Here is a 260882-nt window from a genome sequence, read left to right as displayed (position 1 = left end):
ACAGTTTCTTTTCCTGCTATCAAAATCTTTTATTATTCCCACAAATTTGATCGCTTGTGAATTGTATAATTTATTTATTTAATAGATCTTTCAGTGGTAGGTATGATTTCATGTTGTGAAACCTAAACATCCTCCCAAATACCTGCATAAGTTCTATTTTTTTTACTTCTTTTTGGACAATTGATGTGCCTAATGTTTCATACAAAGGGAAGACTTATATGAAAAAGAGAAGAACATGAATTAGAAGTGACAGATGCAATCAGTCCAAAAAAAAAAAAGGGTGAAAAACATGCTTTAACTTTATCCTCACTTTCAGATACTTATGCACTGTATTTGCAAATGAAGGCATGTGTGTGCATATGTTTGTGCACATAGTGGCTCTAATATGCAACCAATATGAGTTATTTCTGTGGGAACTTTAGGGCAAAGTACCAAAAATACCTTAGGTATCAAACAAGACAGGCTCAGGCTATCTCTAAGGAGAGGGGCAGGAAGGATCAGTGTCATGGTTTAGTATACAGAGTAGGGTTTTTTCAGGTATAATTGGATATAATATTCACATGCCATAAGTATGTAAAGCAAGGTGTTGGTCGATGTAATCTCTCTAAGATTATAGTTCACAGCTATGGTTCTGTGCAAAAACCCATTTGAAGTTAATCAAAGCTAATATGACTTACTCCAAATAAATCAGCCAATAACTCCTTCGATTTACTTTTGTCATGTGAGTTATGTATTAAGACAGGACAAATAGATATGAGCCTCTTCTTTAAGCTAGTATTAAGGCACACAATCACCCTGTTGGATTTGGTTTCTTTGACATGCTACTGATGCCGTCTGCTGTGGATATCAGGATATTTAGATACAAAAGGAATACTCCAAATCTACACAGTGAGGTTTTATGCATTAGCGCATTATAGGTGCAGTGCTAAACCACTCTTTAGTAATAATAATATGTAGAGGCTGACCTGTATGCTCTCTCTCTCTCGCTTTATTAATTACAGATAGGACAGTTTCAGCCCTGCAGGGCTTTCATCACATCCAGTAGGCTTGTCTCACTAATTGGAATTAATAAAGGTGCGATGTGAGTGTAAAGTGTGGCCTCTACAGTATGAATCCTAAATGTATCCTGTTCTCCAGTGAATAATTAATTAAACATGTTTTACTATTAGCTTTGCTTTTTCTAATAGTTCTGCTTGTTGAATCAGTGGAAACAAATAAAAATGTCACTAGTGATTCACAACCACCTGTCCCATTCACGTTTGCAGGACAGCCTATTGTCACAGCTTTCATTACCAGCAATAACAATAAGTCAGTCAACAATTCGTCAGTATTAAAGGTCCCACAGAAGATGTACGCTCAGTCACAGCCAAGGAGGCCTGACATCTCACCTGGTCTGGTCCAATTTCCCAGATCACACACCATCAGTATCAGGCTTTCCTCCACCTCCTGTTCCAGTGACAAGCTTAAGTGTTTTTGTCTGCACCGCTGATTGGTAGCTGCCAACTTCCCTCCTTCAGAAAAAAAACCTACACGACACAAGGGCAAAGAAAAGGGCAGGAAAGATTGTCACTGACCGTACCCACTCAGGTAACCATCTGTTTCAGAGGTATTCTTCTGTGTGACAGTCAGTCCATTAAACAGCACATACCGACACACTCTTCTCAGGCACCCACTTTCCTGCATCCCCAAGGACACTAAAACCACCCATGATTCATTATATCAGTAGCAGACAATCAAACCATTTTAAGTGTCTATCATTTGCATGAAGATTTTAACCCTTAATATTACAAAAAAAAAATTCCGCCTATGACCTTGAAAAACACTTCTGAGCATGTACATCAGCAAAATGAGCAAACATTTAACACTGCAGAAAGCATTTAAACCAATGAAAAAAATTATATTTGTGTTGTAGAATTCAGCCAACGCAATAATATTTTTAACTCCATGGTGACCTCCGCAGAGTCCTGCAGTTGCTTCAAAACCAGCAACACTACTTCACATGAATCTCCTAATAATATAACTGTTTTACCACCAATGTTGCCGCTTTCACAGTGTGCCATGGCCATGGTATAAAGCACACACACACACACACACACACACACAGGATGGACTGTAAATATACATGTATGAGCAACGTATGGCCCAAAGACACACAGCTTTGCTCTGCTACCATGGCCGGATCCCCCAGAGGAGAACTGACAGCTATCTGCGTTTGATATATGTGTTTCTCTCTGTCCTAATGAGCGGATTTCTCTTTCTGATGTGGAACACGAGGCCTGGAGGAGGGGATGGACTCGGGCCCTTGGGTTAATATTCTCAGTCCCCCTCCCCCAATTGCAGTCGTTCATGTTCAGTGCACGGTCAGTTGCATGTTCCTTACCTCATTCTGTCTCATTCGGAAAGGATGTGAAAGCACCAGACAGTTACAGATATAGGACAAGATGCTACATATATTACTAAAGTGCAAGGGGTTTATGGTAGCCTATTTTTCAGGATGTAAATACCAGATCCATTTATTTTCCTCCAAAAATGTTCCAATTTAACTTCATTAATGGTAAAATATTCACTGCTTGTCCTTATGAAGCTACAAAATTGGCTTCACAGCCAAAAACGTTCTTTATCAGCCAATGAAGCCTGAAATTTGGGGATATTTTTAAATATCCCACCTAATGCATATTTTGAAGATAAGAAAGACGTGCACTCTGAGCCGTTTTCTTCTCCTCTCAGTTCATTCATAAATCCAGCTGCTTTCAGAGTATTTCTGTGTGGCTCAAATCATGAGATGTTTCTATGTGACAGAGAGCGGGTGTTTGTGTGTGTTTCTATGTTGAGTCTACATGTGTGGGTGTGCACACACAAGCAGCACTTGCCCAAAGGTGCATGTGTAAATGTAGTTGATCCCATGCGAACAGCAGTGAGATAGAGAGTACATGCTTGCAATTGAATATCCTGTGAGTGGGTGGACTCCTCCATTGGCCTCCTACTGCAGAGCACTTCCTGGTGTGGAGGAAGGTAGCCATTGATTTGATTTGTCTGTGCATGTGTGCTTGTGTGTGTGTGTGTATATGTGTGTGTGTGTGGGCAGCAACACTATCTAATTCTACCAGTGAGGTTTGATGCATGATGTTTAGGAGAGATAGTATAGCGGGGCGGTTTGATGGGCGATTGTGTGAAAACTTGATGTCTGTCTTGACAGTCTGTCTAACTGATAACAGGGCTCCACCAGCACAAACAAAACCAGCCTGGCAGGTTGGAAGTTATTAAAGTGCTGTGGGAGATATATCCTCTTTGTGCCTACACAACAATGTGTACTCTGTGCACTCAAATAAGGTGGACCAGCCCATGCTGTGTGCAAAGATAAGTGCAGAAACTGAATGGAGAAGGGCTGTTGATACATACTGTAATCATGCATTGCATAGCAAAGGCAGACGAAATACCGATTTGACTAAATAATTCCATGCAAACAATGCTCATATGTCTCTGCTGCTGTATACTCCACCCATTCTTGAATTATATGCTTCAATCTGAAAATTGACTCCAACATGGTCCCTTACTGGTTTTACTGAAAACGGGGACAGCATGTGTGGGGTTTCCTTTGTGCTTCATGAACACCTCGAAAGACGATATACCAGAGGTGAGACAGAAAAAACAAGACAGCTATAGGAGGTTATTGATTAAATTCAGTTAATGAAAACAAGCCTATCTCAAGGATTTGCAGGGAAACATGCTGCATCCCTGCATGTTGTGTGTCAACCGAATGATGGCAATCTGGTGCTCCACATTCCTAAAAAAAAAAAATTCCTGGGTAATTTAAGCAGCACATATTGACCCTGTTACACAATGTTTGTATGTCATAGTGCCTCTGCTTCTCTCCCTTGTACAAAAATACCTACACTGAGGCTAGAATTTCAGCCTTGCATAACAGCTCTTTCATTTAAAAAGCCTGGGTATTGAATATCATTGAGGATCTTTTTACTTTTAGAGAATCGCCATTTAAATTCAGCTAATGTGCCTCTCTGTAGTTGATCTTATGCAACAGGGGTGTCATTCTGCTTGTAATAAGATTTTTGGACATTAGAAAAGATGGCAAATCCTGCTTTGGTATTGCTGCGCATCGAGAATTATTGTACTAGCATTAAACTAAGTGAATGAATTAATAACAGTGTGTGAATGTGAGTCTTTCCAATGGAGTTTTGTTAAATATTCCATCATTAAATTATTATTGTATTCACAGTAACACACACTGTGTCATGCACATGCCTTCTGTTCGTGGTAACGTGTTTTAATTATTAAAAATTTCTACAATGTCAAAGTTGTTTAACTGTCAGAAAACCTGGACACTTTGATTTGACCTTTAATTTTTTTTGCCGGTAGCTGCAACTTATACACAGCCGCACAATCCTTCGGTAGCCTTGCTGTCAGCAGCACGGCAGCTTTATTTTGAAGCCAGCTGCTCCCCACTGACCTGAAATGAATGCAATCTGTCATGTCCAGATTTCAAGGTATTTCAAGTTGATTTCTGTACTGCTACTGACATCATGCTGTAACTTAAAGTTCCTTTGATTCTCATGGTCAATGCCTACAGTATAGTAGCAGAGGGTAGAGGAGACACTACAAAACATGTTCATCATTTTAGCATTTTAATCGTATTTAACTTAGGACCAAAAGCTGAACTATTCTCTGAGGCTTATCTGAACTGCCATTTGCCATTCCCTGGCTTAACAAACACTGCCATTTCAAGATTGTGCACAAGCTTGAGCCCTAGCAGCAAACGAGCAAGTCAAACCCAGTACTTTGTACGAACAAAAGATTTTGTTCATGACCTGCAGCTCATTGAATGTGTTGTCTTTTCTGTTTGGATTTGACATTTAAAGGCGCTATCAGTAAAATGTAGAATGAGATCTAGTAGCAGCTGAAGGAATCAAGTCCACAACATTGGCAAACATTTCCTTCCTCAAAACAGTCCTTCCTTTTTTCCTTTTCTTTTAAGCAATTTTGTATTAAAAGCTATTAAGATGTTATCTTTTATAATAATAGCCTCAATACGTCATTTCAATGGCTTTTTAGCTTTGGCAAAGTGTTTTGTAAGCAACACTTAAGAGAACAGTGGTATAGATCAGTGAAGAACGTGTTCAGTGTGTTTTCAGTCCTTAATTGTGTAGTCTGCGGATGCACAGTGCTGCTCGCTCACTAAAGTGAAGCACATAATTTCAGATGACTGTTCTCTCTGTGCTAGTAGAGGTCACCGCTGCTCTACAGTCTAATATTGCACCGTCTCTAAAACTGCCTGGTTCATTCCGCTCCAGAGGAAATTGTGATAAAAATGACTGTTGTGTAACTGCAATAATGCGACCTGCGAATTATTGTGAGATCTGAAAAAGTTATCGAAAGTGAGGCCTTGTACTTTTTATCTTCACATACAGACACACATACATCTTGTTTGTTTTTGGTAGACTTTGACAGTGAGATGATACATTTCCTGTGTGAGGGTGAATGAGCCAAAACATGCTCAATCATAATCTGATACTGAGAATGGGAAAGACCCGGAGAAGGTATTTACCTTTGCTCCAGCTATTCAGTTTTTGTGTATTTCTTGTGCTGGACACCACCCAGACCGCTGCCATCGTATCAGGTCAAGAGGTCAGCCGGAGAGGAGAGAGTGTTTGCAGCATTTCTGTAGCACTAATGAGTGCTCCAAACAGTAAATAATAAAACAGCTAGGAAATGAACATGCCTCTCTTTTACCAGTACACTACTGCTGTGTGACCTATTCAAAATTCAATTCACAGAACAGATGACAATACTAACCTAGTTTGAGTCAGAGTCTCCTTGGTGATTGCCCTCTCTGCAGAGCTGGTGACTTTTACTTATTGGTTCATGATGATTGGGCAGAGAAATGTTTTTCGTGTGACGTCATCCATGTGTGCGTCAAACCCTCCTGAGTAACATGCAGTGAATGACAATGAGCCACGAGCCACGAGTGAAAGCCGTGGCTCAAACGGCTGCCTGTTACATTTGTGGTGACACATTCCTCCTCTGCAGCTGCACGCGCTTAAAAAAAATGCAGAGTTTATGAACAGCCTAATAAAGCTGTCCTCCAACAAGCCCCGCCATAACAACATCAACAAGTTTTTAACAAAACAGTTCTAGGGCAATCAGAGAGCCATCTGTGTTTTCAAAATTACTGTGCTGGATGTGGCATATAATTTTGATGTAGTTTTATTCGAATTCTGGCCTATGGAAAGATAAAATGTTTAAGCAGTCCCTCAAGTGTGCACAGTGTAATATCACAGTGAGGTACACATTTTCTAAGAAAAGGATGTTGCACTAATGTGCCCTGCAGGTTTCATTGAGTTTCTGAGGGCAATCTGGGTGTATTCAGCGTCTGGTTTACTTAAACAGCAGCTCATTACGCAGTCAGCTCCTAAACTGATCCTGGTACTGCACCAGTGAAGAGGAGCTGATAGACACACTTCAGAGGTGGGATTTCTATGAGATCTCCAAGCTCAGAAAAGAAAAATACTTTGGCTGCAGTTCAGCTCCACCTGAGATAAACTGTTACTAGTACCCAAAATATTGCTCATAAAACTCTAATATAAACTTTATATTTATATATTTATCCCTATATGTCGAATTGGTATTACATTAAGAAGCAATATACATATTCATGGGAAACAAAAAGGAGATGTAGTGATGGGGGTTAGAATGCACATTTATTTCTGCCACTACAACCTTCTTTGCTGCTCTTGTAAAGCCCATCTGCCCTGCCTCCTTTTCAGAGGTAGCGAGTTTTCCCCGCAAAACTGACAGTCACTAAAAGGGTGACCTCAGTAAATCCAGCAAAATGTATAATCATCCTCTGTGAACCTGTCTTCTCCTATTGTTTGCAATCCTCCCTTAAATGTGTATGCAATGAGGAGAGAGGCGCACCTTGCAAACACAGAAATGACATGCAAACGTTAACTAAATGCACCATGTGTTTTAGGTAGAATGTGTCATATCTGTGCCTCAAAAACAAGCATGAAAGCCTCACTGAATCCGGCCCTAAGTTCTTAATGGACTTTACCAGCCAACAGAAATGGTTTACCAAATAAACTCTGAGATGACAAATTTTAAAAAAGGAAGCAAAGATCCTTAAAACATAAGAAAGGGAAATATAAGAACCCTCTGTTGAGATTAAAAAAAAAAAAAGCTTTGATGGGGATAATATGGGGATAAATGTTTGTGACTAAATGCAAAGTACAGCTGAGGCTAATGGGAATGCCACTAGTTTTGTAAGTGTTAAGTCACAAACCAAAAGGTTTTACAAGTTTGAACTTTGACCTCATGAATCCTGAGGATTCATCCTGAGGGGAACATCAGCGCAAAATTTCATAGCAATCAATTTTATCAATCACTCATCAACCCTTGGCTCTTTTTGTTTTCTATAACTACACTGATCGTTGATTGGCAACAATGTAGTTGTTTGGCCAAGATTGTGGCTCCGACTAGCTAAAACTTAATCTTCTTATTTTATGCAATGAAATTGGCAAAGACCTCAGAATTTGTATTTATCTGTAGTCCAATAAGAGGCAGCTTTCACTAAAAGAGGGGCAGGTTCATGACACAAGGACAAAACAGCTGAATGTGCTGCTCTCATCTTTTAAGTCCGTTATGTGCCATACAGCAAACAAGTAAATATTATGTACAGTATATTTACAATGTATGATAGTAATTGTGTTGTTTAGTGGTCTTGACCTCCCATAATGTATCCCACACACACACACACACACACACGTGCACACCCACACACACCATTTCACAGGCAACTCTGCATGTACAGTGATGTGTGCTGAAGTGACAGATACAGAACGGTTTATCTCACGTTTTTAAGGCCACATTAAAAGATCAAAAGCGTAATCAATGTAATGCACACAACGTCAACTTTCTATCTCCAGCCTCGGGACTGCTGTCAAGCTTAATAATGAGCACTTACGAAATCGGTCTGTTGGGAAAAATCACTTTATTTACCATGCTAACAGAAAATCAGATTGTGGCAGCCACAGATGAAATCTTGCTGGGGAAAAACAAAAACGCATTTAAAAGACAACTGATTGAACAGAAGACTGCTCATCTGCAGCCAGAGTGTTCAGCACCAGACAGAGATAAGAGCCATCTTAAGGCTTCATCTGCTGGCTCAGAAGGGAAAAAAAATGTTATTTGCTTTATTACCCGATAGTATGGTCCCACTCGTGAAGACTCAATAATGGTGTTGTCAGACAATACAACTTTTATTGCATATAATATAACATCTTAAAGATTTTTCCAGGAGGTACCATCAGAGCTGATATATTGTTAGTAGTGCTAACATAATGGCAAAGTTTAGAGTTGCAAAACATCAAAATTAGTCAATAACATTAAAAAAATTAAGGCGTTCTCATTCTAATTCAAATTCCTGTGTACTGTTCTCATTCTGCGGTGACAAAATTTAACATTATCTTAGTTGTGCCTTTAATAAGCTGCTGTTGTAGATGCATTCATGAATCAAAAGTGACACCGTCGATCAACCCAAGCTACACAAGCAATTCAAAAGTGTTAGAGCTGCTCCAGTGACAAGGCAGCTATGGCTTACTGCTACATACCCTTTCTGATGTAATTGTACATTTCCAATATAAATGTGTATTTAACTATAATAATGCACTTGCAATTTACATAAAATGTAGTTCTCACAACAACCTCCCTTTTGTTTTAGCTAATGTCAGCTCCTACACCATGCAAGCATGTTACATCTCAGCAATTCCATCATATAGCTTCAAAGGTCACAAAAGCATTCTCCTCACAAATATCACCAAATACAATTAGAATATGAGGTTACATAATGCAGAAACTTATACATGATGCTTATACAAGGTTGGCAGCAGATAAGATTAAGTCTGCTCCTTGGTCTACTTGAGGAGAAATCACACATGATACGGGAAGCCACCTGTACAGAAAGGGGGCTGTACACCTGAACAGACAGGTGACTTCCTGTTCAAAAAAAAAGAACCACTTACGGGTGCACAGCTAAAAGACTTCAAAAGTCTGGGACAGGACATCCTGTGTGTGACAACGCCACGCAGACTACAAAGGGACTACAAACAGAAACCGCAACACTTCCGATATTAGGATCTTGTCCCTTGCCTACAGATTCCGCATTCATATGCAGATATCTGTTCAGAGAGATTACGGAGGAGGTGGACTGCCCATCACACAGTTAGAGCAATTTGGAGCAAAATAGATACCCAGCCAAATCTATTGATGAGATAACAGTCACCTCATTGGGTCCTCACTGCAGCCAATCAGGACACATTCGAAATATTCAAATATCTGATGCTGAGCTCTATTTATTTTCCTATCCATTTTACATCAGACATCCTACATAGTGTCACTGCTGAATGACAGAGCACTGTACTCATAGACAGCATACATCCCTCCCGATTCTATTCTTCTCTGCCCCTCCCCCCAATCTACAGCCCCTTCTGTTCTGGATTCACTGCTGTTTATCTAAGTCAGAGCAGGTGCTTGCTGAAGAATCCCCCAGGATTTCATCTTCATAGCTTCAAAGCTTGTTTACCAATCACACATTGGTGCCCTGTTCACTATCAGTGTATAGCTGCTACCTTTAGTGTGGCGGAGAAACAGGGAAAGATGGATTTCTGGTAATGATAAACAGAATAAAAGGAAGACTGACACTGGCCCATTATCATGAGGTTGACAGTAATATATATATATATATATATATATATGTGTGTGTGTGTGTGTGTGTGTGTGTGTGTGTGTGTGCGTGCGTGTATGTATATGGAGTGATGGAGTTGTCAGCCCATTATTGAGAGGCAGCATGTCAGAATGCTACAGCTTCTGCCAAATCTACCTTATTGCTTGCTAAAGGAGCCCGGGGGTTATTTTTTTCCCACCGTTCTTCCTGCCTCCACCATTCTTTCATAACCGCTATCTTTTGCTCCGAGGTTGCAGAAAACCGCAGTTACAGGATGTGTGTGTCTGACCTGTGGAGAGAACAGCCTGTCCTGTGTTTGTTCAGACCCTGGTGAGTTGTAGAACATGGAAGGTCCCTTTCTTCCATGCGGAGAAAGAAATGACTTCACTGTGTATAGAGACTGTATAAATTCATGTGATAAGTTTTACAAATCTCAGAGCTTGCACAGATTGTTATACAAAGCACGCTGTCTTCCTAATGGAATATTTTGTGCGCACCACTCATGACAAAACATGACAAAATAGAAGTGAACCCCCAAGAGAACCTTTCAGAATAAACATCTTTATTCTGGTGAAGAAGAATGTTTGAGCCTCAAACCCATTTAGAATAATCACACACAAGGACATGTGGACCTCTTAAATTATTTATTCTTTAATTTTCTCAAAGACACACACGTTCAATGTGGGACTGTGTTAATTCACTTGAATGTCTACAATGTTTTGTCAGTACGAAGCTCCGCTGCATGGGGATGTGCACGTTCATGTTGTACTGGGATGTCACCTTTGCATTCACACACTTCGCTACCACAAACATTTCTCCGGGTCATTTCTATCCTTTGAATCCAAATCTAAGGCATGTATTATAGAGTGAAGAAGTGGAGTCAGTCAAAGTCAGGAATTCAGAATTAATAAAAAGAGACAATAAATAACTGGCTGTTCAGTCAAGCATTTCAATTAATTAAATTTCTCCTGGAAGAAATATTAACATAGAGGGAGCCACACAGTCAAAAGATTCTTAGAAAAGTGTTAAAGTGAAGCAGCCATGACATCCTGTTTTTGTTCCAAATTAAGTGGGTGATGGTGAAGAAAGACAATAAAACCTTCCTGCATGCTACGTTCCACATCTTTTATTGTGTGCTGTAACATCTTTATGTCTGAGAGCTGCGCAGCTGATTTTATCTTAGGATGCTTTGGGTGAACCACAACTGCATCAAATAAAAAAGATTTTAGAGTTCACAAATGTGACCATGTGCTTTGATCACGCCTCAGTAGTTGGAAAATGTCGATAGACCCTAAAACCCTAAAACATCAATATGTGCTCAGAATGCCTGACTAAGCTGTTAATTACATCTAAATTTGAATTTGGGCGTATAAAACTTTTACCTACACAAGTGATTCGGTGCAAGATAAGTACTGCAAAATGAAAACTACAGTGATGCTAAATGACTTGCATTTGCAAAAGGACATAAAACAGGGGAATCAACGACAGTGTCAGAATTAAAATGAGGATCATAGATGAATGTTGAGGCAGTGTTCCTCTCTTTCTTTTCTGTGCTAAAAGCAATGTTTGAGACAAAGAAGATTAGATAGGAAGGCCTTATCAAGCCCCCCAGTTTTCATGGACTAACCTACCTAATTAAATTATTAATCTTCATTACTTTTGAAGGGGTACAGGCTAGATTCACAGCAGAGTATTTAGGTGCAAATACAATGCAACTAATAATAAACAAAAGAAGTTATTAGTCCCCATGTGCAGAAACTGGATAAACAACCAAGTGAATTAATGTTCTGTTGGTTCTAGAAACTTTTTATATATAATATATGTATAATTATCAAATCTGAATCTTCTTTATTGTTTCATGCACTTCCTGGCCAGTTCTCCAAAAAGTAAATAAAAATAAACAACTCAACAAACTATACCTCTTCTCCTTTTAATCTAATCTGTGTCTACATTCTGTCTTTATGTGCTGTCTAAATGTACTGGTAACATACAGGGTTTATATATTCCAGCAATGAGCCCATTAATGAATCATTAACGCAGCAATACTGTGGCAGCCATGGTGATAATGAATATGGATGTTGGCAGCATCACTTCTGTCAAATGGCGTCTTCAGTATGGGCACGCTGGCACACAGCGAGAAATGTGTTTTCTGGCTGCTGCTTCATCCCATGTGTCACAGACGTGACAACTCTCTTTCATCCCCTCCATTTACTGTCATTTCCACTTGTAGCAGCCAAAAAGAATATGAGATCAAACAAAAAAAAATGTGTATGTTGATTTACATTCATGTGCTTATTCGTTTTTAGAGCTTTAAAGAGCTACAGTACAAAATATAAGCAGAGTTTGATCATGACCAAAAGCTCACCATAATTAAACTCTTCTTTTTGGTTTCTTCAGCGCTTTGACGCAAAATACAGACGACACAACAGCCACTGTCCTGTAAACACACCACAGTTCATCCAGAATGCTCTCAATTAAGAACTCTTTTTAGTAAGTGAGGTATATTATGATCTGATGAGTCAAATATCAAACATATGTTAGACTAGGCATGATAAGAGGTAAACTGATGTTTAAACTATAGGCCACTCTCAGTCATGGTGTGTGAGATGACGCGGGACAGGCCAGCAAGAGGGAGTCCGGATGTGGAAATGTATACTTAGGGGACTGTTCGGACGTAAATCCCCAACAGAGGTGGACATATTTGGATGACAGTGGAGGAAAACATTCCTCAGTAAGACAATGTACAGAACATGACCTTGTTCCTGAGCTGACTCTGAAACTCTCTCAGATGGCCTGCATCTGTCTGATACTGCTTGTTATTAAAGTTTCTTCAACTCAAGCTTGTATCAGTAGAGTCCTTTCTACACCATCATCACACCACTGCTCTGCAGGACCTGGCTGATAAACATTATAAATCAGTTAACTTTATTTACAAAACACCTTTTAAGACCAGAGTAAGACGGTGGTGTACAATGCAAATGTCAAAGTTAAAGTAGAGAGTTAAAACAAGTAAAAAAAAAAAAAAAAAAAAAAAATCAAAAAACAATAAAAACACAAAAACTACAAGAACTATTTAGGTAAGCAAGTAAAAACAAAGAGAAACTAAACCCAAAAAATAAGTTATCCGCTCTCCGTTCTTCTTCTACTCCTCTCCCTCTGGAGTCTGCCCTCTGACAGGCTCATTTTCGATAAGACCCGCCCTCTCTAAGCTTTGCAACCAATTAATGACAAACCTGTGACCATGACATGTTAAGCAATACTCTGTTACTGTTTCTATTGACTGAGGGACTGCCTTCAAACTTAGCAGATATCAAAATAAATAAATAACTTTATTTTTTATTTTTCGTCATCATGAACAGGTCTTAGGATTCTAGGTTTCTTAGGCTCTTTAGAAGCTGCATTATTTATGGGTTTTGGTGGTTTTCTGGGTTTTTCAGCTATATTAAGTTTGACTGACACTTTTTTAAGCCACCTATCAGCCAGGTTTCCACTGGGTGTCACAGTCATAATACTTTGTCCTCTCTGGCAACAGTAGTAGTAGTAGTATCTGTAAAAAAAAAGAAAAAAAAAAACTACTGCAGCATAGACTGAGTAGACTTTTATTATTATTATTATATATATTATTTATATATATTATAATTATTTCTTATTTGGTAATTCTGAAGTGCATATTAAGTTCTGAATCAATCAATTCAAATGCAAATTAGTACTTCCTAATGATGGTTTTAGAAATATTAAATGAAGGGTTTTAGTTGTGCAGAATATGGAGAGTTTAAAGCTTTCTCAGTGTCCTCCCTTTGAAAAATCACCTTGTGTTCTCTCCCAGTCTCAGTCATTCTCCACACCAAATTAAGCAGAGAGTATATTGAGTGTTCACTAATTTAAATCAGATAATTGTGGTTTGTTGCTCAAGTATTGGGTAAAAATTTCTTATTTTAGGTTGGAAACTAAAGCGGCATCAGAAAGTCTTCTGCATCTTGTGGCGCTGCAGCCTGAATCCTGAAGTGATTATTAGACTGATACAGAGTCTGACTCCTTGAAGCTGTGCTGAGGTCAGACTCTCTGTCAGCTCAATATCTTATCGTGTGCTTTTGTTTGCAGAGCTCGGGTGGACTCATTTCGGACAGAAGGTAATCTGACTGCCCAGAGATGTGGCTTCCAATTAGAAAATTAGAATCAAAGCAGCAATAAACACTAAACTTTTTTTTGTGTCATGTTTCAATGCAATGCTTTTCTTTCTTTTCCCCTCGCTCTCTGACTCTTACCAGAAGGCCTATTAATGTAACTCCTCTTGCTTGCAGAGTCACAAGTGAGAGGTGACTGCTTTGTAGATACATATATGAAGGCTGAAATTCTGCTTCTAACAAAACAGCAACTTGAGATGCAATTTTCATCAAGTCCAAGAATTCCACCAACAACAGATCAAGTCATGTGCTCCCACTCACCCCAGCACCCACTGCAAATATTTTGCCCTCATCACAACTTGATTCTGCATCTGAACGATTGTCTGGCTAACAGATATAGAAATGTTCAGTGTGATCAGCACCTTTACAGGAAAGTCCTATTCAGTGGAGAGAGAGAGAACGAACATGAATAATAACTGAAGTTGCATTTTCCATCATATTTGTAATAAATCAGGATGTTGTGATCAGTGGTGTAACATCATCTTACTGGCAGGAGAAACATTTGTGTGTGTGCGTCTAAAAGAAGCCCTAACAGATAGAGGCGATGTCAGCTAAAGTGATTGCATCATTTTTTTTTCTCAGTACAGACTGATAAGACCTTCTCAGCTGTCTAAATTGCTGATCAGTGGAGCACATGCAAAATAAATCACATTCTAATATCATGGTAGACTCATCTTAGTGAAACAATGGCCGACCTCAAAGTAAAAAAATAGAAGAATAATGAACGACTTTGAGACTTGAAGGTGGAAGGAGGCCTCAATGGGAAGGAGACAGGACTGTGAGAGATGGAGCTGTCTGCCACTGACCAATGACTGCGTGATGATGCAGTAACCCTAATTATCAGACAACTCATTTAGTCTGACAGAATGATTCACAGCCTCTGGAAATACATGTGCCGTATCCATGGTGAAACTCAATAACACACACACACACACACACACGCACACACACACACACACACACACAGTATGTCAGATACTGCTGTTACACTGATCGATATGTATGCTTGTGTGTACAAAAAGTGGAGAACTAGCAGATTTTCTGTTACTTTCTTTGTCTTTCTTTCTTTCTTTCTCTAAATTCTATAACTGGAACCCAGTCGAGATCCATAATTTTGATTGATTGTTTTTTTTTTAAACTGCAACTAATCAAAACTTTTTAATTCTTCTTTAACTTCAACAAGAAATGATTGTTTTTTTCAAGAATCCAAACTTGCCGGAGTCCTTTGTTGGATGTCATTCCCATCTCTCTCTTCATTTCCTGTTGCCTCTCTACTGTTGACTATCTAATAAAGGCACAAAACAGCCAAATATATGATCAAAACTTTCAAAACATCTTCCTTCATATCTGACACAATAGTTGTCTAGTTTGCATGTGCAGTTTGAAATGTCTCCAATTTACCTCGAAATTACAAATTTTGGCAAGTGATGTGTTATTTCATGACAGAACTAGACGGTCAGCTTGGTATGCATGAACAAACTTTAGAAAACAGTACAAAGTCATGAGGATCGTTATAAAATAAAATCTTTCACTTTCTTTAAAATAACACATCTTCTTCTTTAAAAGAGGCACTTGTGTGTGATTAGCTGTTACAGAGAAAAGAAAATGCGGTGGGACATCACAGCCGCTCTTTCACTGCAGAATTCAGATCCTTTCAAGAACGAGGCTGCACTTTTTGTTGGTTTTCATTAAAACCCAAAACACAGCAATTAACGTTCTAAGTGTGACAGAGATCATCAATTCATCCCAGTGTTTTTCAGCCCATGGCAACTCCATTATGCTAATTTCAAAAACATGGTTGAAGCACTGGCAGTGATAAATAGCAAATGCCTTATAATGGTGCATTTTATTTATCTATCAAAGGATTTAGGACTTAACAAGATTTAACTCTTGTTATTTTACATTTATAGACTGTTATCAGAGCTTTCTGCTGGTTTTGCCTTCTAATACACCACTGCTTTTAAAATACAGCTTTTGTATTGTAGCTGCAAAATCAAATAGTCTTTCCTGAGTTTCTTTCCTGTTCTTATTCATTTTGTTCCTCTAAAAAGACACAGGTCAACTCAGGTCAGGCCTCACAGCAAAAATAGAAACCTCCATAAAGAAATATTTTAAAGGAGATGTCCTAAGGTGCTTCTATATGTAAAGATTCTAAATATAATAATAAACCCTGACAGTACACCAGCTTAAACTGAACATTGATTTTTTCATTTAATAAACAGAATACTTTCATTTATCCAGCCTCTTAGTGCGAATATATTCCACGTCTCAGTGTCCTGACACAAGATGGGAAACTGGCACAATCTTGACGCCACCCTTTCAGACAAAATCTGTGGCTGTGAGAAAGCGTCAGTCAAACATTTTAAAATGTCAGGCACATCGATATGAGGCAAGGCGTAGGTGGAAGTCTGTTTGTGCCAGAGGGAGCATAATAGAGAGAACTTCAGGGATGGATTTTTCAACTGCTGGAGACACAGCGCCTTTTAACACTCAGCCTTGGCCTGAATATCTGAAGAACAAAAAAGCAAAGGAAATAAGCGGTCTGATATACGGGTAAAGAACATGGTGTTAGGACTGTTTCTCTCATGTTCTTCTGTCCTTCCTTCAACTGCTTCACATAAATGCCATTTAATCCACAAGTATATTTCTGTGCACAATGAAGGAGTTTCATTCATAGATAGAAAGAAGAATTTCTCTAAATGTTATATTTTAGAATATAGGCTGTTTTTTGACTTGTATTTAAAGGAAAGTCCTGTATTATTGGAGCCTCATGTTTACATTTAGATCACCACTCCTTTGTTTAAAGGCACAATATCTGATATTAAACTGTCTAAAAACAACCAGACCTGTGGTGCATGGTGTGTAGAGTTGTGTACTTACATTATCCCAAATGTTTCCAAAAATATTAAATCCAGAGAAATCTATACTTACTTTATTTATTTATTCGTGCTGCATCTTTCTTGTCACTGCCTTCCAAAATGACCCTGATAAAATACTTACATTAATGTTAGGGAAAGATGGTGGTTCAGGTAGAAATAAAACCCACCTTGTTAAGATTGTTTGACTCATCCAACCACCTCCCCCTCCCTGTAAATTTTTGGTATAACGCTGTCATGCTTCTGCCACCTTTGCTCCTGACAAACAACAGTCATAATTCACACAACCAAGAGCTCCTTCTCAGGTAAACATACACGCTTTATTTGAGGCGTATGATCGCATGACAGTTGCTGAGGACGATGATGTTGAGACACTAGTGAGCCGTTCATCCTGCTAATTTGACCTCTTCATGCCCCTTTTATGTGTTGCTGTACATCCCGACCTGCAGGCCTTCCTGGAGCTCACTTGTTTTAGGAGGACCTGACTGTCTTCTTCCTCAGTCTTGAGATCAGGCAATCAATTCTTTGTCAAACGCCTTCTGCTTTTCACAGGTATTTTATCTGCAGGATTCAAATCTCCTCTTTCATTTGCTGGTGGAGAGCTTCCCTCTCAGCACTTAACTCAAACAGCTCCAGTTCTTGGGAAAAACTGTTTAGAATTGATTTCATCTCTCATTTCCCCTCGAGCTGTGTTTCATAGTTCTCTTTACTTTCAGAAGACAAAACTCATTATTCTTAGTCGTGTTTTCGTCACCTTTCTGATCTTTCTGATCTCCTCCTTGATATTCCCCATTTCATTTGTGAATACTCTTGGAATTCAAACCTCTCTTGTGTCTTCCACTTTCTTCTCACTTCCATCCTGGTCTCTCAGGCCTCCCTTCTCCTGGAGCATAGCTTCCATGTCTGCCAGACCATGTTTAAGCGCCTCCACCGCCCCTCAAGGATTTGGCCGTCTGTCTCCCTCCTGACTTCTCCAGGCCTCTTTTTGGTGCTCATTTTTCAAATCATCCATCTCTTTGTGAGAGAGCGTATTTCTTTCCTCAATCTTTAGTGCCTCACAAGCACTGTAGTTCACAGTACTTTGGAGTTTTAGCCTTTTGCTCTTCTATTTCTTTTCTTTTTTTTTCTGGTCATCTTTTCCACTGTATGGTCCTTGAGCTTCCTGGCCAATTGAAGGCACCAAAGGACCTCTGGCTATCAGCCTTGTACGGCATATCCTCCATGTTTGGCTGCGTGACTCAGTGTGCAATAATTCTTCCTGAGGTCGCCGTCTGCAGAGATGTTTCTCAGATGAAAGCTCTGCCTGCTTTCAGAGCGGCTGCACTATTTACAACATGGAAGAAAAGGAGTTTCAAACATTTTTCAATGCTTGGATTCAATTAACATTCACCTTTTCTCAAGTTTTCCTGGATGGTTTGTTTCACTGTCCTTCACCTGTACACCACAGCATCATTAAAGGTACAACCTGTGGTTTTGTCCATAGCTATAACATCCACTAATGCTCTTCCAATGTTATGTTTTATCTGTAAGCTCTGCTGTCTAAACACCTACATCCTTTGTCTTCCGCTGTCATTACAGACTTTAGCTTTATTCAAAACCGCCTACTATACTAGCAGCATGCACTGATTGGGCCAAAATCTAGCATGTAGTATGCACACACGAGTAAAATCTGCAGTATGACAAAAATACGTGGATGTCACACCGGTTTGGCTAAAATGTCCAGTATGCATCAGACCAGTCTCTCACCTGCTACGTCCCACAGTGCAAAACGCTGGAGCGATCACAATAATCAGCCAACAACAGGTCTTTTTTTTCATCACCTGTAATTCACTTCTGGAAATTTTTGAGGAGGGAAATCAACTGTGCAGATTTCAAATCAGTTTGATGAAAACTGATGACAATTTTAAAAAACGTGCATAAGCGCCTGCAGGGGCAGCTAGCCAGCCAGCCGGTCACACTCGCCCCCCCTTGCTTACCCCACAGACATCTGCAGCCAAACACAGCAGAGTTTAGCGAAAACAGCAGAGGAAAGCCAGGGCCACAGCTGAAAGCTATTCTTAATTTTCAAGCCACTGTTTTTCTGTCATTAATTAAAAATTTGATGTTTTTTTTTTAATTATGCAGCTATTGCTGAGGGGGAAAATGTTCACAATATGACCAAACCATGGGCATTAATACAAACAAAAACACCATCAGTCAACAGATTTTATGAAAAGGCACCTAGTGTGATCACAAAGATAACATTACATTTCGAAAGCAACAGAAGTACAGAGAGGACCAGCTCCTAATCATATTACAATTGCAGTGAAGCAATGCGAAAAAACACTGGTGAATCTGGTTCCCTCCAGTCGTCAGATAGGCGTTACACATCTCTCAGGTAAATGTTCATTATGTTCATAAATCAGGAGAATCCACATTTATCATTTCTCTTTTTTTTTTAGAGCTACATAGCAGTGGTGCTTTGCCATTGGCCGTGTTATTGTTTACCTTGTTTACCCATTGTTAACCTAAAATATTTGAGTCACTCATGGAATCACTTTTTCTGTCAAGCTGATCATGTTTAAACCACAATGATGCAGCATATCTGGCATCTGTAACATCTGGCTTCTGGGAAATGGTGTTTATCTAAGACAACTAAAAACAAGAATAGTCGTTAGACAAGAACATCAGATTGTTCTAATGGATTTCTGTCCTTATCTAAACACACAGATGAAACCACACAACATACAGTTAACTGAAGTTATGTTCCAAGGCTACCCTGTATTTTGGGTGGCTACAAAGGTCAGAGTGATTTTGAATGGGGCTTTCTTCTGAGAAAATTCTAGCTTTTCTTACACTCTTCATACTTATCAGGACTGACTATTTTAAGCCTATGATAAGATAAGATAATGCTTTATTGATCCTATGCAAAATTCTCTTGTTGCAACAGCGGAACAAAAAGGAGAAGTAGAAAACAGAACAAGTAGAACAAATAGACAAGAATCAACTACAGAAGACTATGTGCATTATTTTCAAAAGTATGAAAAAATATTGACAAATGAATGAATTAATAAAATTAGCTAAAATGGTAGCTATTCCTTTGTGATTTTGATGAAAAATGCTGCCAACACAGGTAAATACCAGTATAATCGTTTATTTAATAGCATGTCTCATACCAACATTGGTGCAGGAAGAATGATTTCCGTGGCTAAACCGGTGCAAACATGTCTTATTGTATTGCTGCTAAGTGCACAGAAATTGAATTCATATCAAACCTATCATCTAAGTTTGCACCAAACGAGCGTATTTCCCAAAATGTCAGAGTGTTCTTTTAAGATTTACAATGTACAATCTATCATCCAATCATATAAACGAGGGATGTTATGATACTGTGGAAGCATTTTTCTTGCCATGAGAGTGGCTACATTAGATTTTTAAAAAAGAAATATGCTATCACTCATTACTATGTGAATAATCTGTCAGCAGTGGAAGCGTTGCTGTCCAATGACATCTCCATGAGTTCAAACATTTGTCACTCACAAGGCTCTGTGATGGCAGGATGGTAAACCTCAGAGCAAGTCACTGAAGATCAAAGGTAGTCATTTCAAGGTACTGCTTCCTCACTTACAGAAATGACATTTCAGAGGATTTAGCCATCTCTATTTTCAAAAGTTTGACTTTGCAGATGATTGAGAGGAAGGATAGAGTGTCACACATGATTCAAAGGAGTCTAAATAAGATGATTTCATAATATTCCTTGGCAAACCAGTGAATGTTGTGGTTTTGAAGCACTGTGAATAAAGGATTTGTCAAACAAAAAAAAAGAAAAAAACCCATACTTTCTGGTGTACAGCCATTGTAATTTTAAACAAGGACAGAGCTCATCCTGGTGCTGATAAGCCATGGTGTAGGACTGGGAGGAAAAAGGGGGCTGAGTGTGCAGGGCATTCATGTGAAGAGGACCCCAAAAATACTAGTATGAACAGGCGTGGATGTGGGGAGGGGCCCATGAAGAATGCCTGTGTACAGGAATTTCATGATATGCCCCTGCTCATAAATGCCTCAACTACAGAACACATATTCTCAAGAAAACTTTCCACTCCAAGCTTTTATTATTCAGAGCAGGCTGCTGAGTGTTTATGCTGCTGATCTTTCTGACTGAGGGTCAACTGTGTCCCAGCTGGCTTTTGCTTTGTCACTGGGTCTCCTTCCTGACCTCGAACAACCTGCCTGTCAAATAATAAAAAATAAATACAACACAGCATAGTTGAATAGCAAACTAAGTTAAGAGGAAGGTTTTGTCTTTAAGATGCACCGTGTCTGTCTGATTGTTGTTATCTCTCTATAAAATCTCAAAATCATATAGTATAGAAAGTATTTCCAATTTCTAATCTATTTTGTTTCTGATTAATTGAAACTTCTTTACACCAAGGAGCATAAATTATCGACTACATCTGAATACAGCCGATGTGGACAATGATCACTGTAACTTTGCAAAAATCAGACACATCTTGTCTCAAAACAATGCAGAAAAACTAGTTCATGCATTTGTTACTTCCAGGCTGGATTATTGCAGTTCCCTACTATCAGGCTGCCCGCACTCGTTGCTAAATAGTCTCCAACTGATCCAGAATACTGCGGCACATGTTCTGACAAAAATTAGGAAAAGATCATATTTCTCTGGTATTAGCCACTCTGCAGTGGCTCCCTGTAAAGTCCAGAGTAGAATTTTAAGTCCTTCTCTTTACCTACAAAGCCTTAAATGGTCAGCACCATCTTATCTTAAAGTGCCCATAGTACCCTTAACCCCACGAGAGCACTGCGTTCCCAGAATGCGGTGGTGGTTCCTAAAGTCTTTAAAACCAGGATGGGAGCCAGCGCCTTTAACTGTCAAGCTCCTCCCCTGTGGATCTATGTTCCAGTCTTTGTCTGGGAGGCAGACACCCTCTCTACATTTCAGAGAAGGCTTAAAACTTTCCTTTTTGATAAAGCTTACAGTTAGGGCTGGCTCAGGCTTGCTTGGACCAGCCCCTAGTTATGCTGCTATAGGATTAGACTGTTGGGGGGACTTCCGATGATACACTGAGCTCCTCTGTTCTTCTTTCCCTCTCCATCTGTATGTATTCATGTCCTACCGAGGCATGTTACTAACTTAGCTTCTTCCCTGGAGTCTTGCTTGTGTTTTCTTGTCTCGCATGGAGAGCGGTTGAACCTGGATTGTGGATTATAGCTCCGTGCCCTGCTGGACACCCACTGCAACTGCTATTACTATTAGTCATACTTTTATTATTATTAGATCCACGGTGTTGTATTATGTACATAAATCACATAAATTATATATCTATATATTATGATATATATATATATATATATATAATAATATAATATCATATATGTATATACTACATGTAGCGAAAAGCGGTCACTGTTTGTGACAATGAAGTGTGATTGCATATCTGCCCACCCCCTCTCCTCTCCCTCTCTCTCTCTGCTTGAGGTTTCTGCCTGTTAGAAGGATGTTTTTCCACTGCCGCCATGCTTGCTCATGAGGGAATTGATGGGTCTCTGTATGGAGAGAGTTTGGTCTGTACCGGCTCTGTATGGAAAGTGTCCTGAGACAACTTCTGTTGTGATTGCTGTAAATAAATTGAATTCAGTTGGTCCAGACAGGGCGTAAACCAAACACAGATTGAGGCTTAAACTAAAAATGATGTAAACTTTATGTTACTGCTGACCATTTTCTTTACAAGCATGCTGTCTACCTTCTTCTGCCAAGGTTTGGGCTAACATTGATTTCCTGCTTTCCACAGAGCCATTATCCATTTCAGCACACTACGACACTAAACCAATTTGCGGAGGCATTAAACTTGCTTGAGATGTGTAGAGTAATCCATCACTGTGAACAATTTCTCGCTTTTAGTCTTTCGCTATATTACCATCGAGTCATAATGCAGTTGTGAGCCTTGAAAGCTCTGCCTTCAAGTGTGTTGTTCACAAGCTGTGCAGAACAGCGTTGTCCAAGTTAACAGAGCATTGTTTTAAATTCAAGATATCACAAAAATGCCTAAAACTCAATAAAGATTTTCGGGAAATTGTGAAAAATCGGGGACAAAACATGTGCATAACATTGGTTTGAATATTTAACTTAAAGGAACCATGTTATTGCCTAAATGAAATCTAAGATCAAGAGATATGTAATACAGATATACACACATAATACTCTTAAGTAAATAGAGAGTTTAAGGGACTAAGAATCAGCGCACACCATTGCATTGCAAAACAATAAATGTTCAAGGCATATTTTAATTAGATATCTTAATAATCCAACATTGGTCTTCTTGCCAGTGTTTGTCTGACAACACAAAAGATTTTCACTGTCAAAGGTGTACCTTAAATATGTTTACACAAGGTTTTAAACATGGCTCAGCTGATCAATGATGAGGACTGGAACCACAGGATCAGTGACATAATCATATTAATAAACTAGTTTATTGTTTTAAGTGAATTGGCTACATCATACCTGTGATGTGATTTCCTAGCTGCAGCTCAGCATATGGAACGATAAAAAGGGTGATCTTTCAGTGTTTCACTGAATACAGTGGAGTGTTTTGGCACGTGCATGCTGCAAACACCGACTGATAACGCCTTTTTTTTTTTCTTCAGGGAGTAAACTGTGGAGGTCATTGACTCCTGAGACCCTTGAGGACGCCTGCTCTTCATGAGTTCAGCTGGGTGACAAAGCCTGGAGGAATCAGAGCTTTCCAGCTGTAAGTCACCTGTTTACACACATTTACCATCATCAAGCTGTTTGACCCGGATGCTTAAGGCGTCTGACGCACTGGCTTGAGGGTTGAATATATCCCAATGTGCCTGCTACACAGACACTGTTCAAACACAGTGCTATTTTGGTCAGTCACAGTCTGTTTTCATCCCAGTTGTTGGGTCTGACTTCTGCTGTTTACTCAGATTTTGTTTGCCCGTGTCCTGACAAACAGCTCAATATAAACAACAAGAACAAATATGTGTGGTTGTATCAGATAGTCTGTTTGGACAGCACAGTATAAATGTGGCATTACACCCTCATACTTGCAAAGGACTGCGTGTCTGTCCACTAAAAGTGACACCTAATCTGCCAAACAGTCAATGAAGCTGGGTAACAGTGATAGCAGAGGCAGACAGGAAAAGGCATATTGAGCTAACTCCACATCTGATCTTAACCACACACTAGATCTGTGGAGAATCAATGACATCGATCGCAGCAATATTGTACAGACCAGGCAGTATAGAAACAATTAAGAACTGGACCTATACACTTCTTGACAGCCAAAAACAGCTCATTTATCTCTTTAAAAGTTCCTTTAGGTAGAGTGCGTCTGCTATGTCTGTTTTAGAAGAAAGAAAATTTGCAGGGTTCGGTTTATCACATGCTTTTTCACAGTTTAACTCTTATTCCCACCTTTAAGCATTTTGTTGTACAATTACCTTAAAAATCCCATCTCTCTGATCATGTGCATATTTTGTCATCAAAACTCTTTCTTTGGGACGATGGTTCACCATGTTCACACAAAGCACCTGATGCCATGAAATGAGAGCTCTGAACATTAAAATAAATAACAGCCGGGGAGTGGGAAAGTCAGAGGTTTGCAAAGGTAGTTGTCATTCATCCTTGCAGTCGGTCAGGGGGTAAGTACCATAGCACAGAGGCATAATCCAGGAAGTGAAGAGCTGCAGAAATCTCGCACGGACTCTATCAGCAATTCAGTGCTCTGCCAGTTTTACATTTCTTTTTCATCTCAAGGCTTACTTAGATAAGAAGGAATCCCTTACAACTGCTGCTGATTGATTGACTGGAGTAAGCAGAAATTTGATCTATAAATTGTCCTCAATGAAACACAGGCCGGTGGCAGTGGCTGGAATCATGAGAGTGCCGGTGTTTCAGGCAGCCGATAAAGAGGTGTATCGAGCTCAACACACAAGGGAAACCATAGTGTGACGTACTCGGATAACCGCAATCCAACCTGGAGGAGCTGGAAATCTGAGCCTCTCGTCTCCTCACTTGTTGCCACCTTGCTGGACCAGTTGGCCTCTGTCACAGGTCAACAAATAGTATATAGACTAAAAGCTGAGACCACCAGCCGAGAAAAAAACACAGCATTGGTTGTTTCAGCGAATGACAGAGCTGCCTAATGGCTGTAGTTATTATGACTCTTGTCTTTTGGGACTGATTTACATTTGCTGCTGCTCTGATTCGCACCTCTGACTGGCTTCTTCTCCCTAGCATAGGTGGCCAAGGCTCATGGGTTAAGTCCTATTTAGAGCCATTCGCCAATATGATGGACAAAACATGATTTGTCTGGAAAAAAAAGCTGAAACAATCAAAACTGGTGTTCAAAAAATAAACTTATATGCTTTTCCCAGAGAGTCACATGTTTCTGTGTAATGGTATCGTTAGGTTAGAATGCATGTTTAATTGAAGAATACAAATGGGAAAAGCAGCCCCTTCCCACTTTCCAACTCTTTTTACCATCTCAGTTTAGCATGTTAGCATGCTAATGTTTGCAAACAGTACACCTGAGGCTCAAGGGATTGTCACTAGTTTTGCAAGTAAAGTCAAAGCTTGCCCTAATGGTGACAGGAAAAGATGCCAACATCATTAGGATTCATCCTCTGTGCACCGTAAATGTCTGAACCAAAGTTCAGGGCAATCCAAGTTGTTGAGATATGTCACTCTGGGCCAAAGTGTTGCACCGACCAACCAACACTGCTTTCCCTAGAGTGAAAAGTTTAGATTAAAAAGTTTACTTTGTGTGCTTTAGCACATTTGGAGAGCCAAAGAGGAGCAACTCAGCTGAGTATACAATGTGCTGATGATTGGTGAAGAGCAGGACCAATATCAATCTCTGCCAGGTGTTGAAAAGCAGATTTGGAGGGATTTAACTTACCTGCCAACAACTCTGGTCTACCAAATTTGCTTGACTGTCGACTGTTTTTCTCTGTGTCCCAACTTTTCTTCAAATTAACTTTGCATTTGTGTGTGTGTGTGTGTGTGTGTGTGGGATAGAGTTGAGCTTGGCAACTAAACCATTGTGTATTATCACGTCTCAGTGTTTGGGCAGTCAAAGCAGCCACAATTTGGTGCATTAACATTTACAGCATACACACCACCGTGGGTAAAGAGAGATTGAGTCTTGTTCATTGGCGCAAAGCATATTCTTTTCTCCTTCCGGCCCCCAGATTAATCTATAATTAAAATGTGACTTGGACCCCTTCACTCCCATCAGGACCGTTTGTGGTTGTAAAACATCGAGACAGTTAACAGCATGACTGTGGCAACGAGTGCTAATGTGGGATGGTACAAGGGACTGTGGCATTAAATCACAACAGACAGTCAGTCCCAGAAGAAGCTTTGACTTTTCCTGCATGTACACATGGGCAAACATTTAATGGACCAAGAGAACAATCATCAAGCTCCTAATGGTCTATAAACTGTTTCTGTGCATCACCCACTCCTCCCCTGATAGTTTATGACTGTTAGCATTATAAATCTATATTAGTGTTCATGCTGAAAAACAGAGAGGGTTAACTTTCAGTTCAAGAAGTGGGCCTGTTTAATTAAAGTCATGCTGCAGGGATTAATTAAACAAGCATCTTCGTAGCAGGAAACTCTCTCTATACAGCATCAAGATTTACGATCCAGTTTACATTATCACAGTGAGATTAATAGAGAGACGCAAAAATGAAAGTGAAACAAAGCTCCATTATCTAACCTCCATTTTTTCCTCATATAACACATCTTTTGTAGGCCTCTCCCATAAAGTTGCATGAGTGAATGGTGATGATGATGAAGGAAAATCTATTTTAATCTATTTCCTGTGCTCAGCTGGTCTCCTTCAAAAAATCGAAAGGACACGAGTCACGTGGCACATGTTGTATTGGGGAAGATATAGCCTCTATAGTTTCAGTCAATGACAACACATGATACCGTCTGCAGAGGTGCACGTCAGATACCTCTACAGCTGACACACACATTTCACACATATGAACAAGATGTGGTTGTGGGTCTGAGCAAGGGCAGCTTTTTCTGGAGTCTACCTCCATTCTTCAACTCTCTCATGCCTCACTATATGTGTAATAAAAAGCAGAATCATAATGTTATTATTAAAAGGTGTCATAAGTCGGGTGAGCATTCCTATGTAAGCACAGTATTCATGTTAAATAGAAAAGACCAGGTACTCAGCAGTTTGACCCGACCATAGCCGGCCCCGCTGGCAAGACAAGCAGCATCCTCTTAATGCTCGGTCAGTTGCCCAACCCCCATCACACCATGGCTGGTTTCACTTGTCTTGCCAAAAGCCCTTTAACCTCCGATATGAGATTTTTTCTTAAATTAAGTCCTTTGATCCGTTTTACCAACTAACAGGCTATAAAACATGACTGCTTTGATAACTTGTCTTTTCATGTATTAGAGGGAAATATATCTGATAATTGGTTGCAGAATTTAACAGTTAAAAAAAAAAAAACTAACTGAACTGAAGCCTGCAACTATTTTTCTTTCTTTTTTTTTTTGCAAAACCAACACTGACATATTAATGATTTGCCAGTTGTCTATTTGCACATCCAGCAGATATGGAGGAGAATTATAATTACCTTTGAGTCATGTTTCTGTTCAGATGGTGAATGTAAGTCCAATATTCACTCCCCTTTTATATCTGACTCTTCAGCAGCTAAATGCTACACTATGTTCACCAGCTACTGTAGTTGCTAACTGTGTCTGTCTGCTGTTTGGTGCTGGACAGGTAGTGTACGGTGGGTGTAGCTGCCTGCTGCGGGTGAAAAAAATACTATGAGAGCAGTGAGAGTGAAACAATAAAGGTGCAAACCCTAAACAATAAGATGAAAAGTGGTAAGTAGCTGTGTCAGAGTCAGGTGATTATCCTGTAGGTTGCTAAGTGTGACTTCTGTCATATATAAGTAGTCATGTAATTGATCAAAAGCTCCAGAACTGCCACAGAGTAGACCGTCAGGTGACATTGTTTTGTCAAATACTAAATTAACTTTGCATCCAAATATGACTCGATATCCTCATGTTAAAGGCCCTGAAAACGTCTTCTCATCATGAGTGTAGGAGTTCTGACACATTGCTTTCAAGTCTTTTTTTAAATGCCCTTCAATAATAGCAGCAATAACTATTTGCATCTCCCATGATAGAGTGAGCAACTGTGATTAATAGAGACACAATCATGCAGTCTGCTCCACAGAAAAATAGTGACAGATGTATTTATCCACTCTGTCAGTTCTGATAGATGGCACCGCTGTCATGGGTTTGCAGTAGGAGGGCGATACCGTCAGTGGCCATTAAAACAAAATGTCTTGTTTTGAAGTTCTCCTCACATATTGCTCAGGGACATTAAGGGAAAAATGTCTTGCAATGCATTACTCTCACAGTGAACGTGTGCTTGGCAAGGACAGACCGCTTTGCCTTGTGGACAGAACAACATAAATTTTACAAGCTGTCCGGCTGAAAGCATTTGTCTCACAAACATTTTGCTGATGTCCCTAATTGTTAGTCTTGGAAAGCACAGCGCTGACAACACCTGTCCGCTATTCAGACGACTCACATAGAAAACACAGCAATCTAAGCATGAAGCGCATCCATGTAAATCCATTAAGCACTTTCTTTGTCTTTCTCAGTCTGTCTTTTATAACTGCAGCTTCCTGTCCTCTTCCTGTCAGGCCCAAAAGGTTGATACCATGACATGACTACCTGCTTTGTTGTGGGCCACCAGTAAATCATGAGTCTGCCTACAGAGGACATACCATATGGTAATTTGTTTAATATAGTAACTGTAACTAGAAATAATTATCCCTGGTTGATCTGCCCACTAATAGTCTGGTAACATGAGTGTACAGTATATTGACTATTACATTAAATATGCATTATGAAAGTATTAGGATATACCACCATAGGAGTAGCAGCATAATAAGTAGTAACATCTGTATCACTATTTCACTTTACACTGCATTATATTACTTACTATATAATACTATGATAATACAATAATGATTATACAGGTATATAATTACATCTCTTTCATTTCTATGATATATATTTCATGCATTTTGTTATTACTGTACAGAACATATGTATAATATAAGACTATAGGAGTGAAATTGAATGCAATTCAATACAACTGTTCCATGTATATAATATGTATATCATGCACACTTTTGGAGTGTATGCATGCTTCTGGAGTCGCATTACAGGATCTCTTTTGCACAAATTGTTAATTGCTGAGGAAATACCTAGACTCCAAATGCAGGACACAGGCACTGATCATTTGAATAATAAAAAGGTTTAACGTCACAAGGAAAGGTATATTGATCACTGGGAGATGATCCGTGCAGGTCCAGGAAGGACTGGGCAGGCAGGTGAGGTGAGGTGAGTCAACAGGATTTCAGGCGGTGGACTGGTGCTGGGCAGACTCTGTAGGGTGGTACATGAGGAGATGAATCTGAGACGTAAGGAGAGCACGCTTAGTTACTCAGAAAAGTAGGCAAGGCAAAAACTAGAGGAGGAGCAAAGCAAGGAGGGCTACACAGCCGAGACATGTCATCATGACAGTCAGTACAACTGAAGACTGGTGAGGAGATCTGGGTTTTTATCCTGTGATTGGTGATAGTGGATTGGCTGCAGCCGCGGTGGCTGATTGGAACGAGGATCAGGTGTAGGTGAGCTGTGATTGCAGAAGAACCGCCCACTCCAGACTCTCTCTCTCTCTCACACACACACACACACACACACATACAAGGACAGATACAAAAAGAGGACTCAGGTGACACAAAAACTCATGGAAACAGAAAGAAAGGGAAGAGAAGGCAGAGGCCAACACAAATACTTGCTCAACTCACTTAAAAACGCTAAGGTATTGTAATGTATACATTATATATCACTTTGTAAAAAGACATCTCTCAAATTTCTTTGATCTTCTTATTTTCGTATTAGTTATTTAATTCAAATAGTTCACTATCTGTTGTTTTCTTACCTCTTAGCCTGTCACTGTGCTGCGGTAACATGAATTTCCTCGACAAAGTGTTATGGCCTTTCTTTACTTTTTATTTAACAGAATATCCTGTGCATCTGCTGTGAAAGTTTAAAAGTCCAGCAATGAAATGTACTTGGTACAATAAGTGACAATAGGACAAAAGGTTGATTATAGCTACACAAAAGCTGGCAGTAAAACAGAATGTAGTCATAATTTCAATCCAAAGAGGTCAGCAGAACAATGAGGAACCTCTGCCCGTACTCATAATCATGTTCAATTACATTTTCACTGTTATGGCTGAGATCAAGCCCTGTCTTTAATAGGCTTTTCCTCTTTACGTGCCTGGATGGAGACTGGCCAGAGATTTTTTTCCCCTCCCTTTATTACATTACAATTATCTGTGTTTTCAGACCCTCAGTTTGAACAAGATTTATAAACGGTAATTCCAATTTTCAGTGCAGCCAAATCAGTGATCGAATTAGGAAATTACCAGTTGCTATACAGCCCTGTGATCTTACATTTCAGGTCATAGATCAGGTCATGTACTGTCACTGACTCCTGGCTTGTTTGACTGTGCAAATGATTTTGTACATCATTCCGTCTTTCCCGTGCCTTTGCGCTGTATTGACATAATAAAACAGAGCCAAACTCCAGATAGAAAAAGACTCTACTATCTGGTGATATGTTTGTCAGAAACCTTTGCCTTCAGCCATATTTTTCTTCACAATAACATTCAAACAGCATATGGCCTCAAACTGTAAAGTGCCAAATCGCAAAACACTACCCGTCCTGTGGCCTGACACCTCAGTGGTACAGGCCTCAGGCGCCCAAAGTCAGAAAAAAACAGGTTCAGGTTATTTAAGTAATCCCTAAACATGTCAGAATGGTTTGACAGACTCAAATGTCTCCTCCAGTGGGAAACCTGAGGCCTCTTCTCCCCCAAGTCTGAATGAGGAAAGTGACTTTTCGCTTTTCCTCTGATTTTATCTGTTTACTGAATATCTCTGTGTGTGACGTTTTTAAGTTAACCCAACTACAGAGGCCCTTTTATGTCTAGTTGGCTTTCTTGTCATGTACAAGACTTGATGGTTATTAGTTTTAAACAAAAGACTGACACATGAAACACACGATTTCTACCAAGGTTAATTATAATGGCTACTTAACTATTTATGGCTTTGGGTTATTGTCTCTATCATTACTTATCTGTAGCTTTTCTGAAGGGTATCTAATCTCTGTAGTTTGACCTTTCTTCACCACTCTGAACCAATGCAGCACTCCTTATTGGCCCTATTTAAACCAGGAAATTACCATGCAAAAACTTGATATGTACAGATTGATAGAATATACTGCGAAATTCAAAGCAATTCCTCTACTTTATGTAACTCACTTTATGTCTTTACTGTGGGGAAAGCAAAAGCTTATATTCGTTGTACATAGAGTCGGGCTGGCTGCCAATTAATGATCAAATAAATGACATTGCTAATAGAGGGATTCTGACTGTTTGCTTCAAAGTTGTGAACGGGAACTTTCCAACCTCCATCTTCACCTTTCATGCATTAATAGAAGTAGAGATATCGGTATTCATTTCTTTGTACTTTGAGCCTTGGCTTTACTGGTTTGGCAATGGGGCCATGCAGACTGAGCACTGGACAAAATTAAGTCCATTTATCTCCTGCGGACACAGTGAGCCACTGGAGGGTGTAAATTGGTCTCTCGGTCAGCTTATTCAAAAACTGAGAGAATGGGCTGCAACACATTCGTTGTTTTATCTGTTAATTTCTCTCACTGGTATAAATCAGGCAGCGGCAACGTTAAGCACTCGCCCTCTTTTCCCTCTGCGCCATTTGTAAAACACTGAAGATATAGAAGGAATTAACGGCTCAGTCCTTTTCAAAAGCATCAATTCATTGAGTGTTGAGGTGTCGTTTAAAATGCGGCTTAAGGTATTGATTAGGTTGATTGACAGATTGATAGAGACAGAGGCCAATGAATGTGGGTTGTAACCACAACATCTTAAATCATCGCTAATCCTCCTAAAGCTGGTCACATTCACTGTCTATGTGACACGTGTCTACCAACAACGGCTGCTAAAATCATGCATGTGTCTACCTGGTGATGTTACTGTGTTCCCAAATTTCAGTGATTACTTGTGTGAGTGCAGTGTTCTAACTTCTGGAAATGAAAGCTGAAACAATGAAAGAAAGACCTACATTGTGGTATATTGGAATTATCCAGACTGAAAACAATGCACCCTGCTCCCATCCCAGTTTATTCTGTTCTTTTATTAGATTTTTCTTTTTAGATGCATTTCTCTAACTTACGTAAAGCACTTTGAGATGTCTCAGTGTCTGAAAAGTGCTATAGAAATAAAATTGTCTGGCCTTGCCTTGTGCATACAGAAGATTACATTTAGCAGATTACTGAAGTCGCTGATAATGCAGCTTCAAGGAATGTAAACAATGAAAGACACTGATGATCTCCTGTTTTCCATTACAGAAGACAGGACGTCATTATTGACATTCCCAAACAGCCCAATCACTAAAACAGAAGGTGCTTCAATGAAATAAAATCCTCCTCAGTTCAATGGGCTTTCACACACTTGAATGCAAATCTGAGATTACAAGCAAGAGATTACAATTAAGATTACAAAAACAGCCCACCAGGCAAAGGGAGGGGTGTCTCTTGAAAGACACCGCCAATCAATAGGTAACCAACTTGTGTTTTGCAAGCCACCTCATATACTGATGCAACATGAGGAAAGAGTTCAATGACAGAAAACTGTCTCCTGTCACATCAGGACACACAGGGACTCTGATAAAAGAGCCAATCAAAAAACCTGATGAGTCTCTCTCATTAATATGATAAACTTTTACATTTATAAATTGAACTTGAATTCAACAAAAAGTGGAAGGTCTTGCATCACAATGTGACACATAAATCAGCCTGCCCAAATAAAAAGCCTCCAAATTTTCCATTCCATCTTGTGTTTAATGTTATGCAAACTTCTGCTGATTTATTCCATTAACCTTAAAAATATCTATCATATTCTTATTATCTGTGGCAGATGTTTGCTGAAACACAGATTCACACACTGCCCTTTATCTTTGACTAAAAGTCCCATAATAGCATTTTAGTCCAAAACAGATGTCATTTTCTGATAAGACTGGACACAGTTATGACCTCTGTAGTTTGAGCTGACGCACAAATACTGCAATACTGGTCGCATACATATAAATTCACCATCTGCCTCTAAAGACAGACTTTGACTGGACTGTGAGGGAAATAGAGACAGCACAGCACTACTTATTCAGTTTGTGACTCGTGACTTTGTTAGCTCCACTTCTTCTGCTTGAAAGACAGATTATCTCTGCATCATGCACTGTAAATTATCATCAACTGTCTGGTTCATTCACCAGTCTAGCTTGAGAGTGCTGTAGATGAAGAAACTGGTATTTCTCCCAGTATGACTGGGCAGATAGAACGTGGAGCAACAAGCTGCTTCTCTTTCATTCAAAAGCACTCGACACTGGTGACATTTCATGTGGCTGAAAGACTTGCTTTCCATCGTCGCTGGACTCTTCTGAACATGAGGTCACACAGGCTGCCACTTATCAGTGGGAATGAGACCAATTGATAACCAGGCTGAGAGGATAGAACATATAACAAGTTCTTCATTGCAAAATGTTCAAACATTATTTTGCCACAGCGTGTATATGTATGTACTTTCAGCCAAATTTCAACCAAACTTACTACAAATTATTTACCTACAAATTTATAGCATTTGAGTGAAAATTGCCTATGATGGTTCATTCAGTGAACCTCAGCAATGAAACCCAAGTATTCAACTGCACCACCAACTCGCTGTTCCATTAAATGAATCATAGTCACTGTGTCCTCCCACAAATAGCACCCGTGTGTACACAGGCCCATTTGACCTGGTTTACACATAAAAGATAAAATCTTCATCATAGACCAGAGAATCAGGAATGTCTTCAAAGACTCGTTGTGGCCATCATCTCATTGCATCTTCTTGTGACCCCAAAGCGGCCATTTCATTACACACAGATATTACACACCTATCTTGGAACAGGTCTCTCTTTTTATTCAGTGTATAAATTATTCTTGTAACATAATACTGTATGATTTGTTGATATCTGCAGGCGCAGGGAGAATCTAATACTGTATGAGCCCTCTCTGCTCCTCATGGTTTGTACTTCCACTCAGATTGTTCTGCTTCACTGATTCTTACAGCAGGTGCTGCATCTTCATGGCCCCTGTGCTGCTGCCAACGTACTGTGGATGACATCATTACCCACAGGAGTTGGTCTCAAGTTAATTGATGATTCTAAATTGTCCATAGGTGTGAATGAGAGGTGTGCTTGGTTGTCTGTCTCTATGTGTAGCCCTGTGGTAAGCTGGCGACCTGCCCAGGGTGTCCCCTGCCTTCGCCCGAGAAGGCTGGGATAGGCTCCAGCCCCCCCATGACCCTGCAGAGGATTAAGCAGTGTATAGCTAAAGAGAGAGTTGGTCTCAATATGTTTGACTCATGGCAATTTAACACTAGCGATGCTAATGTAATCATGACCCTGCCACATACGTCCGTACACGTGCGGAGCTCGAAATGGATCAGCAAGACAATAATCATCCTTTTCATGCCGTTTACAGCAATTTCATTATCTTTAAAGAGGCTGTGATTGATATTTTCATAATCACAAAGAGTATTAAATGACAATGTGAACAATGTGGTGATGAAACCTCAGAATATCACCTGAATCTGCAGCTTCACAGAGATTTAGAGTGAGATTCAACTCATTGTTTAGCTGTTCGGCTACAACTTTAGCATCACAGAGTTGGTGAAGACCAAAAACAGAGGTCCACCAGGTGGACAGAAACATGACTCAAAATTAATGGCGATGCTGTTCCATAACTGCTGGATGTGTAAATAAACAGCTGTTTGCTTATGAGTTTGCAATATCAACTTAAAATATGTTATTATGTCTATGTTGTTTTCATCTTGTTTCCGCTGCCTCCAAGTGGCCAAAAAATCAGATATTGCAAGTTTGCACGTACACATGTTAAAAAGAAAAGAAAAGAAAAGAAAAGAAAAGAAAAGAAAAGAAAAGAAAAGGTAGCAGCCAAGAATCTGCACACTGTTATTCTGTCTCCACAAAAAATTTCTCATTCCACTATTCTACTATTATTCTACTATTGCTTGCCTTCATTTGATTACATGTGCCTGCATGCTGAACACTAGCATTGCACAAATCCAAAAAACAAGATTTAATGTTACATTTTTAGAACAGAAATTTGTTTGCCCTGTGCCACAAATATTTTTACAAGCTATACTGAAACTGCAATCCACAGTTTACTGAGCATTTTGTTAATTGGTGAAAAAACACACTAAAGCAACATCTCTGTTTGATGCTCTGGTTTGAACAGACTCTCTTGGTATTGCCCTGAGCAATGAGACTGAACAGCAGGCAACACATTAAGTCCGTGCACGTGCTGGTCTTAATATCTAACAAAACTTGAACAATCAGATTGAATGAAACAAAGCTCATTTTAAACCAAAAAAAAAAAAAGAATGAATTTCATGAATGTCTCAAAAACAGACCTTCTGGCTGTTTTGTTCCAACAGAAATGGGAGAAGAGGACTGGTGCTTTAAGTGAAATCGTTGCCATAACACTGGTTTCAAATCCAACTCCCGGCTGCCTGCGTACTCTCTGTACTAATTACACCCCGGTTGTGTGGCTCCGCTGCATGAAAGATTCCCACATGTGGATCAGTTGTTCAACTTCCTATTGGTCAAAGTGGGTGGTTTTGTCAGTCCCCGGAGACAAAGTTATGCAGTTATGGAAGGAGGTTTATGAAGCAGCGACAGAGTACTATAGAGCCTCATTAAATCACTGTGTCTGAGGTGTCAGAGACTTAGACAGAGCAGATTGAGACTAACTGAATCACTGAGCCACAGCTGAATGTCCTGCAGACTGAAAAGGCTGTTAACTGTTCTGCAGACAGGTAGACCAACTTCCAGGGGAAAGTAGTAGTTACCTTTGTGATACACTGAACATCTCCACATATATTAGCGTTAAAAGAACGTGTCCCCCCTGAAACTCGTCCTCTTCACATTTTGACAGATGCAGAATTTCAGTGTCATCTACATATTTACACATTCACTGACAGCTCATCTCTCTGCTGGGTGCATATGTTCCTTGTAGGGAATTTCTAAGCAGATTATTCTGTAGCCATGCCAGAGGAGGGTGCCAGTCCTGGCAGGTCTGTCCACCACTTCGGTGCAGATTGACTTTTGGATGGATTGCCATGAAATTTGGTGCACACATTCACGGTCCCTCGAGGATGAATCTGACTTTGTTGATCCCCTGACCTTCAGAGTGACACTCAACTATTGGATGGATTGGCATGAAATTTGATCCAGACATTCATGTCGTCCCTGGGATGATTTGTAATAATTTTGTTGATCCCTTAACTTTTTGTCCTGCACCATCATCAGGTCAAAATTGTATTTTTGATTTTGTTAATGACCAAATACCTGCAAAACTAATGACATTCCCATCAGCCTCAGCTCCATTTTCTGTTTAGTGTGAGCTAGCATATCTAACATAACACACTACATTAAGATGGTGAACATGGTAAACAATGCTTGCTGAATATCAGTATGTTAGCATTGTCATTGTGAGCATATTAGGATGCTGACTCCTGGTCTTGTGTTTTTAATTTCCTCCACTATTATGGTGTGGAAATGTATTTCAGTATGGGAAAACTCATATTGAATGCTGATAGTGTGGTGGTGGTGGTGGTGGTGGCGGTGGAGGGGGGGGGGCTGTTTTTTCATAAGCTGTGACAATGACTAAGTTGATTCACAAAATGAAGGTGAAAATTGAAACGTGTGTGTGAGAAAGAAGACACAGAATGTGAATGGAGTTGCATGAGGGAGCAGGAGAGTGAGATAGCGAGTGAGGCATAACGTCAGACTATGATGTGACGGTGCTAACTTTTCCCAGGGGGTCAGTTCAGCTCAAGCAAAAATCACAACCATCGTCCCGTCTGTGGAGCCGTGTCTTCTCTTCTTCCTCTTCTTCCTCAGCAGCGTGTGTGTGATAGATGACTCATCTGTTGACATGCTTCAATACACTCGCTCGACTGAGGATGCTGAGAAAGATGCTGACGACCTGGAACACTGCGTTATTTGAAAATAATATAATATTACATTGGTAGCAAAATGCAGTTGAAAGGCACGTTTTCTTTTAGTTATGTGTTGCATAAGAAACACAGTACAACCTATATGTATATATAAATATCTATGTACACACATGCATGTGCAAGTGACTGGTGGATAGAAAGCATATGAGAGACAACATCAGAGGCGCTGGCTGGGAGCATTTCAAAGGTGTGTTCTGTTCCCTCGGGGGAAGGAGGAGACAGCTAATTACTACTGAGATTTCCCATTCTCCATCTCTTATTAGTCATTTCCTCATTACAGGGAGGCGTTCGCCAACCAGCCACTGAGAATAAAGCCGATGTTTCCTCTCTCCTGCGGGCTAGACCTCCCAACCATAGCAGTGTTAGGGAAGCCCAGCTGATTTTAAAGGCGGTAAAGGTAATCTGATAACATGGAGGCAATGAGCTGATTCCACTAAACAACAGCACCTTTTCCCGGGGTGCAAGCCCGCTGTTGATTTTATTGCCTGTGAATGTTAAGCGGTGGTGAGTGTTCTTTAATTGTGGCCATAAATCAGACGGCCATGCACAAAAAGGATTATAAGAGAGAGAGTGAGAGAGAGAGGGATTGTCTGTGTTGAACATGCAGCTCACCTGAGGCTCACAGCCCCGCTGGACATTCAGTGGCCGTGTGAAGGACAGCAGCCATCACATTTCTTCTCCTCTTTTTCATAATAATGTGAGGATGGCCTCCTCCCAGAGCCCTCACCACATCCTGCATCTTTGTCCCTGAATCTGACAAAAATGAAGGTCTATGTCTCCCCACAAGTAGGTGTCACCATGGAAACAACCGTTATTCAGTGCTCTCAACAATAGCCGTTAAATGAAAGGAGCTGTCTGATGGAATTAAAGAGTAGGCTCAGTCCCTCTTTCCATGCAGTAAGTACTCACAGCATCAGCAGCCAAACCACACCGGGCAAATATGTACACGATAGCATAACCTACATTTCATCTAGCACATCAATACCGTGCTCTCATTTCTATTCATCCCTCCTGCACAGCGGTGAGCTGTGAGAAAATGTTGTGTGAGATGATCACTGAGATGAGTGAGTAGGATCAGAGGAAAGTGGATGACAAAAGCAGACAGATGTAATATATCATTTTTGACACAATCATTAAAACGCTGTTAAACATAATAACAAATCGCAGAGGCAGTTTCAGTTAAATGGTGAGATTTATTTACCTAGCTGCAAGACAGACAGCATCAACTACAAGAACAGAGGTTTGTGCAAATGCAGGCTTGCATATTAGCATATCATAAGACCCAAAGGAATGACTGCACAGCACAGCTTCATAATAAAAGTAAGCATGCAATAAATCCCTTTCTTCCTTTTGAAAAAAATCAAATATTTACTAATGGTGCATGGGTTGCTCCTCACCCACATGCACGGCAGTTATGCCAGTTGCATATTAGGGTTATGGGCTGTAAACCTTGTTGTGATAAACAGTGGATGGGTGAAAGGGAGAGTGTGTGTATGGGCAATTTCAAATACATCAGTGTGGTGTAAAACCTTTGACTTGTTAATTTTGTCCCACAATGGTGCGAGAATAGATAAGGGAAATAAGAGGCTCAGTGAATTTCTCCCAGCTGTTTTTTAATCAGCAGTGCAAGATGGCCGCATGAACGTGGTTTTATTGTCTCCAGTGTTTCAGCTCACTGTTGTTTGCACCACTGAGGCACAAATGATGATTTCCCATTAAGACATGACTGTGGTTTTTTTTTTCCCATGAAGATGTTTAAAGTGATGACACCAAACGGCTGTCCACTGGAGTTCGGCTAGCTCTTGCACACAAGCACACACTGATATTCTATGAATACTTTAGCATTACATACATGATTGATTGCAATGAAACATGTCACTAAATGCAAATAATAAAAAACAAAATAATTTTCAAAAAAAGGTCTGAAGAGTTATTTGTTTGGAGCAAATCTGATTCTCTGATCTTATTAGATAGATTAATAATATTTTGTCTGTTCTGAGGTCAGCCATTTATCAACTGTATCACATTTCATAAAAATGCTAAGAGTGCTGGCAACCATTTAAGCTGCTGCAGCTCATAACCTGAGGCAAAGCAATAAGGTGATGGAGGTAATATGGGACAAAGAGTGAATTGCCATGTAAGGCATGAATCACGGAAGAAGTGCTGATGACTTGTAGATATTAATACGTGAGCTAGTTCGCCCTCAAGGTGTAGAAATATCGGCTAATATCTGCATGTGATCTCATCCAGTCAGAACTGGTATCCTCTAAAGATTTATGAGAGAGCACAAAGCTGGTTTCGCAGATTCACAGAAGGCTTTTAAAAAGGTTTTCTTTTTTCTGATAGTAATTGTCATCTGAGAATGGCAGCTTTTTGGTCACTTTTTTTGCTGTAAATCTTTTGAGAATTAAGAAATCCTTAGAATAACATACTGCACTTTTTACTGCAAGTGAAACATCTGGCATGTAAGACTGTACAATGTCACGTAAATACAAAAACCAATGACTCATCACACAGAAACAACAAGGTGTCTCATTAAATAACCTATAATGTCAAATGCTGTTCCAGCATTCTAGCAGTGTTTTCCTAATTTTTTGCATCCATTGCTTCCCTGTTGTAGACCAGTTCAGTTCGGTTGTGAAACCATCCAGGATCATTTACATTCAAGAAACTAAGTATTGCTCTAAACCTAGGCCTCCTGAATCAATAGGCCTCATCCTGTGATCCATAATGACCGAAGAATCCTCAATAGTTGTGGTCTTCAAGGAGAGCAGCCAACAGCAGAGCTAACTGTGCTCATGTGCATTCATGAGAAGTCAATAGCGTGTGTCTGGGGAGGGCTGGTAAAGCTCTAGAGGACAAATCAAAGTCAGATTAATATTTGTAGCTCGGGGGTGGATGTGTGTATGTTAGAATAGCTGCAAAGACTAGATATTCTTCCAATGTGTTTAATGGCAAGGACAGCTTGGTTTTCAGCCAAGTGAATTAGTCACCATTCAGAGTCGCAGAAATACACCATTTAAGATAAATGCAGAAACACTAAGCAAATATACAAAGTATAGAGTCATTAGTAGAACAGGCTACAAATAATGGATAATCAGGCCAAGCCAAACAATAACAGCGTTTATACTGTATTGTGAACAATAAGGTTTTAAAACAGAGGAGTATTTATTTTGCTGATGCTTTCAAGTCAGGCTGCCGGTACAGGCAAAAGTTTTTGAGTTTTATTCATAAAATGTTGCACTTTTAGGGGGTATTAAGCTTATTTGGTATATTCGTTTGCACATGCAATCAAAAACCAAGGTAGGGCAAATGAAACTATCCACTGCAGTGACGAGTAAGACTACAAACTTCTAGACAAAGAAGATCTTAAAAATGCTTGATAAATGTAAGAAATGTTCAGTCAACTACTTTTGAGGTGAAATCATCTGTACTTTGGAAAAAATAAGCTTGATAAAGCAAAGGGAGCATTTTGTCATGGGAGGTCATGGGTCCTTACAGAAGTGATAAAAATGTTGGAGTGCCGGGAGGATACCGCAAAAGCATTTTAATCAACTCTTTTATGCTCTTGTTCCGTTGACTTTTTCCACACTCCTTGATAAACACGTGACACATTGGACACATCATCTCTCCCTTCCTGTTTGGTGCGATGCCAGTATTCACACAGGTATTTACAATTTAAAAAAAAACAGCATCTCAAACAGCAACTTGTCTTTTCTGCTTTAAAGGGTGATTTCCAGTGAGAGGCTGTGCCTCAGCCTCTGTAGTATCAACAGCTTCCTTTGGGGAAAAGTGAGGCCAAAACATGACGCTGCTTGTCTTGACTTGTTACAGGATATGCTCTGAACGCTGTGACGACAATCTGACAGAGCCCAGCCAAGGTAAGAGAAAGTGGCGGCTATAGCTTTTAGAATAGCTAGCTCAACAGAAGCTCAATAGAACAGCAGAAAAATCAAACACAGCCTTCCAAGTACAGAGTGATCCTCCAGGCAAGAGGTAGTGGAAATGAAAACATTCACAGAACAGTTTGTTCTGGTGATGTACGTGTGCAAAGATGAGCAATCCATTAATACTAATTTTGTGGTAAGAAACGTTTTAATGGTCACTGAGGAAATTTGGTGATAATGATTTTTTGATTTTTAATCATTTTCACTGATGTAACTCTTTCCAGAGCTGGTTTTATGAGCATAACTGCGCTCACCATGATCAGGCTTTGTGCTTTCATCTGACCTAAACTGTTTGATTCCTTATGAAACATTAAGTGGAATTATATTGCATATAAAAAGCAGCAGAATGGAAAAAATAATGAAACATACTGCAGAACAGTGGAGGATGCTACCTGCGTGACAGCTGGCTCAGGGATGACAACAATAACAAACAGTTCAGAGAGAACGGATTCACCTGAAGCATGATTTTCACAGCTTATACCATAGCCATCTCACAAAAGACCAAAAATAGGGTGTCACCTTCTCTTTGAGGAAAAATGTCATTTGGGTTTTGTTCACAGCTGACCTCAGGAAAGGCAGCCCTTTACATCATTTAGTTACTGCACAGCAACCCAAACACATCTCCTACTCCAACCCGTCAGCTGATGACCCGACTGCTTTTTCTGTCTTGCTGGGACTCGTTATCTCCCTGTCGTATATGAAAAAGTACACAAAGAGCTCAAGCTGTAGCAAATATCAAACATTGTTGAAGTTAAGTCACTTGCAATTTCACAGATGCACAAACAGGTCTGAAGTGGTGACGCTTCAGAACCAAACAAAGATCCTTCCACCGCTGCTGTTTTCTCACCTGGTTTTTAAGATGGCCTAATTACTGAAGGTTTAGCTAATTATTGTTATTTAGGTAATTATTTACACGGAATTTGGCAACCGGCGCCTGTAATCTGCCAAACACACTCAGCAATGCTTGCATGTGTATTTGCTAGGTAGGGCTGATGTCATTCATAGTTCATGCTGGTGCACTATGGACTCCTTAAGCAATAAATTATAATAGTTAATACACATTTTACTAGAAAAAATAAGCATTACTGATTTTCCACTAATCTTCTCCAATGTCAGCTCATGGTTGGCTGATTTGTAATTTGTGATTTCTGTCTGGAAATATTGTCCGTAATCCAAATAAAGCCAATCCTGCAGTCAGGCAGACTTGAGTATATGAGGGAAGGTCAATGTAATAACAGATCTGAATGCAGCATCTCTTCTTTAAGACTGTGATTCATCTGTCATATCTGAATTAAAAATTGCTCAAGCTGAACAATAGAATTTTAATAGTGACATGTAGTACTGTACAGTACACCTTCAAAGGTATCTGAGGCTATGAAATAAGAACAACAGTAGCTTAACAGGGGTTGAATTTCGTGGGCAGTGAGGAATGATAAGCGTGCATCCGATCGATGGATGAGCACTGAGGGATTGGCCTGCATGCATAAAAAAACAACAAATCCTCCAGGACTCATGATGCTGAAACAGCTGGACGGTCAATTTGCACAGCCAGGGAGTAAAGCTGGAGCCACACTGAGCAGAGAAATAAAAAGCCCACAGTCTCTGTTGCACTGTCCTTGTGTTAACACTTTGACAGCAGTGGAAAATGAAATAAATGAGTAACAACACATATAGAAAGATTTTTTCATCAGTCCTTGTCCAAAATCGCGAAGCATGCGTCCTTTCTCCCTCTGAGTTTGCCAGACTGGTGCTGCGGGCAAAGCTTGGTCCCAGGAACAGGGTGGGCGGTTATTCTGTTGGGGTGGTGGCGACTGGGCTGAGGATGGGGGTCAGTAAGTCCCTCACAGGACACATAGGGGAGATGGCCTTATGGCTGTAGTACTCTACGACTTGCTTGGGCACCTCCGCCAGAACACATTTGGCCAGGGCTGCAGGTGAAGCCTGCAACAGAGACAGAGAACAGCTGGAGTTGATAAAACAACTGTTAAATTTCATTTTAATACAAAATAACCAGTGATCAAGCATGGACATACCCATGCATTCTTTGGGGAGAGTTGTGTCCCCAACGCCAATACTGAGAAAATACCAATCAGTCTCAACCAATATATAAAGTAGAAATATGTTAAATATGTCCTCCTTTCATGAATCAACAGATCTGTCTTTTGTTATGTCCCAGTTATTTTCAATTTATTTCTGTTTGTTAAGGAAAACTTGTGTGTGTGACCACCTCCTCTCAGTTGTACACTTGGTTGCACCCATGGTGTGCACGTATAACTGTGTGCATACCTTCCAGTAAAAAAAGTCAACGGAGGCAAAAGAGGGAGATAGAAAGCCAACTGATAACATGCGGGCTGGAGGTGAGACATCGTATTAGACATCGCATTACTCAAGCAACATTTGAATTACCATACTGTTGGCAGCATGTTGGGTCTTGTATGAATATACTGAAGCTGAGTTTATCCACGGTGAGGAAAAAAATTATAGAACCTGGCTAGCTGCCAAACTCCATATTGTTAGCTGTGCTCCTGAGGTCTCTGTCTCTTTGCACAGAGACCTCAGGAGCACATTGGTGCTCCTGGATAACTAGTATCATGAAGCTGGTTATCAGCTGTCTCTGTCAGCAGTGGGGTTTCCAGCTATGGGGAGAAGAGGTGGGTTGTTAACTGCTACGTTACAAGCCACATAATCATGAACCATGAATGGAGTACTGAGATGAGATAAAATGGTCAGGTGATAGTACCCTGAAAAATAAAAGTGATTCAACAAAGTGAAATTTAAACAATATAATCACCTAATTAGAACATAATAAGATGCCTTAGAGAATGATTAATGATGATAATAATAATCTAGAAATCATTTCCAAACATTAAAAGTAAGACTAAGGCACAACACAAGTGTTGGGACTACTTTTTTTGTTTTTGTCATACTCTTTGCTGAGTATGAAGAAGATAGGGATCCACAGCAGAGCATCCACATCGTTTTCATACTTGTCTCCTCAGTTCCCATGACCTTGTTCCCTGTATGGAAGCATCTGGCTTTGGCAGGTTTCTCCACTGATTTATTCAGATTTTCTTATATTGCCCCCTATCTCTTTATGGTGTAAATGTACTGTAACACACATTTTGGGAAGTGTTTCTGTTTAAAACATGAGACATCTTGTCCATAACTGACTGTATAACTGTACAGCTGAAATGTTGCTGATTGCATGTAGTTACATTTTGAATACTTTTCTTGTTTGAAGAAAATTCTGGATTTCCTCCAGTCCATGATGCCCATCTGTAGCACTGGCAAAGCCAGCAAAAGCCTCCTGTTTGCTCTTTTAAATAACAAGGGAGGGGGACGTTATATAAAAAAGATTCAATGTCCATGACCATCACTGGCACAGCAGTCAGACGGAGTGGAGTGGAAGCGAAAACTGAACATAAACAAGTGAAGATTGACAGACTGAGAAAAGAGCTGACCGTTTTGAAGTCTCTGAAGGGCACAAACTGCACAATGTCCCTGAGGACCGGTTCGCCCTTCGGTGAGCGTAGCACTCCATCATCTCCATCCAAAATCTGCATGTCTGTGAAGTCTGCATTGCCCACACCGACAATGATTATGGAGAGGGGCTGGTAGGAGGCTCGTACAATGGCTTCACGCGTGTCTGCCATGTCTGTCACTACACCATCCGTGAGGATGAGCAGGATGTGGTATCGCTGGAAGAAGAAAAGAGCTTTCAGTGTGAATTAATCCATGTTAATGTTCTAACAGCAATACGTGGTTGTAAGCAAGGACACCTCTCAGTGGGTGTTTTGGTCTGAAGTAGGTCTTTCATGCTGTCTTGGATAATTTTACAGCCTCCACTGAAAAGTTGAGTTTATGCATGTAAGGCACTTTGTTAAAGTGCTAGACAGGAAACAAGGGAATCGAGAACAGGTAAAATAGAAACATGTTAAAAACAAAAGCCAGAGCAACTAAATCACAAACCACAGCACAGAAATTCTATGTGTGTACATGCGTGTATGTGTGAAATTAATTTCATGTATCTACTGAACAGTATAATGTGAGAGGTACAGTACAAGAATATTAAAATGGCACAATATACTGTGATTATTTTTGATTGGTCCCATGAGTAGTCTTTAGTCTGCTGTGTTTATGCTTTACTGAATATCCTGCCCTGTGTTTTTCTAATGCATGCCCTGAAAGACTAATCATTTACTGCACCTCATTTACTGGAAAAAAAGGAACGACATTGAGGAGTAAATAATTAGATGAAGGTCAGTGCAGTTAAAGGAGTGTAGTAGTTTAAAACATAATGTCCATGTAGCTGATGGGCAATTTAAGATAGTAAATAGACAAAAGACTAGTGTTTTAAGGGATATTAAGGAAAGATAGGGAGCACAGTGAGTGACTCTATTACCCACTTTTGTTAAATCACAATTTAACTGCAGCTCATGAGGTAATTTCCAACAAAAAAAGGTCAGTGATATTGAAATATGTCCAATAAATACACCACCAATGCAGCACTTTATGACTTCAATCCATAATTTAAAGAATACTAATTTTCTCTATAATGGGCCACTTCTTCTTTTGCACTATTGGGCTTCATTACCATAAACAGTGAGGTGAGCCAGAGGCTGTTCACTCTGGGAATTCAGAGAACAACAAACCCTTTATTACGTGCATATTTCTTTTTAATAGAGTATAAAGGGGCACTCACAGAAGCATCTTTAATGTTGCCGTCTCCTGCTGCCAGCTTCGCTATTCTGTTGATGATGGGGGAGACATTGGTTGGGCCATACAATTGGATCTTAGGAAGGCAGTTTTGGTATGCCTCAACCACGCCTTGGATCTCTGATCAAAGACAGCACAGAGCAAAATGAAGGAAATATCAACACACTTATAAACAGTCAGATGAAACATTCACTGAAGTCGAGCAAAGAATTATAATTGGCCTAAACATGTTTTTTGCCTCACTCAAGTTAAAACCTCTGAAAGGGGCAACATTTTAGATTTTGGCTTATTCATGTGTATTTTTTACTATGCCTGACTTTTGAGTAAAGTGCAAAATCCGGTGCAGAAGAGTTAGTTGTTTTTTTTACTGTTGGATGTTATGAATATGATGTGCCATACATTAATTTGCCTTTTTCATTTATTAATTTAGCTGAAATGTGTGATGAGGAGTCTGGTGAGCCGTAGTGATATTTCTAACCCTAACCCTAAATCTATATGTTAATTCTAGTATCATCAGCATAGAGATGCACCTTTCAGGGACTGTCACACAAAGTTCTTCCTTACCTTCACATTCATCATCCTCTGGGTTAAAATTTATGGCAAAGTCATGTGACACCTGTGGGTAGAGAAAGAAAGAAAGAATATTGTGAAACACTGCTAACTTAGTGGCATTTTGCTCTGCCCTGTTTTTATTATTATTTCCATGATAAATTGGAAATGTCTCGAATGTTTTGAACCTCGACTCTCATCTGGTATTGCTGACTACAATTCTGTTAATGCAATAACAATGTCCAACGGAAACGACAAAGAGCTCAGTAGAACCAAAGGAACCAAAAGTGGGAACGTACATTTGACAGCTTTTCATTGTGACTTTGACAGTAAAGAACACTTTCTGATGACATCAGCGACAGGGCCACTGACCACATCAAATGACAATGGGAGTCAGTTTGTCACCAGGCAGGTTAATTAATAAGACAGTAACTTTCAATATTACCAAACAAATAAAATGAATAAATATCTAGACTTTGAATGTACTTACACTGACCACAACACATTCTAAGGCTTTATAGATCTATAAAAGGAGATATATTTACATGAGAATTGACTAAATGGCAGTACATTGGTTCAGCAGACTGTGTTGAGGTTTAGCAAATAATTTTGTCTAAAATAGTGACAGGAAATCACCTTCAACTATGTTGGATAAAAGCAACCCACCATCATTTTCAGGAGAGGAATTTGTTTTGTGATGTACTGATTTGAATATACCACATTCTGTTTGTATTAATATCCTGAATCATAACTATACAGTAGCATATAACATGCAATATATGATTAATGTCTGGTTTCTGAAAAGAGATTGCAACCTCTCTTCTTTTATCCGGGCTATTCTTGCCATTCAAACGTCCGATTGACTTTGTTTATCTCAGAAGCTGTTAAACTGGCAAAAATGAAATCCTTTTCTCGATACCTCCTCTCACGAGAGACCATTTTTTCCACAAGCACCAACTGTCAGCCAGATCAGTGGCAACTGACTCCTCTCCAGCTGGCTATTTTTCTAAAAGTCATTTTTATCTTTAATGTGATTAACAGCCTGAATTCAGTCACCTTGTAGATAGACAGGAGGAGCAGTCGAGAAATGAATCTAAGACCACCATTTAGTTCTTGCATTGGGGGCATGGGAAGAGAAGGGGTCTCGTTTTGTATCTCATTTTACAGGCCTGTTTCACGGTAGACCTTTTGACATGAAATAGCACGAAACGGACAGGCGTAACTAATAACATTAATAATGGCAGTCTTCCATTCAGGTGTTGCTGTTGCAAAGCTCTGGTATTGTGCCGGCTGGTTTACTGGCATGGTTTATAGAGAGCTTAAATGGAATGGAGTATCGTTAAGCACTGGTAATTTTATTAGTTACACCTCTGCTACTCCTGCTACTGTGTGATAGCCATTCAACATTACAAATCTTTTCTTTCAGCTGTGCCTGTTTGCTCAAGTGCAAAAAAAAAAATTTTCGGCCAATAACAAAAGTGGTCACACCTGTAGTTAAGTTCATTTGGTCAAGGCCGGGGTGGGGCGGGGGGGGTTATACATTTTTGCCTTTGAGGTCTGGCCTGGTTCGTGTTCAGACAGGCTTTTTACTAAAACTAAAAGGTTTCAGACTCATTCATTCTAGAGTTTTGGGGACAGTCATACTTCATCATGAGGAGCCAAGTGAGAAATGGACTTAAGCTGACTGACAGCAGCTTGCACTGTTCTGCTTTTAATGTGTTCATCTATGCTCTCTGGTGCCAAAAAGATTGACTGTGTGTTCTGAATAATTACACACAGGCAGAGACAGTATAGCCGATGCTTGGATTATTATTTATGTTTGTTTTCTAATTGCACTTAGTATGGATAACGCATAATTAACAAACACAAACGTGCACAACAACACATACTGAGAAAGACCCTGGGTCCATCAAAGTTGCACAGCGGTGTAGCCTGTGAGTTCATGCGGTGCATGATTAGTCTAATAACTTCATTAGCATTCACCTGCACCACCGACCACAATGTGGCAACAGCATGCTGTAAAATAAATGTGACTCTTGCAAGGCAGTCACTGTCATGGTGAATTTAGAAATTAACAGTTTGTATTTACTGAGCCACAAATCTTTTCATGATTGAAATGATAATTAGCGGTGTTTCACACTTCCGGCACATAGCACAGTACAATTTTACATTAAACATAGGCCGGTTTGATAGATTATCAAATGGCATAGTGATTCAACTGTGCATGTGTGTGTGTGTGTGTGTGTGTGTGTGTGTGTGTGCATACACTGTCTCTTCACATGTCAGGGCTCTATTCAGAATCACAGAAGGCTTTTGGTCCAATTTTCTTTAACAAATGCTCTCACACTCCTGAATTCTTATGTAAATTGAGTAACTATGGGGCTTTTATGTCATCGGAGCATGTTATTTTCTCAAGACAAGTTGATATTTTAAGACAAGGGATAAGAATAAAAATAAACTTGGTAATTAGTTTTAAATGTGACATTTTGATGGAATGACAAATTGTGTCATTGAACATGTAATGGAAATCAGCTTGCTCAACGTAAGGTCCCCAGGATTCACCAGGAGCACATGAATATACAGTATTGATAATATTATTCATATTGAGGCACACCAAGCACACAGAGCAGAGATATGAACAGAGTTACTGACCTCATAGTTTGGAGGAATTCTGGCACCAAACCCCAAAGCTGAGAATCGTTTGTCACTGAAATGTTAAGGAAGTCATATATTAGATTTACTGCAGTTTAATGTGGGAAGGCATATGACAGTGATCTGAAAAATATTTCTGGTTTATCCATCTGTTCACATTTCCAAGGGCAAACCACCTTCCTTCTTCGAATTTCATAAATGTTAAAAGCTTGAATTACAATTTGAAATCTGTCCCACGGCCCGTGAAGCCAGCGTTTGCACCTCAAAGAGCCTTTCACAGTCTTTATCCCTCTCCACCTTTCATCATACCGTTTAGACGGCCAGATTTTACATTATATGTAAGAGGCTCTGCCATGCTGGCTTGTGTGCTCCTTGGCAAAGGTCAGGGTGCACAGTTTGTATGAAAAACAGGACTAAGGCTATTTATTTTATTTGTGCATCAGAATTATGAGCAAGACAGATGTGTGTGTAGAGAGGATGTTAAAGTAAACTCAGGTCTGACCCTGTAGTCCACACCTTCCCAGCTTCCCATCCCAACAACAGATGCGATCTTTGAGATATATGGAGGGAATATTGTACGTGTAGATACACTGGGCAGCAAGGCTCAACAATTGCCCACAGTAGCTGAGTGGAACACGTTCCTCCAGGGTTCAATCATCCCTTCATCAGTTCATCAGTCCAATCCAAAACTGAAATGCACCACAAAAGGCAATAAACAGCTGTTTTTGCTCTGATAGTCCTCTTAACAATTTTTGTTGTACTTATTTTAATTACTTTATCTCATATATTGGGGTTAGAGGGTGACACAGGAGTGGATTTTCACTCCTGTCTCATTCCACTCCCTCAAAAATACTCCTGTCCCATCTCCTGATGATGGAAGATGGAAAGAGTATGGGAATATTATACTCAAATAAAAGTACTGTTACTTTAAAGAATTTTTATTTTGATGATTTGAAGTATAGAAACATTTATATATTTGCAGTATTATGAACCAAGTCTGTGGTGACATTCCCAGAGTAATGCTGTGTTAAGTTACTGCTAATGCAAGCTGAACATTTCCTACGGCTGCAGCTTCACATTAAAAGCATTCAACTGGTGAAATACCTGGCGATGTGTTTGCATTGTATCATTCATCAAAAATGTGCCTTCAAAACAGACATTTTCAGCATTTGTGACAGAGGATCAGTTTGAAATATTGCAGGGAGTAATGGAAAAGGAAGAAGAAGCCACAGTGAGCTGATAGATGAAGCGCTGCAGATGACAGGCTGCACACCTCCAACTTAATCAACTGCCCTGCCGCCTGCAGACTCCTGCCATGTGCAGGTAGTTACCACCAGTCACTACAGGTGTCACCACATCACCCGGGACTAAAATCTTTGAGACTGCCACTTTAAGGACAAACTTTATTCGCGATTCACATTAAACAGATAACACTTTTGAGAGTGTGTTAGGATAAGCAGCAGAGCTGTCACAGCTTGTTTTCAATCACATCAGTGACTGTTTGCCTACAGACAGCTTTCCCCAATGGCAGCCTCCCTTATCAGAGCATTTACTGTATGTGCCTTCATGACAAAATAGCCTCCAATTCTCCAGCCCAGTGCAATCGCAACATCTCCAGCTCAACAGAATTTGAGTTTGGGGCACAGACATTTGAAACGGTGTGTTTAGTTCATTTACTCTGGACACGGTGTGGGTGCGTCGAATTGTGCACAGCAAAGTTTACAGTGTTAATTTAAGTGATGATTTATTTGGTGTGTTGACAAGTGTTGATTGGAGAGTTGTTTGTCCACGCACAGAGCTAATATGGCTTTGAGGCCCAGCTATCAGGAGTGTTTAATTAACTGGGTGTGGATTTATATAAACACTGGCAGAGTGATGATTTTTACACTCTTAGTAAGTAGCAAACTCTGAACTGTGAACTCTTGACAGAAGCAACTTCACTTAGGCAAGTTTAGTAGGTTTACTTAGTTAACTTAATAATTGCTTTTGTTGTACTAGTAATAGACTAACACAGAGACAGATTATTAAAGCAATCCAATATCATTATTATTATCTTTTCTCCTCCTCATGGAACTTGGAGAAGAAAGAGAGTAATGGGTCTTTTCCCATAGCCTTGCAGCATTATATTTACAATGGCTGCAAACGACAACAGCCTGTAGGCTTTGGAGAAATCTGAGCTCAGTTAGAAAGGCATCACTGAACATGGTGCACAGGCCATTTTGAGTGCATGTTTGGTTACCATCATTATTTTCTGTTCCAAGAAAAAGATGAACATGTGCATGGGTCCAGCATTTTCTGTCTATTCTCTGTAATGCGTCCCCTCCAAATGCCCTGGATAATGTGCTGTACTGTATCCAAATATAAACACACTCCAGTAGCAATATTTCAAAGAAATTAATAGATTTTGGGTGCTGCAGTTAATACGCTAGCATGAAAAGATGTCTTTACTCTAAACTCGCCTTCAACATTTACATGTTTTCAGCTCGTTTTTTTTGCTCTCATCCACTGAATGCAGGCTATGCTCCCACTATTGTGACCTTTCAAAGATGTTGTATATATGCAAAATAATAGGAAAAAGCTAATTATATTGTTGGTATTATATTAGTTTTACCAGCTTAACCAATGTAGAGAATGATTTCTAATGAAAATACTTTAATGGAAAAGGAGCTATTCATGCTGGGCCATTTTTATTCTGGGATGTATTCTATTCTTATTATTGTTAACAAGGAATATATACAGCACTCATTACCTTGATATCTGCGCTCTTTCCATACTTTTATAAATTTGATCTTGGAGCCTTAATGAAATCATTGCTATGTGCAATTTACAAATGTCTTAAGAGATCATCCGACTCCATACCAATAGAGATTATGCATCGCAGGTCAAGTAATTTTCCTCCTATGAATTATGCTGTGAAGGCCATGGTGGCCCTTGTGCTCTTGCTTTTTGTCTGCACACGTGAGGAGCCGTGGTGAGATGTGCCTGGAATAATAGCCCTCTCAGCAAGGTAAACGAGCCTCTGCCCACACAGACAAAAGCTAATCACTCCAGTTCCATAATGCACTCCTCTGCAAGGACTCTAAAATCCCACATCACCTATATTCACTAAAGGCTAAAAGGTTTGCTTGCCCACATTTTACAACTCAATAACAATTCCAAGTTAAGAGGGAAGGGCTGCCTACACTTGCAAACACTGTTCACCCAGAGGCATGTTTCCATGCATGACGCTCTTGTGTATACAATACATGTAAACTGAGAAAATTATAAAGCTGCAAGGTTGAACTGCTAATTTTAATGCATGTTTTCAGTGCTATAATTAGCCAGACAGTGCTCCCCTGATATTCAATAGGAGGATCTGCATAAATCAGGAGTCAGAGTGTTAATCCTCATCTGGCTTAGTTTCGACAGATGAGAGGGTCTTTCTCTGAAACACATCATATTATAAATACTTTCACATTAATTAGCAAGTACCTGCAAGTACACCTGAGATAAGTTTTTTGCACATTTGTACATTGTTTATTATTTGTTCCCAATTAGATAATAAGTTAATATTTACATTGACAGTTGAGGAATTCTCATATGAAAATATAACTTTGGTCAAATAGCTTCAGTGTCTGTAATGATTTGTCAAACAGGCTTCATGCTGCACCTCCTCTGTCTTTACATCAGCTTCTGCGCCACGCTGTTATTTCTCCAGCCATAATGCCTCCCACTTCTTTTTGAAGTGGCTGCTATCCTGGTGTTAGCCCCTATCTCTGCATGTGTTCGACTGTAGTTCAGGGTAATGAGCCTTTGCAAGCTAAGAAAGAGGACCAGTAGCTGCATCAGCCACGACAGATACTGAGAGGAAACTGTATCATTGAGTTATCCACAGGAGAAAGCACATGCAGCTACCGCTGTGAACAGAGAGACTGTGAGGTACATACAAAACAGTTAGCACAGTCCTTACAAACAGCAAAATGCATGTGTGTGTGTATGTGTATGTGTGTGTGTGTGTAGATGTGTGTGCATGCTTTCTCACAATGATTTCTAAACTAGAACTATGACTTATCTGACCATACATGCTCTAACCAAGTACTCCATGCTAAAATCATAGTCAAAGAGGACAGGGAAATGTTTTGGATGGATTTATCTGACATTTCATCAACTTTATATGCTGTAGATATATGCTGCTTATGTATTAGTATTTTCCCTTTAGTAGACAGCAATAGTAGACACACCAACAGAAAACTATTTTTACTGCACTAAATTTTTATATTTATTTCATTGCTATTATTCAAAGGGTTTTATTTTCCATCTTATATTCCAATATTTTTAATGTTCATTCTATGTAATTTTATATGAAGCACTTGCTGCATATGATTTTTTTGTTGTAAAGTACTTTGAACTGAATTTCTTGAACGAAAGGCTCATCATTACTATTCTTATTATTACTATTATTATTATTATTATTATTATTATTATTATTATTATTATTAAATCAGGATGAGAGAGAGGGGTAATGCAACGGTCATATGGAATTTATCTTAACCAGTAGACCACCAGGATGTCCAGCTTCATCTACTTTTCTAAATTATGTTGCTGACCGACAAATTCTACTGACAAGCACATAATGTAGAGGACAATAAAGATTTATCTTTACATCTCTGTCATAAAAAAAAAACCCTCATCTTGCAATAACAGCTTCCTGTAACTGCACTTTGATCTAGATTCACACATCTTATGTGATCCTTGATTCTTGGCCTAAACTCCTCAATTTCATCCAAAATTCTTTGAAATCACTTGAAAGGGAAAAATATGCCTTCATCTGCGGGGGGGGGGGATTCAGGCACTTTTTATTTCTTTTCTTCATGTTTCTTTTTAACCATCAATGCGAGCACCTCAGATACTCTATACCTCACCCATGGATCATTTATTTTCCCCTCCGAGAACCTCAGTATTTCTAGGGGACACCAAGCACTGTTTATTTCTGTTAAATTTGTTCAGGGCTTGTGAGATACCCTGTGAACTAACAGGCATGCGAACAGACAGACCGGACCGACTTTCAATTTATGGCTGAAGCACATGTGTGGTGTGGTTTAAAGTTTAGCAAATTAAAAAATGACATTACTTAATGATGATGTGGCAAGAAAGTGAGGGGACATAACACTAGGATATTGATGGTTTCAGCATAATAATAAATTTCCTTTGTACAGCCATATAGAAAACCTTTAACTTCATTTTATATAGTATACTTTATATATTGCTTTAAGTATTTATTTATATACTAAAATACAAGATGCATCTGTTTGATCTTCACTGGCTATTTTATTGTATTATTTGCAAATGCAACAATCAATATGTGAGAGATGTGGCGTTTGTAGAATTACATATTTTTTCCAAATTGTTACGCAAGAATGGGTTCAAAATAAATTACTGAGTTGCTTTGAAATCTGAGCCAAGAATCTGTCAGTAACAAAACTGACATCTGCAGAGGATTTAAATGCCTGTGGCTGACATAAAGGTCAACATGGCATCTTTCTGACAGATTGTGAAAAGATGGAAATTAATGGACACTTGGAAAATATGGGCAGTCAATAAGGAACCATAAAGGAGTGTGTCCAGAATATTGTGTCAGTGTCCTCAGATGACATCTTCAGCCCCAGATTAGCCTCATGCATAAGTAATGCCATCCGAGGCCAAATTTGCCCGCTCTAATTTTGCTAGGTGCAAACTGTTTCTCATGCATCGCTTAGTCACGGGTTTAACACAGATTAATTAATGCAAACATGATGTGGACAGTGAGTGTGTGTTGTGCTGCAAGTCACCGTCTGATTTTGACAATGCCCGTAACTCAAGTAAAATGCAAAATACATTTCTGTGAAGAAACGGGCTGGCAGACAACAGTTCAGTTCTATCAGCTCTACAACAAGCCGGTGAGCAGAAATGTAATAACCTGCAGGATTGTCTCCGCCATTCAGCTCTCCATGCCTGCCATTACAGTCCATTGGCTGAGGCTCAGATGGAGCGGCTTGTTTCGGTGTGTGAGATCCCATAGAAATGGCATGTAAGGAGCACTCTGCAGTTATATTTCACAACAGGAGAAACTGACAATGCCTGTAGGCACCAAAGAGCCTTTACCGAGAAACAAAAGATTGACAAACCTATCATAGTCTTGACAGATCTCCCCCACTGCTATCAGAGCCTTCAGGTACTCGTTGGGCTGGTAAGGGTTGATGTAGTGCAATGAGCAGCTGTTCCTGGGGTCTCCATTGGAGGCTGTGAAGTCAATGGCAACCTGGTAGAAAGAAGTACAAAGTGTGCAGCATGAACAATATGACTGAAGCAATTAAGATTTTTCTTTTGCTACTTTGCTTTTTGTAAAGACTTTTAATTGGCTGCTCATTCCGTGTGAGCGAGCCTGCGGTATGCCTGATGGCAGTATAAATTATCTGATCAGAGGTAGGAATTTGCACTTTTTACACCCACATAGACTGAAGCAGCTACAGCTCCCATGTATAGATCCAAAGCCAAGTATTTCAACATGGGGGAACTGCATCTACCATCGCAGTCCTCATTATTAATATTCATGGCTTCAGTAATCCAGCCAGAGAGTGAGAAGTAGAACTACAGAGGGCATACCAAAGGGCAAGAGTTGAGGAGGGTTTGAATTTATTCCATGAAGCTGCCTACAACAAGAAAACAAAACTGTGAGCACCGACAAAAACACCAACAGGGGATGTTACAAGGATAAAAAGATCCTTAAATCCTCAGTTTTCAAATCCTTCAGTTGAGTAAACGTTATAACACCACACTCTAAAAGTACTTCGTTGCAAGTAAAAGCCCTGCATTGAAAATGTTACCTGAGTAAAATTATGTAAGTATAATCAGGAAACTGTTCCTAACTTAATAAAAGTAAAAGTACTCGTCATTGTTACTTGTGTTTATGTAAAAGCAGTGTTTTATTGGTGGTGGAGCTAATTTTTTAATCAATTTTGTCAAGGACCAATTTCATTATGGATTAACCTGCTGATTATTATCTCGATCAATCGATTGATTGTGAGAAATGTTGTCATAATGAACAGGAGCCCAAAGGGACACCTTCACAATACAGAGCAAACAGAGAAAACCTCCAAATTATTTTAAACCATTGAAATTATTCCGATAATTAAAAAGAAAAGCAGCAAATCCTCACTTGTTAGAAGCTGGAACTATTAATGAAATTGTCTGTGTGAAAATTGACTGAAAAGATGATCAGAACAGTTGCCATATTATTTTCTGTTGATCATTAAACAATTAATCAACTCATGGTTTCAGCTCTACTTGTACGATTTCATATGTTTCGTATAAAAATACAAATTTGTAAAGTAACTTCTAACTAAAGATAAACCTCTTATCTAAAGATATAAAGATAATAAATGTAGTTGAGCAAAAAGTATAGTATTGCCATCTGAATTATAGCGTAATAGAAATATAGTGGCATGAAATTAAAATACTCAAGTAAAGTACAAGTACTTTAGTTATATTCCCCCACTGAATATGTTGTAATGACCCCCAGTTAGAAAACGTAAAATTTGCTGCATATTGCATCCTACTGGAACACTAAAGAAAAGTCATGACAGTCTGTTTTTCTTTAAAGCAATTTGATCTTAATCAAATAAATAATACGCAGAGAACCTGACAGTATTTAGGAAACCATAAAACTAGGGCCAGTGCAGTTAAAAGCTTCAATTAAAAGCTCAATGACAGTGAAGCATCACAGACTGCTCAAATTACCGTAAAGTGAATCTGGCATCCTCCCATGATGTAATCCAAGAAGGAGTACACTCTGTGGAGCTGTAAAAAGGAGAGAAAGGAAGGTTTGTTGAAGGCAAACCCTCAGAAGGGATGTTTGGGTTGGAGAGTGAGTATTCAGCTGTGTTGCCGGAAGCAGCTGGTAATTAAAACAGAACCAACTCAACAAATCTGTTGGGAGCAAAAGATGAAAAAAAAAATGCTGTGATATACAGTATCTTGTCAAAGCAAAGGAAACCAAAAATACCCTCGGTGTAAACAGTGCTGAAATGTTCTCATTTAGATGTAGAGTAAGAGTAACCAAACAGGATTGTTTCTATGTACAATGTGTCAATATGGAAGTTTTTTTTTATTCCTATTCCTGTTTTTTTCATGATGTAAAATCAAAGAATATCAAATAATTCCTGCTGCTGATTCCCACCTTAAGGTCACTGAGGATGACAACTCCTGAATTCTTGTAGTTTCTCTTCTTCTGTTTGTACTTGGGATTCACACAATCCCACGTCACCTTAAACAGAGCGAGACAGAGACACAGAACAGGAGCAACAGTTGTGTGCACATCAGCGATATATATCATAAGCGGCATGACATTTGTTTCATCTGCGATGGATTTCAGCAGAGAGAGAGGAGAGGCATATTGGAAATGGATGAAACAGTTACACGGCTGTCTCTCCTCCGCTCTGCTCCGCCTCTCCGTTCACTGACCTTATTTCCACTTGAGATTTTCTGCATTTCCCTGAACGTGGCGTAGAACTCGCCGATGAAGTCGTGCTTCCCCCTTGAGTCATAATCCCACACTAGGCACTGTGGCACACATAGACAACACTGTTTACTACTTACTCTCTGCTGCTTTGGCTGTACATGCAGAGTTCATGCAATATTTTTTATTTATCCCTCAAATATTCAGTGAACTTCCATTTAAGTCCATGAAAGAAGTGGTGCATTTTCATTATTTGGCCATGTACTCTGATTCCTGCTGAATCAAAGTGGTCGGCCTGTGGTTCTTCCTGCTGTGGGCTTACAGTTGCTAAAGATGCATTACCTTGAGCTTCCGCTCCTCATCACAGCTGCACAGGGATATGAGAGACACTTTGAAGGGCTCCCACACAGGATTCAGGTTGTTTTTAATCACCTGTTAGAGTAGGAACACATTAGCAAAGTGGCAGAAACAGCTGCTGTTGCAAATGAAGAAGAAAGATGACATTTTTACCTCAGTTCTGTGCACAAGCTGTTCGGTTTCGTCGTCATTGATTCTGTATATTTCCAAAAATGGGTCTGACTTGCTGAAGAGATCCTGCAGAGAAAACAGATTATCAAAATTAGCGGCCCGCTGACTCTTAATATTGGTACAGGACCCTGTAACAATTGATCCGTAGGAAAGATTAGAAAGTCTGATTAATTCTTTTTTCTGGCCAAAGAAAAAGTTGGACAGAAAAATTGTGATGTTTCTGCTGTTTTAGCATTATGTATTCAGGAAGTCTCACTAAGGGCAAGATCTATTTAACAAGACACAAATGTGAACTGATGAAATACAACATCGCATTTATCACTGAGGGTCTGATTTAATGTGATTTACAGCAAATGATTCAGATAATGTTTGCTGATATTTTCCCTGTGGCTGTGATAAACTTCACACAGGCAGAATTACAGGAAAGCATCAGCACTTAAAATCCAATGCTCGGGTTATTTCGTTGGTTCGTACGGAAGGAAACTGAAGTTCACACAAATGGTTGTTGACAGTGATTCATCACTGCTGATTGCAGAGGCAGAGGTAATTGTCTCTGTGATTAAAGGTCAGGAGGAGGCAGGTATAAAATTTACAGCGCAGCATGGAGGCCCTTTTGGAGGAGACATCATCCATGTGGTGAAGTGAGATGGGGGGGGGTATATTTAAGAATTTAAAAACATTTTACAAGCTTCCAACTGAAGCCATTTCCCAGTTGCTACAATTTGTTCGCTTAGCCACTGACCTTCTTCTTGTGCCAATAGCCTCACAGACCTGCTCTCTCCTCTCACACAGCCTTTCTCGCAGTTCTTGAATATCATTATTGGTTTCTTCAGCCAATATTTAAAGCTCACTAGTGGAGAATTTAAACTTTGTTTCAGAACTCCATGACTTCCCATGAATAAAATGCACTGGCTTGATACCAAAGTCACACATTTGAATTCACTCAACGGTGGCTGTGCCCATTTAGGATTTGTCCTACGCCATAATTAATGTTGCTCCAGGACCATCATGGCAACTGACCAAAAAGCGACAAAAATGATTTGGGTTAATATAGCCTTTTCACAGTGTGAACCACCATGTGCCTATTTTTGCAGTCTTATTCCCTGAGTAGCAAATCTATGACATCATAACCACGTGACTGGTCAGTTGCAGTGATGACACAGTTATGATGCAGGAACAACACGGCGAAATCAGATCACGCTTCCATTTGCATCATCAGTATTAGTAAATACACTGCTAAACTGAAAATATGTGTAAGATTTTACATCCTTTGCAGCCTCAAATCATCCCCTGAGTCTCAAGTACGAGCATCTGAGAGCAGACAACACTGATTATTTAGGTCAATTGATTCTTCAGGGAGGAAAACAAATGATTACTCTGTGTGTGTGTGTGTGTGTGTGTGTGTGTGTGTGTGTGTGTGTGTGTGTGTGTGTGCGTGCCTGTGTGACTGCATATACCAAATAAGACAGTTAATTCTGCATTTCCCGCCACATTAGACAGATACATCTCCTGGGGGACAAGTGCAAAACGAGCTGTAGCATCCTCTCCTTGCTGTCATGGCAACTGCTAGCCAGTGACATCAGCAGCTCAGATTGATCAGACGCACGTGTCAAAACTCAATCCCAGGCAATGTTAATCATTACCAATTACCGCAATCTATGATAGCTCATCATTAATCCTCCTGTTCATCAGCGTCTCTTCTGCGATCCTTCAACATTCAGAGCAGGTTGAGAGGTGATACAGCTGACAAGCAGCTAATTAGAAACAGTTTGCTGCTTAAGTCGTCATCTGTTGTCTATGTTAGATAAATGGCTGCACGTCAGTGGTCTGTCACAGCCAATTTGCATTGTTAAGAGAATGTGTGTAATACACCTGATGCTGATAAAATCATCATAATATTAAACACACAACTCCAAATGCACGCAGCTCTGTATATCTGCCGGATGCGGAATTAGGTTACTGTTTGCTAGCCAGTTGTTGGCAAGTTAACTTGAAAGATGTGTCTTTACAAATTACTCAATGGAAAAAGCAGTTAGTACTCATTACTTTTGTTAGTCAGCACAGCTCCATCGGTGCCTTTGAAACAATTTCAAAGCCTCCACACACACGTTACATTTTGTGCATTTAACAAGAACAGGAGACACTGAGTTTTAACAAGCCAGCAGTCTGGAGGTATTTACAGACTTTCCACGGCTAGTAGGTTGTGAGCCCCAGAGAAGTCCCATCCTCACAGTGGAGCTGCAGGATTCACACATCCTCAAACTCTAATTCTAAACCAGCTGATTCCTGTGACACTAACAACACACCAAATAAGACGTATACAAGATAACTTTGGAGTTAGCGGGAGTAGCATTCCCAGGTCATCAGATACCAGGTCGTCATGCGTCTGCGTCGCTGGGCTTTCCAATAACTCCAGTGTGAAACCATCGGTGACGTAGTTTAAAGAGCAGAAAAGTCTGCATAGTTAGCAGGTAGGTGGATGGACTTTCACCCAGGGGACCGGGGTTTGTGTCCCAACCTGTCAACATTGACTTATTTTAACTTGCGTGAATGACGTATTTAACTTACAACACATATGTAATGTCACAAAGATAATGTACTTAACTCACGTTATCTACATAAATATACCTATTTTAATCTAAACCATATACCAAAACTGTTTCATGTTAATCAGGTGTTAGAAAGGCTTTCTGGCAGAAAGGCTTACTGGTGGCTGTCTCATACAGACGCTAAAGGTTACCTTGTGCATTTGTATGAGATGCAGAGGGGCGTGACAACATGTGGGTATTTGACAACGTGGGAATGAGAACGAGTTGAGCCTCCTCGCACCTCAAGCCCAGTCTTCCCACTGAACACAGAGAGACCAGACTGAATATCAACCCTCCACCAAACGACCAGCAAGACGGCAAACAAATCAAACAACAAATCCAAGTAACAGAGTGTGACTGGGATTAGTAACTGTAATGTCATTACTGAATTTATAATTGTCATGCCTATACTACTCAAACTGCTGCCCAACATGTGTTGTTAACACATTCGCCATAAAGATGAACTTACATAGTGTTTCTAGCTACTTTCATTGCCCACAAGTGGACAAAAATTTAGTTATTGCTGCTCAAACAGAAAAACCATCCTGCATTCACTCCTCTCACGCGTGCTCACTCACAATTTTTTTGCTGTCATTGTCCGAGGCTGTCAATTGAGACATCAGCTGTTCTCATCAGCTGGTCACATGAGACACTTTCACAGTTATCATCTTGCTGCTGTCTTTTTAAATATGATTCTCTCTCTGCCTCAGTTATTTCATGCTGCCGTCATGCGCCCCCCTCGACCTCCCCATCACCTCCCAGAGTCATCAGCCGCCACCAGTGTCTGGAATCCGTGGGGGGATTTGCCTGGCTACTGCTCAGGGTGAGTACCAAAGACTTTCTGATGAGACTTAATTATCACATATTATATGCCATAATAAACAATTATTTTTACTTCATTACTCGTCTCTCCTGATTGAAATAATAATATATACACATACATCATACTGGCATATACTGGAAACAAATAAGCAACACTTAGAGATAAAGCAATCATCCACTGGGACAAGCAAATGAATCAAAGTCTCTATAGGAAAGAATATAAAGGTTTCCAAACTCTTCAGAATTTGGAGGAGGGTTTTTTTTTATCATTGGTTATAAGAGTCAGGTTCAGTTTCAAAGTCAGTCATATTGCAAACAGCAATTTTAAAAATAAATCACGCACATCCTGTAGAAAATGTAGATTTTTCTCCCAGTAGCAGCAGGAATCAAGGGCAACCTATGAGTGTGGCATCCTAAGGGTGGCTCCTAAGAACATGGAGCGACCTCAGCTCATCAGAGTTGTAATTGGATGTAAGCTCCCGCTGTCTTTTTGATTGAAACATGCCTTCAGCACAGTTTGCCGGTGAGAGATGTGAGAGAAGGAGCAGCTAAGGTCAGTGATGTCCAGCCTTAAAGTGGAAGCATTCAACACTGAATAACACACATTTCACGTGTGATATTAGGTTCACATGTGACATTACGTGTTGTCATGTAATTCACATGCAAGACTCACATATGATCATTGTGCTTTTACATGTTTGACCATTATGTCACTACAAAAATGTGATATACATGTTAGTATTATTTTTTTCTCCCTGTAACATGAAGTTATATGAAAAATCGCTTCTGGTACTTTCTGAGGTTACACTGCAGTACCTCAATTATTATTATTGCTGCTGCTTTCCCTGTCTGCTGATACAAAACAATATCAAAGAAAACATGAACCGTGTTGGGATCTCCATCAAAACTGTGTGCTCCTCTCACCTTGTCATCAAGCTTCTTTGCACAGAAGAAGAGCTCCACATACCCGTTGTTGCCAGAAATTTCCTCAGCGTGCACCTGAAAGGAAAAAAAACATTTATCAGTGATATTTTGGATTTATTGGCTTTATTATTTGTGGCCAGAAATGTCGACTTAAAAATGTTGACCTAAAAAATGCAATGACTAAAACCTTAAAGCTCATAAAGCTGTTGAAAGTCCATTCTGGAAATTTAATCTGTTAACTGAATGATATTTGGTTACAGATTAAGCATCTAGATTATTATGGTAAAAAAAATAACTAGCAGGACTTTTCACACTAGCTGTAAACGTTTATCTAAGGCCTTCCTTAACGCAGACATTGAAAGTTACTCTGTTGGTTTTTATGTGAGTTTTTATTCGACATCTAGAAAAGCTTTGTACTGTTTTAAGCAGTTAACAGCGTAAACACGGGACTGCTGACCATTAAAACCGGAAAGTCGAGAGCCCCGTTAGCTGCGAACGAGTGGGCCCCGACTGTTGTCTCAGTGTTTTGTATGGGTGTAGAAGTTTCCGCATACAGTGCAGTGCAGCTGTGAATTCTTGTGACAGCTGCCTCTTTGAATGCCTTTTGTTTGTTTATACATGTATGTTAATTAAAAAGAAAAAAGTTCAGGATTGTCATTTTTAACAATCACCTCGGCCCCTCTGCTGCTCCCTCTGGGCTGTTTGCTGTCTCCCCGTTCCTCTGTGTGAAACTGACAGACCTTCACTTCAAAATGCCAGAACTGTAGCTGTAGAGCATGCATGGCCAGCGCTTGACAAGGCTTGACAGTGATGACTGGCAAAGCAGGAAACTACTACTACTTTTTACCAGACAGCTTATCCTGACAGGTACCAACACAAGGAAGAAAATCTTTATAAAAGGTGTGGGCAGAAGATGTGTGTGTGCATCTTTGTGCGTGTGCATCTACATGAACGTGCAGACTGATTATAAAAAGCGAAATCCTTGACATCAAAATGTCTCAGAGAGCCGAACTGTGAAACAGACAGCAACCTTGTCCCTGCAGTGCGCCTGATCGCTCTCTCCCCCGCAACCAGTGAGTGAATGACAGTGAATGAAAGAGTAACTGACCTCGCAGGTTTGCCTTAATACATACATTCATTCTGCAGCAGCTGATAATAGACCTCCATCTATCAGCTCTTATTTCCAACGGAGAGGCTGGAATATCTGTTAAAACTGGCTGATGCATTTTGTTGTTTGCCATAAAATTTGGCAAATGCTAATTTTACTTATGAGCCCTTTTTAATCAGTCTATGTTGATGTTTCTGATCGGATTTATTGTTTCGTAAGTTGCAGCACCTTTGTGTTGGGGATTGAGTCCTCACAAGTGTGGAAGTACAAATATACGTGAGCAGTATGCATTTGTGTTAGTAATTTCACAAAACCAATCTGTATTCCTATTGTGTCTCTATCACAAACAATATATTAGTGCTTGTATTCGTGCATACATTAAATATAGAAATCACACTTTGATATAGCAGGCAAAACAGAAGCAAACAAACAAGAAATGTGCAAATGCAATACACATGAACAGACATGTTTTAGTGTCAGCATGTGTGGGTAGTAAAGACGTGTAGGAAAAGAGTTTAACATTATGACGGTGCCCTGAATTCTTATCTGAGCAGATGAAATGGTCAAAAAAATCTCTGTGAATTCGCAGTTACCCTGAAGACATTCAAAAGGTCATAGCTGCTGGCTCTGGTTTAAATAAAGTCAAACTCTGTAAAGAGATGGAATGGCTAAGATGTAAGATGGAATGAGTTTGTGTTCAATGTTTCCTCTCACAGCATCGGGGGCCCAGGGTTCAAATCTCAGTACTGCATGTATGCAGAGGCGATGAGATGAAAAGAAAAGCTTCTTGCTGATGTGAATGAAAATGGTACTGAGTGTAAACACGTTTATACTTTTGTTGGTACCAAATACGCAAGGGATGGGCACAGAAGAGGAACGTCTGTACTGTTTAAGAAAATCCACTCCAATATTGTATCTTATATTGGATTGCATGATATCGCACAGATCCTGTTATTATGTCCACATCCTATATGGTCAACAGTAAGGCTTATGGCATCTAGTCTGTCTCTCGTGTATATTTCCAAGCACAGTATAGCCATTGCTCTTTTTGATATGCTACCTCCGCTTGGCTTGTAAACTGTGAGATGGTGGTTAATGAACCACCAGCTGTTCTCTTCCACATCTGTTCACATGTGATTTCTTATACATGTGCCATTTCTTAAAGATTCGCTTGCGTTCCTGTGTGTAGCAGGGCGGCGCCAAAAATGGACGCAGAGAAGAAAAACCTGTGCTGTACAGCAGCAACATGTAGCCTTTCTGTGAGTCATGTTTTCAAACTTATCTTCAAAAATGTATTCAAAAATAGCCTTGAAATTAGAGCCACAGGAGGTTACTGTGGAAAATGTCTACAAATACACTGTATAACATAAGCAGTATATCAGTCAAAACAATGGTTACAGTCCATTATTGAGCCTGAGAGTGAACAGACGCGTGATGGGAAAAAAAATGTCAAAAAACACAGAAACCTTACATCAATTTGCAGTCCATTATTTCACTCAGCTCTCACTGGCCATTAGCCACTAACTTCCACTTCATGATGGCCGACAATTTAATTCACCAGAGAAGTAAGGTCATAAGCACAATGGAAGAAACCCACCGTGATGGTGGACTTGCCGGCATATTTCCCATATTTCAGCAATAAAGGCTTCACCATCTTCTTCTGGGCCACGATCTGCAAAGAACAAGATAAACACAACGTTGGCCTTGTGCCCTCAGCAGTAAAGAGCAGTAGAGAGGGGTCTGAGTCAATAAGTATCCATTGCTTACTCTTCCACTCTTGTAGCAAAGACACAGCATCAGGCGTATTTACTACCAACATCACAGACAGAGTTTCTTCTGCATGTTTTCTATCTTTGACAGCCAACAAATCGCAAAACTGAAAGAACTTCAATCCAGCCTGCCAAACATCGTATTAAGCGTATTAAGTCAACAAAAGGCGTCAGTAAGAGTAACATCTGCCCACCTGGCCAAGTGTGCACTCCACCCCACCCAGAAAGTCGTCATCGCGGGTCCCGATGCTGTGAGTGCCATGGATGTCGTAGACTTCAAATCGCAGCTTCTGAACCTCCTCAAAGTAGTAGTCCAGCGAGAAAACCTTGGCGAACACTGGGTGCAAGTTGCTCTTGATCACTTCTGTCCGGTCCAGCTGAGAAGAAGCACACACAATAAGATTCTGAACATTCACACACTTTCATCTAACGCATTTAAACGCTAATGAATATCTCTTATCTAAATTTGCTAAACATGTGATTAAAGCAATAGTAGACCTGATGGGAATCAAGCCGTTTTTATTTGACAAAGTTATTCACAGATTGCATCCTATTGCTTTTACAGCAAGATCTCTAAAAAAAAAACATGTCCTACTTATTTTGAGGAGCACCAGTGAATATATAGATATATATATAGAAATGTTATTATGTTCCCTCAAGAGGATGACATGGGAGAAGACTGGAGGGCTCGGACATTTAATCTCAGCACACAGAAAGCGTCCATGCTCATCTTTCACTGCCTGACAAGGAAAAGCTGAGGCCCGATCAGCTCATGATGCAGGATTTAGCCCTCATGAACATCACTGTGCTGCCCAATTTGTCACAAGGACAAATCAGCACCGGACAAGATGTCTCAGTCTGCTGAGGTTATTTTTTTTCTCATAAATGATGAATAAAAAAGTTATGTTTATGGTTTAATGCAGCTGATTACATCTGGGAAAAGTCTTTCAGTGGTCATCCTATACCCTGGATTCAGTTTTGTCAGTCGCAGTGTCCAAAGTCATTTCTTCATTTTCAGTGGAGCAGGTCCAGACTTCGAGTCATGATGACTTCAGAAATTGGGGATGTTGCTCTCTTGTCTCTTTCGTCTCACTTTGGTGGTGAGTGATAGTCTTTTTCAGAAAAATTAAGACCAAACTGGACTGTTTTGGCAATAACAGAGTATTTCAAATAAGAATTGTGATGCCTATCACACACACAGAGAGAGTGATTCCATGCCTTTTGGGATTTTATATTGACTTACATCCATTTCCTGAAGACTTATTCTAACTATCACCACTACTACTAGCACTACTGTCCCCCCTACACCTTCACCCTATAATTAAATGATTTACATTGTTGGGACTTGTGTTTTGTCCCCATAAGGAAGGCTAGTCCCCACAAGTTGGAAACAGATTAATGTCCCCACAATTTGAGACATACATGTACACACACACACACACACACACACACACACACACACACACACACACACACACTACACTTAATTAGCAAACTGAAGATGGGTGACAAACAAACAAAAAGCAACTTAATAAGGCTTTTTTCATTCTTTACTATTTCTTTCACTTTTCATATGTTCATAAATAACTATAACACACGATGAAGACGTCTGTGAGCTCTACGGGAGGGATGAACAGCATTCTTCCTCATTTGATGTTTTGATGACCAATTTGGAGGGCTCTATTGATTTGTGGTGACCCGTCCCTCAAAATAGCACAGAAATATCTTCAGTATCCTCTACTTTCATTCATTTAGGTTTTTCCCTTATTTGTAACTGCATTTGAAAAATGTTAGCCTTGTTTGTTGTATTTACATGGTTTTAATCCTTGTTCCACAGTGCTGCATGCTCAAAAAGGTCAGAAATATCAGTGCATGAATAATCAATTGAATTGGAGAGCTGTCCTGCTCCTGACGTTCTGATTCTTGCTTTTGTGTATTCAGCAGCCTGCTACACATAGTCATTTATTCCTCTTTGCTTTATTAACAGTTTCCAGTTCAGTTTGTTGCTTGGTAAATGGTACATGTCACATTTTGTTGCTTAGAAAATAGGGATTTGTTTTGTCACATCTTCACTTGCTTGAACTGAAAAATAAACAGCGCTGGGTTGAAAATGACTGTGCCGCTGTTCCACATGAATGACCAGACTAGTTTTCTCATGAACATCTGCCTCATCTTTTCAGGTTTGTAATATGCAAGCAAAAATAATAATAATGCAATGGGTGGTTAGCAGCAGGGATTTCTCTACTGTTTCCTTTTCACCCTGGCAAACATCACAAAGAATGAAAAGAACCTCCAGCAAGCACTTGGCTTCCTCAGCCTCATTCATCCCCACTTGTCTTTATTGTTTTTCTTGCCTTCTTCCTCCTCTCTTTGTGCCATCTGGATGGACAGATTTGGGATGAGTCTGATGAGTCTGTTTGTTGATGAAAGCTAATCAGAGCAACGGAGGATCGGTTGTGCCGAAGTCTGTGCCTGTTTGTTGTTGGTGTGGGGCCAGAACTACTGAGAGATCCCTGACGTGGAATATTAAGGCTTTCTCTAATCAGTTCCGCCAGGCAGGTAGAACATTATCAGTGTGGCTCGATCATAACAAGCCCCTTTAGTAGCTCAGGTTAGATATCAACAGAAAGATCAGGGTTTGAATTAACTCATTATCGTGGGAGCATGTTGAGTCCAGTTCACGTAAAAAGAAGAGAAATCATCTCCACTCTGCTTCTGTGTTTGTCCTTGGGTGCTGAAATGAAGTAATAATGACATAAAAGCAGTTCAATAAATAGCAGCGGCAAGTCAGTGGGGCCATACAGCCTGAGCTCAGAGAAGAGAAAGAGGGTGGCGGCGATGTGAGTGGGCTCAGCCTCTTACTCAGTTGTTGACGTAAGTAAACAGTTTGCACAAGCATTGGTGCCTCCCTGTGCTGAGGGATTTGACAGCGGAGGATTAGGCAACTTGTGTACACTGTCAGGACTGTCAAGGCTTAGATAGATACATAGATAGTGGTGGAAGAAGGAGAGGTCCTTTACTTCAGTAAAAGTAGCTCCATCATAAAGATGCTCCATTGAAAATAAACATCCTGCATTCAATTTTTTTCTTCAAGTCTCAAGAATCTCCTTTTTGTTCTCTTTGGCGGCACCTGTGGTGATAAGTGGGACTTGCAGGTGTGTACCATCATCTTTACACATGGATCTTTTCTTTGTTTCTTTGTTAGCAGAAACCAGAAAAAAACAGCCTGCCACTTCACACACTAGTGAGCTGAAGAGCAAGTCTATTGTGTTAGTTCCGCCTACCCTCTCTGACGGACCAACCACCGCTGCGTGACGGGAAACGCGTCACTAACCGCCTGTGATTTTTCCTGTGAATGTCACCACACACCCAGTTCATAATACTGCGAATGCAAAGGCTTATATAACTGTAATTACTTTACACATAGTTGGGTAATCTTATTTCTTTTGTTTTAGTAACTAGTAACTAAATATGTCAAATAAACCACTCAAGATACCTCAGAATAGCCCTTAAGTACTTGAGTTAATGTACTTAGTTACAATCCATCCAAGTAATAGATAGATAGATAGATAGATAGATAGATAGATAGATAGATAGATAGATAGATAGATAGATAGATAGATAGATAGATAGATAGATAGATAGATAGCTTCTCAAATCACCATTTGAATTTGCTTCAGTTAGTGGAGCTAAAAATAGCCACCCATATATGCTACACTGAACCCAGGTCAGTCATCTCATGTAACAGCCTCCTTACAACCAAGAAAAAATCCATAACTGTGTGCTCAACGCTGTCAGACGAGTGCTTTTATCATCACTGCCACAAAATAGCATCCACATTCATGCAGCCCAAACATTACGGCGAGCATCTTCAACAAATGGCTCCCATGTGGCAGGAATCGGGCAGAGATGCAGTTAATTATTATCTCCCATTTCCCTGGAAAGAGAGCTTTTTGTTGGCTGAAGGGTTGCCTGGAAAATGAATCTATGCAATTACTTATCCTCGGCCGCGTTTTAACACATCCTCTACTTAATGGAGACCTGTGTTTTGGCTTCCCCTCATGAACTAAACGACTTAATTAACAGGGAAATGAGGTACCTCCTGCTCATGCTCCAAATCGGCTTGGGAACGAACCAAGAAAGAAAACATTTTCATCTGGAACACAACCCATCGCACTGCATATTACCGACTGGCTGTTTGTCCGCAGTGGGATGTGCACACTCACCGGCCACTTCATTAGCTACACTTGTGCAATCTCATGTGATCCAATGGAACAGCTCTGCCATGAATTCTACTTTTACAAAGTTTGTCATTTCCCAGTTTTTGTTCGTTTAGGTGATAATTCTACTCCATGTTTATTGTACTGGAGTGCAGCATATTGACGGGTGTTTCTAATATTTCTCATTCTCATTTACGTAAATGAGGGGGACAAATTATTAGGAACACCTCTCAATGCAATGCAGTCTACTTCAACATCACTGCAACCTGCAACCTCAGTAATGAAAATGTTTGCCTCATGAAGTGGCCGGTGGGTGTACAGTATGTGCTGCTGTACAGACTGAATCCTACAGGGTGGGCAGTACGGTCTGCTGTACGTGACTGAATTGTGGAGACGAATGTTCACTCTTCCTTTGCAAATGCACGCCGAGTTTGACATTTTTTATTCTGAGTCAGACAGCTGTTGTCGGAGTCATGATCTCTTCAGAGACAGTAGAAAAACATCTGCGAATTCACCAAACCATTAACAGATTCATCACCCTGGCTGATCTTGTATGACACCGTGGGTTTTGGGATAACTGGAGTGGGGCTGAAAATCCGTCCCAATGTATAAAATTTCACACATCGCCACTGCTTTATCTCAAAATATGATCTTTTTTAGATTTGCAAAACTGGATATCGGAGCGAGGGCTGGCCAGCTGTGGCTTTCTGCTCAGCAACTCTGTGGAACCATTAAGAAAACGTGTTGCTCAGATCACTTCAAGCTGTGATTCGAATCATTTCCACTCTTGTGTATGTGTGGCTCAAGGCACAATTCTTTACAAATGAAATGTTAATGTGGTTAATGACTCAGATAAGGAGATAAAAAATTGATTAATGTTGAAAAGCTACATTCTGCTGCCTCTAGAAATGAGCATTAAGGGGATATCAGCCTCCCACTTTTCTTCCAGAAGGAACAACTGTGCGTGTGTAAGACTGACGGAAAGAAAAGAGGGGTGGAGGAGCTCACCTCTGTCCACTGTCCGTTGGTCTGTACCATGAGTATGACACAGGGGTCTGACTTGTTCAGCGTGTCTCGGTCCAGCAGAGCTTTGCAGGACACGCGCAGCTCTACTTTGGAGACGCAGGTAGCTGGGCCACTGAGGCTGGTCGCGGGGGAGGTGGCCTCCTGAGCGTCATTCATCCTGGCTCGGGGCGAGAGGAGCTGCCAGCCGTCGAAGCGGTACGGTGTGAGGCTGTCGGTCGCTCCGAGGGATGGGAGAGCGCAGTGGTGGGCTGAGGGGTCTCAGTACAGACGTGGCACCCTCGCAGCAGACAGGCTCTTTTGACTTGGTACAGATGTCACAGAGAGAACAGAGATTCCTGTTGAGTCCGACCAAACCCAAGCTGTTATCACTGCCTGTCAGAGCTATCCCCCTGCGAGTGATATCACCTCACCTCAGTAAAGACGAGAGGCAGGACATGAAGGTGGCGGGGCTGTGCTTTCAGGAGTCTTGATCTGATCCCTGAAAAGAGTCATTTAAGACAGTCAAATCTGATGCTTCCCCTTAATTCCTGTATGACTTACACAGCTGTCCACAAACATACATGCAAAAACATCTGCACGCCACTATTTCTATCTTCTCTCCAGGACTAAACATGAGATAGCAAACAGTTAAAGTGGAAAGAACATGAATCTCTCCTTCTCACAGCAATGGGGAAACAAATGAAAGTGGCTGATAAAATCAGGAATCCAGCAGACACATTGCTGAGTGTCCTCATTGGCCAGAGGTTAACCCAAAACTAAGAAAAGGACTTTGTTTAAGCTCCAATCGCATCCGCCCTGCTGAAGTGTCCTTGAGCAAAGTGTTTCTGACCCCACTTAACTGTTTTGAACGGGAGGAAAGCATGGATTTCTCTACCAGCAGCGTTTACTCTAAGTGTCTCACTGTTAGGAGGCAGATGAGCGAGTGCACTGCCCTGTTTGGCTTTCAGCACCAGGGACAGCGCCCGCGGATGCGACTGCCAGCTGCGAGGCTGGAAACCAGATGTTACCCAAAAGCAGCAATGTGAAACTTGACTCAAAAAAGCAGGAAATACAAACATAAGCTATCAAATACGAGCCAGGCAAAAGTTTTAATGTAAAAAAAAAAAAAAAAAAATTCTGTCGGTAAAGCAACACGTCCGCTCATGAGAGAAAAGCTGCCGATTCAAACAACTTAATGAAGGCGATGCTAGAACCGCTTCGGGAACGGGTTCACCAATAATTCAAAGCAAGAAATCAACAAATCTGTAAATTCTCGAAACCCCCCAGAACCAGCTGACGGCAGGGTGGCAAAACAGCGACCCAGATGTCTTAATTAGAACAAGCGAAGCGTCGTAGTGAACACGAGCAGTCCGGTCTACTTTAACAACACTGACTGCTTTCACTCACTTCAATAAGACCATCTACAGCTGATCAGTAAATAAATAAATAAATAAACACAACTGAATCCCCTCATCAACAGCAATCAGCTGTGCGGACGATCGAGTTGAAAACTCACTTCCTACCTGTCGTTGTTCTTTACTCTTAAACACACTTGTTTAATCCTCTCCCATGTTACACACTGCCTGCTTCCTCTTCTTTTTTTTCTCCTCCGCCCAAACTCATTGGTTAGACCGGCGCGGAGGGAGTAGGCTCGGCGTGCGGAGATGGGGAGTGGAGAGGAGTCCAGCTGCTGATGTAAGGATGGGGTTTTCGCTGGGACTTGGTGATTGGGAGTTCAGTTGAGAAATCGAGCCGTAGAAATATGAAACCGTGGAAATGCATCGTATAGGCTTTTATCGATCAGTATTGATTGTGAGTGAAGGCACACAGCTCGGCTGGCCGGGCTTACATGAGGAGAAGGTGCGCGTGGTCTTCGTGTGATTTCAGGCTAAAAGAAAGGTGAACTTGTGACCCGCGAACAAATTAATGAAATGCATTTAGATCTAATGACACGCCACACCACACACTTTCACACTTCCCCCAGACTCCATGCGCTTTCATATACATTTAGACTGATCCATCAATGAGATGCTTCTCCAACTTCAGCTGACTGCAACAAAGGTGCCACACTGTAAACATCTTATGGTGCACATTGCACATATAACATGATTCTGCACACAGTATGTAAGAATTTGACTGTATATCAGATGTTTCATCAGATGCTCATGTTAAACACTGTTCTCTGATCAGATTAGGAACAATTTCCAACCATAACCTCACAATCTCAAATGAGGTGCACCATCATGAAAGTTGAAATGAGATGCTTTGATGATAATCCTGTCAGTGGGATCAGCAGTTGGTCAATTTGCAGTCAGAGAGGGCTCATTCATGCCTGAATCAGCTGATCCTGGCTGGTTTTGTCTCCCATCAGTCAAAGAAAATGCCACGGACACATGTGAGACATTTCACAGCAGAACAACAGGAAGATAAAAGGACGGATCTTCCAGCAGCAGCACATCACAACCACATCTCCATGTGGGAGCTCCAGACAGCTGAGGACCTGGGACTCTGTTCTCTTACCTTTGTTAAATGCACACATGCATGCACACACACATATACACCCACATGTATACTGTATATACTTAAGTCTGTCACTCACATTAAAATGATCATGAACTGATTCATCGGTGCACATTTTCCACCATTTGACAGCAATGCATGTTACGTAACGTATTGTTTCTACACGACGTTCTATGCTTGAACTTTTTCACAGTCCACCCACAAATGCATTATTTTCATGAATGTATTTCCAGACATTGCATAACGTTTATAGATTTTTAGACTTCACTGACACAAGAGCAGCTCTTTGCAGAATTCCTGCAAAAACAGAGGCGAAGGCCATGGGAGACAAAGCAGCCAGAACAAACAGACAAAATGACTTGGTTCATTGAAAAAGGAAAGAAAATAAAAGCTTAGGTGTGACTGCTAAAAAGTGCCTTGTGTGGTTAGTTACTGCGCACTTTATGATAATAGAAATGTGTAGGATTCAGCTGGTGCTACATTCAATCTCTTAGGACTTTGAAATCTCAGATTTAGAAAGCATCCTTCACACAGAAAGAACATTTTCATTAAAGCTTTACAACGCTGTCTTTGATTTCAAGAGGACATGTCTGATTTGTTAAGAGCTGAGCCACTCAGAAGATTTCACCTGCTAAAAGGATGAGTGCAGCAAAACAGGCAGGTCAATCAAATTATTCCCACAGCATGGAAAAGAAAACATTTTGCCTCCCTGCTATTTCATTATCTGCTCTTTTAAGCTGATAATTTACACACAAAGACAACACAGAAGTCCCTCACAGGCTGATATTAACAACAGGTTGGAATTCTAACAAATTCATGCCCGGATCTCCACACACTGTGTTTAACATGCAGAGTCTTTCTGACGCGGCCATCAGCCGAAGTCAGCTCTCTCCTGCAGTTTTCACCCCCCACTGCCTCTTCCTCCATGGGTATTCAGAGTCTGCTCTGGGGCACACACCTGAGCCCTGTTACGCCACAGCTCCAAACAACGGCCATCTGCTTCTACTGCCGCTGCAGTGTGGGTTCAACACCTCACAGGACGTTCCCTGCCTTTCCACATGGATTATCCACTCAGACTCCCCCCGCTGCTTCTCCTCAGTCTCTGCTCGCCTTGATGCTGCTGACCACATTGCATGTACAAGAACCCAAACAGGAGGATCTCTGAGCATGGCCTGATGCGCTCACATTTCCAGTCGAACTGTGTAACATCATCCGCAGTTTTTCCACCAGTGGCTCCCTCGAGTGTAGGTATTTTTGGACGTAGGTGGGTTTTTGGAAATCCTCAAAGACATTATTGATCTAAAAGTCTTTCTTACTGGTGATGGTAGCATCCCTGTTAACAGTAATCCATCACTGAGCTTGTGTTTCAGCAACAGCTCATTGAATAGAAACGTTATCGCCACAAGTGTCCTCTGTCATCATTATGTTTGCCTAACTGACCCACTGATACTGTGGTCAGTTCCCTTTAACAGAGAAAACATGATACACGAGACATCATAGAGGTGAAGGTGACACTGCAGGATGCATGCACGCATGCTTCATTGAAGCAAAAGCAGCGGGGAAACAGCTTACAAGTGCAACAAGTAATCACAGAGTGCATGTACAATGTGCATGTTATGTGCCCTCCACATCATCAGATTCACAGATGAGGTGGCGGGACTGTGAAACACCAGTTCACGCTGTGCAGACGTGAGGAAATGAAATCAAGAACTGTAACCAAAGAATAAGAATTTTCTCCTAATGCAGCAAGTCTAGAGCTGAACTAGTTTCAGTGTCTATGTTTTTCTGATTAATTGATTATTTGGTGTGTAAATCATCAGAAAATAGGGTAAAATACCTTTCACAATCTGATCAACTGTATTTAAACAAAATGGAAGCAAATCCGGAATAAGCAGAGAATGCTGCTTTTGTTTGCTAAAAGACTTAAATGATCGAATGCGTCGCCGGTTAAATGGCTGTCATTAGACTAATCGATACATTGACTTAACATGAACTTCTCCTCATCCTGTTTCTGCTTATCCAGACTAATTTGATATTTGTTTTATACGCAGCTTATCGCAGGACAAATAGGGCACACATGAATACTGAAATGTGGGAGCTGTTCAGTGTCCAAATCTCAATAAACGAGTCTGTACTTGGAGGCCATTTTTACGTGGGTTAAAATCACGCATTTAGCACAGGTGGCAAGAGGTCATAGTTCTCAAAAATCCATGGTGTCCTGTGACATTTGAGCAGTAAATTGGCTATTTTGCAGCACCCTTTTTTTAAAGGATGAATCTTAAGGACCATCAATTTGAGTTCCCATTTCAGATTATCAATCTGTCCTGGTCCAAAATGACTTGTCTGTCCGCTCACCTCCAGTCACTGAATAATTCATTTGCATTCAGACAGTTGGAACAGGGAGAGGACAGTGAAGGAGGCACGGACAAGGACGTTTAGCCTCACGACGTCCTGATTCAGTCTGTATAGGTTGACATGCTGGATTTGGGATCATTTCTGGAAGTGGACATTTTGACATGGTGATGCATTTGGAAGAGGCAATCTCAGTCAGTTAGGGAGTTTCTCTGCAGCTGTGCTGTTTTGTTGATTCACTTTTTATTCACTCTTTTCATTCTATCAGGACAACACAGCACACCCAACACGTATGAACAGTTTAGAAATGTCCAGACTCTCTGTTGTCATAGCAGTGTTCCATATTAACAGTCTGTTTGGGTTCGTGTCTGCCTGCACATAACGTTCTGTATGAAAATGAAATTCAACTTTGCCCTCCCTCTGCAGCAGCTGACTGTAAAAATGTCCCACTGGGATGAGATTTTTTTTATTGCATTCCCCCTCTCCTGACCTCCTCCACCTCTCCTGTGCATTAACATGCTGTACGTACAAGTCTTTTAATATTCTAATAACCTCTCATGTTTAAGAGGCTCTACCTGGTTTAGACTCTTCAACTCGTTAAAATGTGAGTTGACCCGACAAGTTTGAATTTGCAGACATCAGATTCTGTCTGCAGTTTTCTGCTACTAACTGCTGAGTTTCTGACATACGTTAATCTGCTAAGAGGCTGTTCAATTGTCTGCTAATTACACTGTTAATAGCCAGCTTTCAAAAAATCCAGCTGTTTGGAAATTGATTCACATTCCTCAGTTACAGTAAAAAAAAAAAAGAAAGAAAAAAAGAAAACTACTCTTAAATGCCTTTAGTTTCCACTAATGAGTTATATTTTGTGTCTCTAGTGCCACCTACTGCTGTCATTATGAGCCTAATGTAGACACTGAATCTTAAATTCAGGTTTTATTTCATAGCTTGCACACTTGACACTGATGTCAATGTATAATCAGATAAACCTGTAAGTACAGCGATTGGGGAAAATTTATATAATTTATTTTTGTATTTTGTACCATCAACTGCTCCCATATCACTCCACAGCTGTCCAAGGTTGAGACATTGTATCAGTTACTGCAAAATGAGACTTGATTATGTATTTTATATGGCTTTTTCACAGACGATGGGGCTATTCTGAAAAGCACAGGTCTACATAAAATTCATGTCTGAATTCCATTTAGCTGCATCACTTTCATGATCCTGGTGCATGTTAGTACTCTGCATGAGTGAGACACTTGAGTGCAGATGTCAGTGTAATTAATACCACCTGTACTTTTCCTACAATTACAAGGGAAAAGGTTTTATGTGAGAAAGGCCTATTTATACAAACCCAATTAGACAAAAGTTGGGAAACTGAAGGATGTAAAAAAAAAACCTGAATGCAATCATTTGCAGATGAACTGTTTCCCAACTTTTAGTGTTCCTGAGTTCATGCTGTGACATCCTTTATACAATCATGTGTGCACAAATTGGTGAATCTTGTTCCATCCTCGCTTGTGAACACATGATTGTATAAAGGATGTCACTGCATGAACTCAGGATTGGATTCAGGTTTGCACGAACAGGCTGCGATGTGCTTTTAGCAGTTGGGTTTTTCTATGGATTGTGTTTTGTTCTTTATCTTCTGGTCTCAAAGCAACATTATGGTTGAAATAATTTTCTATATATTGCAAATACTGGTTACAAGTTTACAGACCATGGTCAAATACTAGGAGCTCCAATCTGAACCCAACAGTTATTTCAACACATTTTGATACCATCTATAGATTTGATCTTGTTGTGTTGATAATTCAAGTATTTACAAGACGCAATGCATTCGCCCCAGTCTGTTGTGAGCCTCTATTCCATTAAGTCCCCTTATCTATGGCTATATCACAAAAACCCTAAGGAGATCATAATCAAGACATTGTCACATTTATCTTTTTAAACACTTTATTTTGCAAAGTTCCATAGTGACTATTTTCACTTCTTCTTTTCCACGTCCTGCTCGGCAGCCTCTTTGGCTCTCTTGGCACGGATGCCAAAAAGACGAGCGTTGGCGCGGGCCATACGCAGGCTGGCGAAAGCCTTGAAATTCTTCTCGTCCTCAGAGATAACCCGGGCCTTCTCTTTCTTGTGCACCTGGAAGAGAAGGACAATAGTAAAGACATTGCACCATTTCCATCTACTGCCAAATTACAAAATCAATTTAAAATTGAGACACAAAAAGTGCAATTTTATGGTATTAAAGTTTTGGGGCAACCAACTTGCTTTCTTAGTTTGATTTTAAAACGCAGTCATCAGAAAAAGGGTTCAAATGTTTCATCAAAGAAATACAGAGATTCCGGAGATTTGTCATCATGTGACTGCTGTGATTCAAAGCAAACAGATTCTTGTATTTCTGAATGGTCGTCACTGACAACATGACAGCCAATGCATGAATGTCAAATGACATAATCCAGCCAGTTCAATGTTAACTGCTGTGCTTATCCCGTTTATTTCCAGTGAGCTCATTATTATCCATCTTAATTTATAACACATGATGGGTTCTAGTGGAATCTCCAAGAAATTAAAACTCACAGTTTTGATGGGCATGACTGGACCAGTGAGCTGAGTGGCCATCTTCAGTTCCTCCTCCTGAAAAGATCAAGAACAGTTAATTCTCTAAAGCAACAAAAAACGTCCATGGCTCGCTATGAGACAGACACACATGTTGATAACATTTGGGTGCTACGCATTTCAAAAAGGGCTCAATAAGGCTGATTATTCATTTTCAACCAGAGTGATCCACTTGCAGACTGATTGGATGACAATGTAAAGGGATCTAATTTTCATGAGTAACAGAAGAAGTGCTGATTTTACCTATCAGCATCACAATCTCACAAAAACCCCTCTCAAATTCATGGATGAATTAGTTTTCGTATTTGATTGAATTTGAAAAGTTCACCAGCATGTCCTCGGTTTCATTCAGTAACCTCATGTCCCATGCAGTCTAATAAAAGCTCCTGACACATCTCATCGAATAATCCTGTAAAATGGCATTTAGAATGCAAATTATGATCTTTCACTGAAGGTTTGCAGCTGTCACAAAGAGTTTAACTTCATAAACAGTGTCATGCAGAGATTAGAGAGGAACTGTTATCAGTCCACTGCATGTAGAAAAGTTCAAAAACCAAAAGACACACAGATTAGGGCTAAATCTTTGAGCTCCCTCAAAGACAAATCACTACACTTGGTTTCATTATTTCAAAACACATGAGGAAGACATTCTCATGTTGGACAGGTTTCTTTTAGCTTAATACAATACTCAGTTATGTGTAAAAGCTTTTGTATTAATTTTAAAAAGATGGAGTAACAGTAAGTCATCTAAAAATACACTTTTGACAGATGACTGACTCCTACTGACCACATGCCTTTGTTGAATGTTTTAACACTCTTCTGTCTCAGGAAAATGAGCCAAACAATCTCAATGTGAAAGTTCATTAACAACAATAGAATTCACATGTTTTAAAGATTGGATCTGAAGCTTCTTTGGAATTGTGTGCTCACGTGACAACTTGAAAAAGAAACTTACGGTGCTGTCTCCCTTCTTGGGAGCAGAAGCCTTCCTGGGGAACAGGATGAGTTTGGAGCGGTACTCCTTCAGACGCTGCACATTGGCCTGCAGAGATTCTGTGGATCTGTTGCGACGGCGGGGGTCAACAGAGATGCCAATGGTGCGGGCTGTCTTTTTGTGGATGCCAGCTGCCTGCAGGGAGGAGCCCAGAACATCGGGAGTTAAAACATAATAACCTCTGATTTGGATGTAACGTCTACTACATAAGAGAGCCATTCAGTTTGGTTTTCTATTTGGAGTAAGCAGTCATCAGAAAAGGGGTTCAAAGTATTCATCAAGTGATTACAGAGATTCCGGAGATTTGTCATCATCTGACTGCTGTAACACAAAACTACTAAATATTTCAGAGCACGTCTGCCAACAGTCAGTGGTAACATGCCTGCCCACGCACTTGACATGTTATTGTCCACTTTTCCAGTTTAATGGCAAGCTCGCAGCTCAGTATTTACATGGCCAACAATTAGTGTACTTACATACAGCCTGACTGGCTTAAGTTTTAGTCAGGATATTGATTATCTGGTTTATTAACATAATGTTACTTAAAAGGGGCATACTTTGTTTACATATCCTGAAGAATGTTAATGATAAATAAATTCACTCAATTATATCCCGTTAATAATTCAACACTTCAACCCAATAGGCTGGGACACAGTGCTCTCCACTCCCTCCCACAGTTAAATTTATTGGCCAGGAATATCTTGTGTGTCCATTTTTTAAAGGCTGACATTTTACAGAAAATTGATGCAATGTTTGCTCACAGACAATCTGGTTGATGTGGTGGAACAAACTCTAGGATGTGACTTGACTCCACTACATATGGGCTTTTGATTGTCAATACAACTTAAATAGCAATTGGTGGTTGAAATTAAGGGTTCTTATTCCTAAAGATGAGGTCTGACAGAAACGTAGAAACTATATTCACACACACACCGTAACCTGTAAAAAGCAGATATCAATTTTAAAAAATTGCCATCATTCTTGTTTGAGCCTACTTCTTATGAAGGAAAACAAAAAACAAGTCCAAATGTTATGGGATGATACACATCAACAATCATTTAGCCTTACTCCCACAATAGGTAAGTACAGGGGAGGAAAGGTAAGATACACTTTGGCAAGAACAACAAGTCTTTGAGCAGCACTTTGTGTTCTTCTGCAGCTACAGAGTTTTTTGGTTGGGTGGGAAGCATGATTCATCACAGAAAGGTTAAGCCTCTTCTGTTGCACAGTAAACAGCAAGAGCATTTCCCAGGTGGAGGTCACCTTGATAAACAATAGCTTCTAGGGTCTCGGTCATGCCTACATACAGTTAAAAGGTCCAGTGTGTAGGATTTAGGGGGATCTGCTGGCAGAAATGTAATATGATACTCAAACATATTTTCGTTAGCATAGAATCACCAGAAAATATGAACTGTTGTTTTGACACCTTAGAATGGGCTCTTTACATCTACAGAGGGAGCGGGTTCTCTTCCAGGGAGTCCCCCATGTTCCTACAGTGGCCCAAAACAGACAAACCACTGGCTCTAGAGACAGCCTTTCACGGTCACCATATGGGAGGCTGAGACGAGGTGTGTTCAGCTGGTTGCAATCTCACTGCTAAATGCCAGTAAATCTTACATGCTGGACCTTCAAGTTTCTACCCAACTACTCAACAGACACCACCATGCTTTTTTTCCACCTTAGGCAGTAATGGATTAACACAGTTAAGAGCAACATTGCTGATCGATTATTCCTGCATACAAAACAAATTACAGACAACTACAAAGTATTACCTTAAGTTCCTCCAGGGTGAAGCCACGTCCACCACGAACCTTGGTGTGGTACCTGATAGTGGGACACCTGACCTGTGGCCTCAGTGGTCCAGCAACAGGGCGGGGAGCGATGAGGCGGGCCTTGGCTTGACGAGCCTTTCGCCTAAAGCCAGAGGCATCTCAGTTAAACTACATTCCTTTTCAGTTTCAGGAACTTAACTACAATACCGTGCTGGGAAAAAGGCTGCAAGTCACATAAAGCAACGACACAGCATGTTAATGCTGGTTTAATGAAAATCATGGTGCTTACACACATCCCATCCTCAATATAACAAGGGAGCCCTGATACTTTCACTGAACAGACCATCTTCTATTTAAAAAAATCCACATTAAGGCAAAAACACATCTTGTGTGTTTCCAGTCAGTACATACTGATTTGCCAACAATAAAAGAAATGTATATTTATTTGCTAGTCCATGGCATGAACAAAAAGAGAAATCACAGCTTGGACAGTTAAAACTCTCACATCCAGTACATCACTACATGTTCATCCATGCACACATGCTGATCTAGCTGGCATTTAACACTAGGAAAACGTCTCATTAATTGTAATCTATGCATTGTTTTAGAAATACGTATTCTCATAATTGAAATCACTATTGGGGGACTAGCTGACTGTGCTCATGTTGTCTGGATTCACGTTCTCTGCTAATTATCTTGTCTGTTAACTACATCATTATCATGCGTATCTGAGCAGTACTTTAAAGCATATTGTCACCAAAGTTTGTCGGTGCTACTCATTCATGTCGCGACTGGAGGGCGCGTTAGCTCTAGTTAGCTCCGTCTCCCCGGAGCACAAGGGAGCTCTCACCTGCGGATCTTCCTGGCTGGCTGGTTGAACCAGGTGCGCACTCTTTTCTGCCAGTCTTTGTGGAAGTGAGGGTTCAAGATCATTCCATTCCGGCTGGGGGCCATGGCTGCCTACTTCCCTGCAACACAGCGTGGCACACGCACATGAGTATCCTGTCATGCCGGCACACAATCATTCCATACAGAGCTAATGTTACGTCTGACATGCTAAGCTAGCAGGTTATCAGCCTATTGGTTCTTCGATTGTTCCACGTTAACGGCTACTACATGCCACAGTTACTACTCTCTTCCATTTCGGCATTCGCTACATATGCTCACTTTTATTTTTGACGAACACTACTAAAATATGGGGCTATAAAAGTTGGCCTGTAACGGCAATGCTAACAGGCACACACAAACACCACTTGACCGGGGATCAACACTAACACAGAGGCTGTTTAGCAATATAACGAGGATATGAGTGACAATAGTCACCTTATTACAAAGGTGACAAATTGCACTATCTCGGGCTGTAAGTGAAATTAACAAATGTCAATAAAATTCCAAGGATTAAGGTAGATTCTTTCTAAATCTGTCGAGAAAAAAATCTCATACCTACTAGGGAGGAAAATGGCCGAAAGGAAAAAGGAAGTTGTCATGCGGTGCATTGTGGGATATATGTTAACCAGCCAATGACGAATGGATGTTATCAAAGAGTGTATACTGTAACGGAGGACTATCCGAACAAGAGCAAGCCGATAACAAGTAAAATGGAACAAAATATTTGTGTTTATTAAATGTAAGAACATGTAACATATTATTTGATGATTGTAATGAAATACACATAATCAAGCTATTTGTTGGTAAAGCAGGTTGTATATCTTTTAAAATAAGTTCTGCATGGGACACGCGCACAACCGCAAAACAAAGGGCTTATCTTTATTTTTCCAAAAAGATAAATATGCGCTAAAACATTAACTTACTTAACCAAGCGCAGGGGGGAATTATTGTTCCTTTAAGCAAAACCGGAAGTAAGACCGCATTCATCTCTAACTTTGTTATGTTGCAGGAAAAAGAAAAAGAAAAAAGGATAGTAACCGAATAATAACACTTGGATGCCCTCAAAGCCTCTTAATACGTGTGCAATATGATTACATATATTGTTTGTTTGTTTTTTAAATAGAATTTGTGTTTGCAGAGCTTTAGTAGTCTGAGCTCATGTCGCTTCAGTTTTTATTTATCAATTTGCGAGATATTTATTTGAATTATTTGATTTTGTCATTTTGTGTTCACAAGTTTGATACAGTACTTTTTGTACATTACAATAAGAGGTGAAGTGTTTGTACTGGCCACTAGATGTAGACCTAGCACCTTTCATCATAAGTCAGCAGTAGTCTAGGCTGTGTTTGACATTGCCTTGTAGTCACTTACTATACTGGCTTCAGATAGAACTGCAGATTATTTTCTTCAAGTTATGACTTCACTTTATGATAACAGGGTGTAACTGTAAGCATGTGCCTGTATTTGGAAATGACCACAGACCAAACTTTGAAACTGGTTATTTCTAAATGTTAAATGCTAGTCTTGAAAGACTGTTAAAAACCATATGTGTGTGTGTGATGTGTCTTATTTACCATTGTGTCAGAAATGTGAGTTAAATTAAATCAAACTGTCACATAAAAGCTACAGCAGATCATGAACCAGGTGGGTCAGTTGGCCCAGGTCTTCAGGTAGGTCAGAACAGGGATCATTTACAAGTACGTGCCCAGGGGCCCATTGTCTCATAATCCCTCCATGATGCAGCAACATCAAAAACCCTGGAACATCAGCCTCCTCATAACAAAGCAAGGCTTGCATCTCCATGTGCTGTGGGCACAGAGGTTGGTGGAAGGAACCCTGCTCCATAAATCGACATAATAAAAACACGTTTACTCATTTTCTGGGATTTAATTTATAATCACATGCTACAAACTTCGCCTCCTGATGTCAGTGGGCCACTTAAAAAATCTCCTTATGAGTCAAATAATGTTGAATGAAAAATGAATTAACAAGGCTTTCATGATGATATGATCATTGTCTCCCTCTTGCCTGTGCTGTCTGTGACATGTCTCTTTCCATTAATAACAGCCTATTAAAACTATTATAACTACTAAAATTAGATATTAAGTGTATTTTTTGGTTAAATGAAAGTTATCACTATATAGACAAGCATGATTCCATTGAATAATGTCCAGTGAGAAACATGCTGTCTTCACTTAGAGACTACTTGTACAGAGGAGTAGAGAGGACTGATAGAGAGCGTGGTCACATGGTGCAACGACAATCACCTGAAGCTCAATATCAGCAAAACCAATGAGGCTGTGGTGGTACACAATGCCTCATATATGGATGTCGCTGCAAAGAAGCTACAAACGCTTCACACACATTTTCAGCACAATAATGGCCAGAAGTGTTTTTGCTGAATATTATGATGTCACAGTGAAGTTGACCTTTGACCTTTTGGATAGAAAATTACATCACTTCATCATTTTATCTTATGAGACATTTGTGTGACATTTTGTCACAGTGTATGAATTATTGAGCTATGGCCAAAACAATTCCTGTACTGTTACTGTCCAACATATTTCTTTATATTATAGATATTATCATATTTCAGCACTATATGTTGAGAAATGCATGGTGGTTCAGAAATCTTCAACATTTAAAACTGTGCGCCACTTAGACTGCCTTGGTTCTTATGCATCAATTAAATACACATCATCCACAGGATCTATTGCGCATCATGTGTGACTTATTCCGAGTGTATCTGACACTTCTTTGTCTTCCCAGGGGAGCTGGATCATGGATGCCTGTGCATCAAGCCTGTGCTTCCTGAAGTTTCAGTAGATTCTCATTGCGCTGAATAAGCCAGGCCTGCTTGGAGCGAGGCGGAGGGCATACAAACCACCGCAGCGATCCAGAGGATTTAGAGAGGAGCATCTGTATCTATTTCCTGAGTGGCCTTTTCATTCAGTTGACACCCTCATATTTACTTCTCTTCCTGAAATGCATCCAAATGTTGTCTTATTTAAATACATTTGTAAAGCCTGATAAGGAAAAAGAACTGGAACCATGGACTCAATCGATCAGAGTATATGACAACAAATAGGTTGTTAAATGGCAGCAGCAGACACTGTGAAACTGTGAAATAAATCTGTATTTTAACAGCATCATGTTTTATCATTTTGGAAAAGGACCCTCAAGTGGAGAGAGGCAAAGTGTGAGAAGGCATCAGTATGGAAAAATGTGCAGTTTTTTGAATCGGAGGCTACACAAATAGATCAGAGGAACAGACCTCCATGTCGAGAGGAAGTTATTGTGAGGACATTTGGACACAATATAAATTATCTAAAAGGAATATTGAATGAACTCAAGGTGTGATTTCTACTCTCAGTGACTGTAACCACTGATGACAGTATTCTGGTAAGTAGGTTTTAGGCAGTAAAACCTATTACAGCTCTCATTTTCTTTGGTCAGCCCGAAAGTGCAGGTTTTTGTTCAGTCACTGATTCTAAAACCATCGCTTCATTAATCATTGATCAACTAGCTTCTGCAATCTCTGCCTATCTGCACCTGAGGGCAGAGGTCAAGGTGTGTGGAACTATAACCAGCAAAAAGAAGCAGCATGCTCTGTCAGCACATGTGTAGCAACATGACACGAACATGTCTATGACACATCATACATTGGCACCAACACCATCACACACACATATCTCTGCATGTTTACTGTATTTGTCAAAAATGCAAGACTATAAAATTGTAAGAACAGTTTTATTCAATGAATGTGACACAGCACTTACAATCACTTTCTAGTCTTTTACCACATCTGTGCACATTTAAAATGAAGCAAAGCACCAGATAAAGGCCCAATAACACTGAAACATCTTGATATTATGAGCCCTTTAGGTTGGCTAGTAGCTAAACAAATCCTAAGTGGAAGGTGTTACTCAGGATTTTCAATTATTTTGATTCCAGTATCAAAATAAATACCACAGATAAGAGTGTCACACAAGATGTTAGTAACCCTGCCTACTAGTCTTTGATTGCAATTCCATCATAAAACAGCACAGGGAGTTTAGCGATTTATTCCAGCGACTTAATGAATTTATCATACGCAGGTTGGTCCATGAGGCCATCGAGCTCTTCTGGCTTTTCAATCGTCATCTTGATTAGCCACCCTGAAAAGCAAGAGTAGATATTCTAAAAGCCACAAGCGTATGAGTTCTCTTAACCAAGCAGTTCGATTATTCTGGTTTGGCAACATGTCATCTGCCTTAGCAACAACATGATTGCGAGACACTTACCCTCCGCATAGCAGGCTTTATTCACAAGTCCAGGATTCTCTGTCAGCTCTGTGTTGATTTCAGTCACTTCCCCTGTCAGGGGTGAGTATAGCTCACTGGCAGCCTTCACGCTTTCCAAGGCACCAAACTCCTCTACAACACACAGAGACAAAGAGTGACAGTTATCGCACTGCTGGTCTCAGTTACTGTGTAGGAAATATCTAAAAATATGCTGTGTATTCAAGGCTCTCACCCATTTGTTCAAGTCTTTGGCCAACTTCAGGGAGTCCACAGTACACCACATCACCTAACGCTTCCTAAAATGATAAAAGAAAAACTGCAAGAATTATAGCCTACATAAATCACTATACTATACTGACTAAAAGCAATAATCTAATAATGTCTTAAATGCAATTCTGTATTTTGAAAGAATTAAGATGTCTATATTCTAAATTTGTTATTGCCAACAAATCCAATAAAAAGCGCAAAACCAAATATGCAACCATCTCTCAATACAATACAATTATTTCTCCAAAATGACTGTGGCTCTCCACCCAAATACTGAGTACATCAATACTTTTTAAAAGAACAACAATAATAATAAACAGCTGGGGACTGTAGGTTTTGGCAAATATTACTCAAACAGGAGTAAACAGTGCATTTGCTGGGGACTATTTTCAGGGGTGGATGAATACACATTTTGCACAGCAGCAGGACGGTGTATGTGTGATTGATGAAAATAAACAGCAGTGCCCATGTTCACAGTAATGAAGGAACATGTTACCCAGTGCAACAGTGTGGCTCATCAAACAATGGAGGTCTATGGTGCAGAGGAATATATTTCAGGATATTTAAGGCTTTGGCTACACAGACAGTACTTGCTCGTATAGTGGTTTTGATTTTTCTTAAAGTGTATCTCATATGTTACAGGGATACTTTTATTCTAAAAGGCAGCATAGGGTCAGGTTTGCAGGGTGATCAATGTAGTCAAAAGTAGCACTGAGAAATCGCACTAATTCAGAAAGGCAGTTTCATAGGGTTGCAATAGTGACACAATCTGCTGAGATTACTGCCTCAGAGAAATTAACTGTATGTAACTCAGTCATACAGCTAATAACAGTCAGTCTGATCAATTATTTTGAAGCACAGACATGAGACCTATCGATATCACGAAGATGTAAAACATTGTCCTGTCCATTCATATACATTAATCTGGAGCAGCTGTACCTATGGATACTGACAGGTTCAGGTTTATATTTTATCTTAAAATACGAGTTTTTATATTGGCAGTGAGTGGATATATTGTCCTAGGCCATCAGAATTTATTGTACTATTCAGAACTCAAGTTCCTTTATTATCTATATATTACTTTATAATACAGGTAAAATGTTAGAAGTATTATAGGAGATTGTATTATACACTGTATAAACGTTGTCTGTGATCCCTTGGTTGGTGAATTCATGAAACTGACCTAGCGAGGGATGGCACTCAAATGAGACTCAAATGTAGTGGCTGGAGTAAGATTTTCTACTCAGCGATACGAAGTGGGAAAGCAAGCTAGTCTCCATACCTACTTACACAGCATGTGGGGAAGTAGACTAATGTGTGGGCCTCATATGCATGAATGTACAAATGTTTCTCCTTGAGAATAATAAATGATAAACACAAGATGTGTGCTATGATTAATCCTACACATTTTAACTAACCCACAATGATTGATGAATGTCAGTGTGGTTTATGGTTGCACAGTATGTTTGCTTATAGTCAAAATGTTCCCTTTGGAGACTGTAGGAAACTGCATTCATTTCTGGCTTTAACAGGCAAGAGTCAAGATAAGGATTGTGAGACCCTGAAATTGCTAAAAAAATTCTGCAAAAAAACATAAAAAGGGCAATAATGGGCCAGCATACAGGTAGCAGCATTAGAGAAAGCTCTGCTGTTGCTGTGTGTCAAGGCTTTGCCATCATTGCTTCAGCCCATAAATTAAGCCTTCTTCTGTGGTGAAACATGGATCATGGCCACTTGCTTGCACCCACTTAATGTCAGTGAGTCTAAAAGTCATTTGCCTTGAACACACAAATTACAGCATTTTCCAGAGTCATTCTTAAATGTATGTTTTTTTTAATCATTTTATAACACATTAGCAGCCTGAATTCTATAAAAGAAATACCATTAAGCAAATATGCTGCATATTAGTTTTAACTAAAACCAGTTTTCTATACAGTTTGCTCTTTTGTTCTATGAGGCTATATTGAGTCCATTCTTTATGTGGTGGATGACATTTAATTTTCAGTTCACCTTTCCAAGCTGCTGTGGGTCCACATGGCCAGAGGTTTGCTCAAAGTTCACAATATTATTAATTGAGTCCACACTTTGCTCAGAAGTCATCAGATCCACCGCTCATGAGCATGTCTTTCTGAGTGCAGTGGAGATATGAGGGTTAACGAATATAGACAGAAGCAGCAGAAATGCTGCAAAGAGGACATGTCTGAACACTGTCAGCCTGGCATTCAGATCATGTGAGTCGCACAAAATATTGGAGATGTGGGCAGCTTTTTAGTGAAACAATTAGCGTTTGACAATGCAAATCATTTTCGCTGCAGATATCACATTCCATTAGCAGTGTCGTTTTAGAAACAAGCAACGCCGAACGCAGCAGACCGAGTTCCTGCTCCATGTGTTCACATCACCATCTGGCATCACTTTAAACTATGACAATAAACTGACAGAACTCTTGACCGGTCAGAGCAGCGATAAAATCGTATGAGCTTTTGATTCCAGTGGCTGTGTGGCAAACCTGTGCCTGCTCAACATGTGAAAACAACGCCTCGAATTATACATTACTATGCATTTAAGGCAACGACAAAAGACACCCTTCTTCTTTCAAAGCATTAAACATCTGAAGTGCCTGCCCCTGAGACTTTGTTCACACCGCTGCAGTTTGACAGTAATCAATTGCCTCAAACAATGGAGATAAAACAGTACAGTTGCTGCAGGTGAGGACAAAGTGCAGTCCTGAACTGCATACGCTGCGTTCATTAGCACAACTATTTTTACACTGAAATCAGCAATCAAATGTGCCATAAATCAATGATTAATGAGACCCAACAACCCACCTGAGCATAATTGCTGATACCAACTGTGCCAACGCCGCCTTCCACTCGCACCCACTCATGCTTATCTGTGAACTTCAGGGCTGCGGAGAGAACAAGGGAATAAGTTAGTTTGGAACAGATGAGTCAGGAAGAACCATGATTTTAAAAAATAATAACATGTGGTGCTACGATGAGTTTAATATATAGAGTCAAGTGTGCCCACTAGTGTCAACGGACATGCATGTCCAAAGAACACCTCACTGTACTATGGACCTACTAAGCTGAACAGTCGCAGTTTCTTATGCAACACCATGCGCTTAGAAATAAAGAACATCTGTAGTTTTCTGGTTGCAATGAGACAATCTCAAAAAGAGAGCGAGAGAGAGAGATAGAGTCTTTCGATTTTGTGCTCATGCTGACATCTTTACAATACCCTGAGGAAAGAACCACAATGCCTCAACAACTGCCTGTGCTGGCATCAGGCCATGCAGAAAAATACAGGTTTGAACCAGATTGTGAACTGTGGGAGATGCTGATGCATGGCTGGGGACAGCAGGATTAGTCCTGAGAGCTGAATATTCCTGCTGCAAAGGGCTGAAGAGATGGTTTTCTAATGATTGAACTGGGTGAGAGCCGCTAAAAACAGCATTAACATTTCACCTGGCTGCCATCTGCGAGGAAGAATAATGAATGAACACGGAGGAAACAATCCAGGTCTTGACATTTTTGAGTACATGCACACACGAATTTCATGGCACCACGGCTGTCTGTGGCGCACATCCAGAATCATGGCTGACTTTGGTTTAATAAGACACTACATGGCGCACGAGACTTGGGTAATCTGATGTCCATGGTCATTAATTAACATCACAATTTGGAGCTCGTGGCTTGACTGTCTTCCAGTGACATCTGCCGTGTTGTACACTTCAGGCAACATAACAAAGTTTTTTGCGCTTCAGCAGCCTCCTCCAAGTCGAGCTCAAACTTTCCGCATTCCTCTGCTCCGCGGTGGGAAAGTGATACAAAGTGAATGAGTGTTTTTTCGCCCACTGCACACAGACAGGAATGTGCGCACAGCCCTCATGTACTATGTAACAGTGCAGCTGCACTGGGCAGCCGTGTTTACTACGTGTTGTTTTTTTTATTATTATTACCTGTGGACAGGGCCGAGGTCGTGCTCAGTGTCCGCGGAGAGCCGCTCCTCCACAGCAGCCGGGTCGCTGAACGCTGCGCTGCGGACGACAGCTGAGGCAGCCTGGGGGAAAAGTTTGCGGAGAGGCACCGCAGCGCCGCTCTCATCGCCATCTTCACTCCGTGTGTGTCCACCCTTTAATCCAGTGCACATTACACTTGACCGCGGGGGCGCGCACCATCCCGCTCGTCGCGGGCTCGCGCCGGGAGGGAGGGAGGGTGAGTGTGTGGGATGGATGGAGGGAGGGTGAGTTAACGTGTGTGGCCTTTAAGAAGTTGGTATATACAGATTTATTATTATTATTTCAGCTGCAGCAATTTAGACTGTTTTATGATTATATTTTTTTGGAATTAATGGAATATTATTACTGATGCATTAACATGTAAGGAGCATATTAATACTGTAGTCCAGCTAGAGCTAATTCTAGATATTTTATATATACTGTTGGATAGTTTCATGTACAACAAGATAGAAACTGATGTATGTTTTGCATGTATAATCCAAATGTGTAAAGTAACGAGTAATTGTAGCTGTCAGATAAGTGTAGGGGAGTGAAAAGTACAGTATTTTAATCTGCAATGTAGTGAAGTACAAGTACTCTTACTACTTAAATGTACTTTCCTCCATTGCAATTTAATGCATTTAGAAACAAAAAGATGGGGCCTTTTCACCACGACTGCCCAACACAGTAAAAGCAGTTAGAAGAGCAATATACATATACCACATTCACATTTTTTTGTGTCTGCATAACTGTGCACACACATAAGAGCATGCAGGTCAAACTGAACAAGTATCATGACTGCATACTAATTCAGTACAGACCCTGATTGCAGTGCAGCTTGCTGAAAAATGACCCTTTTAGCAGACACACATCTGTGTCCTGTTCTAAAATGAATATCCTGCTGTTTGTGTGTGTGTTAGGGGTCTCTTAAAGTGATAAACCCCCAGAATTATCACCTGATGTTAAAGTTTTGCTCAGCTCATCCATTTAGTTTGGGATCCCAATTATGAACACATAAACTCATGAAATGCATCTGTGCTCATTTACATGAGAACTGTAAGTACCGTTTTGAGGTAGTTTCCTCCTCCTCCCTGTAGCACCTTAAAAGTCGCTGTTCTGCTTCAAAGAAGTCTTATGAGGATATCTGGCCATCAGTCCAGGTGAGGATTATGTCTCATGGCTGGTGACTGATACCGTGAAATCAGATCTGATTACACACTGAGTTTTGGAAAAAGAATCATCAAAAGTGTCCTGATGGACGTTTTTAAAGGTTGAGATAAGAACTTCTACACACTGCAGCACCAGAAAAACCAGGCCTTTGAAACAGGCTCAGCCCTGTGAGGTGTCTTAACAGGGTGTAGCCCTCTCAGTTTTATTTTTGGCCCCTCTGTTTAAGCATCTATAGAAAAATAGCAAAAGCAACAAAATGATTGGCCAAGATACATTTGACTACTGTTTATTTGTAGTTTCAGAACCATGGACTGTACTGTTTATCATGTGTGAGGATTTTGAAACAGTGGCCTTCTGTTATTGTCATTTAGCCTTTCTGAAGCTATAGCATATTGCATTCAATTTATGATTTTTTTTTTTTAAACTGTCCCCTCACATTTTTTAACAGCCCCCTGCTTTGAAAGCAAGATGTTGGAGCATGTGTTGCTCCAAAAGGAGGCAAAGAAATCCATTAAAAAACAAGTCTTCCTTTAAAATCTCAAACGCCTCGAGAGTAAGAAATCAAACTGAGTGGGGAACTGAGCCAGCCACTGACCAGCCACAGAGCCTCACTCACGCTGAGTGAGGCTCTGTCTAACACCCACCTGTCTAGTGATGGGCTGATGGAGGATTTGAAGATTGCCTTGGTGGCCTGCAGCCTCATTGCCAAAGATATCATCAGCTACCTCAAGGCTGCTTTGAGCGTTGTGGCAGACACCCTGCCTGGAGATGAGATTGCATCTGCAGGAGGAGCCAGCTCGGATCAGGATGGAGGTCCTCTCTGCAAAGATTGCCACAGTGCCACCTACAGCTACAGAGCCTCAAGAGAAAAAAGGACAAGTTGCTCTGTTGGCTCTATAAACTGTAAGCTGTCTACAAACTATGAGCTACAGCATCCAGAGTTTTCCAGATATTTTGTTATGACACTGATTACTGGACTGGGAGCCAATATAAGTGCTGGAGTATTGTGTTGAGGTTTGTGACTTTTGTCCAGTGTGCTTCTGTGTTTGTGCGAGAGTGTGTGATCCGAGCCTGTTAATTAAGGATTTTGGGACTGGCTGTCTCCTTCTGTTTGGCTGGAAATGTGTTTTCTCCTGTTTTCGTTTTACTCTATGGACTAAGGTTTAGTAAATGTCTTTGTGTGTGTTTCACATAGGTTAGCAAGCACTTCTTGAGGAAATATTTTCTTCATTATTTTGTCTTGGTTCAGGAGCCTAAACAGTGTTTTTATTCTTTAAAATAATTGCAACACAGAAATTGTGGAAAAGACATTAACTGTACGTATGAATATGACTTACTTATAAATGGTGAAGTTTCACATAATATTTTGCAATTTAATTGAAAAAGAAGGGTCACGTTTCTCATAATTGTGGTTGAGTTCAGTCGACACTGGTCAGACTGTTGACAGGTTACATCTCCATAATTTAACCCACCAAATCTAGTTTTATGACACTTAAACCAAGATACTGGTGACAACATATACAATGTGTGCTGCATGCTTATTGCTGATATCCAATTTGGCTGAAATGGAAACCAAAAACAAAGTCAGGAATTTAGGGGCTGCTTAGGTTCTTTGTCATGAAACTCTACAGGCTCTTGAAATTTGTAGATTTTTTCTGTGTAAACAGGCCATTAACATCACAAGACAATGAACAACGTAGATTCATATGCATTTAATTCAAACATACCCATGTTTGGCAGAGGAATTTGTGGAGTCCATCTTGATAAATCTCAGACAAAGAATACAAACAGACCTGGTAAAAACAGATGAATATACCGAGACCACTCAAATATCAGATGTGCTTGAGCTTTATTATTATATGGTGTATCTTATCTATTTGGTAGCCAGAATCGAGCACCTTGAAGTATCTCAAAGTATGTTCAAAAGTATTTCATCCATGTCTGCATACATCAGCAGATCACACATGACTTCCTGATTAAATACCATTTAATCAGGAAGTCATACCATTTACTGTCTGGATGACAACAAGGACTAAAATGTCTCCTTACAGTCAAACAAGAAGGACACAGCAAATGTTATCGCAAAAGTGTAAGAAATACAAAAGCCAAAAACAAATTCAATTTGTTCATTCATTGTTGTTTGCCAGTCAACCGTATACATGAGACAAGATGATTAACGACAGTAAGGATCAAACAGAGACCAACACTGATAACACATAAAACCAGCGGACTCCACTGATGACCACAGTGAGGTAAAGGCTCCATACGGCTCCTGCACAGATCTGACAGCAGGAGAAATCAGAGGTCATGGCGTTAGACGGAGGTGCCCTCTGTAGGTGCTGATGTCTTGTTGTCGTCAGGTTTCATGGCAGGGAACAGCAACACTTCCTGTGAAAGGACAAAAACATTTTTCCCTTACAGCATGAACATAAAAACGAGTCCACATCTGCTCTACAGATGTTGGCAGTTCATGTGCAAGGAATTTGTTTTCTTGATGATGTTATCTCGCGTTTGCCGCTCTTCATCATGTCTTCTTCTTTGGATTTCATTCTGAACACAGCCTACAGGTCCCGAGAGGACAATGCAATGAGGGAAGGTGCCATGTGGTCGCACAAAGTACATCGTCAGCATCAAGCCACTTTTGTTTTAAGTCTCCTTTTATTGTAATTTGATACTTTGAATAAGTCCTTTTATAACTACAGTAAGTCTAACATTCATTTTTTGACATCGTTTACCTGAAGGAAACATTAAACAATTAGTTTGGAACTGTGTACACTCCTAGAAAAACAGCTGAATGACTTCAGCAAGACTCCTGTCATGTCATATGGTTGGTTGATCTGATTGGTTTAAGTTAGCTCGTGATAGACGGTTATAGGCAGATGGTTCATCCAATCACCTGCCAAGTGTTTTTTTGAAAGTGTCTGCCAGTTTCCAGGAACGGCTTCTCAGATGGTTCTGTGTAAAAAACCACCTGATGCGTCAGGTTAGGGGTGAGTCACCCTGGGGAAAGAATGTTGGTATTGGCACATGTTAGCATGCGAGATTTCTTTTTCCCAGATTGACACCCTGCCTTTAATCGCGTGGAAACTCAGATCAGAAAATACTTTAAGTCATTCTGTAAGACAATGACAAACAACCTATTTTGTCATTGAGGTATAAGGACTTAATGCATCAATTAATCATGGATTATTGCATCACGATTGGACGACAGCTTTACCTTGATGTTGTTGGAGTCAGTGAGGAACATGGCAAGACGATCGATGCCCATCCCCCAGCCGGCAGTTGGTGGCAGTCCGTATTCCAGTGCAGTGCAGAAGGTCTCATCAATGAACATGGCTTCATCGTCACCCTCAGCTTTGTTCTGAAAAGCAGCCAGCTCAAATTATTGACACGGACTGATAAACCCGCTCACACAACAGAAAGGAGCCTGAACCTACATGAGTAGAAGGGGGGAGGAAAAAAACCCACAAAAAAACAGTCTAGGTTTACATGCATACCTTGGCTTGCTGCTCGAAGAGCTCCCTCTGTCTAATTGGATCATTCAACTCAGTGTAAGCATTGCAGACTTCCTTCTTCATCACAAAGAGTTCAAAACGCTCTGTTAGGCCTTTCTCTGATCTGTGCCTGTAACAATTGAGGAAGTGTCAGTGTGATCCCCGAACGTCACATTTTTAAATAATAAACATGAGGCTGAAGCAAGACGATTCTCACCATTTTGCTAAGGGACTCATGATTTGAGGGTGATCGCAGATGAATGTGGGGTTGATACAGGTGACCTCAAGGAAATCTCCAACCAACTGTAGAAGAAAACAAGTCATTGGTAGTAAAAAAAAAAAAAAAAGAGAAACAGCAATAAACTGTACAAAAGATTACAATGTTCATCAATCGAGCACCTTGTCAAGGAGGCGTGCAGTGGTTCTAGGTGGAGGACATTCAACTCCTTTCTGTGCACACAGGTCGTCAAAGAATTTACGTGTCTCTGAGGACCAAAGCATGAAAGAAAAACGTGAGGAGAAATAAGAAATGACTGATTACTGAACAACAAAACCTACATTTGTGAGAGACACAGGGAGAGATGGAGAAAGAGAATGTCACAGAGGCAATGTGGTTAATTTAAATGGAGAAAATAGGGTTAAAAACATCAAAGAAAAGAAGAAGACAAAAGCTTTTCTACAGATTCTCACCATCACTGTTGTAGCTGTCAGTCGGAGGGAATTTGACTCCCATAATCTTCTCCAGGTCGTGGGTCATGCTCACTCTTCTGAATGGTGGAGTGAAGTCAATCTCATAGGCCTGTCCCTCTGGACCATCAGGGTGATAGGTCACCTTGTATCCTCCAGTGATGTGCTTCACCATTCCTGTAGCAAACAGGAGAGGCAGCACTGAGTTAAAGAGAGCAGTTTCCCTATTTGTTCACTGTACACTTTTCCTGCACATCCCAAGTGTCTGACCAGTGACACAACCGGTAAGATGGTGAGAATGACCAGGGATCTGATTGATATTTGAAAATATACAATAAATTCCTGTTGAGATAATGCCATCCTCAATGACATGGATACGAATGAATACATTGCATAGTATGTGTTTCTATATAAATGTCCCCAGGCAACCAGCACATTACTGGCCCCTTTTATAGGTGTAAACAGTTTTGCTCTTAATGCATTTCATACTGTGACTTGCTGTGAAGACAAAAGTGAAACCTAAACCACATTTTTGGGTTCCAAGACTTTCTGTGCCTTGACTGAGCCGCAAGTTGTGCACTGTTTCAACAAAGAAGTGACATTTTTAGTAAAGACATAGTTGAGGCTAGGATTTCAGTCAGGATTTGATTTTTTTTTTTTAATTAGATTTTTTTTAATGACTGTGCCATCAGCCTTCAGCCACTGTGGCCTTCATCCCTGGAACAGTCTGTGGCTCTGATAGCTGGACATTTTTTAAAGAAACCTTGACAACCCTTCGTTTTAAATACTATTTAACCATTGTGTTTATTTCTTTTTTATTGACTTTTATTCACCTTGACTTTTTACTGACCTTTTATTGATCTACTGTCAATACAATGGAGGGTTTTACAGACAAAAGAATGATTAACACCGAGCTGATACACCAATAAGTGCCCAGGCCATGAGAAGATGCACAAACATCTGAGGGATACACTTAAAGCTAAACTGGACCTTTGTGAAAACAGCCACAAGACTCAGGAAGAACACCAAAACTGCAGGCGGTGAAGAAAAGAGAACAATCGCAACAACATTTCATACATGTCTGGAGTATTGGAGAAACTTAGGAGGATTTCAACAAACACAGCATCCCTGTGTTTTTCAAACCCAGCAATACACGACGACAGAAACTGTTCCACGCATGCAGTGAGGAATAAACGGACTTCTAGATCAGGGAAACTAAACAAGCATTAAACAAAGGCATGGCTGAACACAGTAGGGTCAAGACTCAGGAGTTTACCTGAAAGACAGGGACAGGGATAAGGAGGACAGATAGTTTGAAAGAGGAATGAAGGAGGCTAAAAAACAGAGAGACCATCTCTCAGCAGAGGAGGAGGTCAATGACAACACTTAACACCACCTACAATGCTGTCCTTTCACTTCTTGCCAGGAGAAACATTTACAGTTGGCCTCAGGTGACTCCAAGAACTCAGACAACTGCCGTTACACAACCAAGAGCACTGACGAACCAGGTGGCATCAATGACCTTGAAAATGACCTCACAGAGATCATATACCAGGGACTATCCACCAGGCAGTTAGAACTGAAGAAGCCCCTTGGATGAGAGGTGGAATGTTTTCACATTTCTACAACCAAGTCCAGTTGCCCTTGATTCATTGGATTACCTTGACCTGTATTACTGAGAATCACAGACATCTCCTGACAGAGATGAGTTTTTTTGTATGTGGGCAAGGCTGAGGGGAGGAATGCCACCTGACAGGGAGGCTCACCTCATGTCACTCTCCATGCTGATGCATGCAGCCGAAAATGTTTTAGTGCTTTCTGAATAATTTAGGCGTTGTAGTTTACGGGGCAGGGCTTTTAGTTCCTTTTACAAACTGGATTTTTAATAGATTTTTGCCACAGTTAACTACTGAAAAGCAAAACTTCTTTACAAGACTGGAAAAGCTTTTAGCTAATCACTACTGTTCTTTTTTGGTAGGTTAGTCAGCTTTCTATTTATTATTCTTTTGCGAGCCTGTTACATCTGGTCATAAAGCTGGCTATTCTCAGAAATGTAAATACAAAATCAGCTGCTCATTTCAGTACATAGTAGTACATAGAATTCACGGCAATAAAATAGGACCTAATCAATGTATCAGTACATTCTTTACTTTTCTGACTGAATTTATCTGAATTACAGATCATTTTCTCAGACTTTGGTTGACATCTGCCTATAGTGACATAAAACTGATAGTTGGACAGTCAAATCCCTGACAAGTCAAGAAGCAAACGGCCGCAAACCTTGAGGCAACCCTATAGCCTATGATGTGCGCTCACTTACCTGAGAGTAGTTTCTCTGTGATCTCCATCAAATCATGGTAATCAGCATATGCCATGTAGAATTCACAGGTGGTGAACTCTGGATTATGAGTAAGGTCGATGCCTTCATTCCTGAACTGGCGACCAATCTCATAAACTCTGTCCATTCCTCCAACCACAAGCATCTGTGGGAAAGATATGATGTATAGCATAAATATTTAGACAACAGAGAAATGTAGCTATAAAAAAATCTATGAATGTCTGTAGAAATAATAATAACAATACTAAAAACTCACAGGCACAACATTAAATTGATACACAAAATTTGCTAAAATAATCCCCCTGGAAGTTGAAGGATGGCTCTTGAGAGTGATGGATTACCTTGTGGTAGAGCTCAGGTGCGATCCTCATGTAGAGGTTCATATCCAGCTCATTGTGGTAAGTAACAAACGGACGGGCCACTGCTCCACCAGGGATAATGTTCATCATTGGTGTCTCAATCTAAAGCATCAACAAACATTATTCAGCAAAGCAGGCTGACACAGACTAATTTTAAATGCCTCAAATGTGCAACAAATGTACAAACTATTAGAGAGACCGTGTTTGTAGAAAATCCATATTTTGTACAAACTCAAATCTAAATTTGTGTAAACAAACAACAATTCTTACTTCCAAAAATCCCAGCTGGTCCAGGAATTTGCGCAGGTATGTGATGATTTTGGCGCGGGTTATAAACTTCTGCCTCACATAGTCATTGAGAATCAAATCCAGGTAGCGCTGGCGGAATCGTGTTTCCTTTGAGAGAAAGATTACACATAGGTGAGAACAAATGCTTCAACATGAGTTGCGGTTATTGTAATGACAATTTGTCTTAACACGGGCTATTGTGACCAAATTCACAGTAAAATTAACATGACGTTTGAGGTTTTCTACTTCTGCAGCATCGCAACCACGACTGGCTGGTTGAAAAAAGAAAACACTAGTTTAGTGCTTAGCAGAAGAGTTTTGAACGTATGTAAAAATCACTTCTGCAAGATTCTTCTTCTTTCTCTGGTAAGTATAGAAAGATGAATCATATGCGTTCAACTGAGAGTACAGTTTCTGAAACAAACACAAATCTTTCAGATGACAATGTACCAGACAAACTGGAATTTCAATTTCATTACAAGATCAAACTTTCTCACAGCAGACTTGTCGTAACAGGAGAAATAGAATTACATTATGGGCGTATTTCCTTTTTAGGCGTGCCAGTAAAGTATGCAAGCCAGGCACAACATACTTATGCTGCCACTGCATGTGGAAGTCATCACACTCACTCCTCTATCTGTCATCTCAACAGTCAACATCTGCCATCATGCGTTCAGAGAAGGAAAAAAAACAAAACTAAAAACTGTGACAATGTTAAAGAGCTATGGTGCAATCTACTGCACAAACAGATTTTTTAAAATTCAGGTACATTTTTGTCCAACTGTCCAACAGGAGGAAAGCAATGTGCAACAATGCATTTTACATTTTCCCTCCCATTTTTGCAGCTCTACACTTTTGTTTTAGCCATGCGTTGGTCTATTTTCCCCGTCAGTGATGGTGAGGAATTGGTATCATTTAAAAACGTGATGTCAGTGCATACCCTCCATACCACAGCCCTGGCACCGGCAGGCCATTAGTATGCATCATGCATTCAGCCATCATTAATGTTATTAATTATACAGTACCTGTCAACTGTGGAAAAATGTCTACAAAGTGGTATCACAGTAACAACAAAGCTATGTGTAATTTTTTGCTATTACTACCATATCTTAAACCCCTGTTCAACTAGGACCTCAGTTTCAAATGCATGTCCTTTGCACTGCAAATGCTTAAGAAAAACTGTCACTGCCCTAATTGCATTGCAAATAGCGAGGGGTAAGAACTAGTCCATCTATTTTTTGATGTCAAATTTCACTTTATAAATGTGGTATTTGCAGAAATACCACATTGTGGTGGGCATTACCTTGTCTTTGAGGCCAAAGTGGAGGTGGGGCAACATGTGCAAACATGGTGACAGCAGGGTCAACTCAATGGGAATGATGCTCAACTCCCCCTTTTTGGTTTTCCCCGGGTTACCACGGACACCAATGATATCACCGCGGCGCAGTTTGTTGTTGATGAGAACAAAGTCCTCCTCAGACTTGTAGTTCCTGACAGAGCAAAAGAAGAAATGAATGCACTCTGAAGTACCCACATGGAGAAAAACAAGCATGATCTACGACATAACATTTCACAATACAGATTAGATAAGACTTTATTGATCTCACAATGGAGAAATTCACTACAAAATCCAAAAAGGTTGTCCGATGCAAAAAAGCTACATCAATCAACATATTCAGCGTGGTAGTGTGGATTTGTAAGGTGTCTCTGTCATAGGCTGTTTTCAATCAAAATTCATAAAAATGTGTGTAGTGAAACGTCAGATGATGATAGGTACACCCAAAAACCAAAAACGGTGAGCCAAGCCAACATATATAAATTATGTTTTTTGACTATGTCTATCATTCTGCATTCTGTACCTTGAGTTCGCCATAACTTGCAACTTGACACCTTCACCTCGCAGGTCATAGAAAAGAAGCTTGGCACCAGAAACCCTCTTGGCATGGACACGACCTGCCAATCATACATTAAGCTCAACAGGGAATCTATTGCTGGATTACACTGTACATACCAAACAGAAAATCATTAATCAGATCAGAAATATTCTGGTACCTGATACACTAAGGACAACATCAGTCAGCTGGTCTCCAGGCTGTAGATGATTGTATTTTTCGATGAACTCTGTAAGTGACAAGTCTACATGATACTTGTGTGGGTATGGGTCCTCTGCTGTGCCTTTCAGGTCCTGGACGGCCTGGGACCGGATCTTGAAGTATTGCTATGTTCGAAGGAAATAAATTTTATCATACAATTAAGTTCAAAAGATTGAGGATATAATATGTAACGAGTGAGGTATAATGACAATAGAAAAATCTCACGTTTGGATCTAGCGTCTCCTCATCCACACAGGCATTTTGTGCTGCCTGGTCATTGGATTCCTTCTTTTGCTCCTGTTGGTCTTTGACTTTGGCTTCTTTCTCAGCCGCCTTCTTCTCAGCTTTCATTCGTCTCTTCAGCTCACTGATAAGAAATATGGGAGCAATAAAAGATAGGTTAGATATTGAAATTTAAACTGGAATTTTATAGATGTTCACATCTGAACACCATTCCGGTGTGTAAAAATAAAGGTAAACCAGGGTCACGGCACAATCCACCAGGACAAAGATGCACAACAATCTATCATGTAGAACAGGGTCCACATTCGCTCTGATGACAAAAGGTTGGTTGTTTTTCTCACTGGAATGGAAAAGCCACCAACCTTTTGTCACCTCTCCAACGGTTCACGCAAATTTGAGTTGGGACTGCAGCTGTACATGGGGGGGCACATTTTAACCACTGTCCTCTGACCCCAAAGGCTTGGCACAGCTGCTGCCTGGCCGCTCTGACCAGACACAGCATGTTGAACTACCACAGCCAGCGAACACACCTGAGAAAAATAGACATATGCAAGGACAGTGTAGAGCATATACAGCAACCGATGTCTCTGGCCCACGAGGCAAGACTGAACACTGTCAGGTTTAATGTAACTCTACTGGTCTACACCAGGACCGAGCCTGAGCACAAACCCAGACAGCGGAGTAAAAACAATAAATAATATATAATAAAGTACGATGGTAAACTCGCAGAGAATATGACAACAGAGTAACTCAGGCTAACTTGTACTTTCGGTTAGCACAGCGAATGTGCCACAGATACAGACATAACATAGCGTTACTGCTAGCAAGTCAAGACGAACGAAAGACAACGCAATTGCCATTATTTAACTGTTTTGACACTTTCATGCGCTTAAAATACTAACAAAGTGCTCTGCTACAGTAAAAATGCCGCAATTAAATGTACCATATGTTAACACTAATATTTGACATAAGACGAAGCAACCGCACGATTACACGAACATTGAGAGAAGGACATTTCTTGGAATGTATTTTGGATGTTGTAGTTTTAGAGATTATTACACGGCACTATCCCAATTGGCTTCGGATCGCTTTCACGACTACAACAACCAGAGACACAAACGAAAAGAATCCTGGGATGTGTAGGCTTGTCTCCATATGGTACCCTCACTTCGGTATCGGCATCTAGTCACAACCAACATTTCAATGAGAGAGTGAAGCCAATGTGAAACGGTCAAATCTGTCGAACCAAGAGATTATTCGAGGTAAATAACACTACGCCAGGGGCTGAGAATAGTTTAAATCCGATGGAAGAAAAGAATAAGCTCACTTTTTGCTGAGTTTCCCTTCATCCACCGCTGTTACGTCAGCCATGTTGTCGATGCCGCGCTCGGAAAGATCAACTGATGTGCTCGCGCCGCAAAAACGCGAGAACTTGAAGGTGCGTTTGTGTGACGGTCGGAAATCAGACATCTATAACGGGGGGCAAAAATACTTCACTAAAATGCAGTTTTTGAGTTACACAAACAAGCTAAAGTTGCAACATGGATTAACAGCATGCCACCCATACAGCACTGACCCAGGGTTCAGGAAACAGCAGAACTGATTATACAGGAACTACTGCTAATGGACCCCAGCAGGTACAATATTCATAACTGCCATTAAAGCAACGTTCCTTTTTCATAGTAGCCAGGGAAAACATGTCAATCTTGTCCTGAGGCCAGAAGGTCATTAAACGCCTCTCATGCGTCTCATGCCGTGGCCCATGAATGATGAAATTCACAGAAATTTTGCCATTATTTTTTTAAGAAATCCTGATGAGGTAAAAACATCTAATTTATCTTATAACACAGGGTGACTTCTTTAAAATAGTTTTCTGTAAAAAATTCCCAGAAACATTTATGAAGGGAGACTTTGCAGGTCAAAAGCTTTTATTGAACAGTCCTTCACTTGTTTAAGTAATGATTTTGTTTTAAGAGTTTCCATTAAAAACAAAGAGCTGTAAACAAGCTGTACAAGTGTGTCCATTTTGTCATAATGGGCCTTTTCTGTACTGTTAGAAGATGCAATACATGATTTCTTCAAATGTGTGAAATTTAAATTGGTGTGAAAAACTGCCACCAGCCATCAGTCATATAACTTCAGCTATGCCAGCTGCTTTGGTCTGCTATCAATAGGCATCTTTGTCCGACAGCCAAGTATTCTTGTGCAGTAGTTTACACCAAAAGAAAAAGAAAAAAAAATGAAATAAAAGCTCAAAGGCATAACATTTAAAGTATATATGTTTAATAGAGATAGCAGCAAGTTTACAGAAATTTAATCGCAAGAGAATAAAAATGTCCCAACAAAAGCCAAAGAAAGTTCTTTTTCCTTCATCCCAAGGATGATTATTTGACAGTTGTTCACATGGTTTGAAACAAAAAGGCAAAATTTCCCGTTTGCTATTTTCAGGACCAAAAACCATCTGTTTACTAGAAGAGTGGTTCCCTTGTGTTAGAAGTGAAAAGATGTAATAAGAGTGTGGGGTAAGAAATTGGCTTATGGGGCATAATATCAAACTTAGCAAATTATGTATAAATGTTTTGCAGAAATTGTAATTCAAATTGTTCCAAAATTATGGGACAAAACAAATCTCATATTCATAGACGTTTACTGGTCTGAATAAGAAGACGTGAGAACGACATGACATCCTGGTACCTCAGAGGCCCTGAGAGAAATCAGAATGATTAGGACCCACTGCACCAGTAAACAGCAAGTCTGGATGCAAACCTCCACATAAACCCTGCAAGCAAGAAGGGAGTAAAGACGACAATTGACCAATTACTGACCCTTGTCTCCTCCCCAAAAAGGAAAAAGATAATCCATGTCAGAGATGGTTGTTGAGAAGAGAAAATTGCATTTTAAATGAATAAAAAGATTTAAAAATCAGTTGCAAGCAGCACTCAAAGCATCAGAAAATATTTCAACAAGCAACATAAATAACAGCACGGAAATCTACTTTGGTTTTCTAGTTTGGAGAGACTATTTAGAAAAATATATATTCAAAAACTCACAGATCTACATTTACAGTATATTAGCTGCATAGCAGTTTCAGAGAAAATTTGCCTGCATCTACGTTGTAGAACATAAATGCAATGGATACTTCAGTACAAACAAGTTAGATGCATGACAGAAATTGCACAACACATATTATCAACCACAACCACATTTATCTGGTCACTGCTGTCGAGCATTTAAAGTACACTTAAAGTCTTATGGCTTAAAACATTCTAATTATTGAGGACTAATCATCACTGGCTGAACCAGCGGGGTATTAAACAGGCAACAATGGTAAAACATCAATCTGGTTGCTACAACATGTCCTCAAAGCACATGTACAAAACCTACTAGTGTCTAAAGTGACATTTTAGGAGGAAATGAACCGTTTGAACACCTGTGATAGCCTCAGTTTGTTGATATCAAATGAACTGGTAACGTCAGAAAAAAAACCACATCTTGTTCTATTGCGAGAAACAGAGACAGTCAAGAGTCTGTAGCGTCTTGAGGAAATATGAGAACTTTATATTAACAATCGCTCACTTTTCCACACAACTAGTCGTGACTGTATGAGTCACACTTTTATCTGATCTCCAGTTACATTGTAAATGCACAAATGAGGAAACTGTAATTTCAACTAGCGTAATTACCTCCCCAGCTTGCGTAGAAAAGGACATTCTGCATCTTAGTGAGACATTTACAGCCACGCTGTATAACCACATTCAGTACTATATTTCGAGTAAAAATACTTACATTTGTTGGTCCTGTTTTGAAGGATTTTCTTTCTTGACAGTAAAAACTGTTTGGTGCCATTTTGCCCTGCTGTTAATTATTTGGTCAAAAAGGGCAACAGGGCCAGCGGTCCAATCACTGAACCTTGAACCAACACATGATATGTACATGAGGGTGTATACTATTACAACTACACCTTCCAAAATCACAAAAGAGTAACTGTGCACAGGAATGTACATGTCATTCATAGTGTGCAAAGCACTTTACTATCTCATTTCTCATCATTGCAAGGTGTCAGTTACAGTATCAGCAGGTGTGGGGGCCAAGTCATATCGCTGCCATGAATACAGTTAGAAAATATCTGAACACAACTATGATTACGGGAAACAATTTAGATAATAACCAACACACAAATAAATTAGATATGCTTCTCCAAAAAGAGGCACAGGCACTATACCAATAAAAAAAGATCATCTTTCTAAACTTTGTAAAACAAACAAAACAAATAAAATCATAAATACTCAACACTGGAAATCTTAGTTCTTCTATTTCACGAGTTGAAGAAAGCCAATCACAGATAGCTCTTTTCTCCAAGGTCAGGTTTCCTTCAGGAGTAGAGTCCCTTTAAAAACCACTCAAACTGCTCAAACTGACGCGCCGTAGCTCCACAAATCACATTAGTCAAGTTTACATAATCTCCATCATAAAACAACAGCTGGTTGTGATTTAAAGTATATAAAATGTAACGGTGTTCACTCGTTTCTCACAAACTGTACATAGAAAACAAGACAACCACTGAGGCATAAAACTGAGCTAATTCTGTCATCACCAGAGAGACCAGCCCCTTGTTCATGCACACTTACAGTGAAACTATACAAGACACAAACAAACTTTTTTTCTTTTTTTAAAAAAAACCTAAACAAACAAACACAAAAAACAAGAAGGAAACTGTGTGGCAGCAGGACATTATGCCTAATAATGATGAAGGCAAAAAAATGGTTTCTTAAAGTTAACTTGCGAGTCGGAAGAGAAGAGAAGAAAAGCTCACGAGCCATAAAACTGGCCTGTCAACAGGATTTAAGCAAAGCAAGATTAGCGTCAAACTTTGGTCCTGAGGCCACCGGCCAACTGCGGACGAAAACGTCGAGTCTTCGGAACTTGTACATGTATAAGAAAGCATGTAAAATGGGCTCTGTTCCCACGTTAATACCTTAACCTCGATGAGATGTATGTACAGCTGTAGCCGACAAACTATTTCTCCTCCTCAACATTCACCAAATCCATCACATTAATAAAACTGGTAAAAAAAAAAAAAACGGCTCTTTTCTAGCTGGTTTAAGAATACTATTCCAGTTCATGCGTGCCTGACGCAGAATAATGCCATCAGAATGACATTAAAACACATAATGATCTAACCCTTATGACAAAAATAATTTACTACATTACATTCTACTCTCTCTACTGTGGATGCATGTATTTAAAAAGAGCTATAGGTCAACTAAAAAAAACGCAATTTGAATAAAAATGTCTTGATCCACATTCTTCCTCATTTGTCCAGATTTGGAGGCTGGTTTTCAGGAATAAATAATGTATTAGGCTGTGGGAATGAATAATGATAGCTGTAACATGGCTGGCAATGAGATGCACTGTTGTACTACAAAATCCAGACCATAATCTAAATTATAACCAAAAAGGAAAGGGTTTTATGCGGTAACTGACGGTGTGATAAATTTAATGATACCAGCTTGAAAGAAATATTTTTGTGAGTCTGCTCCAGTATACAAATGTTGCCATGGAAACGGGACAAAAATGTCAGATCCATGTGCATGTTAAAAAAACGGATCTTCTTCACTGTAAACAATGAGGAAGAGGCAGGTGGAAAAAAAACAACAACAAATAAACTGCGCCTCTTGTCGGACTGTACTGTACGTTCGATGAGTAAAGTGGTCACAAAGAACAGCATCGTAAAGTGCTGAATATGAAAGTAGACCAGAAGTCTCAGCTGGTGTTTGTTGTATTTCTACCACCGCACTTTCTTCAAGATTTGTCTCTTTTGTGTTTTAAAAAGGAGAACCTGCTCTAAAAAAGCAGCGGACTGACACAGTTTGGCCTTGATGAATACAGACTAAATGTTAGCCTGAACATGGGTGCTTCCCTATAGTATACGGCCCTGTCTGTACACTGTGGTGGAGATGGGATCTGTCTGTCCTCACTGCACAGCTGTTGGCTGAGCTACGAATACTCTTTTACAGTTATTACTGTGCCAAACAGGTCCAGACAAGACCAGAACCTAAATTAGCCAGGCCTTTTGTAAATAGCAAAAAATGATGCCACACCACTTTATTCATACATCTACTGAGCACAGTTTCTTTCTTTATCATATAATTAATGAAAGTCACTTTGTGGGCTATCAGACAGCTAGACTGAATTTATTCATATCATCAGGTGCAAGCTAGCTGTTAAACCATTGACAAAATTAGCACCCCCATATATAATAAGAAACCTTTGACTCCACATCAGATTAGTGTAGAAAACTTTTCTATTCATTTCTGCTTTTCTTCTATCATGCCTCTGCCTCCTCTCGAACCTTCTATCAATACTCTGTCTGTGCTGACAGCGTCTTCCTCCGACATCTTTGATGTGTTCATCCATACATACTACAGTCTGTCCAATCCTTCCTGCTGTACCACACTCTCTACCCTCCACACAAAAAATACAAAAGAAGCATTAAAGGGAACACTATTCATGGAAACCACGAAACACTTTGGAGAACACTTGAAAAAATGCCACGAGAGCCAAAGGATGCTGCAGATAACATCACTGACAATCTATCTACAGATATACACAAAACTTCATGAGTTAAATGAATAAGAAGGCCACTAAGCTACTGTACTTCCACCGATTTTCTTGACTCAGCCAAGAAATTCCACACCAAACTCCTACTTCACTGTCTGGATATTAACTTGTCCAGTTTGTCTTAAGTAATGATTTCATGCCACATAATGTGTTAGTGGGGCAGAAAAATATTTGGTGATGAACGATACGCACATCGTGTTCAGTTTGTCTTAAACAAATCTTGCACTGCTTGAGTTTATCAACAGACATTATTTCGACTTTTGTCTACATTTTACAATTATTCCAGATAGTATCAATAAAAACATAAACGGCAAATCAATGAACATGTTTGAAGGCTAGTATGAACGAGTTAAGCTGCTGCCCGACTCCTGCAGGCTGACCAGCAGGTCATCAATCTTCTCCATGTTCTGAGAGGCAGCCATGCTGCTCTGCACAGAGGCAGACTGAGACAGGGACTGGCTGAGCAGGGACTGGATGTGTGCATCACTCTCTCTTTGGTTCTGACCAGACTGGCTGATGGCTATAATCTGATCTGACAGCGTGTTTCCAGGAGTGTTCATCAGCTGCCCGCATTCTGCAAGGATGGAGAAGAAAAAGCAGCCGGTCAAAATGAGTTTTCAAACCTCACACGCTTATTGATGACATGTCAGAGATGGGGTTTTTTTGCAGACACTGTGGGACTGTGAGAAGTGAAGACAGTTCAATCCCTCAGTATGTCCTGTGCATATGGTGAACAGGACAATACTTTGACTTGACAATTAGCAGAACCTGAGATGAACTTGAAGACTGTGGCTGACCTTATGAGCAAAATATCAAATCTTTTTCAACACACTGTATGCCTTATGCATGCAAAATGATAACGTGTCTATAAATTCATCACAATGTGAACCTAATTTTCTATTTTCATTGTATTTTATACCTCATTTTGTTTAAAAATGCTACTTAATCTTGGCCATCAGTCAATCTTGTAGATGGCTGCCATCTGAACTTGTTGGTAGTCATGTTGTCTCATCAGGTTTAAGGGTATGCACCTATGTAATCCAGTGCTCACCGTTCTGAATCCCGAAAAGGAAGAGGCCAGCTTGCTGAGGCTGGCTGGGCTGACTGATGCTCCCGCTGACAGCCGTCTGAAACAGAGTCCCTGGCTGTTGAACAGGCGAGGAGGTGGTCGTCTGGAGGTTTGCCACGCCGTTCTGTGAGGCAAACATGGCTGACTGTGCGAGCTCCTGAGCAGCCAGTCCACCTGGCAGAGAGGCCATGTTAGACTGAGGCATAAAGAGGCCCACAGGCTGCTCCTGCCGGTTGTTTGAGCTGCTACCAAGCTGCATCGGCTGTTGCTCCTGAAACATGACTTGCTGCCGTGGATCGGTGGGGTTCCCTAAGGCCATGGGCTCAGAGCGATCCTGCTGGCTTACTGTCACCATGCTGGCTTGGGAAAAGAGCAGAGATGGGTTCTGGGGCTCTTGGGAAACTAGATTGCTGCTGGTCAGCGGTGGCATCTGGCCCTGGCTGCTGAACAGGAGGCTGGAGGCCTGGTCTGGAGTGGACAGGGGGTTGTTGCAGAACAGCAGGCCAGCCTGCTGTTGCTGCTGCTGGCCTGGAGAGAGTGTGTTTGCAGATGGATGCGGGGAGATGTTCTGAAAGAGGGAAGCCTGCTGGGCTGGCTGCGTGTGGGGCTGAGACTGGGAGGGCGGCTGCTGTTCCATGGGGCTTCTCTGCTGAATGGGGGAGAGCTGGGTCTGAGCCTGAAATACTGATTGTGGTTCAGGGGCAGGAGTTTGTAGAGCACTGAGGAAGGCCAGCTGCTGCTGCTGCTGCTGCTGTTGCTGTTGTTGGGCACTACTGGTCGTAAGCTGAGAGGGCAGGGACGTCTGAGTGAGGAAAAGTCCGGGGGTCGGGGGCTGTTGGTCTGGAGACTGTAGTACTGTCATGGTGTTTTGGAAGAGCGCAGCCTGGACCTGCTCCTGAGATGCCTTCTGAAATAGCCCCCCCTGTGGATCTTGCGTTTCAGCCAAAGAACTGGGATTGTGGAACATAGGCGGTGAAGGGTGTGAGGGCGTCTGCTGAAGGAAGTTAGTCTGAATAGAGAGCAGGTCACTCGCCTGCTGAAAGAGAGCTGCTTGTTGCTGCTGCTGCTGTTGCTGCTGCTGCTGCTGCTGCTGTTGGGCCTGCTGGAAAAGGGTCCCCTGGTTTGGCACCACTCCTTGTGTTGAGCCCTGCTGCTCTGTGTTCTTGCCCTGAGAGGCGTCCTGAAACATGCCGCACTGCATCTGAATCTGTGACTGAAACAGCTGCTGCTGTAAATTCTCCAAAACCTGCTGCTGTTGCTGCTGTTGGAGCTGCTGTTGCTGAATTTGTTGCTGTTGCTGCTGAATTTGCTGTTTTTGGATCTGTTGCTGGTGCTGGATGTGTTGTTGCTGCTGTTTGGCCATTGAGTTGTCAGACTGAAGCGGTAAGTTACAGAACCCCTTGGCTTTAAGTTGCCTCACTGCCTCCTCCAGCTGGGCGACTTCGTCCGGGGGGAACAGCGGCAGTTGCTGCTGTTGAGGTGAAGGTTCTCCACAAAGCCTCCCCACAGCTCCAGAGCTGCTGCCGGCCCTCTCCTGTCCGAGAGCCTCTCTGGGTTCCAGGAGGAACTGCTGTGAGCCTTGCTGCAGCAGAGAGTCAGCCGGCACAGTGAAGGAGCTGGTGGCTGCGATGTCCTGCTTCTGGATGGTGCTTAGGGGCTCTGTGTTGGCAAATACGGGAGCCTGGCCTTTGTCAGGGTCGCCTGCAGGCTGAGACAGGCTGTTAGAGAATGGTCTGTTTTTATTTAGGTGGCCTGCAGTCATGTCTGTGCTCTGCTGGGCTGGACACAGGTCACCAGTCTGCTGAAAACACAAAACAGAACATAAAGATTTCTTTATTTTGCTTTTAGATTTTGCAGTCAGTTTTATGATGTTATTTGTATAGTAACAGCTCACATATAACACTTCTCTTACAGGCAAGTACTGTAAAGGAATTAAGTGAAAGTTGCTAAACATTTATGTAATTTGTAATATCAAATAACTCCAATCCAATCCAAATCACAATCTAATAGTCATTAATTATGCCTTTAATTAGGTTAAAAATCAATACATCACCTTAAATACACCAGAAGACTGGAGGTTGCTGGTGACCTCCATCGGAGTGACATCTTCTCTCTTCACTAAAGGCAACATTGAAGGCATCAAGGCACCATCTAGAACTGTAGAAGCAAGACCAAGGAATATTTTTATGTTTTATTTTGCTCTGTGTTCAGATATTCACAGATGGGCAGTCTACTGTAAGCTAAAAACTGTAAGCATGCACTTGACTCTATGTACAGTATATTAGCAAATAAGCAGCATTCACATGGGCATATGTAGAATAGTTCACAAAAGGAAAGGAACCTTTGATTTGTTCATCAAATGAACACGTCTTCACTGGAGAGGGCATCTCTTTCTTCACAGGAACATCGTTTTTGGCTGCAACAGCAAACATCAACAGATTTTCAATCTCTATGAGCCCACAAAAATGGAAAATCTTTGTCACACAGGACCGGAAATCACATTGTTCATTGTTTCATTACAGTTACTGTGATGAAAGTGCTGATGAAAGACAGTCCTGAATGTGGATGACCCTGGGTTCCTGTGTTTAGAAATGGGCTATGTATTGTGTTCTTGAAAGATATTACTCTAGATTGTTAACATGTGCTCTGATCCTACTGAACTGTAGGTGGTGGTGGTGAGTAAAAAAACAACCATGTAATTAAACTCAACAAAGCTGTGATGCAGCTCTTGTTTCTGTGGGAGAGAAAATATGTGTAAAATAAACTTCTTTGCGGTGGTTAACGACAACACAGTTTGTTTTTTATCCTCTAATTTGTAAATAAGGACAGAGTAAACTGAAGGTTACATGAATAATCTGACACCAGCTGAATGTAGAAAGAAGACAGACGAAGGGACACGCGGTGTGTTTTAGCAGATTAGCTGAAATTGACTGCAACAAACCTGAATCTGGAGTGTAGGTAAAAGGCTGAACATCATGAGATCTTCCAGCATTCGTCACCACATAGATCCCCACACACACTGAAGAGGTGATGGCTTGGTTCTGGTACGGAGGAACCTTCACTATCAAGTGATTCTTGGGGGGGGTCATTCAAAAAGAGCCAGCATGATTAATGATTTAATACCACAGCAGAGTCTAAATGCACTTATCTAATCAGAGGCAAAGGGTGAGTGAAACAGATAATATAGAACGACTGAAGGTACACTGTGGAGCTTCTGACCACTGGCAACAGTGAGGAGCAATGTTTGGATGAGGGGGGCCATCATTCTGTCTATATCTTGTGCTCTATCAGCATCAGAATGAGCAGACTGGATTTACACACTGATGACTCACTCAGTTATGCAGATTTGTCTGATGTAATGTTTGAGCCAGGAAGTATGCTGCTTTAATGCTGTTTGTCAGGCCTTGCAGATACACACCATATGTTCAGCAAGAAACAATGAATGTAAACAAACAACTACACAGTGAACCTTCATCAAAAAACACAATGTCATCCATTCAACACAAGAACCTTTCATACTAGCTGCAAATGCATGAATTCATCTATTCTGACCATTTTGTTTACAAGGGCAAAGGTTTAAACTGGACTGTTGAGACACACTCAGTACAGCCTTGAGACGGAGGGTAATTAGGTCAGAACACAATGAGACTACTCAAACCTTTGAACCAGCAGCCATTTAAGATGATTACATCTAAAGCCCCATACAAATCTGAAATGGCTGCTTCTATCTACTCAGCTCATTAGTCGTTAGCATTAATCATTTGGTATAAAAGCAACAAGAGCAATCACATTTGTACCTGGTGAAACAGCTCCATGTCGATTTCAGCATCTGCCTTCCACGATTTCTCATCTGGAACGACAGACGTAGCATGTTTACTGGAGGAAAATTTACAAAGCACGAAACCAAAATATCCACGGGCAGTCGCATTTTTTACCTGAAACATTCTCATGAAATACGACTTTGGTGTCTTTAAGGAAGTTTTTGCCAATGATAAAGACCTCTTCTCCTCCTCTCACTGAACAACTGTGTAGTGACTTCTTCAGGATTTCGGGCACCCCTGCAGGTTGAGCTGTAAACCGAGCAGATAGAAACAAGGCTCACTGATAAGGCTCACTTTTACTGATTTTCACCAAAAACAGAATAGAAATAAGAATAAAACCTGGTTTTAGAAAGAACACAAATGAAGCACATTGGTTCATATAAATCCAAAAGAAATACGAATGCAGAGCTATGAGGTGTCTGTAACTGTAACTCAAATTAGGTTATTTAACACTGCGTTTGCCCTACTGCTCTACTTTGCCCACTGTAAGATGATGAGCTTCCAGGCAAATTAGCATCAGTGACAGTGTTTGCTATAAATCTGATGGTGCTGACTGAAAAATGATCACACAGCCTCCTGCAGCACAACCCACTATCCCATCAATCCCACTTGCAGTTTATATTTGTATAACACCTCCTGACAGCCTGCAATCTGATACAAAACATTTCCTAACTAAACTTCTCAGGCCTTTTTTTTTAAACTGTTTTCATACAACTCAAGAGCTGGCTGTTTCTCACAGACTTTCAAAATGGTAAAAAGAACATGCACAAGCTCAAACCTTTTTCACTCCTGACACACACACACACACACACACATACAAGCACAGTCATGTATCCATCACTTCAGAGGACATTACATAGAATTACATTCATTTCCTGGAGCATTACCCCAACCATAACCACTACTGCCTAACCCTAACCGTAAGTTTTTTGGGGTTTTTTTCTACTTTTTATTTGTATTTTCAGAATACAAACACAACAAAACATGGTCAAACAACAAAAAGAATGGGGGGGGGGGGGGGGGGGGGCACTCTCATTTTGATAAAAATCCAAATTATTATGTGTCTTATGATGAATAATCCATCATCCTTTTTTGGAAGTCAGTCCATTTTTCCCAGCGCTGATGATAAGACTTTGCTTTGTTTTTTAAGTAGTGAGTCAGCTTTTCCATAGAAAGAATCTCCTCTACTAATTCCAACCAGTTTGTTAGTGTAGGGGGGTCGCTTTTCAGCCAGTTCCTGGTGATGGTCTTCTTGCTCGCCAATATCAGAGTTTTAAACAAGTAGACATCCTTCGTATGAATAATACCTTCCGGGATCAAGCCTAAAAACACTATCCGTGGGTCTTTAGGAATCTTACAACCAAAGATCTCATCAATAGTCTGCATAACTATGTCCCAAAAAGGTCGTATCCTCGTACAGAGCCAAAAGATATGTGATTGGTTGGTGTTCAGAGTACCACATTGCCTCCAACAGTCCTGCTGTGAATTAAAAGTTTGTTTTTAATCTGGGGTGTAACAAAAAAACGCATCAAGTTTTTCCACCCAAATTCTCTCCAACTTCTGGAGCATGTAGATGTTTGTTGTGTTTTTCACATTGAATACCAATCACTCTCTGATATAGTTATACCGAGTTCTAGTTCCCATTTTTCCCGCTTTGACATAGAATGAGTTGCAGCCATTCTGTTTCTGTAGACTCTTGTACAACCCCCGAGGGGGTATTCTTGTATGCACCAGTCAGAATCCCGATCACTTCATTGCCCTCTGCTGAGATTCCCGGTTTAATTTCTGTGTTATAAAAATGCCTGAGTTGTAGGTATCTGAATAGATCTCCACTGGCCAGCTGAAATTCTTCTTTAAGTTTTTCAAAGGTTTTAAACTTGTTACTCTCTAAAAACCCTGACCGTAAGTTTAAGTATTCATTCTAAAATGTAATGATTCGCATTACACAGACTTGTGTTTTGTCCCCATAAGGAAGGCGAGTCCCCACAATAGGACTGTGCTGAACAGATTCTAGTCCCCACAGTGTGAGTAATACACATCCCCACACACACACACGCACACAGATGCCAAGTGGAACTACTATTTTTTCTGTTCTGTGGAAAGATAGTTCTCTGGATTGCATGCTGGCTCTGTGTAAACAATAAAGGTCCACACACCTCTATTGTTTCGTCCTTTCCTTCTTTCTCCCCTGTCTCTCTCAAAGCAGTTACTTACTTACTCAGAACCTTTCTTATGGCCTTAAGCGTCTTTCCTGTTTATGAAACCAACCACACCCTCATACTGTACGCATTATTAAATAAAACTTTAATCTGGAGGGATCTTTACACATTGTTTCCAAATGTGGACATCAAAAGATGACAGCCTCCTGACCTCAGGCTATATTAAACTTTACAAACAGGATATCTCCTGTTAAAGAGAAGAAAATAGCTCAGTTTTTAAGGAATTGTTTACTATGTAAGTAGGTGACAAGCAGTTGACTTGTTTTTTTTTTTTTAAACTGGTTTAAAATAGTGAAAAAATACATCAGAATTTATGCAACAATCCCTAGAATGTATTTATTTGCAAATATCTACAATCTTGTAACCCAACACGCAATATATCAGTTCATATAACAGCATTTCCACAGAGACAAACAGCAGGAGGCTGACTTACTGCACAGGATTGGAGATGAAGGAGTCTGCAGTGTGAACACTGAACCATCTGGACGGGGGATGTTGACCCGAAACACCAGCCGAGCACGCGTGCTTTTCTTCTTGGACCCGGCGACACCGATGCGAGCCTCAACGTCAGCATTACGGAGCTTCAAGATCCCAACGCAGTCCACCCTGCACAGAGAGACAATGTGTTCTGAGAAAACTCGCAGTTTAGACAACAAACTTCACAGTGTTTGCTAAACACCTAAACAACATTACAAACCACAACAGTGTTCGGAGTTTAACACATTAAAGTCTTTATTTGAGAAACATTTAACCCAAAAAATGGCCCCATTCAAATGTCAAGAAAAGTACATACGCTAGTGTCATGTTGGTGCTTGGATCAAGGGACACCTCGATGACAGTTGTGCCATCAATGTCCACCTCCTTGCAGGCTGTGGTGTTGCGGCCGGTTACCCTGCAAGCTTGGTAAAATCCATGAGGCTTCACACGGCCAGTATCGTTGCCAACAAACACCTGCAAAACCACCGGCTCATTCACTCCCTCCAGCTGCGTAAGTGACGAAAAAAAGGAAAAAAAGAAATAAACAAATAAATAATGTAGAAATGGTGATGAACAATGCTACATGCTAACTAAATGTACGTCTGTACCTGTCGAGCAGGTGCATTTTGGAAACTTCTCATTAAGCAGTTAAGCTTCCTGCGTTCTGCACATTTACAGCAGTTTCCCCCAGTTATCTTAGCTTCTTCAATCAGCCCATCTTCATTCTAACTTCATGCAATTCGTGCAATCTGGTCAGCCTTTTAAAAGGCTTCCTGTGCTTGTTATCTTCTGCTGTTACCTACTAATTCTGACTTCTACATTTGGCCATTTCCTGCACCTGGGTCCACCCGCTCTTCATGAGTCCTGACAGTACAAACAAGCTAGTAACTGATCCAGCAGAACTCACGCTGCTATGTGCCCAGATTCATCTCCAGACCACCTCTGGCCCTAACATCAACGACAAACTGACCAAATTAATTACCAGACGCTAGCCAGAGTCTCTGGTCTGGCTCCTGCCTCACTCTGTTGACACTCCTCTTCATCTTCCTTAGTCTCCACTACAAAGCCAGCTGTCAAAGGTCCAGAGATATACAGCACTGATTTGGAAACATGAATGAGTTCCCTTTTTCACAGATCACTCCAAAATTTGCTTTCAATTTGAGAACATCCTTTTCTTCTGTGGTTCTCTTCTCTCAGGCTCAGGAAGCCAGAAACAGCAAGTCTAAACAACTGCGGTTACAGAAAGACGCTGGGCAGTGGAGTCTCTGTGCACTGTTTTGCAAATTGAAGCACAAATTGAATTCCTGTGACTTAATCAATGGTCTTAAGTGGCGAAGGACTGGAAGAGATAGCACTTTTATAAAGTATTAGTAACTACCAGAATTTTCCTCACACCACCATCCGGATGTTCACTACAAAAAATATCAAAATCTAACGGGAAGACTGTCTTAAAAACTTGGCAAGTGCATTCAATGACCTCTGTCGAACCCTGAAACACTGCATTCATGCTGGTGAGGAAGAGAAATCCAGTCCAAACCTTTCTGGCACAACAGGTCTACAATGATTCTCCTCTCTTCATATGGAGTATAATACAAAACACTATAAAACATAGTTAAATATAATCGGCTGAGCAGATAAAAGTACTTGATTAGACCTGGGACTGGCAGGCAATCCCTATTAAAAGACTACACGGGATATGGGACAGCCTTACTGAGCATATTCAGACTCTTTACACTTTGTGACACACAATGACCTTGACTCTTCCACCTCAAACACATTTGACATTTTTTGCACCGCCATTGCTCTAAGAATAGCAAATCTTACACACACGCACACACACATATTTCAAAGCCTCTGGCAATAACCCAAACATTAACCTGACCTTAAACATTAAGCACACTGTGGCAGAAAAGTCATGACCGTGTCGGGGGTTTAACGGTTACCTTTACGGTGGGGAAGCCCTGCTGAGTGCGGTCCTTCACTGACCCTCTGCTGCCTTCGGTCAGATAGCGGGCTCGGTGCTGTGTCTCAGGCTGGATGAGGATCTTCAGCTCCTTCCCCTCACTCTTCTGTGGGTACTGCATCAAAAGAGTTCCTCCTTTGTGTTTAGCTGTCTGAGGATCATCAGAGCTGCAACAAAGACCACTTCGATCACTTCCGACTCAAACATTTTCTCGCTATTTTATTTTAGTTTGTGCAACCTAGCTGGCATCTTCTTTCTGGTGTTGTAGAAAAAGCAAAGAATGCCCCCCCCCCCCCCCATGATGCTCTGTGCAATGCAGAGCTAACAGGCCCTCCATCAACCAAGCATATTCTATCCCCAGCTCTTAAAGCGTTCAGAGTTATCTGTTTATTTAATCTGCTCTGCTTATCCTAGGTCTTTGAGAGAGGCTCTGTGATTCACTGTGGCTGACCATTGTTTGTACTTCAGTATCCTGCCCCTCCCTCCCCTCTGATCTGGCCGCTCTTCTTCAGTCAAAATGTGGTGGGAAATTTAGAGGCAGAGTAGTTTGTTGAAGATTTCCATCTGCTGTGCAATGTGTCATCTGATAATAATACCTGTCCTGACAGTCAGAATGAGTGCTATATGAAATTATCAAGGAGGGCTTGAATAAAGGCTGAGCACCGACCCAGCTGTAGCTACCAGCAGGAGATATGAGATGAATAAAACATCCATCCACTACTCAGTAAACAACTTCCTACAATAAGTGGAGTCACTGTTGTTTCAAAAAATAATAACTGGAAAAACTTGAATGTGGATGCCTCCATGCAGGAGGGGAGGCTTTACTGAGTGGTTTGATAGCTTTAGCAATCAGCAGATCTCTAACTAATCTCACTGAACACAAAAGGGAGATTTTTGAACGATGGGAATAATTTAGGGCTGCAACTAATGATTACTTTCATTATCAGCGTATCTGCTGACTATTTGCTCAGAGTGTTAATGGATTAATCGTTTAGCCTATAAATGTTTTTTTATTTTTAAACAGTGAATTAAAATGCATTTCACAATTACTTATGCATCACTGTGACACCTCTAATTTGCTTCTTAAAGATATTCAAATTAATTTACGTATGATAAAGAAAAACAGCAAATGTTCACATCTGAGAAGCTGAACCAGCAATTATTAAAATAGTTGCTGATTAGATTGGAAGAGTTCATCGCTCCATCAGAGCTTCAGAGACTTTGACCTGGAACGTGACCTTTACTTCTTCAGCCATCTGTACACAACCACGGCCTCCTTTGACTTCATGAGAAGCAGAGGGCCATGTATTTCAAACTAAATACATGTAAGGGTTGCACAAACCTTCCTTTTGGTCCAGTCTTGTTGTCGGGGCCGAGCTGTGACAGGACAAAGTGTGGCCCTTTGGCACTGTCTGCATCGAACACATCCATGCTGGCTCCCTCTGCGGGCACAGACTTGGGACCAGGCCTCTGGCGAGGGGTACGTTTGCGGGACTTTCGTGGTACCTCTGTGTTGTCATTGTAAGAGACGGTGCTCATGATACTGAAGTTGGAGAGGGAGTCATCCATCCAGATGCTGTTACTCTGCTCTGAGTCCAGGGATGCTTCGTCCTGGCAAGACATACGGCTGTCATCAAGCAGGTCTTGTGGAGGTGGAGAGATGTTCAGTACGGTGCGGCGCTTAGATGGGGTCATCTGGTGATGTGGCTGGACCTCCTGGGATGCTGGGCCTCTTCCTCCTCCTAGCTCACTGCTGCCCCTGCAGTTACCACCACTGCTGCCATTACCATTCCCACCTTCTGCTCCGACAACCTCTGGGACCGCTCTGCTACTCCTGCTGTCCTCTGGGTCAACATTGCCGCTATGAATTGGGTTCTGGTCACTGCCTGAAGTACTGGAATGCATGGCGGAGCTGGAAGAGGCGGAAAAAGCACTGCGGGGGCCTTCCATGGTCATAGAGGAGGACATGGCATCTACAGTGCAAATAATTAGACAGTGAATAAAAGCATCTCAACCAGTGTTGGCTAGCAGTCCCATTTAAGCAGCAAATTTTGTTTCATGATTGTTTCTTTTTTGCTTTTTTGTTTTTTTTTTTGTATTCGTCCAATAAAAATCTTCCCCCTTTTCATTGGATCTTACGTGTGTGTCTGTGGTGCTGATAATATCTGAAGATTTGTACATGTACAGTATGTGAAGCGCAGTATAGGTGTGCCTAAAAAGGAACCAAAGAAGAGATGAGAGGTGAGCAGTCCCCCTAATTCAAATAATTTAAATATGCTGAATAAATTAATTTGCAACAAAAAAAAGAAATCAAATAACTGAATGAATGTTTCATTATTACTAGCATTTTGTTCGTGTTGAACTGACAAAAAGCCAAACTGATGAAATGGAGAGGGAGGTTCAAAACCATGTGTACAATACGATGCATGCCAATTATTGGAGCTTTTATTTTCAATTGCTTTTATGTTTTTTGCTACAAAAGTTCATTTTGTTGGGACTGAACGTAGCCACAGAGACAAAATAAACAAGCTTCTGACCTATGAAGCAGAGAACTGCAGACCATTTTACATGCAGACACTCCCTGCTTCAGAGGGAACTTCCTGGAATATAAAAATGAGACAGCGAATGAGCAATAAGAGCTGAACAGTAAAATTTATTCAGATTTTTTAAAAATAATCATAACACAGGGTATTTTGTTTGTCAGAAAATGTTGCTCCAGCATGCTGACATACACTGTAATTCCAAAGCATAGTTACAATGATGACTAGATGAAGATTGGGGAAAAGTCTGGTTAAGTTGCAGATCGTAAAAAGGAGTTAGACTGCTGTTGACATTGAGGGTCATTTGGTGACTCATTAGTTTGCGAAACACACAGTGGGAAAGAAAAAGAGGCACATGAAACGCATGGAAGTAGTGTCATTTTGAACAAGTATCAAAACACAAAGACATATATGATCACAGACCAGAAATGTACAGTAGCAACCATATCTACCAACAAATACTGTCTGATGTCCACCGCCACCACAGATGTTGAGAGGTGGGTTATTAGCGTTTAACCTCCATTATAACCTACTTCACTATATGAGCACCATGAAAGATTTTACAAAGAACAGTGCTGCAAATGAAGAAAAAAGGTCATCAATAACAAGTTCTGCTTGTTCTTTTTCTTTAATTATGTGCCAGTTGGAAGTTGGATGGCTACGCAGTCGCTTCTCAGAGGAAAGTTTATATTTGGACACCACTGTATCAAGAGAACACACAACAAAAAAGTGAAGGGTCAAAGAAAAAGGGAAGAAATGTGACAGAAGAATATGCTGAGATTTCGAAGTGCTACAGATGATTCTTTAAATGTGCTTCAAACCTGTATGTATTGTGTTGTGTATGTACTGTAGTCTCATGATGTTTTGTGCTTTTGCAATGTTTAATGTCTGCAGAAAACCAGCCAATCTAACTACTCGATTCTGTGAAATGCAAAACTTTGCGACAAGTAAGACATGTGAAATACTGTCTAATCATCACACATCCAACAAAACATCTGTGGTTCATCTAAACAACAGCATCAAACCAAAGTGTTTTCACAGTTGTGAGTGACTCTTTCCCCTGTCCACACTGCAGGTATAATGATCATGATGTCGTTAATTCCCAACAGGAAAAAGCTTAAAGTGTGCAGTAATTAGTAATTATTAATTAGTACTATATCTAACATCTCTGAAAAATATGATTTTCTCCTGTGGACAATAGCTCCACCTTGGAAGTGCAAAGAGGTCAACAAAGTAATTGCAACCACTCCAAGCTCCCTTGAGTATGCAACACTGTGAAATAATGAGCTTTGTTCGGGACTCTCTTCATTATTGTGTATAGTTTAAACCATTAATCTATTTTATAGTCTGTAGCACAAAAAAAGTCTGTAAAAAGGCAGAGGGCTCTAAATACTATCTGAGCCTGCACATTTCAACACTGTGTTGCTGCAACAGACCACAACATACAGTAGATCACAATTATTCACAACAACAATCCCCTTGACCAAGTATTTCACAGACTGCCAGCGTCTATACAGATGCAGATACATACACGTAGATGTTCAGTTGACTTAACTTCCTCATTAAGCAGTGCTGTATGACGTGTTTTCCTGCCGTACACAGGTGTTTGTCTGACCACAGGTACAGACTGTTACATAAGTTGTGTTTTTGCTAGGTTGGGGCATGATCAGTCCTATTTGCAGAGGAGAAAAAAGGAGCAGAGGAGCAGAATCCTACCTGATGCTAGAGCAGCTGAAGGGGGAGGCCCTGCCTCTCCGCCGCTCTTTTGACTCATGACTTTTGGGTGCTGCTGAGTGGAGGAAGGTAACTGTAGTTCTCTGGGAAGAAGGTCATACGCTGATTCTGTCGAGAGAGGAAGGGGGAACACATAAGAGAGATGATGAGGCTGCATATTAACAGGAAGTTCACAGCTGGACTTCTGTTGGTAAAATGACAATCATATGTCAGCTCGATGACCACCTTGTTCTAGACATGAAACCTAAGATGACATGAGTTCTTGTTTTAAGTCATGCTGTCCTCAGAAATACCATTTCTCTATTTAAACTCATGTCATGTTGTAATCACACTTTCACACACTGCTGTTCAGCCAACCAGGTTGCTGGTATGTTCTTACAACTCTTGCACAATTGTAAGAACGTACCCGCAACCTGGTTGACTACAAATCTGATAAATGACACACAATGCATAGCTAAGCCAGTGGGAACAATGCATGATGATTCCAGTCTATGCTCAGATGCCTAACGTGCTTGCAGCTCTGCATGTATGCAAGAATCATGGCAGACTGTTGGCTGTCCTCTCCAAGACGGCGGCACTCATGATTAACTACATTTAATGCACAACAGTTTGTTGACAGGAATAAAAAAACTGCTACTGGAGAGGGAATAAATGTGAAGCGTGACCTTGATTATGATGATGATTTGGATCAGGACTTTTACCTTCATTCGAAAGATCATATTTACTAGTTAAAACACAGTTAACTTCTGGTGCGCCATAGTCCGGCTTAGCATTGCACTCCTGTACCACTGCTGAACTAACGATGGGCACAAACAAACAGCAAAATCAATGCAGCAGAATGAGAAGCATTGTCTTAAGTATTCCCAACATTCTTCTTCCTTCCTACCCACAATGCAACTCAACTGTCAACATTTCGAAAGGAGATTCAGGTGTGTTTACCCGCACTTAAGTAATGTCACTTGAAGCAGTTTATCAGACTTGATGCAGCTCCCTCTGACGCCACACAGGGCTTTATACTATGTTTTTCACATATGCAACAGTACTCCCCAGACATGTAAAGGTGAAGATCCCCTTTTAGACTTAGGACTAGAGCTGCAACGAGTAATCTATTAAGATATCTCTGGTTCCAGCTTCTCCATTGTGAGCATTTGCTGTTTTTCTTTGTTTTATATTATTGCAAATTTAGTATATTTGGATTTTAGACCATTGGACCAAACGCCTGGCTGCTAAAAATAACAGGCAAGGACGTGGAAAGCTAATATCCAAGTTACATCTTCTTTTCACTGTGGATATCCTCTCTCAAGATTGTCCACTTCATTAAAGTTAAATTGCTAACTCGGGCTCTGAATACATTCTGAGGAGCAAACCAACCCGCAAAAAAAAGAAGAAGAAATCATATGAAGTAATAAAAACAAAAAACACAAAATGATTAGACTGCTGGGATAAAAGCAAAAGCTGTTGTTCTCTCCTTTTTCTCTTTTTCTGTGCAACACGAGCCTTTTTCTCTGCCCTCTGTGCCTCCCTCAGGGCCAACAGGACATGGGGAGGGGAGAAAGCCTTGGGTCAACAGCATGACAACACTTTTACTAGCAGCCTGATTCATCATCCAAATATTATGGTATGAACTTAGAGCGGCCATTACAGTCGCCTGACTCTCTTCTCTGCCAACTGCCAGCTTTAATTACTTGCAGCTGAGTCCCAGGGTTTGGTGTGTATATCAGATACTTAACCCTCCTATTGTTACCACTCGCTGTGTACAATAGACAAACCTGGGACATACTGAAACCAGCCCATGCCTCTTCATTCCCAAAGCCCTCCAGTCTCTTACAGCTCGCTTTAGAAGAGCAGGGAATGCTGGTTCCCAGAAAGGGAGCTTAAATCTGGACTCGGCAAACTCATATAACTCACACCGAACCACACATACACACAGGATTCTAGTGTGGTTTTACTGGCTATTTGCTAAGTTCTCCAAACAGACACACATGCGTGCACATGCACACAAACGCCCCCCCACCCCCTCCACAAAAACACTTTCTCTGCCCCTGCATTTACACTTTAACTCTACAGTCTTCTTGGGGCTCGCTGAGTGACTGCACATGCAGCAACATGTGCTGTGAGTGAGCAACCCTTCCAGTAAACAGATTGCCAACCGCACAGACAGAAAATATGTACTCTTCTCTCAGAGCAGCGGTCTCGAATCACTGGCTGGCCTGTTCAAAGTGTTTCCACACTCCCTTGACGTTTTTAAAGACTGAAAAAAGCGCTTATTTTGCTGCATATTTGTTTCCTCGTAAGCATACAGAGTGCAATTCTTTATTCACACGTGACAAAACACTGTTCCTTTCATACAGGAGAAGATCGACGAAAATTAAAAAGGTCAGCCTCGTTAGCTGGGAAATAAACTGACTCACGCACCACGTGATGTTTTGATTTTAACTTAGGACTGCAGTCGTGTTGTGCAGACCACTGAGGAAAACCTTTCATTTTCTGTCCGGCTGTGATCATCATAATAACAGATTAAAAGCCTGACCAAAAATGACAGACAGCACGCTCATGCGGTTAGTTTTGATCAGGGTCTACTCATGCTATTAATACGTTTTGATAAATATCATCTAAACTGGACTGTGGCTACCCTCATTAACTACCTCAAAAATCTAGTTTCCACTCACGTTCAGTGTCAGCAGGATAACTAACAAACCAAATACACTTAAAATCACTTTAAAAAAAGTTTCACATCAGACTTCCTGCATAAAGTTAAATATTTCTGGAGCCAACAGTCACATATATTTGCCCTTTATACCCTTACCATACCTTGTGATATGTTTATATGGCAAGTAGTGCAGCCTAAAGGTGAAAAAAGAAAGCACTCACCATGTGAATGGCAGGACTTACACTCCCATTCATTTCCCTCACATTCCTGCTGCTTGCTCTTACTAGCCCTGGCACCTGGGGCGTGGCACTGGTTTTTTTGGCTGAGTGACTGATTTAACTCCCCTTCTGTCCCCCTCCTCCACTCCACCTACCGCTCTCCCTCTCTCTGTCTTGTTTACTGTGCTCCCAGACCCTTTTCTGTACTTCAACTTGCTCAACAGGTTAGTGGTATTGTCATGTGGAATCCTGTCAGGCAGAAATGAAGCAACAGAATAGCCTACTTATGTTGAAAAATCCAGGTTATAGAGGTCCACAGGGCAAATATTACTAACTTGGTAGAATACTACTGAACAAAAACTAATGGGAAAGATAAGGTGAAGCTCACCTTGACAGTACATTTGGGCATTATTCCAAGCTGCGAAGAAGAAGAAGAAAAAAACAGTGAAGGGGCTGGCACCTGCAGCAAACCATGTACAACAACCCTGAAATGTTTACAGCCAAGCCTACATGAAGGCTGCCAGGGACTCCATAGCAACAGAGATCAGGGGACAAGTCTTTTGAGCTTTTGCGCCTCTTGCGAGATAATGTGGAGAAAATGGTAAAATACAGCAGCATTATCCAGACTCAAATGAAGACGTGGGCGTTAACAGTGCAGGATATTATATGAACAACATAACAACTTTGTGGGAAAAATGAAAAATAATTTCTGAAAAATGTCACTGCATGTTATGTTGTTTCTACTTATGAGTACGCTGTTCATGTTTATTTAGTGCATGCCTAATGCATGACTCCTCTGAATCTAATGCAAAGATTAGTGTGTGGTATATCACAGCATTACTAATATGAGTCACAAAATTAGTTTTTTTGCAAGATGTAGCTGATAAATTACTTGTTTTGTACTGACTGTTAATTATAATATAACAGTTCGTCCATAATGCCTTAATGCAGCTGGCAGCACAGAGCTTCAGCTATTATTTTTGCAGAGCAAGAAGGAGGCAAGACAAATTTAAGAGACCCTTATCATTAATTTTGGTTTATGTCATATTTTATGTATAACAAAACATGTTAAAATGTTAAGAAATGTCATCTGATATATTATTATGTTTTTTTTAATCTCAATGTTTTTATGTCACTATTTGTGGTAGATATTGATAGATATGGAATTTTAAATTCAGCCACAGTATGATGCAAATTTTCCGGTCTTAAATGCTGCATTAAGTGACAGAAACCTGAGCTTGTCTGACTTCTCGAGCTGATCATCATGTCTACATTACTAATGACTTTCCTCCTCTTTCTCGTGTGTGTATATTTTCCCGAAACCACCAATCCCCAAAATGCCATCCCATTCCATCAACGAATTTCAATATTGAGTATAATGTGGTTACATTTAGAGTATCATTAAAGGCAGACTAAATATCAGAAGCACCTCTCAGTATAACACAATGCACTTCAACGTAAACTGCAGCCTCAAATACAACTAAAAAGTCAACTCAACACCTCTCTAAAACAGTTTAAACAAAAAGCTGAACAAAGGACAGTTTTAGCTTGACGTTTCTAATAAATTGGCAACTGAGTGCGCAATAAGGTAAAAACGTCCAGTGAACATTGGTATGAAGGCACTATTGGATGCTTTATAAACCAGAGAGGTTACCTTTAATGTACATAAACCAATAATATATTAACCCAAACATCCTTTCATCATTTGTTAATATTGCGGCACGAGCTCCTGATATTTCATTTATGAATTCACAGTCATCAGTCATTACTGTTGCATTGTTTAGGCATGAGCTGTGAAACCCTTATCATGCAGTTACTGATCATCAGCTGTTAAAGTCATTAACATCTGTTGTAAGATTTCGGCACCATCATAGTCACAAGTTATGACTCACGCCGAAATCAGGTTATCTGACGTGAGCACGGAGGCCTTCGTATCACTTTACTGTAGGTCACCACACATAATGAAGGCTGATGGCAGAAAAATCCTGATTTCAGTAATAATTCGAGCCCTTCATGTTGCGTTTTTATACAGATGAAGCTACAGTTCTAATTCTACATAAGTAAATAGACACATTACCACCTAACATAACATCAGCTACGAGTGGAATACAGGTCACACAACTTTCATTTTGACTGCCTGTCTGTCACTAATGCATGCAGTGATTACACCAGACATGATGACTCAAATATGTTGAAAGAAAAGCCTTACAGTGGTTACTACAGCCTGCTGAACAACAGCAGCCATTGTAACGGGAGGAATTATCATTGCATTTAAACAGTTATTGCATACAGGAAGGATGACACCATCGTTGTGCTTGAAAAAATGTTCGCCTGATGAAGAAACACAGGAGATTTACCACACTAGAGCAGAGAGGAGGTGTGAAATCAGAGTTATTGTGCCTACGTGATGCTCCTGTACTTGGCCGATATGAGGTGTAGCTTCAGTACCGCACATTCAACAGCAACAGCTAGCAACCCCGAAAACAGGTCAGAAGATGGAGGGGAGGGGAATTTTAAACCAGGAAGTGAGAATGATCACAAGTGTCCATTACATCTTTAAACTATACAGGATATCCACAGGATAGTATGTTTAACTTGAACATCTTTCTAGCCTTAACCACCTTGAACTGTCTAAAGAGTCAAAAATGCTCACTGTGAACAAAAGGAAAGAAAAGTATACAGATAAAAAATATGAACCTTTGTTATGTAGCTATCAGGGTACAGAAACACCAAAGAAAATAATGGCTATATGTGAAAAACATATTTTAGACTGAAAGCAAATGAGAAGTTCAAGTTTGGTGGAATGTTTTATACAAAAAAATGTCTGTTCATACTGCAGCAGCTGCAGTGAAGAATGTGTGGCTACAGGCCAAATAAAAAGACTAGTAAAGACAAAATAATGTAAACATTTTCTATTTTGGCTATTACTCCCAGCAATCCCGCTCATCTGTGAGTTCAGGCAGCTTTTTGAAAAGGTCTGGCAGGTTTGATTCTTTCTGCACAGTCATTTGACAGAGTGAAGGTCAGCCAGGCTTTAGACCAGGCTAAGTGATTCGTGTCACACCAGGCTCAGAGTTTTTGGCATGTCGCCCTTTCAGTCCAGCTAATCCTGAAGTAATCAGGACCTTTAGGCATCAGTTTACATGACTTGCTTTCAACAAACAACCACCACTATCCTGACTTTACAAAACAGCCCACTGAGGCTCCCGTGAGGCCCGAACGACCCAGCTCACAGCCTCAGCAGTGCAACGGAGTCAGTGTTACTGTGCCTTATTTGGGAGTGAATAAAACTGGGAAAATTAGTCAAATTCTGGCTCAAATAATGATGCTCCACAACACATTGACCTATGGCTCTGTGTTTACCAGAGGACTCGACACGACGCAAAAGACACAAAGCTGAACATGAAAGCGTGACGTTAGAAAGCAATGGAATTCAAACTATTTACAGAGGACATAACACACACGCAAGCTCACACACACACATGCACACTCGCCAAAAAATGCCATGCTTACACACAGGTACTGAAACGTACGAAGCTCCTACACAACACTTCCAATGAAATCAGGCCTCAGGTGACCTCAGATACACACACAGACACACCCACCCACACACACACACAAACAACAGACAGTATAACAGAACTGTTCGACAAAATGTTTGGTGTACCAACACAGGAATTTCTGTCCAACTCACAGGAAAACCGTGCTGAGGCAACAGGAAGAGCCTTTGGCAACAACACACGCATACACTACACAGTGTGACATCACCAAGCAGCCATGCTAACCGCATTTAATCTGAACCTGGAAAGGAAGCACAGCAAAACTGAATGTTGTGTTCTTCTGTCTTTACAGTAGATATGAAGCTACAACCAGTAGCCAGTTAGTTTAGCTTAGCACAAAGACTGGAAACAAGGAGAAAGAACTAGCCTGGCTCTGTGAAATAAAGCAACCGCCTATACTAACCATTACCCCCTCCAAAGTCACTAATCAATGGGTTATATGTTGTTTTTAAAAGGTGTATAAACCAAAACATCAATTTGCGATTTTCTGGGTTATGTGCCAGACTATTCTTTAGCTCTAACCAGGTGCGACGCAACCAGCTGAGACTCCAGAAAGCTACCGCGCCCACAAATAGTCTGGCACAGGCTTTACGGTCTTGTTGTGTTAATACTCGACCTCAAACATCATAACAGTGGTGTTCATTTGTGAAGATGATCCTGCTGAACAAAACATGCCAGTTTCTTAAACTTTTGTTTGCCACAGTTTATTTTCAGCAATAATCCAACATCCAATTGAAAAATCCAACTGGCTTTTTCTCAAAGGGAACCAGGGTGCTGCTAAATTGCAGGTTGGTCTACAAAAAACATGTCATGTCTGCAGCACTTCATGGGAGCTTTAGTGGTGCTGGTGGCCACATTGATAGAGTCAGGCTAGCTGCTTCCCCGTGTTTCCACTCTTTGTGCAAAGCTATGAGTGAAATCATCTTCTCATCTAATTTTTTGCCAGAAAGCCAATGAGCACATTTTTTTCCATTTCTGTAAAAACATTGCCAGGTAACATCGAAAATAACATTAGCCTGAAGATGCTAATGATTACTGAAGGAAAAAAAGTCAATGGCTGCGTCAGTGTTCGGCATACATAAATAGGGAACTGGGTTGATGCTCACACATTAACTCATAAAGCAGATGATCGAGATAAAGGATCAAAGACTGCGGTCCATCTTCATGTGCACAGTGCACCTACAACCACAGTGACCATGATTACAGATAGCTTGGGGCACAGAGGTCTACACCTGGAAACCTTGCTGACTGATTTCTGATGGAAGCTGTTGACTCTATTGATAAGAAAGTGGGAATAAACAGATAAAATAGCTGGCAGTGGGTCAATGTTTAGCGCACGCTGAAAATTCACAATGGAATAGTAAGGGCAGAAAATGTACGACCAGAAACCTAAAGCCAAAAGATTGGTATTGGTGAGAAGCAATTTCAAAACAATCACAGCCTTAAACAAAAAAGCAGCAGGACCTGCAGGTCTGCTCAGGCCTGGCAAAACCGGCTCCTTTACAGCTTTCACATACACTGTACAGTCCGCCTGTCCTCATTTCCTAACTTCTATGTCTTTAAGACTTGCTATTTTCCTGATTTGTCTCCCTCAAGCTCACCTTCGAGAGCTAGACTGAGCCTACTTCTTCAGATATTAATTACTTAAGAAGATTTGGTGTTAAGTCTAATTAAGGACTTGGAATGTCTACTGATTAGTCAGGCAAAACCACAGCAGCCTGGGAAAAAAGGTGGTCATTGATCAGCAAATACCTCTACCACAAAAATGAATAAAGTGGTTGTGGCCTTTGTTAGACTGTTTAACTGGAAATGAAAATGAGAAGGAACTCATTTTGGGGTCACCACAGGTAGATTCGGGTGAAATTCCTGTTGCAGTCTGTTGTCTGCTCATGTATAAATGTACAGTACATCACAGAGTTCCTATTGGAAGGACTTTCTATTGCTCAAAATACAAATGATGTGTTAATTAATTTAGTTGTGCATGTCATCTAAGTAAAAATGTTCCCACAGTAATTCTTTAATAAATCACATGCTCAATACTCTGTTCAACATGCTGAAACAGGGTATATGTCACACTGAGAAAATAAAATCAAGGAGAAGCATGAAGGGAAAAAAAAGTCAGACTTCTGTTGAGCAGGTTGTGGCTTGCTGAGATGGTGAGAGAAGAACACTGTAATTTCTGCTGATGACGTCTTACTTAACTCAGCAAAAGACTTCCTCTCTGAGACATGAAGGAGTGGCAACAGAGACCGACCATGACAAAATAATACTTACACCATATAATGCCATTAACACGAATACAAAGGCTCACGCAAAAATAATTTATTAACAATCAAAATTAACTATGATTACTATTTTTTAGACGTTGTAAAAAGTTACTGACTTCAATGAGGGTAAGAAAGTAGAAGCAACACTGGCAACCAAAGTGGAAAAAAGAAGACAATAACCTACATAAATGTGCTGTATGTACAGATTAGCAGCAGAGATCCTGTTCACCTTGACTTGTCTGGACTTGTCCTGAGGCAAGAGAGTGTATGGGGACAAGAAGCAAGTGTGACCATTGTTTATATATATATATATATATATATATATATATATATATATATATATATATATATATATATATATATAAATAGGGATTTTAACCAACTTTTAATCAGCCTTCATAATTAATCTTCATCTAGCTTTATTTTTCTTAATGGTTTCAAGCACTAAATGCCTTTAATCTTATTATACACAGAACATTCTTGTTTAACAAACTCCGAGTTTCAAAACCTCTACAGGAGGTTCAGTGTTAATTGTGTTGAAGAAAAAACATCACGCACAGCCAATTACTAAAAATAACAAAAATGGTCTGCACACCCAAATTGATTCAATTGTTTCTTTTTTTCAGTTTTCAATGTCAGAATTTAGCAGAAGGGAAAATGTTACCAATGTTTTGGTAATGTCTTTCATGGTCGAGTCCTTCTAACTTTTCACCAACAATGAGTGTCAATCAAAATATTGGCGACCAGTATCTACCTGTAGTCAGAAGCATCCTCAAACCCTCTTCACATTTTTTGTACTTTTTAGATTCAGTATTAATATACATATCATACAGGAGGTGCAGGATTTTTGTGGAACGTTATCATCTTCCGAGTGATTCTGATGACACATGCTTTGGTGTATAGAGAAATGTGACAATCCAAGTGAACATTGGTGCAGTTAGCGCCCCCTTCAATGCCACCGTCCTTTTTCTGAACAATATAGTACCATTTTGATAACGGTTATCACCTTGCAAGCTAACAAAGAACAGACATTGGTGCGACTTCTACTTTCAACTGAGAGAATTCCTCTGCTACAAAAATCTGTCATCCTTTCTCCTGGCCTCAGCCCTACCAGTCATCTCTCTTAGTATCCAAGCTCTCTACTGTCACTTGAGTAAGGACGGTTAGAAAGAATACCAACAATGACAGGAAGCAGGAGGAAAACGGCCGTCTATTCATTCCAAGCCTGCCAGTCTGCCAAGAAAGGAGCAGATGACTCAGAAAAAATAAATGAAAACACAGGAAATTGAGATACCACAAACGTTAGGCTGAAGGATGGATTGTTTCACGACAGCATTTCTAAAGGTCATGGAATACCTCTCTGTATGAGGAGACCTTGCAATGTCAAGTTTTACAGTATGAAAGCAGGAACACAGTCAAGACAGTCTCATCACCTACAAAAAACAGCGTCTCAAAATATCCACCTGAGGGCATTTTCCACTGTTCGTAGCGGGGTGGGATCTTTACCAGTAACATAACGTTCTGGGCCTGTTCTGAAATGGACATGTGGAAAACTTTCCCAAAGTGCGAAAAATTACTAATGATAAAAAGACACCTACACCTAAAGGGACCTGAGAAAAATTAGATCCAATCAGTAGCTGTGGTTGAACAGTGTAGAAATGCACACCTTTCGAGCTGCAACTGTTAGTTGGTTAATCAATTAGTCTGACTGACAGAAAAATTAATGAGGAACTATTTTGATAATTGCTATTAAGCAAGACCATTAGGTCAAAGTCATTTTTCAAGCATAAATGCCAAACATTTTATTGTTCCAGCTTCTCAAATGTGAAAAGTGTCTGCTTTTCTTTGCCTTGCGTTTAGTTAATTGAATATCTTTGGGTTTTGGGTTGCTGTTAAGACAACACAAATTGCAACAAGTCGTCCAAATTCAATAAAAATCATGTCTGTCTGAACGACACAAAAGTAATATTTTCATCCAATTAAAAACATTTTAAAGTCACTGTTATGTTTGTAATAAACAGAGTAGAAGAACAAAATCATTTCTTTGCCAACCACCAAATAAACCTCGAAGAAGAAGAACAAGAGGAAGAAGAAGAAACAACACAAGTGGCCTTGACCATCCATGAGAGAAACATGGAGAGAGGTCTTTTGTGCATTTTGAGAACATCTGGGAAGACTCCGACAGTGGAAACAGCTTCTTCTTCTTCTCTTGGAGTGGAAACAACTGTCCAGTCACATGAGTTAAATGTTGGCTACTTCAGACCTTATTCGGAAATGTGTTCCCATCTCCCACGATGCACATTACAAAATGTACTAATGCGATACTTCAAAATGCACATCAAAACACGGCTGCAGAACTGCTCTGATCTATCGTCAGACCTGCATCATTTGTCTACATCTTCCAAAGCTGTTACTAATCACTGTTGAAAAAGTAATCTGTTTAATGATGTGACAACACTACGGTTCAGGTTTGGTTATGTTCAGGCACAAAAAAGACTTGGTTAGGTTTAGGGAAACATCATGGTTTGTGTTAAAATGACTGCCCCATTAAGGTTTGGAGAGGCCTTTGTCGTCATGGTTACTATAATAAACATGTGGTTCAGGTTATGGGAATGCAAATACAAACACAAAAAACAACAGCGTTGACTGCTGGCTGGGAATGGGAAATGAGCAGTGGTCTCCTGTGTCAAAGTCTGATGTTTTATTGACACATCCGTCCATGAAATGCGTCACTGTAACTGCAACAGCGTAATCACTTCAGGGTGCCGCTGAAAAACGACACAGTAAGATACCTGAGCTAGTTACTGCTGGCCACTAACAGTATAATTCACATTACTAGCGAGGCGCAGTAGATTTGTAGTAGACAGAGTACAGAACAGCTGCTGCACATAGAGGGGGACGGTGAGCGAGGGTAGAGTGTTTTAAAGGTCAACTAGTTTCAGTTTAAAGCATATTTTAGGATTATTTCAATCAAACAATACACAACTACAACATTCAGCTTTCAAACAGACCAAAGAGTTGAATCAATAGCTCTCTGGCACAGTCTCAACAAAAACTGAATATGATAAGCTTCACAAAGGGAGGGTTTATTGTAAGGCTGGTATATTGGATTACCTGAATTTGGTGCTCTGGTTTCTGGTATTTCAGTATTCACTTAAAGCACCACGCTGTAAGAATAAAGTAATGCTTTGGGTGGCAAAATAAGTGGTATGTGAAAAACTTTGTTATTTGACTACAATGTAAACAGAACCCATTTAACTGTTGTTTTTAACTGTCTTTTTTTTTTTTGGTTTCTACAGATTAAGATTATTTATGTTACAGCCAGTGCTTCCTGTAGGCGGGTAGGCAGACAGGGCTTCACACATGTGCTTAAAATGTGGTGTAGAAAAATCTTTACTTTCCAATAAAGAATTTTAATAAATGACAGTTCAACAGGTCACACTTTACGTGCCACCTTTCCCTTCGTCTGGGCCAGGAAATACCCTGGCAGCAATGTGTACAGCCTAGTTATGAGCTCCTGACATCTTAACTGCTGCTTCTCATCTGCCAATGGAAAGACTCCTGCCAGCCAAGATTCACCACACTTAATATTTAATGTCTTAGTTCAGAATCATCTTGCTCGGGAGAGAAACACAAGGGGTGGATGTTAGATCTCACAGGTGCTTTGGGCTTTTCACAGAGGAGTGTGAGAAATCATCCACAAGATGATTGGAGGCAAAAGCATTGGGCATCGTGGCCTCCCGTTCTCCTCCGCTAGATTTGGAAGAGACTGTGGCAACACCAAACCCGCTAAGTATGAAAATGCATCTTTTCCTCTCCGTTTTGGCCTATGACAACAACATTATTTACAGATTAAATAACAGCAATCCTGTGCTGGACTATAAATCACTTCTTATGCTGGAGACACTACAAGGGATATCACTGAAACACTTTGAAGCTGAAATCCAGCTTGTCATTCACAAATAAAACAAAAACAGCACAAAATGCTGTTTTTTCAAAACACACAGCATCTTGTTCCACTTTGTACTAGGGTTGGGTAGCGAACTCAGTACAGTCTGAATCAGCACTACTGTGCATCAATTCACGCTGAATCAATCTGTGCCAAATTTCAGTACCTGTGGGTGCATCTGGGTGAGAGAGTAATTTAGAGTATAGAAAGAAAGAGAGCGAGTGAGACTGCGTGACCCCTGCAGCTTGTTCAAGTCGCAGGCCTGTGCGAGTCAAAGGTGGACACAAGTGTGGTTATACTTTTCAAAAATCTCGCACTTGCAATAATACTTGTAATGCAAAATGCAAAGCCGGCAGGGCAACATGTCTGACCTGAGGAATCACCTGGTCAAGCACAAAATAACAAAATTCCCTGCAGCAGCCGCAGCTAACGTTAGCACACCTGCAGCCAGCAACAAAGAAGCTGAACCGTCCGTCTACAAGGAAAGTTTCAGTGAGGTATCGACAACTTCAGGTAATTAATTAGCTAGTTGGATAAATTGTTGGAGATAACTGGGCTTTTTTCACTCTTTGTTGATTTGGCTTTGCATTTTTACAAGCAATAGCCAACACTTTCTTACCAGCAAAACAGTATGTGAGATTTATGCCTGAAACCTTTAGCATGAAACCAAAAGCATGTGAATTGCGTACTATTTATGGGGAAATATTACAGTATGCAAGCACTGCAGGAGTGACAACAACGACAGCAACAGGTGCTGGTTTCAGGTGTTGGTGCCGGTATCGCTTCAAACCTGAAAGGTGTATGAGGCTGCTTCAGGGCAGGCAAAAGATCTGCTTCCATTTCATGAACACAACTGACCTGCTAACCTAAAATAGGTCAAGGAGACAAAGGTCTGCTACGCTTCACAGAAGAGTGGAAAAACGAGGTAGCATGTAATATTTTGCAGGGTTTTTGGGTTTGCTGAAAACTTCACTGCAGAGCATAAAATCTATTAAAGTGCAATATACAGTACATGAAAAACTGTCAGAGAAAATATACAGATTTTATGGTCCAAATGTTGTTATGTCTCTTGTGGCAAAGCATATAAAATCTGCAACTATTGACAAATAATGAAGAACTAATGTCACTAAAATAGCAGGGCAAGTATCATTACAGTAAGCAAGGATGCCAAGTAACAGCAATTTTGGCAATGTAGTAAAATACTTTAAAAAAAGTGTCTAATTGTCAAATCCACACAGTATATTTTTGGATTTAATTTTTACTCATAATTTTTTATATTTCAGGGGGGATATTTTAAAATTTTGGGGGAATAAATTACTGAAATTTTCAGATATTTTCCTAATAATTTTCTGATATTTTACAAATATTTTTTTCAGTAGAATAACAAATGAGAGGCTGAGGATCTAATCTAGGTATGACATAAAGTTAAGATTCAGGTTAAACCACTCATACATTGATTTGCTGCGGCCAAAACAAAGTCACAAGTGTGCAGTAAATACCAGAGGAGGTGATATTTTGACCTGGGCCTGATTAGTCTTTTTACTGAGGTTTGGTTAGTGTTAATGATTAATCAAAGAGATTTAGAAGAAGGTAAGGAGATGTGAGATGAACGAATCTATCAACACTTAACCCTAACACTGAATACAGGACACATTCATATTCAGTATTTAATGCTGTCCCTTGCTCATCAACAACTTTCTGCTGGCTTTAACAAAAAAAAGCGTTAAATCAATATTACATCATGATGTGTTAGAGGAGCATGAACATGTGCTGAGTTGGCACAACAAGCTGTCTGAGAGTCAGTCACACTATGGCAAACGCAAATGAATCAGAGCTGGAAGACCTGCCCGCATCCTTTAAATCAGTTGTTTGGGAACCATTTGGGTTCTCAGGCAGCTACAACAGCAACGGAGGGAGAGAACTGTGGCTAAGACAAGGACGGTATGTCAGGATGTGCTATGTGCATTTTTCTCCCTGCTGTACCAAACTCACACCATGAAGCAAAACCGTGACTTCCATGTGCCGTCACACCCCTATTAAGGACGCCATATGAAACAGGGTAGTATTACCAGTATCTATTCTCAGACAGATTGCATCTGAGCAATTTAACTGTTTTTTATGGGACTCATATTGGTGTGTCAACCCTAGTTGGCTGGCTGAGGGTACATTATGCAAACTTCAACGTTACAGCTTGGGAAAATAGTGCCTCTTCAGAATATGATTTCAAAAGAGGAAACACACAAATAAAGAAAAACCAATACAACGTCAAGTATGGTCATGTGGCTTTTTTGTTGTGACACCTGGCAAATAACCGAGCAAAACTACACCAGCTAAACTGCCTGAAGTATGCAGAACAGGTTGGGGTTGAGGTTAAACAGATGGAGACGCATAGAGCATGTTTTGGATGACTACAAAAGACCAAACATGTCTTCCTTGTGATGTTTACAATAATGTCAACTCCACAAGACGGCTGAGTCATGAGCAAATTATGTCAAGCGTTCACATATTGATGTGTACGGTAGAAAAGACACGAACCTAAGTGGCACATTTATGAACTCTTAAATATACTTCTTCTTATTTATTTTTCAGATGTTTTCCCTCTAAGGCATTTTTTCTTTCATCATCAGATATCAACAAGATTTCAAGGCAATCAAGTGTTTTTAAGCGCATGCCGCCAAGTTTGCTTAACACAGGAGAGTCAATATTAATAGAGTGCTATTTAAGCCCAGGTTTACACACAGAGCGGCCAGAGAGTTAATGATCGACTAGGCTTTGGTGGGTGTCAATATGAAAAAAAAAAAAACAAAAGTATGCCGAGATCTGCGGTCTTACAATTGTTAACTGGGTTCGACAGAATTTATGGGAAAGCCATAATTCTTCACCTTTGATGTGAAACTGTTGGGAAGACATTTTATGACATCCATTAACCTGCATTCATTTAGTGTAACTGCATTCCTATCCTGAGTGCCATTGTTACACTGTGCCGTTTTTCCTCGGTGTTCCCTGGACTGCTCGCAAGCTAAAAATATGTATTCCTCATAGTGGTTTAGTCCAAGTAGCTTGATGAAAAACAACTGACAAAACAACCCAATAAAAAGGCAGAAATCATAGAATTCAACAAAGCTGCTACAATCCCCTCTACATTATGTCCATAATAGAGAATAATTGCAAGGTGTGAGGTATGAATTGTCAATACTGAAGATTTGAGGAATTAAATGATGAATGGGATTTTTTCTTTTCAACCAAAAAGGGTAATCCTCCAGACAACCAGGGGGAGAGTCGGCCTTGTCGGCGAGATGCAAAGCTAACTTCACCTCTCACACACAGCCAAGTTACCTATGCTGACACAAACACACAATAGTGTGATTAGTAAGCAAACAAGCTGGGCTAAAGAGCAAGTTAGGTCTAGATGTCACTGGAATTTCAGCTGATGATGAAAGCCTACATATAAGAGATTTCTGATGAGTCAAAAGTAAAACTGAACGAATCAATGAACAGCATAGTGAGTCAAAAACGGAAAAATAAATACTGTTATCTCTCTCTTTTTTTTCTCTGATCAGTTGATAAAATGATGAAGTTGTTTGACTTTACCAACTGATCTCTAGTGAGCCTCGATAATTCTTCCGTATTTTAATCAGTGATACAATTTTAAGAATTGTTTTTAATATTGTGGGATGAATATTAGAAGGGAAAAAATGCAAAAATCCAGGTGACTAGTAGATTATTAAAACGTCCAGCGTGTTTGTTTGTAAACCACAGTGTACAGTGTCACGTTGCTGTTGAAAGCATATTAACTGTGAACTGTCCCCAAAAATGTGTTTTTTGTTTGTTTGATGTGGGTTTTTTTTTTGTTGTTGTTGTTTTGTGTGTGTGTATGTGTGTAATTTGAGTGAACAAACTGTTTATCTGGGTACTTGTGTGTCCACTCCCACTTCGTTACTGCAGCCTTTTGTAGTGGTAGTAATTCAGTAGTACTAGAGGCCAATCCAAAGAACACTCCGACGTTCTATAAAATATGCCGCTGACTTCCACTGAGATAAGTGACGTCAGTTAACAATTTCATCTCTGTACATCCAGTACAAAGATTAGCATGAGAACTACACATGAAACTGATTGAGGGGTCTTGTAGTGCGAGTGCTCGACGGCCTGGAGCTACTTCCTGAATCACAACAGCTGGGTACAGTGGTTACAAACAACACATCACAAGTCCTCACCTCACTGTAAAGCCGCCATTAGCTTGCTGCAGATGTATCAGTATTGGTGCATGCTGTATATTGGTTAATGAATAACAAGAAACCGCAATATGTTAATGCTAAAGATATGTTTACACAGTACTGTGGAAAGAAACCGTGGTTTAATTAATTTCTCAACCGTAATTTAACCTCCTCTGCACACACACACTATTTTGCCCTTTAGTAAACATATGTATGCATCATTTTAAAAAGGTTTGTTTATCTTTAGTTTATCATATCAGCAGTTATACCATTACCTGAGTATGTTTTAGTCTCTAATATCTATATCATGTTCAGAACTTAAACTTTCCACACAGTCACGTTTTGCTGCTTTTCCTACTGTTGGGATGATGCAAATGAGCATATGTCCATATACGTGTGTGGGAGGACACACTGTTTCACACTATGAACCTTTTCTGCGAATGAGCATGCTACAGTACACATCAGACTTACACCTGCTCTCGTGAGTTCAGTTCAGGTGTTCTACCTGAGGGCCCTGAGGCTCTCACACTGATTTGACACAGTCTATATATGCGTGCTCGCTAGCGCCACTCTCAGGGGCCAGTGTGGCGCATGTGTGTTGCCTCAGGGGGGGCCACTGATGGCCTCTTCAAACAACCCACAGAAAATAGAAAGTGAACTGGTCTGACCGGTGTGCGCGTGGCTGCTGAGGGCTTCAGTTTGAAAAACAACAATAAGAAACTACTTCACCTTGTTCCAGGAAACAAAAAGCAAGAGTGAAGGCTGAAGGACACCAGAGGAGCGTCCGCACAGACATTCACAGCTTAACTCCACACGATTATCAGCAGGCATGTGACATGAGGCAGCTCGTCCATACATGACACTGAGGGGGCTGAACGCGACCACATGAGCGACCCAACGCAGGTAGGCGGGTAACTTTCACACACACACACACACATCCACAAAGAACAATAACTTCAACATGCGCGGCAAAGAGAACAAAAATCCAGGGGCTGTTATTACCTTTCGAGTACAAGGATCTGGGAGAATTCAGGTCGAGGTCCCCGCTGAAAAGGGAGATAAAGTCAGAGGGCATCGCAATCCCTCAGACTGAGAAACCGGACACCCTCACTCAGCTACAGCGTGACGTCGCTGGACGATATTATTGTCTCTCTGACTGTCAGAAAAGCTTAAAAGTCGTGTTCAGACAACTGTAGTTACTGAGTTGACTCTTTCCTCACAGCTGGGTAACCGTCTCCGCCGTCACTTCGCTGGCGACTCCCCCCTCGGTCCGCCCACGACGCATGTTGTTGTCAGCAGACGACCCGAGCGGCTCACACCGCGAGCCACGCCCACACCCGATGACGCAAGACGTACAGACGACGTCGGGATCATTTCTGATTATTTATGACTGTACAGTGAAGAATTGTTTATTTTCTTTTTTGCTCATTGTTTATGTGAGCAGTCTGGGTTAAAACCATTGATTTACTCAACAAGGGGGACGTTGTGCACACGAATACTCACTATGTGTCCGGCTGCTGAAAGATATGATCACTATGATTATGTTTATGATTATTATGATTATGTATTACTGTAGCACCATTCTACAGTGTTCTGTTTTTTATGTTTTGAGGGTTGTGTTTTAAGTTTGTTTCTAATAAGTATTATCACAATGTATATTTGTAACTTTTATTGTTATTTTAACTTTTTACATACGTTATATTATAAATGTGCACACAGCACCTGCAACGCTGTAGACTCATGTAGAAAACTACTTTTAAAATGTACATTTTTCAAAGTCTAGGTTAGTACATTTTTTTATGCTTTGTACATCACAAATATGGTGCTCCATCAACTTTAAGTGTACTGGGGATGGCAGCAGAAGTGACTCTACCTGGCAATAATTTGATGATGACAATGATGATGATGAAATTGATAATTTGACATACTTTCTGAGATCAGAAAGGATGTTCACATTAAATCAGACTCCTGACTAAATCTAGCCAGTCCTCCCCTTTATTCCATTTCAGTGTCCATTAAAGCCAAGAATGAATGGCAGGAGCAACATGCTGAAATGGTAAAAAGGCATTTAAAGGCACCTGGCAAGAGATATCGAGTACGTACTAATGTTTATGGTTCACAGATCTCCAGATCAAGTTGCACATTACTATTTACTTTCACTATATACATACATTAAAATGATCTCTTGTTGAATCTCTCTCTTGAATGTTAAGAACAGTAGTTTTTTAATCAGCTCTATTTTATGCAGCCACCTTGTGTTTGTTGTCTCAGAGAGAAAAACATTATCATTGTTTTTTAAAGCAAATAAATTGTTATTACTTAAAAACTTAAAAATCTCCCATTCAGAGAGAGTGATGGCAAAAGCTTGGTTTTGTTTCATAAGAAGCAACTGTTACATCGTCACTGAATGCTACATAAATACTTGTGAAAAAATATATGCATTACTGTAACATGTTGCTAAATATGTCGCTGTACTATTAACTACTGCACATGACTGACAAGTGTAATCAGACAGCTGATGAAAATTACATACATATTTGTAGCATATTAATTATTTAACAGAGTAAAAGTATATTGTGCAAGATTTAGTCACAGAAACACAAATTTATTTGCTTAACAAAATATACTGCAGCCTAAATACAGTGTATCAGTGCCAAACATCATCCTGAGTTCCTACTTTCAGTGTTTCAGCTTCTCCTACAACAGTGACAGATCTGCAGCAGTAGAGAGAAATGCTAATAATGTATAGACTTGCAAGGGCTAATATTCAGTCACAAAGCAACAACATTGGTTTGAATAAATGAAGCAAGCTATGACAAGCAAAAACTAAAGCAAAGCATTTTGTAGGTCTGTCAAACTTCTTTATGACTGTGGAGGAACATTTCCACCCTCAAGAAATCGTTGAGAGTCCATCATTTGAAGCAGATGAAATAACTGGCCTCTCAGGTAGGCATACGCCATCTTGTTTCTTACATTTGAGTCCGAACAAACTGCAGAGTTTCATCAGCATCAGGTCCACAATCTCATCCTCTTCTGATGGCTGTGGGAACAATGAGTAATATATGTAAGTCAAGAAGTATCAAGTCATGTGAGGCTGTTTCTGCCATGGTATGAGCTCACCTCTTCTACAATATGTGCACAATAAGACTTCTCAAGCTCAGTGTGGTTGAGTTACCTTGTGATGTATCTGCTCTTGACTGAATGCCACCAGAATGACAGAGATGAAGAGGTTCAGCACCACAAAGGTCATGAACACAATGCAGGAGCCAATGAGGAAAGCGCCAAGCACTGGATTGTAATTCAGAACCTGAAAGAACAGGAGGAAGACATACACTGAAGAAGGGTCAGCTGTTATAATCTGCTGTGGTACAGTTATAATAGCCTCATACTAACCTCCTCGTAGTTAAAAATGCCAAGCTGCAGGCTGATCATGGTCTGTGCAGCATCCAGCAGGGTTCGATAGGAGTATAGCTTCCACCCGTACATCAGGTTAGACTGCATAAAGTTAATTTCTGTGTTAGTAACCACCTTTTGCGTTCTTTTTCAGAAAGTACAGCATGTGTTGATGTTGAGTGTGGGAAACTGCTCACAGCAATGGAGTAGGCCAGGAACATGATGGTCATGACCACCAGGAAGCCTGAAATATCAGTCCAGGCTCGCTGCAGCGTGGCTGTGATCATTTGCAGCTTTGGGTTCAGTCTCAGTAGGTGCCATAGTTTGATTGTAGCCAACAGCACCAGGAAGGCAATCAGATACCCCAGCACTGCATCAGCCTTGGCTGTCTCATGGAAACTGGCGTATCTAGAAACAGAGCATGAGAGGACTGAGCCTTGTTTTATCAATCTTTTGAAAAGGGTTTTGAATGGATGGAGGGAATAATAATAGATCTAGTAATGTTTTCCTATTTATGGCGTTGAAATTCAGTTCAAATAACAGATTCGCTGGATAAGGTATTCTCTCTGAGGTTGAAGTATGAGATGCATTAACTTTCTACACTGTTTTGCAGATTAGAAAACAGAAAATAAATAAGTAAATGCACTTGCTCATACCAATGTTAAGATAGAGTCCTTGCTTATATGCGTGTATGAGTTGGGTTTTTTCTTTTGCTTACTGGTCTTTGTTGTTCTGGTAGTATTCCATATCCCGCAAACCCAGTAAAGTCCTCTTGATGAAGACAGACAGCGCGCTCCAGCTGAGAATGATAATCGCCAGCTCCAACAGGTTCCACTTACTCTTGAAATAAGTCCATCTCTGTTGCTTCATGAGCTTTCCCTGTCAGGAGGAGAGGAGTTTTAAGTTTGAACAACTTAATTATTGTACAGTAGTAATGGTAGTGAATTCAAGGCAGAATGAATTCATACCTGGACAAACATGTAATAGATGATGAAGAGGAAGTAGATGGCTTCAGAAGCCATGACAAAGATGTGAAGGCCACCGGTTGACTGGTACAGACGCACACTCTGAAGCTCACTGCGGAACTGGAAAGCTCCTGGAGGAAACCCAAAGTGACAGAAAACATGGTTCTCATAAGAGTTAACACGTCTGCTTGGCTCTCACACAGTAGCTGAACATGGACTACTCACCGATGGCTGTGGTCTCCAGCATGAGTGTGACAATGCAGAAGAGGTTGACGTTGGCGTTGTACACAGTGAACTCCACAAAGACCGCTTGGGTGTACACATCCAACCAGGTGTTGTCATAAAGGTACTGAAGGGATCTACAAAGAGAAAAGTAAGGTTAAATCATATGATTTCTACATGTGCTGTGTGCAGAGGACCTGCTCCCTCTGTGGATATAATGAGCTCATTTTAATGTAATGAAAACACAACAATACTCATGTTTAGGTGATTATACACTAAGGAACACATAGTTATGAGTATTCTAAATCTGCACACTGGTCCGTTGAAAGCAAATAAAAACACTTCAATCTAAAGCCGTAGTATTAATTTATATTGTTAATAACACAAATGTGAATTTTGTTTTAGGGTGAATGCACAATAAATTATGCGTTTGTCACCTCTATCATCAGTAAACTGCAACTAACAATTATTTTTGTCACTCAGTTATTTTGTTTTGGGGTTTGTTTACCTATCATCTGTCATTCTATTTCAGTGGCTCCTGAATGTAGCCCACCTGCTGGAATTTTGTAAATCTGGCCCCAGATCGACCACAAACCCTCCTCCTCTGTAGAGCATCACGCTACCCCAGATGGGGTAGGCCCTCAGTTTACCCTGCGACTGGTACGTCCACGGGCTGTGGAGGTTCAGTGAGGCATTATCACCCACAAAGTGGCTCCAGCCTGGACCGTAGGAGCCCATGTCCTCCAACTCCCACGAGTACGGAGCGTGGCAGTCCCGCCCAGACTGCTGCATGGAGGGAGCCACGTGGCACGAGTTTTTATGCACCCTCACCTGGCGAAGACGAGCGTTACCCACCAGCTTGGAGTTTCCATCTGTGATGAATCCTGAGACAGAGTTTCAGCCCATTTGCGATGGTCAGTCCAAATAAATTGTAGTTTTGGCCACAATTAACCTAATTTTTTACACTATTTACACTTAATGACAGGGAATGTTTGAAGGTATTTTATATTTATTTTACTACATAAATATACTGCTGATGTCACATATTGTATACTGTGTGTAGTATAGTAAGAAGCAAAATGTGATAACTTGCTCATCCTTTTTGATGTGCACTCAACTAAAAACAGCACAAAAACAATATATTTAATGTTTCATCTCATCAACTTCATTGATTTTTCTAAACATATGTTTATTCTGAATTTAACGCCAGGTTCATTGGTAACAGGTGATAGTATCATGATTGGGTATGAATGGAGCAGTTGTTGAGGAGTAACTTGCTACATGTAATGGTGTCAATTACAGAATAAAAGTCACTGTAATCCCTTACAGTTCCTGAGTGAAAAATATGTAATTAAATTAGAATTACTCATCAAAATGCTGGTAATTACAAAAGTGTTACATCTAAATATATTCTGTTCAGGAATGCCTTTTGCATTTTTTTTTCTGCATAAATGCCTTCTTTTGGCATATTTCTGGACAACATGGGTTTGTTGTTAGAAAAGTGTCAAAAAGTAATGATGAAGTAAAACAAATAGTTACATTACTTATTGCATTTTTAACAGGGTAACTAGGAAACTGTAACATTACATTTCAAAATCGACCTTCGCAACACTGGAAAGGGACATCCTGGATCCAATCTGTAGTTTGTTTGATGCCAATTTACTTAATGGAAATGAGGGTAAACAACAATATACAAAAACAATGAGCCTTATAATACAGGGACCAGAGCTATCATCAGGCCACTGAAGCCAAAGTTAACAATAAACTGAGATTAGCTACCTGTTGACTTACCAAATTAACTTTAAAATAACATTGATAAAAGCTGAGTCATTTCCGTGTTATTTCCATTTTGTCAAGTACACAAGAATTTGTAAATCTTAAAGGGAATTCATGCAAAGCAGTCATGTGCAACAGATGATAACTTCACAACATACTGACCTGGGTGTTCTCCAAACAGGTTGCTTAGCAGAGTTGTGTTTGCCCAGTTAAACACATCCTGAATACTCATACTGTCTGAGATCTCTTTGCTGAAGCTCTGCCGGATGTGTTGTGTCAGAAAGTAAGCGTTGGGGTCCCTCTGACCGTACGCCAGCAGGAGCAACATCCACATAAATCCCATGTAGGCTGCATCAAAAGCAAACATTTTACATCTGTATCTCAACCTTCAATACGTTGCATTCTGGGTTGTTATGTATCAAAGTGGGTCACTTACCAAGAATCTCTCTTATGAGAGCGAAGACTTTCTGCTCTTTTACCATGTTGTTCCTCATCCTCTCAATGTCAGTGGGAGGTGGTGGCTGATAGAAACTGCATGTGCTGTCTCTTCTTGCTGCACGCACTGCGTCAGGATCAGCTGAGAGAGAAATACTCTACTGATATGTCTTGTTTTTTCACACAAAACGATGCAACAATAACGGAAAACTGGAAAGAGTGTACCTGCGTTTCTTAGACTCTCATCTATCTGAGGCTCTCCGTACTCCTCCTGGTCGACTTTCTTCAGAACAAGAGCAAAGAAAGCAGCAAAACCAAGAACCTGTGATGGAAGAGTTTCAGAATTCAGTACCAGAGGACCGTATAATGATCACTGTATTATGAATACAGCATGTATTTACTGTAGTACTGGGAAGTATTTCTGGCCTGGGAAGCTTTGCAAGCATTCAAAAAGCGATACATTAATTGATATTATATTTGACAATAAAACTAGAATTAATAAAAAAGACTTAAACAAATTAACCGATCAATCGAAAGGCTCAGTCGTTCACAAGCAAGGATGCAGCGAGCTTCAACGCTTTGTGAAACACATGATTGCATAAAGGACGTTGCTACAGGGGCTTGGGAACACTTTGTAAAACCTTTGTCTGTAAACACAGTTCGTTTGTAAATGACTGCATTCTGTTTTTATTTATGTTTTACACAGTGTCCCAACTTTTTTGGAATCTGGGTTATAATTTGCTCTATGGGGCATTAGGGGATGTGACAAGAAGTAGTCGAATTAATATAATAGTGTAATGATTGTAGTCACTACATGATAAATGTATCAGCATAACACAAAAAAAGGCTGGACGTTGGTTGGAAAGATACCAAGCTCATTTAATGAGTTACTGTCAAACATTTGCAATGCTACTGATGTCATCCTGTTTATTCTGACCATGACAGTAATGTCACTCACCTTCAGAGGCTGAGTGATAAAGAGACTCTCAAAGAAGGAGACCAACATGGAGATGAGCCAGCTTATAGAGCGATCTTTCCCGTACGTCAGCCCATACATCATAGTGAAGTATCCCGACACACCACTGGTTGCAATCACCAGTATCCAGCCAACAAACACAAACCACCATGGCAGCCCTCCTTGACAGCACTTCTTGGCAGAGTCTCCGTTGACGCTCTCCTCTGGACTGGGGCTGCCATCGAGCTGGTCTCCGTCTAGGGTGGACGAGGGGAGGTTGCGCTCCAGGAGGCCCTTCATTCCCTGAACTTGCTGCATGGCTCGGTTGTAGCTGCCTGGGTTTGGAAAGCGAGATGGTCCCAACAACCCCAGCTCCTTCTCAACATGGCGCAGCTGCCTGTACAGGTACCTGCTGTTGTTGCTCTTCTTCTGAACTTCGTCTGAGGTCTTCTCAGGGCTTCCACACACACTGTTTTCTGTCCATGCAAAAATCAGTCTTAGTCAGTTAGGAGGAAAGAAATCAACAGTTCAATTAAAACTTCTCATTCAGGGTAACCTATTTTGTATAACAGAAAATAAACCTCAATATTTCTACTTTACAAATTCCGAGAAATTATATTTTTCATTAACATGATTCATTTTTACTTCAGAGGGATTTTCAGAGGTCATTGCATTTATTTTTCATTTGTCTTTCAAGCAAATGAAACCATAATTCGGCCGTAGCAATACAAAAACTAAGTTATGGCCTAATAATCGATCACTGACAACGACCCAGATTACATCACATCACCATCATTAGATTGGTCTATCTCATTTGTATGTCAAAGAAAAGGTACAGTTTGTCCTATATCCAATTGACATTGAAGAAAATAACAAAACTAAAAAAAGTCTAAAGAGACAGAAAGGTAAAATACTGCATATATTTGTAGCTAATCAACAAACTTATCTTTCGACTTCCTGTGAATTGAATGGCCATTGTATCAATTCATTTACTTATTTCATTTTTTCTTAATGAGTCTGGTCAATTGGACCAGCCAGAAACTCATGATATCAAGAGCACTGTGAAGATAAAGGTGCTGTTTACCTTGTAGATTAACTGCACGTAAACTGAGGATCGCAGATTGCTCCCTCTTTGAGGCGTCAGTGTAGAAGTCTCCAGCCGCCTGGTTCTGCTGTCTGATGATGTCCTCCACCAGAGACAGCAGAGCGTTGATGTCAGCCTGACCAGGCCGGAGCTCCAGGTCGGGCAGCGGACTTTTCATGGCCTTTGAAAGTGACTGAGCAATTCTCTTTATATCCTAATGGAGAAAGCACATTTTTGATATGTACAGGGAGTTATTATTACTTCTAAATCACTGATAAGGATATCTGCTTCCTCACCTTGATCACCGTGTCTGGTGTAATGTCCTTCAACTCTTTCTGAGGGGAAGAAGTCTGTGAGGGAGAAACTCGGCCAGTCTTCCCCTGATTGGAAGTGTCTGTTTTGGCGGCTTTCTCTCGAGGACGAGTGTTTCTGAAGATACTCACAATGAGGAGATTGATGGGAAACATGATGATTGAACTTTGAACTCCGATCATAACTTGTTGCCAGGTAAATTCGATGTGGCCTGCAACGTGAATCAAGTTTAAAGGGATGCGTTTCAATGACAGCTGTCCCAGCCGTAGACATATTTCAATCAGAAATATTTTTACATGCTAGTGCTGAAAACCAGGAATAATCTGATCTTTTCTGTGTGTTTTGAGCTGGATCTCAGGAGGTTTTACACAGCTAATTTAAAAGTATTCTATTCTACAATAGAATAATATGTATTTGGTGTTTTGTTACCTACCAAGGTCCATGGTCTGCTCAGAGGGGTCAGCAGGGATGCCCCAAAACATGATGCTGGTCAGCATGGTGCACAGCAGCAGAGAAAAACAGCAGGATACTCGCTGCACACGTGTGAACGTGCTGCAGGGAGGCCGACTGATGACAGAGAACCAAATGTGGCCATCACGGAAATCCTTGGCTGTCTTCATGAAGAACAGGTTACTAGAAAGTATTGAAAAAAAGCACATTTGGATTCAGGAGAATTAATAATCAACAATGATATAAAATCAAGTCATTCCTTGATTGATTCTTACCTAAACCTCTTCAAATCCATCTCCGTGGCGACTGGGAAGACCTTGTCAAGAGTGCACTCTCCCACATCTACAGCCAGCCAGGAGTTACACAAGAAGTGCCATTTCTGACCACTATCCAGATCCTGCACCATTACTTTGTTGACATACCTGCATGTAACAACAATAATTATCTACTGACGTTATAGCAACAGCACAAACTCACGCTTAACTTTGTTTCAATCATCAGATTTGCCCTCTGAGCCGTACCATGCAGGGTGTGCTCCAGAGTTGTCGTGCCACAGTCTGATGCTCTGCAGATCTCCAAGAGAAAAGTGTGTGGTCAGCAGAAACATGTCCGCGCCACCCCTCTCAAACACTGGCTTCTCGGGGTCTGTCAGGTGGTGGGGCTCACTTTCTCCCTCCGTACCCTGCAGAGTAATCGTCACCTAAAACAATCACGGTGGACAGAGATGTCCAGAGGTGTGTCAGCATCAGAAATGTTGTGCAACAGAAGAAGCCGCCGGGTTTTGTTTCTGTGAGTCTCAGCTTTAACAGGCGTTACTGACCTGAGAGGAGGTGGCTGCACCGTGCCGATGCCCTGTGCTGAAATTCAGCATGTAACGATACTCAGCCAAGGGATCATTATCCTCAAGCACTGTTATCTTGACCTACGAGTGAATACGAAGACATAGCGATTAGGGATTTTTTAAATTGATAACCTCAAACACATTACCTCAATGTTATACAACTAATTATCAAATGTAAAATAAATGAAGTAATGAAAGGCGTTTAAATCATAGATCATGTATGATATAATCCAAGCACTGGTGTTCTCTGTCACACACAAACATACTTACCATAAACACACAGTATATAAAATAACCGGTCTGAATATTTTAGTGTCTTAATGTCAGTGCATTTCATAGTAGTAGTGGGGCAGAGCAGGTATTTCATCCAGCTAGTGGTAGAAAATAAGAAAAGTACATTTACTCAAGTGCTGTACTGAAGTACACTTTTGAGGTACTTGTACTTTACTTGAGTATTTCCATCTACTGTTACTTTCTTCTACAACTCCACTACATCTTAGGGGCAAGTATTGTACTATTTACTCAATTACATTTATTGATACTAGTTACTTAAAGTAATTTGCAGATTAATATTAATAATCCAGAATAAAATCAACAAATAAATTAGGATGTAATATTAGATACAAGCAGTACATAGCAGCACTTTTACCAGCTGCAACATTAAAGTCATGTTTGAAATAATTCATCAATAATAATAATTCAGTAACATATAACATACAATATTTTGAAGTGGGCCATTCTGCATAATGAATACTTTTACATTTTGTACTCATATATATATTGATAACACTTTTAGTACCACCACTTTCCACCACTGCATACAAACACAGTTACTTCACATGAGCATTTACTCAATTTTTCTGAAAGAATATTGTACTTTATATTTCTTAAAATGTAACTGATAGTTGCAGTCACTGGTTGAAAAGGTTTAACGCACAAAATATACAATGAGCTCATAAAATTTGACCCACTGTTAGACTGTTGTGACGTCTCAAATGCAGAATTCTAATGGGGTATTCTACTGAGGCACCGACACATTGAGGATTTCATATTAAATATGTGAGCAGTGAAAACTGAACTTCCCAAATGGTCTGGCATTTAAAATTCAACAATATAATGTGGTGAGAGTCTTCACAGACAGTTACCTTGGCTGAGTCCTGGATGTCTTTCCTGCGTGCCCACACAACTACCAGGAGATAAGCAGCAAAAATGGCCCCAACAAAACACACCACCACAGGATTATTAGTGAATGTAGCGAAAAGTTCTGCAGTGCGTGACACGTCGACCAAGTTCGGCATGACGAAGAAAGAGCTGCCAAAGAAAGTTAAGTGGTTACAGAGGCACTGAGTGACCAAAGGCGTGGTGAGTGGACCGACCTGTAAGAAAAAAAAAAAAAAACAGCTGGTCAAACGTCACAGCTCACTTTTCAAAGCTGTACTGATACAACCACTGTGGATGTATGATCTTTTTTTGTTGTTCACCCTGCAGCCATCTTCACTCCAAGAAGACTCAGTTTCATTCCAGTATTTGCACTGGGCAGCGATGGAAATGACAGTGACAGTGGCATTGATGGATTTGACGCCTGGCTCTACAATGGGCTTCACAACCAGGTAGTGCACTCCAACATCTCCTGTTCTGTCTTTGGGACTCAGCACCCAGGTATATTTCTCCTCTGTGTTTAAATGACAGATATATTCATACACAAAAACACACACGTCATAAATATGTAACAAATTCCCTCTTATGAATTTCATATCCCCTCCCTGATATCAGTGTAAATGGCAGTTTATAGCTACTCAACGGTTGCTACAGGGATGTGACCTGTAGTTACTTGATAACAGTTTATGTCTCTGTCAGCTATGGAAACCTAACTGTGTTAATTCTGCTCACTGATGTTTGTGTTGATTGTTCCTGTGGGAAAAGTTTGTTGCATCTGTGGCAAACATACAGTGTTTTGAAGCCTGTCAGACGTCATTTTATTTAAAAAGGAGACGAAATATGAACGAAAGGCCAAAAAGCCGAAAAGAGCAATGGCAATCAATCAATATGCCAAACATGTCACCATCACATTTTGATTGTGATGATAATGATAAATTCCAGCTATATAGTTTAAATGTGACTTTTAGCTAAATCATGCATGGTACAAAAAGTAAATCTGGTAGTTTTAACTGTACCTTCTGTTGAATTCTCTCGAGGGATCTGAGTCTTGGCCACATAATTTTCATCATTTGGATAATCTTTAAATCCCAGGAATAGCATGAAGGAAATGTCTTCAGATGGCTCCATTTTCAGCACCAGTGTTACATCCGGCGAGGGAACGTCAATTATTAATGTGCTGAAATTGGCAAGGTCCAGGACTGTACTGTTCTCCTGGCCAACGTCAAGCCGTGGTAGAAGAATCTGAAAAGCCAGAAAACACATTACTCTGAATAGCCAACCAACATTATCCAAGGTAACTGTAAAAGTATCTCTAAAAAGAAATATTACCTCTATCTCTTCAGGTAAGTCCTGTACAGGGATGACAGTGCCGTCCACTCTGGTCAGAGAGACGGATCCTACAGTTCCAGTGATGTTTTCCTCCTTCCATGAATATGGATTCGTCTCAAAACTCATCATCTAGAAGGAAGTGGGCATACAAAAAAATACAAATTGTGCAAAACTGTGACTCAGATTGCTTTATTCAGTCTATTTTTTTTTTTGTTAGTTCCATAGTTGTAGACATGTCAGATTTTACCAAAGTTCTGAGATTCAACGCTACATATTCTGTGCAAGCATTAAAGGCATGGATGCAGATTTGTAACTGAACTGACGCAAGAACTTTATTTATTTACCTGGAGCTTTAACTGCTCCAGGCATTATGGATACTGAGATCACGGTGCATCAAATGTTCATTTTTTCCATTTCCCTCCACCCCACACACACTTACTCTGACATCCACTGGCTCCTCTGGAGAGACAATATGAGCAGGCAGTGTTGGAAAGGAAAATCTGGAGGAGCTGTTCTTCTGGACATTTATATCCTGCATTTTCATCTTTTCTGGAGACACTCTGCAGGAAGATGAATCAGAACCTTAGTAGTTTCAGCAAACTGTAGTTTATAGTTAAGTACATGTTCTAGCCAGTGCCAGTCATCTCTTACCTGTTGACGTAGACACTGATTTGACCAGAATCAATGATGGCAGGGTCTCCATTCAGCTTTCTTTTATTCAGCAAAGCACTTTGAACATTGTTTATCCCAGTGAGAAGAAAATCTGAGACTTTTTTCTGAAAAAAAACATATTATATCTTGTTTGATAAAGACCATAGAGGACTGAGAGAGAGAAAAAACAGATACTTAGTAGTGGCAATGATAGTTTTGTCCTTACATTTGATGAAACATTCAAGATATTACTGGCTGCTTCAACTATTGGTGTAGCTGCTTGCACTACTTCTCCATCATCTCCATCGTCCTGATTAACACTGATAAAGTTGAGGGAGGAGCTGAGGTCTACCAACAATGAACCCGCTTCTTCCTGGAGAGGAAATACAGCAACAAAAACATTAGAGTTAGAGAATCTGTGTGCAACTTTCAAAAGAGCTGATGAACATGTATTATACTGAGGCCAAAACATTTCATTTCATGTGCTAGTTGAGAAAGTTGAAGAGTGGAAAATGCTTAAATACACTGGTCTGCACGCTGCATCAGACTGTACTTATTGCTGACGTCATGTCTTGCAGCCTAAACAGGGCATAAGCTTCAGAGAGTTCATACTCACTTACAAATGCTTAAAACAAACAATGGATTGAAGAGGCCATTTACACCAATTGGTGTTGCTATATTTACCTAAATGTTAAAGACACAACACCTAACCTAAATTTTTCAGGCTTTTATATTAGTCTGTAATTAGCCAAATTAGTCCTACTTTTGCCTATTTATCTGTACTGTGTTTTCTTATAACAAGCATTTTCACATCTCCAGATGTCACTTGTCATACTGCTGTACTGATCTACTGTACTTGAGCAATGGGACTGAGTTCATCTGGGCGGTGGGTGAGTCCAGCCACGGCTCTGGCCGTCACTTGCACTTCCTGAGTTGTGTTGTTGGGTGAGTCCAGCAGGACTGTGGTCATTCTGGTCAGCATTTGCTCTCTGAGCTGTAAAAGAGGGAAGTGTTGGTCAACATCATGGTGCTCACGACTCGAGCTGTAAGCCTCGCAAATATCACTCAGCTACCTTCGTCCTTGCATCCTTCTGATCTTGGCCGGCCTCTGCGTTCAGCATATCAGAAACTGAAGTAAATATTTGTCCAAGAGCCTCACCGGAGAGCAGACCCTGCTGCTCTAACTGACCCACAGTATCCTCCACTGCAGACTGCAGAGCCTCCACTGAGGAGCTGGAGCTGCTTGTCCGCACCTTGAGAAATATTAACAGTCACTCTGAATATTCATAGACTGTTAGCTAGAAACCTGTTTCTCTAATCCTCCTTTTTCCTCTGAGACACATGATTAGTGATTGACGACAAACCTGAGTGGAGACAGTTGTGGTGGCTTTCGCATATTCATTTTTCACAGTCACCACAACAGACAAACTGTAATTGTTGTTCTTATCTCCGAGAGGCAGGAAGACAGATTTCACCTCGTGTGCATTACTGCAGCGCAGATGTTGGCCTTAAAAGATAAAACGGACAATTTGTGAGAATTCTCAATTGATTGTAAATAGTCTCATCAAATATAGTCAAAACTTTTCACAGCAGCTTTTGCATCATTTCAACCTCAGCTCTTTTGCTTCTAACATCAGCAAACCTTGATCTACCGCTACAGCTGTATTCTCCTCCTGCTGCCTTGTCCTCCTTTCTCCCTGCCTTGTAACAGAGCTTTTTTTTCTTGTTTAAAAGTGAATTAAATCAAGAGACAAGAGTGCACATTCTCACCCGTGTCTGTTGTGAAGCAATAAAAACAGCCTGCGGAGCAGAAAGCACTTGGTTTGCAGGTAATGTCAAAAGCATCGAGAACTGTTCCTGACGGTGGAGAGATGCTACATGAGGGGGTGCTGGGCTCTGTAGGTGCATCAGTTGAAGCCTGCTCAGTTGGCTCAGGACCTGGTATTGGAAGCGTGTACTTGGCAAAACCTGGCACCTTCTTGCCTATAAAAAACAAACAAACATGCATTTTGTAAATCAATTAATCAGCTTCTTTCAAATGCAGAAGGAGTAAAAAGTAATGTAAAGTTAAGTAAAGTTCTGAACAAAAACTAGGTTTCAAAAGGGCCCCAGCCCTATTTATACTAATCCTCTATTAAGGAATTAAAAACGCACCATATGCAATCACACTGATGTTGTGCATTGTGTCCCTTGAAACTTTCAGATATTGGCTATGCACAACATATTCAGTGTTGCCATCCTGCTTCTCAATAGGCGGCCTTCTTCTTGCTTTGAAGTAACATGTCTCAAGGTCATCCTGGGAAAAGATTATTGGTTAATAATGTTTTGACACACTAATCTTTTAATGCCACAGTTTAAAATCCATTTAAATGCTGATTTACGGTCAAAGGTTTGGGGTCCTCAGTGTACCAAACGACGTCCGGGCAAGTTGACACACAGCTCAGTCTTAGCTTTACATGGTCGTTCACATTTATTGAAGCACAATCATCACAACTGCAAAAACAAAAGTAAATATATAACTCTGACCTATTCCAAATATACATAGACTATATCCAACTCTATATGAAATGTATGTCTTTGAGGATATTTGATATATTTTGTCTGGTAAATCGTTGCCTTTTACCTGATGGTGACGTCTGTGAATTCTTTCGGGGCAACAGTGATGCATTTTGAAGTTGAGGCAAGTTTATCCCATTTCCTAAACCAGGTCGTTCTCCTCACAATGAAAGTGTATTTGAACATATCAAAGGGATTTGGAAGACAATCTTTTTCGATGACGTGAGTTTCGTCCTTTGTTTTGTTTCTGCATTTGCAATTTCCTTCTGTATGGGAAGAAGCAGAGGCAACACTTTTACAGTGCTGCTGATGTATGAAGACAAATGTCATGAATTACAGTATTGTTATGGCATATCTACAGGGGATGGACAAAATAACAGGAACACCATGCAACCCAGTAGAACAGAACCAACTGACACCTGTTTGACACAGTGAATGTGGTCACATGGGCACTAATGTTTGAGCTATGATCAGGTTTTTGGAGATTAGATGTTTGTTGTTAGCATGTAAACATCATATGATTGAGAAACTGGGAAACCACAAATATGCTTGTTGGAGTTTGCTGATAGAAACCAGAATACATGAAACCAGAAGACCATCAGCAGGTTTCTGATCATTGTGATCAAAATATGATGATTATGGATGTATTAGTGATCAACGCTGGAAAGTGAAAGTTACGCTGGTAAGGACAAACTGTCCTGGCGCTCTTATCTTCCATTACTGGTGATCAGATGGGGAAACCAAATCTAGCTGTGTGAAAAATACAGCAGTGTCCGGGCAGCTAGAGACCAAACTGGGATTACCCTCGACTGCTGAGGGCTGGTTCAGAGATAACAGAGATGGCTGCATGGGGAGGAATCAAAGACACACTTGGCAAATGATCAGACACGTGGATGCTGTTAGAATCAAAAGGAGCTGAACAGCAATGAATTGATGTAAAATTCATATCCAACTGACAATGATCACACTGTGGCAAACACAGACCCTTTCAAGCTTCACTGTTCTCTAAAAGGTTTTAGTTTTCGGGTTACCAGTGTTCTTCTGATTGTGTTCACCCCATATCATCACTTTAAGTATGGTTCAACTATTTAAATCTCATTTAAAATACTTAGTTGTGAATTAATTGTACTTACTACATTTCCATTCAAATGCGAGTCCTTTGCTGGGTAGTGATTCGGTTCCAGTTGCGCTCAGTGTGACACTCTGAGAGTCGTCAACCAAAGCCTCTGGAGCAGCAATTATTTTCAAATCAGAGTTGTCGACACTCATATTACCCGTCTGCAGATGAAAACAATATCATTGTGCTGTAACAGAAACAAGCAAACACCTGAACGTAGTATTTATAATTTAATGTTAGGTTAAGTCTGACGCTAATCTTCTACATACTGTGTCTCCATTTTCATCAAGTGAATGGTCAGAGTAATTCTGGCAAGCCTGAAGTATGTTCTCTAAGTCCACGTCCACATCAGAGTCAGAGAAAGCATTCACAGCTCGTACGTTCACCTTCAACAATCCTGTATCAAAACAGTTGAGAACATATATCATGTACTACAATACTGGTGACTGTTTCCATTTGATTACTGTATGGCTGAAGCTGTAAGTACCTTGCAGTGGGCTGGAGAATGTATAAACTTGAAAGCTCCCGTTGAGCATGCCTCTGGTCTCAGAGAGAGAGTCCCTGGCTCCAGTCAGAGTGAAGAGCAGCTCCACAGGGGCTCCTTGTGCCAACGAAACACCAATGATGAGATCAGCAGAGTTGGGACAATCGTCGTCCTCTGCTATCACCGAGGACTGCAAGCCCTCGACAGGTTCCAGCAGACACAGCTCTAGACCAGTGGACACTGTGTGGGTTGTGACCCCGTTAGAGGCAGCCAGAGTCATGTTGTGACAGCCATGTCCAAGCTTCTCCACCACGCCTGCACTTAGTGTAATGTTGTGAGGTGTGATCCCGCTCTCCACGGACGAGTTTGCGACCAAGTGGTCTTCGTGTTGAATTGTGTAAGAAACATTTGTACCTATTCAAGAAAAAAAAGCATTCACTTTGTTCTGTATTTTTTGATAAGTGGTCTATTTGAAGCATTTATGCCCCTACAGTGTCTGACTGACTCACCTGTCTCCACCATAACCTCAATCTGAACAGGCCTGCCATAGAGTGCATTGCATTTAGTGCCACCTATTGATATATTCCTGCCATTGCACTTAATAACACCAAACTGTCCAACAGGCTCCTGAATGGTTATGGCTTTCTGGGCTGTGACATGCCATTCACTGGTAGTGCACTCCACTCCAACCATAAAAACACCAGGATGGCTGAATTTGTGCATCACAGTGCTCTCCATCCTGTAAGTGAAAGGGTAAATACACAGTTGCTAAACACAGTTACATAAATAAAGCTAATGAATAAAAACCTATCTATCTATTTATCTGGTGTGGTGCAAAGTCTTGCTCACTCTACTGGGCTGTATGGATCAATAGTGTGGCCATCGCCAGCATGCAATGTGCACGTGAGGTTTCCCTGAAAAGGATGAAGGAGCCACTTCACAGTGATGGTGACATTATCAAAGACGGCCGCCAGCTTAGTCATCAGCAGGAGGAGTCCTGTGGGGAAATCACTCGTCAGCTTTAATTTAGGTTCCATGTTACAGCAAATACACAGTTCATCTGAGTTCACTCCTCTAGTTACGTCTGCAGGGCAATCATTTGATTGAGCTGAAAGTCATCTTGCAGTTTAGCTTGAGGGGCGAGTGCAGTTCAGTGACTCGTTCTGGTGGCAAAGTAGATGATAAGACATTTGGTTGTGTCACGGAAGGGAAACACAAGGCACATAGTCTAAGGGTGTCAAAATTAACTGACTATGACTAACTCCAAAGTTATACTGTCCACTCTTCTTCTCCAGAATAATTATCTACAGTGTTATTTTAGAGTGGAAAAGTCTATGTATAGTGGAAGTAAAACGGACGAATCTGACCATGTTTGCAGCTGTACTCCACAGACAGGTAACTTCCCAGCGCAGGACATGGTTCACCAAAAGAGCTCAGATCCACTGGGGCCTGGCAAGCCTGCAGGCCGTGGCAATGAGCTGGAATGACAGATGATTCAAGTAAATGACACTGTTCAATTTTCATTCTCTAGTGTCTGTATAACCCTCTAACGAGACAGACAATATCTCTTTAAAGAGGTGCATTAACAATATGGGGAAACACCAACTATTTGCTTAGTAAATGCATGAGCACATCCAGCATGGCTAATGTGAATGTATATATTAACTCCAAAGAGCATCTACTCAGCTCCCAGAAGGGGTTTTCCTCATGTCTTTTCTGGAAGTATAATCCTTTTTGCTGCAGCCGCTGGGCAGTCATGCTTTTTGTGATTGACAAAGTATGAAAGAAAAACGTAGTTTGTGTTGATTTTGTTACAGCAGCTTTAACAACAATTGAATGCAAATATATACTTAAACACAGTGTTCCATCATTCCTGTTAAATTACAAGGCGGCAAGTTAAGTAAATAATTTGTCAAGTTAACACCTGTTACAGAATCCATCACATCTATCCAGCTGCACTCCTCCTGGGAGGATGAGGGCAAGGCTGTGAGTTTGGATCGGCAGTAGTGAATTGTTTTTCGGCCATAGAAGCTGTCATCTATCTCTATAACTTGACCAGAACCACATTGCAGTGTTGCATTTTTGCCATCGCATGCGATAGATCTCCCAGAATCTGAGGGAAGAAAAAAATCAAGATAAGATTATAAAAGGAGAGCAACGACAACATAAGTTTAATGCTACACATTGATTTATTTAGGGGAATGTACCAAACTGGCAAATGAAGTTGAGTTCCTGGCTACAGTTCCCTGTGGCTTCCCACTGGAACCCTGAATGTCTCAGGATGTGCCCACAGGCTGCTTGTGTATCTGGCATGTTCATCCAGTTACTATAACTGACATCTGAGCCATCCAGCCACGCAAGGGAACCTGAGAAAGGACGCAAATAAGACACCACTTAGTTAAATCAAACTTGTATCTTGAATTCAGCTATTCAGGCAAAATGCTGTGGAAGATAATGTCACAACAGATGTTAGGAAAAGCTTGCTAAAAGGTGCAATCTAGGGGTCATAAAACAACAAAGCAATAGATTGAGCTGGTGACAGACTGAATGAATGATAAAGACTCAGTCTCTGTGAAGGGGAAATAAAGACACATTTGTAAATCAGGCCACTTGACAGCAAGCCCAATGAAATGTTCAAATGAATGAGAAATGCCTCTCAATACACCTGCTGCTTGAGGGAGATATCCAAATCCACCAGTCTACAAACAAAAGTCAGTAAACAAACACATTACAGATCTATACAACAGACATACAAGCTGCCTAATGAGATAGCAGCTGAGGTGATAATCTCCATTTTTTTGTAAAATGTTGTTACTGAATTATTAGATATAATAATTGATCACAGATATAGCACATTTGTTTTCATATATATGGCATATGTATGTTTTTCATGCATATAAAGTACTTAAAATGTATTCACTTTACAGGCTTCTATGAATAAAAAAAGCACTTTTATACCAGATGGCTTACATGATGGCACTCAAATACAAGTAAACTCACTAAACATCTGTATAAAGCCATTGGAAGTCATGCAGTATCTATTCTGGTCCCCCTGTCCACACGCTCTCTCACCCTCTGTGGCAGCAGAGTCGAGCGTGAGGTTCGGGGCTGCGGGTGCCAGCCCGAGCCACCAATCCTCCCCTGGCTCCAGATGCTTCTGAAGGAACTGCTGTGTCTCATCGTTCAGGATGAAGGCCAGGTGTCCTCCGCCTCGCTCACACCATCCCTGGGCACTGAGGAAGGAGTGCTGCATAGCCACAAACTCGTAGCAAGAGCCGTCAAAACCCTCCTGGTACTCTGGGCAGGAGAGACCCTCTGCGTCCTCCTCAGCATAACCAGGCCAGCTGAAGAAGAGAACCATCATAGCCAGTGTGGGAAAAGTGGTACTTTCCATCTCTGCACCTGCACACTGTTCAGACTCTCTGGTAACATCACATCTTTAAAGGGCACTGACGTCAGCAACTCTGTCACTAGTCAGGTCTTTAGGGTTATTTTCAACATTAGGATGGCTTCCTTGATGGCTGTCCAGCTTTGTGTTGTGCCCATAATTCTTCAAACAAAGCTCAGGCCTGTAGTGAAAAGGCACTAGAGCCCACTGTCAACAGCCATTAATGCTTCCCTGCCTCCATTAATGTATGGGTCCACAACCTGCAGAGTGAGATAAGCTTCTCATTCAACCTGCTCCTGCCATGAACATGTAAATCTGAACTTTAAAAGGAGACACAGCCTTTGATTGTCCCATGGGGATGTTGTTTTTCAGACTGATATGGAAGGCTGAACTAAAACACTAATTTAACAGTAGCCTTTACTTTTACACAGGATTAACTTACTAACTAAAAATCCTAAAATAATTTGTTAAAAGGTTATAAGCACAGGTGTTTCAAATAACATAAACAACTGCAATTCACTTTGGTATGCCATCTCCAGGGTAGAGGCCTTTTTCACAGCAGACATGTTGATATGTAAAAGCAGGAAAAGCACATGTGGAAATAATAAAATTACTGAAGATTGAATCGAATTTAGCTGCTCCAGTTTCAGGGCCCTGGCATTGTTCATGCTGGCTCACTGTCACACTCTCACATCTTACTGGGACACATGAATAGAACAGAGCCATCGTTAACATTATCAGTGACACCTGTGGCATTTTTACTGTGTTGAATCAAAATGCCTGCTGTGAAAAAGATCTATTAGCTCACAGGCTGGACAATTTGTACATGTTGCATGTGAAAAAGTTCTGTTTATTTTGTCTCCAGTCTGGACTTAAACCTTGTTCATGTAATAAAGAGGAATTTTAACAGGAGCAAATTCTTTGGGGAGAATTCAACTCACAGTAACATGTCTCTCCCATATGTTTACGCACAGTCACTATCACATTCCATACATATATCATTTTACTTCATCACTTAATACTTCATATTTTTTTCTTTCATATATGACACTCCAACTGTAGAAATTAAAGTTGTAAGCATACATGACTCTTGTTTTTATGAATCAAAATTATAGACCGTTATATACTACTGTCTATTTTATCTTGTCTTATATATCTTATCATTGTAAAAAATGTCCAGTCCAGATTTTCGGTGGTTATAATACATATATGTTATTTGTTTGTTATGTATTATGTATGTTATGCTGGTTTTATTAGGACCGGTAAAAAGAAAACAAACTCTGAAGTACCCGGATATCTGACGTCATATTACTGCGACGAAGTAGTTTGAGGACATGACTTGTTGAGTAACTGGTGCGGATACAACAAACGTCCCATGATTAAAACTGACGCCACATTTGCACAATGTTGGCTTGTAAACGGAGCTTGTCAAGCACTATGATCTCTGCTCTTCGGGTTCTTCGCAGTAATCGAGTAAATACACTTTTTATCAGCCCAGGCACCACAGATCAGACGGTCTGTCTGAGATGCTAACAGCAGTTGGCTAAATTTGACAGCTCATCGCACCTCGTTTCTTCCTCCTCAGGTTATCGTTTCTGGCCATGTGCAGAGATGTCTGTCCACACAAACGGACGGAGAGGACCGCATCGCAAAGATACTGAAGGAGAAGTTTCCGTTAGCCTCGTCGCTCAAAGTTGTGGACATATCAGGTAAACACGGATCTGATCAGGTGACTGATGAAGGCTGTATGAAGAAGTCTAAACAAGCAGAGGTCATCTTTAGGTCGAGTAGAGGCTCTCTTAACATCCAGTTTCCCTCTGTTGTTTTTTTCATTAAGTCTGCCTGATATACTGAAGTTTTAATTCTGTTTGAAGTAGTCCCAGCTGTCCATTGAAGCCATGATGTTTACACTGACTGAAATGTCAAACCCAAGACTGCTTTTGTGTTTATAGCTGCACAGTTACATCAGATAGAGGTATTCCAGATGTCCAATGCATCTAAAGTATAGACATCACAATAATTATTATAGAAACTAGATGGACACAGCATACACTTGGGAAATGACAGTGTTGACTCCGTGCTGTGTTCAGGTGGTTGTGGGGCCATGTATGAGATCCATATAGAGTCCAGTGAGTTCAAAGGAAAAAGGACCATTCAACAACACCAATTAGTCAATCAGGTAAATCACATCAACAATCACCATATTACCTGTGGCAGTACAAAATAATGTATGGCATATAATAGTTTTTTGTTTTTGTTGTTGTTAATTGTATTGTAACAAAATGTACTTGCGCTTGTGTTCTATAGTCCATGTCAACCATGCTTGTGAGATTGTAAGATTACCCCCTTAACTTTGGTACACATGTTTATGAAGTATTTGTAGATGTTTATGCATGCAGATGTTGAATTTTACTCATTAGCGTGTTGTTTCGTCTTCCACAGGCACTCAAGGAGGAGATTCAAGGAATGCATGGATTGCGAATATTCACTGATGTCCCAAAACATTAGAGAAAGTCCTGCCACGGTTGACCCACAACCTTTTGCTTTGCTCACCTTATCCATTATGAATGTACAGTTTTACAGAGGACATTGTGTAGTAAATGAATTCCATGATAATTGTTAATGTGCCAGTACCAGAAATGCAGAGGGACTTTCTCTATGGCAGTAACAATGTGAAATTTGTAAGACATGTAATATTAAATTATCTTTTTTTTTTAACTAGTGAGCTATCTTCTACTCTAAGATATGTATAAAACTGATAAATGCTACAATACGCACAAGCTGACTTGGTAAAATGCCAGTGAATTGTCAACTCAAGTTGGTTTCTTCCCAATTTGGGCTCTTCTCAGGGTTGATAGTGAGAATGATAAGCAGTTGAGGAAGTAATAAATAAAACCATCCTGAATAGTGGAGAATTGTGACAGACCCCTGTGATCACATTTTGTGTTGTCGTCCCATGAAAGTTAAATGATTTTACATGACTAAACATTGAAATGTACATTGCTGTATCAATGCTACCAATGAAGTGATAATACAAGTTGCAATAAAAAGCAGCTACTGTCTGCCTCCCACTAACTTCTCACTTGATTGTCGATGGAGGCTTTTGAGATTTAACAACAATTTCAGACAAAGGAGACTGACAATGCTACTAATGTTTGCAGCTAACTAATGTTTTTTAGAAATTGTAAGTAACGTTACACATTCGAACCACCGACTGACGGACAGAGTCACAAATGAAGCTAACGGCTTGTTGCCGCTCATGTCAAGTGAGTAACGGTTATTGGACTTACATTCACAAGGTTGACAGCAGTCGATGGGATGATGGCGTCACTCTGCTTCTGTTGGCTATGTGAGTAGACAACTATTTGTTAGTATATTAGCCACAACAATTTTATAGAGCAATGATAAAATTATGTCAGGGCCAACAATAAGTCAGAGCTAACTTTCTGCGTCCGTTAGCGTCGTTTCTTCCGTCTGCTAACAGCACAAACGAATTATTATCACTGTGTGTCACTTTTGGGGGATTTTTGACAAGTGATGGAAAAGAGTAAGGTTTTTGTGTAAATTATTTCGAAGCAAGATGTCTTAATGCAACGTTGGCTAAAGTTTTGTTAAGAAAATGTTTTGACGTAGTTGAACTAGTTGATACATGGTCTGACTTGCAGGTGTGTTATAAAATTGTAGTTCTTCGTCACGAGCTGTTTCTCCTTAGCCCCCGCCCCCTCCAAGAGAGTGCTCATGCCACCAAATTACTACGGAGAGCGGTGAGGCTCAAAATGATTGTTTAGCGAGTTTTATCTGGAGGTTGTTTTATTGAGGAAAGTGAATGGCAACTTTCATGACTGTATATATGTACTGTATATGTTGAAAATTGGGTAACTGAATCTATGTTTGTGGCGTTTTCTTTGTCTTTGTTAACACAACTAACTACTTTTTTCTGCCTTAGTTGCCTTGGTGTTTTGGCACCCAACTCAGTGCCTTGGTTGGTTGTTATTCAGTGTCTTCCTGTTATAAAAAGCCCGTTACTCTTGTGAAATTTCTTAAATTATAAAATCCAATTTTAGCTATGCTGTTAATGTGGCTCTGGAAAGTGAGGAGAGTATCCAGGATGACGCCAAGGTTTCTGACCTGTGTTACTCTTTCCAAAGACAGGTGTGACGTTTTAAAAGACATTTCCTGTTTGTCAGCATTTGCCCCAATAGCAATGATTTCTGCCTCGTCACTGTTAAACTGTAACAAATACACTAGACATCCAGTTATCAATATCCTTCATACTTTCTGACAGTGTGTCAGTAGGGCTCAGATAATTGGGGACAGGGGAAAATTTAATTGTGTTATCAATATATTTATGGTAACACACATTGTTGGCCTAGAGGCAGCCTCAAGTACACATTCAACAATACTGGGCCTGAAATTGATCCTTGCGGAACACCACAGGAGATACATTTTGTTAGAGTAAAATTTCCAAGACAAACACTAAAATCATGTCCTTTGAGGTATGATTTTAAAAAGTCCAGCTGATCCAAATAGGCCAAACCATCTCTCAATTCTCCCCATAAAAATATCATGATCAGTATTTATTACATAACCTCAAATGCAGTACTTAGCTCCAGTAATACTAAGATAGATGCTCTACCAACGTCACTATTTATTCAGAAGTCATTTATAACCTTATCCAAGGCTTTATCTGTACTGTGGTTACAATGAAAGCCGGAGTGATAGAGATCTGGTACTTTATTGGTTGCTGTGGGTGACCTTTTCAATCATTTTGCTTAGGAATGGGAGGTGAGAGATTGGTCTGTAGTTATTGATAACAGGTGGGCCTAGAGTGGCCTTCTTCAAAAGTGAGAGATTTGAGTGAGCCAGGAAAAATACCAGATTGTAACAAGCCATTTACAATATTTACAATATCCTTAGATAAACAGTTTAAAACGCTTTTAGAAAAGAAGATGGTAATGGGATCAGGGGAAGAAGTGGAACAGTTGAAACTCAGAGCCAAGAGAGTCAAAAAATGCTGATCAAGCATCAGCATCAAGTGCTGATACATAAAATATGTTAACTCCTTTTGACATGATTAAATCCAAGGTGTGGCCCTGAGAGAAACCGTCCGGGAGGTTGGAGGTACCAACCTTGATGAAGGACCTGAAACAGTTGCATCATGTATGCGCGGGTTGCATTATCAGACTTTTGCACACAGTCAAGTGTTTTGCAGACATTTCACCAGCAGATGGTGCCCTTAATACTTCTTAATACTCCGTGCTCAGCAAAGGCAATGCAAAGGGTTGAATTATAGTCCAGATTGTTGAAACGGCAAACTTTATTTGAATTATTCAGCATCTTAGTGACTTCAATAATAATAATAATAATAATAATAATAATAATAATAATAATAATAATAAAAACAGATTATTCAGGACAAAAAGTCTGCATGACGGAATAAAACTGGAGACGGCGAGCCTTCAGGCTCCACTGTGGATAACCATCCATACAGCGCAAGTCTGAGCGCAGGCTGCGCACCACATCACTCTGAGCCCTGAGGAGGAGAGGAGAGGCACGCAGCAGGTCTCCGACATGGCTAAAGAAGGAGCAGATATGACGGAGGAAACCGAGTGCATGATAGACAAACATGTGGGGAAAGAAACAGGAAACGTGGAGTCGTCCGGCGATGCCAAAGAAATGCGAGCGGTGACACTGGCAGGTTTCGGAGGTCTAAACAAACTCAGGGTAACCAAGAAGGCAATGCCCGATCTTCAGGATGGTGAAGTGAAGATCCGCGTCAAAGCATGGTAAATGAAAAGGAAGATACCAGTGACACATTTTATATGTGCTAATGGATTGCTCTGGCCTGCCCGTTGCATGCCCTCGATACACAGCATTTATGACAAGTATGAACGCTGAGCAGCACGTCTTGTTGGGGGATTTCGCAGTCCTGAAGCCACAGGTCTTTTCCAGTGCAGTCTAGTGCTGAAGCCCATTCCCACCAAGCAAAATGAGGAGCAAACTGCTCTCAGACAAGCCGGCATTTCTCAGGCAGATCCAGTCATTTTCAATCAGAATTTCTATTCGATAATTGCTGCGTTTACAACCCACTGACTGGCTCCTTGTTGCACAAGATGACAGCTGAACCAAAGCATAGTGTTTGTATAACTTTGAGTTATGAAAATACTGTTCAATAGAGAAGTCCTGTTGAATGTGGCCTCGTTTTCACTTGGGAATAACCCGTGAGTTACTGCTGATAATAACGAAATAAATTGCACAGGTCAATAACAGCTCATACAAAATAATATTTCTATTATTTTTTTAATAGCTGCCAGTAGTTAGAGAAAGTTCAGATGCAAGATTCACTTTCTAAATTAAATCAGAGGCACTTAATCAACAAACAGTAAGGACCTATTTATGCTTCGTTACAGTGGCTTGAATTTCTTGGATCTGATGGTACGTCAGGGGACGATTGATAATCCTCCAAAGCCTCCTCTTGTCCCGGGGTTTGAATGCTCTGGAATAGTAGAGTCAGTGGGTGAAAACACAACAGGATTTGAGGTAAGTGAAATGAAGGAAGCCTGTAATGCTGTGATGTTTGAATGAATGTTGTCAGTCTCTGAGCAACAAAATCTCTGTAAAACAAAACAAGAGATGTGCTGTCAGCCTAATTATTATGAGATAATACTTTCACATAATCAATAATCTACTAATAACTTCCTCCTTAGGGCCACATGCTCGTTTCCCATTTGCGTGTGCTTGTTATCCAGCTACTCTAACACGTTTCTTTCAGATAGGCGACAGAGTTATGGCTTTTGTGAATTACAATGCCTGGGCAGAAGTTGTTTGCACACCAGTGGATTTTGTCTACAAGATGCCAGATGAAATGACTTTTGCTGAGGCCGCTGCATTCTCCCTGAACTTTGTGGCTGCCTATATGATGCTCTTTGAGGTTGCCAATCTGCGAGAGGGCATGTCAGTGTTGGTTCACTCAGCAGGAGGTGGTGTAGTAAGTGCATTTGTTATCTGACTATTGCACAGCACAAAGCAAGTTCCAACATCTCATCCAACTCGGGTCCTAACTGACGGCTTCATATCCACAAATGGAACAAGTTGTCTGTTATTGCTTAATTACTGTTGTTTATACCACAGTGCAAAATAAAAAAAGTAGACTAGACTTTAAATTATTTCTTACCAAAAATATCTTGAAACATCCTTTTGAGTAATTTAAGTTTTGGAATGACTTAAAGAAATGCCTAATCATTCAAGAGTTAACACTGTTGTTATGAATAAAGTTAATCACTTCATTAAAAGCTTGACTCAAATTGGAATTCTACTGAAGATAATTGTACTGTTGCTTTTGTATTGTGTTCTCAGGCACTGATGAACTGTTGCAACTGTTTGTTATTTTCAGGGTCAGGCTGTGGCTCAGCTGTGCTCCACTGTACCGAATGTCACAGTGTTTGGGATCGCCTCATGTTTCAAACACGCAGCCATCAGAGACTCTGTGACTCACCTCTTTGACAGAAACGCTGATTATATGCAAGAAGTCAAAAAGTAAGCATAGACAGTTTGTATGCTGGTTGTTTTCAGGTTGAAGGGTCTGCATTTTGTTCCTCACGTTGCATTTGTGCAACATAGTTAATGTTAAAAATGACATGCAAGGCATCATCGTGCAGGTTTTCTGTAGCACGTTAAACATGTGAACTAGTGTGATAACATGGACCTGACTGTGCTTAGAGGGCTGTGCGAGGATGCAGATGTTACCTGTTGCCTTATTTGGTCTTGTATGGTCATGGTCTCCATGGCAACGCACAGCTCATCTCAGAGAGCAGCAGCATTGTGTAGGGCGGAGGTCCACACTGGCAATGTGGAACAACTGAGCCAATTAGGGCTGAGCAATGATACCCCATGAATTCCATTCACAACGCAGCATGGTGTTAGCCAGTTTGCACAGCAAAGAAAACACCTTTTAGCAAACATTGCCTGGGATTTGATGTAGCGTGACACATATCTGCTGCGGTTACGGTGTGAAGTTTTAATCTTTTTTTGTTTTTAAGATGTTGTGAAGCTCATCACCATTCTGCCTCCTCTGCTCCAGAGAGCTTTGGCAGTAATTTGTGGCTGCACTGTTGAGTCATGTAACTAGGATACCGGCACCATACATGTATGAAACATGCTGTATTTTTCAGATTCTATTTTTCAGATTATGATACATAAAAATAGAGATATTTTTCACGAGCACTGATTGTTTCATGCTTTCTGCCTACATGTCAACAGTGGCTGTGGGTTAATATGGCTTTCATCTCTCTGGCCCACACATTCTTCTCAGGATCAAGAGCAAAGTACAATTAAATTAGTCTTTTTACAAAAGGCAAAACCATGGGAATCACAAGACCACCAAGCAGTTTAGCCAAGCAGGTGTCCAGGGCCAGAACACAGAAAGTAAGGAATTATGGTCGCCTTGATAATAACATGCCTTTCATTCTTTCATATCTGTGACTTTAATGAGTCTCATTATGGCAAACCTTTTTTGTTCCACCGATTCTGTGTGCGATAAGAAGATTAAATCTTTTTGTAGCATGATATTAATGATGTTACTGATGAGGAGTAATGTGGGCATTACAAAACATTAGTAAGTTCATTGAAAGAAAACTGTAGGCAGAGTCAAAAGAAAACATGTGGGCTGTATACTGCAACTTTTTCTCAGTAATACTCCAGAGAATCAATGCTCACATCTTATGAATCCATGATCAGACAAAACCTGAAGCTGCTGCAGAGTGTGAATCATAGACTGAATTTATGGACTCATAAATATGTATACATGTGTTGCATTTTTACATTTAGCACTCACAGTCATAAAGAAGGTAATAACAGCCACATCGCTGTAAATGTATGAAGCTGGCCTCTGATAGAACTTTATCTTAACAAAAAAAAGTGCCTAGATGAACTCCTCACAACATGATCAGTAGAACCAAAACAGTCCATTAACTGATTAGTGGTTAGACAGAAAATCTGCAGCTATTTTAGGGCTGCAAGTGTTTTGCGTTATTGATTAATCTGCTGATTATTTTCAGGATTGATTGTTTGGTGAAAAAAAGGTCATGTCGTCAGATTGCTTGTTTTGTCCAACATCAGTCCACAACCCAAAGACATTCAGTTTTTATCAGATAATGCAAAGAAAAGCTGCAAATTCCTAAAATAGCTGCCAATTAATTTTCTGTTGAAATACTAATTGTTTAATCGAGTAATTGTTTCAGCTCAAAACTATTTTGATAATCAATTAATCTTTTGAGTCATTTGTAGATCAAAAAACTAGAGCCATTCTCTGGTTGGAGCTTCATGTCATTGCAAACTGAATATCTTTGTGTTTTTGCCTGTTGGTTTGACCACGTAAAACAGATTTAACATCTCTTGACTTTTAATGGACCAAATCATTCATTACAAAAACATGTGCCAATTAATCAATAATGAAAAGACTTGTTTGTTGTGAATCCTTTTTTCAGTGGACTTCACCTTCACTCTGATGTTTTAGGATCTCTCCAGAGGGCGTAGACATTGTGTTGGACTGTCTGTGTGGGGAGAACACAGGGAAAGGCCTGACTCTGCTGAAGCCTTTGGGAACCTACATCCTCTATGGTGCGAACACATACACATACTCATGCTTTTGCTGTGTGTTAATGTACCCATTGCCTTTCCGCTTAGCACTTTCAAAGTGCAAATAACTACATTTGCAGTGTCTTGGTTAAATTTTAATCGATTAGCTTCAACTTTGAGTTAATATTAGCAGTTAGAAGACTAGTTGGACCTTTCGGGAAATATGCTTATATGCTTTCCTGATGAGAAAAACCGCACCACTCTCATATCTGTCCATTAAAATGAAGCTTGAGCCCAGCATATCTTCCCATAAAGACTGGAAACTGGAGCAAACAAGACTTGAGAAAGTTGCTGACATGTTTGAATGCTTGTATGACTCAATGTTAGGTCACAAGCTAACAAATAATTTTAATTAACAGTCTTATAACTTCTCATAATATTGGTTTTATGTTGTTGACTGAAAGCAGGCTTGATAGTGTCACAGGTGTAGAAGCCCTTGTTCAGTCAGCCCCTTCTTATTTCGATTTCATGAAGGTTGTTCGAGCTGAGAGGAAAGGTGGTGGCTTGGCTGCCTTGTTTTGAGTTGCATTTCAGTGCTAACACTTGTCTTTTGAAAAGTTAACATCTTCTGAATACCTCTCCTCCCTCTTGAAGTGCTTCTCCTGCACCCCTGTATTAGTCATTTATAGGCCTCCTGAATATTCTGCTTCTTTTATTTATGACTTTGCTGAGCTTTTATCCACTGAGTTTGACAGTTATCTCATCTCCGGTGATTTAATATTCACATCGATAACCCCAACAACCCCACCTCTAGGGAGTTCTCTGCTCTGTTAGATACTTTCAGTCTCTCCCAGCATGTCAAGGCCTACTCATAGCACATTCTGGACCTGATTTTCTCTAAAGGCATTGCCATTTCAATTTTTTCTATCACTGATGTTGATGGATCTGATCACTGTTGTATTTCCTTTGACGTGTCTGTCACGCCTGTTACAATCCTAAATTTGTTAAACACTCACAACATATTATTTCTTCACTGACAGTCAGTTATTAGCTGCCTTCACAGTCCTTCCTAACACCTGCACATCTGAGGTATCCTGTCCCTGACTGTTATCCCAGTATAATTACACCTGTTCCTCTATCCTGGATACTATCACACCCCTTAAAGAAATAAATCCCAAATCCAACTCTCAGTCATGGCGAAACGACTTCACCAGAACCTTAAGGAGGAACTACAGTAGAGCACAGGTCGAAACAAAATACGCCTGAAATTCCACTTGAAATACTATAAAACCACCAAGAGACCTACCAAAATAGTAAAATCCTTGAAGGAGAAACATTTCTCTGACCTCATTACTAAGAACAGCCACAAAACCAAAGTTTATGTCTCTCACTGCATTCTCAACACAGCAGATCACGGCGTCCTCATAAACTGTCTCAAGCAGGGTCAGCACTGGATTGGTTCTTCTCCTATCTCACCTATAGTGCGTTCTCAGTTAGCATGGACCTCCCCAATTTCTCCTGTGGAGTCCTCCAAGGTTCCATACTCGGCCCCATTCTCTTCTCCATCTACTGATGATACCCATCTCTCCCTACCCCTGAAACCCAGGTGCCCATCAGACCTATATTGCCCTGCAGTGGCTTCCAGTTCACTACCAGATCTATTGCAAGATCCTCCTTTGTTTTTAGAGCTCTTAATGGCCTGACAATCCCCCTCATATCCGACCTACTCAGCCCCCAGTCCACACCTAGATCTCTCTGTTCCTCTGACACTGGCCTCAGTCAAGCCACGATCCAACTACAAAGTCAGTGGTGATTGCATCTTTGCTATCACGGCCTCTAAACTTTGGTACAATCTCCCACTTTCTCTCAGATTAGCCCCTGTCAAGACTGTCATTGTTCTGGTTGTATATGTGTTTTTGCTATGTGTCTGTGTGGGTTTTCCTGGCAACTTGAAAATTGCCCGTAGGTGTGAATGTGAGTGTCGGTGTTTATTTGTCTGTATGTATGTACCCTGCCTTTTGCATAAGGTCAGCTTGGATCAGCTCCAGTCCCTCCCACAACCTTCCAAATGATAAGTGGGTGTAGATGACGGATGGATATGGATTTTTTTCATTGCTCTTTGGCTTTTACAGCACTTTGGCCAACTTTTGTTGTTTTTAAATGTGCTTTATAAATAAACTTGACAGACAAGACGTAGACAGACAAGACGTAGACAGACATAGACAGTAAACTAACTGTGTAAAAACAATGTGTTAATTGTAAGGTACTGAGGTGCATTTAGTTATCATTGGACAGAGCTAGGCTAGCTTTTTCCCAATGTCCAGTCTTTATGCAAAACTAGGCTTACTGTCTCCTGGCTGTAGCTTCACTTTTAACAACAAGACATGAGAGTGGTATCGTTCTTCTCAGCTTAATCTCAGCAGAAAAGGCGAACCGTGTATTTGCCATAATGTCAAACTATTTCTCTAAAGACGAGTGAGGAAATAGTGGGGCTAATTTGAATAAAACATACTCCATTGCCTGCAAATGACATGTGTTGTCTCTCACAGCTACCCCTCTCATCTGATTTCTGTTGATTACTTTAGTTCCTGTCAAGCCGTATGAATTAAGTAACAGCATTAGAGGGAGATTGATTCATTAGTTTTACAGATCTAAGGGTCTAAAGGTGCCAACTGTTTCTCCCCCACCTCACCCTTCATGTTTTGTGGCTGCTTATTATTGACCAGTCACTTCAGCATACAGCAGTCCTTTTATTTCTGTTTTTTCAGGCGCGTCAAACATGGTAACTGGGGAAACAAAGAGTTTCTTCAGCTTTGCAAAATCTGTGAGTCAGAAATGCTGTTTTGTCATTTGTCATTTGAAAGAAACAGTACCCTTTTACTATCCAATGAACATTTCATGGCAAATGAAACACACGCACACACAGAATGAGTCATCCGGATGAACTTGTCTCTGTTTGTTTGTTTTTTTCCAGTGGTGGCAGGTGGAGAAGGTTAACCCTATCAAACTATACGAGGAGAACAAAGTTATAGCAGGTTTCTCGCTCCTCAACCTCCTCTTCAAGCACGGAAAATGTAGTCTTGTGAAATCAGTGATGGACAAACTCTTGGGTCTCTATGAGCAAAAGAAAATCAAGCCGGTAGTCGACTCCCTGTGGGCACTGGAGGAGGTAAGAGCCCGGGGTGATCGGGGGGATAAGACGGTGAGATCAGTGGTGATCAAATTCAAAATGAACTTATTACAGTGGTGACATAAGAAGACAAAAGATTTTATGCAAACATCGCAGGCAGCATATAAGCTGTTATTTGTCACTGCTGCTTTCTGTGGGACATTGTCAGCTGTTGTCGGACATTCTTCCACAGATGGTGGGTAGGTTGCTTCTTCCTTTTCCTCAATTATTATCACACCCACACAAACCCCATATGCCAATCACCTCTCTCCCGATTTCTACAAACTCTTTAACCGTGCCAAGTTTCTGGTGAATCTTTGTACGGTAGATTCACACACATTATAATCACGATATGTACATTATTGGCTTTGCATCATCTTATCGATCATTGAGAAGATATTGAATTGTATAATGGAATTAACATAACACATTTGCTGCTGCTGTGTATATGATTTGCATGACATAAGTCCTGTCTTTGCTCTGTGGTCTCACTGCCAACTACAGAAAGCATTTTCATTGCCTTCTTGCCAGCAATAGCCACTTTTCGCACTGACATCATAAAATAGTAGTGCAGGGTGGCCTTGCTTATGTCTGAAGCTTTGCCATAGCACAACTGGTATATCTTTTGCAGTACTCAGATTGTTATGATCCATTGTGTGCTGCTCAGTTGTTTGGTCCAGGGTTCAGGTAATCCTCCTTAAATTTTAAGTCAGGAGATATCATGTAACAGCATCACATTAACCAGTTATCTGTGTTCATTTGGACTCACTTACTGGTAAATTCAGCCCCAGAACTGGAAAGTTTGCCTTCACGAGATGACAAGGGAAGTTCGAACACTCTCCTGCATGTGGTCTGTTAGAGAGAGTGTCTCATTAGCTGTGGTATCTCTGAGAGCACAACTAATGAGACTGTCAGGGCAAGACTGTGTGGACGGGGGCTGTCACTTTTTCAAAAAGTTCAAAGTTCAGACGAGTTTTAACTAACTTTTAATTTGTTCAAATTGATTTGGACGCAACCAATATGGCTGTGACTGTCACATACTGCTAATGTGTGGCCAGAGATGTCCATCCCCTGGTGGTCAGAGTGTCTTACCCTTCAGTATGATCTTCATATTTTCCTCTGTGGTGTCATTAAACTGGACTTTGTGTCTTGAGTAGTCACTTAGACGAGGTTATATAATTGACATTGCTCCACTTGTTTTTGGTGCCACTTAGATGGCAAACAAGCACTGAGTCCTCAGTTTGTGGTCACTGCAGAGTCACTTTTGCCGCTGCTTTTGCAAAGCAAACATATCTTATCTTCATTGGTAATTTTACCATCTACAGTGTAGAACTCAAAACACTTCCACACACTGCTTCTTAGATGCTTCTGTGTTGTGATTATCTCATCAGCATGGCTAGCTCACGAGTGTCCTCCTCCACTTTTATTTATTAGCTTTGTGTACAGATAGGTCTATTGGGCTTGCAATAGGGCAAATTGAAAAGTCAACGTTAGTAACGTCCTCTGGAGGACCACAAGGGAAACCGCTGCAAACAATCTCTTGTGCTTATATACTGTCCATTTTTAACTCGGATTCAACAGGTCAGAAAATTATTTTCTCCCATGTTTGAATGAAAATTTCAGTTTAGAATTAAAAGTGACAGCCCTGGTGTGGCCGTGCACAAACTGTGCTTAATTGATTGGTTTTGTTGCACCTGAAGTAGGAAGGGCTACAACTTCATTATTCTTATTGGCTTATGTTTAGTGACACCATATAATTCTGACACTGCTTTGACACATTGTAACTTAAGCAGAAGTCTAATTAGCTTGAATGTATGAAAACACCCATGTGGCTTTGCAGGGCCTTTAAACTGGGCTCTTTTGCACCAAACACTAAAAATCTAAAGTCGCTGTAGAAGAAATAAATAATCGACCTTTTGATGGCAGACATTTTGACTGTCATAGCAAGAAAAGCACTGGGGAAAAACATTTCATTAACGATGGCTCAGTTCCATCTAGTTCCATCAACGTTGAAGCTGGCTCTCCTAAATGCAATGCTGTTGTTTTTAGTGCTATCAAATACACCTGTGTTTTCCCTCTATGTATGTAAGACCATGTGTGCTCTGAAAAAGGGTTTTTGAAGGTTTACCCTTGATAGCAGGCAATACTGTTCCATACGGTCCCACGGCTGTAGAGTCAATAGGGTAAAAGCCACTGCCTGTGGTGCTTACTGTAGGTTATTAAGTCAGATAAAAGGCGAGGCAGTGCAGGCAATACATCCCGAGAAGCTGATTACAAGTCTTTCTGAACCTTGTATCTACAGTCAGAGCGAGAGAACGTTAATGAAATGATTGCTGTCTTCAGATTTTCATTTCTCATGGGAAACTGCCCACATACTGTTGTCACTAAACTTCAGCAGATTGCTCAGGCCATTCACTGAAACTATTGCCCGTGAAGAATCTCATTAGAGGGGAGGATGGCGTGGGATGTAGTGTCAGGGGCAAAGCCTGCCTCATTTGTTGATATGCCTGGATGGAGAATTCAGTGGGCGTTGGTTTTCATGTTGACCATGGCAACCTTTATATTTCTGGAATGAAAAGTTGGAGACTGTGCGTGACTGAAACAGAATAACAGGAGGTTGTCTGACCACCAGCAATTTTACTTATAAAAAGAATCTTTAGAGAAAGAAAGGTAAATACTTAGCAAGATACTAGATGGAAGATTTTTATCTCACAGTGATTAACTGAAAGTTCATCTACAACACAAGTAGCTCTAATCCCACCTCTTCTACAAACTTGGTGTCTAGCACTAGTGCTGAACAAGTTTCTGACCTATTTTTGCTCCTGGCTTGATTTCCGCTTTTTCTTTTAACAAATGAATGCTTGTGACACAATGGCATCCAGACAAAGAAGCACAGTCAGTTGTGTCTTTGTGCAGACTGTAATGAGAAAGCAAGATACGGCATCCTGCATAATCTTTTCCGATGTGTGAAAATTTTCTCTGCACAGTTGAGTCAGACAAGCTTTAATGAGTAGCACTGATGCTTCGCTGTTAACGGCCTTGACCGAAAAAAGGTCTGAAAGCTTTCAACAAACTTTACTTCTGTTATCCTCTTGCCAATTAGATGGTGACACGGAGTCACAAAAATGTAGTCTGTAGTGGTCGGCCACAGCACAGTGTTGTGAAAGTTCTAAGTATTAGTTAACATCATAAAAACTATACAAAAAATGTTCCAGTGAAAGCTTGAGACATTGTTAGATGTTTAGTTTCTCGTCACTTCGTAATTCTAGACTCGGTAAACGTGAACTTGCTGTGTTCTCTAACACAAGATGACATGATTTCTGCCACTTCGAGCTGCCGACACGAGTCAGCCATGGTTCAGTCTGTAGTATTGTCACACAGTTTATAAGAGCAGTTGCTCCCATTGTAGAACAAGTAAATAAAATAGAAACAGGAAATAAGAAATGTCTAAGGAAGTATGTTAAAAAATATGTTTGCTACAATATAAATCAAATGTAAATAGTAAACAATGTGAAACGTGTAAATGTAAATATGTAAACTATGTGGATTCTGCTACGATGAAGAACAACCGTCTATATAGAATATACATTAAGTTACAACAATAATAGAATACTAGACTACTATTGCTACTAATACTATAATAATAACAATATTAATAATAATACACTAATTTTATATAGCAATAATAATATATAGCAATAAATAGTAGTATATAATAATAATAATAAGTATAAGTTTATTTTTGAAAGAAACATGATGTCTTCTTTACTGGTTCCATGTAAGTTGCTCTGAATGTATATTTTTCTGCCTTCATAGACGATGAGAAATCTACCTACTACCTAAATCTGTTTTTAAAATGTCATTAAGAGATGGAAATTGAGAGGAAGTGGTGAGAAGATGAGTAGGCCCAACGCTGTATTAGAAATCATATGTCTAGTTGGCAGAAGCTTGTGTCTAATGTTGCATTTAGATTCAATAAATCATCCTCCCTGAAGTTAGTAAAAGGTTATTATACACTTTATTTATACTCACATAAATGAAACAGATATAAACAGAGGATATTGTGTCTGCTCAGAGATGAGGACTTTATAGTGTTGGTGAAGGCTTTTTTAAGAAAGTGAATATTGAAATGATTTGTTTTTGCAGGATGTGACTCACTTTAAAGTTGTGTGAGAATGTATGGTGTCCTGCAGAGATGTTTATTATTCACGTCATTTGTTATTAGTTATTTTATTCCGGTCTAAAGCTGGTTAATGAAATTTCTTATGCAAAACAGAGCATGTGTTGTTCCAGCAATCATCGGTAAAATGAAGTCATGTGTTTGTATGCTTAGTATAAACCTTCATTTTTACAGAAAGTGCTCAGTGTGATGTCGTATGTGGCCCAGCAGGATGAGTCAGCATCATTCAGTCAACATTAAGGCCATTAACTTTTCTCACAGAGTAAGTTTAGATTTTAGCTGTTCCGAGCAATTTGTTCTGTGTCTGACATGACCTAAACGTACATTTCCCCAGTGTGGGATCAATAATGTCTTTGTGTGGCCAGCAGGTGCTTTTATAATGTCTTTTCAATGTCACAGCAAACATACTGCTGGAAAGCTTATTGTTGGCATCATTCACCAATTTTATGAGCAGGAGTGAAAGGTTGCTAGGCACCCTTGTTTCTTTAGCATTTTTACACATTTACTACATTTTTGCTGTGTGTTACAGCTCAAATCTGTTTCACACATAATTCAAAATGTAACTTGAGTTGGTCTAACACTTTTGTCTTTTTCTATGAAACAATCTGGATTAGACTTTTAGATGTAGAACCAGCAACCTAATACTGTTTGATAGCAGCAACTTCTAGAACTTTGAGTTGTGGTTGGTAAGTGAACTACACTGACCACAGAGAAGAAAGGCGCAGATTTATTTGCATTAATGTCATTCAACCAAAATTAAACAACTGTATGGATGAACCCAACTATTGGTTCAGTTTCATTTGTTCATTTTTTTTAATTGGTATAGATTTTATATGTCAAATATAAGAGTCATTATTTTCTGAGATTCTATTTGTGATGTCACACTGTTGTTCTCAACAGTTCAGCTTGTTGAAAGTGAGTTGCTTTTATTGCTGTCTTTTATTCTCAGGTAAAAGAGGCCATGCAGAGAATCCATGACAGAGGCAACATAGGAAAACTCATTCTCGACGTTGAGAAGGCTCCCACCCCTCTGGTAACAAGAACGTTTTAGATGTGTTTTTCCTAGTTGATGGTAGGAATGGTATCAGAGCGCATACATTGATAGACAGGACTGTGTAGCCGGCCATTGAGCGCCAGTTCTCAGTAAAGACTGACCTCCTTAAGTTTAAGAGCAGTTCTACAAAGATTTACAATTTTCAGCTCATGCAACAAGAAGAGTGGCTGAATTAATTTCAAAGTTACTAGTTTTTATTCCATTTTGTAATGTAAAAAAAGGAAATTACCATTTATAACCTGAACAGGAAACAACAGACGTGTCAGAATGTCACACTGAAGTAAAAACGTTAATTTAGTTAGATTTTATTAATTTGGATGCCAGATTAGATGAATATTCATGACAAAAAAAAACACAGAAAGTATTATATGAGATCGATGGTTGAGGGTACATGACTGACAAGAGGAAGAAGAAAGAGGAAGATGGCGATAAATTGACAGATCCCAAAGGATGCAAAACACAGAACCAATTTGGGGGAGTTCCATCAAGTTAATGACAATTAAAGAATGCTCACTTTTAAGAACATCTATAGTGAAACACTGAAAACATATATGGTGCATCAGATGAGTTTTTCTATCTCTGAACCTAATTGACCATGCAGCTGTGGTGTATGTTGTTGATAAATATTTCGATTTGACATTTCTGATGACTATGGCATATTTTCAGGTCCAGTCAGGGTCATAAGAAGGCAGTGAGTAGGATTTCCTCCTGTCGTTTCCGTGGTGATCTCAACAACAGACCTAGAAAAACCATGAGATGTGTGGACATCCACATATTGAAAGTATTATATAGCCTGTATAGAGCACCCCATTAGCAGCGGGCACAGTTACACATATACTGTCCCGTCTGTTTTGCTGTTGGAGTAGCTCAGCATACAGCTAACGATCACTGAATAACATTTCACCGCTAGATGGCCAGCGACAGCACGGAGACCAGCGAAGCAGGAGAGGAAGAAGAGGAGCCCGAGGGAGACAACGACAGCAAGGAGCGAATGCCTTTCATCCATTAAACCCAACAAACCCGACTGCAACACACCTAGAGACTGGAGAGGCTGCACACAATCCCCACAGAGGAACACAACCACACACACAGTGTTGTGTAGTATGTATGCATGTGCTGTATGCATGTATGCATGAATGTACAGTATGTGCGTGTGTACAGAATATGTTTGTGCCTCTTGTCTGTTACCTATTGTTTGTCAGCTGATTGGTCAAGCAACATTTTTTTGGTTAAATGAAGACTAACATCATGTTTGTCACACAGGCAACAACTGCAAGTGCCATTCTCCACGTAGTATTATTATATTCTTTATCATGAAGTGATGTTGTGCTAGAAAATGACGTAAATAGGTTTGTGTCCATTTTCCAGCTCCATCTGCCAACAGTTTATTGAATTAGCAACAGACTGAGTAAAAATGCTAACTTTCTGTTATCACTTTAAGATTAGCACCCTTAGACACAAATTTAGTAAAGCGCGTAAGTGCCATATCATGTCTGTCCTCAGAGGTGACAGTCAGAAAATGAGAGCAAACAATTGACAAATGTTCAAGAAAATGACGCTTCTGACCAATGGAGTGAATCACTTTCTCGTGTTACAATAATAACGTGGAAGCCAGTAGGGGTAGAAAAGTCAGCGTGTAGATATATGCATGCTCTTTCATTTTTATGTGCCAGCCATGTAATATTATGAGATCACCAGTGCCTTGGAGCTACAAACAAGTGTTTGATACTTGAACTGCTTTCCTCGTATGAAGTTCGCATTGAACAAACAAAAAATGTTTTTTTTTTCACGAGAATATTAAAAACAGATGGGCAAACGTTTAAGGATCATATCATTTGTAGGAAAGTGAATATATGCTGCCACCAGAGCGCTGTCTTGTTTTCCCACTAAACTGTATATTCAGAACTTTTGCGAAAATACTTAAAATGCGACACCACGCAGTGTTACACTGTTTGGCAGGTTGGATTTTTAAGCAGTGGCATAAATCAAATTTGAGTTTCTAATTTATTATCTGTGCCAGAGTCTTGCATGTAAATACAGCACGAACATGAAATATATCAGTAAAGTCAGTCAGGCTACAGTTCAAGGCTTGTGGAGTCTCTGCTCGTCAGACCAAAAGTTGTTTACTTGCCGGTGCCTCACAACAAAAGTGCCATAAGACTCCAACATAAGTTATTTTTATAGTGAGCTGGTGTATACAGGCAGGGTGATGTGTCTTACTTTATTGAATTAAGATGTGCTCTGCTTTGCTCCACATCTCTGAGTTAGAAATGAAATGCAGGAGAAGAACAGCTGGCAGGGGACAACTGTTTGCTGCTCACACTCACCTCCTACAGACGACTGATCTGATTTTTCATTTTTCAAGTAAAAACAAAAGTGCATTGTGTTTCCTTTTCACCATTTCTTCGGCCGTGCTTATTCAGTGTGTTTTATATTGGCGAGTCTTCTGAATTATTAATTGCTTTACCTGAATTATTAAAGCGAAAACCAGAGTACACATCAAAAAGTATTCTCTCAAGTATTAAAACAATAGAACAAGTCAGTGTTTCATAATCATGCCATCTTAAGAAATTAGAAATAATTTCGGAACAGCAGGATTAACAGGGGAAAACACTGCATGCTCTGAAGCTGAATGGTAAACAGCGGAGAGATGATGTTGAAGGGCGCATTTAACTCTTTAGATTTAGAAACTGATTGCTAGACTTGGAAATAAGGAAAATGATATTGACACACTTTGGAAATACATCTCAATTTTGATGCCTTTAATGTCAGGTCTGTGTGTGTGTGTGTGTGTGTGTGAGAGAGAGAGAGAGAGTTTTTGAGTGTGTGGATTCATATTGCCTCGTTTAATAAAAAAAAAAGAAAAACATGTCTAAGGAAGTGTTTAGCCTTGTAGTTTGTTCACAAAATTCCTTCTAAACTATGGTTTACCTGTGGTTGTCACATTTTTTTTGTTGTGTACTTTCTTTGAGTACAGCTACTTGAATAAATTGCTCTGCAAAGTATTCCATGATTGTGTTTTTGTCTTTGTTAAATGCTTGGTGTAGTGTCACATAAGATTTGCACCCTCCCTGGAGGCACTTCTCTCCACATCACATAAAAAGCTTGTCCCTCTTTTACTGTTACAGAAAATGTTTCGTATTTTCTGAGATATATTATGTACTTCCTCGTGTTAAAAAGTTTTTTCAGCGTACATTACCTTTCATATTGTACTAGTATACACTTTCTGCATAGCCCCAGTTTGGCACCAGGTGGCAACAAAGTGAGAGATTTTCAAATTCCACATGCAGTCAGTACAGCCTGAATTAATTCATGTTCTGTTGACAGAATTGTTGCACATTTTTATGTGACGATCTGATGAATGTGATCATGATTCATTAATTAAACTAGAAGTACTGACCCTCAGTGCTGTCTGTCTGGGATTTCTGGGTTAGTTCAGGTTTCACATGTGCTTCAAGCTGGAAGGGGAGACGTGTTAGCAGAGGCTGCAACGGAACAGCATACAAGGCTAATACAGCTTTTTTTTTTCATGCTATCTAAACATAGAACTTGGACTCTATGCTGTGCAATGAGTTTAAACTAAATTACAGTACAGGCCCAGTTTACATCCATCTACACCTACTATATTAACATTAAAATAAATTATTCTCTCATCTTTTATTTCAAGATACAGCTTCTATATCTTTCTGGAAAACAATATATATTCAGAAGATCATCTTGGAGTAGTAGGTGTACAGTATATGTTGCAACCAATGAAATGATTACAGTTTTTCATTAACAATGATGTTTTAGTTCAAATAAATATATTCTAAGGAATATGTCGCTTAGAGGCGAAACATATAATGAAGAACTGTCTTGAACGAAAGTTCATGCTTAGAAATGTACAATTTGAAGACTGTAAAATGGGAAAACATACTTGAGCTGCTTTTGAGAGTTGTATTGCTATACCAAGCCCATATGCCTAGTGGTTTTTCTTATTTAGCTCACTCCTCCCATCTTTATACAACATCTCACTCTAAAAATAACTTTGCCTGCACCAGAGCTGGGGCCTGGACTTCCTCGTCTCTAATAGCAGCTTTATTTTTAAAGACTCTACAACTGGAAGTCTGTGTGATTGAAACATTTTAGAGAAACATGTACTCGCTTACTCCCTTTCATGCACCAAAAGTTGTAAATTCAAGCCTTAAGTGTAGATTAATACCACTTACTGCACATGAATCCTGCATTTCACTTTGGGCTGGTAGCATTTGACAGTTCACACATGTTGGCACTTTTTTTCTTAGTTGACACCAAGGCGTTAACATTATTTTCCACTTGTCCAAAAGTGACATGGAAAGGGGGATGGGGGTGAAGAACACTCTGTAATAGTGAAGCAGTCAATGAATTTCCAGTTTGTTTGTGAAATGAAAGGGAATACTGCTCAGCGCACCTTGTCCCAAGCAAATATTTATGAAAAGCCAGACACAGGGAAGTCATTATTTACCACTCCACCCTTATACCTCTCTCACCTCCTCCTGATGTTTGGACAAAAACAAACAGAGCTGGAGCCAATGCAGGGGGAGAACCCAGAAAGGCACACAGAGGGCCCAGTATATATTGAGCCGCCTGCAGTGTTTTTGGTTCCTTGCACAGCAGTACGTGTGCCACTGTGTCCTGTCCTGTAGGACCTATACTGGCCTCAGACATGGCACGCCTGGCCCTCCCCGTCTTCCTCGTTCTTTGCTTCTCTTTGCTCCACTTCAGCTCTGGCCGTCCATCTCGCACCAGGAAGGCCGTGTCACCTCGCCAGTCTGGAGGTAAGTATTCACATCACACACAGTTCATGGATAATGTGCCGATGTTCATCTGACCTGTTTTTTTGTTTCTTTTTTTTTCTTGCCTCTTGGTGGGCATGCAGCTGCAGAGGAAGATGATGTAAAGTCCCAGCTTGAGAGGTTGTGGTGGGAGGTGAATTCACTGAAAGAGATGCAGGCGCTGCAGACAGGTACTGCCCTCACTAGATAAAAGAAGGCGAACAAGAGAGATGACAGTAGATTCATGCAGTCTTCAGTATGTTTGTTTAAAAGAAATAAGTAAAACGGCTGGTTGATAATGTAAATCTAATTTTAGGTTGTTTTCTAAAAATGTAAGGGTGCTTTCTCCAACTCACTTGTCAATTGAGTCCACTGAGCCACCCTGCAAGAGTGTGCCCACAGCTGAGAGATAATTGGTGACTTGAGAACTAGAGTTAGAACTACAGTCACCAGCAGAGGGCAGCAGCGCTCACAGCATCCAGTACATTGTAAAGTAAATGGTTAAACTGCAAAAGTGGAAAAATTCCAGTGAGAGGCAGTTAATTTACTGGTAATTTAAAAACATTTAAATTATTATTTTTATATTTATACTTTCGTTTGTTTGTTTTTCCTTTTGTTTTCCTTTTTTATAAGACTTACTGTTAAACACCATAAATGTATTTATTCATTGATTGTTGATTATTATTTTTATTATGTCCTGCTTTTCTCCATACTATGTTAGTGAACAAATATGGCTACAAATTATGTTGGAGAAACGTATTAAAAACATTCAAAAACATATTAAAAAATATAATTTTTTAATGATGCGCATCATAATTGTTTTCCTATTACTGAGAAAACTAAACAATGCAATAAATTTGAACTCTCTGAGTACAACATACAGTAGTTACATTACAAATCAGTTCACTCATGAAGTGCTTTGTGCTTTCAGTCTGTCTCCGTGGCATTAAAGCTCACAGGAAGTGTTATCTTACAATTGAGGAACCCAGACATTACCATGAAGCAAATGAAGACTGTATTGCACAAGGAGGAACTCTTGCAACGCCGCGGGACATGATGGAAAACAATGAACTGAGAGACTATGCAAAGAGGAGTGCTCCAGGATCCAAGGACTTCTGGATCGGCGTGGCAGACATAGTGAAAGAAGGCCAGTATGTTGATGTCAACAGCATGCCAGTCAGCTACTTCAACTGGGACCGCTCCAAGAAGCAGCCCACAGGAACGAAGAGGGAGAGCTGTGTTGCCCTCTCAGTGGTTGCACAAGGAAAGTGGTACGATGAGGTGTGTCGCAGCCTCAAAAAGTACATCTGTGAATATGTCATTCCCTAATTGGAGACACGTGGTGGTTGCTGACAATTTGATGATCATTTGTGCGGGTCATTAATTAAAACTGTGCAAAAATGAGTCGCCCAATCTGTGCTTATTCATGATGGCAACATGATATTAAAATGTGTCTCTATGGCTATTAATTAGGTTGGTGATGAGCTTCTATACACACATTACTTACTGCAATCATTTGATAATCAGGTGACAATGTGATATCAGATATCAGGGTACTCCGCCTCATGCAAGGTCCCAAAGCCTCAAATGATGACTAAACAGCACGAGAAGAAAGAAATTCTGAATGAATTTACATAGAAATAAACCAAAATCTAAACTTTTGTTGTTTTGTTACAACTGTTTCATTTTGTACCCACACCTTTTGAAAATGTCACAATTCTTTTTCTGCATTAAGCTTGGTAATGTCTTAGACACCGGTTAGTGCCCCAGTTTACAGCTCAACTGAGGACCACTGGACAGCTCAATCTGAGCAAACCTGTGTGTAGTCATCTCCTCAAGGGTAGCTTGGCAGTAATAGGAAATGTTTTTAGTTCCCTTACCTGTTGGTTGTTCTCAGTTGTAGGTGAGGTGCAGGTGTAGAATCTTTTCTGTACAGTCTGTTAAAATGAACAATCATTTCATACTATAAAACGACAAATTATGCAAAGCTGAAGGGGTGTGCAACCATTTTCACTGCACTGTACATAAATAGATTTACAGCCTGATCGCAATGGAGGCATCATATCAGAACATCATTATGCAACAGAAAATGAACTGTGAGGGACTTATTGATATGTTTGGTAATGCTCATAGGTTAAATGAAAAGCAGGTGCATTGCGCCCATTTCAGTTATAGTCAGTCATCATTTTATTTTGGTGCAGTAAACCCCCTCACACCCCAAACCACATCTGCGTCTCCAGATGCAAATGCAGAACTAACACTCAAAGACAGCCTCTTACATGAAAAGTGTAGTAACAGTGTACAACAGTGCGCAAATGTCCAATAATATAAAACAATTTTTTTACTGTGTTTGTCACCTTATAACCTGTATTTAACAAGCTTAACCACCACTCATTGTCACATTATTATAATTTCAATATCAGTCAGTTGCCAGACAGGAATACTGCTTAGGGGCCTCACAGAGGCTTTAGGTCTTGGGTGCCCTCTTGGCTTGGTCTTTAATCCAGTCTTTGGTTAGGTGTGCTCTATTGATTAGATACATTTTCTTCAGTGCATGTGAGTTTTTTTGCATTCCTGTTGCACATTCTGTGCATGCAAGGATTGGCCAGGTGGAGCAAATGATCAATGGAACCTTATCCATCATCCACATTTAAATAAAATTAGGAGTAAAGTTAGGAATTTGTGAAATATTTCTAAATATGAGAATAAATAAATATTCATTATGAAAACATATTGTGCACGTCATTCAATGTAATTTTTAAAAACTGCTGTGATCGGATTAAAAAGAGCGCATTGTTTGAACTGAGAGATCTGCCAAACTGACCCACATCCGACGTGCATCAGTCTCTCACGCAAGCTAAACCATTAATGCCCTGTTTTTGTGCCTTTCTGTCATCGCTGTCTTTTTAAAAACGCAGACACACACACCGACGTCACCCTGTCCGCACACATCACGCACGCTTGTCTGGATGGAATGTGACGCCAAAGCTCAGCGAGTGAAGTCTCGCGGAGTAAAACACCGGCCATTTTTCTCCATTTATAGCAGGACACTTTGTGCTTGGGTAGTGTAACCGAAAGTGTTGCGATCACTTTGATAAGCCTACAAGTTTTGGCAAGTTTAATTTTGTTATCCAAGCATCCAAACTTACAACAAACAGGACACAAACCATGTTTGTGTTTAGCACTGCAAAGTTTTTTCGCTGACATCCTTGTCCGGATAGATGTTTGTCTAACTGTCGCACAAATGGAAATGGTGCCTAGCGAGGAGAACCAGTTCGTACCCAAAGAGGTGAGGTTATTACGGACCCAGCCCAGGTCGGGGAATCAACCTCTGGCCGTTAGCTTTTATCCTTGCAGACCATGCTCATTAATAATAGCAAAACTTTTGCACCACTTTGGGAGTTTGCGGTCTTGGTTTATAATTTAGAGGCTAACTCTCAGCTGCTAACAGTTAGCTAAACATGACTTGGACGGCCTATCATGACATGGCTAGCTAACTGACGTTTTAGCTAACATTATTTAGCCGCTAGTTTCACCGCATCTCATATAAAGTGAGTTTATGTAGGTAGCTAAAGCTTTAGAATAATTATTAGTAAGTTGTCTACACTTCGGATTTGACTTTCTGATCATCAGAAACTCCAGCGCTTTTCAAATGCTGCGGTCGACAGACGAAGACGACGTTTGTCAACATTAGTTAGCTAACTTGCAAGTAACATTAGCCAATAGAATTTGGCTAGCTAATGTCGTTAGCCCTTTAAGTCTGGTTAATGACATCAACTGTAGTTAATCTAGGTGTTGTTGAAGTTGCTAAACCAAATGGCACTAGCTATATTACAGCAGCAAATAGTACTGCCAGTGTTGAGGCAGCGTTTACTCCTAATGCTAGTTTGTAAATGCATATATTCGATTCAATCTTGCCCCCTTGCAGCTTGGTTTGAATGGTAACGTTACTTGTAGCTTTACTGTAAAAACGTTTACGTTAGCTAGTGAATTCACAAGCTAGTGCTAATGGTAGCGGGTATGACGAGCTAACCTTACTCATGAAGATGCAGATGTGTAAAACACCACGTTACCGTTAACAGTATTTATTTTGGTCCCCCTAATGTTAGAATAAAATGTTCGCTCTTTCTATTTCGACATCCTTGACGAACTCATTCGTCATGGTGACAAGTTATTTAGCCCTTGATTATTTATCCTTTTTGTCTTGGTTGTTAGCTACCGTTAACGTTCAATATACTCTACGACGGTACAATGGTTGTCATGTTTTCTATAGAAGTAAAGAAAAAAGAGCTATTCAGCTCTAGCCTCTGTCAACACCCTTTATGGTTTCTAGATGCTGATTTGCTTGCTTACATGTTGACTCGGTTTAACAGTGTAAATTCAACATGAACGTCGTAGAGGGTACTGTTGGCATGGCATGTTATTGGATACTTGCGTCTATCTATAGGGTTGTTGTAAGTTATTTTGAGTCCGAAGATTAATTATGGGTGTTTTTTGTTTATTTTTTTAATAGCAGTTCGACTGCATTGACGTCAGATACATCAAGCATAGGACGTCACAAGCTGATAATGTGGCTGGAGGGAAAACTGGATTTGATGATGCAGCACAGCACACCTTTTCGTCATTTATTGTAGTCATTGTGTAGCCTTTAGCTGCACAACGTATTAATGGTTTACTAATGGCTCTAAAAAAAACGTTGATGACTTGAGCTTGTCAGGAGGATTGTATATACTTTTGTCTTTGGCAGCAAAGCAGGAGAGAGTTTACAAAATCAAAATAAGAATTGCTGTGTTACTTTAGAATGAGCTCTCTGTGTCTACAGAGGGAGCAGGTCCTCCACCATGTACTACCATATTTCTACAGTAGCCCAGTATGGACAATCCAAACACTGACTTATTATTACTGATTTAATTTTTATGTTTTCATTGAACTTTCTAGTTTCGTTTGTTGTTTTAACTGCCTTTCAACTGTAGTTGATTTCTTTCAAAAGTAGGAATTAGAATGGCATTTCATTAATATTGACATATTCTCATGCTTTATAACAACAAGCAGCAACATATCAATGATGTGGGATTGATTTGACTTGCCAGATTGGCTTTTACTATGTGTAAAAGGAAGTCATGGTTGCACATTAATTTTTGCCAGTCAGAAAGTTTATTCGAGTATTTATGAGAAAACTGAATTTCCTCTATGCTACTTTGTCTTTGGAGGGTCACGTGTAGCTAAGTTTATAGCAATTAAATGAAAAGAAGTTTAAAAATATCAACACCTTTAAAGGTGTTGCATTTTGGCCTGTTCTGCTTGTACAAGTCACAACAAGCCAAAAACAAACAGGCAGTGAACATGAGACATTTTTCCCCACCATTACAATGGATTTCGCTGCCCCCCGTGAAGTTCCCTTATGTTTTTCTGTTCAGGGGGCATTTCAATTAAGCCTGATAGTAGAAAGCTGACACAGAGCACTGTTCCACCTGCTTTATGTTTGACTATATCCAGACATCTTTCTCCAAGCAGAAACTTAAGTTTGCCACTCTTTCTAAACCTCCTTTGTAGTTTACACAGTTCTTTTACATTCACTGCCAGGCTCGGCAGTGGTGTCTGAACAAGTCACCAATTTGAGGTTGCTAAGTTATTTAGTTGAGCCACAATTTAAAATGACAACAAAAGAGATTTAGCAGTACATATTTCTACTCACAATCAAGTGTAATTTTTCATGCCTTCTTCTGTCTTTTCTACAACATCTTCTCAGTTTACCTGCAATTGGCAGAAGAAGCAAAAAGTTAATTTCGGACTCTACTTGCCAATGTGTGGCAAGCGCAATTGTGCCATTTACGATACATTGTATTTAAATTAGAAATTTGGCTGTTGTTGATCTCCCTACCTGCATCTCTGCAAGTTTTTATGTGCTTGCCATGTGCATTTGTAGTTACATTGTAATGTGTTCATGGATACTGACATTTCACAACATTATGGTGTATCATTACTTTTCTGCCATTTACAATCAGTTACAGCTGTGAAGAAATACAGCTTGTGCTCTGCAGTACATGTGGCTTCATGTCAGCACCTTGTGATTATATCCATGGTAAAAATAACCTTTAATCTCATAATACACTTGTGTGTTGTCAGCTGCAGCTTCTTTATAGGACCTGTCAGTTGCATTTTGCCAAGATCACAAACTTGAATATATCCCTGTAATCATCACCCTTTCACCAGCCAAGAGATTGATTTTTCCAGCCAAGCAGTGGTAGATGTAGGCCTAAAAATCAGCTGCATTTAGCCTAATGGTGTTTTTTTTAGGGCAATTACATAGCTTTGTTATACACCTTATTTCCTTGTTATGTTTTCACCCCAACTATCTCTATATATTATCAGGGTTTGTTTTGGAGTTGCAGACAGAGTATTTTTGATGAGATGAAGAGGATTTCTCAGGTAGCCATGCCTTGTGTGTGGTGTGGGAGAGAGTGCTAAAGCATGGTGTTAAATAGATGCATGAATACTGGACATACAATCAGGCCGTTCTTTATTCAGAGTCAGCTTCGTAAACAAACAGCTTTATCAAATATAAGAGACACGCAATGAAATAATGGCCACCTTAATGGCATATATTTCTGCCAGTTTTTGCTAGTTCAATTTTTTTCTTTTAGTTTTCACTTTACAAATCATTTGAGCCTTAACAAGTACAATACATACCAGACCAATCAGAAAACAAACTATTGGGAGTGTTTAGATGAGAAAGTGACTTGTCGTGTTTTGAACATCGTGCTCTTCTTGGAAAATTAATTACACTGTGTGCTCTACAGTAAAATAAAGAATGTTTCAGCAATTGCATGGCCTGATTTTAACTTTTCTTGTTTGTTTTGTTTTTACATCAGATTAGAAGAACTTTGACAACCTGTCCATGTTTTTGTGTTTTAAAAATTGTAACCAAAGATCAGTGACTGCCCAGCACGTGGACTTGTCCAGTCATGTGTTGGAATGTTTCTTGTGGATGTGTTAGTGAACTGTCAGTCATGTATTGTAAGGCCTATATGCATGATTCTTGCTATAGATACAAAAATGTGGCAATGCCATATTTGGAGGAATAGACACATTTTGTCTCCCCCCAAAAAACAAACAAACAAAAACTTTGAGAAAATCTTGGATTCAGAAATTTTACAATTATCTCAAGAAAATCAACCATACAGGAACTTCCCTAAATGAAATAGTTCAAAATTGGCAAGATTTTCATTAAAATTAGAAACTCTCTGGTCGAATAATAAGTAAGCAAGATTACACACCTGGACAGACATTCTATTCCAGCTTTTGGTATTTTATTTTTGATGCTCTGACACATCTCAGTTGGTACCAAAAATATATTACGGTCCGACATCCAGCTGTATGCTTTTGAGAAATGTCACTTAACTTGTAACATGAAGGTTATATCAGTACTGAGGCATGACATGAGGTTATATATTTCCTCTGTTGACTGGCATGCTTCTCATAATGACACTTGTTGCATAGCCTTACAAATGTACTAACAATTTATTCTAACATTTAGCTTGTCACCAGTGCATGGTGCTTAAAACATAAAGTGCGGAATGAAAATACAACATTATTCTAATGTTTCTTCTTGATTTGCAGATCCAAAATGCAGCTGAGGAGCCCAGAGTGCTGTGTATAATTCAGGACACAACCAGTGCAAAGACGGTCAATGAGAGGCTCACCCTCAACCTGCCTGCTTCCACCACCCTCTCCAAACTTTATGAAGATGTTGCCCATAAAGCAGGATATGTGAAAGGCACTTTTGACCTCGCCTGGGGAAATGTGCCGGACATGGTTAGGAGATTCATTCATCTAGACAGTCACTTTTGTTTCTTCCTTCATGTGATAATGGTTTTCATGCAGTTATGCATGTCAAACGGGTTGCAGGCTGAAGTTTTGTTATAGCTCTGTTAAATCAAAACGTTAAGTCAAAGTAAAAGATGCATTTCAGGGTTGCGACTTGATGCTAAGGTGACATGGAATGAAAAAGGGTGTTTATTAGCTTGATTGTGTGTTGATAATTTGAAGTTTGCAATCAGTAGGAGCATTTTTCTCTGGCTCGACTTAAGTGGTCAAACAAAAACATAGTTGACTTAACCCAGCTTGGCAAGCAAAGCTCTGTATTTATATAATAGCTGAGATATCTTAGGTTTGTGTGGGATTAAAATGTTTAGGTATTAGGGTCAGAGATGGTTAAAGCTGATGAAGGAGCCATGAATCAAATTACTACGTGCAACATGAGAAGGGCTTGTCGAAACAAACTCCCAGAGAATTATCGCCTCAGAGCGACTCAGCGTCTTTCAGCTCATTGTTTCGGTTTTACGCCCCTCAATGTGACTGTTTTGTCTTAATTTCACAGCTGTCTTTAATCTCATTTCCAGCAGCAGCAGGCAGCTGTTTTTGAAGATGTGATGAAGATGAGCGCTGTACTTTAATGAGAATTTTCAGTCAGACAAAAAACAAAAACATTTAGGTCCTGGTCATAGTTCTGTTATAGAATCCTGGTGCACCATGGCGTGTCTCTTCTGCGTGGCTCCTGACGGCCCTGTCACCAGAAGAGTCAGTCTCACTGGACGGCAGTAGAGGAGGTTGTACCAACATCTGGCTCTGTGTTGCTCTGCCCTCTGATTCCACCACCCAGATCATTTTATAGTATGCTAATTTTTGACACAAGACTCAGCTTGCAAAAAGTTTACAACCCACTATGCTGTTACTCTGCTTAAGTCAACCCGCCTTCTAGACTGATGATCTGAATCGTTTAGTGAGGATTCCCAGTAAACACCCTACGCTACATGTCCACCACCAGACTAACTGGTTAAAGTAGTGGACATGTGGCACCTAAAGAGACGGTTATTTCTCTCAACAGAAAAGGGGTGGGATTTGGACTTACTTGTCAGATGGCCAGTAACACAACTCTTTTCTCAATTGTTTGCTTGTGTGTCCTTTAACAATTTTAGAAGGTGGTAGTATGTCAGTGCTGTGTTCATAGCTTCTTTTGGTCAATAAATGAATTGGTGCAGCTTCAGGTTACTGTTTTGATTTCGTGTAGTTGAGTTCAAGTATTTCAGGTGAACTCTGGTGGGGTTCATAATCATGGTCCTGTTTGCAGTTGCTGTTGGCTTATCTTCCACTTATAAGAAGTTTATGTTTGGACACATAGCCTCGACCACTTCTACAATGGAGGGAGAGTGTCACCATATCGTGACCTCAGTGGAGCTGATAGTGGTAGAGATATGTTTGAAAGTCAGGCAGCGCCAACTGATTTTTCTTTTTTTCATGCTATCAGTGTTCAAAAATGGATTTTGCCATACCACTGTTCTCTGCTACATAGAGAACAGTGTGTGCAAGAGTGGTGCTGCTAAGAGAGATCACTCTCATATTTTGCACAGACGACTTTAGAATGAATGCATTCTTAATGTTCTGTGTTGTCTGTTTGTGTACATACTACTCCCTTTTCTTAAATGAGCACAGGCTAATCCTGCTGCTGACCCAGGCCAAAGCCCAGGTGCTGTGTCTGTTGTTATCTCACTGAGTAGGTCAGTGGATTAAGCTACTGTATGTTTCCACTGCAGCACTTTGCTTGCTTGCCCTCAGCTTGCCCAGGGGAAAGACAGAAAGTGTTCCGCTACGCAGCGTCGTTCACATGTTGGCTTCAAGCTATTTACCTCATATGCGTCAATACAGAGAATTTGCTGAAAATGAGTTCAATGGGAATCTAAGTTTTGTGAGTTGATCCAGTTTGCAGCCTGTAGAAAACTACTTGTTTTGAAGCTGTTGTTGTCTGGGGATTGTTATTTTAATGTTTCTGATCATGTGATTTAGGCACCACTGGATCAGAGCAGTGAGATGTCCCTGTCAGATTCTGGGTTTGAGCCTGGTGGTAAGCGGAATTTCCTCCAGCTTACGGACAAAGATGGAGAGCAGCCCCAGATTGCATCGGTGAGTGATACAAGATAAACAAAATGAGTTAATAATTTCAGAAATAATGACAACAATACTTTGTTGTTAGTTGTACAATCTTGGACACCAGGGACACACTTGGCTATCGTCGGAAGATGGTTTAGCCTCTGGGTGCAATGCCCAGTGTTTCAGGGCGTTGTAGCTGGTGCATGGAAGAGGAAGTCTTGGTCTGGATATCCGGACCAAGACTTCCTCTTCCATGTACCGGTCATTGTTTACAGGCTCAGTAGAGATTTTAGATGATTTCCAATGACATTTCAGCTAATCTCTACAAATAGATATCTGTATATGAATGGAGATGAAAAAGAAAAACAGCTAATAAAAAAGCTGAACTGTCATCAAATGATTGCCGTTTGGTTCCCAGATTGCCTTTCAACCAAGGCATTCCGCCTTTTTAGCTCCCTACATGGACTGTTTACCTGCATGCAACCAAAGCCTGCTTGAACATGATTTGGTCAATACTACTCTGACTACAAATGGAAACCGGAATGCTTCTGATACCAAAATCTCGTCCCTTGCCAATAGATTCTGTCTTCATATGCAGATGTCTGTCTATAGAGATTTTCAGGTGTACTACAGTGAGATTGGTTTTGGTTTTTGGAAGCCAAATATATTTTATTCTGTGTGTTAATGTGTGCAGGATGAGTCAGGAACAGCAGATAGCAGCGGACTGGATGACAGTTCACAGGAACGGTTTATTGGGCCCCTACCAAGAGACGGCACTGCAGGCTGCATTGGTGACTACAGCAGTCCATCTTATTCTTACTCCTCCATCCTCAACAAGTCTGAGACGGGTGAGGGCTTGTCTCCTGGTGAATATTTGATATTACTCCTTTTATACAACCCAACTGACCTCTTACTTCCTGTCTCTTGCCCCTGCTGCAGGTTATGTGGGCTTGGTCAACCAAGCTATGACCTGCTATTTGAACAGTCTTCTACAGACGCTGTTCATGACCCCAGAGTTTAGAAATGCACTCTACAAGTAAGGAACTAGGCTCGTACAAGTCTTGGTGGAGTTTTACTGGTGATTTACAAATTTGTTTAAAATTTCTTTATAACTTCTGTCCAACTTCAGCTGGGAGTTTGAGGAGTCTGAGGAGGATCCAGTCACCAGTATCCCCTACCAGCTGCAGAGACTGTTTGTTCTGCTGCAGACTAGTAAGAAACGGGCGATTGAGACCACTGATGTGACGCGGAGCTTTGGCTGGGACAGCAGTGAGGGTGAGCATTTGTTCTCTCCTGTGACTAGACTCACATGGCTTGTCTACGTGTTGGCGAAAGGAGAGCCCACGTGCCTCTGTATCTGTACACTTAATTACACTTTTTGTGTGTTTGTTTTTAGCTTGGCAGCAGCACGACGTCCAGGAGCTGTGCAGGGTCATGTTTGATGCCCTGGAGCAAAAGTGGAAGCAGACAGAGCAGGTAGGAGAAAGCAAGAAGTTTTCCTAGACTTCTGACAACAAACATCAATTCAGCAGCCAGTCTGAGGGCTCCCACCCACAAAGGAAACAAAAGACCTACTGTGGGAAAAGTGAACTGAGCCAGTAAGCTGCAGGGTTAGCTGTTTCTTATCGCAACACTTCATCCAGTGTGCTCATGTACAGCCATGTGGTCTGTACACATGAGCTTCTGGTTAGCAAAAAATAACTGCATGTGATTGCACCCAATTAGAAATAATGTAGATAACATACTACTGTAATGGATTATATTGTTTCTAGTTTACTTTTTCAGAAGCTTAGTTCAAAGAAGAATTCAAAATGAACAACTGGTAGTTGAACTGTTGAATGAATGACATCACTCGTTTTATTCATGTCCAGGTGACGTGAAGATTGTGCCCCAAGCTAGAAATTTTTGCCAAAGTTGTTCCAGAGCCTGTGAAAACAGTTGAGCCTCAAATGACGTCATACAACTGTTTTCACATTAACATTGGTATAATTTTTAACAACGATGTTGTTACTTTGCACTTGCTGTTGATTGAGGTTGTTTAGTTATCACCTAAACATAATGCTTCGTCCTAGTTTACCTACCATTTGTTGTTATTTGGTGATCGGTGTTGGCTATTTTTAGCTGTTAGCCTCTTTGCTCTTGTGTAGGAAAATGTTCAAAGACGATTGGGCACAAGGGACAACACGGTAATAAACACTGCATTAATGATTGGCCACAGGAAGTGATAAAGTAATTTTCTGCAATAACATTTTGGTAAGTTTGGACTTTACACCAGAATAGTTAAGATGAACCTTACACCAAACATCAACACAGGCTTTAGGGCCAAATGAACTAGTCTGAAAGTATTGCTTAGTGTAGACTTTACACCCTAATTTACGAGAGAACTTAGGTATAGCTGGTGCAGCGGGCCACAGGTGAACAGCAAACCACAGTAATATGCAAGAAGTGCAAGAAAACTGTAACAACAGTAGGGGGCAATACAACAAACTTATTTCACCACCTCAAGCAGAAGCACCTGGTTGAGTACGAGGAGAGCTCAACAGCTAGTGTCAGTTCTAAACCAAGCAGACAAACTGCATTGGCTCAGCATAGCATCGCTGAAGCCTTGGCCAGTTGTACTCTGTATTTTGTCATACTGTCAAGAATATCATTATCTCAGAAATACCCTGAAATAACATATTTATTAATATTATTTTAAGGCCACACTGGCCTGTGACTAGTGAACTGACCATATGTGTAAAATCAGTCTACATTCTCTTAAGTGCTAGCATATCATGTTACTGTGCTAATTGTGCGCATTTATACTGTACTTATGTAAAGTATTTGGTGAGTATGCTTCAAACAAACTAGGTCATGTGGAGTGTATGCGCGAAGGCAAAAGTGTTAAATGGTTTGTTAGACTTTTCTTGGAGAGAAAATTCTTGGACCCCCACCCCCCCTTCCCCATCAGAAAGGTGGTTTCAGACACAATAAGGTGATTCAACAAGCGCTTCTCTTACAGATTATTGGTGAATTATCAAGACAAGTGTGTTAACTTTCACTACTAGCATACATCAGCCATACGTCAGCCATTTTAGCATATTAGATGCAGTTCAAACACCTGAGGCTGACAGAATACAACTTGGAACAATGAAAATTGAGCTACAGTAAGTCTGACATCACGGTGCTGAGCGTGGTGAATTGAGTCTGATATGTCCTAAAATGGCCACTGTGCAAAGGAAAATCTATTTTAATTTTCTAACAACATGGCATTTCCTTCCATCAGACCAAACTTTGAATGCCAGAACAGGAAATTGTATCTAATGTATCTATTTTGAACAGTTTTGGATGGGAGGTCGCGTCTCATAGCATTAGTTGCACGTTAGTGCCTCCTGTAGAAAAAGAACGCACCAGGGTTGGAAAATGTTGTTGCCAAAACAAACGCTGTATTGTTACAAGTGAAACATGGCTGAAAAGGCCTGACTGTCATGCCTTTATATCCTCAGGCTGACCTGATCAACCAGCTGTACCAGGGGAAGCTGAAGGATTATGTCCGTTGTCTGGAGTGTGGCTATGAGAGCTGGAGGATTGATACTTACCTGGACATCCCTCTTGTGATCCGACCCTTTGGAGCCAGCCAGGCCTATGGCAGTGTGGTGTGTTTTTCTCCACATTTCATTCCTTTAAACATTTAACGCATTTGCAAACCCTCATTCACTCTTTGGGATTCACAGCTACATCAAGACTGCCTTAAATTCAGTACTTGGAACTCATATTAATACAGTTTATGACCATTTAGTATTTCAGCCTCCATCTAAATGCACCTGAAACTATTTTTTCTGCCACAGGAAGAGGCTTTGCAGGCTTTTATCCAACCAGAAACTCTGGATGGGCCCAACCAGTACTTCTGTGAACGCTGCAAAAAGAAATGTGATGCCCGGAAGGTGAGCATACTGAAAATGTGACATGGGAGTCGTGTTCAGTGGAGATAGAGTTCTGCTATTGACCTGCCTGAGTCTTTGATAAATGCTTCTCTACACAGGGTTTGAGATTTCTGCACTTTCCCTATCTGCTGACACTCCAGCTGAAGCGGTTTGATTTTGACTACACCACTATGCATCGCATCAAGCTTAACGACCGCATGACTTTCCCAGAGGAGCTTGACATGAGTCCGTTCATTGATGTGGAAGATGAGGTGAGAGCACAAGTGGCAGTCTCTGCTTCCATCAGATTTACATTAGGTTAATTGGTCGTCAGAGTAGGGAACATTTTGTGAGTTTTTTCTTCTCTCTTCTATTGACTGTCAAGTATTTGATGTGACTGTAAGTTATGGTTGGAAAAAGACAGATTTGTCACACACTCTGCTTTCATGTGTTTTTTTTTTTTTTTTCAAAAGTTACTTACAGTTCAATCACAGTCTGTTTGTATCCTGTGAAGTATGGTTGACCGCTGCGTTTAGCCTATGTCTTTTTAAACGCCTCTCTATGATTGGCTTTGAAATGGTCTCTCTAGAAGTCGCCTCAGACAGAGAGCTGCACTGACAGTGGAGCAGAGAATGAAGGCAGTTGCCACAGTGACCAGATGAGCAACGATTTTTCCACCGATGACTGTGTGGATGAGGGCATCTGCTTGGACAGCACTGGCAGTACAGAGAGAGTTTTGAAGCCAAAGGTAATCACCTTGACCACCCATTATACTGTTTAGATATTGTTGATTGTTGTTAATCTCCTTGGTTAGTTGTCTGTTATTATTGATATGATATAGATGAAAGTTTAAGTGGGAGAGTGTGACTCTTGAATGTGAAGTGACGCGATCTGCTAGAGGGAAGACGTATCACTCAGTTGGATTTGTTGGGACTTCAGAAACATTCTACAAACACTAAACAATCTTTGGCAGAGTACTGACAACAGCTTGCAGACAGCACACAAACCTGACGATAGCCAAGTTGTACTCAGGGAATTAACATTAATTAGTGACAGCTGATATGACCTGCTGCTGCCATTTGACATTTTAACCTCAACAGTCAGCAGCGGTGAAAAATGAGAAGCTTCTACCTGAATTTTTTATACACTTCATTGTGCTAAAGAGAGGAGAGATAACAGTTTTGTTCAGCAAATCCATGCATTTTGCCGGTGTCAGAACAGAGATGACGAAGCAATTTTTCACACTCACAAGTCTTAATTTTCACATATGCAGTGAAAATGCTCCCACTGTAGAGCCTGACTGTCACATTAAGGAGGGCGACACTATATCACTTACAGGCTAAGGTGGATAAAACACAGTTACAGCTGAATGACAAGCTGTTTCTCCCCTCTGTGCATGCTTTGTTCTTTCCTCTGCAAATATAGCATATCTTGAGCTTATATCTTGCTGTTGTCCCTGTTGTCAACATCAGTTACCCTGTATGCTGAGCACTAACAACTTGATTGTTGCTTTTGTCTGAACAAGATTTGTCCACGGTCTGTTCTCAGAGTTTGCTGACCTTTGAGCTGTTCTCCGTCATGGTCCATTCTGGGAGTGCTGCGGGTGGTCACTACTACGCCTGCATCAAATCATTCAGTGATGGCCAGTGGTACAGTTTCAATGATCAACATGTTAGCAAGGTCAGACTTGGTCCTTGAGCAACCTGCTTTGTCCTTGAACAGCACTTAGATATCGGGCAGAATGACTCATCAGACTATATCAGTGCAAGTCATCAGTTTGTGCTCTGCTGATAATTACCATGGTGGTATCCATTGAATCATTTTCAATATGTCTGCATTTCTGTTGGGCAGATCACCCAAGATGATATCAGGAAGACATATGGGGGGTCCTCAGGGAGCAGAGGCTATTACTCCAGTGCCTTTGCAAGGTCAGTTGTCTCTTGTATCTGTATCCAGCACTCACTGGATTGATGCATATCACATACATACAGTCCATTTGCTAAGGAAATACAATAATGATGAACTGAACTCGTTTATCTGTGTGGTTCTTCCCTAAGGGTTGTCAGAACAGTATATTCTCTATATATGTTCCACTTCTTTTGTTAACAAGTCATCTACATCTCCTCCCTACAGCTCTACCAATGCTTATATGCTGATTTATAGATTGAAAGATCCCTCAAGGAATGCAAGTAAGAAATGAATTCAGTTAAATCTAGTATGTCTTCCTCTGTTGTAATGTAATGTGCCCCACATCAGTAGAAACCACACCACTACATTCCTTAAGTGTGGCAGGGTTATACTGATGTTTTCATATAACTTACTGTTTCTAAAACTAGGGTTGCCTTGACTGTGTTGGTCTTAGAACTATATATACAGTTGTAACGTGTACCCCGTCTGCCCTGTTTGCAGAGTATTTATCTGCAGAAGACTTCCCAGAGCACATAAAGAGTTTGGTTCAGAAGGAGAAAGAGTCTGAAGAGCAGGAGAAGCGACAGAGGGAGATTGAGCGCAACACCTGCAAGGTACGTAGTCAGTTCAAGATCTATTGTTTTGCTTCTGAATGAGGATCAGTTTATACCTTGCTTCTCTTTTCAGTCAAGTCTAACTGTTATTACTCTTTTGCTTTTTATCTTCAGATAAAGCTTTTCTGCATGCATCCTGTAAAGATGATGATGGAGAGCAAGCTGGAAGTGCACAAAGACAAAACTCTCAGAGAAGCAACAGAGATGGCCTACAAGGTTTGTTGGTTTATTGTACCTTCACCATATAATTTTCCAACCATACAGCAAATCAGTTATGGTAAACTTTGGAAAATGGATGAACTTTTATCAAGATGAAATGTGTATTTATTTTTGTGGTCATTCGTTTGTTCTGTACCTCAGCTGATGGAGCTGGAGGGAGTGGTCTCTCTCGACTGTTGCCGTTTGGTGAAGTATGATGAGTTCCACGAGTACCTGGAGCGCTCCTACGAAGGTGAGGAGGACACACCGATGGGCCTGCTGCTGGGAGGAGTCAAGTCTTCATATATGTTCGACTTGCTGCTCGAGACCCGCAGGCCAGAGCAAATGTTCCAGCCTTACAAACCTGGAGGTCAGTAGCTTGTTTCTGCTGAGTGAAACATTTCAGTTAAGAATGTATAAAAGATGGAGATAATGCTCTTGTTTTACATATTGTTGTACTTAGGGCTTCACAGGTAAATGTTGTGCATAAAAAAGTATGATTAAAGCCCATGGAGCAGAGTGTGCATGACCATGACTGTACTCTATGGAACAGCTGTGCAAATGGACTGTACTCCTGTTATATATGTAGCTTTATGTCTATGTGGGTGTGTTTCTGATTTTCTGCAGAGGTGATGGTGAAGGTTCATGTTGTGGATCTGAAGAGTGAGACCATCGCCTCTCCAATCAGTGTTCGAGCGTACTTGAACCAGACGATCACTGAATTCAAACAGCTTATTGCACAGGTACTCTCCTCAGTTCCTTCACTTTACCCTTCTTTCTTGTTCAACTTCATTAACTGTATACATAACCCCATGAGAACATCCAATCAGTCTTGCAGTCTTGAATGTGTATTTTTTCCCAGGCTACAGGGCTATCTGCAGAAACCATGCGCGTGGTCCTGGAGCGCTGCTATAATGACCTCCGGCTCCTGTATGTTCCAAACAAGACACTGAAGGCTGAGGGATTCTTCAGGAGTAACAAGGTCCCTACTTGTTCTTTTCAGTTCTGGCTTTTTTGCGCTTCCATGTGTTTTCATTGTGTTTTGTGTCAAAATTTGTCAGAAAATCTAGTGGAACACTATTAAGTTTGAAATTGACCTGTTTTGTGTTTTGTCTTTCCATCAGGTTTTTGTAGAGAGCTCTGAGTCAACAGATCATCAGGTTGCTTTCACTGACTCACTCCTGTGGAAACTGTTGGATCGTCATGGGAATACAATCCGACTCTTGGTCTTGCTGCCTGAGCAGGCTCCTGGTACCTTGGCCAGCAGAACTCTTTGCCAAAAAGTAGGCGGTGACTCTGATGTGCCCTTTGAGGGCTCAAAGGGTAACAGGAAATCTGTAGAGGCTATCCTCGAGGAGAGCACAGAGAAGTTAAAGAATCTGTCCCTGCAGCAGCAGCAGCAGCAGCAGCAACACCAACACCAACACCAACAGCAGCAGCAGCAGCAACAGCAGCAGCAGCAGGGCTCCAGCACCAGTGACAGCCAGAAAAGCTCTGACGCCAGCGACTTTGAACATATCGAATCTCCGACCCAAGAGGCTGACTCAAGCTCTTCCCTCTGTGTGGCCGCAGACAACAGAGAGTTAGAGAACCGGATCAGGACTGCGGCTGGGGGCAGCAGCGGTGCCTCCTCCGACCCAGAGAACCACTTTGCCTGTGAGGAGCGTTCAGACTCTGAGGTGAACAATGACCGCAGCACCAGCTCAGTGGACAGCGACATCCTGAGCTCCAGCCACAGTAGTGACACACTGTGTAATGCCGACAGCGGGCCCATACAGCTGGCCAATGGCTTGGACTCGCACAGCATCACAAGTAGCCGTCGCTCCAAAGCCCATGAGGGCAAAAAAGAGACATGGGACACTGCTGAAGAAGACTCCGGAACAGACAGCGAGTATGATGACAATGGCAAGAGCAAGGCAGAGGCTCAGTACCTGTACTTCAGAGCAGAGCCTTGCTCTCAGGATGACTCCACGTGGGATATGCAGAAATGTATGAACCTTCTGTTTATCATCTAATTTAAAGGATTAAGCATCCTTGACTAAGAAAAATTGATCCACATCACATTTTTAAGTTCTTTAGAGGCAAACAAAAGGACTGTTTTCTTGCAGAACCTGTTTGCAGTTGCATTTACAATGTTGTGCAAATGAAAAAATATTCCTCAGTGTTTTCCTTAGAGAGGCTAGAAAATGTGACAAAATGTTTATTTGTTCTTGTAATGTGTTTCAGGTTTAGTGGTTCATGTGGACAAGAGAATAACATTAGCAGCATTTAAACAGAACCTGGAGCCCTATGTGGGAGTCACGTCCACCCAGTTCAAGGTGTTTCGGGTGTACGCCAACAACCAGGAGTTTGAGAGCGTACGGCTCAATGAAACACTCTCATCGTTCTCTGATGATAACAAGGTATCTGTTCTAAAAGTGGTTTTAGAAGATTTTAGTAGTCTCCTTTAGTCAGCCAATACTTGAATTTAGACCTAATTTGGGCATTTTTTTTTCGTCTCATAGATAACAATTCGACTAGGAAGAGCACTGAAAAAGGGTGAATACAGAGTGAAAGTGTATCAGCTACTAGTGAATGAACCAGAGGTAAGAACTGAAAGACTTTTCACATACTAGACTCAAGAAAATTGTGGCTAAACATTGTAATAACGAATACTAATCATTTGTGTTTCTGTTTCGCAGCCCTGCAAGTTCCTCGTGGACACAGTGTTTGCCAAGGGCATGACTGTCAGACAGTCTAAAGAGGAGCTGCTCCCTCAGTTGAAAGAGCAGTGCAAGCTTGACCTCAACATTGACAGGTGAGACTTGGTTGTTACACATTTGTAAAGTAAAAGGAAAAAGTGGAGGTGTTTACCCAATTCTGTGTGTGTTTAGGGTTCGTCTCAGGAAAAAGACGTGGAAGAACCCAGGCACAGTGTTTCTGGACTACCATGTCTATGAGGAAGACATCAGCATCTCCTCCAACTGGGAAATTTTCCTGGAAGTTCTCAATGGTAAAACTCTGCTGTTTCTTTTAAAGAAGTTACAGTTGTTATTGTTTTACAAAAGGCACATTTAAAGGCAGGTAATAAAACCTTGAAAGCGACTTTTTCACTTGGTCATAAAATAGAAGTGAATTGGTGAAGTCATTTGTCGCTTCTGGAGAATGATGAAATATTACTTGACTTATAATGTCATTCTTAGTGGAAACATGATATGAAGCTAGACATGCCCGTAGAGAAAACTGGACTGCAGGGAAATTTGTCTTTGCATCCAGGTGAAGTTTCAAGTAAAAGAAAGTGCAGTTAAAGTACAGCTTGATCTACTGTCTGTTATGATCTGTTTTCAGAACCAGAGAAGATGAAGTCCATGTCGCAGCTGGCTGTTCTGACCCGGAGATGGAGCCCTGCCACAATGAAGCTGGGACCCTTCCAGGAAGTTATTCTGGAGAGCAGCAGTGTAGAAGAGCTCAAGCAGAAGGTGTGTCTGTCTTTTGTGTTTCATAGTTTGCCACATCATTTCTACTGTATCCATAAAAACAAGGAAATTACAGCCCTCTCATCCTGATGAACTAACAAAACGCATGAAATAAATACCCACAAAATAATATTATTGATGAAAACGGCATATAACTATTCCATAATAAAGCTGTTCATGCAGTGATATGGTGTCTTTACTCGAAGCAGCTCATTACATTTCATTCGTCAATTGAGAAATTTAATTTAACCTGAAATAATAATACATGTTTGCTTGATCAACAAATGCTCTAAGTGCCATCCACTGTGACCAATTGGCCTTTGGTATATTCTTTCTGCAGCTCAGTGAAATCAGTGACATTCCCCTCGAGAACCTGGAGTTTGCAAAGGTATGTGAGATGCATCACCTTGCACATGGCTCTTAATGATCTTGTTATGTTACTTCAGTCTCTTGTCTTCGAAACTATTCCATCTCTGACTGACAGTCCATTGCTCTGCTCTGTGCAGGGTAGAGGAACGTTTCCTTGTGATATTTCTGTGCTGGAGATCCATCAGGATTTAGACTGGAACCCTAAGGTGTCGACTCTGAACGTGTGGCCTCTGTACATTTGTGACGATGGAGCTGTGGTCTTCTACAGGTAAAAGTGCTCAAAACAATTACTAATTCATGTACGACAATATTTCCTTACTTACAATAAGCAGCAATTAGGAGGTTATTGAAGGAAAACTCTTAGTTAATGGCCTGGTAGTTGTAGAAAATGCAGAGTAAGGCATTCATAAGTGCTTTATAATGACTAAAAAAAAGTCAATAATATGCCTGCTAACAAGCAGCTAGTTAATGATGAATATATGTTCCTCAACATAAGGTGTGACACACATTTAAAATGTTTGTGACCTGAAATCAACATTCCTGTGTCTGTGCAGGCACAGCACAGAGGAACCAATGGAGCTGTCGGAGGATGAGCGCAACGAGCTGATGAAGAAGGAGAGCAGCCGTCTGCTCAAGACCGGACACCGCGTCAGCTACTCACCACGCAAGGAGAAGGCCCTCAAAATCTACCTGGACGGAGGCCCTGCCAAGGACCCGGGGCAGGACTGAGGCGCAGACCACCGGTCCTGCTTATTTGGATTGTCTGGCTGCTGCAGCAGAGCAACCAGGCTGCAGGACTCTGAGCCTGAGTGTCGGGTCCGATAGTTACTTGAACATCAAGCAGCATTGTGAGGCTGACGTGCTCTCACCCTCCACTCTGAGCCCCAGGACTGGTTCAGAAACCAGATTGTGCACTATAGTGTATTGTACTGTAAAGTTTAAAGGGAAGTACGAGAGTTATTCAATACAGAAAAAAAGAATCAAATACTGTATAGACAAATCACATTGAACGTAAAAGCTCCAGAGATGGATGCAGAGACAGTAGGACTGTGAAACTGGGCTGGAGGGCATCCATCCTGTCTATTTAAATCTCCCGTCTCCTTTCACATCGATCTCTTTCACTGCGTGTTTCTCTTCCTGTTTCAGGAATAGTGTTGATTCTGATTCATCTGCGACCGTCTTGTAAGTTCATATGCTCATTCCGTTTGAGTACTGCTCTATTAGAGAAATCATCCTTATTTTACTACGCTCATCGTCACCTTTGAGATACTTCAAAAGCAACAGCACATGCAACCAAGAACTACTTATCTCGCCTTCAGTCTCACTTCTTCTGGCGAGGCTAACCTCACCCTCCCAGAGACTTTGACAATTTGAGACGTCACTCACTCGCAAGATTTGATGAATCAAGAAAAGCAACAATTAAAGTATCCGTAAACTGGAGGTCATTTCTGCTCCTCTTCTGCTCCTACAATACCAGAATAATATGTTGTTATGGGTCGTCCCTACTGCTGGTCTTTGTGCTTTATAGGAGCTTTACCTCTGCTTTATCACTTCCACTACATATGGTGATACATAGGCTATGGGTCCTTTAATACAAAGTACAACGAAACAAAACCAAGTAGTCTATGTTAAGAATCCCCTTGTTTTGTTTTGTTTTGTTTTGTTTTTGTTTGTTGTAAATTATGAATTTGCTCCAGACTAAATCATTCTATTAGGTCTCGTGAGGCACCAGGCACACATCTGTTGTCTGTATTAACCATGAATTTAGAAAGTGGATTTCTTTGTCTTTTTTTTCCCCTCCTTGTGAACTGGGTGTACATCTCTAGTGTCATCCGTGTGTGTGTGTGTGTGTGCGCGTGCGTGCGAGTGTGTGTGTGTGAGGGGAGGGAGCTCTCTCGGGTTTTTGGCAGAGAGTGTGAGGTTTTTTTTGGCGCTTCTACCTGCTGCTGCTGCTGCTTGATAGACTGGCACCAGAGGGGTGTAGAAAGCCCGCTGGACTTCTCAGTCTGCCCGGCCTAACTGGTCTGAGGACTGACCTCAGCATCTCGGCCCCTCTGGGCTCCTGATGCTGCCACCAGCTATTCACTGTAGAAATGCCAATATCTGAAGAAAATCTTTTGTTGTTGTTGTTATTGATGTTTATTTCTTTGAGATTTAAATCATGTGTGAAAATAGTTTAAGATGATTTTAGAAATTAATTAAAATGCTTTTTTTCATGACTGCAGTTTTCTGTCGCTGTAAATTAAAATGGTTCCATTTGAATGTGGGGTGAGTCATTCTTAAGAAGATTGTTAATATTGGCATCTCTCGTTCTTGCAGTTACAGTTGCATTGCAGATTCACCGTACCTCTTGCTCCTCACATCTCCCCTCCCCTTCCTCCTCTTGTGCTTGAGCATTAGCGCCACCTGTTGATTGTCTGGAATAGCGTTATGTGACCTGATACAAGCCACTCTCTGTTTCCCATTTACAGAGCCAGGGCACAGAATGGACAGCTGGTAGACTGTGAGGAGATAATAACAATCTTTCTCCAGAATGACTGACCCCCCACCATAACTCTAATCATATTTTCACCTTTTTAAGAGGTTTGATGTTTTAAAAAACAAAACAAAACTTTATTTGCCAAGAGTTGCACAAGCTGCATGTCAGTTTTCAAGTGCTTAACAGTGCAGGGGTTATGTTTGACAGTTGTTGCCATTTGCAAGTTAACATCCAGCACAGGTATACTGATACATTTACACAGACATCAGGTATTGCTTGAATTAATAATGCACTTTCCAGCCTGGATGTTGAAATGGTGACATTGCTGGAAGACAGAGAGCACATACAAGCAACATGAGATGTTGCGGACTAATCGTATATTTTATCAAAGTACTGTTTGGGAACATAACAGTAGATGGAAATGCAGATATGGACAAGAGCTGGAATTAAAACCAAGTTTGGTCTGATTGTTTTTACTCATGTTGACTGAGCGGACCTCTTCTCAGGACTGTGTGAGCAGGTACAGACTGCTTGAAAGGCATTTTCATAGCAGATATTCTGACTTGCAAAAGTAGGAAAAGCACAACGGTGCTGTTCCATTCATGTCCCAGTGGGCAGCATGTACAGCACCAGGACCCTGAAACTAAAGCAGCTAAATGGAATTCAGCCAGCATTCATTTTATTTATTACACCTGTGCTTTTCCTGCAGCAGCATGTCACAATGGCTTACAGCAAAAATGCTTTCTACCCGCTTTGTCTCCTTTTTGTGGGACAACTTAAACATTATCATCCTTGTTGTACATAGAGGTTAACAACATAATGTAATTCCAATCATAGCTCCACCTGCTCCACTTTATTAGGTACAGCTGTACAATCTAATGCAATCCAGTTTACAACAGCCAGGAGCACTGAAGAACCAGGTGGTATCAGTGATCTTGATAACAATCCCACCATGGTTATATACCACGGACTCCACCAGTCAAAATCTACCTAGATTCAACCCTCCTTGGATGACCAAAGCATAGAGCATGATTACAGTTTGAGCTTGCACCTAACCTCACAGTATAAAGAGCAAAAATTTCAGATTTCTGTAGCAATCAGCTGTCAACAATAGTCAGCACTACTGTGAAAGTACTGAACCAACCCAACCATCTTTTGTGTACCTTAATGGGACTCAGAGTCACTGACAGTGAACAGTCAACCATCAGACGAATCAAAACAAGTCATAGTTACAATCAAATTGAAGTATGCATATAAAAGATCATATTACATAATAAATATATTTACATACAAAGAATACAGACAGAATAAATCAGAACATGGCATGCTGGACAGTGTTTCTTCTTGTCATGTGTATAATAACATGTCATCTGTCGAGGCCTCAGCCTTGGCAAAAACAAACATTACTTCTGTGGAACCAATAAACACGAGGATCTTGGCAGCAGAGCAGGTATTGCCAGGATCAAGCTGCAAGGTTTGCCCCGACATTTTCTCAGGAAGAACAAGGGAAAGTGCAGACAGCAAAAAAAAAAGCTTTGTTATAAACAACTTTGGGATATTCAAGCAGCTAGAATTAGATTTACTCTTAAACTTTGGTTTTGGTTTTATCAGACATGTATAAGAATGCAAATTAGCTTCCTAGATGGCAACATGACTAACTGTTGTCACTGTCAGCAGCTATTTACATGGTGACAGAACCCTTTGCGGATTTAGAAGAAACCCCACATGTTCTGCTGTCATGGTAGTGCTGGCATCCTGTAGATGAATATAGGTGTAATGTTGAGAAGAGTGAATCTGTGATACTGCTTTATTAGCCATACATGAAGCATGATTGTATCTGGTTTCCTTTTTTCCTAGTTCACAGTAAATGCAGCGAGACTGCAAACTGGGCAGAGGTGGTGAGGTGAGTGTGCTCAGTGCCTATATTGCATTCAGTGCATTTTGGAATATTTAGCTAAGGGTTAGTGTTAGATAAAGGCTAAAGTTACAATACAATGCAGAGATGCAGCAAATAGTCATGAAACCAGCATTTGGTATCAATACAGGACTTTGCAAATATAGTGTTCCCTGTTTTCTGTGAGTGACTTTTCCATTTACATTTTCTGAAACCTTTAAGGATGTAAACCTCAGGTCTCAATTAAAGCACATGAAATAAATATATTCTCATCCATTTTCCATGTGTTTGCCTCTTTGAATTAAGCTGGCAAACAGAAAGTGCTATGACTGTTTGCAAGAAAGCTCTGGAGTCTAGTTGTTTACAAGGCAAAGTGAATCAAATCAAGCTGTGTCTAGATTATATAGTCTATCTCTGAGTATAGAGTGTCTGTCAGGTCCTCTTCACTTGAGTCCTCTCCTTTAAGGCACATGGACCCTCGCCTGTCAAAACATGCATGTAAAGTTTTAATCTCTTGGATTTATGTAAACAGAGTCATTAGCCCAAACAACAAATACACAATTTAAGACATTCTGTCATATTAAATGCACTGCACTCACCCCAGGTGCTGGCAGTGGAGATCTCCCGCGCAGGGGCAGTGTTTCCTGGGTCCCTCATCCTGGACGTCCCAGGACAACAGCTCTACCAGGTGGTTGGAGGCACCGAAGCAGCGCTCACGCTCAATGGGCTTGGCCGAGCAGACAGGGAAGAGCAGGGCTGAACCCACAAAGAAAACACACTGATCCAATTTCTGGGAGGACGTAGAGAGACACTGAGCATATACTGCACTGTGTGCTGTACTGTACCTTTATGGAAAGCACAGCAGAGGTCTGGGCTGCAGTCAGTCTGATATTGACAAGTGCTGCCAGCCTCTCCTTTCGTTGCATTTTGACTGCACTGACCCCACACGCACAGCTGGTCACCACAGCACTCCCCATCCTTAGTACAGGGCTAACAGAATAGAAAGACAATGTCTTTCATTAAAACATATTTCGGCCAACAGTCAACATTTCAGCAGACATCTGTCATCAAATGCAAATTCTTTTTGCAACGCTGGTGTCTTAAAGTCACACACAATGTCTGCTTTGTTTTTTTTTCTTTTTGTTGTTAAATATGAATGAGATCCACAGGTCAACTGGTCTCTGACAGCAGTCAGACAGGTTCATAGTCCTACACACCCTCTATGAATTGTTACTTTGTTGATATGGCAACAGAGTTCTGGTTATTTCCACGCAGAGTTTTTCAGTGCAGCACTTTTGATAAGACTCAGATCCTGTCCTCTGTGTATTTATTATCCCTGTACTCTGTACCCGTCTTTGGCAGCCTGCCAGCATCTTTTTCCCTTTGCACTGCTTTTTGCTCTGCTACACCAAGGCCAGTTCATCCAGAGATGACACCACAGAATCAGCAATAATAACTGAGTCTTAAATAAAACCAATGGGTGAATCTGGGCATAGACTCACTATCATCACTAATATTCTGTTTGTTTTAGACGTCCTTCGAGAAAGCAGGGTGAAAGGAAGAACTCTTATTTAACCTTGACACATGCTGTCCTTTCATGTGAAGCTCACAGGACAGCATTCACAAACAACACACTCCAATTACACTTGTAGGCACACTGCAGTGCAGTCGAAGTGAAACCTCAGCTGCCTGGAAGCCACCGTGTGTGAAAGTGGCAGACTTGAGAAATAGTGCATTTTAGAGAACACTGAATAGTGCAGAGAAAGATAACTGAGGTTCAATTACCACATCGATTGCTTTGCAAGGGAGACACTTGGAGTCGTGTGTGTCATAAAGGCAGTACCTTCCCTTCCCACAATCCTCTTCAGTGATACATCCCTAAAGATAAGAGAGGGGAAGGATTACATCAGGATCTTTTCTGACTCCATGGTTTGGTCTTAACATTCTCAGGCCACCAGCAATCAGAGAGCTGTGTGGCTAACATGTGAGATAAGATGCCACTATTCATTTTCAAGAACACAAGTGAAACTCTGGATTTAATACACATTCAGGTCACAGTTAGCAAAATGAAGAACTAAATAAATGAAACTTTTAGCTTTCATGGGCTTCTTAGCAGCTAATTAGGCAGGAAGAAAACTTGCAAGATATTTAAGAAGAAAGAGGCGCCTCTTCCAGTTTTATTTTTACCTCTTGCATCTAGGACAGGCTCTTGTCCCTGAGTTACAACATGAACTGTATTTACCCATCCTGCCTTATGTGTCTAACAGCACATCATTCAATGGACTAATTTCTGCCAATATTCAAAGTGTAAAAGTAGCACAATGACAAAGCGTACAATATACTATCAGTGGTAATCAATGTCATTATTATTCTGACAAGGTAATAATTCAGGTGAATAATTTATCTGCTGTTTTTTTACTTGTGCTGTAACACTCTGAGTCAGATGAAGTGATCAGAAAATTGCTCTTTTAATGGGGTTTTTATACGACAATACTGTTAGAACAACTGTTTCTAAATCTGTGTTGTTGCATAAGAGCCCCTCCTGAATTTCAGTCACAAGCAGCAGCAGCACAAAGCACATGCTGCCACTTATTTATCAACAGTTTTGTGCAGTCATCAATTTGATAAATGCACTTGAGCTGTACGTCAGCATTTTTTAAACTTTAATTGTATACATGGCGCATGCAAAGAATGATTAGTGCTGAATGAAGACCTGAATGCACACTGTGCATCCCACACACACTGTTAGATGTCAGTGGCTGTGATGCTGCCACCGGACTTGATGCAATCTTGAGGCCTTTTCATGTTGAGAAATTCAAGCTGAGCAGTCAGAGGTCATATGAAAAACAGGAGCTCTGTTTCATTTAAGAGTGTAGGTAAACAGGAGGAACTTACATGATCAATACTGTTCCCCAGGTCACTGGACTGGTCGGCTGTGGTGATGTTGTTTGTCTCCTGTGTGAGGGTGGACAGATGGTTAGGTTTCAATCACAAAGGGGCACATTATCTCACTTTTGCCAGCTGTCTGGAAGCCCACCTGGTCTCCTGAGGTGTGGACAGATTCACTGTCAATCACTTTAGGAGAAGCAGTTTCATTGTGATGACTTGGAGGAAGGTCATCTGGATGAGGGCTGACACTGACACTCCCGTTGTTCCGCTAGAAGGATTGGAGAGATGATCAGAGGTAGATTTCAGGTAAAGAGCATGCATTCAGAAATCACTCTACTATTCTAGCTCTTTCCACTGCTGCCTCTGTTACAGTTTACGCAGAGATGGAGGTGTTTTAAGTTCTTTTAAAAGATTTTCATAACATCAGCCAATAACTTATACCAAATGCTGTTGTCAGCAGTGAAAAAATGCTGTGTCATGTAAAAACCTGGACGCTGACTGAGAGGTGCAACTGGCTGCCTACTTGGTGAAACGCATCCTCGGGCTTTTGCTGCGGATCCTCGGGCAGTTGCTCCACTTCCACGAACATGCGGTCCAGCTCCGTTTGTCCCTGCTCGGAATTATCCTCCAAGATGTGACTGATGCCCGAGTCCACTATCTCGGGGAGGATACCGTTGCTGACCGCTGTGAGAGCCAGAACAAGCAGGGCGACTCGCATCATGCTGCTGCTGCTGCTGCTGCTGGTCCTGCTGCCGGTCCTGCTGCTGTATTCTGAGAAGGGTGTGGTGATGATGCTGAGAAACATAAACAGCGTCACCGCAGCGGATACGTGTCCGTCACTGAGGGGGGGTCGTCACCTCATACACGTTCACCTCTGTAGCATTTCTTAAACAGGTAAAAACTCACATTTGCTGGTTTCAAGGTAAATATGTATAAACACTGCGTTCTAGCTTGCTCTTACGTGTGATAAAGTTGACCGGACTGCTCAAACATAGTTCCGGCCAAGTTTAACCACCGTTCTAAATTAGTACGCGAGGTAAACTGCGGGTAACCATAGCAACAGTAAGTTGGCTTCCTGCTAGCTATCCATTAGCTCTAGTTAACTGATTAACCAAACTTAACATAGGAGGTTGACCAAAAATAAGCTAACTGGCATTAAAATCTAACTTAAAAATGGATGACGACGCAGGCATAAAGCCTACCGTTTCTTCTGTCGTAGTTAAAGGTCCAAGGTGAGGCTGCAATATTGAACTCAAAGATGTCCTCGCGTAGCTAATTCGTAATTTTACAAAGTAATGGGCGCGACAGTATCAACCCTATCAAGACAATTTTCTAAATTACTTTATCCCTGCAAGTCCTTACGTCGCTCTTTCAAATCCAGCTCTGTTTACATTCCTGTAACTTCCTGTGAGTGATGAGTAACTAACGTTGCTGCGGAACATTGCAAATTTCTCTCAGGCAAATAATAGTTCGCATGACAACCGTTGGGCCGTTAGACAGCGTGTCCTGAAATTGGGGCGTTTCCAGAACGATACTTTGCTGTTGAAAACAAAATTCCGTCCATGTCCACTGTATAATAGGCAGAAAGACCAAGACCTGATCTCAAAACTATGCCAAATGAAACCACCACCGCTCTTCTGGTGCGTGAGAAAATGTGTTTCAGAATTTGGGTGAACCACTCCGTTAAACCAGACAGCCCGCGCACGTAGTTCCAGAGTTCAGCCACAAGGTGGCGTAATTTACTTTCATAGTAAATATCTCCTGGCCGCGGACTCAGCTGTGTGTGCCCACGTTTGTGGTGTTTGTTCCATGCTTTTGTTCATGTGCTGCGCTGACTACTGTTTCTGCTGACTCTTTGTAAAAGCCAAACCCGGAACCCAAACGTGTGGCGCCTGGTGGTCTAACGCTAACGGAATGAGTTACACCTGAAAAGCCAGTGTGTTGTATCAGCATGAAGTTTCCCTCCTGATCTCTGCGCTGTCCGTGCCCACATAATCTTGATATTTTAGTTTAGGCTCATGCCCGCGCCTTTCTGTGACGTTTTTATGCGAATATGTCATGATTTAGCTGTTAATTCTATCCGATTTTAGATTTGCAGTCCATTTACATTTAACCCCCCCCCCCCCCCAAAAAAAAAAAAAAATAAATAAATAAAATCCAATCTTTTGTGTAATGAGCAACTTTCTTCCTGTGGGGCAAGTTCGCAGGCGTCGGTGGGTGGTCGGTTAAGTAGTGAACTATGTCTTTGGCATGAGAAAGTCTGAATCCTCTGGATTAAACAGCAGCCACGGGAGCTGCTCAGGGATGTGTCTGACTTCAGAGCACCGCCCTCAAACTCTGGAATCAGCCGCACGGAGGAACTGCTGCTTGTCAGCCTGACTGAGGACCGACACACTGCAGCCCAGGACCGCGTCTGACCGAAGACACTGAAGGACCAAGAGTTCGGATTGGGTTGAGATAAGATGTAAGTTCTTCTGTTTTACACCTGAGTTTTTTTTGTTTTTTTTTTTGTCTGGCCTGAACAAGTGAGTGGCGTGAGAATGAGACACCTGACAGAAGTGCTGTTTTCCTTATTTGAAGCCAGTTTAACAAGCGCTCCTGTGTGACAACCAGACGAGGTTATATTAAGAGTTATGTCAGAGGGAATTATCAACAAGTGGCCTACTGAACCAACACTGGCTAATACATTGGTATCAGTTAGGACGCCGATAGTGAGATCATGCCGATTTGAGTGTGAGCTGGGTACACTGGTTTCTGGTGAGTTTGGAGTTTTATGAACACGTGTTAAATCTCTTGTTTTATTGTGAGCGCGGTGGCTTAACTCCGTCTGAGAGGAGTCAGACATCTGGGCTCGTCTCTGCCCCCTGATAACAGAAATGTTACCTCCACCTGACTAACCCGCATTCTTCTTGCTGTGCTGATGTCTGTGCCATGAATCACTTTTGAGTGAATGTGTTTTCAAACATGCCTCAAGGCAAACCCATTCAAAGTGGACTTTAAGTGGACGTTTTCTGTAAGTGCAAAGAGAGTGGAAAGAGTAGGAACAGGTAAATCTAGGAAAGAATCACCCCTCACCAAGGCCAGCCTAAACCGATGGTGGTCCTGTCAGTACAAGTTAATGAACTCTGTACGGTGTTTTGATTCTTTTCAGCCTTTCTTAAGGCTGACTCCACCTGCTCAACAGCTTCCACAGCATAAATAGCCCTCAAGCCTGTCTTGGGGGGGTGTAATGACACAAACTGCATAATAAAGAAAGGCGTGGTGTTGGTAGGCTGTACTGTCAGGTTACTAAATGAATCTTAGTGAGTGACAGAAACTGTCTGTAAATGTTTTCTAGTGTGGTTAATATGCAGCTACTGACACCAGTCAAATACACAGTTGAACCTTTTATAAAAATTGGACTCCAGATGAAGCAGGAAAGAACTAATTTTGGACCAATGAGAACAAAACAGCTGTCATAAAGAAAATGCTTTGATTAGTTAGTGAGACTTTATGACATCTTCAGTAGGACTGATCTGCTTCTCCTTCTTCCACGTTTCAACATACCCCATGTGCACTCTGTCTGCAGTGATTCATATGTCTTGCAAGATGATGCACGATTCGCTCAGCAACATTTTTAAGGAGGGTCACTAGAGTCATACAAACAGTGGTATTTCGCCTTCCCACTGCCGTATGAGCAATCATTTCCTGTGTACTTTACAACTGTTAAAGATACAGCATACCCTTCTCCATCAAACTGGAAAATCCCAACTTTATTTGACTCTGCCAGTGAACGTGCTAACGTCTAAACAGTGGTCATACATATATTATCAGGTCTCTGGCGCACATGCTGATGGTCTTTCTGATTTATGCTCATGGAAATTAACAACCTCTTTGTGCATAAACATTCAACTGCAAACCGCATTATTCTCCTCTTGCTGAAATTTCCCTCTCAGTAAGCCTTTTTGAGTCATTCGTTAGAGTCATGCTATGATATAAAACATATGGGAAGACACAGTAAACAGTGTGTTGCTCAAAAAGATAAGTAATCTTTTCACAAATGCGTGTTTCACCATGTGTTTTTGCCAAATAGCTGCAAGGCTTATGTTCTGAAAATGCTCAGTGATTACATATTTAACTAAGTCCTGTTCTACTTTCAACAAATAAATTTCCTCAGAGCAAAGGAAGATACAAACATCATGTGATGTCAACACTGTATTTCAGAGCTGTATTAACAATTGTAACTAATGTCCTGTATTTCACAAGAACACAATGAGAATTTTGGAGGAACAAACCCGACGCAGAAAACTAATTCAGTTGACATTTACATACGAACTTCCACATTTTTCAAATTGTCCTTTGACTCCTTGCCAACAGGTCTGAAAATATTTTGAGCGTGATAGGCTTCAGCGCTGCTCCGCTCACTTACAACTGCGCATTTTTGTGCCAGTGTTTCATTTTTAGTTTGTAATTACCAGCTTTGCTAGAGTTTAACAACAGTGTGTGTGGAGATAAAAACAGCATTACAGAAAGCTGTGCAGGTCCCTGCAATCATGCAGCCAAAGAAGGCCTACATTACAATGATGCGTATGAAAAGTCTAAAAATGTAATCAACAACCTCGTCTTTTACCTATCTTGATTGTAGATGACTCTCCAAAGCATTTCAGACTCTCACTTCTGTAAGTCTGAGCTGCATTTGGCATAACCATAACCTTACAACAACCTTCCACAGCTCAGATTAATTGAGAGTCACTTATGCAAGACTACTCACCTGTAAGATGTCCGAGCTGTACTGGTTGCTCTATTCTTTAAGCTGCTCTCACTGTCACATTATTAGTCAGTGGTTACAGCTTCTTCCACACAGGTGATGATATTATCAATACTAAAACATGGAGACATTATTTCAATACTTTACATTTTAGTTTTAGAAACAAGTGCTGTGGGGAAAGAGATATATTTATATCTACATAGATCGAGCAGTCGAATGGATAAATGAATGAATGAGTGTTCCTGTGAATGAATGAACCAATCAGTTAATAAATCGGAGTAACAACAATTTGTGAGGACGATATGCTGTGGAGGAAAACAAAGTTAATGTGTTCTGCCCAGCCGGATAAACTGACTATGAGTGGAAGATTGTGCTCGTTATTGCCAGGGAGGTGTTGTAAACTTTCTCCTTCCTCTCTGCAATATGTTTCCTTCCTTGTTCCACAGCATAAAAATGGGCTCATGTTTACTAGAGAGGAACCTTCACAGATAGGTCAGGCGTGTTTTTTCTGCAGCCTGTGAGTCTGTACTCAAAATGTTTACTGCCGTATCAGAAAACATATGTAGGGACATACTACATCTGAACACCCGTAAAGATGGAGCCACTGAAGGAGGTACAAGGAGACTTTAACACTTTCCATCTGGCAAGGACAGGAGCGCTCTGAAAAGGTTTTAAAACACATTTTAGTCGTGCTTTAAAATCACAGAGGTGGAATTTTACAGAGGCAGCTCTCCTCAGAGCTTTGATCTGGACAGGAAACCAGACGCACGCCACAGGAAGCGTTTGGATGGGAGGCGTCAGAGGGAGCATGCACTTTGCTGCAGTACTCAGAGCTTTTTAAAATGTAAAATAAGGGAACTACCAAAACAAGTTGATTGTGTCCAAATCATTTTTTAATGTTTAGTGTTGTGAGAAGCCTTGGGCCTGCTGCAGTCCATCACAGGTGAACCCAGAACACTCGACTGTCATTGAGTTGACCCATGTATATTTTTGTGTTCATGTGAGGTAGTCTTGTTCACATGGTCTCTTGTTTACAGGTCTAGCCCTGTTGATATGTTTTCAGTTCATGTGCTGTTTTCTGCTGCAACATGACACTTGGCTATTCTGAGCCTGGCTTTACAGATTGTTGGCTTACAGAATCTGCTGTTCCTGCCAGACAGTAATACTGCCAACTAAACCTTCACTGTCCCCCTCCCCTGTGGTATGGATGAATGAAAGACAGCAACTGATCTTTGACCCTCAATGCCTCTCAGTTTATACTTTGCCTTGTATATTTGCTGCATTAATGACACTTCAGATGATCCACCTTCACAAGTTTGTGATGTTCTGACGGTGATGTGAGTCTGGTTTCTTTGGCCATTCTTCTTTATTTTGGAACATTGGTCGCGCTCATTGTTATGCTAACAAATTCATTCATTATTGTAACACATGAGATTGTGTGGTTAGACTTGGAATAATTGTTCGAGTGAATTGTTTGTGTCAGTAGCTGGGCAGGCGTGACTCTGTGCTCAGTGTGTCCAGATAAATCATTCTCCAAAGGAGCCATGTGGTGAACACACCTCGTGGGTCGGCCAGGCCCACAGGCAGCAGCCCTGAAGCTTCACAAGCCTGCTCCTGTTTGTGTGAATTCAGTTTTCTCCTCTGAAGGTGACTGACATTTACTGCATTCTGCCAGTGTCTCTACCTTGCTCATGACAGCTCTTCTTTTGTTTTGGCACCGCTGCCTGAACACGCAGCCAGATTTCGGAAAGCTGAGATAATACTGTGGAGCTCTGGGGCCTGGTGAAGGGCAGAGCCGGCGGGCTGAAGTCAACATGAGTGCACTGTTTTCTGAGGCACACTGCCTGCTTATCAGGCCCACAGAGGGTTCCTTCCTGGTTTTCTTCAGTCCAGTCTGTAATTACTGTTGCTGGCTACACTACAGTATGTGCATTTCCCAGCACTCCCAATGTTTTCCTTGTGTTGTCAGCTTCCTATTGTATTCTGATAGCCTGAAGCTATGCGCTCTGCAGAAACAAATGAAGACATTGCGTCACAGGTTTGACACTAAGTTCAGTGTCTTCATTATTGTCAGTGTCAGTTATACTGTTAGTGTTAGACTGGCTATTTGAAGTAGCACATGGTCACTTTTGGGGTGTCATATACTGTACATGTAAATGTATTAAATTGATTATTTTGGGATAAGAATGGCAATACTCTGTAGTTATTTATTGTCAACAAATCCAAAAGACCTCTTAAGTATCGTCGGTGTAGCCAAAGCCTGAGCCCATGGACCTTTTAAACATAAATGATCCACACCATTGCACTGGGTGACATATCCCTTCATTACAGTAAACATGTTGTAAATACTTACTAGGGCACCAAATACTTGCTAAAAATAGTCCCCAAATATACTACTTACTTCTGTTTGCGTAACTTCTGCTAAAAACTACAGTGACCGGCTGTTCCTGACCCATTTTTAAAGATTCCAGTCTTCAGTGCAAAGGATGTGGCTTGAGGCAGAGTGTCAGAGACAGGGTTGGGAAGTTGGAAAGTAACACATCGCTGATTTCATATGGGATTTGTCGGCTATGAGAATTGTTGAGTAATCCCAGCTTTGTCCTTTGCAATTTGAAATTCACTTGAAATTGTTCCTTGTCTGGCCGTTCTTGTTGTAGACTACTAATGATAAGTTACATGAAAATACGTAATGGAACACTTAAGAAAATGTGTGTGTTTTATGGGAATGTGGGTGGATATGTATGTCTATAAAAGTGTGCATGTTTTGATTTTTCTTTTTTCTTTTTGCCTTCCAGGTGTAATAGGTACATTTTTTGCATTCCTAACATTCCCCCTCTTATCATACTGGAAACTGATAGCTTGCTATGTCTCTCAGACACACAGCAGTACTTTTATTTATGTATACTTCTCTTTGGGCAATGTGTCACTGTACAGTAAATAATGGTTAAAGCACTTCAAGAAAAGTAACAAACTGCAGATATCACTGTATAAATTCCTCACTGAATTAGCTGTCATCGGTTTCACTCAATGAGATCATGTTTGAAACAGACCGGAGACTTAAAACATTTATGCTGTTAAACTCTCTGATCCTCTTAACCATTATATGGTTAGGTTCGGCTATGATGAATAGTGTGTGTGTGTGTCTGTGTGTGTATGCATGTGTATTCTTTCCGCTTCGTCTGTCATTAGTTGTATTTTTACAGCCGTTCTGTGGGTTTGTTCTGTCTGCCCACAAGTGACTTTCCATTCTGTCAGACTGAGATGGTGAAGTCATGGGACTCCGTCTGAGACAATGTAGTTTGAGTGCTGAGCATTGACTTGGCTATGAAGACAGTAAGTGGTACCTTTTCATTAGTCCTCGCAGGCTCGTACAGCAGATGGTTCCAATAATTGTACCTTTTTTTTACTACTTCACTTGGACTGACATGTGAAAGCATAAGTGCGGTCGATATATCTTTGTGTGAACTTTCCACCAATGGCACAAGAGATTATTGAAAACTGGCCAAAGTTTAGAATAAGATGATGTCAACAAAAAATTATGAGCTGTTCCTGTGAAAAGACAGCAGTTATGAATATGGAAGTTTGCCTTTGTAATATCGTTATCCACTTGATCCTTTTCTGGCAGAAATTCACATCTCACCTCCTCTTACTTTAAACTCCACTGTCAAAAGAAATAACTCTACAGAGACTTTATAGAAGATATTATGTAGTACCCAAACACCCCACATACCACATGGTAGAATACACAGCAATTTTCCCGTCACAGTCTGCTGCCATGCACCAAAGATTAAAGCACCTGCATCATATATCATGCCCGTCTCAGTCATCGCTCGTCACTCATTGACAGTCAGAGAGTAAATATCCCCAAAAAACTATGGAGGTGGTCCTGTGACTGCTTGGCTGGTGGAGCCAGTGAGAGGGCTAGCTGAGTGTTAGACCCATGCTGATGGAGCAGATCAGAGCTCTTCTGGCCACGTGGCAAAGGAATGTCAGCACTGATTTTGAGGCTGGATGTCTGCTGTGAAAGGCCTCGGGGGTCTACAGGATCTACCAACAGGACAGGGGCCTTTTGAAGTTACAAAGGTGTATGAAGCAGGCTGAGGGTCACTTGAGTGTACAGTATTTTTATTGGCTGGTTGCTGTTTCTTTCTCTGCCTGAGTCTTTCTCTGAAATGTAAAACAACAACAACAGCAGCATCATAACAGGATGCAAATGCACCGCCAAACAGGATCTTGTGCAAATTAATATGCTAATTTTAGCAGAGGGACAAATGCTGGTTCTTTGGGAACAACAATCAAAATCTCACCACATTCAAATCGCAGTCAAAAACTGGGTTATGACCCAACACTGGTCACTGGATACAGTGACTAACTTTTGCATGTACCGGCATATTGTCCCCAGCTAAAGCTCTCTATGGGAGTATTAATAGCAGTCATTTTGCCAGGGGTAGGTTGTGATAGTGATGTTATTGTAGCTCATAGATTAGTTCTGTCAGGTGTCTTGGGGATGTTTGATCAAAAAAGATCTCACTCAGTCAATCAATGGACAAAATGTAGTGGAAAAGTGAAAGCTGATGAGACGTCTGCATTATAGATAGAACCTAAAGTAATATCCTAACTGGAACATCATCAGTGAGGTACAGCCACCGCCTACTACATACCCTCCTGATAGTGGATTGCTGTGGGGGTCTGTTAGAGTCCCGCACAGCTAGCCCGACCTCTCCTCTAACCCTGCCCATCCCGCTCCATGGGACATTAAAATATCAAAGGCAGACTTCTCCCAAAACTCACAGAAGTAGTGGTCTCCACCCAAGTGAGCACACACATGCTTCATGCAGAAAATTTCCACATTTTGCTTTGATGTCAAGTCCTGGCACAGATTTTCTGGCGTGATTTTCAAAATGCTTGATGGTTGATTGGAGGAAAGAGAAAACAACATTGTATTTTAATTCTGTCAGTTCAGGAGCGTGTGTTTTAGTAACAGTGTCTTTCACACGCGGGCACATATGTAAGCATACTAAATGCACACACTTCAGCACAAGGTAGACTGCTAAGCATGCATACCCGATCCAAGCCAATCAGTCTGTGTTAGTGTGGGATTGTATTACACTTAGTTTCAAAGACCTCTCTTTTTACTGCTGAAAACACTGTCTGGTTTTCAGCTGGATTGAAAAATACCACAAGACAAATACTTTTCCGGTCTACTCATCCATGGTCAGTGCTGCACTCCAGGAATGAAAGGTGCTTAACAGAAACAAACAGTGGTCCACTGGATTGCAGTCATAGGGAAACCACGTTTTACCATGTTGAATACTGTATATACAGTACAAATGTTATTTATATAGAACAGCAACCTGTGCAATTGTCAGTGTGAAAATTCAGCTGTTTGTTAGTGGAAACTCAACAGTAGTGTATGTAGTGAATGTGTGTATACTATACATACTGTACATACTGAATATAACATATTGCAATTGTAGCATATGTATATTGATTGATTGATTCCCTGCAGCCATTGCATTAGCCCCCATTACCATTAAGAAGATTTGTACGTGTATATGGAGGACTTCATGCTAGAACAAATATATGGCCTACAATTCATGACTGCACATAGAACTGAAACCCATTCAAGAATTGCTTCAGTTTTTTTACAAAGTCCCAATGTCTTGTAACAACATAATATAATTTTCATTTTTTGTCCGTGGTGGATATCTCATGTTGAAGTTTTAATGGATTTGTTCTGTGTAAAGCTATCACAGAGCCTTGAAGCCATTGAAATGTTTGCTTCTATGTGGGACCAATAAGTCCAATCTAGGACCACAAACAGCTCCTTTTATAGGCTCACATGGTTATGCCTCAGTGAAGTACAAGTAGTAAATATGCTTGACGGCTGTCTGACGACAACAGACTGACTCATTTAACTTTTACGCTCTACTATTATTTATCTCACAGCCTTGTCTCCGCTTGAATGTTATCTTGGCAATGTGGCTGTTTGCTAACCGTGTTTCAGAAAGCATGTCGGCTCTCAATGAGATGAGTGCCTGCTTGATAAATAGGTGATATGAGCTGGAGTCATAGAGCAGATAATTAAGCTGTGTTGTCAGTTTAGTTTAAATAAATGTAACATTCTAATATAAACCATTTGAATCAACTGAATTAATGAAACATATCCAGGCCAATAGCAGAATATAGAAAAACCAGATGCCCAAAGCCGTCTGTGAAAGACTCTTTGCCATGAGATGACATCAGACTCTTATGTGTCTTGCCTCCTCAGAGTGGGCATGACGTTGCGGGCCAAGTTGAGGGTGTAGCCACATCTGGCAGAGAGTGCTGAAGTAAGCAGGAGCGTCAGCACACCAAACCATCTACTGCGGCGGGGGAAGATGGGAGAGACAGAGGAGGACAATGTGGGGAAGCTGTTTGAGAACTTCATCCAGACCTCAACCTGTAAGGGGACCCTTCAGGCCTTCAACGTCCTCTGCAGACAGCTGAACCTCGACCCTGCAGACAGCGGCACCTTCTACAGCAGTCTGAAGGCGAAGGTCACCACCTGGAAGGCCAAAGCACTATGGAGTAAACTAGACAAGAGGATGTCCCATAAAGAGTACAAGAAAGGCCAGGCCTGTGTGGGCACCAAGGTACATTTATTCATATGTTTTGTGCAGCTGTACTCTATGCCATAAATGTTAACTAATCATAGGCCAACACAGATAGAGATTATGAATTTAGGCCAGAGATGAAGATATATGTAAATTGAAGCACCGTAGAAACTTTTTTCCCACTAACTTTTTCGTGACTGCCAGCTATTTTCCAAAGTAAATGATACATTTATAGGTTGATTTCCTGCTTTCCAGTTGCTGTTGTTTCTTTCAGTTTATCATGAAAGTCAGTCATGTTTAGTATGGTATGAGACATGAGACATTTTATGTTTCAGTGATTATTATTTGACCAAATCTGCTTGGTTCTGTATTCCATGATCCTCCACAAAACTTGGCAACTGCCCAACAGCAACCCTTTTAAACCAAAAACCAAGAAAATCCACACCAGCTTTTCATAGTGAGCCTATTTTCTGTATTAGTTACTTCTGAGTAGGACAATATAAATACAGTTCAGACTGCAGCCAGTTGACAAAATGAAAGAAGACAAATCTTCCCTTTGATTGCTTTAAGACTCCACAAGTTGATTTTTGTTTCTTCAGTTGTGTACTGAACTGTACAAATATGTGGTATGCTTTGGAAAATAGCTGACGTTACTAGTTGGTGAGCTGAAACACTGAAGGACAAATTTATGTTGTTTTTTCCATGAAATGAAGTTATGGATGTGAATACCATGGCATGTTATACATCTAAAAATATCATATTTGCTCATACATCAGAATGTATGTTTTATGATTTAGGAAATGTTTATGTGGTTTTACCCTAATGTGGTTACATTTTTTTTCTTTAAAAAACAAGCTGCACTTTGTTTTTCTTCAGGACTGTTAATATACTACGAAGTACCAATGTCATAGTTATCACTGTAACCTCTACCTGTCAGGACACAGCCCATCAGCTCCATTAGCACTCACTCTTTCACTGCAAAAGCTCCCAAAATGCAGGACAGGAAATTAAAGACATATACATTGCTTTGCACTGATTCTTTCTCTCTCACACAGGTGCTACATGACGAAGCTGTACAGAAATACAAACATTATGTCATGTTATTTCATAGACAAATGCATTGCTGAACTATCAGTGTATCCACCGTATGTACATGTATTTACCATAGAAACAGTACAAATGCTATAAATTCATAGCCAAGAAACATCCATGCTGTACATTAAAGACAAAAAGCAACAGATGGGCATGTAATCAAATGAAACATGACACAATATTTTATAAAGACATAGAAGAAAAACAGCCTGACAGCTGTGCACTGCTTCATCTAACCCTGCTGCCAAATAACACAATTCACAAAGCAAATTGCAGACAAAGAGGAAATTCCATAAACACGTGTAAGAAGGGAGCTGTAGAAAAAATATTCTTAAGCCGAATTATGAAAAGAAAAGAAAAGATGAAAAGATGGCTGTAATGGGGACAAAGAAACCGTGGTAGGGTGGTGGTGGTGGTGGTGGTGGTGGAGTGCTTGGCAGTGAAGGTGATGAGGGAAAGTAGGAAAACCTGGGGGAGTGTGATTACCTTTCAGGCATCAGCTGCCTCCAGCTTGAAAGAGTGTTTTTATTGCAGAGAGAAACAGACAGCATCACTCACCAACTATGAATATTTGGCCCCAGTTATACTGAGGGTGTGCTCTGCTCTTTATAGGCTCTTCCTTAAAGGTTGGAGCCAGACCTAGGTTGTTATTAAAGAGTGTTTAAATGCTCCAGTGTGAGCTCAGTTTTATAGGTTCTGTCTAATTTAAGCCAACACCAAAATAAGTAAAAAAGAGAGAAGGTCAGCGTTTGAAGAAGGTGAGACTAAACTAGTGAGCCAAACATTTTAGGCCAGATTTTGTATTTCTGACAATCCACAGGGCTGAGTTGTAAAAAAAGTGTTACTGTGACCAAATTAGTACACCAGATGTACAAACCATGGATTGTGTGCATGATCTAAACAATAACTTATTGTGAATTTATGAGATTGCATTTTCTTCTCAAACATAGAGATTTAAGAATTTGCTTTTAAATTCTGACCCATGTACAGCACAAGTGCAGGCTGAAGCCTCTTTTATTCAAGACAGACGTTCTGCTTTTACTTGATTGCTAATTTCTCCTCTCCCTGGGAGAACCACAAGGTGATGACTCGCGTTTTTACGGTGACTCGTTTCTTTAAACGGGGACAGATGTGAAATCACTCAGCACCTTGTCTTCATATTCCCGCTGTCGCAGCAATCTTTAAAGGATGTGATGTCATCTGTGTTTTATGACCTAACGCAGCTGGCTGCTGTGGCACCTACACGTAGCGACAGTGTGTTTCTTCCTCATAAAGTTTTACTGTGCACAAAAGAAACTGCAAATTGATCTGCTTTTATAATCCATAATATGGTGTTGTGAGTCAACAGCAACTTCACCTCCATCCTCCATGTGAAGCCCCACATTCAGGAAGCTGGTTAGACTGAACTCTTGTTGTAATCAACCTCTACAGTTGTGTTTTAGGTTTGGGATGATATTGTTTGAGGGCCCTATAGGGCTCAAATGATTTGCCAATTAATCATTTAGTCAACTAAAAAAGCTCCTAAAATGTGAAGATTTTATACTTTTCTTTATCAAATCTACACATGAACTAAATATTTCTGGGTTTTTGACTGTTGGTTGTACAAAACAAATGACATTATGACATCACATTGGGCTCTGGGGGATTCAGTAATCGACAAAATAGTTTCAGCTTTAGTTTCCTGACACTGAAATCAAGATGCTGTGATAGAAAAGGCTCCTTGTATTGGCCACACTGTCCACTGAGGTGAAAAATACTCTGACAGAAAGCGTTCATTAATAAGGCGGGGGAAAATGTGGCCAGGATGAGGTGGAGCTGGGATGAGAGCGAGGTCACAGGTGGGAAGCTGAAAGGAAGCGTGTGTGTCCTGACTCAACAGATGTGGAGCGAGCTGTCAGGAAAAGCTTCATATCTGGAACAATATATCAGCCAATGGAAACGGGCTAGAACAAACAGCCTGTTACTGCTACTGACGGACAGATGAAAGCAGTTACACGAGATTAGATAGAAACATGCACACTGTGAGCTACGTCTGAATAAACTGAGTTAGTACTGTGCACATTTGACAGCATCCTTCCAACTGTCTCTGGCTGTGTAAATAGCCAGTGCACTTACTCACCCTTTGTTGGGGGAGAAACCCCCCCCCCCAGCAGGCTGACTTGTCCAGGCAGCACTTCCACCACCTGTGTGTGCGCTTCACACCTGAGATTACCTCATCCTGATACCTCAGGCAACATATAATGACACATTGTGTTCCTCATCACCCGCATCCCCTGTGAAGCCACCCCAGAGTTCAGCCACATGCTCACAGAGGGAGAATATGGAATGACTAAAGCAACAATCATCTTGTTTTTGGTGCAGGAGCAGAGAGCCTTTTATGGTATGATTTGGGATTTTTGGTTTTTGGTCAGCTGGCACTGAATTCTCTGTAAGCATCACCCAGCCTGATTGTTTCTCAAGACTGATATGGAAGGGTGGCACCCCCTCGCTCTGTGTCTTTCTGTTGGTGACACACAGGATGGCATAAAGTTAGTCCTCCTGCTCAAATATGTGTCAAACCCCTGTCTGCAAACCAGTTGGATTTAGAGTTCGGGGTAAGAGCGGGGGCTCTTTGTTCTGTTGGTTGCATGGAAGCCTTTCCTGGGAAGGTGAAAGAAAAGATATTTTAGCACTAATTCGCTGAGGCTATCAAGGCAGGAGGCTGTCCACCTTGTTGAGCGCCGCAGGGGCAACCGTCAGAAGTGGTTTCAACCTGGATTCGATGTCACGTCTCCTCTACGCAATTCTCTAGAGTACCTCTTAACATGTTTAGAAGGAAAGAAGATACAGCCTGCCGGCACACATGCGGCGGTGCTTTCATCTATCATTCAAGAGGATGATGTCATGTTTGAGCCTCACATTCTCAGACAGACGCTGTAACCTCAACAAACTGACTTCATGCATTTTTGGGTGAGGCCGGTGCATGTATAACACCTTGGGTAAAGGTTGTAATAATGGTTTGGGTTGATGTAAGATGTTTGCAAACAATTTTCAAGAACTCGTAAACTCTCTTATGTTTTACTAACAATCCAACACAGACAAGGTGGTCTAGAGAAGTCATCTCAAGACTGGAATGATCCTCAGAGTCAGTCTGTCCTGCTGAAGTGTCCCTTAATGAGACACACTAAGCCTCTTAATGCTCCAGTTGTGCAGTAAAGTGCTGCTCGCTCTCATGCTCCATGTAGATGTTGTAACGCTCCCGGATACGTTAATAAACACGTAGGATTCATCTCAGCCTCCTCTGCGGGAAAAGCCTCAGCCTCCTGTGATTATAGACGTCACCACGGTGTAGCTCATTTCTCTGGGCCTTGTGTGGGTAATGAGAGCGATTTGTCATTCTCTCTTGTTTAGTGCCTCATCATCGGAGGGGGGCCCTGTGGGCTGCGGACGGCCATTGAGCTCGCTTTGATGGGCGCCAAAGTGGTGGTGATCGAGAAGAGAGACTCCTTCTCGAGGAACAACGTGCTGCACCTTTGGCCCTACACCATTCATGACCTGCGCGGCCTCGGGGCCAAGAAGTTTTACGGCAAATTCTGCGCAGGGGCCATAGACCACATCAGTGAGTATCTGAGTTTACAGAAACAAAACCTGTTTTTTGCTTTTCATTGACCCGTGATCACATATTATTAGCCTCTGTGAACCCTGATCTTCTCCTTAAATGTACTGTGTTTTATTGAATGCTTAAATTGTACAATCTGTCGTGTTATAGGATCTATTGTCAGCTTTCATCTTATTTTTATTTAATTCTATTTGTGATGATTTGGTTGCTGTAACACTGTATTTTAGCTATAGCTATCCATCTTGTCCTTAAATGTTACCATTTCCTTGTAAATAGCTTAAAAATTTGAGAAAACTTTGTCAGCACTGTACAATGATGTGATGTTTCTTAGACCCTGTAGTAAACCTGGATGACATATTCTAACTTATTGGACCGTACCTGGAGCTGATTGATTGACCTCAAAGCCATTTTAAAGAGAAGGAAATGGATGTAGAAAGAAAATTATGCATACTTCTACAAAAATATTAAGTTTTAAACTATAGAACACGTAATGATATATTACTAAATTTAAATGAATTACCCTGTTTTTTATCTGAACATCATTCGAGTTGGAGTTCAGGCCTCGCTCTCAACAGTGTCAAGACAACATAACACAAAACGCAATGTCTGGCAGTGTTGTATATCTGTATGCAAACAATGATGTATGTGTGTGTGTGTCTGCTTCTAACAGGCATTCAGCAGCTGCAGCTGATCCTACTGAAGGTGGCCCTGATTGTTGCAGTGGAGTTTCACATCAATGTTGAGTTTGTCAAGCTGCTGGAACCTCCGGAGGATCAGGAAAATGAAGGTGTCCATCCACATGTTCACTTCAGTTACACGTCCGCACAGTAGATTTAACGGTGCCTTTATATTCACCCTCGTGACAGTTGTTTTACGACCTGCCAGCTACGGGAAGATGAGGAGATTTAAGCAGCTGGAAACTATACGATTGGGACATGAAGTAGGATGAGGCCGAGAAGTTTAATGATGTGTAAAGCTAGATAAAGACATCGGGCTGCGTCTGCCGGCTTGTGAGACACATACTCTGTGGCTGCCTAGAGGATCTGTATTTACTTTCCCTCTGTGTACTTTGGTGCTCTTCTTCTAGTCTGGTCAGGCAGCAAGGGACTTCTCATCCGGCAGTATTTAATTTCCTTGACAGCTACCAATAAACAGGAGTCAAACATTGGCACTGATCTAGTTTTTCATCAAATTTAAATGAGGTTAACGGAGGTCAAGCATATTGTCTGACTTGCCTGTGAGTGCTCAAATGTACTGTATGGCTGCTCTGTATGGCACCTACTTATCACAATAATACCAGTGAATGAGCGTTGTTTCCTGTGTTTAAAGCTAAGTGTGGTGGTAGCCTCTGTTACTCTCATCTCTCACATTGATTTGTGATAGCATGTACACGGCGCTGTACTGCTAACTCTCAGGAAGAAAATTACTTGCACACTGTTGTCTGGTGTTGTCTCTTCAGCTGTAATATCAATACACTGATAACAGTGAGAGCCTTGCCTAAATTTGGATGCAGACTTATCCCTCCTGTTCTGCTGTGACGGACTTAGCTGTGCCCTTGTCGTGGAATGCATTTTCCACATGGCGATGTTACACAACAAACTGCGAAGCTGTTACTGTGCTGGTCTCACACTCACTGGCTAATGTTCCATCTGAAAGTGGTCTGTTGATCAAGTTTGCAGGCCAGGCCCGGTGCACGTTGCCGATATGGCGCATATCTGCACTACATGAGCATAAGAGCCATCTTTATTTCCTTTGCTTGCTCTTCACTAAGCAGTCCTTTTTGAAACATGAAAAGACACCTTTTCCTTTTTTTACTGACATCATAGCCACAAAGCAGCACAATTGGACTATTCCTAGGATGTATGTTATTTACCCCCCCCCCACCCCCCCCCACCCCCCCCCCCACCACCACCGCCCCCGCACTCACTATCTCTGTCTTTGCTTCCATCTCTCAGGTCTTGGGTGGAGGGCTGCAATACGACCTGCTGATCACCCCGTGGCTAACTTTGAATTTGACGTTGTGGTGGGGGCTGACGGACGCAGGAATACTCTGGAAGGTGAGACGACGAGCAGACAAAAGGTGTTAACAGTACAGATAGCTCAAGGATGTTCTTCATTCTCTGCGATATAAAGTTACCTGCGTCTGATGAAGGAGCTGTCTGTGACCCAAATGTACATTTTCCCACCACCAACATTCAAAGCACAGGGTTGGAGCCTACAGTCACTTTCAAACTGACACATTATTTAAAACAAGGACATAAGTTAATGTATTCTAATGCTTTTTGATGTTCGTTTACTCCGGTAATGTCTGTAAAAAATATTGTTGGTCTATATTTGCAATTACCATCAGTTGTTTCATGTTTCATTTCAATGCTTCAGTTACACAGTATATGTGAATATATTATTAATTACTGAAGCTGTTAGGTTTACATACTGACCTCATTTGTTTATTGATCTCTTAGCTTCAACAGTAAGAAAGTACTGCATGTAGCAACTTGTGTTTTTCAGCCGAACACATAACTTGAGTGTCTGTAACAGATAAGCAACATGATTACTTGATACCTTCTGTCTCCCAAATTGTTTTTCTGGGAAGTTCCTGTGTGTGCATTACTCTAAAGATCTCATCATGTGGAACAAAAGGTCATGTTTTAGTATTGACTCAGCTCAGATAAAGGCCAGCACACCCTCTGTTTAATGAATAGCCCAAGACATCCAGCAGGACTGTTTTTGGACTCTCACTTTGAATAAGTGCACTATGTTTGTTGTGAAGCTATAAATGAAACTCACCTTTTGCAAGCTTACACTCACATGAAGCCATTGATCTGTCCCTGTGGGAAAGGATATACATTAAACCCTGAACCACTGGACAGAAATAGAGCAGAGCTGGGCCTCAGTGCAGCAGCTGATGCATGCGTGCTGGACTCTCTCCACCTCTCTGTCTCACTGTTTCAGTCTCTTTCCTAAAAATGCTGTCATCTAACAACCAATCGGCATCAGATGCTTATTCCTAAAAAGGGCATTTTGGGGCAGAACAAGATGTTTAGCTCATTCTTCAATTATGAAGAAGCCCGGGGGAAACGATTTTCCCCTGCAGTCAGCCTGCTTTTGAGCTACTTTTGTGGCCTAGCTACGACAGTTAAATACAATGAGACCTGCAGAGGGGGAAACCATGAATTTTAACAGTGACTGCATGGAGGAGCGGTGACACGAGTTCAGATGCTTTTGCCCCCAGAAAGTACCATCACATGTATTTTCTTTTCTCTCCTGCACTTACATCTTTAGAATTAGTGACAATTTTTGTTTGGAAAAATAAAAAAGGCAAAATATTAAAAGACATTACCGTACTGATCTCTGCAACAGCCTGTTCACCCTGCTGCCATCTGGCAAGCGATACAGAAGTATCTGCTGCTGTACCACCAGACTACCAGACAGTAAGACTCCTCAACTCATCCTCTGTACCACCCCACCATAAAAATAGTTTTTAGTAGCATAAAGGGACCACACCTTGCATTTAGTTGTGCAACCCTGTGTTGTAGATTGACAAATAAATAACCCTTGAACTTTGTAATTTGAAAATCGGCCAGTGAAATGTTGAACCTTGATTTCCCAATTTCTGATTCAAATATCTGACATAGAGCGTTTTCAAGAGATCTTTTTCAGGTTCTGCATTGCATAGTGTTCGTTGAGTGGGATTCCTTGAACATGTGAATAAAATCAAATTTTACTTTTAACAGGATTTTTTTTAACTCTTAAACCATGAAGTAAATTGTGAGAGTCAAGTGGCCCTTTACTGCTACACTTGCAGCTGTGAAGGTTAATTAAGCAAAAGGCATTTATGCTGTCACTTTGATGATAGCATTTAATTCCTGGTGCTTTTTACAATCCATGGCTTTTGTTCACTTGGCTTTATTAAGGCTCACATTGGTAAACTGCCTCTTATCCGAAAATAAGTGCCTGGTAGATTTACCTTTTGGTTTTGGTTTTTGGCCTCCCTCTGTTTCTTTGTTTCATTCTTTATCTCACTGTCTTGTTCTCAGGTTTCAAAAGAAAAGAGTTCAGGGGGAAGCTGGCGATCGCCATCACAGCCAACTTCATCAACAGGAACACCACTGCAGAGGCCAAAGTAGAAGAGATCAGCGGCGTGGCTTTCATTTTCAACCAGAAGTTCTTTCTCGACCTCAAAGAGGAGACAGGTGGGAGAAAAGCACAGTCAAACTGTGGTGTTAGCTGCCATGATCTGACAGAGAGGTTGGGTTTTTGTTCTGTTTGCTCTGGCTGTAATCAACTACTGATAAAATGATACAGATCGGGACAACATGTGTGTAGAATTAGACATTAATGGCTTTGAGTAAGTCACTCCTAATGTCCTCTACAACAATTTGATGCCCCAATGATGCTTTTTTTGAATTTTTAGTCATTGTCACACCTTATCATTTGCTGCAGGTATTGATCTGGAGAACATTGTGTACTACAGGGACAACACCCATTACTTTGTCATGACTGCCAAGAAACAGAGCCTGCTGGACAAGGGAGTCGTCATTAATGTAAGCAAAATGTGAAGGCCAACTGTCCTGGGTCCATTGTGATCCACAGTGTCATATTTTTATTTTCACTTCTTTTTTTTTTTTGGCATTGTGTCTCTTCATCGACAGAGATGTGTTGACTTAACTGTAGTAGTTTCTGACGCTACAGTTTGTGCTGTTATTTCATGGCGGCCAATAACTGCATTAGTTTAGATTTCATACTGGCTTGAAATGCCATTTTGTTCCATTTGATTATTTTATTTGCATCTCTAAATTTGTTGGAAGTGCGGGCAACACCTAAGGTGTAGAACCAGGCTAGTTGCATACATTATATCATGTCCACAATCTGTACTCAGAATTTTTATATTTTGGTATACAGTAGGACTTTTATTTCACTTCTGTGTGCAGCATTACTAAAAACAAACCTATAAGGGAGCAGATCATAAAGAAATTCATCTTGGTCAGAACTGCTTAGCTCAGACTTGTTCTGTGTGGACTTCTCCTGACTGTCATGCTTCTGTTCAATAGGATTACACAGAAACCCAGATGCTGCTGAGCAGTGAAAATGTCAACCAGGAAGCTCTTCAGTGCTACGCCCGAGAGGCTGCTGACTTTGGCACCAACTACCAACTTCCCACGCTGGATTTTGCCATGAACCACTGTGGGCAGCCAGATGTAGCAATGTTTGACTTCACAAGCATGCACGCCTCTGAGAACGCTGCTCTGGTCAGGGAGAGATTTGGACACCAACTGCTGGTCGCACTGGTTGGCGACAGTCTGCTAGAGGTGAGGAATGGCAAGACGTATTGAGTTAAGTCAAGTGAGCTTAACTCACTTGAGGTGTGGAGGAAGAGGAAAAGAAGCTGTTACACAATCTTAGCAGTCATGGCTGGAGGCTCAGTTTTCCCCGGCCAGATGCTGTTGGGTGAAGTGTCTGTGAGAGGGGAAGTGTTGGTGTTCCTGCTCCAGTGAGCTGTGAGCCACTCCACCTACTCCCTGTATACAGACTCATCCTTGATGATGATAATACCTCTGAGTCTTTAGTAATGTAATGCTTGTCGCACTTTATGAATATTATGTAATGTCTATGTTACATCACCTTTTATGTTTTGTTTTGCAGTTTCAAAATGACGACAGTCTGTTTGTAATAAATGTGCACAACATTTGCTATTTGCAATGGTGATTTCGTCACTTTAAAGTAATTTAAAGTGTTTATGTTGTGTTGTCTCTTCATGTATGCTGACACACAGTTATATTCATACATTCATATTTTTGTTTCGCATTCCTGTGCAGCCCTTCTGGCCCATGGGGACAGGTTGTGCCCGAGGCTTCCTGGCTGCCTTTGACACAGCCTGGATGATAAAGAGCTGGGCTCAGGGTCGGACAGTTCTGGAAGTGCTGGCAGAGAGGTACAAAGACACATTTGTTATGTATGAGAAATATAAAAATGTGTGTTTGGTTTGCATATTTGTAACCTTCAGTACCGTTGAGTATTGTGCGTTTAGACACATATAGTAGATAAAACCATGTATCTTGCATGTGTTTTCATAGGGAGAGTATTTACAGGCTACTTCCACAGACAACACCTGAAAATATTGCCAAAAACTTTGAGCAGTACACTATAGACCCTGCGACTCGATACCCCAACCTCAACTCCTCTTGTGTCAGGCCACTCCAGGTGAGAGGGACGACTCACTTTGACAGTCACATTCTTACCATCTGGCTCAATTCTAAAGAAATAAACACAGCTTGTTGAGTGTTTTGATTGTAAAAATGCTCCCTTTCCTTCCTGTTTCAGGTGCGTCACTTGTACATCAGTGGAGAGCTGAATTCCTGCTCTCTGGAGCGTGCTGCCACCATACGTCGACCTGTCAATCTCAGCAGACGAGGTAGGTTTAGCAGGAATGGGCAGATTCCTGTGTGTTGCTTTTACGAATGACTGCTGCTGACATATAAAGGGAAGTAATCTCAGTTATTGATAAGAGTTTCCTTTCCTCTGTTTCTTTGAAAGGATTTTATGTGAACAACATGTTGACATCTAGCTTTCCTTTCCTTTCCATTTTTGTGTTTGTAACATTTATCAGTATTCTGACAAAATGCACTGTATGTGAGGCAAAAAGTAAACATTCAACCTCCGTTGTGACATTATCTGATTATAGTGCTGCAGAGTTTGAAATGGGATTAAACAGTATGTCTACTGGGAACTGACAGTAAAGACAGTAGCTCTACATGCTCTATGTTTGACTAAAGTAATTTGAGTCATTCACCAAAGGCATTGAGGGAAGTGCATGTCCGGACAAAGATGTGTACATACCTCAGCACCCGCTCCCAGCATTTCTGACCTTATTTACTGGCACACTATGTGTTTGTCCATGCTTGTGACATCATATCTTCTTCAGCCTGAACTTCCTGAGGGTGTATGTGGGTGATTTTTTTTTGGTATTTGAGGAACTGAACATTATGGCTTTTCCTCTGTGTTTCTTTTGTAGAGTCAGAGATCAGACCGGCGAGGCTTCTCACCTGGTGCCAGAAACAGACAGAGGGCTACAGGAACGTGATGATCACGGACTTGACGTCTTCTTGGAAAAGTGGCATCGCCCTCTGTGCCCTCATCCACAGGTTCAACCCCCATCTGATGTACGTAACACACATCAGATAATGTCAGTACCAGCCTGCTGTGCTAGAGGTCTCTATCTAAAACCAGTGACCAGTGTTTAATGCATACATACGTTCACATGAACAAACCTGTTTTTTTCTAAAAATGAACTCTACACCCTCCTTGTCACAACTAGTTGTGAGGAAATCTATTTCTTGTGGGTGTGTAAAATATGCTTGGCATGAGAGACACTCTTTAATCTATGTGTGTTCTCTGCTGCACTCTTTTCCTCCTCCTCACAGCTTGTAAAACACTTGACCCTTTTTTCAGAGGGCTGATAGATGTGAAAAAAGACTTCATGCATAGCTGTCCTATTGGTAAAGCTAGCTGGTAGTAAAGAGTGCAAACAGAGCAGTTTTCAGAGTGCAGCTGTGTACTTTCACACATTTTTACCATGGGCTTTGGTCAATGAGTGTATCAGCTCTGCTGAAATAAATACTCGTTGCTCCCAGGACTTGTATTAATGTGGATTATAAGTTATTATTGAGTAGTATTTAATTCTAAATAATGGCCCTTTCTGTCTGTTGATCTGGAGCTGTGGCGAAGTCTCATGTAGGACTTTGTGCACTTTTGTCCCCACTTAAATGGCAAAATGCGCCTTAAAAACAGAAGCTTCTACCTTAGTTTTCACTTTTTAGTCTTACACGGCCTTACACAGCATGGGACTAGTCAGTGCAACTGTAGATTAGTGCATTTACAAATCTAATTATATCCTCTCACTCTAAAAATTATTGCCTTCATACCTCACCACATGCCACTACAATTTTTATGTGGTCTTGTAAGTTTCCAGGAACCACTGGCATTTTTCCCCTTCCCTCCTCCATATGCATGCCTGTCAGCAGACTACAGAGAGGGGAGAATGATAGAAAAAGAGTGGGCCTCTGTACTTACAGAATAACACCAATGTTTGTTATGTGCTGCAGCTAGGTTACTGCTCACTTCTTTACATTATTTCTAAAGGTGTCTGCACACTGTCAGAGAAGGTGGAGACGTCAGAGCTGGGTTTTTTCTCCCTTTAGAAATCATGTGCTGCCATTTCCTCCTGCAATTTGAGAAACAAATTCCTCTGGAGGGTTAAAAATGTATTAAGTATGATACGTTCCTGTGTAAAATCATTCCACTGTGCTTCTGTTAACTGGTTTTTTGTCATATCAGTGTGCACATTATCTTGAACACTGCTGACTGTCAGTCACCTGACACCTATATGTAGACATGAAAGTCTCTGTCAGGAAATAATCCTTTAAGAATCCCAGTTACAAACCTTACTGTTACATTTCTGTCTCATTACTCAGGGCATCTGAAATAGTTATGATCCAAGAAAATCAGCATTTTAGAAAGCAACAGACAATTAAATGGTCTTGAAATGTGTATGCTGACACAGTGACTATATATTTTCCCCAGCTGCTCTGCCATCACATAAGTAGCCTGAATCTTTTTTTATTTCCCTGCTCTTACTCAAGCCACCATTACTCTCTTTTTCCATCAGCGATTTTGACTCTTTAAATGAAGAGGACCCTGCTGCAAACCTCCAGCTGGCTTTTGACATCAGTGAGCGTGAATTTGGGATCCAATCGTTCATGTCTGTGAAGGAGCTGAATGACGACCAGGAGCTGGATAAGACCAGGGTGATCACCTACCTGTCCAAGTTCTATGAGCTCTTCCGTGGCACACCTCTACCTGCCTCAGGTAGCCTACTCCACTGTACTCCAGTCCCCTGTACTCTGCTAGACTATATTCTACTTTATTCCATTGTAGACTGGTTTGCTCAACTCTTCTCAACTGTATTCTACTCTAATCCACATGACTCAGCTGGACCTGACTGGACCCTGCTGTGCTCTACCCTACCCTGCTCTTTTCTACTGTATTCTAGTATGATCTTCTGTATTTATACTCTACTGTGCTCAGCTCTGCTCGACTGTACTTTCCTGTGCTCTGCAGTATTCTACTGTCCTCTACTATACTGTACTCGACTCAGCTCTACTGTACTGTACTGTACTCCATTTGACTCTGCTTGGTTAATTCTACTCCACTTGACTCTACTCGACTCCACTCTGCTCCACTTGACTCGACTCTGTGAAGGTTGACACCAGTTGTTAACATACTGTTTTTCTCTTCTTCTTTGTTTCTGGTCCTCATCTTCTTCTTTTCTTTTTTATTGTTTGACTAAATATGTTGAAGCAGCAACAACAAAAAAAACTGATGAAAGAGAAGGTTTTGAATTTAATTTGGTTTGCTGTTGAAAATGTGTGTATTGTGCAGTCCTAGTAGTCAAATAAAGTGGCATGAGAGGATGTGTACCAAAGCTGTGGACTGCAAGAGTGTGAAATTCTTGACAACATAAAGACAGCTGCCTGTCTCCAGTGAAGGGTTATTTAATGCTTACCAATACTGTCTTGTTTAATTTAACCTCAACAACCATTGACCTTCCTCTGACATGTAGCTGAGAGCTAACAAAGGTTTATTTCTTTAGTGGAACATTTCTCTACTAAGATACAGCAGCTCTCTTTTTTCCAGCCCACTCTAACTTTCTGAATCTATATGGTCATTATTCATTGATATTATCTGACATTTATGGCTGTGCACTGTGGAAACAATGAAAAGTCAAATGCAGTCATGTGTTATGCTGCAGGTTCCAGAGGAGTGGATGAAAACAATGAAGATTATCCATCGAAAGAAGTCAGAAGTAATAATAATGTGCTTAATCTTGCACTGCCCAGAAAACGGGTACCAAAGGTAACACTTACACTGAAATGTTTAAATCTGATGTACTAAATATAAGAAATTGTCTCTGACGTTATCTTCATTTCCTGTTCATATGGGATTTATTTTATTTACAGACAGTATGTCATTGTTAAATGAGTCTTAAAGAGCAAACTATTCAATAAACGTGTGATTTCTTTTGGCCTTCTTCTGACTGTTGGAGATTCAGTCTTATTTCTGTGTTCTGTACTTTCAGGATGAAAAGAAGTCAGACGGTACAGATCCCATTTACAAAAGGAGGCGGAAATTCTGCAGTTATTTGGAGGAGGTTTGTTTCTAAACTACTTGTAAGTTCAAACTTAACCACGATGAAAAAAACCCTGCTGATATTGTGGGATCTTGTCTGTTGTCCGTCTCTTTTTAGGCCACCAATCTGTCGAGTAATGGTTCCTCGGTGCGAGAGGGCCGAGAGCCCATGGAAAACAAAGTGCGCTCAATGGCTACTCAGTTGCTGGCCAAGTTTGAAAGCACACCCAGCTACACCCCCCGGAGAACACAGGTGAGAACAAAACAATGTGTTCAACATAGGCCTACAGATTTAATTTAATTTCGCTGTATTTTATTGTAGTAAGACCACAGTTTTTATTACAGTCCTTAAAGGCTTTAAGTAAGTATATATGCATGAATATACTGTATGTATGCATCAGTCTGTCTGCAGTGTTTATCTACAGACAGTGTATGATTACAAATGGCTGTTTGCCCTCTTTTTCATGCATCATAAATATGTTTTAAATTTCCCTTGTTGTGAGCTGGAGCAGGGACAGTGGTCTGCGGACAAAACTTTCCTTTTGCTGATACTACAAAGTCATCTCTTGTCTGTTATTTCCAGAATTTAATCCTTTCAGCCTTTTCTATTTCTGTGCCTTTTTATTAACGGTCTTCCTAACCTCTCTGCAAAATCTCAGTCCGACTGTGAGAGGTCCTTCCCGCTGAAAACTCTTGACCTGACTGAGAGTCTGCACATTAAAGTCAGGCCTCCGGTCCCACCTAAACCTCCTCCTGAGACACGGCTAGTCTGGAGGCGCCAGACGGCAGTTGAGAGACAGGTATCGGGACAGTCTTTAAAACTAGTGACAGTCTGTAAAGTGTCACATAACATAGAAAGTAGCTGTACGCTAATTATGTTCTACTGTCCCAAGACATGTACATACAGACTTTTTCCGGCACATACTGGTGGTTTTACATTCTTCAGTCCTGACTGACTTAGACCCTAATTTCACACCTTAAACTGACTGACTGTGATTCCTTCATGTGTTGTTGCAATTATGTGTAGAATTACAAATCAGATCGAACAAGCACAAAACAAAATTGGAAGCTCAAAAGATAAAACATAAACAAGAATTACACAGTTACAAATGTACAAGTGTAAAATTAGTGAAAAATTAGTCTTAAATGCACGTGTGACTGAATCCTGACTCCAGTTTTTACTTTTTGTTTAATCACCACGATCACATCTGATATTCCACAGAGGAGTGTTTTCCATGTTTTTGTATCACGTGAACTGTGTCTGGTAGTTAGAAACTAATGTAGTTTATACTTTCATAATGTTTGCCCAATAATCTTAACAAACCAGACCAAAGAGCTTTGGGGTCAAAGCGTGGTATTCATGAGATAAGCTTTTTGAAAATCAGGCCCATAAGGCAAACACAAAGCAGCCAGAAAGTGCCAAGAAAATAAAATGTGAATTTAACCGTCTCTTTCATTTAAATGTAGTTGTTGGCTGTTGACCTGTAGGTCTCAGATGTCAGAAGAAGAAAGCTTTAAAAGAGTTACTGCTCGCAACTGCGTTTGATTACATAACTTTGGCAAAGCATAAAGCAAACAGAATACTGTAATGGGTTACCTATGCTGGCATGACTGACCCTCAAAAAATGTGCGCTGTGCTTTGAAAATGGTTGGCAGCCTTGTGAAGTATTTGTGTTGTTAATGGACTGAAACATATAAAACCACCTGTATGGCTCTTTAAACTATCTACAGCCTCTAAGTGAATGCAGAATAAGCTACACCACAGCTCACTCGTGCGCTGATGTGTATTATCCCTTTCAGTTTGAAGTCAGTATCAGAGAAGCAGCACAACACTTAGTCCCTCTGCCTCCAAAGACTTTGCCCAAACCCCAACTCCAGCCCCAGTCCCAGCATCCATTTTCTGTAGTGAAGCTCAGACATGTTGATCAAACACACGCTGAGACGAAGCCCCAGCCTCAGCCAGAGAGTGCAGACCCCCCTGCTTCCTCCCCATCCTGCCACTCAGCAATCCAGTTCATGTCAAGAGTCCTCCAGCGCCTCAGGGAGGTGGATGAACACATCTCTGAGGTGATCACTATCTCCTCTTTCATATCTTTAACTTATTTCTTCTGTTTATGTCTCTGTCCTCTTTTTAAACCCTTGTGATTGTCGCATGTCCTGATCCCCAAAAAGGGCCCCAGAGTGGATGGTGATTATATATTATGCTCTGATTATACATTTAGGCTTGTGTAATGTGTAGCTGGATTCTGAAGTCAGCCCCTAAATTATTCCGGCCTGACGAAAATGGCAAGAGCAGGCCTACAGACCTGGCATGAGCTGAGACAGACATGCAGGCAGATTATTGGCCAGTCTGAGTCTGTGTGGAAAAGGATCACCAGGGCCAGGCCGCAGGCACTGGTTTACGTCTGCAAAAAAGATATTTAGATTATTCAAATCTGCTGAAAGCCTGCCTGCCTTGGCTCAGATCAGCATCTCAAAATTGTTCACCTTTTCAAGTCATAGAGTGTTGAACTGAGTTTTTTTGTTGAGAAAAATGGTGATAGATAACTTTCAGCAGATCACTATTGCAAACACTGCTATAAAGAGATTATTTTACTGTTGTTGGTCAGACTCAGGAGTGTGTTTTTAGTGTAGTGTCTTTGCTCGTAGCTTTCTTTTAAACTAATCTTTGATTTAATGATTATCCTTTTAATTTGTGTAATTTGGCACAGACTTTGACGCACTACTCTAAGACTCAGTTATTCACTATATGATGTTTTAGCATATTTTTTGGCTGAAACGACGTCCTTGTCTCTGATATCTCTGCCAGGTCTGTGTGGCTGTCTCACTTTTCTCATCCAGCACAGTACGAATAACCACATCAAGCGGGGTGTGAAATTAATATAATAAGGCAGCCTTCGTTCCACACAGTGACGTTATTGTTCTCCTTCTGACAATACACACTTAGCTGTCAAAGCCTGCTTCTTATTGGGAAAGTAGAACAGAAAGGTCTTTCTTCATTTGGCTGTGTAGTGTGTATTAAACGTTTATTAGTCTACCTGATTATGTCTGCACACAGAGAGCTCCACATTTGTTGGTGGGGGACTGTGTCTCATTGTACTAAGGACACGAGACTGATGGCTTTTCTTTTGTCCCTGTGCTCCGTATCATCCTGCAGAAAAAAGCTCAGACACAACAGGCTAGAGAGTTTCACACAAAGAGTATAAAGGACAAAGCTGTTCACCTTAGTGGGTTGTTCTCAGCAGACAGCTCAGCTGTACTCAAGGTGACTATCTCAAGCTTGATCTGTGACCCACCCTGGCCTTGTGTTTTGTGCTACCTGCCCCTCACAGTGTGTTTATTTGCATGCGGAAACACTTTTTTTTGACAATTAGATATACCTAGATGCTGTATATTATGTCATAATAAATCAAAGACTTTTTTTTATTCGAGGTAAGGCTTAAATCTGCTGTATAATTATTTATAACAATCTATCAAATGAATGTGAAAGATGTCCTCTCAGCTTTGCGGATCTCTATAGTGGATCTCATGGTTTAGCGTCCAGCTGCAACTGCTTTGGTTCACTCTCTCTCATAGTGTTGTTACAGGCAGATGTTTTAAGTGGAAATGCTAGTAGCTTAAGACCTAGATATTTCCCTCTGGAGTTGGTAGAGACCAAAAGAAATGTGTTATTGCGGGTTATGTATGTTAAATGTAGGATGTATGCAGTCCTGAAGAACATTTGTCTGTCTAAACTATTAATTAGTTAAACTTTTTTTTTTTATGTAGATGTAGTTTTGGCAAACCCTTCCAGTCTTTTAATAAGCGGCACAACTCTACACTTTGTTAGTCAAATGCATTTTCATTCACATAGGTCCTATTTTACCGTGATTGTATACAGTTTATTAGGCATACTATCTAACATTTTGTCCAAGCCATTCATATATAAGGGGATTAGACTAGATATTAACAACACCTGCTAGTGTAGCAAAGTTAAATTGAAATCACAACCAAGACCCTCAAAAATGACCAAAAAGGTGAAACAACATCTCTTTGAAAAGCTCCAACAATAACTGAACGCGATAAACTTATGAATAAAGTTGATGGCAGGGCTCAGTTTTATCTTGGTGTTACCATGTTTGTTCCAGTCGTGAAGTCTCAACATATCTTGTTACTTATAACAGGCAGATTTATGCAAAAGGCCCACAGCTGTGCATGAGAGCTTTACTTTTAACTGCTGTTTCTGCCCCTTGTGCTTTTAATTACCAGCAGTCGTCACAGAAGTGGAGCGTGTGTTCTTGTGGTGGCACTTTGTGGGTTTCTCTGCTCCACCCATCCCAAACAGCCCACTGCAAGTCAGCATCCAGATGTTATAGCAGGACTTACACTAGTTTAAAGTAAAGAAGCAACTCCCAATACAAGAGGATGACCCATGTTTTTTTTATGTTTGGATCAAATTTGATTCCTGAAGAGCATTTGGGAATCTATTTAGACATAATACCCTTTCTCCCTGAACCATGTGTGTTCATCCATATAACCTTGCGATTATCTATCATTATCTTACTTGCTTTCCTTAACTATGTTTTCCTCTTGATTGAATGTTACTAAGCAGTTGCAATGGAGTCTGATGCCATAGGCTTTAAGGAAAGAAAGTGTTGAACCTCTCTGAAGGTGACCCCAGAGATGCAGGGCCTCAAACCGCTCACCCAGGCCTTAACTGTTACTCAGAATATCCCCCAGATTATTTCTGAACAACAAGACATTTAGGAAATGACACTGACAAAAACAATGCCTTGATCCGGGTGGAAAACAATCATTAACACAGCTGTGTGGTCCTTATCTTGTGCTCAACTTGTCACACCGTCACTCTTCCTGCATGTAATACCCACCTCTGTTTCAACTGAGCATGCCGACACCTCCAAGAGTAATTAACTGAGTTTAAGTGTCTAGCAAAAAGTCATCTGACCCGATTTCATTCTCAAGTTTCTCATTGCAAAGTTGTACCATAACAGCCTTGATCTTGCCAAGCAATTACATTTATGTTTGTAAAAAAACAGTTGATTATGTTGTTATTGACTTGTGATATTAGCATCCTCAAAGATGGTAAAAATATTGTAAACGTTTCTTCCTGACCTTGAAAAACAAATCTTAACTCACAGTCCACTTAATAGCTTTTTGACCTTGAGTTAAAACTTAAAATGGCAAAAGTGGAGAGATGAATTTAGATTAAAATTATACTGAATATTTATGGAGGCTTTCTTAAAGGTCCGGCGTGCAGGATTTAAGGGGATCTATTGGCAGAATATTGAACAAAATTCATTAGTGTTTGTTCAGCTTCTGTTATAACGGGGTGGGAGTTCACTGTTTTCTTCCATCATCACTCTACCTTTACTCTGTTCCCAGGGCGGCTCAGTGCGAAGGGCGTTCCCGCCATCGGGTGATAAGTGTTACTCATGCGAGAGACGTGTCTATATGGTGGAGAGGGTCTGTGCCGAGGGGCTCTACTTCCACAGGGAGTGTTTTCGCTGTTCTACCTGCAGCGCTGCGCTGCGACAGGGAGCGCACGCCTTCGACTCTGAGCAAGGTTCGTATCATTTAATGTCAGCTGTAAACAATATTGGATCCACGAAAAATAACAAAGAGCAAAGTTTGTTATCCAGTTGGCGACTTTGCACTAACGTTTGCTGTAATCTTACAGGGAAGCTGTACTGCAAACTTCATTTTGATCAACGCAACAATGGGAACAAGCTACGGAGGAATTTGTCCCTACGTTCAGTGAGTGCTTTGCATTTCTGACAAAATATGTACAGTGATACATATTTACTGTAAAATATCTAACTTCTCTGTACATCACATCCATTCTTAGAGCCGTTATGGAGCTGGAGTTCAGGAGGAATGTGCTGATGATGGACAGCGCTCCGAGTCCAGCAACACAGCAGACCTGCAGAGTCAATCTTCAGCAGGTACCTTCGGCTCATTCATAAGGAGACGCCTGAGCTGGCCCCTGAGTGTGACTCGTGCTGTGTGTAACGCCCCCTGGTATCTGTCCCATTGTGTGCGAAGTACAGCACAGGCCCTCACCGGCCACCTGAGGGACAATGCGCAGGACTATGCATCCCTGTATGAGCTACTGAGCATGAGCTTGCCCCTGCTGTTCGTTTTACAAGAGGTACTGCTGCAGATGTACACAGAGGCTGTGCCTGATGGGCCCAGCTCTATACAGCCTCTAATGCAGTGGCTGCAGGAGCTTATAGGCGACAGGCTGATGTAGACGCTCAGCAGAGCCCAGCTGTTAATATTTGACTCCAAATGTCATTAAGTCTGTGGCCAAGTGGCGCTTTAGCTGGAGGTGATCTCGTCTTATTATCAATTGTAGCCGTGCACAAGCACCTTTTTAATGTTTACTTGCCTTTTATGATGATACTGTAGGTAGATTTACTCTCAGTATGCTGGATGTAGTTGTGCATCAGCCAAAGAAGAGACACTGTAGGTTGCTCATGCAACTTTTTGCAATTTACTAGAAGGGGTTGGGAAAATTTGGCATAATGAAAGCTGCACCAAATAATTTGCATTTGGTTTGATGTGGAAACTGTGCAGTACTTGTAGGGTTAAAATAAGTTAAACACATTTAAAAACAGACCACAGTCAGTGCATTAAAGGTATACTATGCAGGATTTTCCTCAAAAACTCAGACTCAGACAAGTAATCCCTCTCAATCATCACTTGCGACTCACTGGAAGTGTGTGGTGCTGTATGTATCTGCAGAGACTCTGCCCTCTACCTGTATTTTTTATTTTCTTGTTACTTTGCTGTGGGATGTGAAACTGTGGGCAATGGGTGTGTATCCCCCAGCCAATAACAGCACGCAGCGTACGAGGTCGGTAGCAAACTGGCTACGTTGCCGTCTCCATCTCTGTCCTCTGCTCTCTGTGTGCGAGCTGCAGGTCTGTGCGTCTGTTTGGCCGAGAACAAATCCTGCATATTATACCTGTAAAGACTGGACACTGCTGAAATGTCCAATCATCTTGCTGTAGAATTGTCTTGGAAAATGGATCCTGCAGTTAAAATAGCTTAACTCAGGTTATGACTGACTAACTCGATGCACTTTATGTTTGAGAACTGCCTTGTGGACGTTGCAGTAAACTGTCACAATAGCTAGAAGCCTGCTGTCATGTCGTGCTGAAACACCAGGCAGGTTTTCTTTTGACTCTACATATGTGCTGCTGCCATATGTTAGAAAAAAACAATTTATCTATATCTTTATCTATATATATATAAATATACAAACACACACACGTACATATGCAGGTATGTGACTTTTACACACACATGTCAACAGTTTGCTCGTACTCTTTAGTCTGACTGCTCGGTTTACTTTTGTGAACTGTTTTTATTGATTTTTCTGTTCCCTCTTGATGCTGTGGTCCGCTGAGTTTCTGTCTCAGTATTTAGTTCTACTTTGCTGCCATCTACTGTTGACTCTCAGAAAAACCATGAAGGCAAAGTGAGGCCCTTTTTTAAACCTTATATTTTCAGATTTACTGTAGACAGTAGAAGCCGGTGAGCGTGCTGTGATGTGCTTGCCCCTCTTGCCATGATTTTATAGCATGTTGTTGGAAGATCAACTGCAAACCTCTTTGACTGGAAGCCACACCGTTGCTTCCTATTCATCTAATGATGCTTACGAAGCACTTTAGATTTTTAGTATTTTGTTTTTCTTGATAAAGTATTTGAAAATGACATTTGCAAAAACTTCAGCTATTATTTGAAGTGTTTATTGCATGATGTACTGGATATGCAATATGATGTTTGCGTTTTGTTGTCAGCTGCCTAATATTTCAGGTTGAATTACTGAATCTGCTGCATGTTGAATATCTGGTTTACAGTGCAGTGAAAGACTTTTGCATTTTAAAATACCAAAGAACTGTTTCCACTCACACTGACTCAGCATTTGTTTTATAAATCTGTGTGACAAGGTGACATGTACAACGGTGCCAACATACAAATATCATCTTCATTATGAATGTCAGTATTGTGTTTTCATAAACATTTTCTACTTTTGTGCTTTTATCTGTTGTTATTTATGCCTGAATGTTCTCTCTGTTTTAGATCATTTGTCTCTTTTCCTCTCATTCAGCTGAAGCCTTTTATGAAGTGTGTGAGCCAGCTGGATGCTTAGCAGAAATGACATTTTGAAGGTGATCACGTGCATGGTCACATGGTCGTGTGTGATGTGATACTGACTATGAGTAACTGTTGCAAGGTGTCTGATATGACTTTACAACATTTACAGCGCTGAAGAGGTTGAAGACGTTTCTTTGAAGTGACACTGGGTGATTAAACTCATGACTAATTAACGGCTTTGGTGTTCGTCATTGAACCGTTTTGGGAATGAACTCCTACTAACCGAGCCTGGTTCAAGAGCTCTGAATTGCTCCCTACATCTCCTGTGTTTTTAGTGGTTCAAATAGAGTGAATAGTGAATTATAAAGTGGAACAAAATTGCAATTCAGTCTGATTATCAGGTTTGTATCAGGTTTTATTTCAAGTATTCCTCTCAAAACTTCAACAAAAAACAATAAAAAATATCAATTCAAGCCAGTGATTAACAAAACATTATCACACATAAAGTCCATTCTGTAGCTGTTCTGGAGCTTTTGCTTTTGTCACAAAATCTTCCTCAGCAGATGGACTTGCCCAGTTGTCATGGATTTGTAGTTTAGATTTCCATTTTTCTGACCACTTCCCTTGTGCACTTTAAGACACTACAGTTCTCAAGGTCAAGAATTAAGTTTGAAGCTTAAATTTAAAGGTGTGAATGAAAAGTCCTGAAAGTGCTCAGAAGAATGGACATTTTGAACATTTGCAGTTCCATGAACAGGTAAAACACAGGACTTTGACTCAGGTGACAGGGGTTTGTGTCCCGTTTAAAACCAAAAGTCAATGTTGACTTCTTACTGACTTCTTTCTTATTTCTCACGTTAACTGACATTACATAATTAACTTACGTCATGTACATAAAGTCATGTATGTAGCTTACTTAACTTGCATCACTTATGTAAACGCATTTATTATAACGCAAAACATGTTCTTTTCCTAAACCTAAGCAAGTAGTTCTGGTGCCTAAACCTGACTAAACTGACTGCTTTGCAACATTAACCATGTGTTAGAAAGCTTTCTGGCAGCCTTCTCATACAGACACTAAAGGGTATCTGTATGAGTCGCCGGGAATGAGACCTCTGTGGCCCGCTGCTCATTTCTGCTTTAGTCTAGCAACTCAAGGCTAGCCACTACTAGGATAACATACCTGAATCTCTGAATAAATTGTACACGGTTAAATTTAATTCTGGGTAATGTAGATGCCATATTTTTACAAGAAAGGCACATGGAATAAAAAAAGACAATATCTCTAATTCTGCATTGATCTTGAACGATTAGAGAGGGATAAATCTGGGTCAAAACGGTGAAAGAGCACCACTTGCTCCTCCCTAATCACCACCAGGAGCCCTTGAGCAAGGCCGTTAAAACCTCCAGCCGCTCCAGTGGAGCTGCTACGAAGCCGCTAGGACAGAATGTGGTTGTAGTGGGCAGCTTCCAGGTGTGAACGTTACAGTGGAGAAGAGTACATTGTTCTCCATGACACTTACCTGGTTAAAGGTTTGAAGAATGTCTTTATGAGCACTGACACATTTCTGCAATCTGACAATAGCAGCATGAAACCACCTAATGCTTCCAAAAACGTTCAACAAAGCACCGTTTAGAGAAACTTTCTCTTTCACTGTGTGCACTGATCTCTGTAACTTTGTATTTTCACTGCACAACAGGTCTGAAGCTTGATTAAAAACACATTACTGGCATTTCTCTGCCTACTCTTCAGGAACTTAAAATGAAAAAATATCTCCACGTTGTGTTAGAAACTGTTCAGGAATGCACTCAGAGCTTGGAGAATTAAACCTCCACAGACTTAAAAATATTCTGTGTTATGTGAGTCTACTTCTAAAAAGGTCCTTGACTCCATTTTAGATTCTGTGGAGCCCTCTGTAACTCCTCTGAGACTAAATATTAATGGTTGATTACACTTTGAAAAGATTGATGTCCACAATTTAACATTCCCACTGGCACCTGCATTTAACCAAATTAATAATACTATGACTTCTACTACTCCTACTGCTGTTATTATCATAAGAATAAATTCTACCATTATCCTCATAGAGATACAGTGCAAACATTTAATGGAATAAAGGTGTGACTTACTAATGAGTGTGGAACAGATCAACTGTATTTAGTATGTAAAACTTTAGTTCATCTCATCAGGGCTATCTTCAGTGTACTATGAGGACATGTGGGTGCATTTTGGCCTGTAATGTTTAATACAATACAACAAAAACTGTTTAAGGGGAGACACTACAGGTGAAAACATGCACTGATTTTCATGCACTGGTCAGTTTTGTTGGGCTATTTTGCTTCCACAACATGTCTTCTTCTCTTTCAGACTGGTGGAAAGAAAACGTTTAGTTCAGTTCAGATTTCCATTCTGGAAATGTGAGCAAATCAGTGCATATTGAATTAGATAGTGTCATCATTTGCATATTTAAACATACAATTTTAGAAGACTCGCACTGCATAAAATAATTGCCTTTATGTACATAATCAACTGGGGAAGTGTCATGGTGATATTTGATAACATAACATTTTTAGCCTATTCACCTGCAGTGTCTTGCCTTAAGATCTAGCAGACAGTCGGCAAACTGACAGATACCCTGTGCTAATGAATGATCTCCTCCGTGCTGTGTTGTTCTACTCTAAACTTTCAGAAATATGTTGATGTGCAGATTTCTTGATCAATGTCCCAACATTTGTTCACTTTTGTTTCTCATTCAGAAGCTGCAACGCACGCGAGGTTATCACTTCACCCCCTGTGGACTGAGAATTAGAGAATAACGATAAATGAAGTTTTTGTATAAAATTGTTTATAATTAATGAGGATTTTTTTTCGAAAGTGTGCTGGAATTGTTTTCTTGTGTTGTTGAGCGATTCTTGGTCTGATTTTTGTGTTGCTGTACTGAATTTTAGTCACAAAATCTGCATGTTGTCACTGACTTTATCAGACGCAAAAGGTTTTAATGTTTTGAATGACAGTAAAGGCAACAGTTCAGAAAATGCTCACAGTGGTTGTCTTTGGAACCCTTGAAGAGAGAAAACAGCTGTTTTTAAATAGAAAAATAGTATGTAATAGTAAGTCACTTAGGGCTGGAATCAATAATTTTATACAGTTAATCTGTGCATGAAACTGGTTTCAGACTCATTAATCAAATGATTTTTGCAGTATAATCTTTAAAAGAATAAATCTTACCAGTCTTCCTTGTTGAGCTTTACTAACACAACTCTCTACTCTCCATTCCTAAAAAGAAAAAAAAGGAAAAAAAAGCAAAAGCTAGTGCACAGCACCTGGTTGTTAAAGCAAATGTTTACAGCTGCAACTTACAAACTAAAGTATTATGTTAGATTTCCACAAAGATGAGTGAGGAGCCATTAATCGTTTCTGTCCCAAGGTTCATGAAGGCACCATTTAGCTCGTGAATATCCTCAGAGGCAGATGCTGACCTCTGTGTCTCTGTGTTCTACCTTTTATAACTGAACTCAAATCTGGTCAATAAAGCACATAATGAAAGAGAATTCACCTGTGTCCTCTTTAGTCTTCTAAGCAAAACATCTTAAAGGGAAACATCCTCCTGGTGTGTTAGAAAGTACTGAGGAATGCACTTCGAGTGCGGAGGCTATGCCTCCACTGACTTGAAAAAAATTCACCCGGCACTAAAATATTACTGCTGGAATGAGTGTTGGACAAACGCGTGAACTAAAAACGGTCCTCGACTCCACAAAGCCAGTTCATGCGCTCAATGAAAGTCTTTATCGGCTCACTCGCTTAATTAACCTTTCAAGTTTTATGGCATCAAAGAGTAGAAAGACCTTTTTGTGCTGAAGAAGAGAAGATTAGAGATTTAAAGTAGTCAAGTGCTCTGTAAGTCTGCCTTCCTTTGCTCTGAAACTTGCTGCAAATGTAAAGGTTTTAATGTAAGGTTTTTGCATGCAAACAAATGACCTGGAGAATGATGAGAGCCTCTCAGAGTCATAAACCAGTCAACAATCATGACTGACAAACACATCTATATGATCATCTATTCATTTAAGAATATATCAAGTTCATTCATTAACTGTGTCATTTTCTGCAGTATTTTCTGTTCTTTCCATGACAGAAAGGTCTGATTACGAGTGTTTGACCACACAAACAGATTTAAACACAGGACAGTCACACAGGTAGAACTACGCCAGGTCAAATAACACAGCCAGCCTCAGAGGTTTTGTCATCAGCAGGAATATTTATGTGATTACTTGCTGATATTTCAGGAGCTCACCTGAGACTCTTCATTTAGTTCATGTTTTTGTAAATGTGATTGTCCTCAAAATCCAAAACAGCTCTGTGGATGCAAAGAGTATTAATGACACGATGGACTCAATCTTTGAAATGAGGTTTTCTGAAGCGCAGTCCTGCCGAAGCACGAGTCCCTGCACTATGTTTGCAGAGCCGTCTGTACACTGACCTGGTGCAACTTTTTCATTGCTTCTTTTCCCCATTAAACCACCTTTAAAGCAAGACGAGCAGAACAGAAAACAAGTTATACACTAACAATGATTAGCATTCAAGCAACAGAGCAATCAGAGCCTGAAATTGCATTGAAATTACAGAAGCTGTGAAAGTTGATGAAAAAATAGAAAAGCTGGGACAAGATGGATCTAAAAATATAATGTCATTATTTTACCACTTTCACGCAAATCATCCCCTTAAACAGTCAAATACAAATCTCAAAATGGGAAGAGAGAAGAGACGCTCGCTGTAGTAAATAATCTATATTCTGTTTAAACATTTTAAAAGTAGAGTTAATTTAAACATTGAAAATAGAATAAACAGCTGCCATCTATGCTGATCTTTTCCCATATTTACATTTTACAGCTGGGAAGGTATTATAAGTTAACTGGCAACAAACCTGATATATAACAAAAAAGCAAATCTATCAGTAGCAAAAGCCCCACTCATATCAGAGGAAGTGATGCCTTCTTTCATACTCACATGTCGTCCTATACAAGGAAGCATCGTGTGACAAACACACTCAAAGCGTCTCTGACCCGAAGAGTGAGAGAGCACATGGAGACACATGCGAGGCCCAGCTGGGCGGACGAACGGACGGTGAGGTTGTCTTCGTCTGGTGCTGCCGCCGGTCAGCGCGGCTCCTCTCTGTCTGAGTCGAGCGCCTGCTTCGCTCTGTTCGAGCAGACTGCAGCAGCACAGGAAAAAATGTCTTTAATCACAATCAGTGAGCAGCTGTTTTTGCCCAGAGTGTGGAATCTGAAAGGAGAACAGAGAGACACTCTCATGTCATCACAAAACTGTAACTGCAAAGGTGAATTTTTCATACAGTCCCTGGTGGAAAGTAGCAAAGTGCATTCACTTCATACTTGAACGGCACTGAGGGAAATACTGCACTTTTTACTCCTCTACAGTGAGTTTACAGCTGTAGTCACTGGTTGCTGTGCAGATCACGATTCTACATGCAAAACATATGATGAGCTTGTAGAATATGATGCATTGAACAATAGAAGTAGTTAAAATTACAAAAATCACAGCAGTAAAATGGTGCTCACACCCCAATGCAACAGCAATAATAAAATACTACATTATAGTATAACGCTCACAGGAGCCCAGCATGACTTTTACCGATACTTTAATTACATTTTGCTAATACTTAGATACTTTTACTTCATTTTCACTGCAGGACTATGACAATAATGCTAAGAATAATGAAAGAGTTAGGGAAATGGAAGCTGTTTTTGTGGAAAAAAGGAAATAGAAAAAATGATATCAGTTGATTGGTTAATTATTTTTTTCTTCCAACACTCTACCTACAACTAGCAATATTCTCTATAGATGTTAGATTTTGTGACTCATCTGACAAGCCACCTTTTTTTCCATTTCGTTGCTCTGCAGCTGCTCACTATGAGGAAATTCTTTGTATCTTTTTCAGCGGCTTATTTAAAACTTCATCCGTCCAAATGTGCAAATATGCCGCAAAGTATTCTGTAATCATTTCTTAAACCAGCAGTGTACATTTTATGCACTGAAAGAATGCTGTTGAGGAGCCTTGAATAAATCCCATGCCGCCTCTTCTGAATTTAACTGGTGCTCAGAGCATAATTCAAACATTTGTAATTGCTTTTTTTTTTTTCAAAAATCAAGCTGGCAAGTTCAAACTCGACAGCCTTCACCACAACCAAAATCCTTCAGATTTTTGCTTTTATCCCAACCCCAAAAGTCCATCAGCACTGATTTGAATGTGATGCTTTGACATCGTCAGGCTGAATTCATTTCTGTAATGATTACCTTCCTGCCTCAGGAATTGCAGAGCGTAGATTTTTTAACAATATTTTGACTTGGAGGCATTTCCTAAATCTTCAGAGGTAAAAACAAAGCTGTCCTCATGGCCAGATGCCACGTGGGTGATTGTGTAAACATATATTTTTTGGTCATTTGGGGGAACTTGTCCTTTAATAGGATCCCTTAGCATGCCATTGACAATTCTCATTGGTTCAATTCAGATATCTGAGTGACAGTGAGTTTGGCCAGATCTCTCGAACATGTCAGAAAGAGATAGTGTTTGTGCTGCAGCTCTGGCCCTGTTGGACTATTTGAAACATCTGGAAACCAAACAAACCAGCGAGTGAGAGGGAGGAAACATGCCTGAAAACAGCATCTGAATAAAACCTTGGAAAGTGCGGCACAGAACCATGAAAACACACAATTGCGGTTTCCAGTCGAACTCATCAGTTCAGACAGGTTCTTCCTGGAATCGGCAACATGTAACTATGTATAGAACAGCTGTAAATCACAAGCAATCACACCTAAAAGCTCTTTTCAAACAGGTAAGGCTTAAACCACCGCTGAATCAATTGGAAACAGAGGAACAGAAATCAATTTAGATAAAAATACCACAGATTATTGCTTTGATAGCGTTCCACACGCAGACAATTTAGGGATTTAGAGGGTAATATAGTCTTTTTTTCACATAAACCATCATAGCTGCTTTTGTATTTAATTTGAAAACCATCATTCTGTTGATGCCTTCAGTTGCATCAACTAATCGCAGCAGGCTTCAGATGTTCCTCTGTGCCTTTGAGTTCATGATTTTGCTTTTATTAGATATAATGAGAGATTAAAAAAAAACTTTGCATAGCAAAGAATACTTTGTCATTACTACAAAACAAGGGCTTACAGCGGCACAGGCATGCCTCTCCCTCTGCTGGGGAACATTTTGAAGGCAGTGAGACAGAGCTGCTATGGATCCACCTCTTCAAACCGCTTTGTTTATGTCCGGTCTCTCTGGTTAGCCCGTCCGTGTTCAAAAAGGCCAGCGCTTGTTTAATCACTCGCCAGAGATCCCACATAGCCCTGAAAGCCAGTTTACAACCTACTGTAGTTATAAGAGGACTTGTAATACACCGAGCGAACAGGCGAGCTGTGCAAAAACAGAAACGGCTCTGTGGACACTTTGACATGTCAAAGCAGGAAAATAATGGCTGCCTTTGAATGTAGGTGAGAAATTTCCCTGACTGTGTTATTCTGCGTGCAGGCTCACAGGCTGCTCATTAATCATCATTAATCACCATCATTCATTTTATGAGTTACACCTGTGCTGTACCTGCTACGACAAGTCAAAATGTCTGCCGTGAAGAAGGCCCGTTGACCCGAAGGTTTGATATTGTCATCAAAATCTGGGAATGGCAAATCTGTTTTTGAAAATGGTTCAATGCATTTTTGGCAAGTGTGAGATAACAATAATTATAGACTAATGAAAACTTACTATGAATATTATACCCCATGTTCTACCCCAAGGCAGTGTGACATAAATAAAACTCTCTTTGGCGAGTTTGCTCATTGTCAGCCTGATTTCGTCCCCTGACTTCCTGCCTGTTGATGCTGTTATCTGCCTGCCGGTGGTGTGTGTTTGCTGCCTACACTCATCAGCCTCCTTCAGTCTCTGTGGCCGTCCACCGTCCAGTGAGTGAAGCTCTCAAAACAAAGACTCAGCACTGAACAGCAGACAGACAAATCTAGCCACGAGCTAGTGAACATAGTGGACCATCTCGCAGCTGAAGAGCCGAGTATTTCACCTCAGTAGCTGGTGGAGACCAAAAACAGAGCTAAAAGAGAGTGAATATTGGTCTTTCCAAGCAAATGAGTGATAATCTTTCTCTTTAGTGACTGGATGTGTAAACATGCAACCTTTTGCAAACAAATTCACTGTATCAACTTAAAAAGAGATGATATGTCAATTCTAAGTGTGTTCACAACTTGATTCTGGCTCTGAGTGAATACCTCTTCCACCACTAGTCAGGTTATGTACTGTATACGGTATTCTAGTGGCAGCACTCCCTTTAAATACAGTGTTTTGTCCTGGTGAGGGTTTAACAAACAAACCTTGACATTTAGTTTTCTGTGTAACACTGACTTTAGCCATTACAGGGGCCTCTTCACATGTGAAATTCACATGTTTGTTATGACAGTGAAGGCATATATTTTATGTCCATTGTGAAATGTTACTCAAGGGTTGTTCCAGTTCACAACATCATCACCAGCTGCTCTTGGTTTTGGCTGAGGATGCTACTACATACTGAGCCCCGGATTTCTTGCCAACCTTATCCTCTGACATTTAAGCTGGGATAGTGACAATGCATTTCAATAGCCCATTGTTCTGAATCACTATCATCAGTAAAGCCCAGGACCTGGGAGCTGTGCTTTTTCACTAAAAAGCAGAAAATGATCACCCATAATCAGACATCATACACCAAGATGTCTTAAACAGGAGCATTTCCAGCTATTAGGTGTAATTACACTCCTGTATCTGCCTTTATATACCACTGTATTCATATCAAATAAGCCTCTCTGCACATGCTAAGACCGTATCCTTGTCTGTCCTTTATATAGGACAACAGCAGTCCCGGCAGCAGTTAAGAAAAACACCCTCAAAAAGGTAATCTTAGCAGGACCAACACTGAGGATGAGTACTTCGTGTCTATTAGAGGTTCAGGAACTTGTATGTTTGTTATTGAATTGTGCTAATGCCTCAGAACAGGAGAATCTCTCAAATGATGTTCTCCACTATTATCTCAGCTCTTCCTGCATTTAAACATGAACGTTTATGGTTTGTAATTTTCTTCTGTTTTGAAATTGAATCCATTTTGACTGCTTAGACTCTGTGCTACAAATTGTATTTTAGAATCTTTTGAAGCCATATGCCTTCATTATAAAACATATACCACTGCTTCTGCAGGAATCATTCCTTCTGAATTTCCCCGTATCAAACCGTAGGTGCAGATATTTTTTGCCAGATGGCAGAAACTCGATGGTGCACTGATTCTTTTTGACAGCAGGACATGAAGCTCTGTCCTAAAAGCATGCATCTGTGTGATATCGCAAAATCCTCTGCCTCAGATACAATCTGCGTGCACATCTGGTCATAATCACATTTTAAACATTGGTTATGCAATAATCTGTCTTTAATGTCTGTGTCCTGCTGGCAGAACCTTCTATCGAATAGACAACTGAGCTGCCAAAGAGATAAAGAGATTTGTTGGGAACTAGCAGGTATGCAAACTGTTTAAAACTGTGAGAAAAAAAACACCCAAATGGCTGCAGCAGCATATTGAATCATTTAAAACTGCATTTGTGAGGATTTTGTAAGAACTTACTTTAATCAAGTGACCCATTTCTCTCACATTGTCCTTTTTAAACCTCTACATACAGTACTGCAGGGTGGTTATAGCAGTTTGTCCAGTATTTTCTTGGGTTCTTGTCGCATTGTTTTCATAAACTACTGCATAATATGCATAAACTAGCTCACATTCGGGCTTTACTCCATTTATCCACATTGTCTTTCATGTTGCAATGGCTCATTTAATTTCAAATTCTTAATTTATCAATTCATGTAGCTGTAATGATGTGCAATTTAAACTCTCAAAATGAAAAGAAAATGACACGATGCACTTCTTCCTTCCACAGATACATGCTGGAGTCCATAAACCTAAAAAGCTTCTCATGGCATCTGTGCAAACTAACCTCTTCCATGTAAAACCTGCTGATAACATACAGTCTAAGAGGGAAACACTGCATAAATTTCACATAAAAAAATCCTGATCAGTCAAAAAAGAAATACATTTTGACTCTTTGACTGCATGTGGAAAATAAATGGATTACTACTTTTTACAAGTCTGCAGTGATGAAATATTAAACGTGATAGACGACACTGAACCAGTCACTGCTGGACATTTCAAAACACCGTGCCACAGTGATTTTCCTCCATTCGGACCATCGATGGTCGACTGCAGACCTACCCGCTGTTTCATGGAGCCCTGCTTGATAAGCAGAGTGGTGGGCACCTAGTTGTACTGCAGACATTTACTCTACATGAAATAAATGAGCCCGGGCAGGGAAGTGGCTGTGTCAGTCTGAAAGCACGGCATCGTGCCAACAGACTTTGTGTATGTTAAATCAATTATAGCTACAATCCTGTTCATTACACTTCACTCTGATCTGAAGGCAGTCGTTTTGTCCGTATTTGGGCCGTGAAGGAATGGTCACTTAATAGCTCCAGAGTGGACTGGTTAGCAGGTGGGCTCTTTGTATGTTTTGATCTGATCTTTGTAACCTGGTACAAGTACTGCATGGGTTACCATGGTGAGCTAAGTGAGGTGAACCTGGCTGTCCTGGTTCTAATACTGCAGTCACATTAAGGAAGGTAGGAAATTAAAAAATCTTGTGTTGCTTTTTCTGTGGTCTAATGGTGTAGGTCTCAGGAGAGGGGCATAGCTCCTGGTTGATGGTGTTTGATGCAGCTTGCACCACTTTGTCCATACTCAAATATACTCATTTGCGTAAAGTGAGGACAACAGTGGAGACAAAACTCATCCCTGTGGGGCCGCAGAGTTAATAACCAGACGCCTCAAGAACTTGTTGTTAATCTGAGCACCTGCTTCCTCACCTGCAAGAAGTCTTTTTAACTCCCAGTGGGGAAGTTTATCATACGGCCTGGAATTGTTTAACAGGCTGAACTGTCATCAACAAACAGACGCCTTGCATAACTGTCAGGTTCTTAGTTCTTCAACACCTTGCAGAACTAAGAGCACACATAAAGACCTGTTTGATCTACATGCAAATGAGTAAAGTTCAACAGCAACGCAAACCAGGCAGCTTGGTTTAGATTCGTTGGGCAAAGTCACAACAACTGCAGACTTGAATCATGCTGGGATCGTCTGCTCAATAAGGGATTTGAAGAGCCGGCCTCCTGACCAATCAGCTCTCTGGAAAAATGGTTAGAAGTTCAACATGATCTGATTACGCAGCTATGGCCACAGACTTTAGTGACACTGACATGTTTATTAAACACTGAAAACTGTCATAGTTGGTTGAAAATTGTTTTTTCAACTTCCTGTTGCCTAATAATTGCACTAAAAACCTTTTGGGAGACAACAATTGGTTCAATAATATAATCATAAGCAGCATAATCATATTTCATCAGGATTGTCCACCTGGAACACGATGAAGCAACTAAGAGAACATAAAAAAAAATTAGATGACACAATATCATTAAAAGTCTTTTGACCCAAAATGGAATATAATCTGCTCCCTGGAATTATGTATGAAGTGCAGACCAAATAAGAAAAGTATCAATGTGTAGATTTGGATTTTTTACAAACTAACACTGCTAACACAGCCTTGCTCGCACTTGTAAATGTAATAATGTTATGATTATTCCATCTGTGACTGAAGATCGCAAATATTGGCCTATAAAACACTTTTCCAGCCACTCCTACAAGAGTAGCTATACAGGTGAAATCCCACAATGCTGATGGTCAACTGCTTTTACATCAGAAAGGCTGCAGCACGTATGCAGACTGCAAGGACTATAAGATTCAAGACCAGAGCTCACTCAGGCAGTGAGGGAGGATGAAAAAAAGACCCTGACATGAAAAAGGTTTGGACAATAAAGGAGATGCTGTGTCACCGTGGACGTGTTTGGAAGCCTTCTTCCTGCTGTATTTTACATGATTTATTGCAAAGGTCCAATCACCATTATTCTTGTCCAGCCAGAGGAACATCGCTGTCATAATTACATGTTTCTACATCTTAGATATGCTTAATTTCATTTTCATCATTTTTATTTTGTCCAGATGTCAGTGAAGACTTTTAAACTCTGCCCACTTCTGTTCAGTCGGCTACTAACACATCATTTAAATGTTTGCATTCTTGTAATAGAATATCAGAATAACAGATAATGATTAGAAAAGGTATTTATCTAAATGAATCAATGAGCACACAGGAGTGGAGCATCTTAAAGACGTTCTAACATGTTATAAGATATATAATAATTTGAAAGCCTTTTTGAAAACAAATCCCACAATAGTCTTCATTGTAATCAAATTGAGCCAATAAATGAAGCAGAAAACAAGTTTCTAAGCTGCCACAAGGGAGTATTTCCAGACACCTTGGTTTGAAGCTGTTCATCAGTTCATCATCGAGCCTTGAAATGTAATTTAATTCTGCGAGCTGACAGGAAATTTATATACTGACATATACAGAAAAATCAGGTGTTTATGGTGTAATTTATTTGGGGTTTAAACATCTTCCATGACTTCTACTCATTTGGCACATGAACACAAATTCCTGGAGATGTAAGGACTCATAAAATAAAAACCTGGATTTCATTCAGGCACATTTGCTCATACTGAATGCATGTTTTAAAAATAAACGCACTTAAACACAAATACGGTGTATGAAATAATCAGAAGCTCTGCTGATTAGGGTGTGGGCTCCTCCACTCCTATTCATTTAACCAGTAAGTGGCCCTCACTAGTCCTTCTCTTATCTCTGAGTAAAGTGAATCAGGGTGGCTGGCTGAGCAGTCAAAGCAGAGAGCCAGAGAAGCACCTGGCCTTACACAGCTATCTGATTAGAGGAGGTTGCAGGCCAGTCTGAACCAGACCAGGCCAGGCAGCCGCAGCGGCAGGGCAGATCTGGAGTAAAATGAACTAAACCAGGTTAATTCTATTGCACCATGGCCTCCCTTAGAGGCTTAGAGCAGCAGGTTCATATCAAAGCAATGCTATAGCACAGACCAACCTTATCAACCCAGGAGTCAGGAATGAGGACTGCAGTGGAGAAACTATAGCTTCACTGGTTCAGAACAGCTGATTGGTGTTCTCTGAAGCATGCACTTAACGATTAGGCTGTTATTACCAACGGTGCTCCCAAGCTCCCAAATTGGCTTATGAAAAAGAGCTCTCTGACAACCACTTCAGATAAAAATTACGACTACAAAAGGGTTTTTAATTTGTTCTACTTTTATCCGTTCTCATGTTTTAGGAAAAGATGAGTTGCAGATCCAAAGAACTGGATCATACATACATATTGTGTACTGCATGTACAGCGTAGGGATGCTAAATGTTGCACATCCGTGACAGTGAAAAAAGTAATTACACAGAGGCTGCTCTGCTTACATGTTCAGATGAGGCTATGCATGTGCACATTTTGATGCACATCCTCTTTAATGCACAGGTAGTCTTTGCTAAGCTTGATGTGTTTGGATGCTGACGTGCTTGGAAGCAGCAAGTGAATGGAAGTAAACAGAAATCTTTCCCGGTTGTATAATGTAACCCAATGTACCAGGTTGACTATGAATGGAAAAATGAAAATCAAATCAGAGGATAAACCTTCGCAGGTTCAAGGTGAGAGACTGAAAAATATAAAGAGACGTATTTTATTCTGTGGGCCGTCACTGGAAAGCGCAATCCTAAATCAGGCCTCCTGTCGGGCCCATCATACTCATTAGTTATGAGACAATCAAATCACTACAGAGGCACCTGAAAACAGCAGCCTGTTGCGTAGACAGAAAGTGTTTGTTATTACAGTGTTATTCCTGAATGACTGTGAGGCTGTTTCATGACGGGGTCAGTTCCATTAGCCTGTTTTTGTTCAGTTTGGGGAAAAAAAAACAGACCATTTGTGGGCAAAGTGTACAAACAGTGCAGTGTAAGTGTAGTACGGGAGAGTGGAGGTCTGAGTAATTCAGGAGTGATGTAAAGTAAGTGTGCAGGGCCTAGGTTTCACTTAGCACTGGTGAGGGGGGCAGCCAACCAAGATGAACCACATCATCTTTGTCATTTTTAAGCTTCATATTTACACCGATTAATTAAGTGCAGCAGAAAATGTTGATCAGAAGATGCTCTGAAGTTATTTTTCTTTTACACTTTTTTTGACTTGAAAGCAAACACTACTCTGAAATGTTCTACAACTTTATGAGGAGTGTCTGAAACTAAGTGGAAATTTGGGAAATGAAGTTTATGGTTAACTTCCTGATATGTTTGCTTGCTTTTGGACTATATTTCCCATACTGTCTATCTATGTCTCTGTAGCATGTGAGTTGTTCTTCAGTGAATGAGTCTCGAGACTGGTGCTTTGTAAATGATTTTACTCAAAGACAAAGGTCTAAACAGAATAAAATGTTCATAAATGTAATTTAGGTAGCTGGCTACCTTTTTTAGCTTGCTTGCTGGCTAACCTGACACGATGCTATTGGTGATACCCTCCTAAATAATAATGAGATCTGTGCCCTTGCCTGTGTTGATGGGACCCCTGTATTAAAAAATAGTTTTAAGGCCTTCTTTAGCTTATTTCATTTTATGTACTTAAATTGTGGATATTCATAAATTATTTTGTGTAATCAAATTACCACACAGTGAATAGAAACACTGCCACACAGACAGTGGGAAGAATAAAGGTGCATTGGGCCATAGATCCTTCAAATCCAACTGAGGATCTGGAACAGAGTAGGCTGGTTATCGGCATTATTCTTTTGGCATCATCATTTGTATACAAAGAGGCTTGCAGGAGTTTGAAATGATAACTAGACTTAATATTTACAATAACAATTAAATGTATGCTTCCTGAAAGATACTGATGAGCACAGTCAATACTTGTAACTAATTGCATAAAAATAATCTTAAAATGAGAAAATAAAGACAAGCCTGGGAAAAGGTTTGATTGTACTGAAGTGACACAGTGTCTGCGTTGCTTTTGACGTGTTTAAAGCTGAGTGAGGTGTGTGTATTTGCAGAGGTGTGGACCTCCTTACCACCTGCCTCGGATAGGAGGAACATGCATTTACTCTCCCGCTCTGTCCCACCTTCACTCCCTCAGTCTCTATTGACACATTTATTCGTCTTGTCTCATTTGCCACCCATACAGCTTATACCACCACACTGCTGACGTGGCCAAGCCCTCTTACAAAACAGCTGAGTGGCTGTGCACGTCGTGGGATTGGTGGGTGAGCTATTTCCTTGGTGGGGTTTCTCCATCGACATACAGTAACAGTGAACACGGATAAGAACATCAGGAATTCACATATCTAGATTTTAACTGTGATCATTTGGCTCAGCAGCCTACAAAATGCAGTCCTCTGCTGGGTGCACTGAAGCTGAAGGCTTCTCATATGACAGCATTTTGTAATTCTGGCACACGTGACCAGAGCTTTTGAGATCCACCGTGATTATTTTTAACATGTCGGCTAATGAATTACCAGTTACATCTGCGCTCCTGGAGTTACATACTGCTGCGTTGTTCTTTGACAAAAAGAAAAAGATAAAAGCAAGGGCTGTTCATTAAAAGTCGTCCCACATACAGCTGCCTTTTGGTGATTAATAACTTGTAATTGAGGGAACAGCTAACATCCAGGACAATAGAGAAAGAGATACGATTGCCATCAACTGCTTTGGGTGGTTAAGATGTACCATGAAGTGTGTTTTCAATAAACATAAAGACAGTCCTGTATAAAGAACATTTAAATCATACAACTCCCTGTGTTTCACTCTTGGCTAAACGTGCACAGACAGGTGTTAAGAGGTGTTGATGGATGTCCTCAGTCGAGCAGTCGTTCATCTTTATAGATCCTTTTCTTTTGAAGGATTGGTGTCAAAACACTGGCTTCTAATGGATGACTAGTTCAGACAGGACTGCAGTCGTGTCTTTGACTGGGTTTTCTGTCTGAAACTGTTTGAACTCGCACTTGTAAATCTGGCACACTCAAGATGATATGTAAGATAAAGTTTGGCATTAATCCATAGCATGGTATGTAAGAAATATAGCACCGTGCTGAGAAGACTTATTAAGGAAAAAATACATATAATAGTGCATTTAAAAGAATTTGAAATCTATTTTGATTCTGTATTCTTACGATACCCAGCTGGAGGCCACAGTTTGTTTAGGCTGGTGATTATAGCGTCACAAAGTTTCTCCACACCCTATCTGCATGAAGGCCTCCTTTCAACATTCCCCTCCTCTCTCCTGTTTGAATTTGGCCAGGCTCATGAAGTCAGCTGCTGCCTTCAAGTCCTGTAGGAAATATTGCATCCCAGATCTGAGCGATAAGGAGTGAATTAAGGGTGTGATTAAGAAGAGAGTGCTTGAGGGAAAATGACAGACGACATAGAAACTGTGCCAGCAAATCACATTGCTTGGTATATTTCATGAATTCACATGGTTTGCTCAGCTATTTTCTTCAGCTATTTTAGTTAAATGGAAACTACTTTTTATTGTGACGTGATGCAAATGTGTCAATAGTATATCATTATTTAAAACAGTAGCCACCATAATAATAAATTCACAAATTATTGTGACAGATTTTTTCCTTTTATTATGTACCAAAACAGATAGCTGTTAACTGGGTAAAAATGCAGATTGTTCCTCCATAGTTTAGTCTTACATTATTATTAAATATATTAGATGCATGCTGTCAAGGGGGTTACGCTTTCTGCCCTGTTTGTTGGAACAAAATCACATGTGAAAATCACATAGATATTTGAAATATTCACTTCAAGCAAAGCTTTAATGAACCAGAGTGGAAATTTGGCTTGCAAACAGCAGTCAATAGTAGTAAATACAACTGATGGAAATGGCAATCCATATGATGTATCGATACATACAGTAAACACAAGGGCGCAGGTTAACACCAGCCTTACTCCTGTCAATTTCATTTGTTGCCAAAA

General features: G+C 40.6%; 12 protein-coding genes and 2 non-coding genes across 23 annotated transcripts; 5 read left to right on the top strand and 9 right to left on the bottom strand.

The window, feature by feature from the left end:
* Positions 1-42772: 42772 nt before the first annotated feature.
* On the bottom strand, positions 42773-70515 carry cpne7 (copine VII). Its single transcript, XM_041945538.1, has 15 exons — positions 70342-70515; positions 65308-65490; positions 64942-65016; positions 62237-62311; positions 57885-57968; positions 57717-57806; positions 57380-57478; positions 57096-57182; positions 56657-56716; positions 55045-55178; positions 48902-48956; positions 46265-46316; positions 45687-45820; positions 44446-44682; positions 42773-42925 (listed from the first exon to the last, which is right to left on the bottom strand). Exons 1-15 carry the CDS (start codon positions 70513-70515, stop codon positions 42773-42775), a joined length of 1692 nt encoding a protein of 563 aa, XP_041801472.1.
* Positions 70516-77151: 6636 nt separating this feature from the next.
* Positions 77152-82081, bottom strand: rpl13 (ribosomal protein L13). Its single transcript, XM_041934162.1, has 6 exons — positions 82045-82081; positions 81452-81569; positions 80602-80743; positions 78791-78964; positions 77797-77853; positions 77152-77358 (listed from the first exon to the last, which is right to left on the bottom strand). The coding sequence occupies exons 2-6, from the start codon at positions 81553-81555 to the stop codon at positions 77200-77202; spliced, it is 636 nt and encodes a 211-aa protein (XP_041790096.1). The 5' UTR covers positions 81556-81569; positions 82045-82081; the 3' UTR covers positions 77152-77199.
* On the bottom strand, positions 77499-77577 carry LOC121611404. Its single transcript, XR_006007099.1, has one exon. It is a non-coding gene; the product is annotated as a small nucleolar RNA MBII-202 (small nucleolar RNA).
* On the bottom strand, positions 79064-79142 carry LOC121611411. Its single transcript, XR_006007100.1, has one exon. It is a non-coding gene; the product is annotated as a small nucleolar RNA MBII-202 (small nucleolar RNA).
* A 3123-nt stretch (positions 82082-85204) lies between the features above and the next one.
* gcshb (glycine cleavage system protein H (aminomethyl carrier), b) lies at positions 85205-90215 on the bottom strand. The gene is made up of 5 exons (XM_041937039.1): positions 90001-90215; positions 88868-88947; positions 86005-86068; positions 85773-85904; positions 85205-85646 (listed from the first exon to the last, which is right to left on the bottom strand). The coding sequence occupies exons 1-5, from the start codon at positions 90149-90151 to the stop codon at positions 85552-85554; spliced, it is 522 nt and encodes a 173-aa protein (XP_041792973.1). The 5' UTR covers positions 90152-90215; the 3' UTR covers positions 85205-85551.
* A 2691-nt stretch (positions 90216-92906) lies between these two features.
* kars1 (lysyl-tRNA synthetase 1) lies at positions 92907-102104 on the bottom strand. Of its 2 annotated transcripts, XM_041934084.1 has the most exons (15): positions 102039-102104; positions 101074-101241; positions 100694-100835; positions 100428-100593; positions 100235-100328; positions 99679-99865; positions 98358-98483; positions 98070-98189; positions 97711-97873; positions 95394-95567; positions 95103-95188; positions 94921-95006; positions 94707-94833; positions 94427-94570; positions 92907-93597 (listed from the first exon to the last, which is right to left on the bottom strand). In XM_041934084.1, the coding sequence occupies exons 2-15, from the start codon at positions 101211-101213 to the stop codon at positions 93523-93525; spliced, it is 1830 nt and encodes a 609-aa protein (XP_041790018.1). In that variant the 5' UTR covers positions 101214-101241; positions 102039-102104; the 3' UTR covers positions 92907-93522. The 2 variants fall into 2 exon arrangements, with proteins under 2 accessions (XP_041790018.1, XP_041790026.1); XM_041934092.1 differs by lacking the exon at positions 101074-101241 and having other exon boundaries at positions 102039-102100.
* Positions 102105-102722: 618 nt separating this feature from the next.
* nfat5b (nuclear factor of activated T cells 5b) lies at positions 102723-139304 on the bottom strand. Of its 5 annotated transcripts, none has more exons than XM_041947656.1 (13): positions 139016-139304; positions 121138-121263; positions 118224-118854; positions 116862-117048; positions 115235-115425; positions 114875-115047; positions 112337-112471; positions 112199-112251; positions 111343-111475; positions 110743-110817; positions 110455-110558; positions 108384-110202; positions 102723-107906 (listed from the first exon to the last, which is right to left on the bottom strand). In XM_041947656.1, exons 1-13 carry the CDS (start codon positions 139086-139088, stop codon positions 107668-107670), a joined length of 3939 nt encoding a protein of 1312 aa, XP_041803590.1. In that variant the 5' UTR covers positions 139089-139304; the 3' UTR covers positions 102723-107667. The 5 variants fall into 5 exon arrangements, with proteins under 5 accessions (XP_041803590.1, XP_041803673.1, XP_041803750.1 ...); XM_041947739.1 differs by having other exon boundaries at positions 108384-110199; XM_041947816.1 differs by lacking the exon at positions 139016-139304 and adding an exon at positions 124027-124119.
* A 1599-nt stretch (positions 139305-140903) lies between these two features.
* LOC121608559 (polycystic kidney disease protein 1-like 2) lies at positions 140904-159102 on the bottom strand. Its single transcript, XM_041939888.1, is given in 38 exon segments — positions 140904-141053; positions 141189-141320; positions 141407-141508; positions 141604-141814; positions 142125-142285; positions 142375-142502; positions 142597-142730; positions 143147-143477; positions 144532-144717; positions 144806-144946; positions 145030-145126; positions 145763-146235; positions 146844-147057; positions 147140-147366; positions 147589-147788; positions 147881-148027; positions 148127-148305; positions 148426-148527; positions 149592-149822; positions 149928-150118; positions 150621-150846; positions 150934-151062; positions 151373-151493; positions 151585-151730; positions 151811-151957; positions 152441-152578; positions 152658-152837; positions 152949-153091; positions 153355-153567; positions 155274-155418; positions 155527-155654; positions 155745-156155; positions 156251-156480; positions 156591-156738; positions 157109-157219; positions 157666-157854; positions 157949-158107; positions 158814-159102. Coding segments are annotated over 38 exon segments (6990 nt in total).
* A 1352-nt stretch (positions 159103-160454) lies between these two features.
* bola3 (bolA family member 3) lies at positions 160455-162228 on the top strand. The gene is made up of 4 exons (XM_041941457.1): positions 160455-160602; positions 160715-160838; positions 161220-161308; positions 161572-162228. Exons 1-4 carry the CDS (start codon positions 160534-160536, stop codon positions 161635-161637), a joined length of 348 nt encoding a protein of 115 aa, XP_041797391.1. The 5' UTR covers positions 160455-160533; the 3' UTR covers positions 161638-162228.
* Positions 162229-164700: 2472 nt separating this feature from the next.
* vat1l (vesicle amine transport 1-like) lies at positions 164701-178227 on the top strand. Its single transcript, XM_041941432.1, has 9 exons — positions 164701-164915; positions 165540-165669; positions 165902-166117; positions 166523-166665; positions 168644-168747; positions 171474-171529; positions 171680-171874; positions 177004-177087; positions 178019-178227. The coding sequence occupies exons 1-9, from the start codon at positions 164701-164703 to the stop codon at positions 178115-178117; spliced, it is 1242 nt and encodes a 413-aa protein (XP_041797366.1). The 3' UTR covers positions 178118-178227.
* A 3516-nt stretch (positions 178228-181743) lies between these two features.
* On the top strand, positions 181744-183305 carry clec3a (C-type lectin domain family 3, member A). The gene is made up of 3 exons (XM_041942065.1): positions 181744-181904; positions 182006-182092; positions 182833-183305. The coding sequence occupies exons 1-3, from the start codon at positions 181793-181795 to the stop codon at positions 183228-183230; spliced, it is 597 nt and encodes a 198-aa protein (XP_041797999.1). The 5' UTR covers positions 181744-181792; the 3' UTR covers positions 183231-183305.
* Positions 183306-184934: 1629 nt separating this feature from the next.
* Positions 184935-204493, top strand: usp47 (ubiquitin specific peptidase 47). The gene is made up of 28 exons (XM_041938054.1): positions 184935-185190; positions 189522-189716; positions 191745-191861; positions 192523-192676; positions 192768-192864; positions 192958-193103; positions 193225-193304; positions 195314-195463; positions 195656-195751; positions 195850-196002; positions 196320-196478; positions 197279-197410; positions 197582-197658; positions 197864-197919; positions 198140-198252; positions 198367-198468; positions 198613-198820; positions 199078-199193; positions 199313-199432; positions 199575-200439; positions 200677-200852; positions 200955-201035; positions 201132-201247; positions 201324-201442; positions 201778-201908; positions 202246-202293; positions 202412-202542; positions 202829-204493. The coding sequence occupies exons 1-28, from the start codon at positions 185146-185148 to the stop codon at positions 203001-203003; spliced, it is 4158 nt and encodes a 1385-aa protein (XP_041793988.1). The 5' UTR covers positions 184935-185145; the 3' UTR covers positions 203004-204493.
* Positions 204494-206020: 1527 nt separating this feature from the next.
* Positions 206021-210347, bottom strand: dkk3a (dickkopf WNT signaling pathway inhibitor 3a). Its single transcript, XM_041938149.1, has 7 exons — positions 210060-210347; positions 209685-209804; positions 209543-209602; positions 208433-208525; positions 207493-207637; positions 207247-207403; positions 206021-207129 (listed from the first exon to the last, which is right to left on the bottom strand). Exons 1-7 carry the CDS (start codon positions 210339-210341, stop codon positions 207042-207044), a joined length of 945 nt encoding a protein of 314 aa, XP_041794083.1. The 5' UTR covers positions 210342-210347; the 3' UTR covers positions 206021-207041.
* A 1526-nt stretch (positions 210348-211873) lies between these two features.
* On the top strand, positions 211874-247387 carry mical2a (microtubule associated monooxygenase, calponin and LIM domain containing 2a). Of its 5 annotated transcripts, XM_041947105.1 has the most exons (24): positions 211874-212000; positions 220555-220918; positions 225362-225569; positions 226240-226356; positions 227525-227626; positions 229607-229762; positions 230013-230113; positions 230621-230878; positions 231386-231501; positions 231644-231770; positions 231891-231981; positions 232582-232729; positions 234235-234434; positions 235378-235481; positions 235705-235776; positions 235873-236007; positions 236414-236554; positions 237555-237821; positions 238912-239019; positions 241137-241317; positions 241432-241508; positions 241600-241696; positions 243871-243931; positions 246615-247387. In XM_041947105.1, exons 2-23 carry the CDS (start codon positions 220664-220666, stop codon positions 243927-243929), a joined length of 3120 nt encoding a protein of 1039 aa, XP_041803039.1. In that variant the 5' UTR covers positions 211874-212000; positions 220555-220663; the 3' UTR covers positions 243930-243931; positions 246615-247387. The 5 variants fall into 5 exon arrangements, with proteins under 5 accessions (XP_041803039.1, XP_041802951.1, XP_041802870.1 ...); XM_041947017.1 differs by lacking the exon at positions 246615-247387 and having other exon boundaries at positions 243871-244090; XM_041946936.1 differs by lacking the exon at positions 246615-247387 and having other exon boundaries at positions 241600-244090.
* The last annotated feature ends 13495 nt before the right edge of the window (positions 247388-260882 follow it).

The sequence above is a fragment of the Chelmon rostratus genome, chromosome 1, assembly GCF_017976325.1.
Source record: "Chelmon rostratus isolate fCheRos1 chromosome 1, fCheRos1.pri, whole genome shotgun sequence".
Lineage (NCBI taxonomy): Eukaryota > Metazoa > Chordata > Actinopteri > Chaetodontiformes > Chaetodontidae > Chelmon > Chelmon rostratus.
This window is presented reverse-complemented; position numbering and strand designations above follow the sequence as displayed.

Excerpts from the sequence above, each read along its gene's own strand:
- cpne7 (XM_041945538.1), bottom strand. The coding sequence starts at position 70,515 with ATGAATGACGCTCAGGAGGCCACCTCCCCCGCGACCAGCCTCAGTGGC. Across the intron at positions 56,717-57,095 it reads TCATCCTCAGTGACCTTAAG|CTCCACAGAGTGTACTCCTT; the intron begins GTGGGAATCAGC and ends TCCTTTTTACAG. Across the intron at positions 55,179-56,656 it reads GATGCCAGATTCACTTTACG|GTTGCCATTGACTTCACAGC; the intron begins GTAATTTGAGCA and ends TCTTTCTACCAG.
- rpl13 (XM_041934162.1), bottom strand. The coding sequence starts at position 81,555 with ATGGCCCCCAGCCGGAATGGAATGATCTTGAACCCTCACTTCCACAAA. Across the intron at positions 78,965-80,601 it reads TCACCCTGGAGGAACTTAAG|GCAGCTGGCATCCACAAAAA; the intron begins GTAATACTTTGT and ends TCCTCCCTGCAG. Across the intron at positions 77,854-78,790 it reads CCAAGAAGGGAGACAGCACC|GAGGAGGAACTGAAGATGGC; the intron begins GTAAGTTTCTTT and ends TGATCTTTTCAG.
- gcshb (XM_041937039.1), bottom strand. The coding sequence starts at position 90,151 with ATGGCGATGAGAGCGGCGCTGCGGTGCCTCTCCGCAAACTTTTCCCCC. Across the intron at positions 86,069-88,867 it reads GTATCAGCAATTATGCTCAG|GAAGCGTTAGGTGATGTGGT; the intron begins GTGGGTTGTTGG and ends TTATCATTTTAG. Across the intron at positions 85,647-85,772 it reads TAAAGCCTGCTATGCGGAGG|GGTGGCTAATCAAGATGACG; the intron begins GTAAGTGTCTCG and ends CTTGCTTTTCAG.
- kars1 (XM_041934084.1), bottom strand. The coding sequence starts at position 101,213 with ATGCTGTGTCTGGTCAGAGCGGCCAGGCAGCAGCTGTGCCAAGCCTTT. Across the intron at positions 99,866-100,234 it reads CAAGTTATGGCGAACTCAAG|GAACTACAAGTCTGAGGAGG; the intron begins GTACAGAATGCA and ends TTGCTCTGTCAG. Across the intron at positions 93,598-94,426 it reads CTGACTCCAACAACATCAAG|GAAGTGTTGCTGTTCCCTGC; the intron begins GTAAAGCTGTCG and ends GTCCTTTCACAG.
- nfat5b (XM_041947656.1), bottom strand. The coding sequence starts at position 139,088 with ATGCCCTCTGACTTTATCTCCCTTTTCAGCGGGGACCTCGACCTGAAT. Across the intron at positions 121,264-139,015 it reads CAGATCCTTGTACTCGAAAG|AATCAGCGTATGACCTTCTT; the intron begins GTAATAACAGCC and ends CTCTCTCGACAG. Across the intron at positions 111,476-112,198 it reads ACATGGAGCTGTTTCACCAG|AATCACTTGATAGTGAAGGT; the intron begins GTACAAATGTGA and ends ACCCCCCCCAAG.
- bola3 (XM_041941457.1), top strand. The coding sequence starts at position 160,534 with ATGTTGGCTTGTAAACGGAGCTTGTCAAGCACTATGATCTCTGCTCTT. Across the intron at positions 160,603-160,714 it reads GGGTTCTTCGCAGTAATCGA|GTTATCGTTTCTGGCCATGT; the intron begins GTAAATACACTT and ends CTTCCTCCTCAG. Across the intron at positions 160,839-161,219 it reads CAAAGTTGTGGACATATCAG|GTGGTTGTGGGGCCATGTAT; the intron begins GTAAACACGGAT and ends TGCTGTGTTCAG.
- vat1l (XM_041941432.1), top strand. The coding sequence starts at position 164,701 with ATGGCTAAAGAAGGAGCAGATATGACGGAGGAAACCGAGTGCATGATA. Across the intron at positions 168,748-171,473 it reads GGGAACCTACATCCTCTATG|GCGCGTCAAACATGGTAACT; the intron begins GTGCGAACACAT and ends CTGTTTTTTCAG. Across the intron at positions 171,875-177,003 it reads CCCTGTGGGCACTGGAGGAG|GTAAAAGAGGCCATGCAGAG; the intron begins GTAAGAGCCCGG and ends TTTTATTCTCAG.
- clec3a (XM_041942065.1), top strand. The coding sequence starts at position 181,793 with ATGGCACGCCTGGCCCTCCCCGTCTTCCTCGTTCTTTGCTTCTCTTTG. Across the intron at positions 181,905-182,005 it reads GTCACCTCGCCAGTCTGGAG|CTGCAGAGGAAGATGATGTA; the intron begins GTAAGTATTCAC and ends GTGGGCATGCAG. Across the intron at positions 182,093-182,832 it reads GATGCAGGCGCTGCAGACAG|TCTGTCTCCGTGGCATTAAA; the intron begins GTACTGCCCTCA and ends TTGTGCTTTCAG.
- usp47 (XM_041938054.1), top strand. The coding sequence starts at position 185,146 with ATGGAAATGGTGCCTAGCGAGGAGAACCAGTTCGTACCCAAAGAG. Across the intron at positions 201,036-201,131 it reads TACTAGTGAATGAACCAGAG|CCCTGCAAGTTCCTCGTGGA; the intron begins GTAAGAACTGAA and ends TCTGTTTCGCAG. Across the intron at positions 201,248-201,323 it reads CTTGACCTCAACATTGACAG|GGTTCGTCTCAGGAAAAAGA; the intron begins GTGAGACTTGGT and ends GTGTGTGTTTAG.
- dkk3a (XM_041938149.1), bottom strand. The coding sequence starts at position 210,341 with ATGTTTCTCAGCATCATCACCACACCCTTCTCAGAATACAGCAGCAGG. Across the intron at positions 209,805-210,059 it reads CCGAGGATGCGTTTCACCAA|CGGAACAACGGGAGTGTCAG; the intron begins GTAGGCAGCCAG and ends CAATCCTTCTAG. Across the intron at positions 207,404-207,492 it reads CTGCTGTGCTTTCCATAAAG|CCCTGCTCTTCCCTGTCTGC; the intron begins GTACAGTACAGC and ends TTGTGGGTTCAG.
- mical2a (XM_041946936.1), top strand. The coding sequence starts at position 220,664 with ATGGGAGAGACAGAGGAGGACAATGTGGGGAAGCTGTTTGAGAACTTC. Across the intron at positions 227,627-229,606 it reads ACGCAGGAATACTCTGGAAG|GTTTCAAAAGAAAAGAGTTC; the intron begins GTGAGACGACGA and ends TCTTGTTCTCAG. Across the intron at positions 235,777-235,872 it reads TCTGCAGTTATTTGGAGGAG|GCCACCAATCTGTCGAGTAA; the intron begins GTTTGTTTCTAA and ends GTCTCTTTTTAG.